The 288,358-nt window shown below is 45.7% G+C and overlaps 2 protein-coding genes across 2 annotated transcripts; one reads left to right on the top strand and one right to left on the bottom strand.

Moving 5' to 3' along the window:
* Positions 1-69,238: 69,238 nt before the first annotated feature.
* Positions 69,239-236,003, bottom strand: TRRAP (transformation/transcription domain associated protein). Its single transcript, XM_063143617.1, has 71 exons — positions 235,927-236,003; positions 229,414-229,583; positions 227,896-227,945; positions 227,172-227,282; positions 225,918-226,022; positions 224,535-224,618; positions 224,208-224,264; positions 223,608-223,733; positions 220,861-220,938; positions 220,525-220,613; positions 219,505-219,601; positions 218,733-218,871; positions 218,551-218,629; positions 216,533-216,767; positions 214,958-215,288; positions 213,477-213,574; positions 213,073-213,267; positions 211,459-211,650; positions 208,183-208,348; positions 205,582-205,838; positions 203,710-203,910; positions 198,836-198,987; positions 197,459-197,658; positions 196,904-197,121; positions 196,576-196,773; positions 195,534-195,794; positions 194,119-194,280; positions 192,985-193,081; positions 191,176-191,297; positions 188,865-189,035; positions 187,277-187,345; positions 178,060-178,179; positions 176,831-176,950; positions 175,618-175,782; positions 175,129-175,322; positions 173,957-174,155; positions 171,756-171,884; positions 170,423-170,689; positions 169,464-169,670; positions 166,629-166,787; positions 166,393-166,527; positions 165,603-165,713; positions 164,419-164,565; positions 159,583-159,796; positions 156,285-156,410; positions 154,745-154,891; positions 152,707-152,909; positions 151,124-151,245; positions 148,910-149,123; positions 143,609-143,788; positions 141,586-141,732; positions 140,520-140,639; positions 139,527-139,814; positions 138,185-138,322; positions 134,907-135,019; positions 133,448-133,583; positions 129,239-129,430; positions 123,043-123,238; positions 121,863-122,128; positions 120,776-120,876; positions 116,392-116,593; positions 111,967-112,131; positions 107,573-107,663; positions 105,386-105,585; positions 101,474-101,735; positions 85,981-86,206; positions 83,624-83,841; positions 79,601-79,785; positions 75,603-75,806; positions 74,605-74,799; positions 69,239-70,628 (listed from the first exon to the last, which is right to left on the bottom strand). Exons 2-71 carry the CDS (start codon positions 229,511-229,513, stop codon positions 70,344-70,346), a joined length of 11,529 nt encoding a protein of 3,842 aa, XP_062999687.1. The 5' UTR covers positions 229,514-229,583; positions 235,927-236,003; the 3' UTR covers positions 69,239-70,343.
* A 6,260-nt stretch (positions 236,004-242,263) lies between these two features.
* On the top strand, positions 242,264-256,605 carry TMEM130 (transmembrane protein 130). Its single transcript, XM_063143484.1, has 8 exons — positions 242,264-242,369; positions 243,304-243,603; positions 245,140-245,311; positions 246,804-246,976; positions 250,082-250,166; positions 253,111-253,313; positions 255,442-255,554; positions 256,423-256,605. Exons 1-8 carry the CDS (start codon positions 242,264-242,266, stop codon positions 256,603-256,605), a joined length of 1,335 nt encoding a protein of 444 aa, XP_062999554.1.
* The last annotated feature ends 31,753 nt before the right edge of the window (positions 256,606-288,358 follow it).

The following is a 288,358-nucleotide window of genomic DNA, read 5'->3' as shown; positions in this document are numbered from 1 at the left end:
TATGTTTTGAATCAATTATATGTATTTAATGGTGTTTTTGTATTTGTGTTGTACCCTGCCTTGATCCAGAGGGAGAGGCAGGAAAGAATTATTATTTTTTTAATGATGATGATGATATACCTTGGGTTCCTTGGTGAGAAAATGGTAGGATATAAATACAATAAATAAATAGTAAAGAGAGGATCAATGATGCAGAAGATCAAATTATGTGTCCGTCAAGTCAGTGGCACCACCTCTGGCATTAACCAAGAGATGATGTTGAAGAAGAAGCAAAAATTGCTCATGCTGCACCTCTGATGTTGGTTGTGCAGATTTTAATGTGCAAAGAGGAAACGGTGGTGCCTTCCTGACCCCTTTGATGATCCACTTGTATCCAGGAGCATTACAATTCATTTTCTTCTTCCTTAAGCTTGCCTAACTGCAAATCATTTTATTATCTTTTAAAAAAAAATCCTGGATGTCTAATGAGAGAATTCCCACAGCGTTTACAGGCAGGGCTAGAAAAACTAAATTAATTGGTATTCTGCAGAGAATGAATAGTTATTATTCTAGAAAAGTTGTCCGTAACTGGCTCAATGGACTCAAGATTTTAGATTGGGGGCGGGTGGATGGGGTTCGGTCAACAGCCTCCGTGGTGCCATCATGAGAGAAACATGAAATTATTGGTCAAATCCTTTGGTAGTACCAAAAGTGGTAAGGGGGTTAATTTAGTTCAGTGCTAAGTCTGTAAATTTCACCTGCCGGAAATGTCCAATTGAGTGTCTACTTATGTGTCACTTAAAGAAGATGATGAAAGAGAGCATCGAATCTGAAAATATTAATGTGTACTGTATGTATCCAAATATTGAAATCATGGGATGGATCCAGATTTAGGGATGTACAACTGGACTGGCTGGAACAAGCTGGAGCGTGTTCAGATAACCCCCCCCTTTTAAAGCTACCCAAATTGGCGGCCATCACTATGTGCTGTGATAGGGCATTCCATAGCTTCACTGTGTGCTTTGTGAAGAAGGGCTTCCTTTTATCTGTCCTGAATCCTGACCATCCAACAGAACTGCCGCCATTTTGGGGAGAGGGTTCAGCACCTTGGATAGATCCTTTACTGTCCTGACTGGTTCTGACTGAAACCCAGAGGGGGATTCACTGCCCCACTGAATGGCCAGATCAATGGGGCCATCTATAGTAAGTAGTAAAGAGTAGCCTCATTCATCCGCAGCTACAGCACATGCTTTCTGCTTGAATCCAGGCTAAGAGGCAGAAACAGGCAAAAATGGATGGAGGGGAAATGAGAGAGTACCATGAGGAACCTTTGCAACTGAGCTGCCATTAACACAGAAAGCAAACGATTTGGCAAGCTGTGTGTTTGTGTCTGTGCTGGGGAGTAGCAGCCGCGAGCACACTGGAGATTCCCCCCCCTTCCTCCCCCTAAGTGATCTTGAAATGAAATGAGATTGATGCCACATACATTATGCAAAAGTGGATGGATTGATTTTTGTAGGTCACGCACTTCCAAAGGCCCATTACATGGCTTCCTTTAAATAATTAAGCACGGCACAGTCTTACCTCGGCAAAGCTAATCAGCAGCATCCTGCCGGCCCGACGGAATCGCTGCCGTCCCTAATGGCACGAGATTGGGCAAAGCCATCCCTCAAAGTCCACATTCCCCAGAAGGAGGAGGATTTCTCCATGGCTCCTTCATGCGTTCTGTGCTGGCTATCACGAAAAACAATGTCCAAAGAACTCGTGCGCGTTCAGAAAAATCCTGCAATTGACGTGCTACCAATGAGATCAGTGTGACCTTCCGGATGTTGCTGGACCACAACTCCCATCATCCCTGACTAATAGCCATGCTGGGTGGGAATGATGGAAGTTGGGAGTCTAGTACCATCTAGTACCCAATTTCCCAACCCTGCTTTAGGTCTTGTTCCTACGAGAGCCGACACAATGGTCCCATTCAGAAGACACCTGAAACCATGGCTTTAACTATGGTGGTTAATCCAGAAAGGCAGGCCATGTTCAGAAGACACCTTAAACCATGGCTTTAACCAAAGTGAATAAAGCTTTTGCTGGTGGTCATTAAGGCATGTTGAAGAAATCCACAATGGAATCTAATGAGTTCTGAATTCTATGAATCTGCAAATTCCGAAGCGGACCAGCTTTTCCTGAATCACACAGATTCCACAGACTAGCAGACAGGGAATTTTCTTTTGGCCCCACCTATCACAGGAATAGCCTCTCCAAAATTGGATTTGCCTCTTGGAATGAAAGAGGTTCAACACCCCATGAATAGAGCAAACCGCAGGGGCAATAAAGCAATGGAATGGGGACAGCAATGTTCCTTTGTCCTCCAGCAGGCGGGGACATCTGCCCCACCCTGTGGCCGGGAGTAAGCATTGCAATGCCTGGGCCTGTAAGAGGATACATAGTGTTGATGGGCCAATAAAATGATGCATGGCTGGCCTTTTAGTGGCAGCACTTCATCAGAAGGAAAGCTGAGCGAGGGCAAAGATGCAAAGATCGTAGCCCTGTGTCACTCTTGTACAAGTAGTTGTAATGTTTGGATGCTTGTACTAGAGGACAAAACTCAGCTGTACTCCCCCCGCCAGTGCAGAGAAGGTACATAATCATGGAATCATAGAATAGTAGAGTTGGAAGGGGCCTATAAGGCCATCAAGACCAACCCCCTGCTCAATGCAGGAATCCACCCTAAAGCATCCCTGACAGATGGTTGTCCAGCTGCCTCTTGAATACCTCTAGTGTGGGAGAGCCCACAACCTCCCTAAATAACTGGTTCCATTGTCATACTGCTCTAACAGTCAGGAAGTTTTTCCTGATGTCCAGCCGGAATCTGGCTTCCTGTAACTAATCCTTTCCTGCATGTGCAGAAGCTGGTGGAGGATTTTAACCCTCTCGGTTTGCTTGGAAACTCTTTTCCTTTCAACCCAGAGCAAGAGTTCTACAACTTAGCCATGGCAATGCGCCTTGCCTCATTAAAGAAAGCAACTGTTCAAGTCTCCCTGAGCAAAACTAAAGACAAAACAAAGACAGATGGTTTGCCTCCGAGTGTTTGAGCAGGGGATAGGCAGCTCCCACCAGCTTCTTCTTCTTTTCATTCTTTTTTATAGATGTTTGGATGAGCGATTGCAAGGTAGCAGAAAGCTCACAAAAAGATCCCAGAAGATGGCCCCATTGATTCCTTCCCATAATCAATTCATGTCACTGCAGGCCATGAGAAGTCTGGTGTGGATTTGGAGGCCTGGCTGCTAGGCTGCATGCTCCTTACTTCAAAGGGGACATTTACTGACAGAGATGGGAGACAGAGAGATTGTCCTTGCTTACTTCTCCTAGGAATATGGGATGCTTCCTTAGACCAGGCCGGTTTCAGTTCATTTTGGACAAGAACTTCCCCCAATGCACAATGTTCTTCATATTTGGTAAACAAAGGACTGAGATTTTTAAAAATAGAATGTGGGAGAAACCAAAATGGACAGATCCATCCAGGCCCAGGGCTTTGATTGCCAAGTCAGGCCTTGCATCCCTGTGTATTAGCATAGGACTCAGTATAAGTGCTTCCTATATTCCTAATTTCAGGGGGGGGCACAGAAAAGCAAGGGAAGAACCAAATAAACCAGATGGAGATGTGGACCACCTGAAGAACCCTGGAGAGCTAGTCTAGGATCCCAGGAGGATCAGATTGTGATCCAGGTCTCCAGATGGATCAGACAATGACTTCTAGACCTGAGATTCTGCATTCCTTGACTACATGGCATTGGGGGACAGGTTTCTCAGTTCGCCCGTGTCCCAATTCGGGTGCTGGAGTTAATGATTTACAGAGCACCTGAACAGGACTTTCATGCCTGTACATAGGAAATCACCCCTGCAGTTTACCACAATGGTAATAAGATTAAAAGATCAATATATGAAAAGCATTGAACAACACATGAAAGAAATGAAATCTTTGTGTTGTGTCTGCTCTTAGAACCTTGGAACAGGATTTTGATGTCCTCATCAATGTCATTTGATGTTTCAGAAACGTCTTCCTGTTTTTTCCTGCATTGAAACTAAATTAATCACAATGAAACTTTCCTTTCTGTTAAAAGTCCCCATAGTCAAGCACCATAAGAACATAAGAACTGTGCTGCATTGGGCCCAAAATTCATATACCCTAACACTGCTTCCAAGACTGGCCAGCCAGCTGCTACTGAATGTCCTGTTCCATTGCAGATTCTGTTATCCCTATTAGGTGATAGATTGAGGGAGGAAAGACAAAGTTGGGCAGCAGCTCAATTCGTTCTGCAGTAGAGCACTTTCAGCACCCTGGACAGAACAGTGAGCTAAGGTTCAGGACCATGGAGAGCAATCCTACAGCTCAATAAGACAAGTTACCCCAGCACTGGCTTCCAGCAACTGACAGGGTTTCATTTCTAGGCCAGAAAAGTCCTTTTCAAGAGCTACAAGTTGCTGGCTTCTTTGGGATAGTGATGGTGTGAATAAGAACATAAGAAGAGCTATGATGGATCATCACAGCAGAAAAACAACGAATCATGGATTTCGAAGATACCTTGAAGGTCATCTAGGCCAACCCAGCTTAATGCAGGAATCTATACCAAGCCTGATGGATGGGGATTAAGCCACTGCTTAAATACCTCCAGGGACGGAGAGCTCACCACCTCCTCAAGCAGTCTGGTTCACTGTTGAGCAGCTCTTCCCATTAGGAACACAGGCCACCAAAGAAAGTTGGAAACCTTATTTTCCACAGGATCATGTCCGTTCTTCTTCCAAACACAGCGCCTTCTGCTCCTGATTTTTCTTGCACTAAATTCCACACCCCATTTAACTTTAGAAGTGTTTTTATTTAGAGACATTTTGGGGGAGAGGGGGGTGTTATTCCGGGCCAGAAATGACCTGTGGCAAATTGCAGAGATGGATCCGTTACTGGAACATATCTGCTTGGCTGCACCAGGTTACAGGGAGCGACGCTAATTTACCCGGCGAGAATCCGGTGCCTAAGTAGCAATTTATGACAGCAAAGCTCTTCCCCGGCTATAGAAAAGAAGGAAAATAGATTTTCTCTCTCGCATACCTGCTGCGGGAGGCATACGGCACTCGGCGGTGATTCTGGAAAGAGCGAGGCAGACTATCATTTCGGCCGGGCTCGCAGAGATCTTTCAAAAGCCAAAGTGGAAAATGTACCACCCAAACCCTCCACCCCCTTCCATTTTGGAGACGGAGCGCTCGTGGGGCTGGTGGAAGGCAAACCAATCACTTTCTCAAACAAGCCCAGCTGTGAAAAGTCATCTGCGTTCACTTCCCTGGCAGAACGTGGTTCTATTTTTAAGAAGGAGAAGAAGAAAAAGGGGGCACAGCCCAGTGCAAATTTCTCCAGCTCAGGTCTTTTTTGTGTGTTTGTTTTTTGTTTAAAGAATACTTCAGTGCTGTTTTTTTATTTATAAAAGGGGTGGGAAGGACGTTCTTTTTTCTGTTGAGGGTCACGTTCTCCTGGGGGCAAATCTGGCAACGGGTGAAGCCAGAACTGTGTTACTCTCTCTCTACCACCACCACCCTCTCTCTCTCTCTCTTCTCCCCCTCCCTCTACGCTGCCTGTTTTCTCTCCCTCCCCTTCTCTCTCTTTTTCTGCCTCTCTCTCCATGCCCCTTCTCTCGCCCCTCTCTCTCTTCACCCCTTTTTTCATTTCCTACTCCCTTTCTTTCTCTCTCTTTCTCTGCCTCTCTCTCCATGCCCCTTCTCTCCCCCTCTCTCTCTCTTCACCCCTTTTTTCTTTTCCTACTCCCTTTCTTTCTCTCTCTTTTTCTGCCTCTCTCCATGCCCCTTCTCTCCCTCTCTCTCTTCACCCCTTTTTTATTTCCTACTCCCTTTCTTTCTCTCTCTTTCTCTGCCTCTCTCTCCATGCCCCTTCTCTCCCCCCTCTCTCTCTTCACCCCTTTTTTATTTCCTACTCCCTTTCTTTCTCTCTCTTTTTCTGCCTCTCTCTCCATGCCCCTTCTCTCCCCCTCTCTCTCTCTTCACCCCTTTTTTCTTTTCCTACTCCCTTTCTTTCTCTCTCTTTTTCTGCCTCTCTCCATGCCCCTTCTCTCCCCCTCTCTCTCTTCACCCCTTTTTTATTTCCTACTCCCTTTCTTTCTCTCTCTTTCTCTGCCTCTCTCTCCATGCCCCTTCTCTCCCCCCTCTCTCTCTTCCACCCCTTTTTTCTCTTCCTACTCCCTTTCTTTCTCTCTCCCTCTCTCTTCAAACTTTTTTTTCTTTCCCTCCTCCCGCTCTATCTCTTCCCCTTCATTCTCTTTGCATTTCTCTCTCCCCCTTTCTGTCTACCACCCCTTTTCTCACACCTCTCTCTCTCTCTCCATGCCCAGCAAACTACCACAGGAGGGACAGATCACGTTTCTTACTGGTCTGAACTGATCTCTTGCACTGGGCTTTTGACATTAGGCCAAGGGCCACAAGTTGCCCACCCTGGCTTATATTAGCCATTTATCCAGCCTCTCTCTACACTGTGACTGTCTAAGAAATACTCAATGGATTCAAATAAGATTGGATCCAACCAGCAGATTCCACAGTGGAATCTGTCTTTTCTCGACTTGCAGGTTGTTGTTGTTGTCATTTTTAACTTGGGGGGGGGGGTGTTGCTTGAAGGTGCATTTGCACTAATGCACATTAGTGCAAGACAAATGAAAATCTTGTACATCCCTTAAAAAAAGGCAAGTTCTAGAGCATACTTGAGCAATAAAACAACCATCTTGCAAGGCTTTCACTAAAAAAGAAATAAAGGAAGATGCAAACACTCAGCAGCAGCGGGGGCAGAAAGTAGATCTCCAGTTGTGTTGGACTTCAACTCTAGCATTCCTGATCATTAGCTACGCTGGCAGGAGCTTCTGAGAGTTGATGTTCCAAAACATCTGGAGATCTTCCTTCTGTCCACCCTGCTCTACAGCAGAGTTAGGCAACCAGGTGCCCTCCAGATGTTTTGGACTACATAACCCATAATCTCTGGTCATTGGCCATGCTGGCTGGGGCTTCTGGGAATTGTAGTCCAAGAGCTCCATCGGATGAGTGTTTTATTGCACGCTCATTACTGGGCACTCATGGATTTTTGTGACTCCCTGTCATGACATCGTCTGCCCCCTGCACACCTCCCACACGTTCTAGCCTTCTTTGCACAACAAAAGAACACCCCAGTAAGTCTGACTTATTTTTAAAGATGGATGTCGCCGCTATCTCCTGCTGTGTGCAGAAGAAGCAGCGGGATCAAAATGGGCTGAATGGGCCATGCGCAAGTTGTTTACTTCCTCTTTCAAAAGAGGAAGTAATAAGGGACAAATGTGTGGGCGGAGAAGAGACGGTAAGCAAACACAATTTCCCATGTGATGATGCTCCTAAACAGCCCTGCTCTACAGCCTATTCCTAAATGAATGAATAAGTAAATAAATAAATAAATAAATAACGTGTCCATTAAAGAAACACTCAAACTGCAGACACATAATCTGATGTCTCCAGCTTTTTCTTTTTCTTTTTTTAAAAAAGGCAATTTGGCTCATTGGATTCAGTATGACAATCCCAATTTATCATTCTCCTAATAAGAGCCTTCAGCAATCTTGGGCTCATGTATTATCTTAGCTAGAACAGCAGCCTAGGCAAACTGGGAGAAGTTTGGGATAAAACTAGCTTTCCGGCCAATTTCGAACCAGGGGAGTTCTGGGAAGGGACCCCACAGCTCAGCGATGAAACAATAATTGATCCACACATAATATCATCAATTACGGATGCTGGAGCTATCCACAATGGAACAAAAGGTTCAGATTTTTATGAATCTGACCCACAAGTGGATTCTGTATCCCAGGAGGTCCTCCATGCAATTAAAGAACCCTGATTTTCCAGACATTCATACAAGGGGCAATCTAGAAATGGACGTCCTTTTTTTCCTAACACCTGTCCAATCATCTCACTACTCATCCCCAGTTCATAGAATCATAGAATAGTAGAGTTGGAAGGGGCCCATAAGGCCTTTGAGTCCAACCCCCTGCTCAATGCAGGAATCCACCTTCAAGCATCCCTGACAGATGGCTGTCCAGCTGCCTCCTGAAGGCCCCTAGTGTGGGAGAGCCCACAACCTCCCTAGGTAACTGGTTCCATTGTCGTACTGCTCTAACAGGAAGTTTTTCCTGATGTCCAGCCGGAATCTGGCTTCCTGACATTGGAGCCCGTTATTCCATGTCCTGCACTCTGGGATGATCGAGGAGAGATCCTGGCCCTCCTCTGTGTGACAACCTTTCAAGTATTTGAAGAGTGCTATCATGCCTCCCCTCCATCTTCTCTTCTCCAGGCTAAACATGCCCAGTTCTTTCAGTCTCTCTTCATAGGGCTTCATATGAGAAAAGTTCATTATTGCTCATGTTCACTGGAGGATGCTGTTAATCTTGCTGGGTAAAGCGCCATGCAGTTTGGTAGCAGTGACCAAACAGATTGAGAGGACTTTGATTCAAAGGAGAGAGAGAGAGAGAGAGAGAGAGAGAGTAATCTGCCAGACTCACTAAATTATGTCATGCTCTGCATGGTGAATCTACTAACCACTAAACATTTGCTCACTTCTACTCTTAAAATGTTACCGATTAACCACCAGCAAACAAATGGGGCCATTGCTTCCCTTAATGCTTACCCTTTCCTCTCTCTCTCTCTCTCTCTCCATAACCTCTGAAATACTAATATGGCAAAGTGTCACAGTGAATGGCTTGATAAATAAAATGATTTAGTGAAACGATGCCATAGATTGTGCATGGCCAGCCATGCGGGTCCGAAAGCCCTGGGCTCACAATATGGTTGGCGATTGCATCACAGCCATTTATCTATTAATTTATCTGAGCAAACATTAAAGCCACCCATGATAACTTGCAGCTTCGTTTCTGAGAACGATCCAAGCTCTGTCTTGCTTAAAAGGAAGCCAGCGGCATTATTTTTTGCATGCTCTTTTTTCCCCACAAAGCTGGATGTTTCAAGATGGTTATCTCCATCTCTCGCGCGCTCTCGCTCTCTTTGGCAACTTGTGGAACAGAGAATACAACGAGGTCTTTGTAACCATCTGTGACAAAAGTGAACTCAGTTCTCCAAGTGCTGGCATTTCCATAGCCAAAATGGCGCCACCCGTACACAAGGAGGAGGAATAGGCAGGCTTGGGTGAAACCCGAAGGTTTGCAGCAGTACAAGAAAAACGCTTTCGGCAAAAAGGTCCAAAGGGGAGAACCAATGGGCCCAATGAAGACTGAGCATGCTCAGTGCTTACGGAAAGTTGACTGATGGAATGTTGAGTATGGGAAGTTGACTGGTGACAAATGCGAGAGTCAAGTGGAGTTTCCTGCACTTGAAATGCATAGGGTGAAAGAAATGCATAGGGTGACCCTTAGAGTAACATTGACCAACCCTATGCAGTGCCAGGTTTTATGGCCCCTTGGGCAGGACACCCTCAGTAAGCCTACTTTCTCCTCATCACTACCTGCTATGCCACCCCCTCACACACAAGGCTTTGACACGCACCCACCTCCCTGAGGCTAAGCACCACCACTTAAATACCAGAGGAAGGGGTAAAAAGAAAAGTATAACCTTTCTCTTATAGCAGAGGGAAAAGGTAAGGAGTTTTGGAAAAGGCTTTTCTGTGAATATAGCAGGCTGAAGGTTTAATGTAATTGTTTGTTTATGAACTAATAGGGCAGGAGACACAGCCAAACTGACACGTAGTTTTATGGTAGCAAAATAAAGAAAATGTGTATTGTTGTTTACAGTTCTTAGTTCCTTCGAATTATATTCCAGCCCTGCCTATTCTTAATCATACCGGTAGTAACCAATCTAATAATAGCAATCCTTAGTCCCTATGATCTTATTTTCACTCGCTCCTCACACAACTCCTGACAAGAAATCACACAGCTAAACACATCTACCCTCTAAACCCAATCACCAACCGAACTCCTTAGACCGCTCAGCTCCCCCATATATAGACTCCTCCCCCTTTCCACAGCATCACCAGCCACACCCACTCAGTCCAACGTTCCGCACTCTCTAGACATACTCAACCAGACATACCTAAGGGAATAGAAACGCCACACTACCGCTTGATTGTTTGACAGGCAGAAAGCCTGAAAGGAAGGCAGGACCCTCTTCTGCTCATCCTGCTGGCCCTCTCAGTCTGTGTGGCCCTGCTAGGCTCTTCCACAGCCCCGGTTCCTGCCCAGTGAGGAACCCTCCTCAACCCTAACCCTAACCTGAGGATTAACCCCAACATACCACTGAGACTTTTTTCCAGCCACTAAAAGTCAGTTTGCAAGCCATCCTAGTGGGTTAAACTACAGCAAATCCACCCCCCATAGGAAAGAAGTCTGAAAAATCCAGGGGACTCAGGGCAATTCACAGAAATCAGTTGCCTGGTGAAGTTGTAGGCTCTCCCATACTAGAGGCCTTCAAGAGGCAGCTGGACAACCATCTGTCAGGGATGCTTTAGGGTGGATTCCTGCATTGAGCAGGGGGTTGGACTTGATGGCCTTGTAGGCCCCTTCCAACTCTGCTATTCTATGATTCTCTGAAATCTGAACCCATCTGTATCCATTGCTGATTTCTCTGACATCCCTATACAAGGTCCTGATCTGGATCAGGGACCTTTGTGACTTCTCTAAAGTAAAAAAAAAATGGAGGGGACAGATGTAGCTCTACACAGACATTTAGAGCTTCACCAGACGAGGGTGGGGTGGGAAATCACGCTTCCCCACCGTCGCTTCTCTGCCCCCACTTTTGTTGCGTGATACTTCCACTTTCAAAAGAGGAAATAAACAACCTGCTGGTGGCCCATTCAATGGGCTGTTGTGATCGCACTGCTTCTCCTGCATCCTGCAGTAGATAGCGGCAACCTCCGTTTTTAAAAATATTTTAGACTTTCTGGGTGGGTTTGTGTGTGTGTGGTGTGTGAAAAAGGCCAGAAGGGGCGGGAGGCAGACGGTGACGTGAGAAGGACCCGTGAAAATCCGTGAGTGCCCAGCAATGAGCGTGCAATAAAACACTCATCTGATGGAGCTCTTAAAAGTAATGTTTGTGTTAGTCCTTTGTGAGCCATGACTATCAAATCTGTGCAGCATAGAAGGAAAGGAAGCAGCGGGGCTGTGGGGAGAGGAAGACGTAGCGATGAGAAGGAAAAAGAAGACACACAGCATTTTTCAGTGTCTTAAATGTTAATCACCAGGAAACAAAAAAATAAATGAGCTATGGGTATTGTATAATTGCAAGAAATTTTGAGGAATGAGTTGTGTCCAGAGAAATCCAATTAAGCTTAATACTCTTGTGCTGTGGGGGCAAGGAAGAGAAATACAACACATTGTTAGAAACTCAAGTTTTTTAAGGGGGGGCTAAATTAATCAGACACCTAATGATACTTTCAACCACTTTTCTAACAGATTGCCCTAATTACGTGGAGCGGGCTGGGCAGTTCGGCCTGCAAACAGCCAGTTGAGTAATTCTTTGGTTTAAAGCATATATAGTTTTCACCACAGTCACAAATTCTATTCTTCATCTGAGTCAAGGTTCCTGATCAGAGAAGCAGTGTTACTTCAGGCTTCAGGTGGGGGACAGCATGTTTGGATATGCCTCCATTTTTTATTTTCATTTTTAAATCCCTGCATGTAGAAAAGTAGAATGACAATCTAAAGTGCTGAACCCTAGCCCCCCCCCCCCCAAAAAAAAGATTCAGAGCCTTAGAAAGCTCCTTTAGACTTCTGGCTGGTTTTGACTGAAACCTAGAATCGATTCACAACTAGGGTGGCCATATGGAAAGGAGGACAGGGCTCCTGTATCTTTAACAGGTGTATAGAAAAGGGAATTTCAGCAGGTGTCATTTATATGCATGCAGCACCTGGTGGAATTCCCTCTTCATCTCAACAGTTAAAGCCGCAGGATCCCTCTTGACCAGATACAAAAGAAGGCAGGGCTCCTGCAGCTTTAACTATTGATGAAGAGAGTATTTCACCAAGTGCTGCATGCATACGAAGGACACCTGCTGAAATTCCCTTTTCTAAACAACTGTTAAAGGTACAGGAGCCCGGTCCTCCTTTTCATATGGTCACCATATTTACAACCCCACTGAAATCAGAGCAACAAGCCTCCACTCCACTGGTAAGGAGTGAGAATTCTACCACAGAACCACGAATGCCATGGGATCAAAGAGTTTCAAAGTGGAAAGAGGATTTCAATATAAATAAATAAATCGAGTCCGAGATCCTTTGGGGAGCAACGCTAACTTCCTCTGTGCTTGTTTCTGCACTGCTGCAATGGCTACTCCACATTTGTAAACAAATTATTACCACGGCCATAAAATACATTGCACATTAAAAATGTGCCATCAAAATGACTAATAGTAACTATAATGATGTCATCTCTGCAAAAACCTATTTAATAAGGATGTTCTCTTGCGTCGCTTCATTAATATATCAAATAGAAATGTGGGTTTTTCTTTTAATTGGGTTGGTTCAATAAAAAAAAGTTCTGCGTAGAGGACTGCATGCAAAAAATAACTTTAGAGAATGATAGGGGCTACTACAAAGGCACAAAACTGGAGAGGCGAGAGATATTTGCTTTGTTCTGTAACACCCAAAATGGGGAATCGCTTTAAGGGCACAATCCTATGCATGTTTAGATCGGGTGGGGGAAGTCCTACAACATCCAGCATTCCCCATGCTGAAAATTAGAGTGACCAGATACAAAAGAGGCCGCTTTAACTGTTGCGATGAAGAGGGAATTTCACCAGGTGCTACATGCCTTCAAATGACACCTGCTGAAATTCCCTTTTCTATGCAACTGTGAAAGCTACAGGAGCCTTGTCCTCCTTTTCATAGGGTCACCCTAACCCCAAATGACTTTTGTACGCAAGGCCAAAGATCAAAACGCTTAAGGAGGTTGACTGCAGGACAGAAGTCGAGCACAACACCTCGCTCAGCCGACAGAGTTTATTATAAAATCAGCAATTTCCACTGAAAAAGACCTATTGACATTTTGGCATGGCAAATTGCTCTGACCTTCTAGGCATTATCTTAAGATTATTGCACTATTCTCTCAGGGAACGAAACCTTTGCTTTCTGGATGCAGGAAGCTGCCTTATCCTGACCCTGACCATTGTGCTTTCTTGCCCGGTACTGTTGACACTGACTTCCCAGGGTTTCTGGCAGGATTCTTTCCTTACCTATCTGGAGATACTGGGGATCAAACCTGAGACCTTGTGCATGCAAAACAGGAGCTCTTCCCACTTAACTATGACGCCTACCTCCAATCTGGAAGCCCTACCTGAAGTGTTAGAGATGGGCCACATTTATGCCCATCTCTTAACTTCATCACAACAGGGTTATACTGTAAAATCACTGTGAATTGCGTGCAAAGGACTCCGAGGTTTTCCAGTTTATAATCTGCTTTGACTGTGAAGTACTCCCAGGCATCCTGCCTTAATTGTGCTATAAAGCCAAAAGACCCGTCCTATTTTGATACCCCTTTAAAAGCTCAACCTCTCCTTTTCATCAAACCCAGGTGAGGCAGTGGCTGTTTTGAACCAGTGCCTGGGCACGGTAATGGACTGGATGAGGGCTAACAAACTGAGACTCAATCCAGACAAGACGGAGGTACTGTTTGCTGGTGGTTCATCTGTCCGGTGAGGTGATGTTTGCCCTGTCCTGGACAGGGTTGCACTCTCCCTAAAGGATCGGGTCTGTAGTCTGGGGGTGCTCTTGGATCCAGAACTGTCACTTGAGGCACAGATGAACTAAGTGGCAAAGAGCACCTTTTATCAGCTTAGGCTGATATACCAACTGTGTCCTTATCTGGACGGAGATAGACTAGCTACAGTTATCCATGCTCTGATAACCTCTCGTTTGGATTACTGCAATGTGTTATGCGTGGGGCTGCCTTTGAAAATGGTCCGGAAACTTCAACTGGTACAAAACAGGGCAGCACGGTTACTAACAGGGACTGGCCGACGAGATCACATTACGCCTGTCCTTTTCCATCTTCATTGGCTGCCAGTCCAGGTCCGGGCCCGATTCAAAGTGCTGGTATTAACATTTAAAGCCCTAAATGGCTTGGGGCCAGGTTATCTGAAGGAACGCCTCCTCCCATATGTACCCTAAGGTCATCCTCAGGGGTCCTTCTTTGCGAGCCCCTGCCAAAGGAAGTGAGGCAGGTGGCTACCAGGAGGAGGGCCTTCTCTGCTGTGGCACCCCGGCTGTGGAATGAGCTCCCTAAGGAGGTTCACTTGGAACCTACATTATATGCCTTTAGACGCCAGGTGAAGACCTTTTTATTCTCCCAGCATTTTAACAGTCTATAAATAAATTTTAACTTGGTGTTTTAAATTTGTAAATTTGCATCGCTGCTGTTTTTATCTGGTTGAGCTTTTAAATTTTATATTATGGTTTTATACTGTTGTTTTATACTTTGGATTGTTTTAATTTTTGGGAACCGCCCAGAGAGCTCCAGCTATTGGGTGGTATAGAAATGCAATAAATAAATAAATAAATAAATAAATAAATAAATAAATAAATAAATAAATGTTTTCCAAGCAGCCACTGGGGGTGCAGGAGGAGGATTTGATAGGTTTAAACTACTAATTAAACAAATGCTTATATCCGCATAAGTTTTAAAGATAAAGACATTGAAATTGGCACAGTAATAGATATTAAGGAGAGCTTTAAGCATACCAAATTTGAATCAGATTGGGTCATCCGTTGATTTTTTATGATTTTTTTACATTTCTCCCCCTTAACCCCTTTCCTGGTATGCAAAGGAACTTAGGAGTGCTGCTGCCCAGGGTGTGATTCAGCTAGCAATAATAATAACAACAACGACAGTGTTACGCTGTAGGGGATAATTCGAGGGAAACAGGTACGTGGGATGAAGCTTTCTAACATGACCACAAAGTCGTCACCTTGAGGCACATTTGCATATCGTGCCCCCCCCCCCAAGTGCCACTCAATAGAGACCAAGAAGATAACGGGCAAAAAAATCTACTAATTAAACCTACCCCTTGTTTCGCCGCACCTATACACCCCAGGCTGCACCTCCTAGGTGTCAACAAAGCAAAAGAAAGGACAAGTTCACCTCCAGAGTAGGATGCAATGTTATGCATTTCAAAGCACAGTTATTTCAAAGGATGCTGCCTAGGGCCCCGACTGCTCACAGATCCAGACATTCATGTTGGGGGTGGTGGTTTGTAAGACGCTAGTATTTAATCAAAAGCAAGCTCAAAAAGAAGCAAGCTATCATGTGGTGTGTGTGTGTTAAGGGGGGGGGTATTCATACAACATACCTTGCTATTAAAATACATGAATCCAGGAATGCAGGAGCAAGCAGGAGACGGATGGTACATTTTATTACAATTAAAAGGCAAAGAGATTGTCCATATACATTCTAGTTGTGCCATACTTACAGACAGATGAGGGGGGTTTGGGCAGGGTGGGGTAGCAAGGGGTGGGGTGGAATGTCTGACCGGTGGGAAAATATGAATTTGACCCCATAGTATCGCAGGTTCAAAGGTTCCATTCTGACTTGCTACTCACAGGGCCGGAGCTACCATAGAGGCCACTCAGGCGGCCGCCTAGAGCGCCAAGCTAAGAGGGGCGCCGGGCACAGCGCAGCACTCATGCGCATTGGCTGTGAACCGGCCCGGCCCAAGGATTCAGCTGGGCCTGGGTGGGTGAGATGGCGCCCTGTGCCCGCCCAGCCGAAGCGAAGTGAAGCCAGGGACGCTGGGGTGGGGGTGGGGTGGCTCCACGTTCGGACTTCCGGAAAGCGCCCGGAAGAGAGAGAGAGAGAGAGAGAATGTATGGATGACTGGGGTGCATGGGGTCTTTGAGTGAATGTATGTGTTCATGCGATGTGTTTGTTTGGAGTGAGTGATGCTGAGTGTGTGTGTGCGTGCGCGTGTGAGTTGGGGGGGATGATTTGGAGGTGATATTCCTATTAAATAATACATTTTAGACCCATAGACGTTCCTTTCCAATTTGTTTGCTATAATTGGCATGACGTATTTCTTGCACTTTAAAATAAATTTAGCAGTTTCAAGTTTTGTGCTTATTTTTTCCAGGAAAGATATGTTCTTAAAAATCAAAGTTGGCTTTTTTTTGGGGGGGGGGGGGGTGAAAGTAGCTCACCTTGCCTAGGGTGCAAAATAGTCTGGCACCAGCCCTGGCTACTCAAGAGACCTGGGTTCGATTCCTAGCCAATAGAAAGCAGAGTTGGTCAAGTGTAGTGTCTGGATTAGGATTGGGGAAATCCAGGTTCAAATCTCAGTTGAGCCATGAAAAGTTCCCCAGATAACCGTGGGGCAGCTACCTTTTCCCAGCCTAGCTTAAGTCATGTGGTTGCTGTTTGTTTGTATATGTATTTAAGGCCTTTTTACCCTGCTCTTCAGCCATAAAGCCTCCCAGACCAGCTTACATAAGATCAATGAAAAGGAGACAGGATATGATAGGAAAAAGGGGTGAGTAGAGAAGAGGAAAACAAGGAAAGCAATTCTTAAAGTTACATGGTAGTTCTTATCTTGGCAATTTAGCTGGTATGGAAACAGTTCAGGGAGAGGACGAGCCAAGCAGAGCTGGTGTCTCAGCAGAGCCGATGGAGCACGTCCTGATACTCATCTCTCCTTCTGCTACAGCCTGATGGAATGGCTGCAAATGGGAGAGAACATAAGAAGAGCCCTGCTGTATGAGACCAAGGGTCCATCTAGTCCAGCACTCTGTTCACACAGTGGCCAACCAGCCATCGGCCAGGGATGAACAAGCAGGACACAGTGCAACAGCTCAAGTTTCCACTGAAACATTTCTTGCACGCCCTGAATGAGAAGCCCAGGAAGGGGGTTACAAAATAGGGCAGGCAGGCACCATGCAGACCGTATGCTGCTGACCTGGGGTCTACTCCTCCAGATGAAACGATTCCATGGTCACAAACCAAATATTTGATCTGCAGAAAGGGACGTCCATTGCCAAGAGCAAACTGTTTAAGAAAGCGTGATGGGAAAGAGACCATCCTTTATTTGAGGGGGGGGCACTGCCGAAATGTCTGCATACAGCATTTTATTGAGTCCAGCCTAAGGCTGAGGAGCAGGAGAGCACGAAACTGCTGCCGTGAGCAGTTTGTTATCTGTAGTTGAAATTCAACGGCTAAGGAAGGTTTTATATGCAACCATCATTTTGTGCTGACACAGTCCTCAAGAGTGGGTCATTTAATTAGACGACTCATTGCTATGCTCCTCTCTCTCTCTCTCTTTTTTTTTTTAATCACCATAAGCATAATTAAGCTGTTAAATTGTGAAAGAGTTAGCTTTGGGTTTACAGAGCCCCTCAAAATAACATTGAGAAACAGGTAATAGACAGGGCCATGTGAAATCTACAGTCATTGATGGGACAAGGCAGCCTACATAAGGGCCCACACACCCTACCCACCTAGGCCTTGACCGGGTCCAACTAGGGATGGATGAACCTACCTGGGCCTGACCAACATGACGTTCACTAAACTCCCCCCGTTTGCCTGACCCCAGAGGACACATGGAGCAGGCCAACAGATGGCCCAGCAGGGACCTGGCAAGAGCTTGTGGGGTCCTGTCCACCCACGAGCCCCCAGAGCCGCCATCTTGCATAAAAATGGCATCTCCAAGCTGTCCAGGGGCTTGCATGGCCCAGCGAGCAGGAGCAGACGGCAGCGGTGACTCCGAAAGCACCTGCCAGGTACAGATAAATCCATCCATCGCTAATTGTAGGCTGAAGAGCAGGCCAAAACAAGCTTTAAAGGAATATACAAATGGCCATTTAATCCATGGGTCTATTAAAAGCAGCTGTTTAAGAAGCTAAACATCAACAAAAAAATCTTTAATTGCTAGGCAGATCTAATTATTAGCTTAAAATGTGCAGAAGCCTTCTTCTTGCTGAAAGATAATTTAGCCAACGAAGCCCCAGACTGGCTTGAGAAATAACTTAAGCCTGGATCAATAATAAAATATAGTTGCTTTATCCATCATTAATACTTCTGTCTAATCTCCTAACTCAGGAGTTTCTGGTTTATTACCGAGGAGATGGATCTCTTTATCTTTGCGTGCCATTCTTATCACACCGAGTCCCATCTATTTCATTCTTAATATATAGGTATAGATATTCCCCCTGCTAGCAGAAGCTTGTCATATATCTTACTATTAGAATTTCAATGCTAACTCAACACAGATTGGGGCATGATACATCTTTGAAGGTAGCCATGTCACTCTTTCCATTTCGGAATTGTCACTAGATATTGTGAATAAGGCTTGTAATCTCCTTCATTTAAAGGAATATGTGCAAAATTTGACAGAACAGCCTTCCTGGTTAGAAGGATCTGCCCAGGGCTGCTCTAGTCATCCAGGGATGGCTTTATACCAGGTGATGCCCCAGAGAACAAGCGCTATTTCAGGGTCATTCTCCATCCTTCAGCTTTTGATGTCCTTCTCTCTTTCTTTCTTTTTTATGGCATCATAGCCCAATTCACAACTTCAACGCATGCTTTGCATGCATGATTTATCCCTTACGTAGAAGATAAGATTTCTCCCAGACCCACCACAACAATGGCACAAGACATCAGCTTAGGTTTTAATGGTTAAATTCACCAAGCTTGCACGTCATTTTAACTGCTTTAATTCTTTTTACTGTTTTTAAATTCTATACTGGTTTTAGCTTGATTAATGGTTTAATTTGTTTTTAGCGGTGTCGATTTATTGTTTTATATTGTATAATTTTATCTGTATGCCGCCCTGAGACCCTAGTGATATAGGGTGGGATACAAATATTTTAAATAAATGGGCAACACTACATCTCGTGGAAGTGAACCCCACAGTTGGACTGTGAGCACCTCTATACCTTTACTCTGTAGTCCCACTATGAACATAAGAAGCACCCTGCTGGATGAGACTGAGGGTCCATCTAGTCCAGCACTCTGTTCACACAGTGGCCAACCAGCCATCAGCAGGACAACAGCACCCTCCCACCCATGTTCCCCAGCAACTGGTGGGGATCAGAGGCTTACTGCCTCTGATCCTGGAGGCAGCACAGAGCCATCAGGACTATAGCCATTGATAGCCTTCTCCTCCAGGAATTTATCCAACCCCCTTTTGAAGGCTGGATAAATTCTAACACTCATTACAGTAGTGTTAACAGTGGAGAAGGCAAAAAGAAGCAACTTTCTGCTATCACAGGAATAGCTCCAGGGCCATATTTAGGAGTCTAGTTTTAGAACTTGGAACATAGAATGATGGTCTGAATGTGCTCACCGCTTTCCATAGCTCTAGCTTTAAGGAGATGTTGCATGAAAAACAAACAGAAAAGACTGGACCTAAGAGTTATGCCAGAGCCATTCTTTGTCTGGCTACATATGGATGATGTCACATCAAAGAAATATACATCTTTTGTTTTCTGAAATTTATTTATTTATTTATTTCATTTCTATACCGCCCAATAGCCGAAGCTCTCTGGGTGATTCACAAAATAAAACCATGAAATGGGATAGAGACACTTGGAGATGGGGAAGATATAAATGAGGTTACGCCAGGCAGCAAAATAGATTAACTGCTTAATGAACATCTCCTAGAAAATGTCTTCCCAAGCAGGAAGGGGCTGTTCATTCTGTACATACCTAAGCATCCGACATTATTTCAAAATCAATGAGATAGAAAGTGCTATAACAAAGTTATAGCAGTCAAAATATATTTGATGAGTATAATTAGACGGAATTTTGTTGAGAAGGTATTGGGTGAAATCCTTCCAGTGAAAGAGAAGCAATCCTCTTATGAGCTCTAATTTCTGAAGGCAGCTATAAAGGAGGGCCAGGATCGCTTCTCGATCATCCCAGAGTGCAGGACACGGAATCATGGGCTCAAGTTACAGCAAGCCAGATTTCAGCTGGACATCAGGAAAAACTTCCTGACTGTTAGAGCAGTACAACAATGGAACCAATGACCTAGGGAGGTGGTGGGCTCTCCCACACTAGAGGCCTTCAAGAGGCAGATGGAGAGCCATCTGTCAGGTAGGCTTTGAGGTGGATTCCTGCACTGAGCAGGGGGTTGGACTCGATGGCCTTATAGGCCCCTTCCGACTCAACTCTTCTATGATTCTATATTGCAAAGGCAAATGTTTCAGAGTCCCATAATGGCAACCCATAATGAGTTGCTATGGGAATCTCTAAGGAATTTACTTCATGCCCCTCTGAAGTCTGCGCAAAGAATTCCCGTGAATTTCAAGTGAATTTCGGGAAAGGTCTTAACTGCGTTCGTAAAGATCTCTGAAGGTAACTGCCACTCTTTGCTGTGAGTATACAAATGTAGCGATCAGAGATGCTTTTGAGACTCTTTTTAAAGTTGTTTGAGAAGGTTATAAGATCAATAAGGAAAGCGTCAGCGCCTATGAGGCAATTTAATTGGATTTTTCTCTGGAAACACTTGAGGGGGCAAAAAAAAAACACCCTCTCACGCACGCTATGATTTAATACGAATGAAGGGCCGCTGATGGGGGTTTGGAAGAGGAAGGAAAAAAAGAAACAGAACATTTGTTAGAAGGGTTGGAGGTATGCTATAATTAGCCCAGCTGGATTTTAGCAAAGAAATGGGTTGCAGACACATATGGAGAAAAGGAGATGAGGACGCATTCCATGCTCCAGGCAGAAAGGCTTGGCTTACTGTGACATCAGCACGGCTTTCCCTTTTGCACCACAAAGTGTTGCTCAGAACAACCAGGGCTCCTGCTCCTTCTGCCTCCACCTCCCCGCAGGTACCTTGCTCTGAGGAGTCCTCAGAGCAAGGCACTAGGTTTAGTGGATGTACATGTCACATGATCTGCCCAGGGCCGGCGCTTCCATAGAGGCCAGTTAGGCGGCTGCCTAGAGCGCCAAGGTAAGGGGGGCGCCGAACGGTGCGCCCAGAAGTCACCCTCCCACTCCCAGAGCCGCTATGGCCGAGTGAGGGCAGCTTCCGGGCGCGCCATTCCGAAGCCTTCCGCCCGCGCCCCCAGCGTCCCTGGCTTGGCTTCAGCTGGGCGCCCGCCCAGCAGCTGACGCCAACCCGGGACACTGGAGGGTGGGGGCAGGGGCAGGCGGCTCCACATTCTGACTTCCGGAGAGCGCCGGACGTCAGAACGTGGAGCCGTCTGACCGCCCTCCCCCAGCTTGGCTTTGGCTGGGTGCTCCCAGCCAAAGCCAAGCCGGAATGCTGGGGAGGGGGGTGGCGAATGGACAGAAGAGGAGCTGCCCACCCACCCACCCCACCGCAGCGTCCTGCCAAGCCAGGAAGACTTCGGGCGAGGGACAGGGGGTGAAAGCAGCTCACCTTGCCTAGGGCGCAAAAAAGCCTGGCACCGGCCCTGGATCTGCCACCCCTCCCAATTTGCTGCCTGAGTCAAGGGCATTGCCTTGTCTCATGGCAGAGGCAGCCCCGAGCATAACCATGCACAAAGAGCGACTTGGAAACCACGAAAGAGAGTTCGGAGAGGAATTGCGTAATAGGAAAGCTTAATTCTTCTTCACTAAATTTTTATGGCACCCAATGCAAGAGAGGGCAACTTTGGGGAAGGGAATATATGGGGATTTTTTTTACCGTCGCTGGACACCCCCTGTGGGTCAGGCTCCTGCTGAGACTGCTGACATGTCATAGGACTATAAGAACATAGGAAGTTGCTTCATACTGAGTCAGACCCTTGGTCCATCCAGCCCAGTATTGTCAACACTGACTGGCAGTGCCTATCCAGGGATTCAGACAGGAATTTTGTCAGCCCAACTAGTGATGCCAGGGCTTGAACCTGGTATCTTGTGCATGCTAAGCAGATGCTTTACCATTGAGCTATAGCTCTTCTCTGATGCAGTCCCAAGACCTGAGTAATGCCACCAACTGCAGCAGCAAAACAATCGGCAGTTTGGCGTGGTCATCTGGAGACACCTGAAAAACCAGATAACATCTGAGGACCAACACCCCTGAAATTGATGATGATGATGATGATGATTTATTTTTATTTACAATATTTATATACTGCTTGTTTGGTGCAGAGCAGTAAAGCAGCAGTTTCTGCAGCTGAAACTCTCCCCACGGCCTGAGTTCGATCCCAGCGGAAGCTGGTTTCAGGCAGCCGGCTCGGGTCGACTCAGCCTTCCATCCTCCCGAGGTTGGTAAAATGAGTACCCAGTTAGCTGGGGGAAAGGGAATAATGTCCGGGGAAGGCAACGGCAAACCACCCCGCTATAAGGCCTGCCAAGAAAACATCAGCGAAAGCTGGCGTCCCTCCAAGAGTCAGTAATGACTCAGTGCTTGCACGAGAGGTTCCTTTCCTTTTTTCCCCATTGAAAATTTCGAAGCGGCGTACAAGATAAAATAATTATATTATGGTTTTATACTGTTGTTTTATATCTGAATTGTCTTAAATTTGTAAACCGCCCAGAGAGCTCCGGCTATTGGGCGGTATAGAAATGCAATAAATAAATAAATAAATAAATAAATAAATAAATAAATAAATAAAACAAAAACAAAATAAAACACTTTAAAATAGATTTTAAAAGAAGCAAAATTTACAGTAAACCATGGCTGGTCATTAAGGAAAGGCTTCCTGGAAGAATGGCGTTTTCAGGAGGCGCCGAAAGGAATACAAAGTTGGTGCCTGCCTGACCTCCAGAGGCAGGGAATTCCACAGGAGGGGCGCCACCACGCTGAAGGCTCTTCCCCTGATGGACTCCAATCGGAGGATGGATCTAGGTGGAACCACCAGGAGCAGGCCCTCAGATGACCTCAGTGACCAACTCAGGTTGGTAGGGGAGAAGGCGCTCTCTCAGGTATCCTGATCCCAAGTTGTTTAGGGCTTTGTACAGAAGTACAAGAAACCTTCAACCTGGCCCGGTAGCGAATAGGCAGCCATTCCCTCAGCAGAGGAGTTACATGCTGGAAAGGGGCAGCTCCAGACAACAGCCGAGCTGCAGCATTCTGTACTAGCTCCAGCTTCCAGAGCAGCTTCAAGGGAAGCCCCACATTGAGCGCATTGCAGTAGTCAAATCTTGAGGTGGCAACAATGATCATGATGATGCTCTGGAGGGATTTCATACAGGCTTTCAAAAGGAGGCATACAAAACTATCCCATTTCATTTTTATTTTATTCTTTTTTTGGTCAAACGAATCGCTCTGGCAAACAGCTGCAGAAAGGTTATGTTTGCCCCCCCCCCCATTTAGATCCGAGCTGAGCATTTCACATTGCCACAACATCACTTAAGTCAGAAGTGACAAAAATGACGGGTAAATTACGCTGCGTTTTCTCCCACAATCTCCGCTCAGTGTGGTGCTAATTGCATATCCCACTGCCTTGCCTTATGCTTTTGTTTTATTTCTATATTTTTTTCCTTTCCAAAGGAAGCAATTAAGGCCATGGTTAACACTGTATGTTTTCATTTCTGTTCATTTATCTAAATTAGATTATTGCCGCTAGGCACCTGAAGAGGAAAGAGAGAAGAAGAAGAAAACACAGATTCCCATATGGCAACAGTAGGCAACCTTTTTTGGACCATAGGTGCATTTAGCAATTTGAGACGGTGTCGTGGACACCGACACAAAATGGCTGCCTTGGGAGGCATGTCAAAGGACAAGTACCTGGCCCAAAAGACTGAGAAGGCTGAGGTGGGGACTGAGCTCTGCAACACGCTAGATAACTCCTTTGAACCCACAGTTTTCAGCACCAAGAGAAACCTATTTTTCAGCAATCTCAGCTGCTGGCAAGAAAATATTTGGATGCACCTGTAATCTCCTGGCGGATAGAAATTGAAGCCCACACAGGCTCCCAACTCTAAAGCATTCCCTTATTCTGTCTAACTTTCTGGTTACTTTGATCTGCCCTAGACAACCTCAGCCTCTCAGCTGTTTGCTCAGAAGTATCCTTCAAGGAGGAAATGACAGAACACCTATGAAAGGGGCCTTGTTGGTGCAGAAGAGTATTCAGCAGAGGAAAAACAAATCCCCGACGAAAACATATTCAGCATTCATTTTTCAGTTGCGGAACCTTCTCTCTCTCTCTCTCCTATGTCTTCCATGTGAGCTTCTTCCACACTGCCTAGATCTTCTAATGAAGCAGAAAGCTCAAATCTTTTTGCATTTGCGCCTCCCAACATGTCCCTGTTTGGAGACATCAGACTTTAAATTGAGCTCAAATATACTGTATGCAGTTAGTTCTCATTCTTCTGGCCATTTCCCCCTTTGTACAACCTGCTGGAATGACCACCGGTGGTGACATTGGATGGAGTCTTCATGGGGATGGTCTTCAGCAGAAGGGGTGGAATAAATATAAGGCTAAAAGTGGTCCTTATCAGGATAGATGGACACAACTCATTGTGGTAACTTAATCCCCTACTGAATTGGGCCAAATGTTTGGAGGGAGATGGGCCCAGTACAAAATGAGCTCAAGGCAATGGCCGCTGGTGGTGACATTGGATGGAGAAGGAGTCTTCATGGGGATGGTCTTCAGCAGAAGGAGTAGAACAAATATACAGATAGATGTGGTCCATATCAGGTTAGATGCACCATATCACAACTCCTCATGGTAACTTAATCCCCTTCTGAACTGGTCCCAATGTTTGGAGGAAGATGGGCCCAATACAAAAGGAGCCCAAGGCAATAGCTGGGATTCCCTAGTGGCGAATCTACATGCCAATCCCTTGGACAATGGTTCGCCCCCTTCCAAGCAACATCCGAAGCCGCTCTTGGTTGCGCATTTCAAGCCACACCAAAGTGTCTGAATGCCAACCTTAGTTCCTATCATCTTAATGTCCAAACAGAACACAAGCCACAAGATGGTGCTTGTAAGAACATAAGAAGAGCCCTGCTGGATCAGACTGAGGGTCCATCTAGTCCAACACTCTGTTGACACAGTGGCCAACCAGCTGTCGACCAGGGAACCGCAAGCAGGACATGGTACAACAGCACCCTCCCACCCATGGTCCCCAGCAACTGGTGTATATAGGCTTACCGCCTCTGATTCAGCCACCTTCCCAGCTGTGCTGAACCAGAAAGGCCTAGCTGCTTTCAGACATGTGGTGTTTACAGAGCACGCAGCCAAGACCCATGCCTCTGTAATTACCCTGTTTTCGACAGGATGGCCAGATGTTGGATGAAAATCAGTGCATTGCAGCGTGGCTATTCCCAGCTTGGCATCACTGTGGTACTCAGCAAAACACAGCAGTGTCAGGAGCCTCAGCTTGGAAGTGGCCTCCTCTGGCTTGCTTCTCATGCAAGGAGAAGGAATGGGGTTTTCCATCACCAAGGGCTCCTGCACATAATGAATGAAGATGGCATTGCAGGGCTTCAAAAACCTGGACAGATTTAAATTGAAATGAATTTAAAATATTGAATCGGTCTGAGGTGCAGTCAGTAGAAGCTGGTGGCTCCAATGTCATGGGGTGACGAATCCACTCCGGAACCAGTCAGAACTCTAAAGGAACTATCCAAGGCTTGAGGTATCTTGGATAGCTTCTTTAGCATTCTGACTAGTTCTGATTGAAACCCAGAGCGGATTCTTCACCCCACGGACATTGGAGCCCCCAGCCTCCGCTGCCCCTAGCGTCCCGTTCATTTTGGAGTTCTGCAAACCGTAGGATTTTCCAGAGCCTGCTAATGTCTCCCTTTCACGTCTGGATGGAGCTCTTTGGGGTCCATAAGGGTCCCCACTTAGAACAAGTTTGCTGTTTTGCTAAAGGCTAAATCTGGGTGTCGTATCACTGTTTCCACCTCTGTGGGGGTTAATAGCAAGATCATAACCCACCTCATACATTTTGGGGGAGGGGCTGATCAAAAGATGCAGAGATCAACTTCGCGCCTGCCAAATTTAGGCAGAATTACCTGTGCAGGTGAAACAAATGTGGAGAACACCAGCTGGCTATATAATACCTGTCCCCCACCTTTCCAAATAGGCCACTTGGAATGTAAGAGGTTTAAAACATTTATCTCCAGCAGCAACAATAGAAGCTCTAATACAGCCTTCCTCAACCTGGGGCGCTCCAGATGTGTTGGACTGCATCTCCCAGAATGCCCCAGCCAGTTGTTGGGGCATTCTGGGAGTTGTAGTCCAACACATCTGGATTGCCCCAGGTTGAGGAAGGCTGCTTTAATACTACCCCATCTCCAGTTTCTTAAAAAAGGGGGGGGATCCACTGAGGAGCAGCTCAGGTACCGTCTTCTCATAATATGAGCAATTTTGACACCAATTTTCAAGTCATGCTACTCAGTATCTCCGTCACAAAAGGAGCCTTTGCGCACACTCACATACACTGTGGAAGACCTGCTGTGCAGGTGACTTGACTTGCAGAAGGAAAGAAGGAGTCACTGGTCTTATCTCAATGGAGAGATTTTTAAAAGGAGAACCCAGGCAGAAGAAAGAAACGTTGACAGCTAGGGAGGCTGGAGCGTCTCTGCCGTCAGCGTGCGGCTTCCGCTGTGGGTGCAACGTGATGAATCCAATACCCTCATTGCCGGCATCTTAAAGATACAACTCAACAAAGAGAGATGTTCACCAGGGACAATTTGTCTCCTGCTCGTGCCGCCTACGTTGACCCAAGCCATGGGCTTGCCATGACCCCAGCTACTGCCACCATCACCACCAGCAGGAAATCTAACAGAGGTGTCCTGCTTTAGAGAAGACAGTCCTCTATTTGAGGGGGACACCTGCTAGGAGATTGGAGTACAGGGTGGGAATAGGATAGGGAGGTGTCCTACCTTATGGAGAAGAGTCCTCTATTTGAAGGAGACATCTGCCAGGACTGAAGTATGGTGGTGAGAACAGGGTGGATAGGGGGTCCTGCTTTACAGAAGACAGTCCTCTATGTGAAGGGGACACCTGGCAGAATTGGTGTATGGCAGTGTCCTGCCTTACAGAGAACAGCCTTCTATTTGAAGACCTTTCAGAGGACATCTATCTATCTGAAGGTGTGATCCACTGGAAGAGCTATCCAGTCCCTGTCTGGTCAAAGAAGGGAGATCCTAGGGTCCTTGAAGCTGTCCATCAAGTGTTAGCACCTGGTTAGCAGACTTAGTTGGTACACAGGTCACCGGGTCAGCCTTCCTCCCTATAGCGAGATGCATTCCATTTCTATTTAAACTGTAGTTACGGATTCTCAAGCTGCCTTTATGCATATGCATTAGCATATGCAAATATGATGGCGTCCTCTTTTGGGGGGGGTGATGCATGGTCTCTTTTTTGGGCAATGCCACCCTAGGCAGGAAGGAGAAACAGGAAGCAAGCTAAAGTAAAGACAAGACATGTACCAATTTTCATTAGCAATAAACTCTAAAGAATATTCGAGGGAGGTCTGCCATGTGTTTTGAGATCCAGAACAGCAGTTCTTCGCTAATAGCATTATAAAAGATCATGGAAGGGTGGGTGGGGAGAGAACATTAGGACTATAGAAAGCCCCACACACACACACAAATAATTGTTTGCAGTAAGGTGTTTCTTCCACACCCTTCCAAGAACAACATAATGAAAAGGGTTCAGATGAAGCCGCCAAGGCGCCCTTCAATGCATACGTCTTATAAATCAGCGGCGCCCTAAGGCATCATGTTTATATAGACACTTAAATTTAAAATAAGAACACTCAGTCTTCATTGCAATGAACAGAGATTCAATTACTTTGAGCTTTACAGTCTGAATAATATACGGCATCAAGCAACATTTTGTCCCCAAGGTATCTCTCACTTGCAGGTCATTTAAATCACCTAGCAAACAAAACAAATTAAGCAGACTTTTTTTAAAAAAAAAAAAAGTATAAGAAAATTAATCCTTTATCTTTGATATGACTTGCAGGGAAAAAGAGAGCAAGCTTCCATAAATACTCGGCGTCGCAGAGCTTCTGACGTTGCGCCCTTCTCTAGCGTTCCTCTTTTGTCTCGCTAGACAAAGGCAGGAAACTTCTCGTTGCTAAAGCTGTTTGACGAGTCGACGGTAATACCCTTATTGCTGCCTAAGTGGAAAGTGCTGGAGAAGCAGGACAGATGTTACACCAAATGTTTGCCAGTCCCCTGAAATGACGAGGCAGTCAGAAGACACTTTCCCCAAATCTGAGAGGGGTCACGTGGATCCTCGCTTCTTCACAGGGCTGTGGCAATGCCATCTCAGCCAGACCTTGGAGAGACCTCTTCGGAGGAAATTGCATGGAGCAGGGGTGGGGAACATCAGGCCTAGGGGGCCAAATCTGTCCCTCCCAGTGGAGATTGGCAGCTCCGATTTCATTGGGGCTATGAATCCATTCTGGGTTTCGGTCGGAACCAGCCAGAACTCTAAAAGAGCTAACGGAGGTACTGAATCCTACCTCCAAAATAGGTTCATCAGAGGCTAAGCTGGAAGCTCACAACGTCCTTGTGGCTTTATTCACCACCCTGTACAACCCAAAATGTACTGTTAGCGGGTGGTTCTTCTGTCCGGCGAGGTGATGTTTGCCCTGTCCTGGATGGGGTTGCACTCCCCCTAAAGGATCGGGTCCGTAGTTTGGGGGTGCTCTTGGATCCAGAACTGTCACTTGAGGCACAGGTGAACTCAGTGGCAAAGAGCACCTTTTATCAGCTCAGGCTGATATACCAGCTGCGCCCTTATCTGGACAGAGATAGCTTAGCTACAGTTATCCATGCTCTGATAACCTCTCGTTTGGATTACTGCAATGCGTTATACGTGGGGCTGCCTTTGAAAACGGTCCGGAAACTTCAACTGGTGCAAAACAGGGCAGCAAGGTTATTAACAGGGACTGGCCGGCGAGATCACATTACGCCAGTCCTTTTACAACTTCATTGGCTGCCAGTCCAGGTCCGGCCCCAATTCAAAGTGCTGGTATTGACATTTAAAGCCCTAAACGGTTTGGGGCCAGGTTATCTGAAGGAACGCCTCCTCCCATATGTACCTACCCGGACCTTAAGATCATCTACAGGGGCCCTTCTCCGTGGGCCCCTGCCAAAGGAAGTGAGGCAGGTGGCTACTAGAAGGAGGGCTTTCTCCGCTGTGGCACCCTGGTTGTGGAACGAGCTCCCCAGAGAGGTACGCCTGGCGCCTACACTGTACTGCTTTCGTCGCCAGCTGAAGACCTTTTTATTCACTCAGTATTTTAACACTTAATTTTAACTTAAATTTAAATTTTACTGTTTTAACTCTGTATTTTAATCTTATATCAACTGTGCTGTGTGGTTTTATCCTGGTTGCGCTTTTTATACTGTATTTCGTAATTGTGTTTTAACCTGTTGGGTGTTTTACTGTGGTTTTAATTTTTGTGAACCGCCCAGAGAGCTTCGGCTATTGGGCGGTATAAAAATGTAATAAATAAATAAATAAATAAATAAATAAAAAATGGGGCTTGTTAATGACCCCGAACAAGCCAACAACAAACCATGGGTTCCCAAGGTGGGTTGTTTGGGGGAAATAAGCCATCTTCATAGTCAACAAGCCACCCTGTGGAAAATGCCCTGGATTCAGACAACACACTAACCGTTTCAACAACAGCCCAAAGTCAACCATGGAGTGTGGGTTAAGGTATCATGCATGGAATGGCATGAAAATCTTGCTCCCCTCTAGACTTCAGACAAATAAAGTTTTCAGTTACCCAGCTGCTTCACTGGTTCATGTGCTGGTAATGTCGAGGCTCGATTTCTGCAATGCACTCTACATAGGGCTACCTTTGTGCCTAGTCCGGAAACTTCAACTAGTTCAAAATATGGCAGCCAGGTTGGTCACCGGTACACCTAGGGGTGACCACATTACACCAATCTTAAAATCTCTTCACTGGCTGCCAATTAGTTTCCAGGAGAAGTATAAAGTGTTGGTTATCACCTTTAAAGCCCTACATGGTTTGGGTCCAGGCTACCTGCGGGATCGCCTTCTCCCGTACAATCCGCCCCGCACACTCAGGTCCTCTGGGAAAAATCTACTCCAGCCAACAAAAACAAGGCTGACAACTAGTACCCAGAGGACCTTTTCTTCTGCCGCTCCCAGTTTGTGGAATGGCTTGCCGGGAGAGATTCGCCAACTTAACAGTCTTCCAGAATTTAAAAAAGCCATAAAGACTGATCTCTTCCGGCAGGCCTACCCAGTTGAATTTTAAGATGCCCTTTTTAATAATGTGCTGCTTTTAATGATGCACTGGTTTTAAGCGTTTGAATTAGTTATATGTATTTTTTGGTGTTTTTATTTGTGTTGTATCCCACCTCGATGCAGAGTTTGGAGACTTACAGGCATCACCATAGGTCTGTGCCCTTATTTCTTTCTTTCTTTTTTACAGGAAATTCTTCTTTTGAGATCAGGTGGGACTTAAACAGCCTTTGTAGGGAAGAGAACTCAGGAGCGCAAATGATAAAATGTTTAATAATATTTACAGCATTTTGTACGGATCAGAGTTAGAGGAGACCAAATTTATGAGGGATGTTTGGCTCAGAGCAACAATAAATGTCAGCACAATAAAAGGTTCCTGTTTCTTAACGTGGTGTCCAAAAAAACACACATGCACTCCACAAAAACTAAAATTCCAGCACCACAAAGCATGGCCATAAAGCATTGAGATAGAAGCAGAACCACCATAAAATAAAGTTAACTAATGGGGCGGGGGAGGCAAAAGAGGCATCTTTCTCCTGGAAGGTGGACGACATCCACGCAAAGGAAATGTACAACTTTTCTGTAAAAATAAAACGTTACCTTTTTAAATATGTTACTAGCCCTCATGGAAGGTCTGTTTCAGGACTGGAAGTGGTAATGCAGAGATCCAGGTTCACTACAAAGGTGAGCCGAACGAACGGACAAGTTTCAACCCATGAGCCAACTAATTACAAAATCAATCATCAGGGCTGAAGAATGAGCAGGAGGTAAGACCATAACAGAGCTCAGGAAGGCTTTGTGGCTCCAAAACAGCTCAGCTGCAACAGGAAACCCTCTTATCCTCCTTACTGTCTAGGAGGATCCAATGGCCAGCCTACATGGGCGGAGTCAGAGCAGGGCTTGAAGGTACTTCACTGAGAAGGCTGCCACTTGCAGTTCAGTACCTGACCACACGGGGCAACCATGCACAACTCTAGCAGTACTCAAATAATGTAATCGAATCTTAGAATAGTAGAGTTGGAAGGGGTCTCTAAGGCCATCGGATCTAACCCCTGCTCAATGCAGGAATCCACCTTAATTCATCCCTGACATGTGGATGTCCAGCTGCAGCTTGAAGGCCTCTAGTGCAGGAGAGCCCATGACCTCCCTAGTTCCATGGACTTACTGCTCTAACGGTCAAGATGAACCAGTGCGGTGTAGTGGCTAGAGTGTTGGACTGTGAATCAGGAGGTCCGAATTCTAGTCCCCACTCGGCCATAGAAACCCACTGGGTGACTTTGGGCCAGTCACAGACTTTCAGCCCAACCTACTTCACAGGGTTGTTGTTGTGAGGATAAAATGGAGAGGAGGAGCATTATGTATGCTGCCTTGGGTTCTTTGGAGGAAAAAAGGCAGGATATCAATGAAATAATTAATAAATAAATAAGATGTCCAGCCAGAATCTGACTTCCTGTAACTTGAGCCGATTATTCCGTGTCCTGCAATCTGGGAGGATCAGGAAGAGATCCTGGCCCTCCTCTGTGTGACAACCTTTCAAGACCTTCAAGAGTGCCATCATGTCTCTCCTCAATCTTCTCTTCTCCAGGTTAAACATGCCCAGTTCTTTCAGTCTCTCCTCATAGGGCTTCATTTCCAGACCCCTGATCCGCCTTGTTGCCCTCCTCTGCACCCCCTCCAGCTCGTCTGCGTCCTTCTTGAATCGCAGTGCCCATGTCCTTCTTTATGAATTCATTAAGTTGTGTGATGCCCAGAAACAACACATTATTCAAGAGATCCAGTTCGGATACCATAGCAGTTGGTTCTGTATCTTTTCTTTTTTATTTGTTACTGAAATATGACAGGGAGAAGTTCCTGGGTGGGGGAGGGTTAGCAGCTGGAGGAGGCATTTTAACTCAGACACCCCAACAACAAATACCATTTTTCCTAAGCAAACTCACCACTGCCCTGACTGTTCTTTGCTACACAGGGGGCAAGGGGAACATGCATTTTCTCCCATGAAAACATCAACAATGCCGAATGTGATGTATTTTGATTGGGGAAATTGTCCAGAGGGAATGTAGATGCTTCAAAAAAAAAAACTGAGTAAATAAGTAGAAAGAGTTAATAAAAAAAAACTGGCTAGATTTTAATCCTGCAACAATCTGATGAGATGTCTCATTGGACTTCTAGGGTGAAATTATTTCATTAATCTTCCAAGTTTTATACACCAAACGTAGTGACCAACCACTGCAGAGGTCTTCAGACCGATAATTGCTGATTTATGAACACAGCCTTTGATGAACAGGGTGTGTGTCTGTATCGGGTGCAGTGTGTGTTTGTGGGCGAGTAAGATTTATAGAACGTATCCAGGCCAGAACATTAATAAAGATCAGATTAGATAGCTCTGCTTTCTCAGTTAGATTACAATCTGCCACCGCACAGAACATTCGCAGAGATAGAGTCTATCTATTTTGTAGCCTGCTATTATAGACAACCAATGGATTATGTGTCATAAAGAACAGTCCACAATGCCATTAAATAAATGAGCTCTGGTAGAGATAGGGTGATAGAGGTGACCTCTGATCCATTGTGATGGAGGATGTTAGAGTGTGGCGGACAAGAAGTTAATGCTCTTAAAAAGAAAACATCCCATTGAAGGAGGAGAAGGAGGCAGGTGAGGTTAACAAGAAAAAAAAAATGCCAGTCATTCTTAGAGGAGACCTGAGGAAAAAAATGTTGATGTTTCTCTCCAAAAGCATCATACCCTCCAATAATTCATGAATGGAAGTAAAAATGTGCTAGTGTCAAATTCAAGGAGGCAGACGTGCGAAGGGAAAGTGTAAGGATGTATGGGAAATTAATTTCAGTGCATTGTTCACCTGAGTGGGGGGAAACCTGGCATAGATATTGGGCCTGTTCAGACAACACGCTAAGCCACGGTTAGGCCGCCAAGCCTTTTGCAGTAGTAATAATAATAATAAATTCATTTCTTACCCGCCTCTCCATTTTGATCGAGGCAGGGAACAACAGTAAGTATGAAATACATAAAAAACTTATTAAAAACGTAGTATACATTGTTAAAACTTCCTAAAAGCATCCTAAAATTCCACTGGATAGGCCTGCCGGAAGAGATCAGTCTTTATAGCTTTCTTAAATGCTAAAAGACTGTCAAGTTGATGAATCTCCTCCGGCAGGCCATTCCACAGTCTGGGAGCAGCAGAAGAGAAGGTCCTCTGGGTAATACCTGACAGCCTAGTTTTGGCTGGCTGAAGGAAATTCTTCCCAGAGGACCTGAGTGTGCGGGGTGGATTGTACGGGAGAAGGCGATACCACAGGCAGCCTGGACCCAAACCATGTAGGGCTTTAAAGGTGATAACCAACACTTTATACTTTGCCCGGAAACTAATTGAAGAGATTTTAAAACTGGTGTAATGTGGTCACCCCTAGGTGTACCAGTGACCAGCCTGGCTGCCCTATTTTGAACTATTTGAAGTTTCGGCACTAGGCACAAAGGTAGCCCTATGTAGAGCACATTGCAGAAGTCGAGCCTCAAAGTTACCAGTGCGTGGTTTTCCGAAGGGGCACAGTAAATGGTTAGTGAGTGTGTTCAAACAGTGGTTATGTAGCCATCACCACGACACGTGAAGCCATAATGTTTAGCTCAAAATGCTTAATCACTGTGGCTTTGTTTGTTGTTTGAACAGGGTCAATGCGTGAAAGGGCTTGTGAACATGGTTCAGCTACTGATCCCAAATCCAGGGGCTAACCATATGCTCAGAGGCAACCTGTTCCTTAATTCCTTGGGTCTCTCCACCCACCTGAGCTGATATTTTGCACCTGGCTCTGTTTGGTGAGCCTTGGGATTATAGTGCAAAGCAATGGAGATCCTACCAGCCAAAACTCTTCCCACCCCACTTCATGTCATGTTTCGTCCAAAGATATAAACATGTTAGAGCTGGAACAGCTTTAAAGTCCTAAAAAGTCCTAGGGAAATGGGAGAGGTCTTCTAAGGCACTGAAATGACATCCAAGTAAGCACCAGGTGCAAAGCAAGCACCAAACTAACCATCATTCCAGAGCTGGGATGCCAACACTGAAAAGTTTCTTCACGCAGTAGCAATCCACCACGTTTCGCCAAGTTGGACAGGGACCAGAAAACAGGGAGCGTTGGCCCGTATTACGTCCCGGAAAAAGAATGGATGAGATTTTTCTTTTCTTTTGATTTATACAAACTCCAGACTGAAGCATGAAGAATGTTAGAGACGAGTATGGCAATGTAATGTCAGTTCCGTGATGCTAAGAGCTAGTCATTCAAGGTCCTCCAAGTCAGGCTTCAGAAAGAGGAACAACCGTTGCTGGTAGACGGATTTTGAATGGGGGTGTTTTTTTGACATGTTAGGTAAGGTGGAGAACCTATTCATGGCTCTGTGGGAGGGAGGAAGAGAGGAGGATTGTTCCTTACATTTCTGACATGCCTTGTTTGGACAACTTGTCTAAACAAGTCCGGAGAAGAGGAGGAAGGAACACCAAAATAATCTCCAGAAAAGCAGGGATGAAATGTTCCCTTTGGTTTCTAAATAAGCTGCTATCACAATATGCCTCATTTTATTTCCGTTCCTCCCCTTTAGGCCTCTAATCTTGTGGAAATGGCTATTTAGATCATAGAAGAGAAGAGAAAAGAAGAGACAAGTCAGAAGTCTCTAAATCCATCAAGTCCACCCACCCCCTGCTCAATGCAGGAATCCACCTAAAAGCATCCCTGACAAATGGCTGTCCAGCTGCAACTTGAAGGCCTCCCTAGGTCATTGGTTCCATTGTCGTACTGCTCTAACAGTCAGGAAGTTTTTCCTGATGTCCAGCCAGAATCTGGCTTCCTGTAACTTGAGCCCTTTATTCCGTGTCCTGCATTCTGGACTGATCGAGAAGAGATCCTGGCCCTCCACATTGTGACAACCTTTCAAGGACTTGAAGAGTGCTATCAAGTCTCCCCTCAGTCTTCTCTTTATGGCTGCCATTGTGTGCAAGATCAGATCTGGCCCTTTTGGGAGGCCAGCATTTATGGACTGTGGGGGGGGGGCTGCCTGCCAGATTCCTGGACCAACCAGACACTCACAACATCCCTAGCAGAGGAGAGGGAGGGGGAGAAATCAGATATTAGAGGTCCCCTTCTGGGATCGTACCACTGTCTACAGCCTCTGACGGGGAGACTCTGAAGGATCCTATGGTCGTTGGGATGATCTCCAGGGATCATTAATGCTCTGTAACAAAAATTGCAACCATCAAAACATATATTTTTATATACATTTAAAAGGAAAGTGTGTGTGTGTGTGTGTGTGTGTGTGTGTGTGTGTGTGTGTGTGTGTGTGTGTATTTCATGTCCCCTGTATTCTCTCCACTTTGCCCAGCTAGCCAGCTGGGTTTGTATGTCTGTTTATCTACTTGGAAGCTACTCGTATAAGTCCATAATTTGGTGGATGTATGTTGATCTGCACCCATGAAATCCTATCTCCTCCTGTTTAATGAGTTCAACTCGGGATATCCTCTGTCAAACCTAAACTCCCTGAACGCTTCAGTTTGTTCTGTTTTTGTTTCAAATACTCTCCCTTGATCCTTTAATCCAGTTCACTTTTTTTTCCCCCATATTATAAAATACTTAGCGCTCATCATACATGATTTGCGTTGCCGCTACAGCCGGAACTTTTTCTGGTGGTTGCTTTTGCTTTGCAATTTATTTATTTTTCAATCCGCTTGCATAAATCCCTTCCTGGGTCTCAGGTGATGTGGGTGATTTCCCCCCTGACATCTTGTGAAATGTAGTTTGTACTTTGTGGACTATTAGGCACACAGTGAATGAATAAGTTTATTACGGTATAACAACCCAGCACTCCAATCAAATACCATACAATTTAACACATTACATTACGTCTACGGCCATTAGGCACACAGTAGGGTGAGACGAGACAGTCAATTTGCTATGAGGCATGTTGTGGTGATGGTGGTGACTGGGGGTTTTATTATTTATTTATTTATTTATTTATTTATTTATTTATTTATTTCATTTATATACCACCCCCACAGCCGAAGCTCTCTGGGTGGTTTACAAAAGTTAAAAACAGTGAACATTAAAAAAAAAGTATGCAAAATTTAAAATCATCAAAAATATAAAAAAACAACAGTATAAAACAAGAGTATCCATTTAACAAAAGTTCTGGGGTCCATTATAAAACAAACAAACTCAGCATATGTTGTTAAATGCTGTTAAATGCCTGGGAGAAGAGAGAAGTCTTGGCCTGGTGCTGAAAAGATAACAATGTTGGTGCCAGGTGAGCCTCATTGGAGAGATCATTCCATAATTGGGGGGCCAACACTGAAAAGGCCCTCTCCCTTGTTGCCATCCTCCAAGCTTCCCTCAGAGTAGGCACTTGGAGGTGGGCATTAGATGTTGAGCACAGTGTACGGGTAGGTTCATGTCAGGAGAGGCATTCCATCAGGTATTGTGGTCCCAAGCCATGTAGGGCTTTATAGGTTAAAACCAGCACCTTGAATTGGGCTCGGAAACGTATAGGCAGCCAATGCAAGCGGGCCAGAATCGGTTGTTATATGTTCGAAACTTCTGGTTCCAGTTATCAATCTGGCCGCTGCATTTTGCACAAGCTGCAGCTTCCGAACCGTCTTCAAAGGCTGCCCCACGTAGAGGGCATTGCAGTAATCTAATCTGGAGGTTACCAGAGCATGGACGACTGAAGCTAGGTTATCCCTGTCCAGATAGGGGCGTTGCTGGGCCACCAAACGGAGTTGGTGGAAGGCTTTTATTGCTATTTTACTGTGTTTGTTTTTTATCACTATTATTATTATTATTATTATTATTATTATTATTATTATTATTATTATTATTTCTATACTGCCCCATAGCTGAAGTTCTCTGGGCAGTTAACATTTTAACTGTTTTTATGCATTCTTATTGCTGTAAACTGCCTTGAGATGGCTTCTGCCCTGAAAGGCGTCCAAGAAATGTTTTAAATAAATATAAATGTTTGAAGGAACCAATTATGTATAGCCTGAAGAAGAGAAGACTGAGGTGGGGAGGCATATGAGATCACTCTCCCAATACCTTAAGGAAGCAGTGTGCAACTCTGAGAGGTCGGGGGGGGGGCATTTCCCCCCCCTAAACCCCATGGAAGATAAAAAGAAGAGAAAAATAAAATAGAAATAAAAATAAAAATGAAATGGTATCTCTAGTTGCTACAGGGCCTGTTCAGATGACACACTAAACCATGGTTAGGCCGACATCTATTTTAACTTTTCGAAACCACCAGGAGAGCTTCGGCTATGGGGTGGTATGTAAATGTAAATAATAATAGGAAAAAGAAAGGAACCTCTTGTGCAAGCACTTGAGTCATTGCTGACTCCTAGAGGGACGCCTGCTTTCGCTGACATTTTCTTAGCAGACTTTGTAGCGGGATGGTTCGCCATTGCCTTCCCCAGTCGTGGTTACCTTTCTCCCAGCTAGCTGGGTACTCATTTTACCAACCTCGGAAGGATGGAAGGCTGAGTCGACCTGAGCCAACTGCCTGAGAACCAGCTTCCGCTGGGATCGAACTCAGGCCGTGGGGAGAGTTTCGGCTGCAGTAACTGCCGCTTACCACTCTGCACCACACGATAATAATAATAACAACAACCCTTTTGCAGCTAACGGTTAGTGAGCGTGTTTAAACCGTGGTTATGTAGCCACCGTGTTTAGGAATGGTTCACATGACATGCTAAGCCATAATGTTTCGCTCAAAATGCTTCACCACCGTGGCTTAGCATGTTGTCTGAACAGAGTCCCAGAATGGAAATGGGGTCAACATTGGCTTGTTTTCTAGATACCCCAGCTAGATCCAGATTCAGCCCTTAGAACCGAGCCAGATCCAGATCCAGATCCAGATCCTACTTTAGGCTCATCCTCATCCACCCTCTTCTCTTTCGCTGGCCTCCTTTGCAAATCAGGCCTCTATCCAGAGCTCGATCCAGGGCTTCCATACATGGGGGGGAGGGCATACGTGGCCTTCAAGGGGAGCCATACATGGCCTTCAGGCTGTTTCTCCACATCGTACACCCCGTACTTTCCCCATCCATTCCTCAGTGCCAAAGGAGCCTGACGCTTCAAGGGAAGGTTTATAAAGAGAAACAAGAAAATTAACCACCGTGGAGCAACCCTGCTTTTATGATTAAAATGAAACCTCAGGTGATACCGTCAGCTGCAGCGCATGGCTATCACTACTGTGGGGAGAGAAAAATCATAAAGTGCACCGGAAAAGGCAGCAGCTGTGTGTGTAGGTGTGCAAGAAACTTCAAGTTCTGTAGCTTAATCATCTCTGGAAAGGAAAAAAACACACATACACGCACAGGTCAAAGCAAAACATTTCTGGCTAAACTGAAGGAGAGGAGAAAATCACTGCTACTGAGAATGTTCTGCCCACCACTGATGCTGTTGGGCTGCATTCAGGAGCAAACTACACCCAGATTCTAATTTGCCTATGATAGCAAATTTCACCATAAAATGGAGGCAAATGTAGACATTCTCGTTTGAAATGAAGATGGAGTCAGAGATAAATCCATCTGGTTCACATTTTATTTATTTACTGTGTTTATATCCTGCATTTTCTCTCCCTTAAGGAACCCAAGACAGTATATATAATCCTCTTCCTCTCCATTTTATCCTCCCAACAACAACCCTGTGAGGTAGGTTGGGCTGAGAGTCTGTGACTGGCCCAAAGTCACCCAGTGGGCTTCCACAGTAGAGTGGGGACTAGAACCCAGATCTCCTGACTCCCAGTCCAACATTCTAACCACTACACCACATTGCCCCCATTCAGAAGACAACTTAAACCACAGCTTTAACCACAGTGGTTAATCCAGAAAGCCGGGCTGTGTTCAGAAGACACCTTAAACCACAGCTTTAACCATAGTGAATAAAGCAAAAGGCCTTATTCAACGTGGTTAAAGCCATTGTTTAAGGTGTCTTCTGAACACAGCCCGGCTTTCTGGATTAACCACTGTCGTTAAAGTTTAAGGTGTCTTCTGAACAGGCCCACTGGCTCTCTTTTTAAAACCCACTTTGCCTGATTTTGCCATTTCAAACCAATACATGAACCAAAATTCGGTTACCCTACAAAATTTGTGCTTTTCCACATTTTTCAACGGACTTCTCCAGACCAACCATGTGTACACAAATGTGTATATTAGGGGGGAACACAAACAACAACAGGTATATTTGTGAAGACCACATTCAAAAAGGCATTATATTAGGGGAATTGCTTGCGAAGTGCACGTATCTTAGGCAAATTCATAGCCAAGGCTCTCTGAGCAGTGTGGTGTAGTGGCAAAAGTGTTGGACTGGGAATCGGGAGATCTGGGTTCTAGTCCCCACTTGGCCATGGGAACCCACTGGGTGACTTTGGGCCAGTCACAGACTCTCAGCTCAAACCACCTCACAGGGTTGTTGTTGTTGTGAGGATAAAATGGAGAGGATTATGTACGCCGCCTTGGATTCCTTGGAGGAAAAAAGGTGGGATAGAAATGCAATAATAAAATAAACAAATAAAATTAAAACCATAAAATACAAAGCCTGGAGGAAGCACTGGGAGAAAAGGCGGGGCTTGCTTGAACCCCCTCACAGTTGGCACGGGTGGCTGGGCTGGAGTCCTGAACAGCACCGCTCCTGCAAGGGGGTGAAGATGTACTGCACCATCTCGTTGCAGATCCAAAGAGAACGGTGAATGCCTACATCAATCGAATGGGGAGAAGCTCAGCTTCTTTATATCATGAAAGTAAATCCTGGAGAGAGAAAAGAAAGCCGCACATTGCGATACGAAAGAGGCGTTTTCACATTCCCTTTTGTAAAATATCAGTTCCGTACTTCCTTCCCCTAAGTGCAGGCATCTCAAAGAATCCACAAAAACATCCCATTCTTTTTCTTTTCATTTTTTTTAAGGTGCTGCAGCTGAACCCAGATCGACTGCCTCGAACCAGACTTCCCATTCGGACGGACTCGCTTTCCACGGCAATTTTTCCTCCGGGCCCGAATATTTACTCGTTGCGTCGGAAAGTCATCAAACCGTGCAACGAAATGGCTAAAGGCGGGGGAGGGCGGGGGCCGGAGGACGGCGGCTCCTCTTGCCGCTTTGCAGGGGATTAATGGGGATTAGCGAACGTCGCGTCACCGTCGTATCGCTCCAGCCCCGTTTTTCTCGGGCACAGGGCTTCGTGCTCCGCTGACTCCATTCTTTTCCCCTCGTTGTTTCTCTTATTGACAGTTTAAGTCACTTTCCCCTCCCTCCCCCCACCCGTTTGTAATTATTTTCTCCAGACCCTTGCAGATGACACAGAGAGGGATCGCCACTGGCCCTGTGTGTTTGTCACGAGTGTCGGACAGGAGCTATCAGGTCGGATGGGCTACTGGAATAGCCCTGCCTGTTCAAAAAGAGCCAACAGCCAGCCAGAATGGGCAATCACTGGGGAACCTCAGGCCGATGGGCCAAATCTGGCCAGCCTCATAGAATCATAGGATAGTAGAGTTGGAAGGGGCCTACAAGGCCATCAAGTCCAACCCCCTGCTCATTGCAGGAATCTACCTTAAAACATCCCTGACAGATGTCTGTCCAGCTGCCTCTTAAAGGCCTCTATGTGGGAGAGCCCACAACCTCCCAAGGTAACTGGTTCCATTGTCGTACTGCTCTAACAGTCAGGACATTTTTCCTGATGTCCAGCCGGAATCTGGCTTCCTGTAACTTGAGCCCATGATTCCGTGTCCTGCACTCGGGGAGGATCGAGAAGAGATCCTGGCCCTCCTCTGTGTGACAACCTTTCAAGTCCTTCAAGAGTGCTATCATGCCTCCCCACAATCTTCTCTTCTCCAGGCTAAACATGCTCAGTTCTTTCAGCCTCTCCTCATAGGGCTTTGTTTCCATGTCCCAATCCAGGCCTCCAGATAGCTGGACATCCTGGCAAGTGCCCGCCAACCTCTGTGGGGCTGCCCATCCCCTTCACCAGCTGCTGTCTTGCGTAAAAATGGCAGCTCGGCATTTCCAGAAATCTCAGGTTGCGTAAATAACCACTTTACACCTGCCACTGATGCAACATGGTAGGCTACCAGGTGCTCAGGAGCACCCGCCCAACAGGTCCAATAAGTGACTGCAGGTTAGTGAGCAGGGTCCAGGAGGCCAAGTATGGAGGAGTCCACCAGATTCCACCCCCCTCTTGGACCCCCACAATATTCCTATTAAGGCTGTGATCCACTTCTCTTCGGGTTGGAGAAGCAATAGTGAGGTGACCTGATTCACCTCCGGAAAAGGTGGAGGCGAAGAGAGTTGGGGGGGGCTGTGGATCGAGGCGAAGAGGATCATCTCAATCTGGAGCTCCAGATGCAGGCAAGTGGGGGGGAGGGGATTCATCTGGCGCTGCCACCACCGCTGCAGTCCCTGCGGTGACAGTGATGGAGCCAGGTAAGGGGGCAGGGAGGAGGGAGGCTTACCTGTGTCCATTGCGGTCTGTCACGGGCTTCAATTGAGGCCCCGGCTTCAAGTGGAAGAGGCCATGGCCTTCTCTCCCGCTTGAAGCCGGAGCCTCAATTGAAGGCCGCGACGGATGCAGGTAAAGGGGCGGGGGTGGCCTACCTGGCGCCACTGTCCATGCGGCGATGGCGGTGGTGGAGCCAGGTAAGGGGGCAGAGAGGAGGGAAGCTTACCTGCATCGGTAGCAGGATTCAATTGAGGCCCCGGTTGAAGCCAGAAGTGAAGGCCAAGGCCTCTTCCGGCTTCAAGCCAGGGTCTCAATTGAAGCCCATGATGGACTGCGATGCACGCAGGTAAGGGGGCGGGGGGTTGGCCTACCTGGTGCCAGCGCCGTCCATACGGTGGCGGCGGAACCAGGTAAGGGGGCAGGGAGGAGGGAGGCTTACCTGTGTCCGTTGCGGGATTCAATTCCATGTGGCGATGGAGCCGGATCTCACTCTGTGGAGCGGAGTGGGGGACGGGCGGATTGGGCCTGATCTGGAAGTTCCAGATTGGGCCACGAAGTGGATCGGGAGGTCCGTGCACATCCCTAATTCTTACACAGCAGCATCACTGTTTGATTAGCATCCACCTGCCACCTCTCTCAGAATTTCTGGTTCCCTCCGAGTTTAGATGCAATGAGTTTTTTCGACAATAATATATAGCCCTGAACTGTTCTTGTTGTAATACACAGTATTTGGGGGTGTGGGGGTGGATTAGTCTCCGATGGGCAGTTAAGATGCAATTGTTTTATAAAAGACCTACTGCTTGTGGAGATGGAAGCTGTTCGGCCTGGTTTGAGGAAGTGGATCAACACAGCAGCCTGAATTTTTGGACTCTTCTTGGGGCTCGTGGCTCTGGAGACCGTCACCATGAGTGACTCCACTTCAAAATTTGCCACTCAACCACCAGGTACAGGTCAATTTCCTATGTTACCATGTTGTTCACTGGCCATAGCTCAGTGTGATTCAAAGCACCTGCTTTGAATACAGAAGGTCACAGGTTTGATCCCCGGCTTCTCCAGGTAGGCTGAGGAAATTATTCCCACCTGAAACCCTGGGCAGCAGCTGCCAGTCAGTGCTGACAATCCTGGGCTAGATCCCTATGTTCCCTAGAAGTGTCCAGCTAGAGTAGAATGCTTCAGCTCAAGGGGACGGAGGAGGTGGCCTCTGGTCCCTTTGAAGCCCCATATGTGACACACCTTCAGATCAAAGGCATGTGTACCTTTGGCCGGGCCCTCATGAAAAAAACCAGCCTGTTAATTCATGCTGAAGGCTGTTAAAGGTCATGAAGACTGGGCTCTTGTTTCAAAGCTGCGGTTTCTCTGAGCAAAGAATCTCTCATTCAAAACCAATTCCCCAGTACCCAGGAGGTCTGAGGACCAGGGAGGATGAAATAAACACTTGTGGAAGCAAGTAGCTGGCTCGAATTTCCAACAGTGTCTCTCTGCATGCCTGCGTATCTCGATGTATTTGTGTCGGTGTGTGTTCGTGTCCGTGTGTGTAGGGAATACCGTGGATGATTAAGTGACATCCTTTGATTGCCAAGGAAGAGCCGCTGCAATTATTCAGATTTGACAACAAACATCGATTTCGGGAAGGACTACCTGGAGCTAACGCAGGTTGACAAAGTACCGCTCAAACCCCCGGTGAGTATTAATCAGACTTCCCAACTAGTATCATGTGCAATTTGGTAATAAGGCATGACGGGCCTCCACCCATCCCACGCTGCCTGTGTGGTTGTATTTCACGGATGTGCCTGGGGGTTATTTTCATCTTAAATAAAACTTTATAGGCTTGGCTAAAACACACACACGCATCCACCCCACGATTCTCCTTGATATGGAAATTCACTGGAAGGAATAAGAAGGCTCTTATAGTGAATCGATGGCACATGGGAACCTGGGGAAAGCCTCATCTTGAGTATTGCATCCAGTTCTGGGCACCACACTTCAAGAAGGATGCAGACGAGCTGGAGTGTGTTCAGAGGAGGGCAACCAGGATGATCAGGGGTCTGGAAACAAAGCCCTATGAAGAGAGACTGAAAGAACTGGGCATGTTTAGCCTGGAGAAGAGAAGACTGAGAAGAGACATGATGGCACTCTTGAAGGACTTGAAAGGTTCTCACACAGAAGAGGGCCAGGATCTCTTCTCGATCATCCCAGAGTGCAGGATGCGGAATAACGGGCTCAAGTTAAAGGAAGCCAGATTCTGGCTGGACCTCAGGAAAAATGTCCTGACTGTTAGAGCAGTACGACCATGGAACCCATGACCTAGGGAGATCATGGGCTTTCCCACCCTAGAGGTCTTCAAGATGCAGCTGGGTAGCCATCTGTCAGGGATGCTTTAAGGTGGATTCCTGCAATGAGCAGGGGGTTGGACTCAATGACCTTATAAGTCCCTTCCAACCCTATTCTATGATCCTATTGTCTTCTTTGGGGTGAACAGTGTTGGTTCCAGGTTTAGGAGGAGTCTTGGGCAAGATCACCTTTCCCCAAGTTTCCCCATCTCTTCCTCATCGTTGTTACTAGTGCCTAATTGCTTTGCTTGTTGTTTGGGCCTGACACACACCACCAGGAGAGGGTAAGGTGGGCAGAAACTGAGTGTCATCCTCCTGTTCTTGCACGCTCACTTGGAAAGGGTAGGTGAACAGGCCATGGCAGGGGTCACAGGACCAGCATCAGTGGTAGGCATGGTAGGGCACCACCCAAGGGCCCACTGACCAGAGTTCCCCAGAGTTGTTCCTTCCCTTCACCACGACTACCTGCCTGTTCGCCTGCCTCGCACTCTGGCCCACAGGGGTGATGAGAAGGAGGACCTCTGCCCACTTTCTCACTGGCTCTTTGCCTGTCGAGCAATGATGTGGCAGCAATGATGAGAGAAAGGGTCAAGAGCAGCAGGTGACAAAGGTGGTAGAACGTAGACCTACGGAAGGGGCCCAAGGAAGGGGCCTTGCCTCCTCAGAAACATGGAACCGGCACTGGTGGTGAGATGCTTTGGACCTAGAATATGGCACTTTATACTTGGAATATGACACTTTGTACCCAGAATAGGATATGCCACCTGCTGACCTCTGCTCAACGAAATACAAAAATCCTATAACCTAGCATCCCTAGGCAAGGACTGATCTGTCACAGTGCGCGTGACAAACAGACACTCATTCTTGTAAGCTGCTCTGAGTGCAATCACAGAACAGTGAGGCACATAGGGGCCATAGCTCAGTGATAGAGTAGATGTTTTGCAAGCAGAAGGTCCTGGGTTTGATCCTGAACATCTCCAGGTAGTGCTGGGGAAACCCCTGCCTGAAACCCTGGAGAGTTACTGCCAGTCAGTGTCAACAAGATGGAGCTAGATGGAGCAATGGTCTGACTCAGTATAAGCCAGTTTCCTATGTTCCTCAACAACAACAACAACAACAACAACAACAACATTATTGTTGTTGTTGTTCTTACATATTGCTGCACCAGAATTGAGGGAGGGAGGCAAACTATAGGACTACAGAAAGGAAGAGCAGGAAAAACAAATCCCTGTCTTTTCTTCTGCATCAACTGGAGTGACATGCCGCCATCTTGTTCAGCTACTTCCTGTCACACAGACACCTAACAGGAAGTAGCAAAATAAGACCAAGGAGCTGAGTGCAAAAGGGAGCCGGAGAGAGCAAAGGGAAAGGTTAGGAAGGGGGAGATTTGACCGTCCATCCTCCACAAAGACAGAGAAGCCGGAGGCCAAAAGGTCTACCGTGTTCTACAACAGCAGCAGTTCCTCATTGAAATTAGTCCCCCAGGGCTGGTTGCAAATATTGTATTTGGCAGACATGGGAAAACATTTGTGACTCATAGCCTTCTCATATTGATATTTTGGCAGCCAGGTTCTCCCACTTTGGGTGGGAGGGAGGGAGGGACGGAGGGAGAGAAAGAGAGAGAGAGAGAATGAATTATGATGCACCCTAGGCTTTTTGCAGCTGGGCAAGTGCCCTTAGAAGCTTGAGGCTTTCATCGGAATCACTCACGGCCCTGAAACTGTTTAGTCCTCAGCAGCTTCAAAGCCAGAAAATGCCAGGAAGATCTGGAAAAGCAAGGGAGGTGTATTCCCAGGGCCACCCACACATCTTCTGAAGATCCATGCAGGAACGTCCAACTTGGAACCTGGGTCCAAAGAGAGCTGGGGTGGAGAACCTTCCAGATGTTGTTGGTCCGCAGCTCCCAAAGTGAGGATGACGGGACTTGCCGTCAGTCCAGCAACATCTGGAGGGCCACACATTCCTTCATTCCTGATGTAGAAGCTCAGCTATGCAGGCCTCAGCCATGGTGTGCCCTGCTGGGGCAATGGAGCCCTGACAATGGAGCCAAACATTCCTTCATTCCTGATGTAGAAGCTCAGCCATGCAGGCCTCAGCCATGGTGTGCCCTGCTGGGGAATGGAGCCCTGACAATAGAGCCAAACATTCCTTCATTCCTGATGTAGAAGCTCAGCCATGCAGGCCTCAGCCATGGTGTGCCCTGCTGGGGCAATGAAGCCCTGACAGCTGCCCTATGATGCCAGGTACTGGCGTTAGACCTGCTGATCATATGCATAGAGCCCTCATTAACCATGGGAGGCTTTGCTCTCTTTCAGCATTCTAGTCCCTGTGTCCCCAATTTGGACAAGAGGGGGACAATCTTGTGTGACAGTTTCTCCCCGCCCTCAACCACCTCACTGCTTTATCTGCTAAGCATTTACGAGCTTTAAATGATGGAGTGATTCTAAAATTCCCAGACAGTACAAGGCTAATGACTGTTATTGCCATGCATTATTCAACAGGAAATATACAATTAGTTCCTTATGTTCAATTTGGTGTTCGCATTAGCATTGGGCTATCATAAAATATAATTATGTGGAACTGTAAATACGTCTTCTCTGTTTGTGTGTCTCTCTCCTGATTTCTCCTTACCCTGCTGGAGAAGAGAGAGAGAGAAAGACGCAAGGACTTATCTACCATTTTAGAATTGGAGGCAAAAGCCTAGCAAAACCATCTGGCAGGAACAATTCCCATGCCGTTGCCTACTGTGTTTTGAGAACAGCAGAATCCCCTGAGCGTGTCTACCCAGCAGACTTATCGTCCCTCTGTTTCTGATGTTCAGGCCGTGAGTGTCATTGCTCAAGTAGCCAAAATGACACCATCCACGCGCAAGAGGGAGATACTGGCAGGCTTGGGGAAACAGCAAGACATCCAGGAGCATCAATAACATCTTTCAGGAGAAACCCTCACAGTTAAAGAGGTATGAAGCGAAGCATTGGTTAACTGCACATTGAGAAACGCCTATGAATAATGACCACAATCCAGGATATCTAAATGACCAAACTCCCGGGATGAACATAGGACAAAACTGTGATCAACACACAATATACGTTTGGCTTTCTGTCTGTTTGCAACCTTGGGAGGTGATGGGGATGTAGCAGCACATGCACGCAGCGCTGGCATCAAGGGTCGGCGTGGTTGGACACTTGCTAAGGGGCCACGCTCCAGCAGCCGGCCAGTGACAAGAGCTCTGTAGAGTTGCTCCGGCTCTTCAGCATTGCCACTTTTTAAAGAACGTAAGCAGAGCCCTGCTGGATCAGACCAAGGGTCCATCTAGTCCGGCACTCTGTTCACACAGTGGCCAACCAGCTGTCGGCCAGGGACCCACAAGCAGGGCATGAGTGAAATATCACCCTCCCACCCATGATCCCCAGCAACTGGCGTATATAGACTTACTGCCTTGGATCCTGAAGATAGCATATAGCCATCAGGACCAGTAGCCCTTGCTAGCCTTCTCCTCCTCCTCCAGGAATTTATCCAACCCCCTTTTAAAGCCATCCAAAGTGGTAGCCATCATGACATAAGAACAGCCATGCTGGATCGGACTGAGGGTCCATCTAGTCCAGCACTCTGTTCACACAGTGGCCAACCAGCCATCGGCCAGGGATGAACAAGCAGGACATGGTGCCAAAGCACCCTCCCACCCATGTTCCCCAGCAACTGATGCACACAGGCTTATTGCCTCGAATACTGGAGATAGCACACAACCATCAGGGCTAGTAGCCATGGATAGCCTTCGCCTCCAGGAATTTGTCCAACCCCTTTTTCAAGCCATCCAGATTGGTGGCCATCACTACATCTTGTGGTAGTGAGTTCCATAATTTAACTATGCACTGTGCGAGGAAGTCCTTCCTTTTATTTGTCTTGGATCTCCCACCAATCAGTTTCATGGGATGACCCCATTGAACCGCCCAGAGAGCTTCGGCTATTGGGCGGTATAAAAATGTAATAAATAAAATAAATAAATAAATAAATAAATAGTATTTTGAGAGAGGGAGAAAAATGTCTCCCTGTCCACATTCTCCACACCATGCATGATTTTGTACACCTCTTTCATGTCTCCCCTTAGCCTCCTTGTTTCCAAGCTAAACAATCCTAGTTGATGCAACCTTCCCTCATAAGGGAGATGCTCCAGCCCCTTAATAATTCTAGTTGCCCTTTCCTGCACTTATTTCCAGCTCCATATTATCCTTTTTTAGGTGTGGTGACCACAACTGAACACAATATTCTAAGTGTGGTTGCACCATAGATTTGTATAAGAGCAGTACGATACTGGCCGTTTTATTCTTGTGGTAGCAAATTCCATAGTTTAACTATGCGCTGTGCGAAGATGTCCTTCCTTTGATCTGTCCTGAATCTCTTCAGGGAAGACCACTTGTATCTTGGGGTCCGACATAAGCTTCGCATGACCTACTTGCTGCACTCTTCACCTCCCATCCCCACTTCCTGGTGAAGTTTATTTATTTATTTGTCAGATTTACATCCCACCTTTTCCCCTCCAAGTTGCTGTTTAGGCTGAAGAACGAGTGTGAGGCTGCATTCTGAAAAGTAGATTGTATCATCGCTCCTCTTCTTGGCATAAATAGGACTTGTATTTATCCTGCATGTCGATGGTTCGGTTTTAATCAATGTCCTTTTAAGATCCTTAAGTTCAAGGCAACGTGTGGCTTTTTTAAGGTGAGCATGTGGACAGGCAGTGACAAGGAGGAGGAGGAGGAGGAGGAGGAGGAGGAGGAGGAGGAGGAGGAGGTTTGGAAGGCTTTTGCAGTGAGGGAGGCTGAAGAGACGTGGTCCTCAGCAAACTCCCAGTGATGCCATATCCTGATTCCAACCCAGTGGCTTTCCTCCCATCATTGCATCAACAGCTCCTTCGCTGCCACTAACACCTCCAATTGGGGATTGTACAGATTTCGGTTAAATCCACTCTGTGTGCGTTTTGCAGACGTGCCTTCCATCCCATCATCTGCTCACAGGCAGCATCGGATCTTTTCTGTCAGGATTTTCATTCCACTTGCACAAATGCACATTAGCGCTTGCGCAAATGCGCTCTCAAGAGCTGGACCATAAGGAAAGCTGAGCGAAGGAAGATAGATGCTTTTGAACTGTGGTGTTGGAGGAAAATTCTGAGAGTGCCTTGGACTGCAAGAAGATCAAACCAGTCCATACTCCAGGAAATAAAGCCAGACTGCTCACTTGAGGGAATGATACTAAAGGCAAAACTGAAGTACTTTGGCCACATAATGAGAAGACAGGATACCCTGGAGAAGAGGCTGATGCTAGGGAAAGTGGAAGGCAAAAGGAAGAGGGGCCGACCAAGGGCAAGATGGAGGGATGATATTCTGGAGGTGACAGACTTGACCTTGGGGGAGCTAGGGATGGCGACAGCTGACAGAAAGCTTTGGCGTGGGCTGGTCCATGAAGTCACGAAGAGTCAGAAGCGACTGAACAAATAAACAACAAAAAGCCCACATGACTCCGAAAAAGGCAGTCCGCTGTGGAATTTGCAGGTCGGTTTCATAGAGATCTGAACTTATTTGAAGCCTTCACGGATTTCCCCGCTAGCCAACACAAGGTGTGCCACTGCTGACGTGGGGCTTTCTCCCTTAGAGCTTAGTATTCTGCACAGGGCATGGTAATTATTTCCTCCACAGGAAGCCCTCTACAATGCTCATTACCATAATGCCTGTCTCCATGGAGACACAACTTTCTTTACAGTAATTCGCCCATGGAAAGGCACGTTGAATAGAGAGTGGGAAACTCCGATTACGTGCCCTCCCTCCTGAGTGCACTGCTCTTAATTTTTGCTTCTGTCACATGGAATAGGAAGTGTAACACACCTTTGCTTTCTAGGAGACCAGGCCACTGTTCCGTAGTGCCAGAACTGAGGGCTGAACCAGAAATTCCCCTGTTCACATCTACCCTAATAATTCAAGCACATACATGCCGGGTGAAGAGACAGATGTACCCATTTCTAGAGCAGTCAGACTGATGTGGAAATGCCTTCACTGCATTCAACCCAATCAAACCTTTCCTTTCTAAGATTGAGCTTTAAGGAAGAAAATAATCTGCTGATTGGTTGGCCTGCTGATTGGCTAGCACTGGTGTTGTCATTAAGAAGTTCTCTCCCACTAAGAAACCCTCTGGGATCTAGCTCTGGGAAAGAAAAGAGCCCTGCTGATAGGTTAGCCCGCTGATTGGCTAGCACCTCCATTGCTAGCACGATGTTTTGCACTTTGTGTAGTGGGGAGAGAAACGTTGTCACAGGCTGGGTTTATAAGAAGTATCAGGATGTGGACTCTTGTCCATCTCAAAAGTGGCTAGCAGCCCTTGTCTGATTATGCTGAAGTTCATTCTTTGCTACAGTGAATTCTGTCAATTTTGGTATGAAATGGTGGTCAGCTTCCTTTAGAGCCACTGATGGGGCTGAAAGGAGGCTGAATGGAAGAAGAGGTGGTAAAACTTCCAAATCCTCACTTAATCCCTGCTGAGACAGAGTATTACCACTTTGGTAACCTCCATGCAGTTTTTAAATGCTCCCTTGATTTTATTATTATTATTATTAGCGCAGTTTTTTCCAGATGTGGGAGACTTCGAGACAATTTCTTCAAATTCAGAAACACACCTGCAAGATTATTATTTGTAAAAAAAGAAAACTTAGGAAAAATTCTCTATTAGTAAAGATAAATTACAGCCTTCCATACACTCTTTTGAAGTCGCCAGTGAATTATAACAGGAGATATTTTGCAGTGAGAATATCCGCAGACATTTTCATAAGTCTGTATGTGCAGGCCTTTGCAATGCGCATTGCTTTATGCTTAACTGTATGCACAGGCCTTGTTGCAACATGCTAAATGTTAGTTTGTTTGAACTTGTTGTCTTTTATTTCAGTTATTAATATTACAACCCCTTGGAGAAGGCTTTAAAAATCAAATCAAAGGCTAGAACGCATTGGGCTTTCCAAAAATAAAATCTCTGCATTCTCAGATGTGTCTCTCCCTTTTTTGGGGGGGGGAGGGGGAGGTCTGAATGGCCGTTGGCCTCAATGACGCTCTGCTCTGGGCCTACCCCCAGCCACCTGCTCCTGGCCATGGATAAAGAAATTATATATATTTGCAGCACTTTCGAATGTTGAAAAGGGCAGGTAGCCCATCTGAAGCATTGTGGTTCCTTTTTCAAACCGTCGTTTGAAGTTGGTATACTGTATTGGCCTGTTCCAAAGCTGTAATCCCATAGTTTCCTAGTTTGGATGAAACAGGAAAGTATGATTAATGGAAAGCTTTCTGGTTTGTTTGCTCCTGCCACAAAGGGAGGCAGGAAAGGGCTCCAAAGCCACCCAACATGTGGAATGGTGCTCAAAGGGTCTGGCTTGATTTCGAACTCAATTGGCACAACCCGGTTGCCCTGAGACTGGAAAGCTGAAGGGAAGCACACTCTGGTTGCTGTCATCAGCCAGGAGACCAAGAACTGCCAGGATGCTGCACCTTCTGCTTTTCAAAAATAACATCCAGCCAATGGGGAGATCGACCTGGCCCATCTATTGGCCAGAAAAGGAGTTGCAGGGAGTTCACTTCCCTCTCCCTGCCAGGAAGAATTCTTGGCTCCACCTGCCTGTAGCCCTGGGACTGCTGAAGGAAGGGAAAAGAACACTCTGGCCGCATGCAAAGGCCAAAGGAACAAGAACAGTGCCCACTCTAGCCCACCATCTTGTTCTGGCCTTGAAATACTGCTCTTCCTGCTCTTCCTTTCCCCTCCACTCCCCTTCCCTTGTGTGCCTTGTCTTTTAGTTCTTAAGCTGAGGGAGGCTCAAAGGGCAGCAATAAAGGGGAGGGCCTTCTCAGTGGTGGCTCCCCAACTTTGAAATTATCCAGTTATAGCTCAGCACCTTGATCTGACCTTGAAAAACTGGTCTACTCTCCTCTTCCTTCCCCCCTCACTCTTGTTCCCTTGTGTGTCTTGTCTTTTTATTTCATAATCCTAGTGGCAAGGCCTGTCTCTCTCTTTTTTTATTGATGCAAGACACTTTGGGAGTTGATAATTGTCTGAAAAACATAATAATAATAACAACAACAACAACAACAACAACAACAACAACAACAGCAACAACAACAGGAGGGAAAGAACAATTCATACAGACAAGACAATACCTCACAATCGATGAGACAAAATAGGAAAAACACACTTACCTCATTGACATAGCAATACCTAATGACAAAAATATTGTAGAAAAGGAAGAGAAAACAAAGAAAGATATAAACCACTGGCTATCAAAGTTAAAGAACTATGGCAATAGGAAAACATCAAATCATTCTGTTAGTCACATCAGTCACTAGCATCACATCAATAATAATAATAATAATAATAATAATAATAATAATAATAATAATAATAAACTATACAGAAAACTTTCAGAATCTGGGCCTACCAAAATACATTCCCACCAATATCCAGAAAGTAGTCATACTTAAAAGAGATTCAATAGTGAAGTAATTCCTGAATCAGTAAAAGACGGCATGATTTGGCAAAGGCCGTCATGTCCGCCTAGAATAACCGCCACAAGTGAGAAAAGGGAGGAGGAGGAGGAGGAGGAGGAGGAGGAGGAGGAGAAGAAGAAGAAGAAGAAGAAGAAGAAGAAGAAGAAGAAGAAGAAGAAGAAGAAGAAGAAGAAGAAGAAGAAGAAGAAAAAGAAGAAAAAGAAGAAGAAGAAGAAGAAGAAGAAGAAGAAGAAGAAGAAGAAGAAGAAGAAGAAGAAGAGGTGGTGGTGGTGGTGCACATCTTTGTGGTGTGTGAATATTCGTTTAAATTGTCTTTTCGGTTTATTATAATACACTTCTTTTAAAAGAGCCTAAAAAAAGAAGGGAAATATTTTTCCCTCCTATGTTTTTGCCCAGTTGACAAAACATTTCCCCTCATGTTCCTCACAGAGCCTGAAATGAACTTGGCTTTTGTATTTGCCTGTTTTGTTTGCACACCATTATCGGGGATGCTGCGATGGCTTTGGAAACGGTGTTTGATTGTTAATTGGTACCACCAGGCCATCGGAAGCAGCTCAAGAACAAGCTGCATTTTATTTAGAGCAAAAAGCCACTGTTCACAAACACTGGTGAGCGGTGGGCTTTTAAGAAACAAAACAGTTTTGCAGCCTGCTGCTTAAAAAAGAGAGAAAGAAGTGCAGTTTCATTTCCCCCCCCCCCCCCGTGTTTTCAAGTGACTGTAAAATGTCAGGGAAAGACAGATTTCAGCCTTCCATTTAGTTGAAGGCATGTCCTATGGAACAGGATAAGCATTTCATGATTTTTATAATGTTTGTTGGTCTTCTGGATGTCTTACCTATTTCAAACTGGGGGGAGGGGTGTCCTATTTTATCCTCAGACGGATGTACAACCAAGGGATGTTGAAGGAATATGGTTTGGGGATGGAGCTCAGTGGATTTTTGCCTGGTCCCCTGGTTGGCTCAACTGGGCTTGCGCTGCTGAATCAGGCAAGCTTGCGATTTCCCCCTTTTGTGTGTGGTGCAAGTCCCAATTTGTGTAAATCGTGATTTGTGCAAATTTGCTGTTGTGAATCGCGCAATTAGTGCAAAACTGCGGGCGAAAATGGTCCTTTACATCCGCAATGTTATGCAAATCACGCTATGCCTGGCCACAAATTTGCACAAATCGCAGTTTCTGTAAATATTCCCAGCCCTGAATTTGCGTAAATTGTGGTTCATGGACAGGAGAGAGAGAGATGTCAGCACTTGCTGGGCACCTCTGAATCGCCCAGTGGGTCTCCCCCATGCCTACTGGGATTGAGCAACCACCAGCCACGGATCTACACTACTGCTTTAAAGCGCCTTATAACAGTTATAAATTGCTTTAACTGCTTTAAAGCGCTATAAAACTGTTATAAAGCGCTTTAAAGCAATAGTGTAGATCTGGCCCAGGAGTCTGGGGAACAGAGTGTCATGTCTAACCCTACTGCCCCTGTTTTGGGAGAAGGTGTTTCAGGTAATCAGTCAGAATCAGATTCAGAACTAGAAGACGCAGCGCCAGACACCCTGTACCAATGGGGGAGGAAGCTCTCATGGGCGATTCCCCAGTTGGGAGTCAGCCCTCTCCAGAGCTTATCTCCTCAAGGCCAAATCCTACACACTCAGGGGGAAGTGAGGTTTCTTCCGGAGGAGATCATCCTGACAGGCTAGCTGATGCTAGGGTCCGCTGGGAGCTCAAACGCATGGAGCGGAAGGAAGGCGTGAGAAAGTCAGTTCGATTACGCCAGAACGTGCCTCCACACCAGGCGCTCTGAAATTACAGGTGTTTGGGAAGTGGCTTCCTATTCTTCTTGAGCAGACAATTGTCTTGCTTAGTTTGCATAGTTTTGCCTAGGGGGACGTTTCCAAGAGGTTAGACTCTCTTCAGGTAGAAGAGACCTTTGTTGCTTAACAAAAGCTTTGTGGATTACTTAGCAGGCCTCATCATTTGCCTCCCATCGAAAGCAGGAGTTTTCTGAGAAACACAACACAGAGAACGAACAGGACACAGGGGTGTCACCCATTCCTTGACAGCAGTCTGGGCAACTACACATGTAACCTGTTCTCCCCACCCCCAATGGTGAGATCATTGTATTTCCATTTAAATTATATGAATTATTTTGAAGCACTCATCTCTACACCTGAATGAGCAGTGGTACATTTCATACAAAATCTGGGCCAAACTAAATGTTCTGCTCCTCGCACCTAGCGTAGCGATGTGGGGTCATTTTTCTCGGTCTTGAAAAAGCACATGTGGACCTAACCATGACACACTAGGTGGGTGGGGGCTATACCGTTTTTCCTCCTGAAATTACACACACACAAACACACACACCAGGGAGTAATAAGAAGAATTGGGGAACGTCTCCTTTGACACCAATGGATGCTTCTTTAATGCTTTTACCCCCTCCCAAGGGGTGGAATTTCAGGGAGGAAATTAACCCTTCCTTCCTAGAGCACCATGGTGCCAAAACACGGAGCAAGAGCCAGAGAGATTCTTTGTGTAGTTCACTACGTTGCACAACCGACAGTGTCCTCGTCAAGAAATGGAACAGAACCCTCCACGCCAGAAGGTTCCCTGTGATTATTTAAAACACAACCCTTTGCAGCATCTGTAATGGGGAGTTCCACTTCGCCGCTCCTGTGTGCAGTGACCTTATTTTCTTCCTAGTCAATACCATCAATGCAATGTTCTCTTTGTATGCAAGAATTACGAACGGGGAGGGGAAGAAAAAGAAAGGATTCCAACCTTCAGCGAATGATATTCTCGCCCTGGAGATGAGCGCCGAAATCGCAACCTCATAGTTTATGGGATGGCATTTGGAGTTCCATAGCACTTCCTGCCCTGTTAGTCAAATAAAGGACGGGCGCATGTGGGCTTCTTGCAAAGATCTTACATAGATCTCCTTATCAACAAAAATGTCCTTCTCTGATTGTTAATAGCAACTGACATCTTGTTGATAAGAAGATCTTTGCAGACATCTTCTACAACCCCCTGAAGAAGGCCTTGGAAAGGTACAGGCCGAAACACATTGGGCGTTACAATCTACAATAAAAAGTTCAGCATCCTGAGAATTCGTTTCTCCCTTCCTTTCACTTCATTGGATGCTTTTCTCTCCCTGCTTTTGCTTCAGGAATGTATGGAACCAGCTCTACACTTCGCCCCTAAAACTAACTGATTCCATCACCGATCCAACTGCCAGCCACCTTAGTTTCCGACTCATGACCTCTTAAGACAGCTTTATTTCCAAGATGAAGGCAAGAAATATAGGGCCTTACATAGTGCCTGATTCATCGTTGGGCCATCTGATCTTAATTAGGAACCAATCTGTTATGTCTCCATATTGAGAGGTTCGCTTCCTTTCCCTTGTCTTTGACATACACACCATATGGTTCATTTTCCAACCGGGAAGTCTGCTCCATAAACCAACAACGGCTCTCCCAGGTGAAAGATTGTGTTTACAATTTGGTGACATAACAAGGCTAAATTATGTGCAGGCAAACAAACAGTGCATAGTTTAGAAAGCTGGGGCAGAGGAGGAGGGGTGATGTTTGTTTACAGGCATATAGCATGAATTGGATCAAAGAAAAAGTGTTAATTGTGACTTGTCCTATGCCAATATGCCAGCTATCATTTAGCTGCATTTATCTACCTCCATAGGAAGACGAGATGGCTAGCCCAGCTCCAGGGATTATTTTAGTTTTCAAATTTGCACACATGCAAATTTGCACAACTGTAATTTTGCACAAATTTGCACATGCACAAACTCCCCCCAAAATATGCATTTTCACAGTTTTGCCTACTAAGGAAATGTGCATTTTTGGCCGGGGGGGTTACTTTTGTTTATTTGTCTACAAAGAAATGTGTGCAAAATCCCCGAAGGTTAAAAAAAAAAAAAAAAGTTCTGCAACTCCATGGAATCTGCCCAACGAGGTGAGAGCTGATCTGCTATAGAACCTGCGGGCTGCATTCAAAAAACTCTGAACTCATTAGTTCCATTGTGTATTTCTCCGATCTGCAACAACATGCTAACCCATGGTTCAACAAAGAATTCATGTTTCAACAAAAATCACTGAGTGTGGATTAGCATGGTGTGTGAACTGCCCCAGTATCATCTATACGTTTCTGAGCCCAATTCAAGGTGCTGGTTTTAACCTATAAAGCCCTACATGGCATAGGACAACAATACCTGATGGAACGCCTCTCCCAACATGAACCTACCCGTACACTGTGCTCAACATCTAAGGTCCTCCTCCGAGTGCGTACTCCAAGGGACGTTTGGAGGATGGCAACGAGGGAGAGGGCCTTTTCGGTGGTGGCCCCCTGACTGTGGAATGATCTCTCCAACGAGGCTCGCCTGGCACCAACACTGTTATCTTTTAGGCACCAGGCCAAGACTTTTCTCTTCTCCCAGGCATTTAACAATGTTAAGTTTGTTTTTTAACGGACCCCAGAACTGATGTTTTTAAATGGATACTGTTGTTTTTACACTGTTGTTTTTTTTGTTTTTGATGGTTTAAAATTTTGTATATTTTTAATGTTTACTGTTTTTAACTTTTGTAAACCGCCCAGAGAGCTTTGGCTATGGGGCGGTATATAAATGTAATAAATAAATAAATAGATAGATAGATAGATAGATAGATAGATAGAAGTGTGTGTGTGTGACAGAGTGTAAGACCATTGTCTCAAATTGCCTAACCAAATCACTGTTCCCATGCTGGAAAACAAACTTTGGCACAGATAGTCCGTAAAACCTCAACAAATCTAAGCCTGGCATCTAATCTTCAGATTCTCAGCTCAGTCACCAGAGTCCCTGCCAGTAGATTCATAATTTGTTCCCAAGTGCTCTCTTATTTTTTCCCGTATGCACCTGACAAGGTGCACATAGATTCAATGATGCCGGGGGACAGCATCCCAGTCTCCCAGCTGTGTACCATGACACACGCCCATTCCAGCCAACCCAGCAAGCTGTTGCAACTGTAAGGGCAAAGAGACGGAAACGTAATTTAGATCGAAGGAAGCAGACCTCCACGGGAGGGAGGGTCGCCTCTCTTTCCCGCTAACAAATAACCTCCCAAAGCTTCCAAAAGCCCTACCGGAACCAGGCTGCTGCAGCGTGGCGATGATTTTTTAAAGTTAAATCATCGCATAATATGATCATAATGAGATTCTCGGGAAATCATTATGTCTCTGTCAGGTGGTAATAAAATGGAGTGTTTGTCTCTGTTCTCGGTTCGCTTGGAGAATATGCAGATCTGCCAGTCCTCATTATATCTTGATGGAAACTAAACCCATTAGCATAGGTGGTGTACATTTTAATGAGGGAGACATGCTGGAAACTAATCCAGGTCAATGATAATGAAACAGTTACACCTAGATGAAACTGATAAAAATCTAATTATGCCTGTATCGGTGGGCTACTTTAGATATGTGTGGCATTGATCGCCCCCACTTCAGGTATGCAGCCGTTGTTCTACTTAAACGGTTGCATATAACTGGGAGGTAAAGATGGAAGCAGGGGTGGGGGGAGAGAGAGAGAGAGCTGCCGGGAGGGACGCACTTCAAATTTGCCATATTAAGGACAGGATCTTTTCTTGTTCAATGCTGCATTTCCATCCAGATCAAAACATAAAACGCATCATTGAGCAAAAGAAATCGACAGAGGTTGCCATACCTGTCTGCAAGCTGTAATTTCCCACAAGTATTGGGTTGCATCAGAAAGTCTACCTTAGGGTGGCCATGTGTCCTACTTGATAGAGGGCATTCCTCTGTTCTGGGGGCAGCCTCTGTTTGAAGGGATGTCCAGTCCAAGTCCGGTTTAAAGATAAGGACCCATATAAGAAGTGAGAGCAGCAAGGACCTTGATGTTGGGCATCAACACTTAGTATTTGGGCAGCAGGCTGAGCTGGCACCACAGGTCACCTAAGGTCAGGATCAGGCCCGTTTCCCTTAGTGTGAGGGACTGGGTTTCATAGCCTCAATGAGACTCAGAGGTTGAAGATGCAGAAGCAGATGTACACCAGGAAATGGGGGAGGAAATTCCCCCAAGACTTTTCAGGAGTCCAGGAAAAATCCTCCCAGGAACTTATCAGACAGGACACCCAGGCTCAGAAATCACCCTCCCCCCTGAGAACTCAATCTCTGTCAAAGGGGAGACCCCAGAGTCAAGCAGGCATTGTTGAGAGGTGGTGGGAGGTGGTCTGTAAGGTTGGCCACTCGGCAGAGGCCCCCAGCCATCCCTATCCCAACGAGATCTGAGGTTGCAGAGCTGGGAGAGTCCTTTGCAGGAGACTCTACATAGCAAATGTGCCTTACAGTAGACCAGAGCTGGGCAACGTATGGACTTCCAGATGTTTTGGCTGGCAACTCCCGTGATTCCTTATCATCGAAGGCTAGAGCTGTTGGGAGCTGTAGGCCAAAACATTTGGAGGGCCACAAGTTGCCCACCTCTGCAGTACACAATCCTGGGTCCGCTGGATCCGTGGTCAGATCCAGAATGGATCAGAACTGGACATACCTGCTGACACAATGCCCTTGCCATCCCCTTGCATTTTAAATAAAATAAAATAAAAATAACCCTCTCTCTCGCAAAGGAACGCCTCCTCTCCAACACAGCTATCAGTATATAACCTTGTTTTGCATCCAAACTCTCATTTAAAGTGTGTGTGTGTGTTTATGGATTAAACAATTTTGGTCTTGTCAATGGGAGATCTATCCAATAAACTGTTCCCATTGCAAAATATTTGCCTCCTTTAATCCGTCTCTTGCTGACACGGTAGACAGCTAGGCTGCTTTCTCCTTGACAGATATCTTTGTGACCATCCCCCCACGTGCTTTCAAATGTACGTTCCTCCAAGCCAAAGCTCGCAAGCCCAGGTTATAGCCCGCAATCTTTTATTACCTTTAAGCTAACCTTTGGTGTTATGAGAATGGTCTCTTTCAATTTCGTATCCTCCTACTAGGGAAACCTGGTCCCTGACTTAAAGACCCCTAACACCTTCTCCAGATCCTGCAGGAAAGGTCACTCCCCAGATTTGCCCAGATTTGACTGAACACCCTTCCATCGTGAACACATGGCCAATGGAGGCTGGTGGCTCCGGTGTTAGTGGGGCGGTGAATCCCCTCTGGGTTTCAGTCAGAACCAGTTAGAAGTATCCAAGGTGCTTCTAGGCCTTGGATGGTTCCTTTAAATTGCTGAGAGTTAACCCTTCTTTCCCCAGCTGCAATCTCCTTCGAAAAGCCCCATCATGGCAACTAAGCTAAGCAGAACACTTTCCATTGGTTCCAGGAAATAGATCCAGGGCCCTAGGAAATCGATTTCCAGTGGGCCCTTCGTGGGCCCAGGTCTATTCCATCACAATTCCTGATGGAATGCCTCTCCCGACATGAACCAACCTGTACACTGCCCTCAACATCTAAGGTCCTCCTCCAAGTGCCTACTCTGAGGGAAGCTCAGAGGATAACAACAAGGGAGAGGGCCTTTGCAGTGGTGGCCCCCCGACTGTGGAATGATCTCCCCGATGAGGCTCGCCTGGCACCAACACTGTTATCTTTCAGGCGCCAGGTCAAGACTTTTCTCTTCTCCCAAGCATTTAACAACGCTAAGTTTGTTTTTTAACCGACCCCAGAACTTTTATTTTTAAATGGGTACTGTTGTTTTTATACTGTTGTTTTTATGTTTTCGATGGTTTTAAATTTTGTATACTTTTTTAATGTTTACTTTTTTTAACTTTTGTAAACCGCTCAGAGAGCTTCAGCGATGGGGCGGTATATAAATGTAATAAATAAATAAATAGTGATGCCCCTGGTGGAGGATGCTTCACTGAAACGCTGTCACCTGCAGTTCAGTGGCTCGCCACATGGGGCAGCTGCGCACAGATCCTGGCGGCGTCTGACACTCGGTCGAAAACCAGGAATGGGGCGTATAGGTGTTCAACTGATGCCGAGAAGGTCGAGACCACATTGGCGTTTTGTCCTCTTGGGACCTGCGTTGGAAAGGCCATTAAGAGCAAAGAGGACGCGAATGCCCGTGTGGGGTGGGGTGGGGGAAGGAATAATAATACTAGAATTGGTGGTTCTCTGTTGTTATTTCTCAAACAGCAGGCTTCCAAATTGGCAGGTACCACCACCTCTGGCTGAGCTCTGTCTTGCTGTGATAAATGCCAAGACCTGATCTGCCTGCAGATAAACCCAGTTCTAGCTGCAAAGATGACTCAACCAAGCTCCCCTCCTTCCATCTTGCCATGTAGGAATGCATCTCTCATTAGAGAAGGCACTATCTGTACATTGGGGGTTGTGAGATTTGAGAAAAATCTGCAATGGATTCAAATGTTTTTGGATTTTCTATGAATCCAAACTGAGGATCCCACAGCAGATGGGCTGTTTCTGAGTCGCACAGTCTTCGCAGATTTGCAGACCTCAATTTTTTAAAAAAATGGGGGGGGGGGATTTACACAAATCTGCACGTGCACACTTGCGCAGGGGCACGTAAGAACAAATGCACATTTGCACATATGAAAAAAAATCTTGTACATCCCTAAAAAACTGTTTCCGTCAGTAGGTGGGCAATGGAAATTAAGTTTCCTGACAATCCATGAAACACAGACGGAAGGGATTTATCAAAACCTGCACAACGTTTCCCATGCTGCTGGTTTGCAATGGTCAGAGACGCCCAAGCAGGAAAACTCCGACCTTGGTTCTCGAACATAGTAAGCTAGCTTATGCTTGAATCAGACCATTGCTCAACTAGCTCAGCGTCACCTAAACTCTGCAAACCATTGCACAACGCACCACAACGTCATTCGCCTAGGAGTTGCTTCCAATAGCCGTCAGGATCAGGCCCAGTCTCCCTGGTGTGTACCCTGAACAGAGTCGGAGCCTGAAGAAGTAGACGAGCCAAGACAGGAAGTGGGGGAGGAAGTTCTACCAGACTCTCCAAGAGTCAAGGAGGAATCCTCCCAGGAGCTCATCGGACCTGAAGCCCAGGCTTGGAGACCATCCTCCCTGCCCCTGGGAACTCAGTCTTTGTTGGAGGGGGAGGGAACATCAGAATTGACAGATCCCAGAGTCCGCCGCAGAGTTGGAGGGGGTGGCAGGTGGTTTGCCAAGTGAGCCACTTGGCAGAAGTTGCAACTTGAAGACGCTTCCTGCGGGAGGGGTTCAGTTAAAGCCTGTCAGGCACTGCGGGAAAATGTCCATTGAGTTGATAGGCAACTGCCTTGCTTTGTTAGGCTAATTAAGCTTAGGGCATAGCTCCTAGCATTCGCACTTCCTTCAGGTGTGAAGCGATTATTTGCTGAATAAAGCTTTGCGGATTGCCCGGCAGACCTCTTCGTGGTCTCCCATCTCGGCGGGAGGGCTTGGAATCACAACTCCGGCTGCGATCGTTCCGATAGCGGTTCTGCAGTCCCGCCTTCCAAGGTTTCCCAGAAGACCACGCCCCTTCTCCTGCCCCCACCCCCTTTCTCCCCACACCCTGTCATTGGGTAGTTCTCCGGCTTTAGTGCAGCTTTACCCCCATTTTAAAAGGTCGGAACGCCTCTGCGATGGCTTTGTTCCTGGCAGCAAGACTTTTAAGCTTAAAAGGTGCTGGCATTTGGGGTCTTTTAGGCTCCACCCCTTGGAATTTGGCCACGCCCCTTTGCCTTTCCCCCCCCCCCCCCCCCCCCGTCCACCCCTGGCATTCAGCCTTCGGAACCTTCTCGGAAATGGAACCCCCTGGCCTGAAAACGGCTCTACACCTTTGCGCAAGTGGAATAATTCTTGCCATTTTTCGGCTAGTGGGACATTGGGTACAAACCCTTTGACTGCCAGCCTTCTGTTTGATTCTTGTTATTGCACAACCTTCAGATCTCTCTTTCTCTCTCTCTTCCTTCTGGAATGAAGAAAATGAAATAATTGCGAAAAAGATGAGAGATGCACCAACAACACCCACACAATTTATACCATCTCTCTTCTTCCATCTCTGTTTAATGGAATAATTGCTCCGGAGTTTCTTTTTTTTAAAAGAGTGAAAAAAAGTGGGGTGGGGGGGCGGGAGCACAGGTGGGGAAAAGCATTGCTTTGATATTAAAAGAGCTTTGCAACATCCATGACATCAGCAGACCTCAATTAAAAAAAAAAAACACCCCGCTGTAGCCAGACGTCGAGACGCGTCAAGGTGTTTTTCGGCATGTTCTTGACCCTGCTCCAAAGCGCCTGATTGAGCAACTGCGGCTGATCAAAAGATCTTGCTGAACGAGGCGGTTTGATCCATTAATGCCAAAGCCTTAATAAATACCACCGGGCAGCGCGGGGAGACAAGAATTAATGCGCCCGAGAGAAGCCGAAAGCCTGCCAAGGCCCCCTGCCCTTCCCAGATAACAGACTCGAGCTTTCCTTAATAAAAACCGACGAAGCCCGAGCCGACCGGGGTCTGGAAGGAGGGCAGGCCTTGATTGATTGATGATGGGGGGGGGGGCTCCTGACAGCGTCGGAGCGGCTGTGGATAAATATCATATCTCCCCAAGGAAAACCGCCACCAAGCATGGCTTGATTGTTCAAGCCCTTACCTTGCCGGCTCTATAAAGCTAATGTCACCTCTAAAAATAATAAATGCCAGTGCCGTGACCCCCTCTCCCCCCTCTCTGCCCCACGGGTGCCTACGGACTTGTTTCCTTGGCAAGCTGCTTAGGAGAGTAGATTGCCTGGCCCTGGGTTAAATGGACGGCTCCGGTGGGAATTCTAACAATGCAAAGAGCAAATCCAGTTGGGATGGTGGTGGTTCTTATTTAAAGTCTGAAGAATCGGAATCGTGGCACTGCAGAGGACTCCGGAGGACATCTAGTCCAGCCCCTTGCTCGAGATAGGAATTCCAGAGCGAAAGCAACCCTAAGGGATTGCTCTCCAGCCTCTGCTTGAAGGTCTCCAGAAAGGGCAATGCCAACTACCCCTCTAGGGAATTGGGTTCCATTCCCAAGCTGCTCTGACTGTTAAGACGTTCAACCACAATGTAGAAGACAGCCATAGGGCTTTCATGGTAAGAAAATTCAGAGCTGGTTTACCTTTGACCGTTAAGACGTTCAACCAAAATCTACCCTCCTGTAACTGACGGGATTATTTAGTAATGGTGCCTCCTTTTAGAAAGGCAATTAGCAGAGTGACAACAAAAAGCAATAATGCTGAGGGAAGCAGAAGGTAGATGGAAAAGAGGAAGACCATGCAAGAGATGACTGGACTCCATAAAGGAACGTATGGACATGAAGTTACAAGATCTGAATCGGGTGGTTTACAACAGATGCAACTGGAGGTCGATGCTTCATCAGTCGACCCCATGAATAACTAACTAAAAGGCAGCACCCTTCTATGGTGAAGGAAAGGCAATGCCAACCACCCCTCGAGGGAATTGGTTCCATTCTCAAACTGCTCTGACCATTAAGACATTCCTCTTCATGTTCAACCAAAATCTACCCTCCTGTAACTGACAGGATTATTTACTAATGGTGTTTCCTGTTAGAAAGGGAGTTAGCAGAGTGATAGCAAGAGGCAAGACAGAATGAGCGTTTGCCAGTCCCACATGCGCACAGGCTAGCTAACCACAGTGTGGGAGACAGCATCCTTCTTCAGTGAAGGGGAAAAAACAGTGTTACTCCAAATCTCCTTGCATATACAATGCAGGTACCACACAGAGGTTCAAAAGAATTTGTTCAGTCCATTGTGTGTTCCGTGTATAGTTAAACTATGGAATTCACTACCAGCACTCTTCAAATACTTAAAAGGTGGTCACACAGCGGAGGGCCAGGATCTCTTCTCGATCCTCCCAGAGTGCAGGACATGGAATAACAGGCTCAAGTTACAGGAAGATAGATTCCGGCTGGACATCAGGAAAAACTTCCTGACTGTTAGAGCAGTACGACAATGGAACCAGTTACCTAGGGAGGTGGTGGGGTCTTCCACACTAGAGGCCTTCAAGAGGCAGCTGGGCAAGCATCTGTCAGGGATGCTTTAGGGTGGATTCCTGCATTGAGCAGGGGGTTGGACTCGGCCTTGTAGGCCCCTTCCAACTCTGCTATTCTATGATTCTATGATTCTAAGATGTGATGATAGCCACCCATTTAGATCGCTTCAAAAGGGCAGTGGATAAATTCCTAGAGAAGTCGATCAAGTGCTACCAGTCCCGGTGGCTAAGTGCAACCTCCAGTATTAGAGGCAGTACGCCTATGTACACCAGTTGCTGGGGAACATGGGCGGGAGGGTGCTGTTGCACCATGTCCTGCTTGTGGGTCCCTGGTTGACAAGTTTTCTATATTGTATTTTGTATTTGTGTTTTTAACTTGGTTGTTTTATGATGGTTTTAATTTTTGTGAACTGCCCAGAGAACTTCGGCTATTGGGCGGTATGAAAATGTAATAAATAAATAAATAAAATAAATAAGTTTTTGGCCACTGTGTGAACAGAGTGCTGGACTAGACGGACGCCTGGTCTGATCCAGCAGGGCTCTTCTTGTGTTCTTACGTTCCATTTTATCAGCTGGGCCCCATTGGTGAGAAGCCCGTAGACGTGCTCTTCCTTTTCACCATTGCAGGCTCCTTGCTCACCTGCCTCTCGCTCTGGCCCAGACAACGGTGGCGGTGAGGAGGAGGAGGAGGAGGAGGAGATGCCACAGCCTGCTTGCCCCTTGACTCTCTGCCAGTCCAGCAAGCAAGCGGTAGAAATGAGAAGGAAGTTGGGAGGGAATATGGAGACAAAGAGTGTTGAGAAGTATGTCAGTGAGGATAAAAGAGAATTATTACAAGATTTTATGGAGGTGGTATCTAACCCCGGTGAGATTAAATAAAATAAACAAGCTGTATTCAGCAAATTGTTGGAGAGGATGTAAAGAAAAAGGAACGTATTTACATATGTGGTGGGAATGTGTATTTGTTCAAAAACTGTGGAAAATGGTGTTTAAACACATAAATGATATAGTGGGAATGAAGATCGAAGAGACACCTACAGTGGCATTGCTATCATTATATGGAGATTTAAAATGTAATAAAGAAACAAAAGAATTGATAACGAATTTGTTGATAGCAGCAAGGTTGATCATATCTAGGAACTGGAAGGTGGAAGGAGATGACCATGTTGAGGACTGGTATAAAGAGACTTGGGATATTGCTATAAATGATAAATTGACATGTAATATAAAAGTAAGAAGAGGGATAACAAAAATGAATGATTTTGAGGGAATTTGGAATCAGTTCCTAGGGTATGTATTATCTAAGGGGAGTGGAAAACCACCTCCAGAAGAATCAATGAGATTTTGGAAACAAGAATAGATCCCGGGGTGGGGTGGGTGCACTTTATGTTATGCAATGATGTAAAAGTATTAAATTAGAAATGTAATAAGGTTATTCAATTTATGTATTATGTTTTTTTCTTTTTGTTTTTGTGTTGTTGTGATTATTGTAGTATTGTATTAGTGTATTGTTAAATAAAATTAAAAAGAATTGGAAAAAAAGAAGAAATGAGAAGGAAGAGGAGAAGGAGAAGAAAGAGTAGCTGGTGGCAATGGTGAGGAGAAGATGGAGCCATTGAGGGAGAGAGCCCATGGAGGGGGTCTTGATGAAGGGCCTGCAAAAACCTAGAGTTGGCACAGAGCCCTCTGTCCAGCAGCACTACTAGAGAATTAGGCTGCTATGCCGAATTTATCTCTTTAAAAAAACCATGGATCCAGTTAAAGCAATCCCCGTTTCTGCCATCGCAAAAACAAATCTTTCATTTCTAGACAGACAGACTGAGTCATTTTCACCTACTAATCTCTCTCTCTCTCTCCCCCTCTGTGTGCGTGTGTGTGTCTCGTTTTGTATCTGACAATTCACGAAGAGCCCAATTACCGCGGGGGAGAGGAGGGGGGGTGAATAAGGCTTAGAAGATGACTGGAGTAGAAACACTCCGTTAAAGTGCTACATGATTTCACTCGGGAGGAAAGAAATTCAGCCTGAAAGGCTGCCCTTCCAGAGAGAACGAATAGAATTAACGAAATCAACACAGATGCACGGGGCGCTTTACCCAACCTGACAACGCGTTGTTGTTTTTATCTTGGATGCGTTTGCCAGTGCCGGTAAATTTCAGCCAGCAGGTCAAGGCGGACAGTTGTGAGCCAAGGAGTGACTCACGTGTCCTAGCTCTTGTCATGTCTAACCCTACTGATTGATCAGGTAATCAATCAGAATCAGATTCAGAACTAGAAGACGCAGCACCAGGCGCCAGCCAGACCGTACCAGCGGGGAAGGAAGCTTTCATGGGCGATGCCCCAACTGGGAGTCAGCCCTCTCCAGAGCTTATCTCCTCAAGGCCAAATCCTACACCCTCCAAGGGAAACGAGGGAGCTTCCAGGGGTGAGCATTCTGAAACACTAACTGATGCTAGAATCCACCGGAAGCTCAAACACACAGCGCGTAAATATGCCGTAAGAAAGTCGGAAAGATTGCTCCAGAACCTACTACCGCACCAGGCCCTTGGAAGTACAGGCATTTGAGAAGTAACTTCTCTCTCTCTCTTTCTCTTCTTGAATGGACAATTGTCTTGCTTAGTTTGCATAGCAATTGCTTAAGGCGTTGTTACAAAGAGGTAGACTCCATTCAGGTTAAAGAGACGTTTGTTGCTTAATAAAAGCTTTGTGGATTATTTAGCAGGCCTCATCATTTGCACGACAGCTCTACTGGTGAACAGAACCCTTTAAAAATAACGGTTGTATTCGCATCTCACGCTAAACCATGGTTTATCACAGGGCAGGAGAAAATCAAAGGTGCAAAAGTAGGGGAGCCTCCGACATAGACCCAAAGATGGGTGCTAGAACAAAGTTTTGATTTGTCAGAAGGCTGAGTGTCTTTGTCCTAGCATCCTCAGATATTTCTTAGCACATGGGTAGATGACATGAGGCTCTCCAGAGCCAGTGTGACATAGTGGCTAGAGTGTCAGACCGGGAGTTGGGAGATCCGGGTTCTAGTAGTCCCCACTCAGCCATGGAAACCCACTGGGTGACTCTGGGCCAGGCACAGACTTTCAGCCCAACCTACCTCACAGGGTTGTCGTTGTGAGGATAAAATAGAGAGGAGGAGGATTATGTACATCGCCTTGGGTTCCTTGGAGGAAAAAAGGCGAGATATATATGCAATAACAACAACAACGTCATTTCTTAAAGTGCAATCCTGCGCTTGCCTTCTCAGATGTAAACCCTATTGAATTCAATGGGACTTACACCCAGGTAAGTGGGTATAAACAATTGCATCTTTTAAGGCCTTAGTCTTCCCAAGGTGGCTATCAGCATAAAACAAAACAAACCTATTAATACAATTGTTAGAAATGAAGCATTTTAAATAAAACCAACCAACAAAAAAATACGAAAGTATTCTAAAAAATCATATTAAATACAAACAAGTTTCAATACAACCCGATTCAATAGGATATAGTTTCAAAACTTCCAGCAGCAGGCAAATAACAAAAGCTTTCAATGAAGAGCTAGGGGAAACAGAATTGGGGGGAGGTGGCAGAAAAAAACAAGTTTCAAAGACACCCCTGAATTATCTAACAAAGAGAATAAATGCAATTGCTACAAGTCTAAATTTCAGTAATCCCCACCCCACCCCACCCCAAACCTTTGCAAATAGAAATCAAACATGACGGAAGTTTTCATGACTTGCAAAATGTCTATGTGCAAGAATGATTTTAAGAATTGGAGGGACATTCAGTCAAGTGAGACCTCATCTGCCTCCTGAAGTGAAGCTTAGCCAGAGGTTTGCCACCTCTGTAAGAATAAAGGCTAGCAGAGAAGCATTTGTCCATGTTCTTGTGGTATAAATAATCTAAGTTTTACAGTCCCCATTCAAGCACACTCAGAGCGTTTCTACATCAAGGGGAAATTACATTGCTTACCCAGGGCTTTTGTGCTTCTTGCTTTTTGATGCGATTGTTATGGGCTGCATCACACGGGGCGACCATGTAGTTTGAACTGAACGCTTCCCCTCTGTTCACTTCAATGAGACAGCACCCTCTAGTGGCGAAAGATCCCGCTTTTTTCAGGATGCTACCGTTTTAAAAGTGGTTCTTTTCATGGCGGAATTTCCAGGGAATCCTGCGGGAGATGTCCTGGTTGTGGCTGACGTCATGTAAAAGACCTGAAAACTTCCGTCAGCCTGGCTTGCAGTAAATTGCTCATTTAGAGGAGCCCACTAAATCAGGATGCGCTCAGCTGAGACAAGCCAAAGCAACGTCTCTGGGATAAGCCTGCACCAAACCCATAGAAAACCAGGAGATAAAAGAATAGTACGAAGATGCCCGTACATTGGAGACTCTCTTCTCCATTCAATAATCAGATGACAAGTTATTAAGCAACACTGTGCAAGAAAACAGTGGGCTAGAATGAGACTCTCCGCCACATATCTTCAACCTCTCTGAACTAATTATTCAAACGTTAATTATCCAGCAGGCATATGATGTTCCGGGCCCTGCTTAAAGCAGCACACATGGCTAACAAATTAATTACTGCACCGGGCTCTCAGAATGTATGGTTCTTGTTCTTAGGTTGATTTAATAGCTGCTGTCCTAAGAGAACCGCAGAACTGAATTATTATGTGCACGCAGCATCGCGTGATTGGCAACAATCCTCAATGACACAACCCTCTCTGTTTCGGAAGCCATTATTATTATTATTATTATTATTATTATTATTATTATTATTATTTTGCTCATTTCAATTTACTGCTGCTAAGAATCCAAGACAGGAAAACGAGCACCATGAAAGCATTTTAGAAAATATTTATTTTGAAAAAAAGTTCACCCTGTACAAATTCAAAGTGTGTCACATTCTCAACACTGCAAGGTTTATAAAAATGGCTAACGCAGACCCAAATAAAAGCAATTCATTTTTCTTCTCTTCTTTTTTTTTTTTTTGAATTACAAAGGTAAAAACTAAAAACAGTTCCTCAAGAAGCTACTTGAATGACATACATTTAAATGTGTCAAAATAAAAACGAAAACCAGATTATCATATACTTTTAAATTTGCGCAGCACTGGTTCCATCCAAATATGTATCTTAATGGATGACGAATTTCCTTTTATGCATAAGTGAGTCACTAAACTAGATTTCAGAAATGGGTCCATCTTCACTGTACAATGCTCTGCAGAAAAGAAAGGGTAAAAAAAAAACACTAGCACAATTTGTTCATGTTGTCTCCAACTAGAGAGATCCCTCCCACGAAAAAGGACGATTTTCTATACATTTTGTTACAAAACCGCTGTACAAACCCACGTTGAACTCTCGTATATTTCTGATTGGATTAAAATGGTATTTTAGCAGTCTTTGTACCACTGGGAAGGTAAACAATGACGGAAACACTTTTTATATAGGGGGGAGAAAAACTTCAAACAATAAAGACCTACAATGTAGGAGTACGAATTTCTTAAAGTATAAAAAAAACAGAACGAACAAACCAGAAACAAAACCAAAACAGGTTTATAGGTACGCCTGGGGAAATTCGCACTGCATTGGATCCATCCAAATCTCTATCGCAACAGATGACAAATTCGTTGTATCTTGCTCGGGGCGTCAGGGTTCTCACTTTTGACCGAAACCAAGATTGCTCTACACACTGCCCAGGCTTCCTCCTTTCAAACTGGCCCTAGGAGCGATCTCAGGCGTTACGCACGCCAAAACGACTTTGCGGGTGGTAAAAACAGCAGAACACCTGTAAACATGATCATGCCGAAAAAGGGTCACAAAAGTCGGGTCGGGATGGGGCGGAGAGGTGACAAGGCAAGCCAACGCTTTGCAGACAGCTCTTGACATTTCTCTTTCTCTCTCTCTCTCTCCCTTGAATACGGTCCCGGAACGTCTCGCTGCCACGTTAGAGCCACGGGTGCCAAGCGGGGTCCATGCGGCACAGGTTGTCCAAGCTGTTGGCGGCGGCCACCAGCGTGTTCACTTTGCTGTCCCCTCCCTCGAACTGAGCCAGGTTATGCAGCCGCGTCATGATGGCGGTCACTGCTTTCTGAACCAGAGAAACCAGCTGCTGGCTGTCCATGTTCTCGGGCTGCCCAGCTGCCGAGAGCGGGGAAGACGTATCCTCCTGGGTTTTCTTGTGCCAGGCAATGATTTCGTCTCGCAGCACCGTCTTCAGGATGCCGTCAACCTGCAAGGAGGGTTGGTGGGAACACAATAATTGTGTGTAATGGGGACAAGCCGAGGGGATCTGTGGGTTTAACAAGATGGTTGTGGAAGTGCAACGGGCCCCTCGGGCCTTTCTGTGTAATTCTAAAACACACACACATACACACACACCAATTACAAACGCAAGATCAGGGGTCTGGAAACAAAGCCCTATGAAGAGAGACTGAAACAACTGGGCATGTTTAGCCTGGAGAAGAGAAGATTGAGGGGAGACATGATAGCACTCTTCAAAAACTTGAAAGGTTGTCACACAGAGGAGGGCCAGGATTTCTTCTCGGTCCTCCCAGACTGCAGGACACGGAATAACGGGCTCAAGTTACAGGAAGCCAGATTCCGGTTGGACATCAGGAAAAACTTCCTGACTGTTAGAGCAGTACGACAATGGAACCAGTCACCTAGGGAGGTTGTGGGCTCTCCCACACTAGAGGCCTTCAAGAGGCAGCTGGACAACCATCTGTCAGGGATGCTTTAGGGTGGATCCCTGCATTGAGCAGGGGGCTGGACTCGATGGCCTTATAGGCCCCTTCCAACTCTACTAATCTATGATTCTGTGTTTAAGGAATTGCATCCTAGAGTGAGCAGTGTTTATTCAACACTATATATTTGCTTTTCCTTAAAAAAAAAAGATATAGGCTAGTTTGGGCCAGAGTTTAATGACTTTTCTTTGCTCCACCCCCCCCCCCCACTTTAAGATGGGGAAGCATCCCCCACCTTCAGTAAATAGGCAATAAATCCGAAGGGGTTCAGTCCACTTGTACCTCCTCAGGATTCAAGCATCCCACTCGGCTATGTGCACACAACAAGGGGTTATGGGGTTCCAATCCACCAACTTCACCGGGCCCACTCCTCTTTCCTTTCGTCCGTTTCTAGGCTGGAGTTGGCAAGGAGAGACCTGCTCCCCCTACTGTCAGAGAGAACACTTAGCACAGCCTTCTCCATATGTGTTGGACTACGTCCCATTCTCCCTGGCCACCAGCAATGGTGGCCTGGGCTAATGAAGCTGAGTCCAAAACATATAGAGCGGGAGTGGGGAACGTGTGGCCCTCTAGACGTCATTGGGCTGCAACTCCCATCTTCCCCACCCAGGGGTGAGGAGTGATGGGAGTGGCAGTCCTACAACAGCTTTAGGGCCCGACATTCCCCTTTAATACTTTATCATAATACTTTATCAGTATTATTCTGACGGATTCTTTGCACTTTTTGGGGGTGGGGGTGTAACACGAATCCAGTCATTTTAATCCTCTCTGCTTCTCCTTTGAGATGGCTTTTCTTTTTTCTTTTTCGCTAGCATTTTAAAAAGTTACGAGAGGATTTAGTACTACTGCAGGTTGAGGCTTAAGATGCCTCATTAAGGAAATCACACGCCGCGCCACGCGTGCTGCTTTCATGTGCTGTGCAGCTCGCTCGGCACAACGTGGAGACTGCAAATTGCCACCCGGCTGAGCGAGAGTTCGTTTCTGGCGAAGCATCCCAATTCAAAAGGGAAGAAGCCCAGTTCCTTGAGCAAGGTGCACCCTGCTAACAGCCGAAGTCCATCAAAGCCACTCTATATCTCAAGCTTCCGAGCCTGCTAACAAGCTGCCACGGCAGATTCCTATTTGCCGCATTATTCAAAAAGGGCTAAACGGCGCTGCGTTTGTCATCCACATCATCGTTCCTAGATTCGAAAATGCGCAGCGGCGCTGGAACCGTACGGCAACTGCTGAGGCAACTTAATTTCAACCCAACGGGCCAAGCTGAGAGCAGAATTATCCTCCACTTTGTGGCAATTCCGCCCGAGAAGCAAGCCGGCGAAGGCATCCACCGGGGTTTTTATAGATCTGCTGTTTAGGCAAGTGGAAGTTAAATCATTCTCTAATTGTCTGGAAAATTCTCTCCGAAGAAGGTTGGACTGGAGATGCTTCCTTTTCAGAAGTGCTGGAGCTCAATATACCCTACTTCTTCAATTCTAAGACGCACTTTTTCCCCCATATAAACATCTCTAAAAATGGGATGCGTCTTAGAATCGCGGGTGTGTCTTAGGGTGTTTTTTTTCTGTTGGTGGTACTGAAATTAGCGTGCGTCTTACAATCGATGGCGTCTTACAATCAAAGAAATACGGTATATCATCTAGTGTGCTGATTCAGAAGTGATGGCAGGGGCACGCCATGTACCGCAGGGGCGTGCAGCTTTCTACGGCAGGCCGCCAGCACTGGGTTCGAGAGACACCATGGGAAGAATCCAGCGTTAGCCCTATGCAGCGCAGATCCATTTAAAAGAATGGGACAAATTAATTACAACTAACTTGGAGAATGTGGATAGGGAGACATTTTTTTCCCTCTCTCAAAATACTAGAACCCAATGGGGTCAGCGCTCAACATCTCTCCTCCGAGTGCCTACTCCGAGGGAAGCTCAGAGGACGGCAACAAGGGAGAGGGCCTTTTCAATGGTTGCCCCCTGACTGTGGAATGATCTCCCCGATGAGGCTCGCCTGGCGCCAACGTTGTTATCTTTTCGGCGCCAGGTCAAGACTTTCCTCTTCTCCCAGGCATTTTAACAGCATTTAACGACGTTAAGTTTGTTTTTTAACGGACCCCAGAACTGTGGTTTTTTAAATGGATACTGTTATTTTTATACCGTTGTTTTTTTATGTTTCTGATGGTTTTTAAAATTTTGTATACTTTTTTAATGTTTACTGTTTTAACTTTTGTGAACCGCCCAGAGAGCTTCGGCTGTGGGGCGGTATATAAATGTAATAAATAAATAAATAAACTGATTAGTGGGAGATCCAGGACAAATAAAAGGAAGGACTTCTTCACACAGCGCAGAGTTAAATTATGGGACTCACTACCTCAAGATGTTGTGATGGCCACCAATCTGGAAGGCTTTCAAAGGGGGTTGGATAAATTCCTGGAGGCAAAGGCTATCAATGGCTACTAGCCCTGATGGTTGTGTGCTATCTCCAGTATTCGAGGCAGTAAGCCTATGTGCACCAGTTGCTGGGGAACATGGGTGGGAGGGTGTGGTTGCACCATGTCCTGATTTGTTGGTCCCTGGCTGACAGCTGGTTGGGTACTAGTGTGAACAGAACGCTGGACTAGATGAACCCTTGGTCTGATCCAGTAGGGCACTTCTGATGTTCTTTACTTAAGTCCTATTCATTTCAATAGGTTTAGCCTAGATAGGCCTAACATTGGATACTATCTCACGTCTGTGCATTATCTCCTTAAACCAACCATATACAGTTACGCTGTCAAGCCCACAGGCCGAATTTGATTTCAGATAAGGTCTTGGAAGCCTCATTTAAGAGTTTCCTGTGTTTTTAAAATTTATTTTATGTTTCACCTGATTTATAATCTCATAGAATCATAGAATAGCAGAGTTGGAAAGGGACTACAAGGCCATCGAGTCCAACCCCCTGCTCAATGCAGGAATCCACCCTAAAGCATCCCTGACACATCTCTATTGTAGGGTTTATAAAGCTTCATGATATTCCTGTTGAGCCATCTTGGTAAGCCTCCAAGTCATTCCAGGACTCCCCATAAAATTCATTTTCTGCATTTCCTGATTTATAAACTGCCTTGTACGGCACAACTGCCCCTTTAAGGCTTTTCCTAAAACACAACTTTTCCTAAAACACAATCATACAGTCACTGTCTCAGTAAAACCATATTACATGCCCTTAAAAATTGAAAAGCAACAATTCAAACATCTGCAATGAATCAAAGCAGCAGCAATTATTAACAAGCAGACTGAAATGAAAACATTTAAATTGTTTCTTAATTCCCCCCACCCCACCCCAAAGACGGGCCTCTTGCATTTCCCAGGGGAGAGTGTTCTGTAACCGGGGCCACTGTCGAAAAGGCCCCGTCAGTTTGAAAACTACACATCAGCCCTGAGAAGTTTCAGTAGAAAAGACGACCTCAAAACACCCACTGACACATAGGCTGTGCACATACCTTGAAGTTTGGCTGCGCAAAACAGCGAGCAACTGCAATCATAGAAGCCGTGAGCGGCCCGGAAACGCCAATGGTGGTGAGGAACTCGGAAATGTTCGGCGTGAGTCGGAACGGAACGGGCCGGTTGGCGTCAAGGTCCCCAGTGGCATCGTTGATGTCAAATCGGAAGTAGGCCACGTTCAGCTTGCCGGTATCCTAATGGATTTCAAGGAAAGACGCATGGAAAAGTAACAACAGAAAATGACAAAAGAAGTAAAAAAAACCAAAATGTCCCCAAGCAATCACGTCCATGTAGCCCTTTACGACATCGGAGGACAACCTCCGGGCCCCGGGCCTACGCCAGACTGCGCTGCAGTCTCATCCGGACTGTGGAGAGTGGAGCACCCACGTTGGGTCCTGCTCTTGGGGGAGAGGAATCCCTACGCTATCGCTGATGGAGATGACAAATGGATTCACATCCTCCCTCTGCTCCTGTGAGCCCCGGCTGAATCCCTTCTCAGGGCGCCCACGCCCCGATCAGGATGCAAGCACTGTGGGAAGGAGCAGTCCGACGTAGCCAGGGCCCGTAAGAGCTGGCTCTAACAAGCACCATCTACTCCTTGCCCTCCCCCCGATTGGGATGCAAGCAGGGCGAGAAGGGACCATTCAATTTGTTGGCACCTGTCTGACCACCAGAGGCAGGGAGTTCCACAGAGAAGGGCCACCACACTAAAGGCTCTTCTCCCGGTGGACTCCAATTGGGCCATTGCCTCTTAACATTTTGCACGACTGCTAGCTTCTGTTTTCGTTTTATACTGTGCTTTTCAACGTTCATCACGTAGTTCGTCGTCTCTATTTATTGTCATGCATTTTGTGGTTTTAAATGCCGTGGACCGCCCGGAGAGCTTCAGCGATTGGGTGGTAGGAAAACGGAATAAATAAAAGACGTCCTTACACAGGGAAAGGCTGAGGGGGAGCCGACGCGAGGGGGAGTTGACGCGAGCCATCCCGAAACGTACCTGAGCAATTTGCAACATTTCGGGGTTCAGCCTGTTCAAGTGGAAGACGAATTCGGCAAAACCAATCAGGGCCAACTGGATGGTGAACATCTTCCGGAAGGTCCAGTAATCGGTGGCGTTGGGGAACGTGTGCTGGGCCCACTCCTTCAGCATGCTGCGGGGCACCATGTTGCCCTGAACCTCTTTCAGGATATCCCGGAGTACCTAAAAGGCAGGCAGGAGAGAGACTAAGACGAGGCGCCTTCAAGGGAGCGGTTGCATCTGTGACGGCAAGGCTGCAACTGCAGGCTCCCCGACGGAGTTGCACCAGTTGACCACGGATCGTTTCCTAGCTCTTGTGTGGTTCCTCCCCCCCCCCCCCACACACACACTCATTCTAAGTAGTTGAAATACCTCCCCCCTAAGGCTTACTGAGTGGCAGGAAGAGCTTTGAGGGAACGTAAGGCTGGATCTTTGGTGTTTTGGCTCCTTTGCTTCTGGCTCTTCCCCTTTTGGCCTTCCACCCCGCTCTCTGCTGGGGCGCACGCACACGCCCCAGAGAACTTCTCCAAAATGGTATCAAAATGGTATCTTGCTTGGTATCATAGAATCGTAGAATAGTAGAGTCGGAAGAGGGTTGTAAGGCCATCGAGTCCAATCCCCTGCTCCTTAAAGCATCCCTTACTGATGGCTGCCCAGCTGCCTCTTGAAAGCCTCTAAGGTGGGAGAGCCCATGACCTTCCTAGGTCATTGGTTCCGTTGTCATACCACTCTAACACTCCAGACGTTTTTCCTGATGTCCACCCAGAATCCGGCTCCCTGTGACTTCAGCCCATGATTCCGTGTCCTGCACTCTGGGAGGATCGAGAAGAGATCCCGGCCCTCCTCTGTGTGACAACCTTTCAAGTCCTTGAAGACTGCTACCATGTCTCCCCTCCGTCTTCCCTTCTTCAGGCTAAACATGCCCAGTTCTTAGGGCTTTGTTTCCAGACCCTGGATCATCCTCAATGCCCTCCTCTAAACCCCCTCCAGATTGCCTGCAACCTTCTTGAAATGTGTCGGCCAGAATTCCATGGAATTCCATCCCGTGAGCGTTCGACTCCCTGGGCGACACTTTTATCTTGCTTTGGTCTGTACCGTGCTTAGCACGCTCTACCGGCAATCAAGATCAGCTTTGACCATCTGGGTACTAAAGTTGCCACACACTCCGCCACCAAGTTGCGCCTCACATGTAAACATCTGTGAGCGACCCCCATATTTAATTACTACAGCATGGACTGGCCTAATTAATTAGGAAGAGGAATAAAGTGGGGACCTGCTCCACTGCACAAGAAATGAGCGATAATCGCACGGGCTTCAATTAAATTACTCAGAGAGACTGCATTTTCACCACCCGAAGGCAAGAGCCCCAGAAAAGAAGGAGAAAAGAATAGAGACAGATGTTCCATGTCGCTTAATTTCATTTTATGCAGTGCAAGGGCTGAAAGGATGTTTATTGCAGGCTGAACTTTCGGCACCCAACTTCCAGCACCTGGATTTTCAACAATTACAAGCGGGGAAGAGGAAAACGCTAGGCCCGGCTCTATGCATCAGAGCTTTTAAACTAGTTATACCTTAATTAGGGACTGTTAAGGGCATGGCTAGAAGAGGGGGGTTGAGGGGAATGATCTCCCGACTTTATGATCGCGAGATCGTCCCCCTCAGTTCACACATGGCGCCCCCAAGAGGAAAAGGACACCGTGCCTGCCATTTTGTTTTTTTATTGGAAAAGAGCGCATGAGCGCTCGTGCGCAAATGGTAAGTTGTTTTTTAAAAAACACCTCCCGCTCCCCCACCCCTCCCCTGAGGAGCTCCGTGTCTCATTCCTGGTTACTCACGAGGAGCCGGGACAAAAATGGGATGCCTGGCCACACGTCCCGCAGTCTCAGGATCATCCCGGGACCGCAGGAATAGTCAGGATTAAAGGGTAGGGCGATATCCCAGGGAAAGGGAGGGATCATCCCTCCATGTTCCCGGGATCCCCTGCACACACAGGGATGATCCCGGGGCGATCCCTGGGATATCGCCCCGTCTAGCTATGCCCTAAGTCTTGTTCACGCCACTGCAGGGGGATTCAAACCGAGTCTTCATCCGCCTTAGGAAACCAAGCGACAGGTCTCAGGACAGTCCTTGAATGCCAGTTGGTAAAGGGTCGTCAGAGGCCATGCTATGCAGCGTTGGCTCTGGGTTTCTGAGGCCGCTCTTGGGGAAGGCATTTTGAGGATGGGGCTTCTCCTTTCTCACCGGCATCGCCTCCCCCCGCTGCTGTTGCTCCTCCTCTTTCTCATCATGGCTCCCCTTTGCTAGCTTCACAAGCAGGGAGCCAGGGAGGAGGTAGGCCAGGGGTATCTCCTGCTCCTCCTCCTCCTGCTCCTCACCACTGCTCTTGTCTGAGCCAAAGCCAAAGGGAGGTGAAGAAGCCAAGTTACAATAGAGAGGAGGACGAAGCCCGGAGGACGGGGCGGTTTGTCAGCGATCGCTGGCCGGGGGTGTGTGCCCCCCCCCCCTTGACGCCAGCCCCGAATTCATGGGCCGAAGCACAAGGCATCGATAGCGTTCTCCTTCATGAATTGGTCTACCCCATCTTGAATTTAGGGACTGGAATTTATGGGCCGAAACTCAAGACTGGAGGTCGCACGTGGCCGTCGGGACTAGCCGCCACTGATCGCCTTCTCCTCCGCGAATTCATCCAGCCCCCTTTCGAAGCTGAAAAGAAGGGAGAAACGAATTCTCAGGATGCAGAACTTTTTATGTGTAGGTAGGAAAGCCCGATGTGTTTTGGCCTGTCTCTTTTCAAGGCCTTCTTCAGGGGCTTGTAGGAAGATATCTGCAAAAAACTTCTTATCGACAGAACGGCTTTCTCGGATTGTGGAGTCGCTAGTCACAATCTGAGAAAGACATTCTGTCGATAAGAAGATTTTGGCAGACATCTTCCTACAACCCTCTGAAGAAGGCCTTGAAAAGAGACAGGCCAAAACGCATCGGGCTTTTCAACCTATGAATAAAAAGTTCAGCATCCTGAGAATTTGTTTCTCCTTTCTTTTCACCTGATTTGGGTGCTCTTCTCCTCCCGTTTTTGATTCCAACCCCCTTTTAAAGCCATCCAATTTGGGGGTGGGGGGGCATCACAACATCTTGGGGTAGTTTGGACTCACAAAAAGGAAAGGTTCCCCCTTTGGTGTTGTTTAGAACCCCGGCTTTGGCTAATGAGGAAAAATAAAATAATAATTCTTTAAGCCCCTCCCGAAGTGGCTGTGCTGCGCACCTTTGCCTTTCTATCCTAATTACAGCCTATTAATCAAAGGAGGCGGAGAGGTAATGAGGCTCTTTGGAGAGTTTCGGTATTCGCAGTACTAATGTGACCCTGGTGCCTGCTCAGTCCCTTCGGTGGTCCGCTTCGAAAGGCCATTTTGCCGATAGAACTAGCGGGGAGGGAGGGGAGAAAAAGTGTGAGATCATAGAACCACAGAATAGCAGAGTTGGAAGGGGCCTACAAGGCCATCGAGTCCAACCCCCTGCTCAATGCAGGAATCCACCTTAAAGCATCCCTGACAGACGGCTGTCCAGCTGCCTCTTGAATGCCTCTAGTGTGGGAGAGCCCACAACCTCCGTACGTAACTGGTTCCATTGTTGTACTGCTCTAACAGGCAGGAAGTTTTTCCTGATGTCCAGCCAGAATCTGGCTTCCTGTAACTTGAGCATGTCCTGCACTCTGGGAGGATCGAGAAGAGATCCTGGCCCTCCTCTGTGTGACAACCTTTCAAGTATTTGAAGAGTGCTATCATGTCTCCCCTCAATCTTCTCTTCTCCAGGCTAAACAGGCCCTGTTCTTCCAGTCTCACTTCCTAGGGCTTTGTTTCCAGACCCCTGATCATCCTGGTTGCCCTCCTCTGAACACGATGGATGCATCCCATTCGCGGGAAGGGAAGGGGGGTTCGGAGGAGAGAGCGCCCCTAACGCATTTGTCATGGACACAGTACCTGATGGCTGGCCTGGGTCCCTCGCGCCTGGACGGTCGCCAGCCTGTCGTAGTAGCGGGAGATGGGGCTGTCATGTTCAATCCCCTTCTTGGCGCAGCGCTGCTTGTAGATCTCCACGAGGGAGAGGGACGAGGGGTTGTCCTCCACGAGGCGCATCTGCGGGGAGACGGCCACGACCCGAGGGACTGGGGAGGAGAGAGGAAGAAGAGGAGGAAAAACCTGCTGATGTCAAATAAGCGCCTTGAAGGATCAGACTCGACCAGCTCAAAGCATCCCCTCTCCTTTCACAGGAAGACTGTAATGATCACAGCTTGTCCTTCACTTCAAAGCTCTCCGAAGGCCTTCCCGGACTCCCTTTCGGGCTCTTTGCCCCCAAGATGTCCTTGCCCACCACCTTTGCTCCTACAAGGCTGTCGTTCTGGGCTGCCCGTTGGCCTCTGGCTCTCTTAGACGTCTCCACCCATTCGGTCTAATTCAGGGCAGGGACGCAACTACACAACTACCCCCCCTTTTTTATTTGCTGATGAAATTTGGCGGGGCAGCAGCAAAGGGGGCAATTATCCCCCCATTTTTTTATGAAACCAACCCACACAGTGAGAGCCACAGCAAAGGAAGAAAGAGCTGGGGTTTAAAGAAAAAAATGGTTGATTTCTGCTGTCACGCCGTTAAATGTGATGACAAATTTGGCCCCGGGAAGCTGCCCACCCCTGGGATAGCTGCTGCTTGTGCCTGGAATGCCCCCTTCCCTAAACACGTGAAAAACGCTGGCCCAACCAGCTTCGTTCCTGTTGTTTCTCAGGCCGCAGCGAGGTACCTGAGCCCTGGAGGGTCCCCCTCTTGAAGCTCTTAAAAACAGTTCGGGAGCAAGCTACTTGAAGGATTGCCTTCACCCGTATCAGCCTGCCTGCACTTTAAGATCCAAAAGAGAGGCTCTTTCTCACCTGACCACCAGTGAGAGAAATTAGGTGGGCCTCCACACAGGAGAGGGCCTTCTCAGTGGTGGCCCTGCACCTGTGGAACGAACTCCCACCGGCGGTCCGCCATGCACCGTCCTTACAGGCTTTTAAGGCCTTAAAAATGTGTTAAAAAACGAATCACAAACGAATACTGCTTTGCTGCTACTGCCCGTGCGGTTTTTCTTGTTCATTTTTACTGTTAGCTTCTATTGTTTTTAACCAACATTTTACTGCCTGTGCTTTTACTTCTTTTAATGTTTATACTGTTTCGTGTAGGGTTGTAAGCCACCTTGGGAGGGGGGTGCGCCTGCCCTGAAAGGCGGCTAAGAAATGTTTAAAATAAATAAATAAATACACCATGGCTTGAGACCACAATACCTGATGGAACGCCTCGCCCGAGATGAACCTACCCGTTCACTGCGTTCAACATCTAAGGTCCTCCCCCGAGTGCCTACTCCAAGGGAAGCTCGGAGGATGGCAACAAGGGAGAGGGCCTTTTCAGTGGTGGCCCCCCAATTATGGAATGATCTCCCCGACGAGGCTCGCCTGGCACCAACATTGTTATCTTTTCGGCGCCAGGTCAAGACTTTTCTCTTTTCCCAGGCATTTAACAACATTTAACAACGCTAAGTCTTTTTGTTCTTTAGAACTGTTCTCTAAGAACTGTTGTTTTTAAATGGATACCGTTGTTTTTATACTGTTAATGTCTTTGATGGTTTTAAATTTTGTAAACTTTTTAACGTTCACTGTTTTTAACTTTTGTAAACCGCCCAGAGAGCTTTGGCTATGGGGTGGTATATAAATGTAATAAATCAAATCAAACAAACCATGCCCACGCTGCCAGTGCCGAGAAAGCTACATCCGGAGGAGGAAGGGTATTGCAGGAACCTTCCCCCATCAAGGCAGCAATAGAAAGACGGGAAAATTAGTATGCAGATTATCAGCTCTCCCTCTGCTGCGATGATCAACTCAAGTATGTCAAGTGGCACTCTTGGCGCACTCAAGAGCCCTGCTATGAAGGAGAATTCGCGAGAAAGCACACGGCTTTTTCTTTTTTTCTTTTTTTCTACTAGGCATCAGGCCCTGCAAAGGCATTCTCCAAACAAGGCACTGTGTTACGTTGAAAAAGGAATCCACGTCCGCCCATCTCCCCTGCTGCTACGCCACGCCAGCTGCAAATCCGCTGCGCCTCCGCTCCCTTTTATGTAGGAGACAAGGATCCTTTTTGCTCAGATAAGAATCCACCGGCCGCTGACATGCCAGCTTTATCCGACTGAGCTGTGAAACGTAGCCTTTCGTTTGGAGATGAGAAAACCCATCCCGGGCTCAGAGCTATGGGAGGGCTAAGGAGAACCGCAAGGCCTGGAGAGAAAAAGGCCAGGCAGACAGCGAGGAAGAGACCATCAACAGCAAGGTTATTCCCACTTCGCTGATGCTCAGCCTGGCTGCTTTTAGCTACAGTTCTACCTGATGTGCAATCAGACCAAGACTCTAGATTCTGCCCTTACTTCAAGGGGGGGAAATACAAAACAAAACAGGAATTCTCAGTTGATGGTTTATCACTCCACAGCAGCAGAAATCAAATAATGGAACTGTTTGCTCTGGAAACAGGGAGTCGAACCGAACCCGAGCACAAAGCCGGGACAAACCTTAATTCCCACACACACCCCGGAACCGCAAAATAAACAGAACCAGTCTGCTGGACACAATTCGGAACAGAAACAGGAGTCTCTTTCCTGAAGGTACTTGAAAGATCCCAGCCTGGGGAATTAATTGGCTTTCCTCAGCTCATTTTATTTATTTATTTATTTATTTATTTCATTAATTAGGAATATGTCTTGCCCCCTTTCAGGGCAGAAGCCCTCACAAGGTGGCTTACAACAATACGATAAATACAATAAAATGGATCATCAGTAAGATAAGACACTACTCCTCGGCTCAGTTCAGACAACATGTTTCTCAACAGTGGTTTTAGAACTGCACAGTGGAGTTGTTACATCACTGTTGAGAAATACGATGTTTGGAAGGAAAACACCCCAAGGTGGAGGATGATGGGGGGGGGGGGGGTTTGGAGAAAAACTCCACCCTGAATACCCATGCTGTGCAGAGGAGAGGTTCTCTCTCTGAGGTTCGCCAGAAGGCCACGCCCCTTCCTTTGGCCTCACCCCTTTCCCCGCCCACCGACTTTTCAGCGGTTTCATTGCTTCCCCCATTCTAAAAGGCTGAAATGCTAATCCTACTAGCAGTAGGAAGCTGAAGCGAAGACGGCTCTATTTTGTTTTCGGGGCTCTGCCCTCTTTTGCCTTAGGCCCCGCCCACCACCAGAATGCAGCCCCCGAGAGCGTCCCTGAAATGAAATCCAGCCCTTGAGATGAAACTTGTTCTGCATGCCTGCTTCAGGATCTCGTCTTTGAAATCCAAGTCGTAGCTCTCTTGACACCATTTTGGGCATTTGAACTGAGTCTCTTATGGTTATTTTACTTCAGGGCACCAACAAGCCTATTACTGAGCAAGCGGCCAAACTTTTGAATCTGGCTTTTCGCATTAGACCACTCATGGACATCTGATCATTATTTTAAACCGAATGATTAGCATTTTTTTTTACAGATTTTGTATCGTTTCTTCTTTACCATAGAGCCTCGTGTGGCGCGGAGCGGTAAAGCAGCAGCTTCTGCAGCTGAAACTCTTCCCACGGCCTGAGTTCGATCCCAGCGGAAGCTGGTTTCAGGCAGCCGGCTCGGGTCGACTCAGCCTTCCATCCTCCCGAGGTCGGTAAAATGAGTACCCAGTTAGCTGGGGGAAAGGTAATAACGGCCGGGGAAGGCAACGGCAAACCACCCCGCTATAAGGCCTGCCAAGAAAATGTCAGCGAAAGCTGGCGTCCCTCCAAGAGTCAGTAATGACTCAGTGCTTGCACGACAGGTTCCTTTCCTTTCTTTTCTTCTTTACCATCATGTATTTTTATGACGTCTATGTATTTATATGTTATAATGGTGGTCTGTTGACTGTAAATAAAGATTTGCAGGGGGGAAAGGCAATAAATAAATAAATAAATAAATGCCCCCACCTGTAAAGAACAGGTGCCTCTTTGTGGTTTCTTTCCTCTTCTCTAAACAGGGGTTCAGGAGGCGAAGGAGCTGCAACACCCGCTCTTCCCGGCGCGACTCGGTCAGGCAAGCATCGTTCATGACAAGATACGGGTAAATCTTTCCATTATGGCCTCGGATGTAGAGTCTCCGGGCTGCCGTGTTATGCTTTTGTACAATCTCTACTCTGGGCATAAATCTATCGAGAGAAAGAGAGAGAGAGAGAGAGATAAAAGCACCTGAGCTTTCAAAGTCTAAAGCTTCATTTCTCTCCTCCAAGATGAAAGCTAGATTTTTTTAAAAAAATAAAAAAATGGCAGGGGGATGAAATGCCGTACTTAACGCTAACAAAAGGAAGCATATTAGTGACTGAGCTTCTGTAAGACGAACATCCCCATTATGATTTTTTTTTAATAATGATGCAACCTTTTAAGCAGCTACATTTTCTATTACGCAGCTCAGCCCAAGACGGGTATTTGGTATGAAAAGCTTCCCCGGATGCGTCCGCGGCTTTTGTCTTCTCCAAATTGAATGATACACGTCCTTCCATTTAAAGAATAAAATAAAATACAAGTCGCCTGGCGTAGATCAGGTTTTGGTTTTTACATCGCTGGCAGAGAAGCCGTGGAGGGGATGCGATACGGAGTAAACAGCGGGGCGGCTCTGGATTTTAGAGTAGAGCCCCAGGGGTTTAAAGATCACCCTACAACTGCCGCGCTCCCCCCTGAAATCTCTCTCAGTGAGACACCAAGGAGCTAAGTTTAATACATCCGAAAAGGCAGGGAAAAGAACATAAGAAGGGCCCTGCTGGATCAGACCAAGGGTCCATCTAGTCCAGCACTCTGTTCACACAGTGGCCGACCAACCGTCAGCCAGGGACCAACAAGGCAGGACATGGTGCAACCGCACCCTCCCACCCATGTTCCCCAGCAACTGGTGCACACAGGCTTATTGCCTTGAATACTGGAGATGGCAAACAACCATCAGGGCTAGTAGCCATTGATAGCCTTCTCCTCCTACAGGAATTTATCCAACCTCCTTTTAAAGCCATCCAAATGGGTGGCCATGGCCACATCTTGTGGTACTGAGTTCCATAATTTAACTATGCACTGTGTGACTCGATGGCATTATATGATTCTGTAAGAGAGGTGAAGGATCCACTTAATCATCATGGTTAAATAACTCCTGACAGACCTCTTCTTCCATAGTTTTTAAACCCACCTTAAAGTGTGACAGTGAAATGTTTTAAATAGAAAACAAGAGAGCAATCCTATGCCCCCTAGACAGAATCTGAGTGGGGGGACGGGACGGGACAGGATATGGGACATAGCACCGTTTGGTTTCTAGACTCTGAGGTTGGAACCAGAGCACTGACCTCGGAGCCCAGAAACTGTGCTCCCAGCCCCCTGCCCCTCGTATGTCTCCACTCTTGGAAATTGAGCGTGGAGATGGGGAAAAGGGGGCGCTCCTGGGGGCGGGGAGGAGACAAGAGAAACTGCTTTATGCAGCTTCCTACGCATGCTCCAGCCTTTTTCCCTCCCACCTGAAAGCGTCCAGCTAGATGGGCAAAACTGCCCGTCTAGCAAAAATGCAGGGCGCCCGGAGCATGGAGGCCCTAAAATGCTTTCAGCCCCCAAATGACTGTATGGAGAGCAAAGAAGCCCCAAGTAGACAGCAATCAACCTTATTAGAACACACGGAGCTCGGGCACCTGTAATTAAGGATGGAGACTAAGACATTTCTCCTGTCGTGGTAATAAGAATGTGAGCCTGTTCTCATAAGCAGGCGAAGGACAGAAATATAGTCTGTGAGCTTGACCTTAGGAAGGCCAAGACAGAGAGGGATAATAACTGTACTCTGTCACGTACCATGACTTTGCATTAATGTAGACGTTTGCTATGCTTACATCCTTTACCCCACCCTGCCACAGATGTATAACATCGGTAAGAAGTTGTATAAGGTGTTGACGCCCTGTCTGTATGCATGAACAACTTGTTGCATCAGACTATATTGGATTGGATAACTAGAGTGTATAGGCGTTGTGATTGGATATGCATTCCATAATCTAAAGGTAATGACTGGTGTATTTTTGTATCCCTGTAATGATTGGTGCTTTCTAGGATCCACCACAACAATTATATGAAGTGCCTATAAATTTGTGTACTGTTGCACCAAACGGGAGTCTCACTTGGTGCAGACTCCTTGCAACTGCTCGCTATAAACTTTCTTGAGAATCTTTGACCCCCTCCCCCCACTGAACAATCCTATCAAGGTGGGGACGGGGTGCTGAATTCCTCAACACTCCTCCACTGCTTCCATTTCCGCAACCCAACTTTACCGTGCAATCTTGATGTAATAATGGGTAGGCTTTGGCATCAGGAACTCCCCAGGAATCTCCACTTCGGCCGTCTGGGCGGAGAAGTTGCTCAGGAACCGACATTTCTCCTCGATGAGGAAGAACTTGGGAAGCTGTTTCGTTTTCGCCTCCAGGATCTTGATCCATTTCTTCAGCTTCGAGATCAGGTTGTGAAGTTTCATGGAGCCCGGCACGCTGAAGTCAAAGTCTTTCACAGGAAGAAAAAGGGGGGGGGGGGACATGGAAGAATCCTGCTTGTTAGGAACCGGAATGGTAGGTATCAAAGCAACTGTAACTGCAGTGCGGAAATATAAGCCAAACTCTGTTCTGTGTTAACACCCTGCAGAGCTAGATATCCAAGCACTGTACTCCCTTCCCGCAGCAGTTAAAAAAAGGGGGGGGGGATTGGATTTGAAGAACAGTAAAATGATGGAAAACAAGAAAAAATGATTATTGCATACATCTGAAATTATTATAGCTGTTACATTTTATCCTAATGTGCATATTGCCAAGAAAATCCATGTATAAAATAGATGAGCCGCTGGCAAAAGTGATTTGAGCTGATCTCTTCCAATTTACACTAAGCCAAAATGGCAGAGAATACACATTAAATATCCTTGTTTTGTCATTCCCCCCCCCCCCCCACTTTGTGTGAGTGCTATTTCTTGTCGGGCCATATCTGCGACGGATTTTATTTTTTTTAAGCCCATGAGCGTTTCATTCTGTACTAACTTAACTGTGATACAACTAACTACATAAAGTGGGCTGGACAGTTCATCTCTGTATTGGCTGGAACTGAAACCTTCAAAATGATAAACAAATATGCCCTAAATCATTTAGGTGATTTTATTCTCGGTGGGACTCAGAACAGACTGAGGTCTGAATTCTCATACGAACCTGCCCATTTCATAAGAACATAAGAGGAGTCGTGCTGGATCAGACCAAGGGTCCATCCAATCCACTAGTCTGTTATTTATTCAAAGTTTCAGACACGAGGTTAAAAACTGTTCAGTTTGCCCAGGAATTTTAGTTCTGGCTTATTGAATAGTAACGCGTGTTCACGCTGGATGGTTGTAATCTGCTGTTTTGTCTGCAGCTGAGTTTTATGCTGCCTCTGTCCTCTTTTAGATTTTTTGCTCTTTCATCCAGCTACTTTTTGTGATGAATAATCTTGTTGTTTTTAAGTACGATTGCTAGATTTTGCTTCCTTGTTACCTGCTTTGGAATGTTATACAGAAACGGGCTTCATGGATTCTGTTTGAGGATAAGGCAGGTTAGAAACGTTTCCAATAAAATAATTTATTTATTTACAATATTTATATACTGCTCCATATCTAAACTATGCACAGTGCACATAGGTAAAAATGGTAAAAAGAAAGATTAAAAAAGCAAATTAAAATCATTCGATTTAAAAACAAAGGACCGGTAAAAACAGTGAATTGAGGAAGGCTTTTCGAAATAGAGTTGTTTTCAGGAGGCGCGGAAGCAGCCTTGAGTTGGGGCCTGCCTGAACTCCAGAGGCAGGGAGTTCCAAAGGGAAGGGGCCACCACACTGAAGGCTCTTCTCCTGGTAGATTCCAAATCGGCCACATGTCCATGTGGAACCACTAGGAGCATGCTAAGAGAAGCTCAATTCTCATAATGCCAGTTCCTAAGGAGCCAAAATGGCAGCCTCCATGTGTCATAAGGAGGTATCAGCAGACTCAGGGAAGTTCTGAGCTGGCAGAGGTACAAAAAAGCTTTAAGGGGGTTAAAAAACTTCATGGGTAAAACAATCCCCTAAAACAGTGCTGTGACGACTGAGTATGCTCAGTGGCCTTCAAAGGTTGACTGATCATTTGGGGTGTATGGGGAGAAATGAAAAACTGGATGGAATGGGGTAGAGTGGCTGGAATCCTGAAAAGGTAGAATTCCACGCTGCAACATTTTGTTGCAGGTCTCGGCACACTAAATACCGCGTCTTCAAAAGAAACACCTGCCAGACAAACCTCACCCCCTTAGGCAATTTGTACAGGAGACTTGCGGGAAAGTCTATCAAAGTTCCTAGTCCATTTAAAAGCAAAACAAAGCACAAAACTTAAAAAAACCTTCTGTCTGCTAAAATCCATCTGTAGCGATCCTCTAGAAAAACCATTCTCTGTCTGCTGGCGGGCTGGCATGGCTCACTCACCACAGGTGGCCAGGGGAATGCTTATGTACAAGCTTGATACACATCCCAAATTGATGGCTCTGGGGGAAGTAAAATAATAATACCAGGCGGCCATCTTACAAGTCGTTATGCAAGGTCTGCAGGATTCTCTTCTGTCTTCCGCCGCACTATCAGTTAAAAGAGAAAGCTGTTGGGCAAGAGAGCCCGAGATCCTGCAATTAAACGAGACAGCCTCTGCCGCAAATGCACAATACCGCATGGTGGGAGGTTTTTTTTCATTATTATTATTTCTACACACATAGAAAACGCTTGAAAATAGGTGTCCTCGATTTTGCTGAAGGTTTGCATTTCCGTGCAAACTGCAGGGTGACGCTGAAGTTGGAAACTGGGATCCCCGTCAGGAGGATGTGCTAACGCTGCTGTAGGGAAGTTTTACGTGGTAATGAATAATTTCCAGCGTGAAGAGCGCCACAATGTCCTGGCAGCCATAATCCTGGATCGTGCTGAAGTTGTGGCATGCTGAGGACTAGGAGTGTGCAGGTTTCGTAAGAGCTGTGTTTTGAGGATTGTCAGGTGCCTTTCATGCCATCGTCTGCTCATTGACAGAATTGGATATTTTCCCCCCCAATTTCACAAATGTGCGCAAATTCACGCTGACGAAAATGCGCAAATCCTTCCCAAGACATGAAAATCCCCTTCCATCTGCAGATAGGGCTAATATCTTCGGCTCTAGGCCTGCTTTGCTGCGTGTTACTAGCACCGTGCCGAAGAGGGGATCCAGGTGCTGACCTTAATCTTACAGGAAGTTAAGGAAACAGGTAAAAAACGCAATTTTATATACTTAAAATATAATGTTAAAAATAACATACACAGAGCATTTCACAAGTAGAATAATACAACAAGACAATCAGAATGCTAGACAAAAAATGCTCAGTAAACTCGATCCATTTCGCCAGACGCGTTTCGACCCTTGGTCTTCCTCTGTGGCCAGTTTGCCAAGCTGATTAGTACAGTGGGCTATTTTCTCTCGGGGCTGACGTAAACGTTCCAAATATTAAACGAAATCAGATGTCGTTCCCCACAATATAAGGTATGAGTCCAAATATTCAAAGGAAGCCCATGGAAGGTGTTCCAAACCGCCACTGCTCGCAAGCAGTGACAACTGATTTCGTTTAATGTTTGGAACTTGTAAATCAGCCCCGAGACAAAATAGCCCACGGTACTAATCAGCTTAGCAAACTGGCCATTGAGGGCCACCAAGGGTCGAAACGCGTCTGGCCAAATGGATCAAGTTTACTGAGCATTTTTTGTCTAGCATTCTGATCGTCTTGTTGTATTATTCTACTTGCGAAATGCTCTGTGTATGTTATTTTTAACACTATATATTAGCATATAAAATTGCATTTTTAACCTGTTTCCTTAACTTCCTTGTTTTCATTTGTACTGAGTTTGGTTAAGGTCATCACCTCTTTGTTGCATTTAATCTTACAGGGCCAGACCAGGGCGATATAAATCTCGCTGCAATAATCTAGTGGGTTGTTGCTCTTTCTTCGCCTAAACCAGCTGTAGATCAGCTAAAAAGTAGCCTACTAGGCTTTCCCCAACTTGCTGCCTTCCAGACGTTTTAAGGCTACAACCTCCAGCATTCCTGAGCATTGTCCATGCTGGCTGGGGCTGATGGGAGTTGAAATCCAAAACATCAGAAGAGCACCAGGTTAGTGAAGGCTGAACTAGCAGAACCAAATCCTTTAAGTGGCCAGGATCTCTTCTTGATCCTCCCAGAGTGCAGGACACGAAATAATGGGCTCAAGTTAAAGGAAGCCAGATTCCGGCTGGACATCACGAAAAACTTCCTGACTGCTAGAGCAGTATGACAATGGAACGAATGACCTAGGGAGCTTGTGGGCTCTCCCACACTAGAGGCCTTCAAGAGGCAGCTGGACTACCATCTGTCAGGGATGCTTTAGGGTGGATTCCTGCATTGAGCAGGCGGTTGGACTCTATGGCCTTGTAGGCCCCTTCCAACTCTGCTATTCTAGGATTCTAGGATTCTAAGTTCAGGGCCGGCCTGAGTAGGGAGGGCGCAACAGGTGCCATGAAACATAGCACTGATACAGGGAAATTAGTGTCGATACAGGGAAATAAATGTAAGCCGAACAACATGCCCGCATCTCCTGTCTGGAGCACTCCTGATGGCTGCCCTTATTAGTATTCCAAAACAAACAAAATGAGGCCTTCGCATACTGCTTTAAATGATTAAAGTCAACTGTTCTCAAATGTGCGGACGGGGAATTACAAATGCAAATCATTTTAATCCCTTTAGGTGAAGAAGAAAAAGAGGAAAGCAGAAGTGAGGCATAGGAGACGGAACCTGAAAAGCTGCTTGGAGGTGCAATTTAAGGCCTTGCCGGCACTGGGGCAGGTTTTCAGGTGTTCTCCTTTGAACGTGGATCTCCATACTATGTGACAGCCTGGAGGGAAGAAGGGACTGTGGGTCATGGGTATTGTTTGCCCAGTCCTGGATGGGGTTGCACTCTCCCTAAAGGATCGGGTCCGTAGTTTGGGGGTGCTCTTGGATCCAGAACTGTCACTTGAGGCACAGGTGAACTCAGTGGCAAAGAGCACCTTTTATCTGCTTAGATTGATATACCAACTACGCCCTTATCTGGATAGAGATAGCCTAGCTACAGTTATCCATGCTCTGATAACCTCTCGTTTGGATTACTGCAATGCATTATACGTGGGGCTGCCTTTGAAAACGGTCCGGAAGCTTCAGCTGGTACAAAGCAGGGCAGCCCGTTTACTAACAGGGACTGGCCGGCGAGATCACGTTACGCCAATCCTTTTACAACTTCATTGGCTGCCAGTCCAGGTCCGGGCCTGATTCAAAGTGCTGGTATTGACATTCAAAGCCCTAAACAGTTTGGGGCCAGGTTATTTGAAGGAACGCCTCCTCCCATATGTACCTGCCCGGACCTTAAGATCATCTACAGGGGCCCTTCTCCGTGAGCCCCTGCCAAAGGAAGTGAGGCAGGTGGCTACTAGGAGGAGGGCTTTCTCCGCTGTGGCACCCCGGTTGTGGAATGAGCTCCCCAGAGAGGTCCGCCTGGCGCCTACACTGTACTCCTTTCGTCGCCAGCTGAAGACCTTTTTATTCTCTCAGTATTTTAGCACTTAATTTTAACTTAAATTTAAATTTTACTGTTTTAACTCTGTATTTTAATCTTATATCAATTTTGTTGTGTGGTTTTATCCTGGTTGTGCTTTTTATACTGTATTTTGTAATTGTGCTTTTAACCTGTTGGTTGTTTTATTATGGTTTTAACTTTTGTGAACCGCCCAGAGCGCTTCGGCTACTGGGCGGTATAAAAATGTAATAAATAAATAAATAAATGGGTGGAGCGCCTGCTCTTTCATGCGGAAGGTGCCAGGTTCAATCCCCGCCATCAGTCAGCATTACTGGGCTAGATAGACCAAGGGATCAGATGTGGTACAAGGTAGCTTCCCATGTCCCTAGATGTATCGGAGCACAACATCCATCATCTCCAGGCAACAATGGGCACGCTGGTGGAGGAAGATGAACATTAGAACAGAAGAGGAGCCCTGCTGGATGAGACCAAAGGTCCATCTAGCCCAGCATTCCCTTTACACAGTGGCCAACCAGCTGCCCACGAAAACCCCCACAAGTAAGGGAAACCCTTGTACAGCAACTGATGTACCCAGGCCTACTGTCTCTGATACTGGACATAGCATATAGCCATCAGGACTAGCAGTCATTGATAGCCTTCTCCTCCAGGAATTTGACCCATCCTCTTTTAAAGCCCTCCCAATTGGTGGCCATCACTACACCTTGTGGAAGCGAATTCCATAGTTCAACTCTACGTGGTGTGAATCTGTCCTGAATCTCAACTTCTTGGGATGGCCCCATTGGGCTCTGGTATTAGAGGAGAGAGAGAGAGAGAGAAAAAAAAGGTCTCCCTATCCACTTTCTCCCCCACCTTCATAATTTTGTACACCTCCATCATGTCTCCGCTTACTCACCTTTTCTCCACGCTGAACAATCCCACAAGTGTAACCTTTCCTCATCGGGGAGTTGCTCCAGCTCCCTGATCATTTTAGTTGCCCTTTTCTGCACTTTTTCTAGCTCTACTACCCTATTTCTTTGATTCTAAGACACACTTTTTCCCCCATATAAACATCTCTAAAAACGGGGTGCGTCTTAGAATCACGGGTGTGTCTTAGGGTTTTGGTTTTTTCCCTGTTGGTGGTACTGAAATTAGTGTGCGTCTTACTATCGATGGCGTCTTACAATCGAAGAAATACGGTATATCAGTTTTTGAAAGCTGTGGTGACCAGAACTTTACTCAATATTCCAAGTGTGGTTGCACCATTGTTTTATATAGGACAGTACGATGTGCCACTTTTATTTTCAATTCGTTTCCTAATTAAGCCTCACATGGAGTTTGACTTTTTCACAGCATGGCCAACATTTCCACTGGTCTTTCCACCAAAACCCCAAGATCTCTGTCTTGGTCAGTTCACTGCTAGCTCAGATCCCATCAGCTTGTACTTGAAGTTAGGAATTTTTTTGCCCCGACAACGGGAGTTGTAGCCCACTGGGTTGGGGAAGACTACTATATCAAATACTGATTTTGAATCCCCGCCTACCAGATGGCTCCACCCCTTTCACCTAGCCCCACCCCCCCTCCCCCGACTGCCAATCATGTGGTCGTTTGCCGTGTTTGTGCAGTGTTTTCCGCATCCTGAAAGGTTGAAATGCCTCCCCTAAGACTCAGCTTTTAGCATTCTTTTTAAACACCAGCCTCTCCATCTGATGTGTCAGCTCCTAAAGCTAGCACAGGTAGGCTTTTACCTTTAATGAATTATCTGAAATCCGTGTTTCGGCCTTCCCCCAATCTAGTGCCCTCTAGATGCATTGGACTACCAGTCCCATCATTCTGACAAAAATGGCTATTGACCATGCTGGGAGGTTTTGTAGTCCAGGAAGGAAAGGAACCTCTCGTGCAAGCACTGAGTCATTACTGACTCTTGGAGGGACGCCAGCTTTCGCTGATGTTTTCTTGGCAGGCCTTATAGCGGGGTGGTTTGCCGTTGCCTTCCCCGGCCATGATTACCTTTCCCCCAGCTAGCTGGGTACTCATTTTACCGACCTCGGGAGGATGGAAGGCTGAGTCGACCCAAGCCAGCTGCCTGAAACCAGCTTCTGCTGGGATCGAACTCAGGCCGTGGGGAGAGTTTCAGCTGCAGAAACTGCTACTTTACCACTCTGCGCCACACGAGGCTCATCTTTGTAGTCCAACACATCTAAAAGTTGGGGAACCCATTGTAGTCTAAGATTATTTTTCCTTGTAAAGATTTAATGTAATGGTTTGATTTGTTTTTGGATAGTAGATTATGCAATAACTGCACCTGGATAATATAATTACATTTATTTCGTTTTAGCTTTCCACTAAAAGTAAGTTGCTAGATCTCATGACTGCAGGCTCCATTGAATGCCTCTCCAGGCTCAAAAACTAGTACAGAAAAGACACAGGCTATCAAATTTCTCATGAAATGTAACCATCTAAGTAGGATGGTAGAGCACATGGTTTTGGCAATAACATTGTACCATGTACATTGATGGTGCTATATAAATAAATAATAATAATATTATTTTATATCATGTTTTTATACTGTTTGTTTTATACTTTGAATTGTTTTAATTTTTGTGAACCGTCCAGGGAGCTTCGGCTATTGGGTGGTATAAAAAAGCAATAAATAAATAAATAAATAAAGTCAATATGGGCTGGTATTTCTGGTCTCTTGGCTCCACCCCTTAGCCCCGCCCACCCCTGGGCCATGGCCCCTGACAGCTTCTCTGAAATGCAATTCGGCCTTCGGGCTGAAAGGGGTTCAACACCTGCGCTCTAAAGTGAACAGGTGACGCCATGTGAAATGCAGGATATTCCCTTGCTTGGCGGTACGCTGGAGAGACGCTGAATCAGATTCCCTGATTGCTTAGAACAAACAGCAGCGTTTGCGCATCTCGAGACCAATTAGAGAAGCATTTTCCAGACAGAGCCAATGCTCAAACGATTTGTCATGACATTAGTTGTCAGCAGGACAATTCCTATTAGTTTCAAAATACATTTACCATTAAGAAACTTTTTTATTATTGTTAAAGAGGACCCAAAGTATTTTCCAGATAATGAGGAAATTAAAAACCAGACTCGAAACGATTCCCTGACGGCCCTCTCTGCTTCTCACAGCCCCGTTCGCCTCGACTGCAGACGTCGTTCTAGAAATCCGATTATAATTCCAAGTGTACCCTCTAGTGAACAGTCAGGAACAAGTCACTCGCCGGAAGAGAGAAACGTGGAATGCAGCATTATTTGGCCGCCCCTGGCTCCCCATAGTGCAGGAAAATGTCACCAAACGGCAAGGAAAATATTCTTGCTAATGGCATGCAAATAACCGAAGTAAAAATATTCAGCAGCGTTAATTAAAAGACATACACACACACGCACCAAGCCATTCATTTCACCATAGGAATCACTCTAAGTTTGCGGGAAATACCTATTTTAGACCTTTCTCCTCCCCCCTCTCGGGTTTTGCATCTCAAGAGCAGATGGGAATGGTGAGAGAGCGCTCGATTAATTAGCTGTCTTTGTTCGTGTCATGGGGGTTCCATACAGAGCCTGTCTAAGTAAATCCAGACTCTGGAAAGGGCACAGAATTACCAGGGATATGAATGGTGTGGAAAGGCGTCCCTGCTTCTTGCAGATCGCTTAATTAGGTGGAAAGGAAAACTCTTTGACATCCACCAAGACTGTAACCCGTCTCTTATTATCCCCCTTACCAACTCCCGTTAAAGTACCACAGACAAGTTGGACGAGAACGTTACTGCCTTGAGAAGACCATGGGGAGACATGATAGCACTCTTCAAATACTTGAAAGGTTGTCACACAGAGGAGGGCCAGGATCTCTTCTTGATCCTCCCAGAGTGCAGGACACGGAATCATGGGCTCAAGTTACAGGAAGCCAGGTTCCAGCTGGACATCAGGAAAAACTTCCTGACTGTTAGAGCAGTACGACAATGGAACCAATGACCTAGGTCGGTCATGGGCTCTCCCACCCTAGAGGCATTCAAGAGGCAGCTGGACAACCCTCTGTCAGGGATGCTTTAAGGTGGATTCCTGCATTGAGCAGGGGGTTGGACTAGATGGCCTTGTAGGCCCCTTCCAACTCTACTATTCTATGATTTTGGAAAAGCAACTTTTGGACTTAATGGGGGGAATGTCCTCTGGAAGTAAGAGTAATACACAGGTGGATTAAGATTCTCTTCTTGGAAGAAAGAACTTAGAGCAATTATTAAAGGATGAAGTGGGATAGGACGTGAAAACTTCCAATGCCTGTATACCATTTATAACATTTGTATCATTGTCATAACAACCATATCAGTCATAAAATAAATGACAAATGGATCACAGCGGATGGTATGCATCAAAATATAAGAGAAATGAATATCTTCATTTATAAAACAATCATATCAATGTCAGAAAACCATATCAGTCATACTCATATCGGTCTACGGAACTCCAATATATTCCTGTTTTGGCTACATCAACTGTGTCCAAGCCATGGATTTTCCTAAAGGAGTATGAAGCTGGGTTAACACAACACACTAACCCACCGTGGGTTATCGTGTTGTCTGAACGCAGTGTGTCTTCTGCAGGGTTGCTTATTAACCATGCAGTGTGGTTTATTTCTCTTGAACAATCCATCCTGAGAGCCCAGAGTTTGTTGTTGGGTTATTCAGGGTGGTTAACAAGCCACACTGCATGGTTAACAGGCAACCCTGAGGAAAACACACTGCGTCCAGATAACACGATAACCCACCCTGCGGAAAAGGTGGGTTCAGACAACATGACAACCCACAGTTTGACGACAATCCACACTGGGTGGGTTAGCGTGTTGTGCGACCCCGGCCTGAATATGTCTTTGACATTGGCTGGAAATTTGCAAAAACATTGAACAGACAGATCTCGATTGCCACCCATCAACTCAAAGGCGTGCAAAATAACAGCTGCAAATTAACATACAGAAATTAACATCTTGTGCGGCTTTCAGAAATCTAGTAGCCAGCTTCAAAGGGTGGGAAAGGCAGAGGTTTAAAACAGGACAGGACTACAGTCAAGACCAACAGACAGCACAATCTAGATCTTCACTCTCAGCTCTGGACCAGTATGGTAATTAACTTGGCATTAATTCTGCAGTGTAGATTCTACGACTGTTGCAAATTAATCAAAAACTTATTTCCTGCAAAATGAATTAAATCCCGAAACTCCAAAAAGGCAAGGGTTTTGACCAATTTAATTGCTGCCATTTTCCTCCACCCTTCAACTTTAATTCAAAGTCTAAGTTTAACAGATTAAAGCAATCTCGTCTCGCACTCACTGAAATGGCTGTTTTAATCCTGTAACCGCTCACGCCTAATCGTAATTGAAAAAAAATTAAATGTTCCAAATCTGTAAAAGATATCGGAAAGTTTTTATTATCCTAAAAGAAGCAAATCCCTTCAGTATCCTGATTGCTTCAAACATTTTATCTTCGAAGTTGAGGAAAATCTGCTCCTTTGTTTGAATGGTACGTATAATATTCATTTAAAAAAAAGGTGGAACTTTAGTCAAACGAGCCGAACTTTGCACATCACGTTCGAAGACGTGAACGTACGCGCACACCGGCAACGAATGCATAAAACGTTAAGCATGGTTTATTTTCACACGGGTGGCAGAAATGATATTGTATGTAATCTGTTTTTATGCTTTTTATGGTTTTAAATTTTGTAGATCAGTGTTTAATGTGCCGTGTTTCAATCGTTGTAAATCGCCCAGACAGCTTCGGCTATGGGGCGGGATATAAATGTAATAAATAAACAAAATAAAATTACTAAATGGCAACCTAATTCAACTGGTGGTATTTATTTATTGCATTTATATCTCGCCTTTTTTCCTCCAAGGAATCCAAGGTGGCGTACATAATCCTCCTCCTCCATTCCATTTTATCCTCACAACAACAACCCTGTGAGGTGGGCTGGGCTGAGAATCTGTGATTGGCCCAAAGTCACCCAGTAATTTTCTTCAAGTCTCACTACGTGGCCTTCTGGGAAATGAGCGTTTAGTGACGAGCCATGCCCACCATGGCAGCCATTTTGTGAGAGTATCCAAAACTCTCTCTCAAATTTCCAAACGTGCCTACCGACCTAAACTGTCTGTGAGCCCCTGTTCTAAAATACAGTATTTGCAAAAAGCTCTCAAAAGTACCACCGCATTCGGGGAGGGGGGAGAAACCCCAAAACCCAGGAATTTCAGAAAATATAAAAAATGCAGATTTACATTAACTGCAGCTGGATCACTCAGAATTTTCAGACAACCAAGAACAAGCACAGTATGTCAACTACTATTTTCTTCTCTAGTGGCTCCCACACATTAAATCTGATCATATGGTTCAAGGCTTCCATTATCTGCTACCATGCAACTGCAGAGCTTCAAAGATTATTTCATGCCGCGCTTCACATGCTCTCTAATATGTAGGGCATATATGTGACTTTCAGAAAAATCTTGTAACCCCGCACTTTGCTATGACTTCCCATTCCAAAGTTCTACGTTACTTACCCTGCGGGATTGTGAATTCTTTTTTTCCACATGACCCCGTCATCCCATAACAACGCATTGTTTTCGAGGCTTCCCTCGGTTTCTGAACCAGTTTCCCTTGCAACATGGTACAGTTGCTAAAGGAGGGCCAGGATCTCTTCTCGGTCATCGCAAAGTGCAGGACACGGAATAACGGGCTCAAGTTACAGGAAGCCAGATTCCGGCTGCACATCAGGAAAAACGTCCTGACTGTTAGAGCGATACAACAAAGGAACCAATGAACTAGGAAGGTGGTGGACTCTCCCACCCTAGAGACATTCAAGAGGCAGCTGGACAGCCATCTGTCAGGGATGCTTTAAGGTGGATTCCTGCATTGAGCAGGGGGTAGGACTTGATGGCCTCATGGGCCTCTTCCAACTCTACTATTCTATGACTCTATGAATGCAAACTGGTTGCACGGTTCTTTGGATTCTGGCTGTAGGCGCTGCGATGGTTAAAAAAGCCTCTATAACTCTACCAGCTTCAGCTGGTACAAAACAGGGCAGCCCGTTTACTAACAGGGACTGGCCGGCGAGATCGTATTAAGCCAGTCCTTTTACAACTTCATTGGCTGCCAGTCCAGGTCCAGGCCCGATTCAAAGTGCTGGTATTGACATTTAAAGCCCTAAACGGTTTGGGGCCAGGTTATTTGAAGGAACGCCTCCTCCCATGTGTACCTGCCCGGACCTTAAGATCATCTTCAGGGGCCCTTCTCCGTGAGCCCCTGCCAAAGGAAGTGAGGCAGGTGGCAACTAGGAGGAGGGCTTTCTCCGCTGTGGCACCCCGGTTGTGGAATGAGCTCCCCAGAGAGGTCTGCCTGGCGCCTACACTGTATTCCTTTCGTCGCCAGTTGAAGACCTTTTTATTCTCTCAGTATTTTAACACTTAATTTTAACTTAAATTTAAACTTTACTGTTTTAACTCTGTATTTTAATTTTATATCAATTTTGCTGCATGGTTTTTATTCTGGTTGTGCTTTTTGTATTGTATTTTGTATTTGTGCTTTTAACCTGTTGGTTGTCTTACTATGGTTTTAATTTTCGTGAACCGCCCAGAGCGCTTCGGCTATTGGGCGGTATAGAAATGTAATAAATAAATAAATACCTGAAATAGAAAGTGCTCAAGCTGTCAGGGTTATCTTAAGGACCACCTTCTCCTGTGCACACTTGCCTGGTTCACTTAGATCAGGAATATCCAACATCTTTCAGGCTGAGGGATGTATTATTATTATTATTATTATTATTATTATTATTATTTTAGAGACGTTCTTAGGGGCACCAGGTAGCTTCATCCAAGGGTGAGAAGAAACAGCGAAGACCTTTCCACCAGCTCAGCAGGCCTTTCTCCTCCCAGAACTACCTCCTATGTAATAACCGTTCCGCCCAGTCATTATGTAACAAAATTTGTGAACTGCCCAGAGAGCTTTGGCGATTGGGCAATATAGAAAAGCATTAAATAAAATAAATACATAAATAAATAAAATGACTATGGTGGTACCTGAATTTGCATTTTTTTTCCTCCCTCCTCACTCATGTTTCTTAGATTGTAAACCATTCTTTAAAACTGAAAATGGCCTCAGTGTGCTTTGGCAGAAAGCTAGTTTAGGAGTAGGGGAAATTTAAAAACAAATCATCGATCCGGTATCCAGTACCAGAGCTGATCCTGAACGTTTGCCACTTAAAAAAAACCCCATCATCGCTTAAAAAAGATGTAAATGCGTGCTGACTCAAAAGTAAATCCCGTCAAGCTCAATGGGGCTTACTCCCAAGTAAGCATGCTTAATGCTTCACTGTTAGGCAGAGCGAGGAACGTTCAAGAAGCAGCTTTCAGAATCAGCCGCCAGGAAGGCCCTTTCATAAAACTCACCCCAAGGAAGCAGAGGGCTGAGGGCAGAAATGGTAACAGAACAGGTGCTCCTCACAAATCACATTTTTCGCGCATTGCTGATCCATAAATAATGGAATCTGAGGCTGGTTAATGGGAAATGAATACTAGAAGCATAATGTTTCCTAAATGGGCTCTCTAAAAGGCCAATTATAGGTATTGACTGAAATTATCTAACTCAAATGGGGGGGGGGGGAGGAACCCAAGTAATTTCATGAATGTCAGATACCTGAAAGCTTAAAATATGTAATTTGTGAAGATGCTACTAATTTGGGGAAAAACATTCACATGACTGTTCTATCGTCGCATTTTAAGAGCCTACATTGTGCCTTTTAACCATAAAACTGGACTACCTGGAAATTATTTTCTTATCCCTAGATGGTTTTATATAATTCTCTCCCTAAACACTTAATGCACAGTGTCTTTCTGTTGAATTAAATCCCACCCCCAACCCCAAAATGCTCTTAAATTAATCTCACAACATTTATACTAGATACAGGAAATCACCTAACAGCCAAAACTTTCATTCACTCACTAGGTTGTCGCCTGTTTTTACCTGAATACTCTTTCATACTATTCCAGAGTAGAAAGGACAATAGAAAACTGGACGGGTTCAGACATAACGGACAACCGTACCTTGCTGATATGATAATGAGTTTCAGATCGCCTGCTTCTTTCGCACCCGCAAGGATTTCAAGCTTCTATTTCCCCTTTTAAACTAAGTGCAGTTCCTGTGATGGCGGATGTTGCAAAACCGTAGTTAAACTACGGTTAGTGAGAACAAGCCAAGATCTGAAACCATGGATTAATCCTGGATTAATCCTGGCTCTGATAACCTCTCGTTTGGATTACTGCAATGCGTTATGCGTGGGGCTGCCTTTGAAAACGGTCCGGAAACTTCAACTGTTACAAAACAGGGCAGCACGGTTACTAACAGGGACTGGCCAACGAGACCACATCACGCCAGTCCTTTTCCAGCTTCATTGGCTGCCAGTCCAGGTCCGGGCCCGATTCAAAGTGCTGGTATTAACATTTAAAGCCCTAAACGGCTTGGGGCCAGGCTATCTGAAGGAACGCCTCCTCCTGTATGTACCTGCCCGGACCCTAAGGTCATCCTCAGGGGTCCTTCTCCACGAGCCCCTGCCAAAGGAAGTGAGGCAGGTGGCTACCAGGAGGCGGGCCTTCTCTGCTGTGGCACTCCGGCTGTGGAATGAGCTCCCTAAGGAGGTTCGCTTGGCACCTACATTATATGCTTTTAGACGCCAGGTGAAGATCTTTTTAGCATTTTAACAATCTATAAATACATTTTAACTTGGTGTTTTAAATTAGTAATTTTGCATTGCTGCTGTTTTTATCTGGTTGAGCTTTTGTATTGTATTTTATATTATGGTTTTATACTGTTGTTTTATACTTTGAATGGTTTTAATTTTTGTGAACCGCCCAGAGAGCTCCGGCTATTGGGCGGTATAGAAATGTAATTAATAAATAATAAAATTAATTAATAAATAAATAAATTATTCTCGCTTTAAAAAAAAAATGGCTGATGGGCGGAGGGACTGTCGATCCAATGTCGCCATGGATTTTACTCCACTCTACGGGAGCTCACAGTCACACAGCAGTGGAGTAAGAACGTGTTGTGTGGGGTGCACCCCCTAAAAACTCAACCGCTGAGGGGAGTTTTCGCACTGCGTTGACTAACGTGTTGTCCGAACTGAGCCAATGTCAAGCTATACGTAAATAAATGACTCACCTGTTGTGAACTGCCCTTTCAGTTTCTGAAAGACGGGATCTTGAGCTGTGGCCTGGGCTCTTCTGGCTAAAGACTCCGAAGCTGCACTGGAAAACATGGTGGAGACATTGGAGACGTTCTCAAGGCCAACCCCAAACGTGCTGACCAACTTCTTGACAAAATTCAGTGTGTGGGGGGTGATTTTGGCGTCTGAAACTGCTCCACTCTTCTCAAAGGCAACAGAGTAGCACTTTGCCAGGCCTTGTTGTAGCTGTCGAAGGACCTAATAACACCAAAGACAGAAGAAATTGCACCAATGGGGCCTTTTGAATGGAAATAATGAAATAAGCCTGCAACACTGTATTTTAATACACCGAGGCAGAGAACTTTGCATATACGGCACAACCAAGTGCTCAAATTCCTGGCCTTCTAACCAAACAGCTGGCCATAGATTGCCTCTATAGCTAAATTTCCCATCCTGTTCTTAGCTTGCCAAGATACAGGCTGTATCTTGGCTATATCTACAGGCCAGGATCTCTTCTCGATCCTCCCAGAGTGCAGGACACAGAATAACGGGCTCAAGTTAAAGGAAGCCAGATTCCAGCTGGACATCAGGAAAAACTTCCTGACTGTTAGAGCAGTATGACAATGGAAACAGTTACCTAGGGAGGCTGTGGGCTCTCCCACACTAGAGGCCTTCAAAGAGGCAGCTGGGCAACCATCTGTCAGGGATGCTTTAGGGTGGATTCCTGCATTGAGCAAAGGGTTGGACTCGATGGCCTTGTAGGCCCCTTCCAACTCTACTCTTCTATGATTCTATGGTCCAAAAAGCAATTTTATATATTTCTGACATTTACTTTTTGTCCTTGAGCAGTACAATTCTTTATGGATATTCTGTCATTTCCCAATATTTTTAAACTACCTGGTTTTACCTGAAAGGCAATATCTAGTTTTATAATAATGAAAAAGGATGGGTGTCTGTCTGTCCGTCCGTTCCATAACGTGAAACCTGAAACTTGGCCCACTTACTAAGGAGACCCTAGACAGTGTATTTTGGGGCTATTTTGTTTTTTAAAATTAATTAAGTTAAATGAATCCACATGGTTGAAGTCTGCAGTAAGAACGTTGGTCATTAGGGGAAGACCTCCATAAACGGTACATAGCTTTAAGTCGATACAGTTCGAAGGCGGGGGAGATTAGCGGCCAGAGAGACAGAGTTATATGGTTTCTCCCTCCCCACTAGTATGGGGCAGCCCTCCCTTAGGGTGCTATAGAGGTGCACCATGGAAGAGGTTCTGCCTAGGGGTGCCCGCAGACATGATATAACTTGGACTGGGCTGGTGCTATGTCTCCAACAGATATGTAAAGTTTGCTTGAAGCCTTCTCTGTATCAAACTAAGGGCGATTCAAACCCATGCAATGCCAGGTTTGTTCACTAGTACTTAAATAAACGGGAAGCAATACCGGAACAATGATGAGGGTGAGAGAATAGTTAGAGAACCAGATCACGATCAAAACACTCCAAAACGGCATTCCGTTAAATGGTCTAAGAGGGTTCCTGCATTGAGCAGGGGGTTGGACTCGATGGCCTTACAGGCCCCTTCCAACTCTACTATTCTATGATTCTATGAATACCTGGGGGAAGGGAAAGCAGGGCAGAAAACGGGGCGCTTAAATAAATGGGAAGCAATATTGGAACAATTACGAGGGTGAGAAAATAGTGAAAGGAAAGGAAAGGAGCCTCTCGTGCAAGCACTTGAGTCATTGCTGACTCCTAGAGGGACGCCTGCTTTCTCTGACATTTTCTTGGCAGACTTTGTAGCAGGGTGGTTCGCCATTGCCTTCCCCAGTCGCAGTTACCTTTCCCCCAGTTAACTGGGTACTCATTTTACCAACCTTGGAAGGATGGAAAGCTGAGTCGACCTGAGCCAGCGGCCTGAGAACCAGCTTCCGCTGGGATCGAACTCAGGCCGTGGGGAGAGTTTCAGCTGCAGTAACTGCCGTTTACCACTCTGTGCTACATGAGGCTCTAATAGTTAGAGAACCAGATCACAATCAAAACACTCCAAAATGGCATTCCATTAAATGGCCTAAGAGGGTTCCTGCATTGAGCAGGGGGTTGGACTCGATGGCCTTATAGGCCCCTTCCAACTATGATTCTATGAATACCTGGAAAGCAGGGCAGAAAACGGGGCACTTAATTAAATGGAAAGCAAGACTGGAATAATGGTGAAGGCAAAAGAACGCATTCGTCACTGAGTGGATGAAACTACTCTGGAATAAGATCAACTCTCTGAGCTTTTGCCCCGAGTCTCTATTAACGATGGAAGCAAAACAGGCCAAGGCCCTTTTGTTTCAAAGGGTAAGAGACTGTGATACACAAGTTTTAAGATCTGCAGAACCTGCTCCCCTCTGTTCTTAGGTAGTAACCCAAGATTCGGAACGGCAGAAGCGAAATAAATTTTCAATACTTAATATACCCAAATATCGGCATACACGAACCCTGGCAAGATTTAATGCCCTGCCATCTACTCTGTTGCAGGGGAGGTTTCAGAAAATCACTTTTCACGATCGCTTGTGCCCATGTGGAAGCAATGAAATTGAATCGGTTGTCCACGTTTTACGCTGTCGTTGTTTTTATACAAAGATTAGAGAGAAATTATTACTTCACACCAGTTTAGAAATTAATGCAGTTCTTCAGTGCTTCAGGACCACAGAGGACAGAGGCACAATCGAGGGTTTTGCAAAATTCTTTTTGAAGGCTGTGAGAATAAGGTGACTCCAGAATTCATTCAGCTACATACTTTTCAAGTGTGCATGTAATTTTGTCTTATTCTCTCGTATGTGTAAAGTCTGGTCGGTGACCGTAATAAAGTTGATGATAAGAACGCGTTAGTCAGAGAACCAGGTCACCACACCTCTTGCTTCAGGGCAGTATTAATAACCATCTAAACACTCCAGACAGGCATCCCATATGCTATTAAATGGCATAAGAGCACAGGAAAACCAGGTGGAATATGAAGGATGGTGAAGGACACATTTTAAACAATATGTAGGCGATGTGTATCATACAGTGCTCAAAAAACCAAACCAAATGAACACTAGTAGTGCATGCAGTTCATATAAGAATGTGGACAGGGAGACATTTTTCTCCCTCTCTCAAAATACTAGAACCCAATGGGGTCATCCCATGAAGCTGATTGGTGGGAGATCCAGGACAAATAAAAGGAAGGACTTCTTCACACAGCGCAGAGTTAAATTGTGGATCCCACTACCAAAAGATGTAGTGATGGCCACCAATCTGGATGGCTTCAAAAGGGGGTTGGATAAATTCCTGGAGGAGAAGGCTATCCATGGCTACTAGACCTAGTGGTTGTGTGCTACCTCCAGTATTCGAGGCAGTAAGCCTTTGTGCACCAGTTGCTGGGGAACATGGGCAGGAGGGTGCTGTTGCACCATGTCCTGCTTTGTTGGTCCCTGGTTGACAGCTGGTTGGCCACTGGGTGACCAGTATGCTGGACTAGATGGACCCTAGGTCTGATCCAGCATGGCTCTTCTTATGTTGGGGGGGAGGGGAGCTCCCATTCTTCTTCCATGGAAGCCCCATGGAAGTCTCTGGAAGATGACAGATTCTAATAAGAACATGAAGGCAGCTAAATCACGATGTCTTTCTATCCCATCTCAACACCTTCCTAAGGAAGAAGAGAGAATGGAGGTGGCTAAATTATCACATCTCTCTCTCTCTCCTGCAAAAAGGGTTCCCCACCCCCACTGTTGCAATTTCCAGTGGCTGGTTTGCCACCGGATGAACAGAGTGCTGGACTAGATGGACCCTTGGTCCGATCCAGCGGGGCACTTCTGATGTCCTTATATACAACTGTTTGGGGTTTTTGAGGACGCATTTGAACAATTCCAGAATGAAATAAAAGTTACCTCCTCGTGCCAGTTTTCTCTAAACCAGACCATTTGATCCACAATTCCCTCTAGAGAGGAGAGCAGCGTCGGATGCAGTTCCCGCTGCATATGCATGATTCGGCTGCAACGCCACATCGGGGCGGTGGCTCTGATTGGCCCGGGGTCCGAAGCGGAATGCGATTGGTTCCCGACGGAACTCGGCTGCTGCTGTCCGGAATCTTATTTGGGGAGGAGCAGAGAGATACGCAGAGAATGTCATTAAGACTACAAAGCATTCCACGGGCTTAAAAATAACTTGCAATTTCGCCGGAAATTAGAAAAGAAATTGCAATCCTGCTACATCCGCAGACACATTATTAACATAACCATTTACAAGAGGGTGGCTTTTTTTCCACCCCTTTCTTTTTTGGCGACAAACAAGCCCTTCTTGTTTTCCACTTCGATAAAGCTGACAAAGAAAATAGGTCGCAGAAGAGCCAAGCTGGGGAAAAAAAAACATAACTGGTTTTTATATGGCCCTCTACTTCCTCTCGAACTGCTCCTTGCTGTTTACCAGAAAACTGGTTGTGCCACGAACTGCTGAAGTCTTTTCCAAAACGTAGCCTGTCCATTCATAAAACCCCATCACACCACTAGGCTCCAAAGTCTACATTGACCACAAGGAAACAGTCATTTCCCTCAAGGACTGTCCACACAGAATATGGTAATATCCTCATCAGAATAAACAGCAGCATAATGCTATCCAGTGTGCAGCCGGGGGGGGGGGGGGGGGAGAGCAGGACAGGGGGGGAGCTCAAACCTAAAACAAGTAGTGTTTTTCTGATCTCCAGCACTTGTAAGTGGGTTCTTTTTGGTTCGTCTCAACTTTATGCCCTTCACCGAGACAAATTACACACAGTGAGTGCCTGTCCGTTGGCGGGAGTTTAGCCCGGCAACTCACACACTTTCTGAAGAGAGCCTTCACGGCCATACGCCCAGTAGGCCCCTGCGACCCGCGGATCGTGAGGAAAAATAGAAAGATTTAAAAGATTTTTTTTTTCAGATAGGAAAGAAGGAAAAAGGATAAAGACGAAGAACTAATTACAAGCGTAAAAGGGAAGTATAAGAGGTAATCTTTTGAAAAACGCTAAGAGGTCGGTTTTCTACGTCTAACCACGATGGCGGACGACGAAGAACTGAGGTATAGGCGGGAACCGCGTGCACATGCGCAGTAGCGTTGGAGGATGGTTCCCACCTAAAATGTTATACTAAGCTATTTGAGGTTCCGGTTCAGGTCTCAGCACGGGCGCAGAGCCCATATGTGTGATGCATAGAGACCACGAAGAAGAACAATAAGATCCCAGGGTCATATTTTCTTGTGCTACGGCTGCCGAAAAATATTAATTTTTAAAAAGTGCCTAAGGGTCAAGAGTAGCTTGCGCGCTAGCTAATTTTGACTGTTTTGGCACTCTGTAGCCATTGTGAATTTGGGGGAGGAACAGCAGGAGAAGCGTATGTCGTGTTTCCCCAAAACTCCCGCCTTCTTGGAAGACAATAGCAAGGTCTGCCACGTACTCCACAAAGCTTTATTCAGGCAATAAACATCTCTTCCCACCTGAAGAGAGTCCAAGCTCTAGGAACTCTCCTCTAGGCAAAACTAGGCAAACTAAGCGAGAGAATTGTCCTTTCAAGAAGGACGGAAACCCCTTTCCCCAGAATGCTTTAACTTCAGGGAGACTGGTTCTGAAGAAGCCTTTGGCGAGAAGCTAGCTGGGCCGATGTTCTCTCGCCTTCTTTAAGCTCCACCCATTTTAGTCTGTGGCGTACTCTAGGATCAACTAGCCTTGACGTGCCCTCCCCCTCAGAAGAATACTGATTTCCTACAGACTATGTGTTGTTAATGTTTTCAGAGATAAGGTCTGGCGAAGGTTCATTCCCAGCTGGTGAACAGCCTGTGAGAGCCACCTCTAAGCTGACTGCAGAAGCAAAGTTAGAGCAGTACGACAATGGAACCAGTTACTTAGGGAGGTGGTGGGCCCTCCCATACTAGAGGCAGCTGGACAACCATCTGTCAGGGATGCTTGAAGCTGGATTCATGCATTGAGCAGGGGGTTGGACTCGATGGCCTTATAGGCCCCTTTCAACTCTACTATTCTATGATTCTAAGCTCTTCCCAATCTGGGGATGGGCCACCGAGGACATTACTTTGCAATGTTTGCTGCGTACCACTTTTGTAGCGCTCGCGCTGTTCTATCTTCAGTGTCAAATAGAGGGTCCGGATAGGGAAGTAGACCGCCTGGGGATAAACACGTCCAACCTAGATTGGGATAAAAGACATGTAAACCAATGGCCCTATCAGAAGTATCATGATCCCACAAATCTATTGGATATATGCATAACCTTGTCTATGTAAAACCATTGTTGAATAATAATAATAATAATAATAATAAATCAAGTTAAAGTTAAAACAAAGAGCGCAATTGGACAATACCAGATTTATTTAATTTATATACTGCCCCATAGCTGAAGCTCTCTGGGCGGTTTACAAAAGTTAAAAATAGTGAACATTAAAAAGTATACAAAATTTAAAACCATCAGGACATAAAAACATAAAACATAAAAACAACAGTATAAAAACAATGGTATCCATTTAAAAACGATAGTTCTGGGGTCCGTTTAAAACAAACAAACTTAGCGTTTTTAAATGCTGTTAAATGCCTGGGAGAAGAGAAAAGTCTTGACCTGGCGCCGAAAAGATAACTATGTTGGCACCAGGTGAGCCTCATTGGGGAGATCATTCCATAATTGGGGGGCCACCACCGAGAAGGCCCTCTCCCTTGTTGCCGTCCTCTGAGCTTTCCTTGGAGTAGGCACTTGGAGGAGGACCTTAGATGTTGAGCGCAGTGTAAGGGCAGGTTCAGGTCGGGAGAGGCGTTCCATCAGATCTGAGTTTTGAAGGTGGTAGGGAGTAATAGCGTAACTTACAACAGCCAGCCAGCATACCTGTCCACCCTGATGCCATCAGACATCTATGCATGGGGTAAAACTTCTTGAAGTCAGACACCCGTAAAGACCAACACACATAGGCCCAGAGTGCAGGTAATTTCCCAGATTTTATTTGAGGTTTTGACTGCACATCTTGGACCTAGATGTGTTATCTGCAAGTACATCCCCAATATGGATGTCTGGGGCAGAAGCACAGGGTGGGCAGGGAGGAAACGTATGCTCTCTCTCCCTCTCCCCAGCCACGTAGGGCAACCTTCCCCAATCTGGTGCTCTGCAGGTGTTTTGGACTACAACTCCCAGCATGACCATTGGCCATGCTGGCTGGGGCTAAGGCATGTCAGAGAAATCTGTAACGGAATCCAATGAGTTCAGATTTCTAAGCATTTGACCCATGGATCCTGCATTGGGCCAGCTTTTCCCAAGTCACATGAATTCAGCAGACTTCCTTTTTAATACTTTCTGGAACTTTATGCAAATTTCATCATAGAAAAATATGACAAGGGATTTGCAAATTGCAGGTGTGATTTGCGCATTTCTGTAAGTGCGCATTTTGCACAGATTCAGGAAATTGGTGTCAATGAGCGGATGATGGAGTGAAAGGCACCTGACAGAGTTTACAAAATCTCAACAACCCTAGCAAGGCCTGAAGGGAATTGAAATCTAAAATACTGATAGGGCATCAGGTTGGAGGAGATGAGCGTAGGGGTTGGGTGAAGATCAAGGCATCATCTGATGCGGCATAAAATAACTCTGAAAGGTTATTCTCCCTATAGTTATAAGGGGAAGCTGATCAGGACCTATCGTGTTACTTTGCAAGCCAGGCATCTGCATAATGAGAGCACGCAGAAGTCTAAAAAGATCTTACTGATGGAGATAAAAGAAGGGAGAGACACAAAAAGACACTATCTAGTCTTTAAATAAGACCACAATTCCCAGTGAACGTAGCACTACATGTTAGCGAAGCCCATTAGAACGTAACCTTACTCCGCAAAATTGCTGTGCTAAGGGTGAAAAAATAAGCACTTAACGGAAAGGGATACCACTTTTACCAAACAGAGATTTCATGACTCCTCCAGAAAAGGGAAGAGAAAAGCATGCCGAATACACTTTAATGCACCGTTTTTGCCTTTAAATCTATACGTTTCGGTGTCCATTAAGGGAAAGGAACAATATATCTGTCTACATTCTAGGAGGCAAGGCGGATGATGAGCAAAGGCGGGAGGTTTTCCTTGCCGTCCCTTTGAATAATAATAATATATTTTTTAAAAAAACACATCACACCTGCATCTCAAGGAACTGAAACGCTGCTTAAGAGGTTTGCAATAAATTAACCTCCATTTGTAATAGGAAATCTGAGATCAGGCCGAAATGTACAGCAATGACCCTCTGAGCAATCCAATAGCAATAAGCATTTTCTTTCTGTCTGTCATACATTTCAATATTCTTTATAAATAAGCACCTAACAAATGGCAGCTTCTGGGATTGCAGTCCCAATCCCCCAAAAAAGAAAAACCACACTTTATGTCCCACTGAAATGAACTAGCCTTAAATTGGCCATGACTAAATGGTTCCATTCTTTCCTGGATTGAGCTGGAAACAATGGATTGAGCTTCTAAAACATACAACAAGCAAACCATGGTTTAGCCTCCCTTCAGACGAGACGTTAGTCAACGCAGTGTGAAAACTCCACACAACGGTTGAGTTTTTAGGGGGTACTCCACACACAACATGTTCTAACTCCACCGCTGTGTGACTGTGGGCTACTGTGTTGAGTAAAATCCATCGCAACATTTGATTGACAGTTCCTCCCCCCGCTCCCCTCCCTCAGTCCTCCCAATGGTATCCCATCACCCATTGCTGCAAAAAAAACAATCCCAGCAGCTCTCCTAGAGTGGCACTCCCTCCTTTCGCCACTCTTGCCAGGGAACTCTGTAGACAGTGAGAAAAGTCAACGCAACGCAACAGAAAACTCCACGGAGCACAACCAACGGTTGTGCAGGAACTCCTTTCTGCGCAGCGTGGATATTCTGCGTGGAGTGTTTTCCAAAAAAACTTCCACCATTGCGTGGAGTTTTCCTGCCAGACAATACATTTCTCAACGATGGTATAAAAACTCCACCACGGAGTACTAAAACCACAGTTGAAAAACGTGTTGTCTGAACTGAGCCTTAGAGTTCCTTTCTACTTTCATTTCCCGTTCTGTCAGTGCTCAGCTTTAGAAAAGTTGACTGCGGTACCTATAATCCGTTTGCCTCTGTAAGCAGAACTATCGCCGTAACTATGTTAAGTCCATAGCATTATGGGAGGTGAAAAATTATCCTTCCAACATAATAATATCAGTCTTTTAGCAGCCATAAAGGCTCGGAAAAAACATTTGCACTGACCTTGTGTTAACTCCTAAGAAACCAGTATTTCAGGAGGACGTGCACATCATTCCAAATTAAAGAGTGTTCCAATACAAAGTTTATCCTTATTATAACCATAACTAATGTCTGTCAATTCAGACCTCATGCCAAACCACAGGTGGCTTGGACCACAGTTTGCAAACCATTCCTGATTTTGATTTGCCAGCCATAACTAGTCAACTCAGATGTCAGGCCAAACCAGAATTAAGTTTCTCTGACCATGATTGAGCATGACGCCTGAATTGAGCTTTACGTTCTGTGACACAAAGCTGAACACCCTTACCCACCCTGGCCTAGCAAATGACGCCCTCAGGTCTGTCAAATACGTAATCTTCCAAATGGAACACTACTTGTACCTTTTCCAACCACACTTCTCCATATCCGGAGATGCATATTTACTGGAATAAACAGGAAGTTAACAAGGGTTCTATTAAGCCTCGTAAGTCAGGAAGGTCCATGCTGAGTGCTGCCCACAAAACTGGCAAATTCCTAATCTTACATTATTCCTGCATTTTGCATTGCTTTCTATGACTCAAGTAAAAGATTTCTGCAAAGCTTATTTTGTGTATGATAGCCTTTTTAAAAAAAAAAAAAAAAAAAAACCTTTACAGATAACAGACTGCAGTATCTTTTCACAGACATAAATCCCTTCTGGAACGATGGTGTGCATTGCTAGTTATCTTCCCCAACCCCGTTCGAACACTGCACGTGCCTAGACCTATGCAATATGCGCACAGTTTCAGTCCCTTGAGAAACCCTGAAAGCGGGTTGTTTTCCATTTATCTTAGATTGTTTAAAGGTTAAGGAAAGGAAAGGAAAGAAAAGGAACCTCTCGTGCAAGCACTGAGTCATTGCTGACTCTTGGAGGTACGCCAGCTTTCGCTGACGTTTTCTTGGCAGGCCTTATAGTGGGGTGGTTTGCCGTTGCCTTCCCCGGCCGTTATTACCTTTCCCCCAGCTAGCTGGGTACTCATTTTACCGACCTCGGGAGGATGGAAGGCTGAGTCGACCTGAGCCGGCTGCCTGAAACCAGCTTCCACGGGGATTGAACTCAGGCCGTGGGGAGAGTTTCAGCTGCAGAAACTGCTGCTTTACCGCTCTGCGCCACACGAGGCTCTCTTAAAGGTTAAACGTCATACAAATATAAGAAACAATGAACCGGATGACACAGCTCGCAACATACAGAAGGCAACATAAAGCCGTTCCAACCTGGCTAATGAGGTTCAAGAGAAGTTTGCCCTCTGATCCAACCAGACATGTTAACAGCTGTGGGATCCAAGCCAGCCACTGGATAGGCGGGACACCGATGCAGTACTTGTCAACAGCATCTGCCAGGGTATTCTTCTCGTCGTCAAAGCTCAGTAGCCAAAGAACCTAAAAGCAAAGAGCAAGAAAGGGTTTGCAGCCGTTACAGTGTTCACAAAAGTTCTTAGGAGAGTTGGCGGCTCAGTTCAGACAACACGTTAGTCAACACAGTTTGAGAACTCCACTCAACAGTGGAGTTCCTAGGGGATACTCCCCACACAACATCTTCTAACTCCACCGTTGTGTGACTGTGGGCTACCGTGGAGTTGAGTAGAACCCGTTGTGATGTTTGATTGACAATTCCTCCGCACTCTCTCCTCCCTGGTCCTCCCAATGGCATCCCATCACCCACTGCTGCAAAAAACCCAACCCAATCCTGGTGGCTCTCCTAGAGCAGCACACGCTCGTTTCGCCGCTCTTGCCAGGGAACTCTGTAGCCAGTGGGAAAAGTCAACGTAACGCAACGGGAAACTCTACAGATCCTTCCACACAACAAGCCACACAACGGTTGTGCAGTTCTCCTCTGCACAACGTGGATATTCAGCATGGAGTGTTTTCCCAAAAAACACCTCTACCGTGGGGTGGAGTTTTCCCAACAGACAACACATTTCTCAATGGTGGTGTAAAATCTCCACCGTGGAGTTCTAAACCCACCATTGAGACATGTGTTGTCTGAATTGAGCCAAGGGATCTAGCAGCTGCCTCTAAGATGCCATTCAGGTGCTATGCAAACCTTTTCTTTTTCTTTTTCAGCAGCCAGCTTTCATCAAGGTCTTAAAATAGAGGGAGAGACCTTTCCATCCAACTGAAACTCACGATGGTGAACAATATCGTCTTGGAAGTAGAACAATCTGCACCGGATTGAATATTATCGAACAAGTTTTTTTATATCTTGCTCCAGTCGATGTATATGTACAACTGGTCTAAAAAAGGTCAAAGTCACCATATCCATCATGCCAAATGCTGTTAGGGCTCTCTGTCTATACTAATATGTATATTCCTACAACTACTACTAAGGGATAGATTCCAAGCTATATTACAGATCATTAAGTAGAAAATTAATTCCCAATTTGCCGAATATTAATATTTCTGTAAACAGTTAAGCTTGCACAACAGCTGCGAGATTAAAATTGGCAAGGTTAAAATCCGCTTCCGAAGAAAACGTGGAAGATTATGTCTCTCCCAAAATGTGCACACCACATTAAAGACAAATCTAGCTCGGTGGAGGGGGGGGGGGAACACTTTTGTCTTTCCTCACTGTATATAACAACAGGTGCACGTTTGCGATTTTTTTTTTAGATTTCAAATGAATGCAATATTGAAAGATGCAGGAGCCATTCAGGAGGCCACGTATGAATTAGTTGGGCAGCTTGCCAAAAGAACCTTGATCTTTAAATAGAGGGCACAATGACAGTCATTTGTCAAGGATTAGGGGCGGGGGGGGGGGGCGGGAGAACCTTCCATTTCAGAATCTTTTGGATTAAGCAGGAGTTTATCCATGGCTCAGGTGTCGGCAGTGGTAATCTATTATTAACCTTTCATTTCGGCAGACGGAACAGGGGACGCTGCTGGATCGGCTTTATAGCGTCGAAGTGAGGATGCTCTGTAATGATTGGGATCTGCAACTAGTTTGGACAGGTCAAGAAATCCAACTGCACACAGCGCAGAGTTAAACTATGGAACTCACTGCCACAAGATTGGCAGTGATGGCCACCAATTTGGAGGGCTTTAAAAGGGGGTTAGATAAATTCCTGGAGGAGAAGGCTATCAACGGCTACTAGCCCTGATGGTTATGCGCTACCTCCAGTATCAAGAGGCAGCAAGCCTATATACATCAGTTGCTGGGGAACATGGGTGGGAGGGTGCTATTGCACTGGCGTTCTGATTGTGAGTTCCTGGCTTACCACATCTGTCAGATTTCATGGGTAGGTTCTCCTCCATGCTAAATTACACGATTAGCTAATGGCAGCTGCCAATAGCCAATCGTGGGGAAATTATGGCCATAAAACCCATAGTTTACAGCATTTGTAGCTGTAAAGCACTTCCGTCTATGTAAACATCCTCAATTTACAAGATGTAGTGACAGCCACCAATTTGGATGCCTTTAAAAGGAGGTTGAATAACTTCCTGGAAGAGAAGGCTATCAACGGCTACTAGCTCTGATGGTTATGTGCTATTCTCAGCATCTGAGGCATTAAGCCTGTGTGCACCAGTTGCTGGGGAACATGGGCGGGAGGGTGCTGTTGCACCATGTCCTGCTTGTTCATCCCTGGCCGATGGCTGGTCGGCCACTGTGTGAACAGAGTGCTGGACTAGACGGACCCTTGGTCTGATCCAGCAGGGCTCTTCTTAGGTTCTTACGTTCTTATGATGAGCCGGGAGAGAAAGCAAGGCCCCCTTTTCCAAAGGCCTCAGTAGCTCAACTGCCTCCTGGCCCCTTCCTCGCTGAACTCCAGCAGTAGCCAGAGGCTCTACATGGTGGGACTGAGAGAGAGAGAGAGAGAGAGAGAGAAAGACTCCACGCGGAACATTCAAAATGAATGCAATATTGAACAATCTGCTGATCCGACAGCCATTCGCCCTGGGGGTCTCTTGCCCATTTACCCCTTTTTAGAAATACTCTTTTAGAAATAAATAGATAAATAGAATCACAGAATAGTAGAGTCGGAAGGGGCCTATAAGACCATTGAGTCCAACCCCCTGCTCAATGCAGGAATCCTCCTTAAAGCATACTTCTAACCACTCTCCAGCACTGAACATACCTGGACACTGAGCTCAACGTTGGGGAGGGGTGGGGGCTCCATATGCCACCTCCAAGGGAGCCTCGGAAGGTGGCAACAAGGAGGAGGGCCTTCTCAATCATGGCCCCCCGACTATGGAATGAGCTCCCCCCATTGAGGCTCGCCTGGTGCCGACACTGATCTTTTCAGCACCAGGTGAAGACCACCCTCTACTCCATGGAATTTAATGGTATATGATGCGGCATCTTTGTCGGGGTTTTGTAGAACAGGTCCATTAGGAAAAGGCATTGTTTAAATTGTTCTTAGCTGTGTACATTGTTTTAATTTTTCTATGGTAAAAAATCAGACCATTTTATTACGTTGTATTTGGTATTTTTAGGAATTGTGGTAAACCGCCCAGAGAACATCAGCTGTGGGGCAGTATAGAAGAAATAATAACAACAATAATAATAACAACAACGACACAATTATTCCGTTAGTCACATCAAAAGGCCATACAAAAAACGTTCAGAAACTAGGCCTTCCAAAATACATCCACACCAACATCCAGAAAGCAGTCGTACTTAAAACAGGCTCAATAGTCAGGAGATTCCTGAATCAGTAAAAGACAACATGACTTAGCAAAGCCTGCCATGTCCACCTAGAAAATCTTCCACAAGCGAGACTTTGTCCTACATTTTTAATGAATGACTTTCCAAAGTTTCAAGAGATTTGTTGTAAATTCTCAAAGGTATTTATAGTTTTTACACCACTGCTGAGAAATGAATTGTCCGGCGGGAAAACTCCATGCAACGGTGGAGTTTTTAAAGAAAACACTTCATGCTGAAAATCCATGCCGTGCAGAGGAGAGTTCCTGCACAACCGTTGCGTTGTGTGGCGGGCTCCATGGAGTTTCCCGTTGCGTTGAGTGGACTTTTTCTATTGGCTACAGAGTTTCCTGGCAAGAGCGGCAAAAGGAGTGAGTGCCGCTCTAGGAAAGCCACCGGGATTGTTGTTGTTATTGTTGTTTGCAGCAATGGCTGATGGGATACGATCGGGAGGACCAGGGGAGGAGAGAGGGCAGAGGAACTGTCAATCCAATGTCGCAATGGATTTTACTCAACTTCACGAGAGCCCAGTCACAAAACGATGGAGTTAGAACATGTTGTGTGGGAAGCGCGCCCTAAAAAACTCAACCGTTGAGTGGTGTTCTCCCACTGAGAGGAGAAACAAGTTGTCTGAACAGAGCCAACGTCTGTAGTGCACCCGCCTTCAAGGATGACTGATTTCAGAATGAAAACACACTCACAGAGCTCCGTTCGTTTCCTTGAACTCGAGTGAACTACGCTAAAATGCAAGACGCCGGTGCCCACACAGCTAGTCTGCATGCTGAATTCCCTCAACAGCCTGCCTGGCATTTAATGTTTATTTATTCTCACCCACATTTGCTGAAGCCTCAAGCCTGTCTTTAAAATGGATGAAATGCACGCTCTCACTGTGTCCTTGTCACAACAACCCGTTTCCAGCGGTGTAATTTGTACGTCAGGCAGAAATGCAACAAGCTTTCTCGGTAAGGCGCAGGAGCGCATGTACGCGTCCCGACACTCACCTTTGCTAAATACTTCCTGGATTTGCTTTCGTTCTGGTGGCGGCAGGCGTGCAGGTAACACGTGATCGCCGACACCCCCAGGTGCAACTGCCGTTCCTTCACGAAGATGTTTTCCAAGTAATCTCCCCACATTGCCCAGGCCTTCACGAGCACGTCGTGCATCTGAACAGCGGCGGAGAAGGCTTTGTTTGCTTCTTCAGATCTGGGGATAACAGGAAGGGACAGGATGCTCACGGAACGTTCGTGAGCCTCCCCAACAACAGAGGAACAGAAGAAATCCCAACCATTCTTGGAGACTCCCGTACTAAAAAAAGCTTGGCGTGGCTTTAAAATGTAAAAGGGGGGGGGTATATGGAGAGCGGTTCTGCTCTGCCGTACGGACAGCAGCAGAAGCCACCGCCAAATCCACACACACACACACCCGGGCGCACGAGTTATTTGAGTACTGGGGTTGTAGCTAAGACAAATCCCTACTTGGGGCGATATCCACCTTTCTGTCTCTTAGGTATGTCTGGGTTTGTATGTCTAGTGCATGGGTTCTCAACAAGGGGGGAATTCCCCCCCAGGGGGAAATTTTAGTGTTCCAGGGGGGGAATTGGGACCACTATTCAGCAAAGTATGATATCCTGTAGATTATGTCTTCCTACACACGTTAGTAAAAACGTCCCAGAAAAGTGTCATGTCGTCTGCAAAAGCCAGGCCTTTGCTCTCTTTTCCCTCCCTCCCTCGCAATCCTAGAAGTTTCAAGCTTCCCATTTAAAGGGGCGACGCAAAGCATGGGAGCTGAGAATGTAAAAGGGGCCATGCTTTGCGTTGCCCCTTTAAATGGGACTAATATAGAATAAAAGATGTTCAATATTATATGCATATTATTTGGAACGCACCTTTTTGAGTCAGACTATCTTGGGAAGGGGGGAATTCTATTCTGAACAATGGTGAAAGGGGGAAATGGAGCAAAAAAAGGTTGAGAACCACTGGTCTAGCGAGTGCGGAGTATTTGACGGAGTGGGTGTGGCTAGTGATGCTGTGAGGAAGGAGGAGGGAGGAGTATAATAGGTTGGCTGAGGGGATTGTGGACTAGTCTAGTTTAGCCTAGTCTTGTCTGAGTCTGATTCTGATTATTATTCTTGTGGAGTGTCTGAGGCTTGCGCCTCTTGAGAGTGTTTAGTGTGTGAGGAGCGAGAAGAGATGGGACTTTAAGGGGCTTGGGATTGTTGTTTTAAATATAAAAATAGGCAGGTTTGAGCTAAATTGAAATGCCAAAGATCTGTTCAATTTCAATAAAACTTTACTTTGTGTTCTGTTACCACAAACCAGCTCGGATTTATTACCTGCTATTTTACACAGTGTAAAAGCATCTACCGACACACCTGCAGTTCAGTACCTCAACAATAGAACCTGTTTTTCAAAGACCGCTTCACCTTGTTCCCTCACGTATAGGGGAAAGGTGGTGTGGTTTTTACCCTTTCCTCGGGCTTTTCAAGAGGTGGCGCTTCGCTTGAGAAGGGTGTGAAGTCGCGCCACTTCTTCCTTAGCCTCGGTCAACCTTCCAACGCAGACCTTTGACCGCTCCCGCTGCAGTGAGCCTTCGCACGGCTGCCTTCCGAGAGGGATGCTAAGATCAATTTTGCCTCTTGCAACCCGGGAAGAGGGACAGGAAACACAAGGCATTTGCACATCCTGTCTCCTTCTCCTCCAACGCCCCTCTCAGTTTTACTTAAGTTTGGACCGCGTAACCTGCAACTGCAGCCTGCGGCAATAAAAGAATTGATGGCTCCGGGCAAAAAACATGGCAAATGGAAAATAACCTTATCTGTCAAATAGCTTATTAAACAGCTAATTAGCCTGGGTATAACTCAGCCACTTTATTTTTTTGCTAACAGCTTTCCATGTCCTAGGCAGGCTGGAATTGAAACTTATTGCTGAAGGAAAAGGCTGATAAATGGCTTGCCTTATTACTGCTTTCTACTGCTAACAACAGGATTTGTCTTTAGAGTCCCCCCTTTCCCTCGCCTCCTGGGTTATCTATCACTGACACCTCTGATGACTCTCTTTTATTCCTACAGCCTTGCAAGCCAAGCGGGATGAAAGAGGAATTGGCCCACCACGCAAGTGACCTTTGGGTCCCAGTTCGGCCGATCGAGGCGTTTTTGTCTGATGTTTTGGAAACATAAAAGGGAAGCATAAAATCCTACATTCTGCAGGGGACCGTTGGTTTTGACAAGAGGATAGCCAGCATTTGAAGACTCTATCCTACACAAGCCCTTGACGGCAGAGACGCAGTCTAAATTATTTAACCCACCTGCCTTTGTGAAGAACACTTCCAAAGGCACGCTTGCGGTTGTGAAAAAGATCGCCTGGTACTTCTCCTGCTAAATTAATTACCTTTCCCCCTGTTTAAAATTCTCTCTTGATTTCCTCGGGAGGGAGGACAGCGATTCCTTCGGCCTTAAGCGATTGTGAAGCTTCGCCGGGGACGTGGCGACAGCCGGATCGATTTCTAGCAACGTCGGAGGAGAAACGAATGCTTCTCCTGCACTCTCGGGCATGCAGAGGGGGCAAATGGCCTCCAGGTCAATCTGGAAAGACGCTGAGAATCTGACAGCGTCGCACGGCCAGGATCTGACCCCATGCTTGGGCGCGAACGTGCATTACTGATGCCTGCCTGCCTACGAGGGCAGGAAACCATTAACGAGCCGAAAGAAGCAGCCGAAGGAAAGCCCCATAAAACTCTTGGCACTCCTAATCGAGATCCTGCGATGATTTCTGCAGGGAATCTCATTTTGCGCGCAAGCTTTCTGGCAAGCCACGACAGCCGAAGCAGCAATCTTGTTATAGGTGCGGCTTCGGTGGAAAACAAGCTCACGCTCGATACCCTTGTGCTCTCTACATGGGCCATGCCTGGGTCGGCAATTTGTCTCCGATGAGGAGAGAGACTTGGCAGTTTGAGGCTTGTGACGCCAACTCAGAGGCTGCTATTTTCTAGTCTGGATTTGAGGACTCGGGGTGTCCGGCCTCTCCTAAGACTGTAAGAAGAGCCCTGCTGGATCGGACCAAGAATCTATCCATTCCAGCATTCCGTTCACATAGAGGCCAAGAGAGAAAATATAATACTTCCTCAAGATCAAATCCTCAATTTACTATGGGATCGAGGAGGGCAACCAGGATGATCAGGGGTCTGGAAACAAAGCCCTATGAAGAGAGACTGAAAGAACTGGGCATGTTTAGCCTGGAGAAGAGAAGATTGAGGGGAGACATGATAGCACTCTTCAAATACTTGAAAGGTTGTCACACAGAGGAGGGCCAGGATCTCTTCTCGATCCTCCCAGAGTGCAGGACATGGAATAACGGGCTCAAGTTAAAGGAAGCCAGATTCCGGCTGGACATCAGGAAAAACTTCCTGACTGTTAGAGCAGTGCGACGGTGGAATCAGTTACCTAGGGAGGTTGTGGGCTCTCCCACACTAGAGGCCTTCAAGAGGCAGCTGAACAACCATCTGTCAGGGATGCTTTAGGGCGGATTCCTGCATTGAGCAGGGGGTTGGACTCGATGGCCTTGCAGGCCCCTTCCAACTCTGCTATTCTACGATTCTATGATTGCTTTCTCCCGTACAATCCACCCTGCACACTCAGGTCCTCTGGGAAGAATTTACTTCAGCCAGCTAAAACTAGGATGACAACTGTCACCCAGAAGACCTTTTCTTCTGCCGCTCCCAGACTGTGGAATGGCTTGCCGGAAGAGATTCGCCAACTTAAGTCTTTCTGAATATAAAAAAAGCCTTAAAGACTGATCTCTTCCGGCAGGTCTACCTAGTCGAATTTTAAGAAATCTGGCTGTTATTTTAACAATGTCTTGGTTTTATATGTTTTAATCAGTTTTATGTATTTTATAATATTTTTGTACTCTATGTTGCTCCCCGCCTCGATCCGGAGGGAAAGGTGGGTGAGAAATAAATAAATTAATAAAATTATTATTATTGTTATATTATTATTATTATTATTATTATTATTAATAATAATAATAATAATATATTCCCCCATGGAAAACTAAGGAGGACGGTAATGTCAGTCTTCCTACAACAGCCTTCCTCAACCTGGGGTGCTCCAGATGTGTTGGACTACAACTCCCAGAATGCCCCAGCTGGCTGGGGCATTCTGGGAGATGCAGTCCAACACATCTGGAGCGCCCCAGGTTGAGGAAGGCTGTCCTACAGTGTTGCACAGGATGCAGACGATGGAGTATTATTACTGAAACCCACATCGAAGGTATCACTGTGTACACATTTCTAGTGTTGTTTAATTTATTTAGCGGTGGGAATCACTGTGCGTTCTTTTATGCATGTTCCCGGAACAGCATTCCGACACCCTCTCCAGCCCGTACGTACTTGTTAATCTGAGCCAAAAACATTCCCTTCAGCGCGTAGAACTCTGCAGTCATCTCCTTGGTGAAGTACTTCAGATTGGTTGATTCGATGACCTCAAGGCCCTACGGAACAGATTTTTACGTAACCGGATTTGTGAAATATACATCAAAGCCCGATAAAAAGTGACCAACCCACCCCGCAACAGAACGTCTCGGCGGATCGTCCCCTTTTATAAGCTCCTAAATGCCGAAGAGCTGCGGACGACGCCAAATATAATTTTTTCGTGCTCAGAACGAAAACCCTCCAACCAGCAAAACAATCCGGCCCACACACTCAGGTCCTCTGGGAAGAATCTACTTCAGCCAGCCAAAACTAGGTATTACCCAGGGGACCTTTTCTTCTGCTGCTCCCAGACTGTGGAATGACCTGCCGGTGGAGATTCGTCACCTTAACAGTCTTTTAGCATTTAAGAAAGCTATCAAGATGGATCTCTTCCAGCAGGCCTATCCAGTGGAATTTTAGGATGCTTTGAGGATTTTTTTTAAAGATGTTTTAACAACGTATACTGTTTTTAATCGGTATTTTATGTATTTTATACTTACTGTTATTTCCTGCCTCAATCAGGAGGGAGAAGCGGGTCAGAAATAATAATAATAATAACAACAACAATTATTATTATTATTATTATTATTATTATTATTATTATTATTATTATTGTAAACCGCCCAGAGAGATTCAGCTATGGGGAGGTATATAAATGTAATAAATAAATAAATGTAATAAATAAATTATTACAACATTAAATCCTGCCCTCCAGGAAGGATCCTGACAATTTTTAAAAATTGTTTATTGTGATTTTATCATTGCTACATTACTTGTAATCCACTTCTTTTTTTAATCCTGAAAGGCCCATGTTCCCCGGCAACTGGGACACGCAGGCATACGGCCTCCGATACTGGTGCTCGGACGGCCTCCTCCACTTCCACAATCAAGCCCTCGATCCCAACGCAAGCTGTCTTCCACTGTGCCGAAGGGACCCCTCCCCACCACCACGCGTGCCCCCCCCCAAAGTCCCACGCGGGGTGGTTCGAGGGCACCGTTGCTCTACCTGCATGCACTCGTTCTTGCCCATGACTCCGGCCAGCTGAAGGTAGCACTTGACTTGTTGCCGGATCTTCTGGAAGCAATCCACAATGGGCACCGTGGGGATGGTGTGGATCCGGCTCAAGATGTCCAGCGCCACGTTGACCAGGCCTTGTTTCCGGGCGATTTTCCCGTACTGGATGATGGCCGAGGCGGAGGCGTGGACCCCCAGCATGGCGTTGTTGGAACTGGGGTCGTGTTGGGAGCTGTTCTCGTAAGCGCTTACGATGGCTAAGGGAGCCAAACGTTTGAAATTAAAAGGAAACAGGGTGGATTCACGTATCTTTTGCTATTTGATTAATAAGACTTACAGTAGATCCTGCCTTTCTTCCAGTCTCTTTCCAGGCACAATTCTAAATGCTGGCTATTTATTTATTTAATTTATTCCAATATTTATATACCGCCCCCCCATCCAAGGATTTCGGAGCAGTGAACAAATAGGATGAAAACACATTAAAAATACATTTTTTAAAAGAATGATGGTTATTTCCGATATAGCCCTATATGAACTGGGATCAGGCTACCTGAAAAAAAGCATCTTCCCATACAAGCTGGTCTGAATTTTAAGCTATTCTGGGGAGGCCCTTGTCTTGGTCCTGTAAGAACGTAAGAAGAGCCCTGCTGGATCAGACCAGGGGTCCATCTAGTCCACTACCCTGTTCGCACAGTGGCCAACCAGCTGTGGACCGGGAAACCACTATTTAAAGTGCCCAAGATATGTGCTAAACGCTGGAGGATTGTGGTTGGAGTAAGGCAGGAGTGAGCATCTTGGTGCCGACTCTATCTTCCTTTAGGCATGCAGACGAGATCTTTTTATTTATCCAGGCCTTTTGAAACAACTCATCTTTTTAAGCCGTTATGCTGTGCTAATTTGCTCCGTAGAGCTTGCTTTATGTCTTGCTGTTTTGTTGCTTTTTATTATTGCTTGCGTTGTCCCGTTTTTAAATTTGGTCTATTTGTATGTTGCTTTGAGGTGTGTCGTCCCCCCGTTCTCTCCCTCCCCGCCATTTGAGAAAATACTCTCAATCGCCGCTTCGGCCAGTACAGAATTCTTTTCCAGCAGCACACTTTTAAAGCCAGAAATGTCAGACCCCTAGTGGGGAGCTTTTCTTGGAAAAACGGGCTGCTGGGATTGACGTTTTCACCTTGGTAATGATGTTGCCTCCACATGAAAATGCTGCTCCAGTGGGAGAGGTCGTCTGACACGATGGGCAGCCGGTTCCTCCACGTCTTCACGACGGTCTTCATGTCGTGCAGGCTGTTATTCCTCCCCAGATTGGCCGGCTGCAAGCCGGCGTTTATTTGGGCCGCTTCCTGAAGTTCAATGATTTGCTGTGCTGCCTAGGAAGAGGAGGGGGGAGGTTGTAAGAATTATAAGAGCGCCTGCATTCTCTACCCCGTGGAAGGAAAGGTCTACTTGGCTGCATGCAGCAGGGACAGTAGGTTACACCAGTTTAAAAATCTCTTCACTGGCTGCCAATTCGTTTCTGGGCGAAGTATAAAGTGTTGGTTATCACCTTTAAAGCCCTACATAGTTCGCGTCCAGTCTACTTGCGGTATCACCTTCTCCCGTACCATCCGCCCCACACACTCAGGTCCTCTGGGAAGAATTTCCTTCAGCCAGCCAAAACTAGGCTGACAGGTATTACCCAGAGGACCTTCTCTTCTGCTGCTCCCAGACTGTGGAATGGCCTGCCGGAGGAGACTCATCAACTTAACAGTCTTTTAGCATTTAAGAAAGCTACTAAGACTGATCTCTTCCGGCAGGCCTACCCAGTGGAATTCTAGGATGTTTTTAAAATGATTTTAGAATGTTTTAACAATGTATACTATGTTTTTAATCAGTATTTTATGTATTTTATATTTACTGTGGTACCCTACCACAATCAGAACGGAGAGGCGGGTAAGAAATAAATTATTATTATTATTATTATTATTATTATTATTATTATTATTATTATATTTATATCCCGCCTTTTGCCCGATGCTGGGCCTCAAGGCAACATTACAAAATTTAAAATGTATACATTAAAAACCTATAAAGATATACAAAAGTTAAAAGTATATTAAACATATTCCAATATTATAACATTTATACATTTAAAATGACAATTTTAAAAGTTCTAGGCACAGACGGAGGTCCAGATCATTCACCAAAGGCCTAACAGAACAAAAAAGTCTTTTGCCTGCCTCCTAAAGGAAGTTGTGCTGGCTGGGTTACGTTGTCCGGGGCGGGTGGGGGAGTTGCAGTCAATATGTTTTATTTATTTATTAAGACATTTGTATCCCACCCTATATCACAAGGAACTCAGGGTGGCATACAGATAAATGTTCTCACGACACCCCTTCTCTGTGAGCCCCTGCCAAAGGAAGTGAGGCAGGTGGCTACTAGGAGCAGGGCCTTCTCCGCTGTGGCACCCCGGTTGTGGAATGAGCTCCCCAGAGAGGTCCGCCTGGCGCCTACACTGTACTCCTTTCGTCGCCAGCTGAAGACCTTTTTATTCACTCAGTATTTTAACACTTAATTTTAACTTAAATTTAAATTATACTGTTTTAACTCTGTATTTTAACCTTATATCAATTTTGCTGCGTGGTTTTATCCTGCTTTTTATACTGTATTTTGTATTTGTGTTTTTAACCTGTTGGTTGTTTTATGATGGTTTTAATTTTTGTGAACCACCCAGAGAGCTTCGGCTATTGGGCAGTATAGAAATGTAATAAATAAATAAATAAATAATCATACAAACGCTATAAAACAATAAATATACACCGCTAAAAACCAATTAAACCATTAATCAAACTAAAACCAGGGCAGAATTTAAAAACAGTAAAACCCATTAAAACCATGTACAGGCTTGGTGAATTTGGCCACCAAAGGCTTTGTTAACTTGGCGCTGAAATGAAACCCGTGCCGGCGGCCGGCGGGCCTCCAAGGGGAGGGCATTCCATAGCTGGATAAAAATGAGAACGGTCTCAAAGCAAGGTTCATCAGCCGTCCCCTTGCAAAGAGAAAACAGGGAGATGAATAAGAGAAATAACCTCAGTAAGGCTACGACTAATGGTAACAATACTATTAATAGCAATATTTACAAAAAATAGCTCTGTAGTGTTCGTCTTACTGCATCACGTTGATGCTGTACGTCTCCACCCAATATTACTTTATTATTATTTATTTATTTATATAGCACCATCATTGTACATGGTGCTGTACAGATTACACAGTAAATAGCAAGACCCTGCCGCATTTTGGGATCAAGACCAAAGTTTCTTGGTCTGGTTTCGCATCGGGGCACCCAGTTATTTCTAAAGGGAAAAATTCTCTGTTCATTTACGCAGAGGCTTACTAATTTGTTTATCGAATGTTTCCTTCTAAGATAATAGAAAAACATAGTCTTCCAAATGTAGCATGCTATAGGCCATGGGTTCTCAACAAGGGGGGAACTGTAGTTGGAGCAAGGCAGGGTGGGGAACTTTAGGACAGAGGCCAAATCCGCCCTCCTGACATTCTCCAGATGGCTCCGCCCCTTTCCTTCACTCCGCCCCTTTCCCTTATCATGCCCCCTTCACCCCAACCACCTCTTGTTCGGTATTTTCCTGGTTTTGTGCTATTTTTCCCCCGTTTTACAAGACTCAAATGTTTCTCCGAAGGCTTAGCTGACAGTTTAAACCTGAAGCTAAAATAGTCTGGTATTATTTAGCAATTTTGGCCCCGCCCCCTTTTGGGTTCAGCCCCACCCACCACTGGAAAGCGCCCCCACCCAAAGAGCTTCTTTGTAATGGAATTCAGCAAGAGGTGTCGTACCCCTGGTCTAAGGGGTCCACTGGTGTCTCAAAGATGTCACTTCATGTGTAGCAAGTGACACAGAATATCCGTGAAATATTGAACATCTAGCAAGCTCTTTTACTATATGAATATATTACAGAATCACAAACGCTAGAAGTGTTTCAGTGGTTCTCAGCCCACTCTACATTATTATTCGTACCTCATCTTTCCTCCAAGGAGCTCAGGGGAAGCAAACACAGTGGTCTCCTCCCTTTCATCTTAACCACCTTTCATCTTCGAATCACAGAATCATAGAATAGCAGAGTTGGAAGGAGCCTTCAAGGCCATTAAGTCCAACCCCCTGCTCAATGCAGGAATCCACCTTAAAGCATACCTGATAGATGGTTGTCCAGCTGCCTACTTGAATGCCTCTAGTGTGGGAGAGCCCACAACCTCCCTAGGTAACTGGTTCCTGCTCTAACAGGAAGTTTTTCCTGATGTCCAGCTGGAATCTGGCTTCCTTTAACTTGAGCCCATTATTCCGTGCCCTGCACTCTGGGAGGATCGAGAAGAGATCCTGGCCCTCCTCTGTGTGACAACCTTTCAAGTATTTGAAAAGTGCTATCATGTCTCCCTTCAATCTTCTCTTCTCCAGGCTAAACATGCCCAGTTCTTTCAGTCTCTCTTCATAGGGCTTTGTTTCCAGACCCCTGATCATCCTGGTTGCCCTCCTCTGAACATGCTCCAGCTTGTCTGTGTCCTTCTTGAACTGTGGAGCCCAGAACTGGATACAATACTTTAGATGAGGCCTAACCAGGGCTGAATAGAGAGGAACCAGTACCTCCCATGATTTGGAAGCTATACTTCTATTAATGCAGCCCAAAATAGCATTTGCCTTTCTTGCAGCCATATCGCACTGTTGGCTCATATTTAGCTTGTGTTAATCTTAATTATGAGCCTCGTGTGGTGCAGAGTGGTAAAGCAGTAGTTTCTGCAGCTGAAACTCTCCCCATGGCCTGAGTTCGATCCCAGCGGAAGCTGGTTTCAGGCAGCCGGCTCGGGTCGACTCAGCCTTCCATCCTCCCGAGGTCAGTAAAATGAGTACTCAGTTAGCTGGGGGAAAGGTAATAACGGCCGGGGAAGGCAACGGCAAACCACCCCGCTATAAGGCCTGCCAAGAAAACATCAGCGAAAGCTGGTGTCCCTGCAAGGGTCAGTAATGACTCAGTGCTTGCACGAGAGGTTCCGTTCCTTTCCTTCTAATCTTAATTAACCCATGACTGGCTGCCGTTTACGTGTGAACGGGCACAGTCTTCGCCTTGCTCAAACGAGTCGCACTACCCAAGCCACTAAAAAAGCACCGCGGAGTTAAAGCAAAACTCCGACAGACCAATAAACTCAGATTCAAATCCTTTGCAGAGGATAAAACTGACGCAAACCACTCGCAAAAGCTATTTCTTGAGAGATAAACACTTCTGTTAGCTATTAATCAACTAACTAAGATAACTGTGTGTCCCCCTTTCTCTCTCTCCCCCCCCCCCCCACACAAAAAAAGTCAGTCCACACTCACACACAAATCTCTGGAAACAAAATAAATTAAGCAAAGCAATATTCTCTCTCTCTCTCTCTCCCCCGCCCATAATCGGCACCGTATCAGCTCTCACAATAGCTTCACCTTCATCTTACTCCCATTCATCATGTAAATTTAATTTTCTAGCAGGTATTTAATCACACACTATCTGATAGAGGGAAAAGTAATTACTGCTGAGTAGCTTCATTGCTGTGTTTGGTAACTTTGTCATTCACTGCCTACTTCCGCGATTTGACAATGAGAATGTCCGCAAAGGTTTCCGACCAGCTCTGGAAGGCACAGAGCAGCTGTCAGCGTCTACTCGAGCGGTCCCGACCCGAAATAAAATACTATTCGGTTGGGGCGATGTGAAACGCCAACCCCTAGTTATCGGGAGAGGTCGGCTCACACATTAAGAACATTCTACAGAGGCGTCTGCGCGAAGGAAAAGATGCAGGTTGCTAATTATTTATCTTACTCTTCTCTGCAAGCTGTCATCTCAAGATCTAGGAAGGGTGAGAGATTCATTTCTCACTGGCTGGCGAGTTCACATTACGCCAGTCCTTTTACAACTTCATTGGCTGCCAGTCCAGGTCCGGGCCCGATTCAAAGTGCTGGTATTGACATTCAAAGCCCTAAACGCTTTGGGGCCAGGTTATTTGAAGGAACGCCTCCTTCCATATGTACCTGCCCGGACATTAAGATCATCTACAGGGGCCCTTCTCCGTGAGCCCCTGCCAAAGGAAGTGAGGCAGGGGGCTAATAGGAGGAGGGCTTTCTCCGCTGTGGCACCCCGGCTGTGGAACGAGCTCCCCAGAGAGGTCCGCCTGGCGCCTACACTGTACTGCTTTCGTCGCCAGCTGAAGACCTTTTTATTCACTCAGTATTTTAACACTTAAATTTAACTTAAATTTAAATTATACTGTTCTAACTCTGTATTTTAATCTTATATCAATTTTGCTGCGTGGTTTTATCCTGGTTGTGCTTTTTATACTGTATTTTGTATTTGTGCTTTTAACCTGTTGGTTGTTTTATTATGGTTTTAATTTTTGTGAACTGCCCAGAGAGCTTTGGCTATTGGGCGGTATAAAAATGTAATAAATAAATAAATAAATAATTTTGATGACAATAGAACAAGGGTACCGATGGAGCCTTTTTTAAAAAAATAAAAATAAAAGCCTAACTTCCGAAGACGGGCTAATTCTCCCCTTCTTGTGCCCCGGGACACCCGCTCCCATTCACCCCCCACCAGCAAGGTTTTTTTAAAACAAAGAGCAAAGCTTCCGATAGTGCTAATGAGGTTGGTTTAGATGGGCTGCTCCTATTCTGACGCCATCAGAATGTAAGAAGAGTGCTGCTGAATCAGACCAAGGGTCCATCTAGTCCAGCGATTTGTTCCAAGCAGCCGCCCATGGAAACCTGCAGCACCCTCCCGACCATGTTCCCCAGCAACTGGTGTACATAGGCATACTGCCTCTGCTACTGGACATAGTACATGTCCATCAGGACTAGTCGCCATGGATAGCCTTCTCCTCCAGGAATTTATCCAACCCGCTTTGAAAGCCATCCAAATGGGTGGCCATCAGTAGGTCTTTGCAGCAGCCCTAGGAACAAAGCCCTGCAGAGATACTGCGTTTTAATTTTTAAAGTAACCCAAAGACATTTCCCAGAAGGACCAGGTAGATGGAACCATCCATATTCCATACTCTCTTCCTTTTATTTTCCAATCACAGTAATGATGGGTATGTTGTTGCTGCATTTATATCCCGCCTTTTTTTCCTCAAAGGAACCCAAGGTTCCTTTCAGTACATAATCCTCCTCCTCTCCACTTTATCCTCACAACAACAACCCTGTGAGGTAGGTTGGGCTGAGAGTCTGTGACGGGCCCAAAGTCACCCAGTGGGTTTCCATGGCCGAGTGGAGACTAGAACCCGGATCTCCCGACTCCCAGACCGACACTTTAGCCACTACGCCACACTGGCTCTCAGTGTGGGTTCCTTGGTCTCACCTGAAGGAGGGGCGTGTGGACGTGTGAAACCACCTGAGGAAGCCTTCGCCATTCCCGAATAGCCAAGCCGCTGGCCATCTCTACGAGGCGCTCAATGAAGTTAAGCTGCTGATCTTCAGGATGGCAGATAGCCAAGTATCCCCGGTACATGTTGACCTTCCATGCCATCTCTTTGGGGCAACTCAGCTCCACCTTGGGGCAAAACAACACATTTAGCTAAGAGACACAGCTTCTCCACACCCGATTTCCAAAAGAAAGAGATTCAGACATAACATGAAAACATGGTTTGAGCTAACCGTGGTTAAGAACACACAGCATGACTCTGTTCAGACAACACACTAGGCCACCCTAAAGCATCCCTGACAGATGGTTGTCCAGCTGCCTCTTGAAGGCCTCTAGTGTGGGAGAGCCCACCACCTCCCTAGGTAACTGGTTCCATTGTCGCACTGCTCTAACAGTCAGGAAGTTTTTCTTGATGTCCAGCCAGAATCTGGCTTCCTTTAACTCAGGGGTTCTTAACCTGGGGTCCATGTATGGGCTTCAGGGGGTCCGTGAAAGTCAAATAAATTTATTCATACTTTTTGTATGTCATACACTGTATGAGGCAATCAATTTTCAATTAAATAAAGTATATCCTTTGCATGCAAAGTTGTGCTTATGTGCATTTTTCTAGGGAGAGTGTCCATAGCTTTCACCACATTTTCAAAGGGGTCCGTGACTCAAAAAAGGTTAAGAACCACTGCTAACTTGATTCCGTGTCCGGCACTCTGGGAGGATCGTGAAGAGATCCTCGCCCTCCTCTGTATGACAACCTTTCAAGTATTTGAAGAGTGCTATCATGTCTCCCCTCCATCTTTTCTCCTCCAGGCTAAGCACGCCCAGTTCTTTCAGCCTCTCCTCATAGGGCTTTGTTTCCAGACCCCCGATCATCCTCGCTGCCCTCCTTTGAACCCCCCTCCAGCTTGTCTGCATCTTTGTTGAAGTGTGGTGCCCAGAACTGGACACAATACTCAAGACTTTATGGTTTAAATTTCTGTGAACCGCCCAGAGCGCTTCGGTTGTTGAGCGGCACAGAAATGCAGCAACTAGCTAAACAATCCCAGAGGTTGGAAACTTCCCTCAAACAGAAATGGCTCCAGCCCCTCGATCCTTTTAGTGGCCCTTTTCTGCACATCCACACTCTTTCTAAATAAAGCCTAATGTCAATTCTTCCCAGAATCAGACCACCAGCTTCAAGCAAGGGATGAAAGCAACACCTACTTCCTAGTACATCCACCTGCTCGCATCATGGATTTTAAATTTCGCGATGTTGCATTTATGCCTAGGCCAATAAAGACTCTAGTATTTACCCAAGTTCCTTGGGCAAAGCAAATCCCCGTTTTATTACATTATTGGCAGGACTGTGGAACACAAATGCAGTTTGTGCCAATACAAATGTGCCTGGTGCCCTATAAACCGCCACGTGGTATTCTAATACCTTAAAACCGTTCCTAGAGATGTCGGACCTGGCCACGGTGACACATGCCTTAGTTACATCCTGATTGGATTACTGTAACGCGCTCTACGTGGGGCTGCCTTTGAAGAGTGTTCGGAAACTCCAGCTGGTTCAAAGAGCTGCAGCCAGATTGTTGACCGGGGCTGGTTACAGGGAGCATACAACTCCCTTGTTAAAACAGCTCCACTGGCTTCCGGGCACAATTCAAAGTGCTGGTTATGACCTATAAAGCTCTATATGGTTCGGGTCCAGGTTATTTGAAAGAACGTATTCTCCCTTACGAGCCTGCCCGTGCTTTGAAATCTTCTGGAGAAGCCCTTCTTTCAGTCCCACCATCTTCACAGGCACACCTGGTGGGAACACAGGAGAGGGCCTTCTCGGTGGCTGCTCCACTGCTCTGGAAGTCTCTTCCCGAGGAAGCTAGGCTGGCTCCCTCCTTGATGGGCTTTCGGAAGCAGGCTAAAACTTTTTTGTTCAAGCAGGCCTTTGGAGAATAATCCAGCCCTCCATCTATGTTAATGTCTTATAATTTTGTTGTGTATTTTAAATGTTTATGGTTTTGTTTCCCTCCCCCCCCCATATATATTTTAAACTTTGTAAGGCCGCCTTGAGGCCCAGCATTGGGCAAAAGGCGGGATACAAATAAATATAATAATAATAATAATAAAACGTTCATGAGAGTTAAAGAACATGGGGGAGTATGATACAGTGCTGCTGTTCTCTTTCTCTCCTGGCCTGCTCAACAGAGGTGAACAGCCAACCCACCCAAAGCACTGCATTTTATATAAGCTGCTCAGAATCACACTGAGCAAAGCCAGCATAATGGCGCTCTAGGGAAAGACAGTCAGTAGGCACAGATGTACAAGAAGAACCGAGGCAACTACTCGCCATCATCCTTGTATTTATGAAAAACGTGTTTCCCGACTCTCTTTTTTTTTCCCCCGAAGCGCGAATGTGACGAAAATCAGAGCAGCTCAATTTGCAGCGTCGCTATTTCACCCCCCCCCCTTTGGTTCGTTAGTGAAGGCCTCGTTACTGGGGGGCGGGGGGAGAGAAATCTCTCTCGTTCAACCCAGCTTCAGCGCATCCTCAGTCGCTGGTGCCTGTCACATCGGTTCAGGCTGCGAGCCTTCAGAAGGAGAAGCTGTCAGGCGGGATCAATTCACTTGGCTGCAACTCAAGGTTTTCAACTCTCCCCTGCAATTTATACCTTATTGCACAGCTGCAGAAAACACACACACACGCACACCCCAGCACCAAAACATGCTTATTATAAAACCATGGGCATAATTATGCAAAGTGATGGGACGTCCTCAAACGGAAAACGGGATGTGTGTGAGACCAATCTTGAAAAGTGTAAAATGAATAGGAATTTGAAAGTGAATAAGTCCGTTTGATAAATTTTAAGGTAAGGCGCTCAGGAGAAATGACAGCAGCCGCCGTGTTATTTCGACTCAGACAGGTGTTGAGCTGGATCGCTGGACTTCGGTTCTTATTAATGCCGAAAATGTACATTTCTAACAACAAACTCAATTTTGGGGCTCCTTCTTTAAAGGCAAAAATCTGTCTACATGTGGAGCGGTATATAAACATTGTAAATCAATTAAAAATAAATTAAAATGTCTCCTTAATTCTCAATCTTTTTTTTTTTCAGGACACGTTGATTCCAATTACCCTTTTCACAGCTGAATGAGAGACCTAGCCTGTATCATTCCTGTGACTAATCAAGTTTTATTTATTTCTTTTAAACAAACCATACGAACAAAATTTCCCAAATTGTCCTTCAGGACTTTTAACCAAAACTAAAAGTTCAGAGCATGATTGACCTCAACCATCCTCCACCAGTTACGCAAAAGTGTCTCGGCAATGATGGGAACGCCGATGGAAAACCTTTTCGGTCCACGAAGGTGACTCACAACCAGGGCCGGCGCTTCCATAGAGGCCAGTTAGGCAGCTGCCTAGAGCGCCAAGGTAAGGGGACGCCCAACGGTGCGCCCGGAAGTCACCCTCCCACTCCCAGAGCCGCTCTGGCCGAGTGAGGGCAGCTTCCGGGCGCGCCATTCCGAAGCCTTCCGCCCGCCCCCCCAGCATCCCTGGCTTGGCTTCAGCTGGGCACCCGCCCAGCAGCTGAAGCCAACCCGGGACACTGGGGGGTGGGGGCGGGCGGCTCCACGTTCTGACTTCCGGAGAGCGCCGGACGTCAGAACGTGGAGCTGTCTGACCGCCCTCCCCCAGCTTCCTGGCTTAGCTTCGGCTGGGTGCTCCCAGCCAAAGCCAAGCCAGAATGCTGGGGACGGGGGGGGCAGCGAATGGACAGAAGAGGAGCTGCCCACCCACCCACCCCACTGCAGCGTCCTGCCAAGCCAGGAGGACTTCGGGCGAGGGACAGGTAACCTGTCTCCGCCTACCTGGGGTGGGGTGGGGATATGGTGGGGTGTGGGGGGCTGAAAGCAGCTCACCTTGCCTAGGGCGCAAAAAAGCCTGGCACCGGCCCTGCTCACAACTCGGGTCAACGGCGGGACCATGTTTTCCACGAGGCTTTCCCCTGCTGCTGATTCCTCCACGGAACCCAGATCTCAAACTCCATGCGAGTAATCTCCTCCTCAAAAGCAGAGGACTGCTTTTGCTGACGCGCGTTTGCAGGGCTGCCTTTCAACAGCTGCGCCATCAAGGATGAGCCCGGATCTTCCCGGGGAAAGGTGAAGAACACTTACCTGGACAAGGGCCTCCTTCATGGCAGTCCAGTTGGAGACGCGCCACGCGCATTCCAGGACCAGGTAGGGGTTGATATGACCCTTCGATTGGCCGTATTCGGTCAGAGCTTCCCACTGATTCAATTCCTTGGAGCACCTTGAGAACAGAAACACAAAGTCAACCCAGTCGGTTGGTCCGGAGTAACCCTTTAAGCGCTTCAGATGGGACAAGGAAGAAGGGCTTTCTCCGTTGTGGCCCCCCGACTGTGGAATGCCCTCCCCTTGGAGGCCCAACTGGCACCAACGCTGATTTTATTCCGGCCCCAAGTGAAAACATGGCTTTTTAACAAAATCTTTAATGGTTAAATTCACTAAGACGACACACTGTTTTAACTATTTTAATGGTTTTTACTGCTTTTAAATTACATATTGTTTTAACTTGGTTCATGGTTTAATTTGTTTTTGGCTGTGTATATTTATTGTTTCATACTGTATGCTTTTATCTGTACGCCGCCCTGAGATCCTAGTGATATAGGGTGGGATACAAATGTTTTAAATAAATAAATAAATAAATAAATAAATAAATAAAATACAGCAGGGTTGGGGAACCTCTTTCAACCCAAGGGCCACATGCGATTTCAGAAAAGCACCCAGGGGCTGCGGTCCAGTGGTGGGCAGGGCCAAAGGCAAAAGGGGAAGGTCCAGAAGCAAAAGGGGCGGAGACAGAAATAAAATCAGAGGTACCAGCATATTCCAACTTAAACCTCCAACTGCCAGAAGTTAAGCCTTCAGACAAGCATTTCAATGGTTTAGAGAGGGGGCAAAACTGCGCCTGTGTCGGGAATCCACCACGCAATCAGTGATTAGGGAAACGGTGTGGCCATGGGAAGGGGGCGCAGCCATCTAGGAACCCGGAGGGCCTCATTTGGCCCACGGGCCTGTGGTTACTCACCCCTGTGATACAGGAAGGCTAGCAGTTGTATCCAAGTGTATTTCAAGAAGTTACTCAAACACTTCCAAAGGGATTGAACCAAGCTTCAACAATCAGTCTTCCCCCCACACCCCACTCTACAATACTGGGACTTCTATTTTGGGAGCTAAATTTCAAAGCTTTTCTGTTTGCATGCTTTACTGCGATTCAGTATTTTGTGTGCTTCAATTCACTGCTGCAAAAACTTGCGCTAAAAAGCATGATCAGAAAGAAGTTTAATAGAAGGGGGCGAGGCAAAATCACTTCCCCGTACACTGGTTTCAACCTGGAATAAAATCTTTGCTGAGGTCCCTTCAACCCATCACAAATTACGCTACTGCAGAGCTTAAAGGGATCAGTTAACCAACAAGGGACGCCGCTCAATTTCCCCGTTCCCGGATATTTTCTTGAACTTTCGGTTAAGCCTCATATTCATCACTGAAGATACGAGCACTCTTATTTTGTTTAACGTCATCTAACCCTAACACTCAAACAATTTAATTAACCTACCGGATCCAGTGGTCTTCCCAGAGGTGATACTCCGGGAAAATGGCAGGGGAAGCATTGCTTCGTTCGTGTTCTTTCTTGGCTTTCTCCATTGCTTTTTCATAGGTTTCCTGAGCCTGGGAGAAATTGAGAGAGTTTATTTTCTCATGGGATCGAACCGGGGGAGAGGCAGACTCAAACCAAGGCTCCGCCATGGATTCCTGGGCTTAAAATCCAGAGCCGTAAGCATATACCAGGGACAGGAGAACCAGGGATGCTCAGGTTTGCCAAAATTCTCCGAACTTCACTTCAACGCTTCCTTTGGCTGGCTCCCATTCAAGTTTGCAACCTGGTTTTTTCTCCCCAGCTTGTTCAAAAAGGAGAAGTGTGCATTTTTTTTTAAGAGCACACATTAAATTGTGCGTTTTTTGAAATGCGAATTTTTTTTAACGCAAGTTCGGAAATTTGCACGCATTTTCGGAGAGCGTCAACATCCCCGTTCACCTGCGGGGTTGTGAACGGGGCATTTTTGAGTGATTTGAGAACTGAAATGAAACACTCATATTGCTAAGAGTCCCTAGAGTGTCCCTTACACTGGCGGATCATGGCTGAAATCGTGCCGCTTCAGAAGAAATTCTGAAATGCGTTGGGCGTAAAAATAAATGATATACAACTCTGGCTATGGAAGTTAAAGAACTACAGCAACAGGAAAAGATCACAGTTGTTACCCTGTTGGTCACTTCAATCACCAGCATCACATCAAAAAACTATACAGAAAACCTTCAGAAACTGGGCCAACCAAAGTAAGTTCACACCAACATCCGGAAAGCAGTCATACTTAAAACAGGCTCAATAGTCAGGAAATTCCTGAATCAGTAGAAGACGGCATGGCCTGGCAAAGCCCATCATGTCCGTCTGGAAAAACCAACATGAGTGAGAAGAGAGAGATAATAATAGTAATATTTATTTATATATTGCTTTATTATAAAGCGCCAGACGTAAAATAAAATAGTTCAGCAGTTTACAAAAATATGATAAATGCAATAACCTGCTACAAGGTAGCTTCTGTGAGCAGTACTGACTCCATTTTGAAGCGACCCAAAAACCCACCTACAGACTGAGAGCATTCACAAAAGGCCTGGGTCAAGTAACCATTTCCTGATAGACGTCTTCAAATGCATTCCCCAGAGACAAAGGTAGGGGTAAAACTAAGAAGAATATGAATGCTCAATAGCAAGAGTCATACCTGGTCATACACATGCTAATGCAGCCCTGTTGCTGAACTCCAAGCTGCATCAAGTACAGCCCTCATCCCAAATCACCCTCTTTTGTTCCCATAGCAAGTAGATCTTTAAATAAGATCATAAAAAACCCTCAAGTTGGAGGAAAGAAGCAGGCTAGCTCTCTCTCTCCCTTTTGAACCAGAAACACAAAACATACTACACATTCCATCTTGCGAGAGCAAGCTGCCTTGAGTGGGTGCTTTGCCTAGCTGTATTCTTTTCCTCTTCATCTAAGACCAAGAGTTGCAATGCTCCCCAGTTCTGCTCTACAGGAAAAGGCTGCAGCCCAAAGAAAGGTATATTGCCTTTAAAGATTCCCTCTCCTCTTTCCCCTGCTGTCTCCGTGTGTATGCTCTTAAGTCTCAAAAAGTCTATTTTTCAGTCTTGAAACTGCTTCTAAGCCTCTACTTGCTCAGCTAATTTCCCCAAAACGAGCTTGTGCCCTTGTATTTGTTTCAACCTCAATAAATGTGCCATTGTGGCGTTATCCCCTTCAGTGCTGTAAGTTTCTTGAGTAAGAATCGCCTTACTTAGCCACAGACGCTCTATTGCCAATGTCAAAAGATTCCTTATAAGCGGGTGTAAGTCTCATTAGAACATGTGCAAGTTTGTACATGGGTCTAATGAGAGCACATCACGTAACAAACCCTAATTGAAAACCTTAGCTGAATTAAAAGAATATAACAATAAAAGCATAAAATAAAAACCCATAAACAATATATAGTGGCAGCAAGGGCCGTCAGCATGCTGTACCTCGGGGACCAGCAGCCAATCCCCTCTCTTCAAAAACAAAGGTTTTCAAGCCTTTCATAGAATCGTAGAATAGCAGAGTTGGAAGGGGCCTACAAGGCCATCGAGTCCAACCCCCTGCTCAATGCAGGAATCCACCCTAAAGCATCTCCGACAGATGCTTGTCCAGCTGCCTCTTGAAGGCCTATAGTGTGGGAGAGCCCACAACCTCCCTAGGTAACTGATTCTATTGTCGTACTGCTCTAACAATCAGGAAGTTTTTCCTGATGTCCAGCTGGAATCTGGCTTCCTTTATCTTGAGCCCATTATTCCATGTCCTGCACTCTGGGAGGATCGAGAAGAGATCCTGGCCCTCCTCTGTGTGACAACCTTTTAAGTATTTGAAGAGTGCTATCATGTCTCCCCTCAATCTTCTCTTCTCCAGGCTAAACATGCCCAGTTCTTTCTGTCCCTCCTCATAGGACTTTGTTTCCAGACCCCTGATCATCCTGGTTTCCCTCCTCTGAACGCGCTCCAGCTTGTCTGCGTCCTTCTTGAATTGTGGAGCCCAGAACTGGACGCAATACTCTAGATGAGGCCTAACCAGGGCCGAATAGAGAGGAACCAGTACCTCACCTGTGCCTTTCTTAAACACCTCCAAGCTCTTGGTTTGCCACAGTGACAGGGCGAGTGAATTCCACAGCTCTGGGACAAATATTCTTTTGCCATCTGGAGTTCCTCCCTCTCCCCCGCCCACCCTGCAACCCCGTTTGTGGCGCCAGGCTATTTTTGTTCTCCTCTTTAAATCTGAACTTGTTTTCAATTCCGTGTATAAATGTGAGCCATTTTTTACTCCCAAGTTCTGGATATAGTTCACCTGGAAGGGTTGATAACTAAGGGCTCAGCTCACGCGTTACGCTTCACTGGTGGTTAAATATCACACAGTTATCTACTTAGATCGGTGATCAAACAGCGCAGATGTCTGCGTAAAAGGCTTTAGCTACAAAAGAGAGAGAGAGAGAGAGAGCTACTGACAGCGTTAGATACGCAAACATTACAGGAACGCTGCAGAAGTAATCCTGGTGGCCTCTACTGAGCACCTAAGCTTGTGAAAAAGCCCATAATTAAATTTGCTGATGCAGTGCTTCGACATGGTTCTGTCTGTAAGGCAGACTTGATCAAGGTCGCCCGGCAGTACAGAGGGAAGTTTTTATTTGCTTCTGATACGAAAAGGCCCAGCTTCGGTAGCTAGCTGTATTTATACGGTCCATTTTTAACCTCATGTGCTACCTGCTCGAAGAAGCCGTGCTGCTCATATGCAATTGCAGTCGCCGTCTCCGGAAATTTACAACGCTTTTGCCACAATCCGGCCCACATGTCCTCCTCTTGTAGCAAGGAATACAGCTCAGCAAGCGAATCAAGTATTTCCTTGGGGAGAACGAGAAAAGTAAAAAGGGGCGGGGGAGGGAGAGAGAGAGAGAGAGGGAGGGAGGGAGAGAGAGAGAGAGAGAAAGAGAGAGAAGTTACTATGGTACAAGATGAATGGTTTGTGATTCGCCTGGGTCACAAAGCAGAGTTTTCCTGCAATAAAGCCCATGATATGGAAGTTAGGGACTAGAAGTATTAAGCCTAGGGTATCTAACAAGGTGCCCGTGAGTACCAATACGCCCGCTAACACCTCCAACCAGTGCTCCAGAGTGAGAGAAAGAAAGAGAGCACATGTGTTTAGGCTGGGTTTTGGGGTGGATGGGTAGGTATTTTGCATTTGTGTGTGTTTCTCAGCTTCACCAGTTGGCCTTCTGTGAAATTAGGGGTTTGTTGTGCTTTGAAGGGGCAGATACATAACTGGGCATTTGTGGCTCAGACCCAACGTCTGTGTCGCACTTGGTTTCTTGGCCAAATTATTCCTGAGCCTCTTCTATTTGCCAACTGAGAAATGGGGGTCAGAGGAGGAAAAGTGGGCGTTAAAAGAGTGATTTTGTAAACATAGATCTACCTCCAGCTGGTATTTAGGTGCTACTTTTATTTTAGTGTCAGCAGTTTGTCTTTCTTTGAAATAGGTGTTCCGTGACCGCCCACACTCATTTTTAAAATGGACAAGCCCCCTGCCGGGACAGCCATTTTGTGAGAGCGCTCCCGGCACTCTCAAAATTCCAAATATACCCACCAACCCCAAAACGCTAGAGACGCCCACATTAGCCAGTGTTCTGCTGGGGGAGCCAATAGCCATGCTGGTTGGGGATAAAGGAATTGTAGGCTGACACATCTGGAGAGAGGAAGGTTGGGGAAGGCTGGGCTATACCGTTATTATTCATAAAAATGCAGGGCGCTCGTTTTCAACAAGGCTTAAAAGGTTTTATCGCCTAAGTGCACTCATCCTAAGGCCCTTTAAAGCAACGAGCCATATGGGAGAGCAACTCTCCAAAGACGTGCTGGAGCCTGGCCATTTTTTTAATGCCCTAGTTTCTCCACCATGGAATGGCAGCGTTGCAGTTAACAACAGTGGTCTGTATGGGCCTGAGTTGGGCAGGACCCAGGGCTGCAAAAGAAAAAAGCAAACGCATCTGTCTACAGTTATCATTTCCCCACTTGGCCTTTTGGAACTGCGGAAAACACAAACGCTGCTCCGTACCTGTTGAGGCGGAGTGATGCTTTCCTGCTCGTAGAACTCCGTGGTCTGCTTGGGCTTGATCTGGAGGCTGAGCCCTTTCTCAAAGGCCTGATGCTCCAGCATCAGCGTCGAACGGAACCAGAGGTTGTGAGTTTTGCCCAGGTACTTCAGCACGCAGGGCCTGATGGGAATGGGAGGGACGCACTGCGACATGGCTTCCACGAAACAGTTCAGTGCGCTGGGCTGGCAGTCGCGCTGCACTTGATGGCTACCGCTACACAAGAAAGGGCTTATTTCACCCGCCAGAGCCTGGGCAAGAGGAAAGAGAGAGAGAGAGAGAGAGAGTAATCACATGGGCTTTCGTGTTACAGTATAGCCCTTACACGTTTAAGGTTTGAACAAATGGAAGCTGTGATGAAATGGGGGAGATTCCACGGCATACCAGTAGAAGACAGGTTATGTGTTTGTGGAGAGCCAGTTCCAGAGGACATAACACACTATGTATTTGACTGCCCAAGTTATTTAGAGCCTTTTTTAAAGAAAGTGAAATACTGGGGTGCGAAGGAAAAACGGAGTTATTTATTATATTCAACCAACCCACATGTGATACAAAGGGTTGCTCTATTTGCAGTGAAAGCTAATAGATGTAAAGCAAAGTTTTTAGATACTATTGGTGTGTTTCTGCGTGTCCACCGTGCTCCTATCTTACTATCCTTTTAGTAATGCATGTTACATTTTTGATAGCTCTGTAATTTTTAAACATATGTATTTTTTATCATGTATAGTATAGCAAAATGTCAAGTTTGTATGTGTTGCAATGATCTGTGGATTGAGCAATAAACATATTGATGATTTGGTGTTACAGTAATTCCAACACTGCAACATTAACTCATTGCTGCTTTGAGTGGGACTAGGAAGATTTGTACATGGATAAGGCAGCAAAACATTTCAGAAGTTTTACATCACTGCTACAAATGATATGTGTGTGTGTGTGTTTAAAAAAATTACACGCACATGTTGCTGTCTATCGGAGAGGATTTTCCACAATCTGGAGAACAGCTGGATCCAAGTCTTCTCAGCTAAGGGCGTGGAAATGTGGCACAGCTGCACAAAGGCACTTAGCAGGGCTCCAGTCTGGAAAGGAAGCAAACCAGTTAGGCACGTTAAATGATGAAATGGCTCTCCGCGCCCCGCCTGCTCCCCCAGAACTGAGCCATGGAAACTAGAGACCCGGTTCAGACATCGCAACAGCCCAGGATGTTTTTAAACCCTGAGTTGTCGCGAACAAAGCGATAGCGACAGTGAATGCATTGACTGGTTCCTGCTAGGAAAGTCCGTCGCCAGCAAATCCACGTCAGTTTTCGGCTTAACGTACTTGCCTGGTGTGCCCGACTTGGGTCGCAGTTGCAGGTTTCCCCCAAACTCCGGGCACGTTTTGCCGGTTGTTTTTTTTATCTGCGACTGCAATTTGTGCAAATTATGGGCAAAATGCGTGCAAATCATGCAAATTGCAGCCACAATTTGTGCAAATCTCTATTTGCGCAAATTAACAAAAATAGGGGGAATTTGCAGTTGAGTTGGTTGTGTTTTCATATTGTATTTTATACAATGTTTTTTATTGTTATTTTATTGCATTTATGTCCCGCCTTCTTTTCCTCCTTAAGGAACCCAAGGTGGCGTACATAATCCTCCTCCTCTCCATTCTATTCTCACAACAACAACCCTGTGAGGTAGGTTGGGCTGAGAGTCTGTGACTGGCCCAAAGTCACCCAGTGGGTTTCCATGGCTGAGTGGGGACTCGAACCCAGGTCTCCTGACTCGCAGTCCAGCACCTTAGCCACTACACCACACTGGCTCCCCTATGGTCTTTATATTGTTTTTACAGTATATTGTTTTTAAGTATTGAGGCAATACTTAAATTGTTCCTCTGCCCTGAAACTTTTTTAAATGTCCTCCAAGCCGGATTGATTCAAATCCCAAGCAGGTTTCCGGAAAGCTTCAGGGGTGGTGAGTTTTTGGGAAAGGTTTCTGAACCTTCACGTTCGTCCGTGAAACAAAAGGGGAGCGTCAACATACTAACCTTCACTTCTCGTAGAGAGTCAAGGAATTTATCGTGTCGGTTCGTCAATATGTGCAATTGGTTGCCAATGTCCTTTTCAGAAAGCTCTTTGGTTTTGGGTGTACTGGTCTGGTCCCCCGGACCCAATTCAATTTCGATCTCAACATCCTTAAAAAAAAAAACGGGGGTAGAAGACAAACAAAATGTTCATGCTTAACTACAATAATAAGAGGCCTTCAAGAGGCAGCTGGACAACCATCTGTCAGGGCTGCTTTAGGGTGGATTCCTGCATTGAGCAGGGGGTTGGACTAGATGGCCTTGTGGGCCCCTTCCAATTCTGCTATTCTATGATTCTATGATTCTATGAATAAAAGAAGGTGCTCCATCTTTCAGCACCATGACCATGAAACCTATTATTATTATTATTATTATTATTATTATTATTATTATTATTATTAATTGTATCCCGCCTTTTGCCCAATACTGGGCCTCAAGGTGGCCTTACAAAATTTAAAACACATACATTTTAAAATCTATGGCAAGAAATATACCGAAGTTAAAAATATATTAAATATATCACAATATTAAAACATTAAACATTCAAAATACATGACAATTTTAAAAGTCCTTAACACAGACGGAAGCCCAGAATATTCGCCAAAGGCCTGCCGGTATAAAGAAGTTTTTGCCTGCTTCCGAAAGCCCATCAAGGAGGGAGCCAGCCTAGCTTCCTCGGGAAGAGACTTCCAGAGCAGTGGAGCAGCCACCGAGAAGGCCCTCTCCTGTGTTCCCACCAGGTGCGCCTGTGAAGATGGTGGGACTGAAAGAAGGGCTTCCCCAGAAGGTCTCAAAGCACGGGCAGGCTCATAAGGGAGAATACGGTCTTTCAGATAACCTGGACCCGAGCCATATAGGGCTTTATAGGTCATAACAAGCACTTTGAATTGTGCCCGGAAACAGACTGGAAGCCAGTGGAGCTGTTTTAACAGGGAAGATGCCTGAAACTTAGGCACCTGAAAGTTGGCATGCATACTAAGGGGTGTGTAACAGGGTTATTTTGTCTTAAAAATGCATTAATACATTTCAATTAAATCTGTCCATGTGATTGAAGCCTGCAATATCATCTTCAGTCACATCCTACCCAGCACATAGCTCTGCAGTCCATGCAATTGAGACCAGCAGAGAAGGCCAGAGTTATGGGCATATCGCCCATCTCAAAGGAATCAAGTGGACAGAGCCCTCCCTCAGGATTCCTATGGGGTGGCCCATAGCAGGAACCATTCCTAGGGGTGCCAGTGGGCACAGCTTCATAGGAACATAGGAAGCTGCCTTAGACCAAGTCAGACCCTTGGCCCATCCAGCCCAATATTGTAAACACTGACTGGCAGCAATGGCTCTCCAGATTTTCAGGAAGGATTTTTTCCTAACACTGGCTGAAGATGTGGTGGATCGAACCTGAGACCTTTTGCATTCAAAGCAGGTACTCCATCACAATGAGCTACAGCCCCTCCCCCAATGGGGTGGGCACAATCTGTCACAACACTGACAGTGCTCTGGGTGCAAAAGGACTCAATTCTACGGGAAGAACATGCCATGGTGAAATAATAATAATAATAATAATAATAATAATAATAATAATAATAATAATAATAATAATAATATATTTCTTACCCGCCTCTCCGATTGGATCGAGGCAGGGAACAACAGCAAGCATAAAATACTGTTTAAAATACTGTTTAATAACATAGTATACACCGTTAAAAACATCCTAAAAGCATGTCTTCGGATGAGGACTGCTAGCTCAGAGAGCAGAGTCCTGTTCTGGCATAAAGAGGAGTCTCAGGATTGATCCCCGACTTAAAAGATTCCAGCATCAGGGCTGGGGCAAATCCCTGCCTGAGACGCTACAAACCGGCGGGCCGGCGGAGCAGAACTGAGCAAAACAGACTCAGCGGAGGACGCGTTCACACGCTGCAAGGTGTCTCGGAATGCAAGCCAAAGGTACCATTTGCAATCTGAAGCGGGGAGGGGGCGGGGAAATTACCTCTTCCTTAGATTCGCTGTTTTCTCGTTCGCGGGGCTCTTGCTTGACGTGGGTCACCATCGCAAACGCGGCCCGGTCGTGACTGTCGGCTAGGTTGATGACGTTTGTGATGGACGGGAGCATGGCGCCTTGGCAGCTGGTCCCGATGGTAGTGTTTCTTTCGCATACGGCCAACAGGAGCTAAACGTGTTTAAACAAATCACCTTCCAGACATCCGCTTTCTAAGAATGATATCCTTAACCATTTCCGCATGCTTATCTAATTGCCGTTTGCAACGAGCCATTTGCAATGGTACGGAGAATGTGGATAGGGGGACCTTTTTCTCCTCCTCTCAAAATACTAGAACCCGATGGGGTCATCCCATGAAGCTGATGGGTGGGAGATTCAGGACAAATCAAAGGAAGGACTCCTCCACACAGCGCATAGTTATATTATGGAACTTGCTACCACAGGATGTAGCGATGGCCACCCACTCGGATGGCTTTAAAAGGGGGTTGGATACATTCCTGGAGGAGAAGGCTATCCATGGCTACTAGCCCTGATGGTTGTGTGCTATCTCCGGTAACTGAGGCAGCAAACGTGTGTGCACCAGTTGCTGGGTAACATGGGTGGGAGGGTGCTGTTGCACCATGTCCTGCTTGTTCATCCCTGGCCGATGGCTGGTTGGCCACTGTGTGAACAGAGTCCGGGACTAGATGGACCCTTGGTCTGATCCAGTATCAGGGCACTTCTTATGTTCTTAATGGCCTTGTGCAGGCGTACTGCTGAAGGTCTCTTCGCACGGCGGGGATGACTGGAAGTAGGTTGCAGCCTCCCTCTTCCCTTTCCCTCGTCTACTTTAACCAGGGTTTGGTGTTACATCTGGAGCAACGCTAACCAGACTTCCCATATCATAATCAGGGATCATGAACCCTGGCTATGAAAATAAGATAAAAAAGCTTACCAGGGAAGGGAGAAGTCCTGCTAGGCAGCTGTCAAGCGACAGGCAGCCTGCATGCTGTTTTTATTGGACGAATGTGGAAAAAAAGCATCATAAGAGTAGAAAGGGGCAGTTGTGTTGTCCGAACCCAGGCAGCATGGCTTGTTGGAAGGAGAAACAACCCTCCGATAACCCAATGCTGTTTTTTCTAGTTAAGCCTTGGTGGCTTATTAGTAGTAGTAGTAGTAGTAGTAGTAGTAGTAGTAGTATTCTCTTTCTCTCTCAGGGCAGTTTTTCTAGACGGACATGATGGGCATTGCCAAGTCATGCTATCTTTTACAGATTCAGAAATTTCCTGACAATTGAGCCTGTTTTAAGTATGACTGCTTTTTGGATGTTGGTGTGGATGTATTTTGGTAGGCCCAGTTTCTGAAGGGTTTCTCTATGGTTTTTTGATCAGATGCCAGTGACTGATGTCACTAATGAAATAATTGTGACCTTTTCCTGTTGCCATAGTTCTTTAACTTCCATGGCCAGTGGTGCATTATTATTATTATTATTATTATTATTATTATTATTATCATCATCATCATCATCATCATCATCATCTTTTCCCACTCGTGGTGGTTTTTCTAGACAGACATGAGGAGCTTTGCCAAGTCATATTATCTTTTACTGATTCAGGAATCTCCTTAGCCTGTTTTGAGTATGCCTGCTTTCTGGATGTTGGTGTGGATGTATGTCGGTAGGCCCAGTTTCTGAAGGTTTTCTGTATAGTTTTTTGATGTGATGCCAGTGACTGATGCGACTGATGGAATAATTGTGAAATAGTCTATGAAGTTCTGTTCCGTATCCTGATGCTATTGTTTCAAGTTGTGTGCTTCTGCAGTAACAACGCATAACGTTACGGCTCATTTCGTCTGACCAAGCTAAGCGTCGCCTCGGTGGTTGCCTGTGGAACAGGCAAAACACATCTGGGGGAGTTTGGGTGGTTGTGCTTTTCCTTATTCATTTATTTATTACATTTATATACCGCCCCATAGCCGAAGCTCTCTGGGTGGTTTACAAAGATTAATATATGGCCAGGATATCTAGATTGGCAGTCTCCATCTCTCTCACTGATGTAAAGTGCTGCCATAGTTCAATTTAAGCAGTAATAATCCAACGTCATTTGGGATTAAAGGTTCAAAAGCCGAATGCTTTTCTTGACCTGGCTATATCCCCTCTGGAGTTATGAGCACTGATTATTTGGAGGAGTAGGAGGTAGCTTGCTACATAAAAGTAATTTGTTCCCTATTTGACTTTCTCATTTAGCGCTTAAGTAATTGTTTCGCATTCACACAGCAAGTGTTTAGGTTATGTATTGCATCCACGTTATTTTAACTTCAATCAGTTAGCACTTTGTATTCCTGTTAGCTTTCAGCTTCTGGCTTATTAGCTTGATTTATCCTTCATTGTTCCAACATAGATGCATGTGCTGGAGTAAATCTATAAAAACTGAACGTCGTCAACATCCACAAGAGAACAAGGAAAACCCAGCATGCCTCTACATAATGCCCAAGATTCTGGGAGTTTACATTCATGAACAATATCCATGATGGGCAGCTGACTACCCACTTTCACTGGTCTCGTTGCATTTTTGTACATGCGCCAGACGCATGATGGATTGTCAACGTTTCAACGTGTACTGTAACACGTACAGAATGCCTCCAGTTCACTTCAGGCCTTTTCAGTGGTGGCCCCACAATTATGGAATGATCTCCTCAACGAGGCTCGCCTGGCGCCAACATTATTATCTTTTCGGCGCCAGGTTAAAACTTTTCTTTTCTCCCAGGCAGTTAACAACAGTTTTTTTAATGACCCCAGAATAGCTGTTTTAAATGGATGTTGCTGTTTTTATGCTTTTACATTTTTGTATATTTGTTTTTAACTTTTGTAAACCGCCCAGAGAGCTTTGGCTATGGGGTGGTATAGAAATGTAATAAATAAATAAATAAATAAAGATTAAAAACAAGTGGGACATGCAGCTAAATATCACATCGAGTCCCAAACGTCCTCATGCACTTACGTTCATCACCCCCTCTGTCATGTCTAGCTCTTCTGAATCAAGAAGATGATTCAGGTGATCAATCAGAATCAGACTCTGAAGTACAGGAGTTGGCACCAGAAACAGGCCAGCCTGTACCAGTGGGGGAGAAAGCTCTCATGGGCTCTTCACCAGCTGGGAGTGAACCATCTCCAGAGCTTATCTCCTCAAGGGTAAACACACAGTCAGTGGGAAGCCACTATTCTTCCAAGCGGGGGCACGGAGAAGTTAGCTGATACTAGAGTACACCACAGACTAAAATGGGCAGAACTAAAGGAAGGTGAGAGAAAGTCTGTCCGGCTGGCGTCCCGTCAGAAGCTGCCTCACAACTAGTCTCTCTGAAGTTAATGCATCTTGGGAAAGGACTTTCCTTGAAAATACAATTGTCTCGCTTAGTTTATATAGTTTTGCCCAGGGGAAAGTTTCTAGAGATTAGACTCTCTTCAGGTGGGAAGGGATGTTTATGGCTTGAATAAAGCTTTGTGGATTACTTAGCGGACTTTGTCGTTGTCTCCCAAGAAGGCGGGAGGTTCTGAGAAACACGACACCCTCTCTCAAGGCCTTCTTTCAACATCCGCCTTCCCTCCTCCACCCTGTCCCCCTTTGTCCCATGGGAGGGCATGATATCGTAATCTTTTTTCCTGATTTGTGGGGTGGGGAGGTGTTGCCTCTCCATTTTAAAAAATGATGTACTTCTGCAGAGCTCAACTGTCGCCTCAAGCATGCAGATACCTCTCTTGTTTGTGGGTGACCTGCCCCATCGGCATGGCACGCCCACATTCAGTACTAGAAAAGAGTCATTAGCTGTTGCACGTGAGTGTCAAGACCAAAAGACACTGGGCCTCTTTCGGAGGAAAACAATTTCTGCCTTCCTGCTGCTGCAAACGTACAGAGGTCACTCTTTGGCAATTTGTTATTAAAAAGAGCATTTCAAGTAGCAGCAATATTTAAGGTGCATGAAAACAAACAGAAATTTAATTCAACACCAAATAAACTTCCTCTGATGTGCTACCTAACCAATACTCAGCTAAACTACAAATAAATATATTCAGCATCTCTCTGGTTTTTTGTTTTTCAAAAAATAAACCGCAAAAGGCCATCAACATTTTTTAAAAAAGACTATTCTTACAGTGAAGCTGTTCCTACTCAACATTTTCCAAAAATGAATTAAGGGGGTAGGAATCTCTTACAAGACCAGGTTCACACGTAACGTTAACGCATGGTTTGTTGCCCTACCCAGGGTTTGTCTGGCAGACAAGCGAGCAAACCAGGATTAGTTTTCTCAGTTCTTGGGCTGTTTCCTGGCTCCTTCACCCGCTCACTCCCTCTATCCCAATGCCTTTGCAGCACTGTCGTATTGGCAGGTAGAGCAGCTGGGGTTTGTCTGTTTTTACCACTCTGTAGCCACCTCAGTAGCCTGCTGAAACAACCCATTAACAACCCATGGTTCTGAGTTTCCATGTAGTAACAACCCAGGGTTTCATAACCCAACAGCAAACCATAGGTTCTCTTTCTGGGTTGTGCATGGTTAACAAACCATGGGTTCACACACCACAACCCAGAATTCCACAACCCATATCATGGGTTTGCACTGTGTGCGAACCCAGCCATGAAAAGACAAGAAGGCCCAGAGCTTCAAGACAGAAGGGTATCACATGGCAACACCTCACACAATGAAGACATGGGCCATTCAAAAGCCAGTCAGAGACTGATTTGAGTGAGTGCAAGATTTGAGATCTGTTGGAGCCCTTCTCTGCATCCCACCAGCACAGCACATTCGCTATGATGGGACAAGGGACAGGGCTTTCTCTGTTGTGGCCCCCCGACTGTGGAACGCCCTCGCCTTGGAGGCCCGACTGGCGCCAACGCTGATTTTATTCCAGCGCCAAGTGAAAACATGGCTTTTTAACAAAGCTTTTAATGGTTGAATTCACCAAGATGGCACATTGTTTGAACTGTTTTAATTGTTTTACTACTTTTAAATTATATATTGTTTTAACTTGGTTAATTTGGTTAATTTATCTTGGTTAACGTAACTTGGTTTAATTTGTTTTTAGCAGTGTATATTTACTGTTTTATACTGCATGCTTTCATCAGTACGCCGCTCTGAGATCTTATTGATATAGGGTGGGATATAAAAGTTTTAAATAAAATAAATAAATAAATAACGAAACAAGACTAAGATTTCTAGAGGCTAGGCAGCCCGCTCGAAAAACAGCAGGAAAGGCATTTAAAAAACCACAGTGCTGGTTTTTTAAAAAAAGACAACAAAACTTCCGATGACATATCTCCCTACCTCAATGCACTGCTTGATCCAAAAGTGGTTCCCCATCGCTTCCCAGTTTTGAGAACAGGTGACATACAACAGGCGCTCATAGACCCGGCGCTTCATGGAGTTGTCGAACACCTCAAAAAACTTGGCCCGGATCAGTGGCTGAGCACAGCGGAGTCCCGAAAGGAAGGCCGGCTCAAGTTTCGCGGTCAGCTCGCTACCCGAAAGGTTTTCGTCCCTAGGAAAAGAGCAGCGTTTAAAGTCCGGAATCAGGAAAGCAGGAACGGGTTTTCGTAACCAAATGTGAGATCCTGGCCCTCCTGTGTGTGACAACCTTTTAAGTGTTTGAAGATCGCACTCTTCAAATACTTGAAAGGTTGCCACACAGAGGAGGGCCAGGATCTCTTTTCGATCCTCCCAGAGTGCAGGACACGGAATAATGGGCTCAAGTTACAGGAAGCCAGATTCTGGCTGGACATCAGGAAAAAACTTCCTGACTGTTAGAGCAGTATGACAATGGAATCAGTTACCTAGGGAGGTGGTGGGCTCTCCCACACTAGGGGCCTTCAAGAGGCAGCTGGACAACCACCTGTCAGGGATGCTTTAGGGTGGATTCCTGTGTTGAGCAGGGGGTTGGACTCAATGGCTTTATAGGCCCCTTCCAACTCTACTATTCTATGATTCTATGAATAAAGTAACAAGGTCACGAAGATAGATGGCCCCGGGGTGAGCTCACAAGAAACAAGTCAGCAAGAGGGTGCATTTCATTCACGTCTGTGTGCTTTACTTCTGTTCTGCTGATAGATATTCCAAGAACTGGGGGGGGGGGATTTGGGGTACCCTATAAAGCTTCCCAGGTCTCTAAACTACACTGCTAGTAGCCATATTTCCAAGCACTCTAGGAAGGACTCCCTAGGCCTTATTTATAATCATCGCAAGCGTGAATAAGGATCCAGGAATGTGGGGTGGGTATTAGGGAAAAGACTGCAGATCAGTGTTAAGAGGACACGCTTAGCAAGCAAAAGATCCCAAGTTCAAGTGGCTAGGCCACGAAACTGGGTGCTCAAGACCTTTGGGCCGTCAGACAAAATACACAGCAAAGGTGCTAAATGGCCCAGTGGAATTCTAAGTCAGTATACAGCAGATTCATGGAATTGGAAGAGGCTGTTTAGGTCATCATGTCCAACCACCTGCTCAGTGCAGGAATCCACCCTGAAGCATCCCTGACAGATGGCTGCCCGGCCTCTGCTGGAATACCTACAGCGATGGAGAGTAATGAATGACCCCCAAAATAAATTAGTGAACTACTAAGCAATGAAACTTTCTGAACTCCTGAAATCCATTATTATTTATGGCATTTTGCGTAATTTCAGGACTCATCGCTACATAGAAAACGTGATGCAATAGGTGTCATGTCTAACCCTACTGCTCCTGTTTTGGGAGGTGTTTCAGGTAATCAATCAGAATCAGAACTAGAAGACACAGCGCCAGACACCAGCCAGCCTGTACCAGTGCAGGAGGAAGCTCTCACAGACGATTCCCCAGCTGGGAGTCAGCCCTCTCCAGAGCTTATCTCCTCAAGGCCAAATCCTACACACTCAGTGGGAAGTGAGCTTTCTTCTGGAGGTGAGTGTCCCAACAAGCTAGCTGACACCAGGGTCAGCCAGAAGCTCAAAAGCACAGCGCGGAAGGAAGGCGTGAGAAAGTCAGTTCGATTACACCAGAACCTGCCTCCGCATCAGGCACTCTGAAGTTACAGGCGTTTGGGAAGAGGCTTCCTATTCTTCTAGAACGCTAAGTTTGCATAGTGGACTATTATCTTGCTTAGTTTGCATAGTTTTGCCTAGGGGGACGTTTCCAAGAGGTTAGAGTCTCTTCAGGTAGAAGAGACGTTTGTTGCTTAATAAAAGCTCTGTGGATTACTTAGCAGGCCTCGTCATTTGCCTCCCATCGAAAGCAGGAGTGTTCTGAGAAACACGACAATAGGTAGGGTGCCGCCATATATGTTCCTTTCAATGAGAAGAACCGATGGAGATTGACTTGGGATTTGAATAGGTGTGAAGATGCAAATACAGCCATAGAAACCTTAGAGAAATGGACTGTTATTTTACCCGCTGCCCCCCTCCCCCCCCCCCATCCACCTTAGCTTCAAAAGATGGATGGTAAGTTATTAAGGTCATGCATGGCACAAATTATGAACCAGTAAGCCGAACCAGCTGATTAATTGCTATAATTTACCTATAGACATAGTTAACAAGGTCTAGGAACTGGGCATTTAATTCAAGGTCCTCTGGAAAACGTTTTTCAATGTAGGTCATCATTTTTACTAGTAAAATGGACTTCTCCCGAAGCGTAGGCGTCTGTTTTTAAAAAGAAAAAGGAGAATGTGTTTAGTTTTTCCACTTTGTCTTTAAAGTGGCAAAGCAATGCCGGGCCCAAAAACACAAGCATTTCGTGGAATACCTGCAGCTCTTCGTGAGTTGATTTTCATGTTTTGACACATCTAGCTATACACATTTGCATTCAAGTGTAGTGCAGAATAAGTAACTGAAAGTGCATTAGACATATCGCCCCCACCCAAGCACGTAAGGAGAAGAATATGACAGTCAATATACATCAGAAATGTTGCAAGTAACATCTGAGAACGTTTTACCAACAAATGTTCATTTGCACAGAATAGATGTACTCTCTTTCTCATGCTAATACACTATTTGTATAATCCACCATATACTCCATCTTCGTTCCTATTTTCATACGCTGCATAAAACTCCTGTTTCCTCCATCCTATCCCCCGTTCCTTCAAGGGTTCACAGCATGTACATCTAATCCACCCTTAGCTTCACACATGATTAAAAAAGCCACACACTATGCACAGAAACCTTGGACAAACGCCTTCACACAGGGCAGAGTTAAACTATGGAACTCCCTACCACAAGATGTAGTGATGGCCGCCATTTTGGACAGCTTTAAAGGGGGGTTGGATAAATTCCTGGAGGAGAAGGCTATCAATGGCTACTAGGCCTGATGGCTACCTCCAGCATTCGAGGCAATAAGTCTGTGTGCACCAGTTGCTGGGGAACATGGGCGGGAGGGTGCTGTTGCACCATGTCCTGCTTTGTTGGTCCCTGGCCGACGGCTGGTTGGCCACTGTGTGAACAGAGTGCTGGACTAGATGGTGTAGAGAATGTGCATAGGGGGACATTTTTCTCCCTCGCCCATAATACTCAAAGCTTGGGTCATCTCATGAAGCTGATTGGTGGGAGATTCAGGACAGATAAAAGGAAGTGCTTCACACAGCACCTAGTTAAACTACGGAATTCACTGCCACAAGATGTGACGGCCATCAATTTGGATGGCTTTAAAAGAGGGTTGGATAAATTCCTGGGGGCGAAGGCTATCAAAGGCTACTAGCCCTGATGGTTGTGTGCTACCTCCAGTATCCAAGGCAGCAGTAAGCCTGTGTGCACCAGTTGCTGGGGAACATGGATGGGAGGGTGCTGTTGCACCATGTCCTGCTGTGTGGGTCCCTGGCCAATGGCTGGTTGGCCACTGTGTGAACAGAGTGCTGGACTAGGTGGACCCTTGGTCAGATCCAGTGTGGCTCTTCTTATGTTCTTATGCACAATAACCCTTGGGCTGATAGTAGTTATTGGTACAACGCCAACCAGTGAGGTTTGAACCCACATCTCGGTTCTAATCCGACCCTCTGACTATTAAGCCACGGTGGCTCTCAGATCAGGTGAGACAACATCTTATAGGACAAAGATACAGTGAGAAGTTTCTTTTGCACTCTACAATAAGCGTTACGCCCATCACAGTACCTGGTTGGTAGCCATTGAAGTGTTGTTCTTCACCCACTCTTCCACTATTTTGACCACGGCCCGGAGGATTTTGGCATCGTTGGATTTTTCAATGAGAGATGTTAGAATGGCTTGGATGAAATTCTTCCTCATTTCCATGCTCATCACCGCAAGGCGGGTTTTCACCAGGTCTAAGCTCAGCATGACCAACTCGCTTGTGCCGGCTAGGGAAAGAATCAGAGTAAAACCACATCTATTATTTGACGACGTGTCGAGCGAGTGCCCTGCAATGGACAGCGCTGACGGACACTCCCCTAGCAAATAACGAGAACTGCTCCCAGGATGGTTCCGCAAATCACAGGAACGCTTCTGCGTGACTAGTCCCAAACAAGCCCACTGCAAACCATGGTTTGCAAAGCTGGCTTGTTTAAATTCACCGTAATTAAGTTTCAACAACAGTTACGAGGTCGTACGATGTGGCAAACCGCTATTAATCCAAACAGGAAGTGACACGTCCCAAACTCTTCCTCCCGGTTCTGCGGGAGGAAAGGCAAGTCCATGAGGAAGCTGAGCTTGTTCTCACAGTCCCACCGCCATCACAGGCACGCCTGGTGGGAACGCGGGAGAGGGCCTTCTCGGTGGCTGCTCCAGTGCTCTGGAACAGAGAAGCTAGGCTGGCTCCTTCCTTGATGAGATTTCAGAGGCAGGCAAAAACTCTCTTGTTCCGCCAGGCCTTTGGCAAATAATCTGGACCTCCATCTATGCCAAGGACTTATAAAATTGCCATATATTTTAAATGTTTGCATGTTTTAATACTGGAACATATTTAATATATTTCTAACTTTCATATATTTCTAATCATAGGTTTTAAATGTGTATGTTTTAAATTTTGTAATGCCGCCTTGAGGCTCAGCATCAAGCAAAAGGTGGGATACAAATAAATATAATAATAATAATAATAATAATAATAATAATAATAATAATAATAATAATATCACTAAGCCATAAAGTGTGACTTCTGAATGCAGCCAATTTTACTATGAGGGTTGGGAGAGAATTGGTTGGGAGGCAGAGGATCCTTCGCCCTTCACTTGCTCCTTCATTCTCTTTGGTATATCCTTGCCCTCTCTGGCACTTTCCCCTCTGCCAATCTCATTAGCCAGAAAGGAGTCGGGCCGGAGGCAAGTAGCCTCGTAGGGACATTTGCAGCCAACGACTGACAGATACGGACTGACCGATGATCATCCCCTGCAAATGCTACCCGCCCTCCATTCCTGCTACCCATAGCAAACACTGGGCTGGCGACAATACGTTTGAATTAGAAGAGAAAGGGCGCCGCTGAAAAGATCACAGTGTCAGCGCCAGGTGAGCCTCAGTGGGGAGTCGGGGGCCACCACTGAGAAGGCCCTCCCCTTTGCTCCCACCTTGCGAGCCTCCCTTGGAAGTGGCACTTGGAGGGGGTCCCTCAACGTTGATCTCAGCGTCCAGTTATGTTCAGCTCAGGAGAGGCGTTAGAAGTATGTTTTAAGAGGCATTCCTGCATTGAGCAGGGTGGTTGGATGATGGCCTTATAGGCCTGTTCCAACTCATTTATTTATTTATTTATTATTGCATTTATATCCTGCCTTTTTTCCTCCAAGGAACCCAAGGTGGTGTACATAACCCTCCTCCTCTCCATTTTTATCCTCACAACAACAACCCTGTGAGGTGGGTTGGGCTGAGAGTCTGTGACTGGCCCAAAGTCACCCAGTGGGTTTCCATGGCCGAGTGGGGACTAGAACCCGGATCTCCCGACTCCCAGTCCGACACTCTAGCCACTACACCGCACTGTGATTTCTCCACTCTCATGCTTTGCAACAGAGATTCCTTTTCATCCCCATGTCTTTTTCTCACGAACAGCAACTCTGAACAAGATTTCTCAATCTTAAAGAAAGTTCTGAAACACACTATGAAATTTGGGGCCTTCCAAAATGCACGCTAATCTCCACGTTCAGGGACGACGTTAAATCGATCACGCAACTCAACGCTGGCAACCGCACAGTTACGGCCTGTTTATTACCTGTGTTCGCTTCCGCTGTCCCTGCTTGAGACTGCTGGTTTAAGTGCTCCCTAACCATCTTCTGGAGAGATCGCATGAAGACTGAGATCAGCCTGTCTATATAGCTGGGATTGTTGGTGCATGCAGATTTCAGAATCATTAAAGTACCTAAAAACACACACATACACACACGCATTACTAAAAGTGATGTCAAAAACAAACAAAAAATTGGAACTGTTTTGTCACCGTCCTATTTTGAACAAGCTAACTTTTTTTAAAAAAAAAAAAATAGTTGATTTTTATCCACCCTGGTCAAAGCACAGCCCTTTGATCTCCAATGCTTTTTCTATGAAGCTGTAACTCAATAATTCTAAAGAAATTTTCCAGATAATTTGCACTTTCGTAGCCAAGAGAATACATGACTTATTCCATTTATTTCCCACATGTCTCCTGCCTCCATTAAGGATGCTTTAAACACCTGCACTTACTGACCTGGTTTGCATGTAACAACAACCCAGAGCATGGGTCGAGAACGGTTTGTTCTTGAATCCTGGGTTGTCATGACATGCAAATCCTGCATTATGTTTTAACCACAAACAACTCCAGAAAGGAACGCATGGTTTGTTGTTGGCTGGTGAACTCTGGGTTGCTCATGGTTAGCAACCCATAGTTAAACTAGGGTTTGCATGTAACAACAGTAACTCGTACTCAGCCCATACTCTGGGTTGTCATTATGTATGAACCAGGCCATATTCTGGGTTGTTGTTCTCTGCAAACCAGGTCACTTACTCTAACTGGGGTGGGGGGTGGGGAATCTTCAGTAACACTGTGTACTAGCTCCAGAAAAGAAAGAAAAAGACACCCCACGGGAGGCTCTATAACCTTGGGATGTTCTGGACAAACGATAAGCAGTATCTTTCTTGGTTAGTGTGGTCTGCAGCACAACCTGACACCTGACAAATAGGCAATTCCCAAAGTGAAATTACATCTGTCTACACAGATCACAAGGTAGGATAGTGAAGGACATTTGCCATTTAAAGCAGCCCGGCTCTCCAAAGCATTGCAATTTCAAGCCCGCCGTGTTGACAGAAGCAATTCCGTGGCAAGCTGAAGATGGAGCCAACTTGCCAAACTTTTTAATGGTTTCAACACATCGGCAGCGCCGGCTCTGTGACAAGATCCAAAGAGAAACCCGTTTGTCCTCGGTTTGTTTAATCAAAAAGTTACTATGTGAACAAAGCGAAAACAAAAACAAAGAGGAGGAAACCCTTATTGAGCTTTTCGTAGGATTAATTGAATGAACTCAGAACTAGCTCTGAAAAGAGTGTATCATATTGGAAACAAAAGCAGAGGGGGGGGGGGGAAACACCCTGATGATCTTCTGCAAGTTAAAGTTAACATCGGCTGAGACTTGGGGCACCATCTTCCACACACCCCACCCCAACGTCTTTGCCAATTTACAAGGGGTGGGTTGCTGCATTTCCGAGGGTGGGTGGGCGCTGGAGGTACTTCCATTACAAATTGGTTAAAAGGGATTTTCTTCGATATGCCGGAAACGTACCAAAAAGCTGAGAAGGGTTGGCGTTAGTAGCTTTTTCATAATTAGTAAGTCCTTCGTAAATAACCTTCCCAACGGCAGCGTAGAGACACTCCAGTTCTTCATACTTGGAGGCAACCGTCGAGGTACCTACACCAGAATTAACGACAATAGAAAAGATAGATTTATTTGCATTTGTGGCTATGGTCTTCCGTTCAGGCAGGAGGCAGGTGAGGCAGGTGCACAAACATGAAGTGTGGAGCCCAGAAATGGACGCAATACTCTAGATGAGGCCTAACCAGGGCCGAATAGAGGGGAACCAGTGCCTCACGCAATTTGGAAGCTATACTTCTATTGACACAGCCCAAAATAGCATTTGCCTTTCTTGCAGTCGTATCGCACTGTTGGCTCATATTCAGCTTGTGATCTACAACAATTCCAAGATCCTTCTCGCTTGTTGTATTGCTGAGACAGATATCCCCCATCTTGTAACTGTGCATTTGGTTTCATTTTCCCAGGCGTAGAACTTGGCATTTAAATTGATTTATTGATTTCCTGTAGCTGCTCAAGGACCCGTCTCTATGTTTTTTACTTGAAATGTAAAGAGTTTGCAACCTATCTAAAGGCATGGGGAAGGGGGGGAACATAAGGTATTTCCCCCTGTGGCGATATTCTAAATTTAATCGCAATGACTTACAGTGCAATCCTATATAAGTCGTTTCAGAAGTGAGCCCCCATTGAGTTAAATGGAGTTTACTCCCAGGTAATTTAGTATAGGATTGCCATTTTAGGGCACAGTGCTATGCATGTTAAGACGGAGGCCCCGTTCAGAAGACACCTTAAACCATGGTTTTAACGATGGTTTAGGCTGGATTCCTGCATTGGTTGGACTCGATGGCCTTGTAGGCCCCTTCCAACTCTGCTATTCTATGATTCTATGAGTCTATGATGGTTAAGACAGAAAGGCAGGCTTTGTTCAGAAGACACCTTAAACCATGGCTTTAACCACAGTGAATAAGGCTTTTTGCTTGATTTGCCATAGTTAGAGCCATAGTTTAAGGAGTCTTCTGAACATGGCCTGGCTTTCTGGCTTAACCACCATAGTTAAAGTTAGACATCATTTAGAGTATTGTATCCAGTTCTGGGCTCCACAATTCAAGAAGGACGCAGACAAGCTGGAGCATGTTCAGAGGAGGGCAACCAGGATGATTGCTTTGTCTGGAAACAAAGCCCTATGTAGAGAGACTGAAACAACCGGGCATGTTTAGCCTGGAGAGGAGAAGATTGAGGGGAGACGTGATAGCACTCTTCAAATACTTGAAAAGTTGTCACACAGAGGAGGGCCAGGATCTCTTCTCGATTATCCCAGAGTGCAGGACACGGAATAACGGGCTCAAGTTACAGGAAGCCAGATTCTGGCTGGACATCAAAAAAAACTTCCTGACTGTTAGGTTGTGGGCTCTCCCACACTAGAGGCCTTCAAGAGGCAGCTGGACAACCATTTGTCAGGGATGCTTTAGGGTGGATTCCTGCATTGATCAGGGGGTTGGACTCGATGGCCTTGTAGGTCCCTTCCAACTCTGCTATTCTATGATTCTATGAAAGCCGTGGCTTAAGGTGTCTTCTGAACGGGGCCAGAGAAAAGTCCTACAACTCCCAGCTCCATGCCAGCAGGGGAATGCTTGGAGTTGAAGGACTTTTTGCTGCCTAAACACGCGTAGGATTGTGCTGTTAGCTTCCTTGCTTACATTCTCCCTTATTCCCCGTTACCCAAGGTCTGCCTTTACACCCAATTTCCCTTTCTTGTCTTATTAAAATGGCCATGTTCAACAACTGAAAAACTGCACCTTCAAAGCAGAAAAATGGTAATTGCAAAAGACATTAAATTTACGACATGCATTTCTTGAGCCAAAGTAATAACTGCCACAGGTTATTAAGTTTTTATGCCGCCGGATAATGATGTATTCCTCATGATTACTTATTTCAACTTTTCTTTTAATTGGGGTTGAAAGTGCAAGCTTCTTTTCCTCCCCACTTTTTTTTTTTAAGCAAAAGAAGTATCCACAAAACCCGGCACAAATGAGAGGATTGCATATTTAGGGATGTACCGCCCTCTTACCCTGGCGTCACGCCTGCTTTTGAAACGGGCGGTTGGGGTTGAGGAAGAGAGACCACAAGCCTTGATATACTTGCTCTGTATGTGGTCTGGTTCTGGCAAGTGAACTGCATGATGGGATTGGAATGATGTATGTGCCTGAATGCACTGTAATGCTGAAACGGCTTAATCGGAAGGAAACGCTTTATCGGAATTTCTAATTGTCAAGACCTTTTGATATAACTGGCCCCGTTCAGACAACACGCTAAACCATGCTGCTTAACCACATTAACCATTTTGTGGTTAAGCAGCATGGTTTAGCGTGTTGTCTGAACGATGCCAGTATAAGACAAATCAGCCAGCTTGATAAGGAGGACTGACCATCCAGGTCAATCTGGCATTGCTAGAAGAGTTATGGGCCATCTGTTGATAAAGTATAACGAAGAAGTTTTCTTTGATCTGTCTTTGTTTTGCTTTAGAATTTTGCCAACCGCTAATTGGTTTATTTCTTTGTTTATTAATTTACAATGTTTATATCCTGGTTGCGCTTTTTATACTGTATTTCGTAATTGTGCTTTTAACCTGTTGGGTGTTTTATTGTGGTTTTAATTTTTGTGAACCGCCCAGAGAGCTTTGGCTATTGGGCAGTATAAAAATGTAATAAATAAATAAATAAATAAATATATGCTGCTCCCCATTCAAAATTTCGGAGCGGTGTACAAGATAAAACAAAAACAGAATAAAACACTTTAAAATAGATTTTAAAAGATTCAAAATATGCAGTAAACCGTGGCTGGTCATTAAGGAAAGGCTTCCTGGAATAATGATGTTTTCAGGAGGCGCCGAAAGGAGTACGAAGTTGGTGCCTGCCTGACCTCCAGAGGCAGGGAATTCCACAGGAGGGGGGCCACTATGCTGAAGGCTCTTCCCCTGGTGGACTCCAATTGGAGGATGGATCTATGTGGGACCACCAGGAGCAGGCCCTCGGATGACCTCAGTGAGCGGGCAGGTTGGTAGGGGAGAAGGGGCTCTCTCGGCTTAAGGTGCTACTGTGTATAAATATACCTGCTTTTCACACTGCCAGGAGAGTAGTTCTTTGTCTGCAGGACCTTCTCCACGCAGTTGCATTAAGCTCAATAAAACAGAGTTGCCTTACAACCAAAGTGGATTTTGATCCTTGACAGGGTGTAAAGGGACACACACACATACACACACATCCCAACATACTTGGTTCTGTCGGGAAGTTACTCATCAAGCGAGAAAGCAGGGTGTGGACGGCTCGCAGAACCTTGGTGTTGCCGCAGGTCATACAAGAGGCTATCCCTCGCTGCAGAGGTTTGAAGCTACTCAGAATCGCTGGAGACTGGAGGACGGTTAGGAGAAAGCTGAGAACCTCCAACCCGGTGCAGATATTGGCGAAGTTGGCCTGGGTAGGCTGCTCCTGCAACGAAACATCAAGGAGGAAAGAAAAGAGAGAGAGTCTTCAGGTAAAATCGGCCGGGCCTCAGCTCAGTCGCAGAGCACATGCTGCGCCCGCAGAAAGGTTCGAGCCCCAGCGTCTCCAGGTGGGGTTTCAAAAACGTCTGCCTAAAACCCTGGAAAGCTGCTGCTGCTGCCAGTCAGTGCCTGTAATCCTGGGTTAGAGGGACCAAGGGTCTAACTCAGTGCTGCAAGCTTCCACGGCAAAACGCACGGCACAGAAGGAAGGCGTGAGAAAGTCGGTGAGGTTACGCCAGAACCTGCCTCCACACTAGGCTCTCTGAAGTTACGGGTGTTTGGGAAGTGGCTTCCTATTCTTCTTGAGCGGACAATTGTCTTGCTTAGTTTGCATAGTTTTGCCTAAGGGGACGTTTCCAAGAGGTTAGACTCTCTTCAGGTAGAAGAGGCGTTTGTTGCTTAATAAAAGCTTTGTGGATTACTTAGCAGGCCTCGTCATTTGCCTTCCATCAAAAGCAGGAGTGTTCCAAGAAACACAACAGTTTTCCATGGTTTAGGGCACAGTACTATGCGCTTCTGGACAGAATAAAGTCCTACAACTCCCAGCATGCCCTGCCCCGGGCAACAGTAAACCAACTCCCTTTGCCCGGTGCCAAACATGCCTCCAGCACGGAGGTCTCCTGTGGAACAAAGGAGGGCAGGGCCATCTTATTTGGCTCCCAACGCCTGCTGCGTTCGCTGCACCACTCAAGAGCCCCTTGACAAGCACTAGAATAATAGATTTGCATTCAATTATTCAGAACGGGGAAGGTAGGCCAAAGATAATTCTTCCAGTGCTGTGTAATACCGCTTCATTTGTAAGAAAGGGGGGAAATGCGCGGAGTAGCTGCTAAGTAATTCGGTTTGATCTTCCCCCGTGCGATGAGCGTTCGTTAGTAAGCGTTGAATTTTAATGGAAATGCTGTCGAATTGACTTATAGAGCAATCAGAGGATGACATGTGCATTTTTTAAAAAAAAGGAAGAAAAGAAAGGGGTCGCTGTGAGGGAACCTGACAAGCTCTAAAGCCCAACAGTTAAAAGAAAAAAGAAACTACGCGCGTAAGGACCTGCAAAGACCAGGTTAACTAGCAGCTCAGCTGGTAAAAAGGAGGAACCGTTACATTTACGTGAACAAACAGACACGTTTCTTATGACATAGTAATACATAAAACACACCGAAAGTCCTTCCTGTGTTTCGTTACCTCCTGACCTTGCTCTTTACAATCTCTCCCCCACAATTGTGTCTTTGCATGTGTACACATGTGCAATTCAGAACGTAAGAAGCGCCCTGCCGGATCTGACCAAGGGTCCAGCTAATCCAGCATTCTGTTCACACCGTAACCGAACAGCTGCTTGCAGGAAACCCACAAACAGGAATGCAGCAGCACCCTACCCCCGCCACTGGTGTACATAGGCATAGCGCTTCTGAAACTGGAGGTAGCCTATAGTATCAGGACTAGTCGCCATGGATAGCCTTGTCCCGCATGACTTTGTCCAACCCACTTTAAAAGCCAACCATGTCGGTGGCCCTCGCTATATCTTGTGGAAGTGAATTCCAGCTTTTAACTATGCGCTGGGTGAAGAAGTCCTTCTATGTCTTTGAATAATAGAATCATAGAAGAGTAGAGTTGGAAGGGGCCTACAAGGCCATCGAGCCCAACTTCCTGCTCAATGCAGGAATCCCCCTTAAAGCATCCCTGACAGATGGCTGTCCAGCTGCCTCTTGAAGGCCTCTAGGGTGGGAGAGCTCACAACCTCCCTAGGTCATTCGTTCCATTGTCATGCCGCTCTAACAGTCAGGACGTTTTTCCAGCCGGAATCTGGCTTCCTGTCACTTGAGCCCGTTATTCCGTGTCCTGCACTCTGGGAGGATCGAGAAGAGATCCTGGCCCTCCTCTGTGTGACAACCTTTCAAGTACTTGCATCTAATGAAGTGGACTACAGCCAATAGTATGGGATGATGGGTGTTGCAATCCAACTATATCTGATGGAGAAGATGCATTCCCTATCCCTGCTTTATAGAAAGAGCAGGATGGTCTTTCCCCCCACCCTAAAACTGGGAGGGACCTTAAAACCCAAGAGGGAGGAAATCCCGTTCAAGGGACCTGCCCGGACCCTAAGGTCATCCTCAGGGGTCCTTCTCCGCAAGCCCCTGCCAAAGGAAGTGAGGCAGGTGGCTACTAGGAGGGCCTTCTCTGCTGTGGCACCCCGGCTGCGGAATGAGCTCCCTAAGGAGGTTCGCTTGGCACCTACATTATATGCCTTTAGATGCCAGGTGAAGACCTTTTTATTCTCCCAGCATTTCAACAGTCTAAAAATAAATTTTAACTCGGTGTTTTAAATTCGTAATTTTGCATTGCTGCTGTTTTTATCTGGTTGAGCTTTTCTATTGTATTTTCTATTATGGTTTTATACTGTTGTTTTATACTTTGAATGGTTTTAATTTTTGTGAACCGACCAGAGAGCTCCGGCTATTGGGCGGTACAGAGATGCAACAAATAAATAAATAAATAAATAAAAAGGAAATGCTCCATAGATCTTTTATGTCCCAAATCACCAAAACATGGTACGAAGTTAACACACAACTACGACGTGCTAAATGAGAAGAGACAGCTAGGCGAGAGCCCTCCTGTTCAAGCTCCTACCCAAAACTTCACAAATGAGGGCAGGGTCAAAGAAGAGGAGGCGCAGCTTAGGCCGCGCTCCGGCAGCTGCCTCCCCCTCCCCCTCCCCCTCCCCAGATAGTCCTGTTTGCATATCAAGGCCCTGACTTGAACCTGGACCATCGCTTCAAAGGCGTAATGCTATTCACAGCACCTGGGTACAGCCCCAAAACATAGGACCAACTCTTCTGGACTCTAATTGGCACACTTGGCAACGGAAGCGGCGGTCGGAGATATTTATTGTATTCATTAATGGGCAAGTATAGTAGAAGCTCTGTGCTATGCACGCCTGATAATGAATAAAATAAATATCCCAGACTGCTGCTTATAAAGCAAAACGGGGCAATTAGCATCCATACACAGCAATGAGCAAGGCTATTGCTCATACCAGCGGCGTTCATTAGACAGCTGTTAAGGGTCAATTTGGATGCATGGGGAACGTTGAACACCACGCATTACTGGTGCAGAGACACGTTCGGAGGCGCCAGCTTCCCTGCCCTGCAGCTGTCGAAATTGTCACGCTTCCGTATGATTCGCATCCCCCAAATCTCTTCGCCAAGTTCTCAAACCATTCCCTCCCCTTTATATACATACATCTTTCTCTCTCTCACACACACACCAATAGTAGCAACCCGAGGGAGAGCAGGATTTTTAAAAAAAATCAGCCTGAGCTTTTCATAGGCTCAGTTCAATCCAAGAGCAATAAGCATTTTCTTTCTGTCCCTCATACATTTTAATGTTCTTTATAAATAAGCACCTAACAAATTGCAGCATCTGAGATTGCAGTCCCAATCCAAAAAAAAAAAGCAAAACCACACTTTATGTCCCACTGAAATAAACTGGCCTTAAGTTGGCCATGGCTAAATGGTTCCATTCTTTCATGGATTGAGCTGGAAACAATGGATTGAGCTTCTAAAACAAACAACAAGCAAACCATGGTTTAGGCTCACTTCAGACGACACGTTAGTCAACGCAGTGTGAAAACTCCACTCAACGGTGGAGTTTCTAGGGGGTACTCCCCACACAACATGTTCCAACTCCACTGCTGTGCGACTGTGGGCTACTCTGGAGTTGAGTAAAATCCATCGTGACGTTTGATTGACAGTTCCTCCCCCCAGTCCTCCGTTGCTGCCAAAAAAACCAACAATCCCGGCAGCTATCCTAGAGTGGCACTCGCTCGTTTCGCCCCTCTTGCCAGGAAACTCTGTAGCCAGGGGGGGAAAAGTCCACTCAACACAACGGAAAACTCCACGGAGCCCTCCACACAGCACACAACACAACGGTTGTGCGGGAGCTCTCCTTTGCACAGCGTGGATATTCTGCTGGGAGTGTTTTCCAAATGAAAACCAACGTGGGGTAGAGTTTTCCCACTAGATCATACATTTCTCACCGTGGCGTTCTAATACCACCGTCGAGGAACGTGCTGTCTGAACTAAGCCATAGTAATGGCGAGCCCGACCGCGGGACAACTCCCTGGGAATGCAAACCGTTGCCTAAAAAAATAATAATACCAACATCCCACCCACGTTCCAGAGCAAAGACGAGCATTCTGGCACAAGGTTCATTTCCAATTCACAGCAGTTGACTTTTTTTCTTTCTTTTTTTTTAATCGTAATCCTGACGTCAAGAGAAGGACAAGGATAATTATTTGAGACCATAAATCAATTCCATTAAGCTGAACATTTTCCAAGTCATGACACCAAATTAAATCGGCAATTAAAGAGGGCTAACATGACATTTTGAGCTCTCCGCAGCGAGCCCCACACGGCTGACTTCGACACCCGCTCGGGGTCTTCATATTTTTGAAAAGAATCCACACGTTTGGTGGAACACGGCAACACACCCACGGTCCTTTATTAGGCATTTAATTATATCGTATCTTACCGGCGCCTTTAAGGCTAAAAAAACCCACCTCCAACTTACCACAGTCATTAGAAGCTTATCAAACCACTGCAGTTTCAGCTCCGATTTTGGCCACATATCCGGCCGTAAAGCCGTCTTCAGAAGGTTGACGCAGCGCCGGGAAAGGAGCTCTCCCGGAGAGCCGGCGGTGTTTGAGTTGTCATTTACCTGGCAATTAAGCAGAATAATTGCTAAGTAGCCAACATTGATCATCATCATCATGGAGAACTCATTAAGATTTTCACGCCATCATACCTCCTGCGTGAAAACGGTAACCTCATTTCGCTGCTCCGAAAGGCTCGGTTAAAGCAATTGAAGGCGGTATTATTAAAGGCAGATTGTACAGGGTGGCCCAGCAGACAACCATCTAGCTCTGGATGCAGGAGCAGGCCGGCCCCGCAAACCAGGATCGACAAGGTGCTGGTTTTAACCTATAAAGCCTTACAGGGCTTGGGACCACAATACCTGACAGAATGCCTTTCTCGACATGAACCTACCCGAACACTACTTTCAACATCTAAGGTCCTCCTCCGGGTGCCTACTTAGAGGGAAGCTCAGAGGGTAGTGACAAGAGGGAGGGCCTTCTCTGTGGTGGCCCCCCAACTGTGGAACAATCTCCCTGATGAGGCCCACCTGGCGCCGACATTGTCATCTTTTGGGCGCGAGAGAAGAGATGATGGTGACAGTAATAATGATGATAATGATGGCTGGGTCTCCTGTGCAAACTTTGAAGCCAATGGTACCCAAACATTTTCAAGCTACTTAGCAAGAATTTTCCCCTAGTCTAGTAATTTTGCTCCCAACACCTCAAAGCTAAGTTTAGCACAGTTAGCGCCTCCCGAATACCAACGGAAAGGGTACGCTGTAAGGTGGGCCCCACCCTGGAAGAGACCCGCTCCCTGGTTGTTGCCAGACAGCAACCCACAGGTCGCAGTACAACCGGCAAGGCCTCTTCCAATGTTCTTAGCAGCTTGCACAGTTCTATATGGAGGAAGGTGATCCGCCCGCTAACTACTGGACCTTGCCCATGAAAAACCCAAAGGAGAGGAGAGAAACTGGACACAATTAGAGGATTCCTCTCCCCCACCCTTCCTGGATTAGGAGAAACAAAACACTGAGAATCTCCCTCTAGGAGAGCAGTGAAGTTGACTTTTTCGATGCTAATCAAGCTTTATCCACACATTCATTTCAGAAGCACACAGTACCTGGCAAGCAATCCTAATGAGGAAGTTGATTACAGTGTCCGTGTGTTGCTTGTCAATGGGCTTCGAAAGGAGGGCGTCAGCTCCGGGCAGTGACTGACTGCGTCCAAACACCTGAGGACACATTTGAGGTCAAAACAGAGAGTGACTAGGTTGGCACGTCACACTAACCCATGGTTTCTTTAACCCATGGTTTGTTACTCTGCCCAGGATTTGACTGGCAGACAACACACCATGGTTTGTTTTCTTAATCCCTGGTTTGTTTCCCTCCTCCTTTGCCTGCCCTCTCCCTGTATCCCAAGTGCCTTTGCAGTACTGTGGCTCTTGATTCTGTAGCCTGGCGAAACAGCCCATGAGCAACCCGTGAGTTCGCACATAATGACAACCCGTGGTTTAAATCAGGGGTGGGCAAAAGGTAGATCTTCAGATGTTTGGGATTTCAACACCCAGAAGTCCCTTGCCAGCATGGCCAACCGTCAGAAACGCTGGGAATTGGAGATCCAAAACCTTTGGACAACTACATTCTGCCTGTCTATGGTTTGAACAACCCAGAGTTCGCAACCAAGTACAAACAATGGGTTCTCTTCCTGGGTTGTTCGTGGTTAACAAACCCTGGTTTGAGAGCACAGCTGGGTTCACACAACCCAGAATTCAACAACCCATATCATGGGTTAGTGGAATGGGTGATCCCAGCCATTGAATTGCCGGGTCAGTGCATAAACACACTAACTCAGCGCAAAAAGAAATGGTATCATTTGCAAGGAAGACAGGGGGTGAGGGGGGTGATCCTTACAGCACTTATTGCTCCGGTAGCAGTCCTGAACCGCTTCACTTCTTGCCCAGAGTCGACCGAGAGCCCCCTCTTCACGGAGGACGAGGCAGAACTTGCTCCTTCACCACTGGCGCCCTGATCCATATCCGAATCCGGCTGCAGATAGGGGGTGAGTCAAAGAGTTGGAATTCAACATGGGGTTGTACTTGCAGAAAGGTTGAACATTTCGCAACAAACGCCAGAAGCCCGGGTCTCACCTGCTGGTCTTTGATCCGTTGCAACTCCCATTTGATCACGACTTCGGCAAGATCCACCGCCAGCTTCCTTTGCTCGATGGTGACGCTGGGGGTGAAGCCCAGCCGCTGCATGGCGCTCACCATGTGCTGCACTAAGTGGTGTCTCACCGGATAGTAAACCTGCGGAATTTTTTTAAAACATTGAGTTGATGCACTCACTTAATGCATTTCTATACCATAAGGAAAGCTGAGCGAAGGAAGATAGATGCTTTTGAACTGTGGTGTTGGAGGAAAATTCTGAGAGTGCCTTGGACTGCAAGAAGATCAAACCAGTCCATACTCCAGGAAATAAAGCCAGACTGCTCACTTGAGGGAATGGTATTAAAGGCAAAACTGAAGTACTTTGGCCACATAATGAGAAGACAGGACACCCTGGAGAAGAGGCTGATGCTAGGGAAAGTGGAAGGCAAAAGGAAGAGGGGCCGACCAAGGGCAAGATGGATGGAGGATATTCTGGAGGTGACAGACTTGACCTTGGGGGAGCTAGGGGTGGCGACGGCCGACAGAAAGCTCTGGCGTGGGCTGGTCCATGAAGTCACGAAGAGTCGGAAGCGACTGAACGAATAAACAACAACAAATACCATCCAACAGCCAAAGCTGCCTGGGTCGGTTCACAACAACTGAAATAATAATAATTAAAAAACCTTTCCGAGTTTAGGAAAATCATGTCCCAAGTATAGGAGAGCATTCGCCCTCGCTCGCTTTAATGTGTTGCTATCAGCATTACTAGAAGGACGATTTAGTAAAATCCCGGTTAATGAACAGATCTGTCCCTGTGGTTCTGGAGCAAAAGAATCTGTCGAACATCTCATTTTGCATTGTAACACGTATGAGGAATGCAGAAAAAAAGTTAATCTTGCTTTTATTGACAGCCTTTTCTGGATGTAACCCCACAAGGTTGGTATTAATCTGTTTAAGGGATGTGTCCTCCCATATTACTGAAAGGGTCTCTAAGTTTCTCGTGACCTCAATGCAAATTAGAAAAATAACGTTGCAATCCGCCTGGGAGACGGGACTTCACCAAGCTGTATTTTGTTTTTATGTCACTTTTTATCTATCCTTTGCATGTTTTGGTGTTGATGTTGCTGGTCGGCGACCGTAATAAATAACAATGAAAATCATGTCCGAATAAACACTTGGGGGGGTCTCATTCTTCACTGGAAGAAAAAAGAATCCTGAAGCGCTCTGGACACTGAATAGTGCTATACAGAGATGGTTGTAATATATTCGGGGCAAGCAGTGGCCTTTAAGTCCAGCAGCGAAGCGGCTTTTTCACCCTGCGCTGCCGATAAATATGTTTCGCGGTTTCCAAAGCCGGGAGGAAAAGTATTTGGCCAGCTCTTCTCGCTCAATCCAAGCTGTGCTAAGAACACCTCTACTGACACACTTATTCCCCCTGATTTCGTTGAAACCAAGCAGGGCTGGAGCATTACAATGAAGAAGAAAAGATAACCGTTCTAGTTTAAGTATTGTATTTTAAGAGCCTCTAGCCAACTGATTACGGGCGACTTTCATCTTCGGTTGTGATTCTCTCTCCGGAGCCCACTAACAGCGAAAGGCCTTGGGGGCACTGTTCTAAAATGACAAAAGCAACCAAGCGGTCTGATTCGCATAGTGGTCCAAATGACTAGAAAGGCACAGAGAGAGAGAGAGAGAGAGAGAGAGAGAGTTCACTGGCTCCAGACGGCAACAGCTCTTGTCCTATACAAAAATGACTCCCTTGGCCCTCAAGCAATCCAGCCTAAAACATCAACATAAACCAGCCTTTATGAAGTGCTCTGTACCAAAAGAAACCGTTGTAAATTTGATTTGTCTTCTGAGCCGTTTACGAAGGTCTCAGAGGGATCCTAAGTGAGCTGATTTATATGATGCAAACACAATTCATGGAGTTAGATGGGTCCAGGGCCGGTTAACCCTTTGCATGAATTAAGGTCAGCGCTTTAAGGGATTTCTGGTCTTCAGGGAACGTGTTAAACACTGCCTAGGAAGATGCAGAGGTAACATTTAACAGACGAGTCGTACATTTTAAAAACGGAAAGAAAGGAGCCTTCCAGTTGTTGTACGTAGATCTATGTCAGGGGTAATGGACTTCGAGTTGTCTTGAAATTGGGATTTGATTTAGCATATTTGGATTATGTATACTTTTGTTTTAATTTACCCTGTTAACAAGAGGGTGGGCTGTTCACTCCCAACACTGTAACAGAGGCTAATTTTGCATTAATTAATCCATGGTTTGCCAAGACACATGCCAGGTGCACTTCCATAGACTTTTTCAATATTCAACCCCTGATTAGGCCAGTCGGGGGATTGCTACGTAACGTCCGAACCCAGACAGTACACATTGTGGATTAAACAACCCACAGTTAACTTAATTAATAATGGTAGATTAACTGTGGGTTGTTTAACCCATAATTAACCTCTAGTGTCTGGGTTTGGACATCAAGTAGGAACCTTCAATCAGCCCCAATCAGGGATTGAATATTCAAAATAGCAGCAGGTCATGCCTGGTATGCACCACGGAAAATTGTGGGCTAATTAACCCATGATTAACCCACATGTAAATTAGGCCAATGACAGTGAAAGTGAGTGTGTATGTGTATACATATATATTAAAAATATACACACACTTACTTCCAAGGGATAGAAAAATTTGACAGGCATTATATTCACTTATTTCATTGATGTAATGAAATAATCCATTGATCCATTAAGTATGGGACTACACAGACAAGTATAGAAACCTCCCAACTCACACCACTGCTCTACACCTTAAACAGAGGAATGCTGCATGAATACCTTGAAGTGCTGGACTATTAAATGCAAAATGTGGACCAGCTGGGGAACCGTATGACCCTCTTCGACGATGATTTTCCTCGTCCAGTGAGTCAACATCTGGTGGCCATCCTCCATGCGAGCGGGCACTGCTGGCGTCAGAATAGCCATGGCTTGCCGAACGATGGCCCGGGCCTCCATGGCGTGAGCCTTCAGGAGGCTATGAAACACCTGGAAAGGAGAGCACGCACACGCAATTGAACTGAAAGCACGTGCAAAGAAAGCAAAGGCGGTTCTATCGCCAGCCGCGTGGATGCGACGTTCTCGAAAAGGCTACCATGCAGGTAATGGCAGGGTTTGCACATCACACTCACCCACAGTGGGCAGCCAGATACACTGGGCAGGTGGCTAGGCAAACAGCCTACTGTGCCTCCTTTCACAAGACTAGGCACACAACCTACATAGAGTAGTGTATTTCACACATACACCCTCGTCCTTCCTCCTGTAGTCCAGCTGCCAAGCCAGACAAGCAGTACACACACACACACACTCACAAACACACACACAATAACTCACACTACCAACGACTTCTCTACCTCTTCAGCATCCATTCAGGCCACGTTTCACTGATTAAAAGGGAAACGCGGTAGAACGGGATCCTGAACGCCTTATCAATCAGAGCTGGAGAGCTTCAGCCCCTCTCGGGGGCCCCAATCCAGCCCGCAGGGGTTCCCCAGGTTGCCCCTATTCCCCAACCACCAATCATTTGGTGACTTTTGTACTGTTCCTTCCCCCATTCTCAAAGATCCAAAGTCTTCGTTTACCGGCAGGAAGAGCTTTAAGCTAAAACGGGGTATTTGGGGGACCTGCCTTTTTTGCCTCTGGACTCACCCACCGCCGGGATGCGCCCCCCCCGAGAGGTTCTCGGAAACGGAGTCCGGCACCCCTGCTCCCCCACAGCCGCTCGCGCACGCATCCCATACCTGCAAGACGATCTTCTTGTGAATGGCAAATTTGGCAATGATGTGGGCCAGCAGCAAGTGGCCGCTGTATTTGCAGGCCGGGTCCACGCAGGCCTTCGAGAGCAGGCAAGGCCAAGCGAAGGTCATGAGGCGCCGGAGCTTGCTGTTCCGGTTCTTGTTGTTGTCGTGGATGTGGTGCGGGGCGTGCTCCACCAGGAGCGTGGCGAACTGCAGGAGGTAGATCCTCAGCGAGTCCAGCATGTCGGCCTGCTTTTCTGGATCGAGTACCTGCCCCCAAAGAGGGAAGGGAGAAGGAATTTCAGTATACGTTACTCAGAAAATAACAATAATAATAAATGACCCCGCCGGGCGCACAAAATGATGCATGGTGTGGAGCATGTGGATAGGGAGACATTTTTTTCCTCCCTCTCTCAAAATACTAGAACCCGGGGACATCCCATGAAGCTGATGGGTGGGAGATCCAGGAGAAATAAAAGGAAGAGCTTCTTCCCGCAGGGCAGGGTTAAATTATGGAACTCACTACCACAAGATGTAGTGATGGCCACCCATTTGGATGGCTTTAAAAGGGGGTTGGATAAACTCCTGGAGGAGAAGGCTATCCATCACAACTAGCCCTGACGGCTAAGTGCAACTTCCAGTATCCGAGGCAGTAAGCCTGTGTGCACCAGTTGCTAGGGAACATGGGTGGGAGGATGCTGTTGCACCATGTCCTGCTTTGTTGGTCCCTGGCCGATGGCTGCTTGGCCACTGTGTGAACAGACTGCTGGACTAGATGGACCCCTTGGTCTGATCCAGCAGGGCACTTCTCATGTTCTTATGGCAGTGGGGAGGGTGGATCTCCCAAAATTGGGCGGAGCCCTTCCTCTTTCGGAAGGCTTATCCTGGATCCAACCCAATGAATGCAAGAGTTGGAGAGAACGTTCCTACGGACAATTACCTGTTCCTGACAGGTGAACATGGATTCTAGCTCTGCCAATGAACTTGAGATAACTTATTGAGCCAAGTTTCGATACCACCAGATTGCACCAAGTGGTTTCGTCACCGTTTGAGATCGAACAAATTCAACCCAAGGAAGAGAGCTGTTCAGCCTCCTCCCCCTGCCCCTACGTTGAAAGAGGCTGCAGAGCCACACAGGCTAGCCACAGCCACCGGGGCACACAGAGGCCATGCCCCCATCCCCCACGCATTCAGATCCGACGCATTGATCCCAAGGCGGAAGTTTCATCTCTTCGGTTGAAGCCAACAGGGCTTTAGTCATGCTTGGCTTGGGGTGGGTCATGCCCACAGATGTTCGGAACATCTGGCTGCTGCTTTCCTCCTTAGGATGAACTACCTTTGTTATGAAGACGCTGGTGATGCTTTCAGGGTTGTCCCCTTCTGGGTTGGGAGGGCCCAACAGCTGTTCCCCTTCCCCCTTTTCAAAGCTGTACAAGAAGGCAGGATTGAGGACGTGCTGCAGAACCTGCAGGTCAGGAAGAGAGAGACGGAGGGGAGGGGGAATGAAGAACCTGCCATGGACTCTTCTGAAGTCCCACCTGCCTACCATGAATGAGTAATATCAAAGGACGCTTAGGAATCGCTCTAGAAATCAAGTCTCTTCTACGGCCAGGCTGCAGGTAAATAGCTACATCCAGGGCACCGGTGGGTAGAGGGTCTACTAGGCCATCCCTGCAAAGACGGAATGCCATACCTGGGATGGCTAACTATCCCTAAATATAGGAAGGCATTCTCCTTAGCAAGGTTCAATGTTCTCCCTTCCAAGCTATCAGAGGGCAGATTTAAGGAAATCCCAAAGAATATTAGACGCTGCCCCTGTAATGACGTTGAGGTGGAGTCCATCTTGCATGTACTACTTTACTGCAGTTACTCTCAAGAGGCCAGGAAAGACCTAATATGTCCTAATATGTATACAGTGTTTCCCCAGTATCTCTCCTGAATCTCTTATGACTATTTTAGTTCAGGGCACCAATAAGCCTGTTACTGAGCAAGTGGCCAAATTTTTGAATCTGGCTGTTCTCATTAGAACACTCATGGACGTCTGATCGTTATTTTAAACCTACCGATTAGCATTTTTTTACAGTTTTTGCATGCTTTCTTTTTACCATCATGCATTTTGTATTAACGTCTGTGTACTTATATGCTATAACAATGGTCTGTTGACTGCAAATAAAGATTGATATTTGATTTGGTATTTGCCAATGGTAGTAGGGGCCACGTGCCCTCCACTCTCGGTGCGGCCAGCTGTGTGTGGTCCACCAACGGTGCAAAGACACTGTTGGATCCCATCCCATGTGCCCACAGACCCATCCGTTGGCACCTCCGAGGCCCACTGCCTCCCCAAGTTTTAATCTTGCTTCTTACATTTCTTTTTTAAATTGTCGTTTTTTTATAACATGGGACGCGGGCATGTTGCATCTTCATTTGGGTTGAAAAAGAGTGGTTTTGTGTTTGGGCTTCTTGGGCAAGTGATTTTTCTTTAAGTCTCATTCACTTTGCCTTCTGGGAAACAAGCGTTTCGTAACCGGCCATGCCTACTGCAGCAGCAGCCATCTTATGAATAGACAAGCCATCCCACGGTGGCCATTTTGAGACAGCACCCATGATGCTCTCAAAATTCCAATGAGCCCACCAACCCAGAAAGGTTGGGAATGAGCCAATATTCAAGATGAGGCACTTTAAAAAGGGAGCTTGACTAACTGCTGACTAACTGCTCACTGGCCGGTGAGATCACATTACGCCAGTCCTTTTACAACTTCATTGGCCGCCAGTCCAGGTCCGGGCCCGATTCAAAGTGCTGGTATTGACATTCAAAGCCCTAAACGCTTTGGGGCCAGGTTATTTGAAGGAATGCCTCCTCCCATATGTACCTGCCTGGACCTTAAGATCATCCACAGGGGCCCTCCTCCATGAGCCCCTGCCAAAGGAAGTGAGGCAGGTGGCTACTAGGAGCAGGGCCTTCTCCGCTGTGGCACCCGAGTTGCGGAATGAGCTCCCCAGAGAGGTCCGCCTGGCGCCTACAATGTACTCCTTTCGTCACCAGCTGAAGACCTTTTTATTCTCTCAGTATTTTAACACTTAATTTTAACTTAAATTTAAATTTTACTGTTCTAACTCTGTATTTTAATCTTATATCAATTTCTGCTGCGTGGTTTTATCCTGGTTGTGCTTTTGATACTGTATTTTGTATTTGTGTTTTTAACCTGTTGGTTGTTTTATTATGGTTTTAATTTTTGTGAACTGCCCAGAGAGCTTCGGCTATTGGGCGGTATAAAAATGAAATAAATAAATAAATAAATAAACCTATCACTGCTCTTCTTTATTTTTTAAAGTTATTTTTATACCCTCCTCAGCCCCACCCCGAAAATGTTTCCTGGAACAGCTTATAATCAATTAGTAAAAAGGCATGGTATTTTTATAAACGTGGTCCTGCCAATTATGGAATCCCTGTTGACATTTAAAGCAAGAAACTTTTGATGCCCGAGAAAACGAAACGTAAATACCAGCCCCAGGTTCACGTAACTGATTTCGCTATACCTTGGCTTTAAGCTCATCTCCAAAGTTGGGATCGCTGAAGTCGACAAAACGGAAGAACAGAGCCCGTTTCTGGGCAATGGTGTAATTTTTAGGAATCTCTTCTTCCATGTATTCTTTCAAGAAAGTCATGTTGCAAAGAAAACGGCCGGTGAAGGCCCGGAGAAGCTGGAAGAGCAGTTCTATGTCACCGTAATTTCTCCTGAACAAAAGTTAAAAAGCAACCAAAAAAAAGCTAAGAAGCACCAAGGAAAGAAGAGAACTTGGAAATAAATACGCTACTTTCAAAGCTGAAGCACCCAATGCTCCGGCGGCCATTTTAGGAAACAGAAAACTGCCTCAGCAGAGATCAAACATGTCCTTCTAACCCAATAGTCTGTTCTCACTGGCTGAGGCTTTCTCATCACTTGCTACCCAACCATTTTTTTCATTGGGGGGGAGGGAGAGGTGTCCTCTACCACTGAGCTAGGAATCCCTTATATTTGAAGTAAAAACAAACACCCCAGTGCGAAGTAATCCATTGTGCTAAAAGGACACAGATGAACTGGAGGGGGTTCTGAGGAGGGCAACCAGGTTGATCAGGAGTCTGAAGCAAAGCCCTATGAGGAGAGACTGAGGGGAGACATGATAGCACTCTTCAAGAAAGGTTGTCACACAGAGGAGGGCCAGGATCTCTTCTCAATCCTCCCAGAGCGCAGGACATGGAATCATGGGCTCAAGTTACAGGAAGCCAGATTCCAGCTGGACATCAGGAAAAACGTCCTACTGTTAGAGCGGTACGACAACGGAACCCATGACCTAGGGAAGTCATGGGCTCTCCCACACTAAAGGCCCTCAAGAGGCAGCTGGACAGCCACCTGGCAGGGATGCTTTGAGGTGGAATCCTGCATTGAGCAGGGGGTTGGACTTGATGGCCTCAGAGGCCCCTTCCAACTCTACTGTTCTATGACTCTTTGATTAGCTTCTTCTTTCCTCCCAGCGACCAGCTGTTAAAAAAAAAGCTCTCATTTTCGAGAGGACAAGTTTTTTGTTTTTATGCTTCTCCAAGCCTCGGGGTCCCTCCCTGACCCCCAACCCCCTTGCATGCCACAACCTCCCTCTCATTTCCCCGCGGCTCCATTTCCATCGGCACTCAGCAACGGGGTTTGCTATTAGAGAGAGCAAGTTACACTCACAGGTCTACGTACTTGCAGTAATTCAGTAAGCAGTACGCCAGCAGCTTTGGCTCCTTCCAGTTCGTCGCAGCCATGTTCTCCTTCCGGTGCCGTTCCTGAAAGGCCTCACTGACCCACACTCGCCTGAGCTGGCTTACTAAGGAATGCTGGTTCGCCAGCCAGCCCTCGTCGTTCTTTACGATAATGCTGATGATCTGCCAGAAACGAAAGAGCAAGGACATTCATGGGCAGGCAGTTCTTCAACAGCCTTAAGCGGGTTATTCATTATGGCCGTTTAATGTTTCCTTCCCAGTAGTTCTAGACAAAGATGTGAAGAACCTCTCGTCTCTTCAAAACCATAAGGGAAATTAGATTTTAAAAATAAAAAGAGACAGAGGAAATGAAGGAAAAAAGAGTGGGGAGGGAACAGCAATTCATGATTCAGTAGTGGGCCAGTAGCCACAGATAGCCTCACGGAAGCCCACAGTTTTTAACATAGGAGTATCTTACCTTGATGGCCTGAAACTGGAGGTCCAGGCGCATGGTGCTGGTGCTGGGGGAGCCGGGCCGGACAGCTGTTTGAGTGCCGCCAGGTAAGAGCAATGTGATGAAGCGATTAGGGTTGGCTGCCAGGACATCTCGCAAAGGTTTTGCATCTTTATGTTTCAAAAAACTCTGATTCGGGTGGGGGGGGGGGGAGGAGACAAAGATAAGTCAAACACTGATGAGAGCGAGGAAAAGACGGTGGAAGGAGGACTGCAAGCCAGGCACACAATGCAATTCTTTTTTTATTCTTTTATTTAAATAAATCCATGGTTTTTTTATTGTTATTATTATTATTATTATTATTATTATTATTATTATTATTATTATTATATACTGAACTAAAAACAAAACAAAACATAAAACTAGACATATCAATACTTATTCTATAACCCTCCCTTGCTGTTTATTCGTTCAGTCGCTTCCGACTCTTCGTGACTTCATGGACCAGCCCACGCCAGAGCTTTCTGTCGGCCGTCGCCACCCCTAGCTCCCCCAAGGTCAAGTCTGTCACCTCCAGAATATCATCCATCCATCTTGCCCTCTTCCTTTTGCCTTCCACTTTCCCTAGCATCAGCCTCTTCTCCAGGGTATCCTGTCTTCTCATTATGTGGCCAAAGTACTTCAGTTTTGCCTTTAACACTATTCCCTCAATTGAGCAGTCTGGCTTTATTTCCTGGAGTATGGACTGGTTTGATCTTCCTGCAGTCCAAGGCACTCTCCCTACACTTGGTCTTACATCAAATCACAGCACTAAATATGCAAAATAGAAGTATCTCATTAATTGTGACAACTCCGGCAAAGTTGATTATCTGTTTTTTCTTATGAGCCCCCCAGATTTCTATAGCCTTCTGCCAAAGTCATTCTGTTTGATTCCTTTTCCATGTGGTCTATATATTTTTGCCAGTCCGTCTTGAAAGTATCTCTTTTCTTTAGCCCTCTTTATGGTCTTAACTTCTGTGTCAACTTTCCGTTTATTGCTATGTCCCAGATTTTTCTTTCTCCGCAGTGCGATTCTAAAATCTGGGCGCGGTGTCAAATCCAGCAGCTCACACCCAACACCTCGATCGTGCTTCAGGAATCGGGGGCTGCTGCATTTGCACCTCCCCTTTACACCCGGCAAGAACGCAGACCTCCCGCCAGCATCTTAAAACGCGCACGTGCGTGTAAAGTCAATTACCATGAACATCCTGCTCCACTGCGGATCGTTTAAGGTTGCTTCCATCATGAACAGCTCGACCGTCTGGGACGGATGACGCGTCAGAAACTTTATTAATGGTTCTCGGAACGGGCTGCCAGCCTACAAGAAAATAATAATAATAATAATAATAATAATAATAATAATAATAATAATTTTATTATTTATTACCTGCCTCTCCCTTTGGATTGAGGCGGGGAACAACATTAAATACAAGACATAAAACTGGTTAAAAGAGCATATAAAACCGATGCGATATTAAAATAACCATCACAACATCTTAAAATTCTTAGGTCTAAAATTCATCTGGGTAGGCCTGCCGGAAGAGATGAGTCTTTATGGCTGTCTTAAACTCAGAGAGAGTATTAAGCTAGGGTGACCCTATGAAAAGGAGGACAGGGCTCCTGTATCTTTAACAGTTGTATTGAAAAGGGGATTTCAGCAGGTGTCGTTTGTTTATATATATGGGGAACCTGGCGAAATTTCCTTTTCATCACAACAGTTAAAGCTGCAGGTGCCCTGCCCTCTTTTCAATCTGGTCACTCGAGTATAGCTCCTGCAGCTTTAACTGTTGTGATGAAGAGGGGATTTCACCAGGTTCTACATATATACAAATGACACCTGCTGAAATTCCCTTTTCTATGCAACTGTAAAAGATACAGGAGCCCTGTCCTCCTTTTCATAGGGTCATCCTAATTAAGCCGGCGAAACTCCTCCAGCAGGCCATTCCATAGTCTGGGGGCGGCAGAAGGAAAAGTCCTCTGGGTAACAGTTGTCAGTCTAGGAAAGTAAGCTTCATTTGGCGCATGGACAAGCTCAAAGCAATTTGGGATTAGGTTTTGGGGAAACGTTTTTCTATGGATTGCAAACATTCAAGCAACCCCTGAATGCAGAATTCAGCCCGTCTGAAACTTCACAGTTTCCAATGAAGGTGTGCTTGAAATGCCTGAAATTGGGCTTTGCAGCTCAACTGAACTGGAGGGTTGGGGAGGGCTGTGACTAGAGTCTTACTTGAACCTTTGGGATCCATTCGAACTAGTTCCAAACTATTTTAAAAAAATGGAACCAAGAACCAGAAGAGCATCCACAAATCAATGTTTTTAATCAACTGGATAACACAGGGGACTTGAAACGGTCCAAAACACAATTAAAGGAAATATTACAAATGGGGGGGAAACGGAAGCAATTAGGGAAATTAAGTGCCACTTTACCTCTATCAACATAGCCCGTTCCGTTTTCATCACAACTTCCAGCAAGGGCTTAACGAGCGTCTGCGGAGCGGCCGGGATCAGATGAAATAGGTTTATAATTGCCGAGCAAATCTTCATCTCCTGAAGATAAGAGTGGAAACTTTAGCAAGCATTCATTTCCTTGCGTTTTGTTTTGTTTTAATGTCTCGTGTTCGAACACGACAGCCCCTAACTGGAACTACTTTCCTCTTCCTAGGTGTTAGCACAGCTGGCAAACCAAAGCAAAGAGTTAAACCACGGCTACTTACCCCGGGGGCATGTTAAGGAATCGGTTTCGTTACAGGGAAGGGAGCAGGACCGTTCAGTTATGTTTCAGTCGTGGCGTTTCAAAGTTTGTGCTTTTTTTTAATAATAAAAAAAGGAAAAATGGAATGGCAATCGTGAAATGGGGAGCTGTGGAGGTTCAATGCCGTGCAATCCAACGGTGTGCCCTGCTGTTCAAAGGCAAAACCTGCTCTAGAAAACGGACTCGTACAAAGCCACACAGGAAAGAGTTTGGCTCAGCCTTAAAAAAAGGCCGTGATTTTCCAGCATCGGAATTCAACTGCTCATATGGACTAGGAACTTGTGAATTCAACTCTGCCCTCCTAGCTCTCGCCTTTGCTTATTCACTATTGACCGTTCAGATCGTGTCCTATGCCGGGTTACTACGAGCGCCCATATAAAGGGAAAAGAGGGGAGATATGCATGCAGACACACAGAACATTAGGTCTTACTAGGGGTGGTTGCATTTCGAGAACTGAAATCAAAGATGGCGCATGTCTCTCTGATGGCTTGGAAAAGAGGACCTTTTACAGTTCAGACTTAAGAGGAGTAAAACTAGGGTGACCATATGAAAAGGAGGACAGGGCTCTTGTATCTTTAACTGTAATGTAGAAAAGGGAATTTCAGCAGGTGTCAATTGAAGAGGGTGGAATTCTCTCTTCATCAGCACAGTTAAAGCTGCAGAAGCCCTGCCCTCTTCTGTATCTGGCCACTCTACTATAGCTAGTGTAGCTTTAACTGTTGTGATGAAGAGGGAATTTCACCCACTTCAATTGACACCTGCTGCAATTCCCTTTTCTACATTACTGTTAAAGATACAGGAGCCCTGTCCTCCTTTTCATACGGTCACCCTAGTAAAACCTCAGCTGCCGCTTTTAAAGCCGGCCCTTTGGGTGTCGGAAACGCAAATCGTTTTAAGGCTCCAAACATTGAGAGGGGAAAGAACGGCATCTCAAGCTTCCTAATTAGTAATAGTAATAGCAATAATAATAATAATAATAATAATAATAATAATAATGAAAGAACATGCTGGGAAAAGTCCTTCACAGGTCACAGCAATTGTTACTCTGCCACAGACAAAAAAAAGGAAAACATAGGGACAAAGTCACAGCACTGCACTCAAAGGCCCAATATGCACCTTGCCCCAGGTACGTAACAAATACAGGTAACAAACCATACCAAAACAAAACAAAACGAAGACAAACGCCCCGGAAAGACAAAAAAGGACAATATAGAAACGAACAACGTCCTGGGTCCTCCACTGAAAATTCTCACCTCTACCCCTTCCATGGCAGGCTGAACCAAGAAACGGAAGCAAACAAACAAACAAAAGTAGGATTCACAGCGTGAACAACCACAACCACAACAAAAACACAAATGCAAGAAAAGTAAAGGAAAATAATAATTTAAAAAATGTGTATATATGCTGTGCTTCACGTTGCAGTCAGAAACTGACTTGAGTAGGGTTTTGTTCTCACCTCGAACTGACAGAATGGAGACAAGGAACATCTCCCGCACTCGGAAATGCTCTCCTGAGAATGGGGAGGAAAAGCAACTTTTTTTGCTATTTGTACACACACCGAATACATACAACTTCCCATTTTTTTAAAAAAAAAAAACCAAAAACTTGCACACAAGAGAGAGAGAGAAAAGAAAAGGATATTAGGGATGGACAAGGCAGCGAAAGCAGCTTTCGGGTTATCTTGGCCCACGGAGACGGCAACGGCGGAAAAACCTTTTCGACACTTGATAGAACGGAACGGAACGAAGCGGCCGAACCATCTCCGGACCCCTCTCCCCGCTCGCTCGCACACACACACCCGGGGCAAAATAGGTTGGGAGCTTCTTAATAAAGCGGCGGGCGTGAAAAATGATGAGTGCGAACGTGGGCATGAGCGGCGGCAGCGCTGGGCAGAAGGCAGGCGCGCCCGTTTGTGGTCAACGTCTCGATAAAAGGGATCACAGCTAGGTCGTGAGCTGCATGCAAAGGGCTACGGGGCAGGGGTGGCTGTGTTTCGGAGGTCCAGGGGCAATTCCCCCCCCCCCCCAGAGCAGCACTCAGACTGTGGGACGCTCCATTTTTAAAAAAAAGTTTGGGGAGTTAAGGGAGAAACTGTGTCCATAACACTACAGAGCACCATAAGGGTCAAATTTTCGTTGCTTACAAGCTACGTTTGACCCTTTTGGTGCTCTGTAGTGCTATGGAGGCCAACTTGGGGAGGGGTTGTGATGCTCCACATATTCAGGGGACAGCGGGGGGCTAGAGCATTGAAGCAGGATCTTCTCAAAAATGAAGGCCAGCTCATCAGGAAGAAGAGGGTTCAAATTCCCACCCAATCCTGGAGCTCATTGGGCAATTCTGAGTAAGTCACTACCTCTCGGCCTAACCTACCTCAACGTGAAACTACACCTTGGTTGAATTGTACAGTACGTAACTACGGATTTGTTTTGGGAGGGTACCCTAGAATAAGTGGGCACGCCCCCTATTCAGATCGGGACCACCACGCACCAGGAGGGGACGTTTTAACTTCCCCCCTTCAACTGCACCAATTCCCATTCCCAAGCCCATCTTCCCCTCCAAAATGGGGGGAAGGCTTAATCCCCCCTTCCCAGAGTGTGGTGGTCCAAACCAGAGCTGCAGACACTTTCAGAGTAAAAAAGAATCTGATTATCCTCAGTTACATGGGATGTGATTAACATAACATGTAGTGTAACCCTCGCAGGGCTGTTGGTGAGGATAATAGGCGGAGGTGGGGAAGGGGAAGCGTACTGCATTACAGCCTCGGCCTCCCTGGGGAAAAGGCGGGATAGAAAGGATCCACGACATAAAATAATGCATTCTTAAACTAATTGAAAGAGACACTACGCCTGCAGCTAAACACAAGGGCTGCATGTAGGTACGGTATGAGCTGGCTGTCAGCAGGCTCCTATAGAGTAGTGTCAGCTTTAATCAATGAATTCACAAAGCACGGCTTAATTAGCATGGGGGATGCAAATGCGGATACATATTAAGTTATGAAGAATCTGGGTTGGGTTGAGTTGAGTGAGGTTGAACTGGGTTGGGTTGGGTTGAGATGAGTTGAATGGGGTTGAGTTGAGTTGAATTAGGTTAGGCTAGATTAGATTAGGTTAGGTTGAATGGGATTGAGTTGGATTGAGTTGGGTTGGGTTGAATTGGGTTAGGTTAGGTTAGGTTGAGTGGGGTTGGATTGAGTTGAATTGGGTTGGGTTGGGTTGGGTTGGGTTGGGTTGGGTTGAGTTGAGTTGAGTTGAATTAGGTTGAGTTGAATTGGGTTGAGTGGAGTGGAGCGGAAAAAGGTTGGGTGTTCCATCCCCCATCCCAAATTGGTATGAAAGGAGATTAAAGAATTTACGTAAACTCTGCCCCAATGTACAGAAAAGCTGGGGAAGGTGGTGGGAAAGGTGGTAGAGAAAACACAAGAGCGACTCCTGAAATTCCAACTTAGATTTTCTTCTGGGTGTCTGATATTTTCTACTGCATTAAAACTGGATTGGCTTCCTTGGGATGTTGAGAGTTGGGAGGGGTTCCAAGGAGGTTGTTCCTACTCAAAGTCATCCCCACTCACAGCCTCGCCGGGGAAAAGAGACGTCTCTCGCAAACGCGAGGCCACTTTGAACGGCATCCCTGACTACAGCACGGAGCCACGTTTTTGCACAAGGGAGGTGAGGAAGCGGCAGCTAAATAGATTCATAATTCACCACCATAGTCATTCTTCCTCCAGTGATTAATGAGTTCTCCTGCCAGGGAAGCTTACTATGAGAGCCCTGACAGATGTGATTCCCAATAGCTGTTATGGCAGAAGGAGAAATTCTTCATGGGGACTCTGACCACCCCCCATGCAACCCTCCCAGGCAAAAAAACCAAAACGCACTTAGAGCAAGTTACCCCAACCTGATGCCCTCTCAAATGTTTTTGACTATGACTCCAAGCATTCCTGACCTTTGGTCGCGCTGGCTGGGGCTGATGGGAACTGAAGTCTAAAACATCCAGAGGGTAACAAGCTGGGGCCGCACATGGCTATGTTTTGACGGCAATCAAAACAGTTAAGGAACCCATTCCCCCCCACAAAAATGCAGATGTTAAGCCACGATAGCTCAACAGAACCCCAGCTTAGGAGAAAGGACACCTCTGAGTACCAGTTGCAGAATACATCAGCCAGAGCGGGCTCTTCCCTTCATACCCCAGTTGTGGGCTCTCCAGAAACATGAGGCTGGCTAATGTGGAAGACAGGATGCTGGATGAGATTGTTGACCCTGGACTGGACTTTGAACCTCTTGGCTTTGTCAGGTTTTTTTCTCTTTCTCGGAAACCTGTGAGTTAACTTCTCACTGCCTAGTAACCAGGAAAGGAGAGATCTCATCTCTCTGATCTAGAATGTAATGTGCCAAGGGTTAAAAGACGGCTTCCCTGCCAAAGGGTGGCTACAGGTGGCTACATGCCAGATTTGCATTCCTTAATGGTGAACATCATGTCCTAGCAGACAAAGGGAGAACCTTTCAACCAATGGAGCATCGAATGTAACCTATGACTCATTGAGACTGTGCACCTTAACTTGAAAATTGAATGTAACTTAACTTGCTAATCCAGAACTGGCCAATAGAAAGGTTAGAAAGACACTCTCTTGTAGTCAGGGCCTATATATACTGTGAGATTCCTTTGTTCTTGGCGCCTCCATTTTGTAGAACCGGAGAGCGCCCCCATACTGCAGTATCAGAAGTAAATGGATTAAGCGTATTCTCCAGCCACATGTGTTTGATTGGCTACTAACGCCAATCTCTTCATTGGCTTCCAATTCACCTCAGAGTCCAATATAAACTTCTCCAGTTGACCTACAAAGCTTTTCACAGTCTAGCTCCTTCCTATCTTTCCTCTCTCATCTCACACTATTGCCCCACTCGTGCTCTTCGCTCCTCTGATGTCATGTATCTCACCTGCCCAAGGGTCTCTACTTCCCTTGCTCGGCTTCGTCCATTTTCATTCGCTGCCCCTTATGCCTGGAACGCTCTTCCAGAACATTTGCGAACTACAAGTTCAATCACAGCTGCTCAGCTAAAAACTTTTCTTTTTTCTAAAGTTTTTAGAACTTGATTTTGATCTTACTTTTATACTGTTAGTTTTACTCTATCCTGTGCCTGTTTGGTGCATTCTCTTCCCCTTCTTATTGTTTTATGATGATTCTATTAGAATGTAAGCCTATGCGGCAGGGTTTTGCTATTTTATTGTTTTACTCTGTACAGCACCATGTACACTGATGGTGCTATATAAATAAATAAATAAATAAATAAATAAATAAAAACGCGCCGGAGTAGTGAGCCTTTAATCCCCTGGTTGAGGGGCAACAAGACGGGCTTTGGGTCTGATCAGGATGACCTCTTGTGTTCCTAAGCATCTTTTCAGGCAAAGACCAAGCTCTTATCTTCCTAAAGATAAGAGACACACGCACACACACCGCAGAGGGAGGAAAGTGGCGAGGTAGCAAAAGCAGAGCAGCGTTTAGGAAAGCATTCCCTAATCTGGTGCCTTCTAGGTGTATTGGACTGCAACTCTTATCACGTCCAGCCAACATGGGCAATGGTGGTTAGGAGAATTCTCTGTACCTGCCAGAGACTCAAGCCGAAGGACGGGGATCTTGGAAGTGCCTGACCAACTACAAGCTTGGTGCATGTTGTAGCAAGGCTTCGAGAGGCACTGCAGCCACTCAAAGACCCGGCTCACACTTAGCGACATTTGGAAGGATTGGGGGCAAATTTGCCGAAATTCACATTTGTGCAGATTTGGAAATTAAAAAATCTGATTCCTTCGATGGGCGGATGATGGAACAAAAGCATCTGGCAATCCACGAAATGAAGACTGAACAGATTTTATAGTCCATACATCCCTAGCATAAAATCAATTAGTTACATCCTGATTAGATTACTGTAACACGCTCTACGTGGGGCTGCCTTTAAAGAGTGTTTGGAAACCTCAAATGATTCAAAGTGCTGCAGCCAGAGTGTTGACCGGGGCTGGTTACAGAGAGTATAGAACTCCCCTGTTAAAACAGCTCCACTGGCTGTTTCTGGGCACAATTCAAAGTGCTGGTTATGACCTATAAAGCCCTATACGGCTCGGGGAAAGGTTATCTGAAAGACCGTATTCTCCCTTATGAGCCTGCCCGTGCTTTGAGATCTTCTGGAGAAGCCCTTCTTTCAGTCCCACCATCTTCACAGGCATGCCTGGTGGGAACACAGGAGAGGGCCTTCTCGGTGGCTGCTCCGGTGCTCTGGAACTCTCTTCCCGGGGAAGCTAGACTGGCTCCCTCCCTGATGTGCTTTCGGAAGCAGGCAAAAACTTTTTTGTTCCGGCAGGCCCTTGGCGAATAATCTGGGCCTCCGTTTGTGCTAAGGTCTTTTAAAACTGTCATGTATTTTAAACGTTTTAATGTTGTAATACTGGAATAGAATTTAAACTTTTGTATATTTCTCTTCATAGGTTTTAAAATGCCTATGTTTAAAATTTTGTAAGGCCGCCTTGAGGCCCAGCATTGGGCAAAAGGCGGGATACAAATAAATAAATAAATAAATAATTGCACAAAGTCAACAACACTCCCTAGTGCAACGGACTGTACCAGCATTGCTTTACGCTAGTCAACATCAACAGAGTTACCATATGGGCGCCATTGTAGCCTTCTCCTTAATTATGAGTAAGCTGAAGCCCACAAAATACGAAGAAAACATTAGCTCTAAACATGAATACTGGGGTGAAAATTTTGCGCTTCTCCGTTAGGGATTATATTCCGAGGAACGCTGTATGAGACACCAATCAGTCAATAATTACTAAGAGAAGTAAAGGCATGGCTTTTTAAGCTTCGTCTTTGCCCCAGAGTTCCTTTCATAATCTAATTCCCATAGTAGCGCTCTGCTTTCATTTTCCACAACTACTTGAGCACGATATACACATACTAAAGGCAGCTTTCAGAAAAAGATGGAGAACTTTACATGCTGGATCATTTATCTACAAGAAAGATAAAGCATCCAGTAGGATAATTAGGGTGGTGGGGGTCAGGAAGAGACTGAAGAACTGGGCATGTTTAGCCTGGAGAAGAGAAGATTGAGGGGAGACATGATAGCACTCTTCAAATACTTAAAAGGTTGTCACACAGAGGAGGGCCAGGATCTCTTCTCGATCCTCCCAGAGTGCAGGACACGGAATAATGGGCTCAAGTTAAAGGAAGCCAGATTCCAGCTGGACATCAGGAAAAACGTCCTGCTTGTTAGAGCAGTACGACAATGGAATCAGTTACCTAGGGAGGTTGTGGGCAATCTCACACTAGAGGCCTTCAAGAGGCAGCTGGACAACCATCTGTCAGGTATGCTTTAGGGTGGATTCCTGCATTGAGCAGGAGTATGGACTCGATGGCTTTGTAGGCCCCTTCCAACTCTGCTATTCTATGATTCTATGATTCTATGAATCTCCAACAGATCAAGATGGTAGTGGACTACCATACCAGTGACCTAGAGAGGTCGTGCGTAGTCCCACACTACAGGCATCTGTCATCCATTAGGTACAGGGTGGATAAAAATCAATGATATTTTTTTTAAAAAAAAATCAAAACAATCGGATTTTTAAAATTTAAATCGGATTTTTTAATTTAAATCGGATGTTTTTAATAAAATGCTTTTTGAGGAAAAATCTATCTAAAGATAGTTTTCTATTTAAGATACATTATAGTCCAAAGGTTATTCATCATGAAATAAGGATTAGTTTTTAATAGTGACGCATGAGGCTGTTTAAATTTTTTGGTAAATGAATTCCATTAATCCATTCACAACGTCATGCTCTCCCAGAGGTTTCTGTAAGATTATTTTTCTCCTTCCAATAAAGTACAGCAGAAAAGTTGTCCAAACATGAATGATTAACCTATTAAACTGGAGATAGTTCACCTCGCAATAATCTCGTAATTATCTATCTATGATGTGTTTCTAATAGTATAAACAAATCAGTATTTTGTTGATATAACTGTAAAACTAATCTGAAAAGTTGCTATTCTAAAAATGAAACCTTCGTCTGGTTGTAAATATTAAGATTATACCAGCAAGAATGAGTCTTTGGTAACTCATAGCGAGGAAGAGTGCACTTCTTCTTTTGGGGGGGGGAGGGGGGGGTCACATGATTTATTTATTTATTTATTTATTGCATTTCTATACCGCCCAATAGCCGGAGCTCTCTGGGCGGTTCAGATTTGAGTCTTTCTGAGTAGTGATTTACAATCGTGATTTAAATCAAATCCACCCTGGTTAGGTAGGCTTTAAGGTTGGTGGATTGGCAGTAAAATCAATAGTGGTCTAACCAAAACAACGCAGTTTCCATACCCAACACTCCACTCACCCTGCAAAAGATCTATTCTTAAGACCTTCTACCACGCTAAAATTCAGCAGCAAGCATCCCTCACGATGGCGTGTGGGTACCACGGAGCAAGGGAACACCAAACTTGGTATATACCAATTCTTAAAGAGCTTTAAGACAACTGGTCAAAGTTTTCTTGTATTAAAAAAAAAAAAGCATCTCTCTCTCTCTCTCTCTCTCTCCCACAAGCACGCACCACTCTGAGACGCAGTCATTCAGCAAGCAAGCATTTCAGAGTCCACGCAAGTACCCTGTTTCTTCGATTCTAAGACGCACTTTTTCCCCCATATAAACATCTCTAAAAATGGGGTGCGTCTTAGAATCGCGGGTGTGTCTTAGGGTTGTTGTTGTTGTTTTCCTGTTGGGGGTACTGAAATTAGTGTGCGTCTTACAATCGAAGAAATACGGTAGTTAACGGTTGGTTACAACTCTCCCTAACGTTTCATCCAGTTTATTTTGGCTTTTCGTGCCCCGGAAAGAAAGAAAGAAAAAGAACCATCAACTTACGTTTCCGTCACTCCGCTGCCCTCCTTTGTGTGTTATGACTACAACTTCCATCCATTTGCGCAGGTGTTGCTGCGGAGAAACCCAGCGTTAGGAGTTATCTTCTCTCTCTCTCTCTCTCATCTCACACTATCGCCCCGCTCGTGCTCTTCGCTCCTCTGATGCCATGTTTCTCGCCTGCCCAAGGGTCTCTACTTCCCTTGCTTGGCTTCGCCCATTTTCTTCTGCTGCCCCTTATGCCTGGAACGCTCTTCCAGAACATCTGAGATCCACAAGTTCAATCACAGCTTTTAAAGCTCAGCTAAAAACTTTTCTTTTTCCTAAAGCTTTTACAACTTGATTTTGTTCTGACTTTATACTGTTAGTTTTACCCTACCCTGTGCCTGTTTACCCTACCCTGTGCCTATTTACCCTACCCTGTGCCTGCTTACCCTACCCTGTGCCTGTTTGCATTCCCTTCCCCTCCTTATTGCTTTACTATGATTTTAGTAGAATGTAAGCCTATGCGGCAGGGTCTCGCTATTTACTGTTTTACTCTGTACAGCACCATGTACACTGATGGTGCTATATAAATAAATAATAATAATAATAATATTTCCTGCATTCTTGCAACCCCCGTTAGCTAAGCAAGAGAACGTGGCCTGTATAATGATTGGCAGTGAGCAATATTTCAGCTTGGTTTTTCTTTTTCTTTAACAGAGGAGGCAAGGCAGCTCCTCGCGGGCTTTCATCTTCCTCCAAGGAGATCTTTTGTACAACTGTAATCCAGGAGAAGATTGCCATATTCTTTCCAATGGGGAACACATACTAAAAAGTTTCCGAGCCCAATTCAAGGTGCTGGTTTTAACCGATAAAGCCTTACACGGCTTGGGGCCACAATACCTGACGGAAAGCCTCTCCCGACATGAACCTACCCGTACACTGCGCTCAACATCTAAGGTCCTCCTCCGAGTGCCTACTCCAAGGGAAGCTCGGAGGATGGCAACAAGGGAGAGGGCCTTTTCGGTGGTGGCCCCCAATTGTGGAATGATCTCCCCGACGAGGCTCGCCTGGCGCCAACATTGTTATCTTTTCAGCGCCAGGTCAAGACTTTTCTCTTCTCCCAGGCATTTAACAACATACGCTAAGTTTTTTTAACGGACCCCAGAATAGTTGTTTTAAATGGATATTGCTGTTTTTATGCTTTTAAATTTTTTGTATATTTCTTTTTAATGCTCACGGTTTTTAACTGTTGTAAACCGCCCAGAGAGCTTCAGCTATGGGGCGATATATAAATGTAATAAATAAAATAAATGAATAAGCACTCTTAACTGAGCTCAAAAACAATGGACAGTTCCATAGGGCTCTCCTGCATGAAGACTATTAAGGAACTACCGGCTACAGGCGTGCTTTAGGGTGGATTCCTGCAATGAGCAGGAGGTTGGACTCGATGGCCTTATAGGCCCCTTCCAACTCTACTAGTCTATGATTCTATGAAAAAAAAAAACATTCGTCTCCAGCTGCACGTTCCTTCTCCCGGAACGGACATGCAAGATCAACAATGTCATATCAGAGTTCCATGCATGGTCATAGGGGCGCCCCATGTTCGTACCATCATTTGGTCACAGAACTTATCGTTAAAGGAGTTCGGGAAGAGCCTGGTCACGGACGTGAGGCGGTTCACGACGTTCAGCGTCAAACTCCGGTAATCACCCAGCATCATCAGCAGAGGCCTCATGTGCGTGTGAATCTGGTCGACTTCTATGGTGGCGCCCTCCAGGAACTGCAAACAAGCAAAGTGAGTGTCATTTCGGTCCGAGCATTTACACCGCTGGGTATATTAGGCCAGACATTTAAATGCCCCGTGAGCCTCGTGTGGCGCAGAGCAGTAAAGCAGCAGTTTCTGCAGCTGAAACTCTCCCCACGGCCTGAGTTCGATCCCAGCGGAAGCTGGTTCTCAGGCAGCCGGCTCAGGTCGACTCAGCCTTCCATCCTCCTGAGGTCGGTAAAATGAGTACCCAGTTAGCTGGGGGAAAGGTAATCACGGCCGGGGAAGGCAACGGCAAACCACCCCGCTATAAGGCCTGCCAAGAAAACGTCAGCGAAAGCTGGCGTCCCTCCAAGAGTCAGTAATGACTCAGTGCTTGCACGAGAGGTTCCTTTCCTTTCCTTAAATGCCCCATAAAGTGGAGAAAGCTGTGGCAGTATTGCTGGTTTTTTAATAAATGCCTATTGGAAATAGGCTAGCAGGAAAGCACCCTTTCCCAACCTGGCACTCTCCAGACGTAAGAACACAAAAAGCATCATGGTGGATTAGACCAAAGGTGCATCTAGTCCAGAATCCCGTTCACTCGGGGGCCAAACATCCACCCCTAGAAAAGCCACAAGTGGGACATGAGTGCAACAGCATCCTCCCACCCATGTTCCCCAGCAACTGGTATACAGAGGCGCACTGTATACCGGGGATAGCATGAAGCGTAACCCTGGTTAAGAAAAAACCAAACCACAGTGACGTATTACATTTGTGTCGGGCCACAAAGAAAAAGGTTGAACACTGGCAATGAAATTCTACAAATGGAAGGACTTTACTCTTTTCATGCATTGGGTTCTTTCGTTCTCTGTTACATTGGGATGACTTAACGTTATAAACAATAAAACTGAATTGATTGATTGATAAATGGAAGGAGACACCTTCAACAAATCCATTCTACAAGCGACTTTAGAGATCCTGCAACTTACTGGAATTACAGAATTATGGATATGGACCGTTCCTGGATGTGAGGCCACCTGGGAACCCATTATGTCAACTGTGAGTTCAGTAGGAAGACGGGACACAAATAAACCTTCATATAGAACAGGGCTGGACATCTTGTGGGCTCCAGGTATTTCGACCTTCAAGTCCATGATCCTTCACCATTGGGAGCTGTAGGCCAAAGCATGGCCCCAACCCTTGATATAGGACATACATGAAAGCAAATTTGGTGCGCCTTTCTCCAGCTTACGGCAGTTCTTATCAGAGTTCTGTGACTAGTTGCAGCAGCCTCTAGGCCACGCAGATGTAGAATGGTTGAGCTCCCAGGGTAGGCAAACATTTGGGGCCGTGGCCACATGTGGCTTTTTGAGAAACTGCCGTGGGCTCCACCACAAAATGGTGGCATGGCAAAGGCCAAACATCATGCCCAGAAGAGCGAGTACAGGGCAGAGATGGCCTCTAAGCCCCAACACTCTAAACAAACTTCTTTGAACCCACTGTTTTCAGCTATTTCACATTAATCCCAGCTGCTGGTAAGAAAACGTAATTCTTTCTTTCTTTCTTTTTCACTGGGAGTGGCAAGGCACCTTGGCAGAAAGGAAGGACGCTGGTCTACCCCTGTTTAATTCACTTTTTCCCAAACTCCTTCAAAAAGACTTCAGCTTCAATACCAATACATTGCATGTCGTTTTACCAAACGAACTCAATACCTGTTCTCCGTTTTAACGCGTCTTGTATCCAGCCCTGCTGTTCATGCTGAATATAAGACCGAGCTGAGAAGCTGCAATCAATCATTAGCAACGCACTGATGTAGCCGTGTTATAACTATGCCATGAACAGCCCACCCTCTAAAATACGGGGCCCGCGGCTGCGTGGCACCAGGAGAGAACTGGCCTTAGAAAACTGTGGTTTGCTGCCTGGGAGGTTTGAGAGGCAGGGGGGAAGTTTGTGCCCGTGATATTGCCACCTCCCCCGCACACATGTCTAAAGAAAACCACGTCGCAGCAGCCCAATTACGCCGGCAACACGCAAACACAGATACGAGCAGAGCGGTCATTAATCCCGATCGCAACGCTGACGCCTTGTTACTTCTGCTCTTAACAGAAGAGGGGGTGGGGGTGGGGGGGTTGAGAAAGTAAAAACAAAGCCGCTTTGTTCCAGGGCCACAAACCTTTCTCATGCAAGCCTCTCCTGCCTCCTGGAGTTCATTGTTGGTGGAGTTCAGCGCCTTGAAAAGCGCAGCGATGATTTTCTCTCTCGACTGCGGCAAGTAATTGCAAGCAGCTAAGGCATCTGCAAAAACCAAAGGAAATTGGGCTGCCTTATTAGCTGGAAATTCAAAAGCGAGGTACGGAACCACTTCGTGTTATTTTCTGTGTAACACCCTCTTTTGATTTCTCCCCAAATTACTGACAGCTTAACACGCTTTGCCAACACCAACGGCCTTCAGGAGGAGGAGGCAGAAAAGAAAGACCGTATTCTCCCATATGAGCGCCTGCCCGTGCTCTGAGATCTTCTGGGGAAACCTTTCTCTCAGTCCCACCAACATCCCAGGCACGCCTGATAGGTACACAGGAGAGGGCCTTCTCGGTGGCTGCTCCAAGGCTCTGGAACTCCCTTCCCAGCGAGGCTAGGCTGGCTCCCTCTGTGCTACAGTTTCGGAGGCAGGCAAAAACTTTTTTGTTTCAGCAGGCTTTTGGAACTATGCTGGACCTGTGTTAATGTATTAAACAGTCACACCCTTTTAACCTGTTAGTTTTTAACATTTTTAACATGTTTTTAATTTTACTGTAGGTTTAATTCTATTTTACCTTTTGTAATTTATATTTATATGTTTTAATTGTACATGGTTTAATCTTGTAAACGGCCTTGAGTCCCAGTACTGGGGAAAAGGCAGGATATAAATAATAACAACAACAACATTTGTTGTACAAGCACAGTTCATTCCCAAACCCCATTTAGGGAAATGTCTTAAAAAGAGGTGAGGACAGTGGCTTGAATCCAGAAATAATCACTCAGAGTAGACCCATTGAAATCACTGAAGTGATAGCAGCCCAGGGGTTCTGCACCTGTTGTTAGTGTTGTGCCAAATCCTGCCCCGTTTTCAGGAACTTTTTCCCTGTGAAAGAGGCATGGTTTTTTCTGCCTCTTTCACAGGGAGGTGGAGAATTTTCTCCTTGGGGAGGGGGGAGAGGGTTTCCACATACCTTTTAAAAGTGTAGCCGGTTGTTCAGGGGTCTTCTTTCTATTTTTAATTTTTTTAAAAAAACCAACCTTGCAGGAGCTGAGCAGTTCTTCCTGAATGCCTAATGGAGATCATGTGACCTCGTCCTCTGCAGTAGGCATTCAGGAAGAACTCCTAGGCTCCTGCAAGTGTTGGGAGGGGGGTGCTGTTATTTTATTATTTATTTATTTATTACATTTATATACTGCTCCATAGTCCAAGCTCTCTGGGCGGTTTACAAAAGGTTTTAAAAAGGTTTTTTTAAAAAAAATAGAAAGAAGACCCCTCAAAAGTGCCTACACTTAAAAAGTTATATATATATTTTGTGAACCGCCCAGGGAGCTTCGGCTGTTGGGCGGTATAAAAATGCAATAAATAATAATAATTTACAAATGACACCTGCTGAAATTCCCTTTTCTATGCAACTGTTAAAGATTCAGGAGCCATGTCCTCCTTTTCATAGGGTCACCCTAACTTAGCCATGGAAGCTCACTGGGTGACTTTGGGCCAGTCACAGACTCTCAGCCCAACCTACAGGGTTGTTGTGAGGATAAAATGGAAAGGAGGAGTAGGAGGAAGATTATGTACGCCATCTTGGGATCCTTGGAGGAAAAAAGGCGGGACACAAATGTAATAATAATAATAATAATGGCTCCAGGTGCCCAACCAATCTCAACCTCTCTGGCACCAGAACTGAGGGCATCCTTACAAAACAGCCACATGGCCGGCGGCCGATTCAAAGCCAGATGAACTTACTCAGCGCCGCAATTCGAAGCGGGACCAGCGAGGGAAGGCTCTTGTAGCAGGGCAACTTCATCAAGGCGCTGTCCTCCGCCTCGCACAAATTCAACAGCTGGAAATGGAAGCCGGAGGGAGAGTTTAGCCCACTCGTCACTTCTGAGCGGAGCCCAGCTAATTGATACCGGGAAAGAAACCTCGGAACGCCGACGTGAGCTGCGACTGTAAATGACTCCGCTAATTGTTTTAGTAAGACATTTCGAAGCGGAACACACCCCAAAAGGTCAACTGTTGCATTCTGAAAGGTTTCCCCCATCACTGCTTACTGTTTTAATTTGACGAAGCTAATACAACCTGCCTTGTAATTAAAGAACAGGCTCAGGCTGTTTAATTTAAATCTTGTGTCCTCTCCTTATTCTAACGCAACTTCAGTTCTTGAATGAATTCAACCCATATTAAAAAAGCTCCAAGATGCACAGAGTTTCTCCAAAACTCTGCCGGTTCTTTAAAACTGTATTCTGTTCCACCTTACAAAAGATCACACTGAAAAGGAGAATGAAGGGGGGGATCCTAAAATCTCTTTAAATTAAAAGGAAGTTTAACACAGGGGGGAAATTCAAGGAGTCTTTGGCAAAGGTACAATATGATTATAAACATAATCGTGTTCATGCCTCACAGCTGATGAAGGACAACTATATCAAGCAAAAATTGGCAAACGTTTGGGCCCCATGAGCACTTCCGGAAATTTAAGAAACGCTCGTGAGCACGACCACAAAATGGCTGCTATTGTGGGCATGGCTAGTCACAAAAGCCAGGTTATGTGCCCAGGAAATGTAAAAAAATATTTGGGGGCAGTATTCAACTGTGTCATTCCATTGGCACAAATGACTTTGCGCTACCAGAAACTAGATTTCTGCGCAAGAGAAGAATCCGGCTAAAGTTATATTTGTGAGAGCATGGATGTGCAAGCAGTTGTGCATTATGCTTGTACAACACGCTGTGAAACCAGTTGCCCATAACTCTTGTGAAAGCCGTTATGCACATTCTACTCGGAGCTCATGGGAGTTGTAGTCCAAAACGTTTTGGTGGCGGGAACCAAGTAGCCTAGCCCCTGTTTTAAAATGGCTGGTCATACAGAGCAAAGACAAGTACCTCCGTGTAGAACACTTTGTGTTCCACAACGTTTAGATCCATGGTGAAAAGCCTGGGTTGAAGTGTGGTACAAAACGTGTTGCCCTCCATCAAACCAATCTGGGCGTTTGCCGGCTGGTGCCTGAGCAAGTGCTTTTTGGGAGGAACCATGTCTTGGAGGACCTAGAAGAAAGCAAGCAGACTTAGAAATGTGGTCTCGGTTGCAGCATCAAAAACGCCACCACGCTTTCTCCCCGCAATCGTCGTATGGTCTGACACGAAGCCTGATCAAACCCCGATTCAGCCCCGGGACACCCCTCTTCATCAATACAGCCTTCCACAAATCCCTCTTTGGTTACCACTATGAGACAGCCTCCGCGCTACAGGTAGGCCTTGCGAAAGCCAACGCTCCGCTGCCTTGAGCGATCGTTCACGCGCCCCTACAATCGCAGGGGCGCCGTGCAGAAGAAAATCCTTCCTTTTGCAGGGAATCGTCTGCACGCAACCCACAAAGCAAGGCAGGTAAAAGGCATATCCAGAACTGGCTGGCTCAAAGAAAAGCAACAAGCCTGAAACAAATCGTCAAGCGCAGACTTGCTAGAAAGCACAAGGCAAAGAGGAGTTTCATGAAAATCTCGGGTATTCAATGTAAAATGACAAAACAAATTGATAGGTCATTTTGCAGGCACACAGCAGAATGGAGAGGACAGCAGAATTCCGAAGCGGGAGAGCGGTCTGCACCTCTTCAAGCTGCAAAACGGGGGAATGCCAAATTTGGATGCTCGCCCATGTGAAAAAGTTCCTGGGAGCAAAACGTTTCAATCATCCACTTTTCTACTTGCAGGGAGGGAGATGAAAGGGAGAAGCACAGCCATTCCAAAAGGCTACTTCATTTTTTTCCCTCTTCCCTTCCCATCCCTTCTTCCTTGCGTGCCGTGCCTTTTTAGATCATGAACCCGAAGTCAGGGCCTGTTTTGTTTTACTCATTGGATGTAAGCTCCTCTGGGAGCCTTTTGGGCTGAGGGGTGGGATAAAAACATGTGAAATAAATCGCGCAAATTGCGAACCAGTGTGGTGTAGTGGTTAGAGTGTTGGACTGGGAGTCAGGAGATCCGGGTTCTAGTCCCCACTCGGCCATGGAAACCCACTGGGTGACTTTGGGCCACTCACAGACTCTCAGCCCAGCCTACCTCACAGGGTTGTTGTTGTGAGGATAGAAATGGAGAGGACGATTATGTATGCTGCCTTGGATTCCTTGGAGGAAAAATGGTCGGGATATAAATGAAATAATAAATAAACGTCAATGCAGGGAGGCATTTAGAAGAAGCACAGTATACCATGTGCAGTTCAAAACGGTACAGTTCACTCTGCCGGACCTCATTCTGCTGCCTGTAACACCCGGGCCCCTGGAGATGGACCCGAGCCCACGGCCTCACCTCTTTGTGCGGTTCCATGATCACTGTGACGCTTTTCCCCGTGACCTGCGCGAGCACCTGCAAGGAATGCATCGCCTGCTTCCTCACGGTGGAGTTGGGCGAGGTCACTTCTCGCACCAGGTCGTGGGTCACGTGGTGGAACGACTTCTCCTGGGCCGTGAGGATGTCCTCCGTCTTCTCTTCGTCTTTGAGCGGCGTCGCGCACCTGATCAGCAGCTGCTCGAGGGTGGTCTTGGCCATGGCGACGGCTCCGTTCGAAACCTACGGAGGTGGCAGATGGGAGTCAGTGGCGGCCTTTTCCTCTCCTGCTCTCAGAACACTAGAACCCAAAAGGGTCGTCCCATGAAACTGATTGGTGGGGGATTCGAGACAGATGAAAGGAAGGACTTCTTCACACAGCACAGAGTTGCACTCTACAAATACTTGAAAGGTTGTCATACAGAGGAGGGCCAGGATCTCTTCTCGATCCTCCCAGAGTACAAGACACAGAATAACGGGCTCAAGTTACAGGAAGCCAGATTCCGTCTGGACATCAGGAAAAACTTCCTGACTGTTAGAGCAGCACGACAATGGAACCAGTTACGCAGGGAGGTGGTGGGCTCTCCCACACTAGAGGCCTTCGAGAGGCAGCTGGACAACCATCTGTCAGGGATGCTTTAGGGTGTATTCCTGCATTAAGCAGGGGGTTGGACTCGATGGCCTTGTAGGCCCCTTCCAACTCTGCTATTCTATGATTCTATGAGTTACATTATGGAATTCACTACCACAAGATGTAGCAATGGTCACCAATTTGGATCGTTTTAAAAGGGGCTTGGATAAATTCCTGGAGGAGAAGGCTATCAATGGCTACTAGCCCAGATGGTTATGTGCAGTATCTGAGGCAGTAAGCCTGTGTGCCCCAGCTGCTGGGGAACATGGGTGGGAGGGTGCTGTGGCACCATGTCCTGCTTGGTTGGCCACTGTGTAAACAGAGCGCTGGATTAGATGGACCCTCGGTCTGATCCAGCAGGGCTCTTCTTGAGTTGTTATCTGCGTGACGTACCTCTCCTGTTAGGTCCATCATGACAAACAGCAGCGCCTTGAGGAAAGTCTGCTGGTTCTGGAGAACCCAAATGAGGGGCAGCCGCTCCATGAGGAATTTGATCGACACCACTCCCCCGAGCTTGGCATACCACGCTTGTTCGTAGCAGCAGGCGCAGAGGCGCTCCACGATGTACGAGAACAGGGGGAGCTGGCAAGCCTGGAGGTTGGGGAAGAGGAGCAAAGGAAGACGCGCGGGTCAGCAGGCGAGGAAGCCAGCCCTTCGCAGGACCCCAGCGCCCGTTCTAAGAGCAAGACCACGTCCGCGCGAGCTCGAAGCGTTTCGTTACCCTTTCCTTCGACCCCAGGATGATGCTGGCCACGTCGAAGATGACGGCCAGGGCCACCTCTCCGATTTTACAGAGCTCCTTCTCTTCGTAGGCCATGCAGATGGCGATGGCGTCGATCAGCACCAATGGGTCCATGCCTTTGGATCCGTTTTCTTCGCTGTGGAACATGGCCGTACTGGGCTGGCTGCCAACCTGGTAACACTGGAGCAAGAAGGGACCTGGGGGGTGGATTGCAGTCAAGGCAAGAAGGAAGCAGAAAATAAGAAATAAGAGTGTCCCGTTAAATAGGAAAACACGGCTATTTCCCCCCACACACCAAAAAAGGCTCTACAAATAGACAATGCCTATAGTTTATCATATTTGCCTTATTCACCCACTTTCTTTACACCATGCTCAAATATTATAAACCTCTATCGCGTCCCTACGCCAAATTAGAAACTAGATACCAACAACATGTGTTGAACCGTTTTTTAAAACAACAACAACACATATTTGCAGAGAAATGAACAGCAATGCTTTGATTTTTCATCTCTTGTCCACGGCTGCATGACTCACCGCACTGCTGGGCGACGGCCACCATAGTGTAATGACGAATCAAGCTGGCCACGAAAGGAAGTGCACTTGGGCGGAGATCTTTGATCACGGCCGACATGAACGCCCCCGTCAAGGCCTGTTCAAACGTTTTACGGGCAGGTGTATCCTGGGCTTTGTACCGATGGGAAATGATGACGCTGGGAATTGACTTCTCGGTAAAGCTGCGAAGACCAAAACGCCGTTTGGAGACGCATTTAACAACTAGATAGACTTACTTCAACAGAATGTGGCTGTTCACTCAACACGTTAACCCGCACCCAGTGGTTTAGCGTGGGTTGTTGGTAAACCGTGGGTTGTTTGTTGAACCATGGGTTAGCATGTTGTGTGAACCCAGGACATTTTCCACAGGGTGGCTCGTTAACCATGCAGTGTGGGTTAACAACCCTCAACAACCCAACAACAAATTTTGGGTTCTCAACGCGGCTCAGCCCACTGCACGGATAACAAACCATCCAGCAGAAAATGTCCTGGGTTTGGACAACACGCTAACCCACAATTCCACAAACAACCCACAGGTCCACAACAACCCACACTCAACCATTGAGTGTGGGTTAGCGTGGTGTGCAAACCCAGCCAAGGTTTTGTTCCGAGCTGAGTCTGGAGCAATTCGTTTGGATCAAACCAGCACACGACTCCCATCTCAATGCAATCTGCCACAAACTAACATCTAAGTCAGGGATTTGGAACCTTTTTCGGCCTGAGGGCTGGATTCCGTTTTAGAGAAGGTCTCCGGGGCTGCATTTCATTGGTGGACAAGGCCAAGGGGGTAAGGCCCAAAATGCCAGAAATGCTAAAAACAACCCTATTGTTCTAGTAGGAGACAATAGGCAGCATCCAATGTTAGTCCTACGTAGAGCAGAACCACTGAAATGAATGGGACTTAATCACAACTAACAAGCTCCATTATGTTCAATGGGCCGACGCTACTTAGGGCTAACATGGGGGACAGGAGCAGGCGGAGGAAACATCGGGGCCTGGCTCCAGTTAGACTCCCCTCCTTCGGGAGCAGGACAATCCCATCAGCCCTGTTCCTGGTCCACTTAATTTCTCTCTCTCTCTTTCCCTCTTCCCTTCCCGGACTCTGTTTCCTTGCGTGCCATGTCTTTATTAGACTGTAAGCCTAAGGGCAGGGACTGTCTTTTTTGCTAACTAATTGCCAGCCGCTCCGAGAGCCTTTTTTTGGCTGAGGAGCAGGGTATAAATACGTTAAATAAAATAAAATAAATAAATAAATAAATAACAGTGGACGCTACCCACTGCAAATGCCCTGGGTGAACCCCCAAGAACTAGACCTGACCTATCGACCGCAATTCCATACACCGTTAAGTTCAAACTTACTTGGGATGGGCAAGAAGCTGATACAAAGCATGCTTGTTGTCATCCAGGCTCATCATGGCCACCAAGAAGCATTTGATCACCTCCCAGGCCTGCCTCCGATAGTACGGCTCGGTGTTGGCACTCTTCAAGCAGTCCAAGGCCGTCTCAATGGCCTGGAAAAAGAAACGAAACAGGAATCAGCTGCTTCAGCAGGACAGGAGAGGAAAAAACACAACACAGAAGAAAATGCACCTTCGCGCTCTTCACAAGTTAGGTAGTGCAAAACGTGTGTTAAGGTGTGTGCCGGTTGTTGCTGGTTTAGGTGAGTTATTTATTTATTTATTATTTATTTATTAATTGCATTTCTATACCGCCCAATAGCCGGAGCTCTCTGGGCGGTTCACAAAAATTAAAACCATTCAAAGTATAAAACAACAGTATAAAACCATAATATGGAATACAATAGAAAAGCTCAACCAGATCAAAACAGCAGCAATGCAAAATTACGAATTTAAAACACCGAGTTAAAATGTATTTATTGACTGTTAAAATGCTGGGAGAATAAAAAGGTCTTCACCTGGCGTCTAAAAGCATATAATGTAGGTGCCAAGCGAACCTCCTTAGGGAGCTCATTCCACAGCCGGGGTGCCACAGCAGAGAAGGCCCTGCTCCTGGTAGCCACCTGCCTCACTTCCTTTGGCAGGGGACTTTAAAAGGGGATTAGATGGTGCCACAAAGAAGAAGTCTTATCAATGCTCAGCTTGGTAGCTTCAGCGTTGTTTGAAACTTAATATGGCAAAGACAGAATTGCTTGTTTTTCTTCCTAAACCTTCTCCCTATCTTTCATTCTCTCTTACTGTCAATGATGTTACACTTACTCCTCCAGTCAAGGAAGCTCGTAGTCTTGGCTTTATATTTGACTCCTCGCTCTCCCTTGTTCCTCATATTGAGGCAGTAGCTAAATCCTGTCATTTTTTCCTATATAACATTGCCAGGATTCGATCATTTTTGTCTGTCTCTTCTGCCAAGACTCTTGTTCATGCACTGGTTATCTCTCAGTTGGACTACTGCAACCTTCTTCTCTCTGGCCTTCCTTCTTCTCACATCAGTTCGTTGGTTTCTGTTCACCACTCTGCTGCTAAGATCATCTTCTCGGTTCGCCGCTCTGACCATGTTACTCCACTTCTGAAATCTCTTCACTGGCTTCCAATTCACCTCAGAGTCCAATATAAACTTCTCCTGTTGACCTACAAAGCTTTTCACAGTCTAGCTCCTTCCCTATCTTTCCTCTCTCATCTCACACTATTGCCCCACTCGTGCTCTTCGCTCTTCAGATGCCATGTTTCTTACCCACCCAAGGGTCTCTATTTCTCTTCCTCGGCTTCGTCCATTTTCATTCGCTGCCCCTTACGCCTGGAACGCTCTTCCAGAACATTTGCGAACCACAAGTTCAATCACAGTTTTTAAAGCTCAGCTGAAAACTTTTCTTTTTTCTAAAGCTTTTAGAACTTGATTTTGACCTTACTTGTAGACTGTTAGTTTTACTCTCTCCTGTGCCTGTTTGGTGCCTTCCCCTCCCTTTCTTATTGTTTTATTATGATTTTATTAGAATGTAAGCCTATGCGGCAGGGTTTTGCTACTTTATTGTTTTACTCTGTACAGCACCATGTACACTGATGGTGCTATATAAATAAATAAATAAATGAAGAAGTCGTCTTATCAATGGCTGTAATAGTTAAATGGAAGCCTTGATGTCAAGAGGCGGAATACCACAGGGGACCCATTGATGGGGAACGAACTTAGAATGTGGGCTATTGCCTTCCCACCTGCTCGTGGGCTTCCCAGGGGCACTGGGCTGGCTACTCTGAACAAACAGGATACTGGCCTAGAGCTTTAACTGACGTGTTAAGTAGGGTGATCCTATGGAAAGGAGGACCGGGCTCCTGTATCTTTCACAGTTGTATAGAAAAGGGAATTTCAGCAGGTGTCCTTTGTATGAATACAGCACCTGGAGAAATTCTCTCTCCATCACAGCAGTTAAAGCTGCAGGAGGTCTACTGGAGTGACCAGATACAAAAGTGACCAGATACAAATTCCCTCTGCAAGAGCCCTGCCCAGTTTTGTATCTGGTCAAGAAGGCAGGGCTCCTGCAGCTTTATCTTTCGCGAGGAGCTGCATGCATACGAAGGACACCTGCTGAAATTCCCTTTTCTATACGACAGTGAAAGATGCAGGGCCCCGGTCCTCCTTTCCATAGGGTCACCTTAGTGTTAAGCAGAAAACAAAGTGAATATATCACACACTGTAAACGCTGCTTTAAGCAGCTCATAAAGAAATTCAGACTTTCGTACCCAAAAAAGAAAAGAAAAAAACTTCCGTCACGGAATAAGCACTCCATAAATACGTCTCCGGAATGGCATCTTAGACCTTGGGACTGACTTAATGACGATTTATTGGAGTCCTTTTACAACAGCCGCTCTGTCGAAGGTGGCCCAATAAAAGATATCATATTCACTCACTCACTTACTTTTTCTCTGTGTGTGTGTATGTACACACATATACAAACACACTTACACAAACGAATTTGCTCTAAAATGAAAAAAGCAGGGTCACTCCCCCCTACCCCAAAAATAGGACGTTGATCAAATGCAGCCCAACTGCGAAATTCATTCGAGAGCCATGAAATAAGAAATCTTGTTGCCTAACTGATCGCAAAAGGAAACCCAATCGCCCATGCTTAAACGCTTGATATAAAATTATGTAGATAAAAGTGACCTTTGAATGGTTTGGACTCCTCCTGCCCTGCTGCTGTTTCTCCCCCACACACCCGCCATTTGTAGGGAAATATTATTCCAGTCCCTGAATTATGTTGGTCACTCGCGTCTCGAAGACAACTTTTTATCAAGTGTTCAACGGGAAAAAAGCAATGCATTTTTCCACAGACCACCGAGGTGGAACGCCTCGCGCTCCGGCACTAACACAAAAGATGGATTCGTTCTGCTGGCGCCCCGTCCCAATTCTTGAGAGTTCAGCGGCTTTTACTCCTGGCTCCGCGGATGCATGGTGTAAACAGAGATTGCCTTCCTAAGTCAACCCCGGGAAATTCAGAAGGATTTCATTTTACACAGGCAAATCTAAAACATTTCTCATTGCGGGACTCTCCGTGCACAGCTAGCGTTCTAGTCAACAGGAAAAAACATTGTACAGAAGGTTTCGGGGCAGCTGAACTCAGAAGTGCTCTGTATTTTAATCTTATATCAATTTTGCTGCGTGGTTTTATCCTGGTTGTGCTTTTTATACTGCATTTTGTATTTGCGTTTTTAACCTGTTGGTTGTTTTATTACGGTTTTAATTTTTGTGAACCGCCCAGAGAGGTTCACAAAATTTTTGTGAACCGCTCTCTTTTTCTTTCTCATGATTTACATTTTTGTTCTGTTTTGTTAATATTCACAATAAAAAAGATATAGATAAAAATATAGATATAAAACCATGCTCCTGGTGGTTCCACATAGACCAATGGTTCCCAACTGGTGGTCCATGGACCCCAGGGGGTCCACGTAACCCATCCAGGAGGTCCATGGCACCATTCACATATTCACTATTCATTTCTGGAGTCCACTGATGACGAATTCCTACCAGAAGTAAAATATACCATGAGCACCTGCGTGATTTAGCGACTAGCTTCAGAGATTACTTCCCTGCACCTATTCCTGAAAACTCATGGAGAAGGAATCCTTTTGAATGTGGTGATGTACAACTAACAACTCTATCTGCGGAAGAGCAAGACGCACTTGTTGACGTGCCTTGTGATGGTTCATTGAAATAATTTTTCAAAGAATATAAACTGGACCAATTCTGGGTGAAGGTTTTTCCTGATTATAAGAAGTTAGGTGAAAAAGCTTTGAAACATCTAGTTCCCTTTTGTTCCACATACCTTTGGGAACAAACATTTTCGACATTTTGTTATATGAAGAACAACCCTAGAAATCGGCTCGATGTTGATCCAGATTTGAGATTAAAAGTAGGAAATATTGAACCGGATGTGGAAGGGATTGTTCGGGACAAAAAGAGGCATGATTTCTCCCATCACATTTAGGTTTAGTAGCTGCTAGACAAGTCATAATTTGTTCAATTGTAAACTAGACGTTAGTAAAATTAAATTCGTTTTTATATTCCTAACTAAATCATTGTCATTTTTGCGTGTTAGTATCATAAATTTTATGGTCTATTTTTTAGTATACCTAAAATCCTTTGCTTATTAGGGGCTACCCCTTATTTTTTTCCAAAAAATTGCTTTGCACAGGTAACTACCATAGAGATAACACATTTTTCAAAAATAGGGGGTCCTTGGCTTGGCATTTGAAAAACAAGGTGTCCCCAGTACTTAGATAATTGGGAACCACTGATGTAGACCCTTCCTCTGATTGGAGTCCACCAGGGGAAAAGCCTTCAGCGTGGTGGCCCCCCTCCTGTGGAATTCCCTGCCTCTGGAGGTCAGGCAGACGCCAACTTTGTATTACTTTCGGCGCCTCCTGAAAACATCATTATTCCAGGAAGCCTTTCCTTATTGACCAGCCACAGGTTACTGTACATTTTGCATCTCTTAAAATCTATTTTAAGGTGTTTGTTCGGTTTTCATTTTATTTTATCTTGTACACCGCTCCAAAAGTTTCAATGGGGAGCGGTATATAAATATTGTAAATAAATAAATGTTGAACAACTTCTTTATTTTTGTTGACTATTCATGGCTGAGGTGGGCTAATACAGGGCAATTCTGCGATGTTTTCATCGACCCCAAGACAACGGTTTTGTGAACAGCAGCCTGCAGAAGCACATCTGGAATACATAGTCAAAAGGGAATGAGGTCTACTACAGGCGGACAAACCAAATCTCACCTTTTCCATTGGGAGCTGGATCGATGCTTTGCAGTCAGAGAACTCGGCCGTAATGCTGGGGCCTTGAATCTCCGTCACAACGTACTGCAGCTTCTGAGATTCTTTCAGCATTTTTCGGTTGCTCCCCCCAAATTTGCCAAGCACCCGGTAAGCAACGTGGGATATGGTCTCAGCGGGATTGCGCAGCGTCCGCCACAGAGCCTGGAAAGGTACGTTTTTAAAACGTCTCTATCTGGTTTAAGAACTTTTTCGCTTCTAAGTATTCCAGACCCCAGGGTGATCAGGGGTCTGGAAACAAAGCCCTATGAAGAGAGACTGAAACAACTGGGCATGCTTAGCCTGAAGAAGAGAAGATTGAGGGGAGGCATTAGAGTTCAAATACTTGAAAGGTTGTCACACAGAGGAGGGTCAGGATCTCTTCTCGATCCTCCCAGAGTGCAGGACACGGAATAACGGGCTCAAGTTACAGGAAGCCAGATTCCGGCTGGACATCAGGAAAAACTTCCTGACTGTTAGAGCAGTACGACAATGGAACCAGTTACATAGGGAGGTGGTGGGCTCTCCCACACTAGAGGCATTCAAGAGGCAGCTGGACAGCCATCTGTCAGGGATGCTTTAGGGAGGATTCCTACATGGGGGTTGGATTCGATGACCTTATAGGCCCCTTCCAATTCTACTATTCTATGATTGTGCACTGCGCCTTTTTAAAAACGTTTCTTTCGCAAACTGCCCCAGAATCAAATTTGATGAAGTGCAGTGCAACAATGTTTTAAATACATGTCCTTTTTAAAATATATATATATCGTAATTTATGCTTGCTAACTTGCACTCTTTTGAACCTCAGATTTACACAGGGCGGAGGGAGTCAGAGAAATGGAGCAAGCCAGTCTTCATTTTAAGCCAACAGGGCTGAAACAAATCAGGATTTTCTCTCCTCTCTCCGCCCACCCAGGCCCAAAAGGCAAATATTTCCACATAAATATTGGTAAGATGACTTTACAGGAGAACTCCAGCCCATCAAAAGAGCGCTTTCCATGTTGCGTTACTATCAAGATGTCTGAAAGTAGGGTGACCATATGAAAAGGAGGACAGGGCTCCTGTATATGCAACAGGATACTGTATCCTGTTGCATAGAAAAGGGAATTTCAGCAGGTGTCATTTGTATATATGGGGAACCTAGTGAAATTTCCTCTTCATCACACCAGTTAAAGGTGCAGGAGCTATTATTATTATTATTACTATTATTATATTTATTTTTATCCCGCCTTTTGCCCAATACTGGGCCTCTAGGCGGTCTTACAAAGTTTAAAACATACATTGTAAAACCTAGGAAAAGAAATGTAAAAAAAAAAAAGAAAGGAAAAAAAGTAAAGTTTAAAATACAAAAAAAATTATACCGTATTTCTTCGATTGTAAGATGCCATCGATTGTAAGACGCACACTAATTTCAGTACCACCAACAGGAAAAAAAAACCCAAGACACACCCACAATTCTAAGACGCACCCCGTTTTTAGAGATGTTTATACGGGGAAAAAAGTGCGTCTTAGAATCAAAGAAATAGGGTAAGTCATTAACATAGATGAAGGACCAAATTACTCTCTAAAGTAAAGTAGAGATACTAGAGTGACCAGATTTAAAAGAGGGCAGGGCACCTGCAGCTTTAACTATTGTGATGAAGAGAAACTTTCACCAGGTTCCCCATATATACAAATGACACCTGCTGAAATTCCCTTTTCAATACAACTGTGAAAGATGCAGGAGCCCAGTCCTCTTTTTCATAGGGACACCCTATCTAAAAGCCAAGCCAAGCTGGCCAGGTAGCTGAGCGAACAGTGACCCCCGGTGGCCCGTCCTTATAACTGCGCCTTTACCTGCATGAGTTCTGCTCTCACGGGTTGAATGTGATCGTACAGGAAGTCCGGCTGCAGGTTATCCACGCACAGTTCCAGAGTTCGCAGGCCCTGGCTGACCAGCGTCTGAGATCCGTTCAGGGCCGACACCAAAGGATCCATCAACATCGGCAAATACGGAAGGAGGGAGCTCAGCCGTACGGGGACAGTGAGGCACAGCTCAACAAACAAATCCTTCATATGTTGCTTGTGCAAGCCGCTTTGCAGCATGTTCAGCCCTGAAATGCGACAGGAGGCATCGATAAAACCCTTAGATTGATTACCAAGCAACAATGGACTTAAAACCAAAATTTCCTCTTTTCGGCCCCAGGGCCACAAACTCAATTTCGGAAAGAGGCTTTTTTATGCAATAGGGATTGCTATTATTGATATTGTTTCCATTATACCTGCATTTGCTTTGCTGCAGCATGTATAATTGCATTTTCATTGATACAAGTCACATACACGGCGAACTACCACGAGCGCTTGCGCAAAAACTCGTTTTCATATAAAGGGACCCTGATACCTTGGGGTTAATAATTTGTTCCACTCCTCAGCAAAGCTGGAATCAGAAAGCTAAATCGTTTGGGGAAACGCAATTAGTGAAAAATTGACATAAAAATTACAATTACAAAGAGGAATAAAGCAAAAAGATAACTTTAAGAGAGATTGGCAAAAATGTATAGAATATATGAAGAAAGAAATGAATAGAACAACTCTGGCAGAGGCCTGTAGGATGCTCTGGGACTCCTGAAAAGAAGTAACGTTAGGAGATAACTCTAAAAATAATAAAGGAAGAGATAAACAGAAGTGATATAACATCCCAGAAAAAGAGATGGGACAATTTATGAGAAATGTGCCAGACAGGAGGGAGGGAATAGAGAGGGAATAGGATAAAAGATAAAAACTGTAATGAAAAGTACTTATGTATACAATTCTGGGTGGTAAAAAAAAGGTTACTGTATAATGAACATGTATTTATTTATGAACATGTGTTTATATGCAAATACTGGAAAACTAAATAAAATTAATTCAACTAAAAAACAACAACACAGATCCACCAACTAGAATTTACTCACAATTCTTTATAAAAAAAAAGGGAAAAAAGAAAAGAAAGCTAAATCGTTTGGAATCAGGCACCCTCAAATGGGCACAATGTTTTAGGAACGAAAGGAGGAATGAAAGAGTATGAACGACAGAGCTTGTATGTAAGAGGCACAAGCAGAAGCAACGATCTGGTGGTCAGTCTTTTGGCATATTTTATTTATTTATTTATTAATTAATGATTGTATTTATATCCCGCCTCTTTTCCTTTGAGGAACCCAAGGCGGCGTACATAATCCTCCTCTTCTTCTCCATGTTATCCTCACAACAACCACCCTGTGAGGTGGGTTGGGCTGAGAGTCTGTGACTGGCCCAAAGTCACCCAGTGGGTTTCCATGGCGGAGTGGGGACTAGAACCCGGATCTCCTGACTCCCAGTCTTACACTTTAGCCACTACGCCACGCTGGCTAGCCAGTGTTCAAGAGCAGGTGGTCATGGGAGAGTGAAAGTGTGTGTCCATGTTAAAGGTTAGGCCAAATCACTTCTCTACATCTCATAACTAAGAAAGGTCTTGCTGTTTTTAAAATCTGTACTGCTTTTAGCTTATTAATGGTTTGATTTGGTTTTAGCTGTGTATATTTATTGCTTTTTGTTGTTTGTATGATTTTATCTGTACGCTGTTCTGAGATCCTTGTGATATAGGGTGGGATACAAATGTCTAAATGAATAAATACACAGTAGAAGTAGCTTGGATACAATAAACCACTTTTCTCTGTGCATGAGAGGTAAGAAAATTAGCACCTGGGGGCATCCCGAAATGACCCCAAGGTCTTAAAATGTAACAAGCTTCATGGCCAAGTGGAAACTCGAACCCAGATCTCCCAAGTCCTACTCCAGCACTCCAACCACTACGCTACCTCTCTTTTTCTTTCTGAAGGATGCTTTAGCTTCAGTAACTGAGGGCATGTCTACACCAGCCTGGTGTAGAGGGAGGGAGGGGGGAGGATCTCACGCTATGGTGCCCCCAAGATCCTCACCCCAGTCTACATGCGGTGCACGACGTCCCGGGAGGATGGAGGACGTCACGCCCGCCATTTTGTTTTTTTGTATTATATTCAAGATGAGCGCTCCAGTGCAAACAGTGAGGGTTTTTTTTAAAAAAAAATATCTCCAGCTCCCCCTACCCCACCCCCAATGGGCACGGAACTCATGAGGAGCCCCGTGCCCGGCTCCTCGCAGTTACTTGCAAGGAGCCAGGACGAAAGCGGGACGGGTGCCCACTCGTCCCACGGTGTCAGGATCATCCGGGTGATCCCCGGGATAAACAGTCGTCTAGCCATGCCCTAAGTCTCCGGAGAGACATTTCAGCAGTTTAGAATGGGGAAAAGATGAGAAACTATCAAATGAACAGTAGTGGGGGGGGGGGGAAGCAGGTGGAGCCATCTGGGGAACCCAAGAAGTCCAGGTTTGGCCCCTAGGCCTAAGGTTCCCCACCCACCCCCGACACCAAAAGGGCCACTGCCCTCTGTTCGCCCTGACCTTGCAGCAAGTTGGGTAACAAGGGCAGGAATTCCTGATACAGGAGATCATGGCTCCCGCCGCCTATGGACCGGAAGAGTGCTCTCAACAGCAAGAAATAGTTGTAGGGCTCCTTCGCCGTCTGCGCGAGTTCCATGGAGCTGTTCACTATCTTGTGTAAGTGCGGCTGTAAAAAGAAGAAAAGAAAATCAACATGGGGGTTTCTTTAAAAAACCACCAGCAGCAGCAACGCTCGGTCTGTCCATTCCTTACAAAACTGCAGTTTCCTAGTAGGGGCAGTTCTCCTGCGGGTCAGCGGAGATGGGGTGGTCGAATTTTACTGGCTTGCTGTTATGATTTGGGAGCTGCCCTGAGAGATTCACCCACTGCGCAGTATGGAAACGCCATAAATCAAGGAGGGTACCCCATGTTCGTCGAACTTGTCCCATCCATTTCAATGGGTCTATGTTATTCCCTCTCATAGAACACAGGAGGGAGCATAGGGAGCGGGCCTTCACTGCGGTCAGACCATTGGCCCATCAAGCCCAATATTGTCAACACGGACTGGCAGCGGCTCTCCGTGAGGCAGTCTTTTTCCTGCGTCACCTGGAGATACCAGGGATCAAACCTCAGACCTTCGGTTTACTCCAGTCAGCCACGTCTAGGCCGACAACTGTTACCCAGAGGACCTTTTCTTCTGCTGCCCCCAGACTGTGGAATGGCTTGCCTGAGGAGATTCGTCGGCTTACTACTCTCCCTGAGTTTTACTACTGCATTTCTATCCCGCCTTTCTTTCCTGCAAGGAACGCAGGAATCCTCATCCTCCTCTCAATTTTATCCTCACAACAACAACCCTGTGAGGTGGGTTGGGCTGAGAGTCTGTGACTGGCCCAAACTCACCCAGTGGGTTTTCATGGCCGAGTGGGGACTAGAACCCGGATCTCCCGACTCCCAGTCCGACACCTTAGCCACTACACCCCACTGGCCATAAAGACTAGTCAGCCATTAAGACAGCCATAAAGACTAGTCTCTTCCAGCAGGCCTACCCAGATGGATTTTAAACTTAAGAATTTGAATACATTGTGATTGCTATTTTAATATTGTACTGGTTTTATATACTCTTTTAACCAGTATTGTATTGTATTTTGTGTTGTTCCCCGCCTCAGTTCAGAAGGAGAGACGGGTAAGAATTAGAATGATGATAATGCAAGGCAGGGGATCTACCACTGAGCTTATTTCTTTATTTATTACATTTATAGCCCGCCTTTTTTCCTCCAACGAACCCAAGGCGGCATCCATAATGCTCCTCCTCTCCATGTTATCCTCATAACAATAACCCTGTGAGGTAGGTTGGGCTGAGAGTCTGTAACTGGCCCAAAGTCACCCAGTGGGTTTCCATGGCTGAGTGGGGACTAGAACCCAGATCTCCCGATTCCCAGTCCAACACCTTAGCCACTACACCACACTGGCTCTCTTATACCCCTCTCCTCTGCCCTTTACAGATCCCCCAAGCAGCCAGCAAAAGAACTCTACTCAAAGCAATCACTGCCATTAGAACATTATCGTTCAGATCAACACATCCATACAAATATAGAGTGGGGGACAGGAAGGAATGAAAAGCCTTGTGGAAGGGATTACAGAAGGGGAGGGGGGAGACATAGACAGGCAGACAGACTCATCCCAAGCCCCAGCTCCAAAATAATTATGGGTTTTATTAACAGCTAAAGGCCCTAGACCTTGCTCCACAATAGCTGCGAATAGCTTTCATCCCTCAAATCAAATTGTCTACTCAAGGCTGCACCATCCATTCTTGAGAATCAAATAATTTAACAGGCCCAGAGTGGGTGACGGCAGTATATCACACCATTTAAATTGGATTTGCCGTTTATAAAATGAAAGTGACCTTGATTCTGGCGGCAGAATAAAAGGAGCCACAACGCACTACACAGGGGGATCGTCGCACACGTTTTGGATTTCGTTACAAGACGGGGCTGTATTTGGGTTAAATCATTAATCCGCTAGTTGTCAGGACTGCCTGGCACATGGAACAAACGCTGCACCACAAACATTTATTTATATATACATATGCAAGTTCTCCAAGAAACAGTCCAATAAGGAAAAAATATCTAGGGCCTATCAACCCTTATTGGAACCAAAGTGGATTGGTAAACATTGGCCAGAAGCCAAAGGCCTACTCAACTACATGTAAAGGCTTCGACGTTCCGAGGGGAATTTATTACATTCTCTCCCCCTTTGAAAAGCACTGTCCTATCGCATATGACAAAGTGCTTTTGATTAGTCTAACAGTAAGATCGAGGTGACCTGTAGATTGGCTTTATTTGTTCTGGCTTTAGCCAAATCTCACGCTGAACGTCATCACCATCACAATGCAAGTTGCGCCATTGAGATTGAATTATTATTATTTTCTCTTTTCAAAACCAGCAGCCATTTGGAGCACAAATCATCATCACTTGGTGCTGTATATTAGATCACAGACTTCCCCAACATAGAGCTGTCCAGATGTGTTGGACTACAACTCCCATAATCCCCACATGGAGTTACAGCCCAACCTATCTGGAGGGCACCAGGGTTGGGGAAGGATGCTGTATGTTGTTGGATCCGATGACTAAAGCAACGGTTGCGTTCAAACAGAACAGTAAGCCATGGTTTATGTTAACCATGGCTTGTTGCTTTAGCCATGAAATGGTTTGCAAACAAGCAAACAAACCACAGTTTAAGAACATAAAAAGCGCCATGCTGGAACAGACCAAAGGTCCATCTAGTCCGGCACTCTGTTCACACAGTGGCCAACCAGCCATCGGCCAGGGACCGACAAAGCAGGATATGGTGCAACAGCACCCTCCCACCCACGTTCCCCAGCAACTGGTGCACACAGGCTTACTGCCTCAAATACTGGAGATAGCACACAACCATCAGGGCTAGTAGCCATGGATAGCCTTCTCCTCCAGGAATTTATCCAAGCCCCTTTTAAAGCCATCCAAATTGGTGGCCATCACTCTACATCTTGTGGTAGTGAGTTCCATAATTTAACTATGCACTGTGTGAAGAAGTCCTTTCTTTAATTTGTCCTGGATTGCCCCAATCAGCTTCATGGGGTGACCCCTTTGGGTTCTAGTATTTTGAAGTCAAAATACTTGTGTTTTTCCTATTTCAGGTTTCTTTTGATCACATGCAAATGACCACAAAAGACATTTCCACCTCTGTACGGCCATTCCCAAACTCATCCCTGGATCTTCAAAGGGGATGTTGCCCGGCCCAGCCCATTCACATCTTTACCTTTAGCATCTGCTCGTTTTCGGCTGCAAAGAGCGAAACGGAGCCGAAAACCAACTTGAACAGCTTGAGGTACAGGTTGGACAGCTCCACGTTAGAGCCCATTTCGGGCAACCGATCGAGAAGGTACTCCACCAGGATTGTGGCAAACAGAGCTGAGGTAGTCGGGTTGGCCAAGAAAGAGTTGGCAACGATCTGTCAAAAGGTGAGCATAAAGCAATTAGGATCAACCTCTGGCCGTGCTTTTATTTTATTTACACTTAACATTTTATTTACACTTCTTGAAGTCTGGTGCCCATTTCTTCAAGAAGGATGCAGACGAGCTGGAGGGGGTTCAGAGGAGAGCAACCAGGATGATCAGGGGTCTGGAAGCAAAGCCCTATGAGGAGAGACTGAAAGAACTGGGCATGTTTAGCCTGGAGAAGAGAAGACTGAAGGGAGACAGGATAGGACTCTTCAAGAACTTGAAAGGTTGTCACACAGAGGAGGGCCAGGATCTTTTCCCGATCCTCCCAGAGTGCAGGACACGGAATAACGGGCTTAAGTTACAGGAAGCCAGATTCCAGCTGGACATCAGGAAAAACTTCCTGACTGTTAGAGCAGTACGACAATGGAACCAATTGCCTAGGGAGGTCGTGGGCTCTCCCACACTAGAGGCCTTCAAGAGGCAGCTGGACAACCATCTGTCAGGGATGCTTTAAGGTGGATTCCTGCATTGAACAGGGGGTTGGACTCGATGGCCTTGTAGGCCCCTTCCAACTCTACTATTCTATGATCCTAACCGTCTCAGCATGAAGCCGGCTTCCAATTATTTTCAAGCAAAGTTTGTCTTATTAAGGATTCCATGTCACTGGCATCCCCCTTCCCAGTCAATTCATTTTGTAAGAAGGGAAGGACGTGGATAAGAACATGTGTGTAAGCAACAGCCCCTCTGTTTCCAGTGATGAAAGAAAAGCTATTTTCAATTCAGTTTAGTGTGGCTTGTCGCTTAATCACAAAAGGAGGTATTATGACAGCTAAAAGACTGATATTATTACGTTGGAAGGATAAATGATCACCTCCCAGAAGGCAGTGGACTGAGGATTTAGCAACGCTATCAACATTTCAACGGGTGGGATAGAGATGCCACTTATGAGTGGATAAATACATGGATATTTGGTCTGCTTTTCTATGCATAACTCCCTTTATTTCATTTTTTATGAATGATGCATCTGATGAAAAAAATGACATTCCTATGCATGTAACGTTTGTTCTTTGTTTTCTCCACAGTTTATTTTCCGTTCTGTTTTGTTAAATTCACAATAAAAGGAGCACACACATACACGAAAAGGAGGTATTTTCATTTCATTGATTTCATTTCAAATTTTGACTTGCACCGTCTAAACCTGGGGGTCCAGAACTGCAGGGCCATGTGCCCCCGTGAGCCTCTTCGAAACAGAATTCGGCCCTCGAGCTAAAAGAGGTTCCACACCCCCAGTCTAAATCCTGAGCCTAACATCCAAGTTCCATCCTGATTGGCTGTTAAAGCTCAGTGATGTAATAAACAAACTTTAACAAAGCCAACGCCAAGCTCTGCAGTGGCTCACGTTACTGCCAAGTGAACAAAGCATACGCTACCTGAAGGGCGTAGTTCTTAGAGATCCTTTCGACCATGTACGGAACAGTCGTCTGGAAGATTTCTTTGAAAGTCAAAGGATTCATCATTGTGAAGACGCCGGCAAAGTGTTCCAAGACCTCCTTCTCCTCTTTCATTCGGACTGTCTGACAATTGGCAACTCGAATGTACGTCTGACCATTTCCAGCTATTTGAACCTATTGCAACGGAGACATTTCATGGAATTTACGTCCACGTGCTTTTTTCACATGCACTGTATTCCACCACCACCCCCAAAAAATATATGAATTCACTGGGGGGGGAAAAGATACTGCTTGACAAGGAAAAGATACAAATATCCGTCGTGACAATTAAACCTCACAGATTAAAATCGCAAGGAAGGTTATGCTCTAGTCGGGATACATACCTGATAAATATCCAAAGCCTGCATTGCATATTTGACCAATTTTATGTAGATCTGTGTCTCCTTCGGTTGCAGCTGCTTATTAGGAATAAATTGTGCTTCTAAGGAAAGAAGAACACCCCCCAAAAAAATATTTACTGCTAAATGTGCCCAAACCTAGGGCTGTAATATTTAATCATTTAAATTAGCATGATGCCTGATTAACCTATTTTAAAACTTTTAATCAAATAAAAAGGCAGCCCTGTTCAACAAACACAGATGTAGATTTTATTATAGATACATATATAAAATATGAATGTAACATCTTAAAAGAGGCTTTTCTCTTACGTGGTGGAAATGCCTCTAAGGGCTCTTCTACACCAAGCAGGATATTGCACTATGAAAGCGGTATATAGAAGGCAGGAGCCACACTACTGCTGTAGAGTAGTACTGAAGTGCACCGACAACTGTCGGGGCCCATGACACATCTACACCAAGCAGGATATAGCGCTATGAAAGTGGTATGAAAGCAGTATATGGTATCTGTGTCAATGGGCCCCAACAGTTGTCAGTGCACTTCAGTAACGCTATAAAGCAGTCGTGTGGCTCCTGCCTCTTATATACTGCTTTCGTAGTGGAATATCCTGCTTGGTGTAGATGAGCCCTAAGGCTGGCATTGTGGCCTTCCAGATGTTTTTGCCTACAACTTCCATTATTTCTAGGTAGCATAGCCAATAGTAAAGGATCATGGGAGTTGTAGGCCAAACCATCCCAAAGGCCACAATTTGCCCACGCTGTTCTAAGATGATGCCTACTATGACACATCTGTATGTCTATAGCGCCTTCTCCCTCACCAACCAGCCCAGCTGCTGAGGTCATTTGAGGGCATGTTTCTGGTGGTTCCATGTGGCCCTACTGGAGTCTACCAGAAGACCCTTGAATGTGGTGGGGGGCCCTTCTTAGGGAACTCCCTACCACTGGAGGTCAGGCAGGCACCAACACTACGCTGCTTCTGGCATTGTTACAAGAAGCTTTCCCGGAATGACCAGCTGTCATTCAATCTATACCTGTTCTTTTAAAATGCAATCCAATGCTGCTTTTATTCTATTTTCATTCTTTTATCCCATTTGTTCACCGTGCCAAAATCCTCGGATACGGAGCGGTATATAAATATTGTAAACAAATAAATAAACCAGCTTTCTCCATCAGGTGCCCTCCAGATGTTTTGGTCTGTAACTCAGAAGCACATCTGGAGGACACCAGGTCGGGGAAGGTGGACTAAACACAGAGTATGCTACCGGTTCGAGAAATGTTTACCTATATGCACATTTAAATTTATTGATAAATAGACTCAAACCCATATGATCAGTTAATTGACTCAGACTCATATGATCTATCGACTCAAACCCGTAAGATCAATGGATCAAAATGTCCCTAATCGAGTTGCAGCCCTAGCAAAAATTGTAAAGAAAAATGGATATAATTAGGGTATCATGGAACATTACCCCCAGGGGCTTTGCAAGAAGTGATGCCCCACGTAATCGTCTTCACGCCACAGACCAAGGTCTTCACCAAACTTCGGCAATCTGTGACTTGGAAGGTCTGCTTATCTTCCTTCTCCTTCTCCCCTTGTTTCTCAAAGACTGGGCCCGACGCCGGGCCCCCCACAGGTGTGGTGGGAGCAGGGGACGGCACAGGGACCGGAGCTGCATTCCCTCCAGCCGGTACACCGGGCAAAGCAGCTTCTCCTGCCCCAAGCTCAGACTGCGGTTTGCACTTTTTAAAGATGACGGAAAGCTGGTAGCGGGCAATGGTGTGAAATTTTAAGACAAAAACCTGAAGGAGAAGAGGGGGGAAATACGGACAAACACAACATAGAAAAGTTCAACATTTGCCAAGGTGCGGTTCGAAAGTAAACAGGTTAAACAGTTCTCCAGTACACCTAGGGGTGACCATCTTACACCAATTTTAAAATCACTCCACTGGCTACCAATTAGTTTCCGGGCAAAGTATAAAGTGGGCACAGGGGTGGAAGTCTGAACCCCTCTCTTCCTTTGGTTGAATTTGTTCGACTGCAAACTGTGATGAAACCATGTGGTGCAATCTAGTAGTATCAAAGTCTGGCTAAATAAATTATATAACACAGAGAGAGAGAGAGAGAGAGAGAGAGAGAGAGAGAGAGAGATCATAGAATCATAGACCACCGTTGCACTGATTTCAATGCAAAAGTTACATCTCCTTGGTTGAAGCTAATGGGACATAAACTGGTTTTTAAACTTCATATACTTTCACTGTTTTTAACCTTTGTAAAACACCCTGAAAGTTTAGGCTATGGGGCGATATGGAAATATTATAATAATAAAAATAATAATAATAATAATAATAATAATAATAATAATAATAATAATAATGAGGAGGAGGAGGTGGTGGAGGAGGAAGAAGAAGAAAAAGAAGAGGAGGAGGAGGAAGAAGAGGAAGAGGAGGAAGAGGAGGAAGAGGAAGAAGAGGAGGAGGAGGAGGAGGAAGAGGAGGAGGAGGAAGAAGAGGAGGAGGTGGTGGTGGAGGAGGAAGAAGAAAAAGAAGAGGAGGAGGAGGAAGAAGAGGAAGAGGAGGAGGAAGAGGAAGAGGAGGAAGAAGAAGAGGAAGAGGAGGAAGAGGAGGAAGAGGAAGAAGAAGAGGAGGAGGAGGAGGAAGAGGAGGAGGAGGAAGAAGAGGAGGAGGAGGAGGAGGAAGAAGAGGAAGAAGAGGAGGAGGAGGAGGAAGAGGAAGAAGAGGAGGAGGAGGAGGAGGAAGAAGAGGAGGAAGAAGAAGAAGAGGAAGAGGAGGAAGAAGAAGAAGAGGAGGAGGAGGAGGAGGAAGAGGAAGAAGAAGAAGAAGAAGAAGAAGAAGAGGAAGAGGAAGAGGAAGAGGAAGAGGAGGAGGAGGAGGAGGAGGAGGAGGAGGAGGGGGAGGAGAAGGAGGAGGAGGAAGAGGTTGCTGTTTCACAGTCTAGGAGCTGCAGTTCTGATGGACAGTCAGACCCACACCCTCCCTTTTATGATTCCACAGCCCAGCAGCCCCCACGTCAGCGCCCCCGCTACCTCCAGCATCCTCATGAGGATGTCTCTGCCATTCCCATTCTCCTGCTCGCTCTTGGAACGAATGCAGTCCACCAGGTTCAGCAGGAGCTTGCAGGACATGGTCTGGATGCTGCTCGGCAACGACTCGTCATCAATGTTCTTGGCAAATAGCTGGACCGCCAGGGAGAGATCGTTGAGCGGCAAATGCTGCCGGACATGATGAACCAGGTCTGCCAACGTGCTGTAGGCCAGGGGCCTAAAGGAGACACAAGGACAAAACCACTAGCAGAAGATTCCTAGTTTGTTCGGAACGGTTCGCAGTTTGGTGAGTTGGACCTATGGATGGAACACACACACCCATTCGTACATGATGTACAGTATGGGGTGATCTAGAGCTGAGCTAGCAAGGAGGAGCCTGGGACCAAGAGAATACGCAAACGTTTTAGTCACATGGTCCCTGCTTTCTCCTGGCCAGTTGTCTTGTTCTGGCAGTAACAGATTCTCGCTGCAATTCAGATTACAATAGCAGTGGTCAAATTCCAGCCTGAGGCCAGTGCACAGGAGGGCAGGCAGACGAGAGGCGCAGGCATCAACAAGAATGGTCACAAAGAACAGGCCACAGGTCAAACCACGGGTAAACAGTCAGTACATTACGTAGTCCAAGAGCAGAGTCGTTAGGCAGTCCAAAGGTCAAGAAACTGGGTATCAGGCCGAGGCCCAGTTCAAGAAACATGACACAAGGTGGGTGGACCAAAGTTGTTCCAACCCTGGCTGCTTGCTACGGTAGGCTTTGACGCCCACAGCCTGCTGGACCTCACCCAGAGCTCAGCTGGTGCAACCAAGCCTCCTTCCGCAGAGCCTTATTCCTGAGGAATAACTTTCTCCTGAGGAGTCCTTCTCTGCAGGCGAGCACTTCGAAGCACAAGAGCCCCTATTAACCTGCCGCTTGAGGCGACGATGTTCCCTGGGGTCAGGGGGCTGCTCAACTTCTCTTTTTCCTGGCCGGAAAGGCCCTGTGACCACCTCCTCCAAGGGCTCAGGCTTCTGTGAGGCTAATGACAGTCCCAAGTCTGGAGCTTTGACTTCTAGGGCATCCTGGGCTTCTGGGTCCTCTAGCTCCTCCTCTGAAGAGAACTCCTCAAGGACGGGCATGACACCAATAGCAGGCGATAACCCATTGGCCCCATTCAGAAGACACCTTAAACTATTGCTTTAACCATGGTGGTTAAGCCAGAAAGTCGGGCTGTGTTCAGAAGACACTTTAAATCAAGGCTTTAACCACGGTGAATAAAACAAAAAGCCTTGTTCACTGTGGTTAAAGTCGTGGTTTAAGGTGTCTTCTGAACACAGCCTGGCTTTCTGGCTTAACCACCATGGTTGAAGCCGTGGTTTAAGGTGTCTTCTGAACACGGCCTGGCTTTCTGGCTTAACCACCATGGTTAAAGCCGTGGTTTAAGGTGTCTTCTGAACACGGCCTGGCTTTCTGGCTTAACCACCATGGTTGAAGCCATGGTTTAAGGTGTCTTCTGAACACAGCCTGGCTTTCTGGCTTAACCACCATTGTTAAAGCCGTGGTTTAAGGTGTCTTCTGAACACGGCCCGGCTGTCTAGCTTAACCACCATAGTTGAAGCCATAGTTTAAGGTGTCTTCTGAACACAGCCCGGCTTTCTGGCTTAACCACCATGGTTAAAGCTGTGATTTAAGGTGTCTTCTGAACACGGCCTGGCTTTCTAGCTTAACCACCATGGTTGAAGCCATGGTTTAAGGTGTCTTCTGAATGGACCCATTGTGGGATGCCTTCCTCACACCAACCTGGAGAAATAGTCCAGCACCCCCCTTCTATAGGTAGGCCATAATGAGCAAAGAGCCCCTTTCACCTTCTTCAGCCAGTGTTAATACGGACAACCATGAAAATGGAGTGCAATTAGGATGAAGGCCTACATATAACCTCGTGCCCCCATTAAACATCCCAGGCACCGGCATCGTTCGACCTGATCCCGGCCAAGGGTTCAAGCCGACGGCAAGGTCCATTACGCACCTCAGAGTTTCACGAGCTGTGTATCCGGAGCCTATGAGGATGGATTCGTCGAACAATTTGTCCATGCAGGGAATAAATTCTGGAATAAAAGCGTAACGAGAGAGAATGCTGTCACGGTGAAGCGACAAAACAACGACCGCGCCGTTTTAATTCAAGCAGGAGGCAGTGCAAAAGGTACGTACGGCTCCTCAAGTCTGTGGTAAGAATATGCTTGGCTGCAATGAGAAGCTCCTTTCTCAGGTGAGCCGTTTCTGCTGGACAGTTCGAAAGTAACTGCAGCATTCCCTTCACCATTTGCTGAGAATACTTAGCCACCAATTCCTGGCAAAGAAGGAAACGTGTACACGCTCCAGTTATATTAATAGAGCATCTATCATTCAAAAATCCCAACCTGACAGAGGCATGCATAAGTGGCTGTGTTTGCATGCAACGCTAAACCATGGTTCATGTTAACCATGGTTTGTCGATTTAGCCACGAGTTGTCTTGCAGACCAGCAAATGAACCATGGGTTGTTTTCCTGATTTCTGGCTTCTTTCTCTCCCACCTGTTTTGCCAACCTTTAGATCAGTTTCATTTTCATGCTGCTCTTGCCAGGCATGTATGTTTCAGGGCAGATGAAGCCAGGGATAAGCCACGGTTCTGGGTTCAGACATCGGTTGTTTCGCCAAGCCACAGAGGTGGATGGCAGGAGCGGTAAAAAAAAACTCAGCCACTCTACAAGTGAGTAACACAATGCTGCAAAGACATCTGGGACACAGAGAGAGAGAGCTGGCGAAGGAGGAGGGAAACAGCTCGGGGACTGAGAAAACAAACCATGGCTTGTCCAATCCTCTGCCAGACAAAACCTAAGTAGGGCACCAAACCATGGGTTAAATAAACCATGGGTTAGCATTATGCGCAAACCAAGCCACTGCCTCCGGGCACTAGCCTGATCTACAATATAACCCTCTTACCTGATAAATTCTGATAATATAAGCCAAGAACGACAACGTCTTTATCTGAGCAGCAATGAAGTCAGCATAGAGCTCCTTGTTGTAAAGTTTATGCTGCCTGAAAATTGAATGAAGTGTGATTTAGTTTTGCTGTTTAAAATAAAGTGACCTCGTGAATGGAGGTATATTGCCTGCGTTGTGAAATACGAGGCTCAAACCAGAGGTGCAAATCCTTAGGCCCAGGGACTAAATCCGGCCCACACAGGGTCCCAATCCCGCCCTCCGGTTTCCCCAGAAGACCACACCCCCTTCCCCCAGCAATCCCATACTCGGGGGGGGGAAAGTCCCTATGTGTTCAAAGGGATGTTCTGCAAAGTAAGCACGTGCAGGATTGCAGCCTGAGTCAAGTCAGCAAAAAGACATACTTGAAATCAACGGAAGAACCTTAAAGCCTACAGATTTAACAGGAGTTGGCTCTTATCCAAGAAGGCTTTGGCCACCATAAATCTATTAGTTTTTAAGCTGTGCAAGGATGACACGCAAACTCATGAAGCGTCCCATATATATTTTTTTTTCAGAGGAGGGCCAGGATCTCTTCTCAATCAGGACACGGAATAATGTGCAGGACAGGAACAATGGGATCAAGCGACAGGAAGCCAGGTTCCGGCTGGACATCAGGAAAAACTTCCAGACTGTTAGAGCGGTACAACAATGGAACCAATCACCTAGGGAGGTCGTGGGCTCTCCTACACTAGAGGCATTCAAGAGGCAGTTGGACAGCCATCTGTTAGGGATTCCTTAAGATGGATTCCTGCATTGAGCAGCGGGGTGGACTTGACCTTCCAACTCTACTATTTTACGGTTCTAAGACATTTTGTGGTGTTTCTTGCAAGAGACTAATAGGGCTACCTTCTGAAATGCAATGCTGGAGAGCTAGTTATTTATTCCTTAAATTCATGATGTTCTGTATCAGCGGCGTATGTTTGGCAACATGGCTGAAGCAATGAGGATGTGTCAAAAGATTTTGTTCCATAGTCTTACCTTGCTTGTGTGGACACCTGGATAATAATAGTGTTCATGATCAAGGGCACAAATTCAGCTACCACATTATGAATGTTCAGTTTGTAGAGCTAAAACGAAAAGGGGGGAAAAGTACACGTAAGTGATGAAAAGGGGATATTTTAATTATTATTTTTCTCTTAAGTAATTTGAGAAGAAATCCAGACTAAAAACATGTTTATAACGTTTTGCCACAAAAGCTACGTCTAGCCTTAATTCTTATCCTGCGTAAGGAGGGGAAAATGGGAGTTTGTCTGGGGTCAAGGAGAGGAATTCAGACGCAAGGGAGTTATCCGTGAGAGAAGTTCCCATACTAACCTGATACATAAGGACGACAATAATGGGCAGTTCAGCTAATACCTTCAAGGAGAGCGAGCCCCGGGGAATCAGAGAATGCTGCAAAAACACAAGCAAAATAAAGATTGATCTCTTCGAACACATTCTGGCAGAATTGCACGTTTTAAACGGGGTTTTTTTTTTTTTGTATTTTGTTATTCGTTTATTTGGTACATATCTAATAACTACTGTTCTCTGGGCGGATGAAAGCCAGTTAAAAAACTAAAATACCATTTTAAAACAGTTTATTACATTTAGATCCCGCCTTTTTCCCTCCAAGGAACCCAAGACGGCATATGTCATCCTCTTCTTCATTTTTATCCTTACAACAACAACCCTGTGAGGGAGGTTGGGCTGCGAGAGTCTGTGACTGGCCCCAAAGCCACCCAGTGAGCTTCCATGGCTGGCCAGCGAGATCACATTACGCCAGTCCTTCTACAACTTCATTGGCTGCCAGTCCAGGTCCGGGCCCGATTCAAAGTGCTGGTATTGACATTTAAAGCCCTAAACGGTTTGGGGGCAGGTTATTTGAAGGAACGCCTCCTCCCATATGTACCTGCCCGGACCTTAAGATCATCCACAGGGGCCCTTCTCCATGAGCCCCTGTCAAAGAAAGTGAGGCAGGTGGCTACTAGGAGGAGGACTTTCTCCGCTGTGGCACCCCGGTTGTGGAATGAGCTCCCCAGAGAGGTCCGCCTGGCGCCTACACTTTACTCCTTTTGTCGCCAGCTGAAGACTTTTTTATTCTCTCAGTATTTTAACACTTAATTTTAACTTAAATTTAAATTTTACTGTTTTAACTCTGTATTTTAATTTTATATCAATTTTGCTGCGTGGTTTTTATCCTGGTTGTGCTTTTTATACTGTATTTTGTATTTGTGCTTTTAACCTGTTGGTTGTTTTATTATGGCTTTAATTTTTGTGAACTGCCCAGAGAGCTTCGGCTATTGGGCGGTATAAAAATGTAATAAATAAAATAAATAAAATAAATAAATAAATGGCTGAGTGGGGACTAGAACCCGGATCTCCCGACTCCCAGTCCAACACCACACTGGCTCTCAAAAGTAGCAGACCGGGTTTAAGCTTACACCCTCTGGCTCCACAGCAAGGTGTGCTAGCCCACCGTGCTATCATGGTTAAGATATTAAATCCAATACATATATTTTAAAAGATTAAAATACCATATAATGCAAAGCATAACAGGAATCCATAAAACAGCCGTCATAACCTAGAACTAGGTCTCTAAAAATGCCTGGGGGAAAAGAAAGGTCCTTGCCATTTTACAAGTGAGGTGCCACCAGGGCGGTGCCAAACTATTTTGCGCCCTAGGCAAGGTGAGCTACTTTCAACCACCCTCCCACCCACCCAAAAAAAATGCCAACTTTGATTTTTAAGAACATATGTTTCCTGGAAAAAATAAGCACAAAACTTGAAACTGCTAAATTTATTTTAAAATGCAAGAAATATGTCATGCCAATTATAGCAAACAAATTGGAAAGGATGTCCAATAAAATGCATTATTTAATAGGAACGTCACCTCCAAATAATCCCCCCCAACTCACACACACGCGCACACACACACTCAGCATCACCCACACCAAACAAACACACGCATTCACACATGCATTCACTCAAAGACCCCATGCACCCCATTCACCCATACATTCTCTCTCTCTCTCTCTCTCTCTCTTCCGGGCGCGTTCCGGAAGTCCGAACGTGGAGCCGCCCCACCCCCACCCCAGCATCCCTGGCTTCGCTTCGGCTGGGCAGGTGCGGGGCGCCATCTCACCCACCCGGGCCCAGCTGAATCCTCGGGCCGGGCCGGCTCACAGCCAACACGCGTGAGTGCTGTGCTGTGCCCGGCGCCCCTCTTAGCTTGGCGCTCTAGGCAGCCGCCTGACTGGCCCCTATGGTAGCACCGGCCCTGGGTGCCGCTCATAAAGAAGTATCCATAGTAATGTAACAATGGTGGCCTACATATGCACTGCTCATATGAGGCTTCTGATGGTCTTCCCTCGTGGCACCAATCGGGGCCAAACTAGCTTCAGGCCAACCGAGATACGGCATAAAAGACAGGGCTACTTTAACTAGCTAACAGGACAGGGAGGATCTGATTTAAATCAATTTGGTTTAAATCATGATTTAAATCACTACACAGAAAGACTTGATTTAATCAAGTGACTTCCCCCCCCCTCCCAAAGTGCACTCTATTCATTGAATTTTTTGAAACTTAACACTTAAGAGATAAGGGGTTGATTCTGTGTACATAGACGTGCAAAGGCACAAGGCGGTTGTGATCTCTGCAAACACAAATTCACAGTTTTGAGAACTGTAAAACCAAGAAGCTGTGATAATATCTTCTAGATAGAAAAACTGCCCAATAATCTTACAGAAACCTCTGGAAGAGCATGACACTGTGAATGGAGTAACGGAATTCATTTACCAAAAAATTTAAACATTGCATCAACAATATACAGCCTCATGCTACATAATTAAAAACTAATCCTTATTTCATGATGAATAACCTTTGGACTGTAATGTATCTTAAATAGAAAACTATCTTTAGATAGGTTTTTCCTCAAAAAGCATTTTATTAAAAAAAATTCCGATTTAAATAAAAAAAATCCAATTTAAATAACAAAAATCTGTCTTTTAAAAAAAATATTGATTTTTGTCCACCCTGTAAAAGGGATTATGATGATGATGATGATGATGATGATGATACATACTGTTCTTGTTTCACTGTCATCCCGCTCTGGATTTACTTTCACTACAATTGTTGTGATCATGCCGACCATTTCTGGAGTAGGAACAGTGTTGTCGGGGATAACCTGAGGGTTCTCAAAGTAGCGATTCTACGGCAAGAAGCAGAAGATGAGAATCATTAAGCCGTTATTGCAGATCTACGGAAATTTCACAAGCAGCCATATGTTAACAGTGCTTTAGAGAGCAATCTGGAATTGGGGGGGGGGGCATAGGAGACTTTGGATTCCTGGATCCAAGACCAGAGTGCAGGACACGGACGAATAGGCTCAAGTTACAGGAAGCCAGATTCCGGCTGCACATCAGGAAAAACTTCCTGACTGTTAGAGCAGTACGACAATGGAACCAGTTACCTAGGGAGGTGGTGGGCTCTCCCCCACTAGAGGCCTTCAAGAGGCAGCTGGACAACCATCTGTCAGGGACGCTTTAAGGTGGATTCCTGCACTGAGCAGGGGGTTGGACTCGATGGCCTTAAAGACCCCTTCCAACTCTACTATTCTACGATTCTATCATTCAACCAAACCAAGAACATCAACAAGAAAAGAGACAAGAACGGGAACGCTTACCACTACTTTGGGAAGTTCCTTGTATATCTGTTTAACAAAATCCAAGAAATGGTGAATCTGTGGAATGGAAGAGGGGAGAAAAATGACCTTTGTTTAAAACACATCTGGATTGCACCAGGTTGGGAAAGACTGTTCTAAGTTTTCCTACACCTCTCAGATCTTCCAGAAATTTTTCTCTACTGGCCTCATTCAATACTGATCATCCAAAAGTTAAAATCTGAAAATGAGCGTATGGGACAGCAAATGTAACTAAACAAGAAGGTATCAGAGAAACATCACCAAAAGAAAAAAAGAAACTCTTCAACAGTACCCAAGTAACCAATTTACCTCTTGCGTGATTGGTGGCCGGAACTGTTTGTGCAGCTCAATAATTATCCTCAAACAAATAAGTACATTTTCTTCATTTTCAGTCTAAATGTCAGGAGGAAAGAACAGATTTATTAAATTACGACCGGATTCCTAAACACCTTCAGCAATAATCTATGTGAATTAAGTTAAACCAAAAAGTGTCAAATGGTAATTGATAAAACTCGCACTAGGACTATGGATTTTCTGTTACAGGATTGATTCACTTCTGTAGGCAATTTAAAATATATACTTCTATTAAATGTTAACCAATAATTATAACAACATACACAAACAGACACAACAAAAAGTTGCAACACGAAGGCCGCACATTAGCTGGTTCTCGTTATACATTTATCTCCAGGATAGCAATACTGATAAATATTAGGTGTCCTATATGAGCCTAATAAATATTAAGATCACTTTAATAACATGAGGGATTTTTTCCACAGCAGGCTGTGGACAAAATTGGGGGGAACTTATTATGAGAGAAATGGAAACCCATATAACCAAAATTAATTCCCATTTTACTATTCCTCTAATTAATCTACTGTGGCATGTTAACTTTTCCACAAGTACTATGTCTGGAAACAAAGCCCTATGAAGAGAGACTGAAACAACTGGGCATGTTTAGCCTGGAGAAGAGAAGATTGAGGGAGACATGATAGCACTCTTCAAATATTTAAAAGGTTGTCACACAGAGGAGGGCCAGGATCTCTTCTCGATCCTCCCAGAGTGCAGGACACAGAATAACGGGCTCAAGTTACAGGAAGCCAGATTCCAGATGGACATCAGGAAAAACTTCCTGGCTGTTAGAGCAGTACGACAATGGAACCAGTTACCTAAGGAGGTGGTGGGCTCTCCCACACTAGAGGCCTTCAAGAGGCAGCTGGTCAACCATCTGTCAGGGATGCTTTAGGGTGGATTCCTGCATTAAGCAGGGGGTTGGACTCGATGGCTTTATAGGCCCCTTCCAACTCTACTATTCTATAATTCTATGTACTAAAACTTTGGGAACCAGCTCTCAACTAAGTAGACTTCTATCAATTTTCCAGAGATCTCATGATTTCCATTCTCACCACAGTTAGTATGAATAAAATAAGATCCTTATTAAGGATCCAGTATGGGGGATCTACATAAAAAACCTGATCTATGTGTTGATAAAGGTCCTAAGAGGAAATTCTGACAATACATCGGCAATCCCAGATAGAAGTGCATCAGAACAATAAAACATCAGTAATGTTTAATCAAAAGCCCTTTGCTTGCAGGTATCTTTCCAATAATGATGTGGTAAAGGCAAAGAATTCCACATTAGAAGTAATCCTAAAAAAAATATCGCTGCGATTATATATTAGGGTATTGTACCTCTAGAAATCTGAACATCACAGATAAGATATTTTTGGTGTGCGGGCGAAGATGTTCATTTGTTGGTATTCTATGGATTATTTCCAGAACTAATTTTCTCAGTTGCTACAGAAGACAAAAAAATGGAAGGTCAGGACTTAGAAAGAAAAGGCATTACACAGTGTCAAATGACATGATAATTTCCTAAGCAAGGTTTGAAATAAAAACAATACACCCGATAAGAACTTTCCTTTCAGTTTCCAAAACGATGGTGCACACTTCTTTACAAAGACAGAACATTTCTGTTTATTGGTCAGAAGAAATGTAATCATGAATAAATGCTAACCGCCTTCCCATATATATGCAGCTGACCTTTAAGATCATCAGAGGAGGCCTTGCTGGTGATTCCAAAATTAAGGAAATGTCACCATGTAATACCTCGACAGACGGCCTTCTTGGTAGCGGTGTCCACCCTTTCGAAAACCATGGAAGCCGTTTTATAAACGAACAAGCACCCCAATGGCAGCCATTCTGTGAGAATACCCACAATACTTTCAAAACATCAAATGTGCCCATCAACCCAAGAAGGTTGGGGTGGGGTGTTGACAAAACCTTTGAGTAGGCGGAGGACCATTTTTCTGTTGAGGTCCACATTTCCTTGGGGATAATCCACTGAAGGGCACATGCTGGCAGTGGGTGAAGTCAAAATAAGGTGTGAAGGGTACCTCCTTCAATCTATGTCACCCGCTTTTCTCTCTCTCTCTGCACTACTTCTCTCTCTCTGCCACCCCCTTTTCTCTCTCCTCCTACCCCCTTTCTCTCTCTCTGCCACCCCCTTTTCTCTCTCCTCCTACCCCCTTTCTCTCTCTCTGCCACCCCCTTTTCTCTCTCCTCCTACCCCCTTTCTCTCTCTCTGCCACCCCCTTTTCTCTCTCTCTTTTTCAACCTAAGGATTATCCCAGGAAAATGGAGGGATCGTCCCTGCCTGCTCCCGGGATCCCCTGTGTGTCATTTGGATGCACAGGAAGATCCTGGGATGATCCCAGGAAAAAAGGCAGGTGTAGAAACGGCCTTTCTCTCAAACACCCCCTTCTCTCTCTCTCTCACTCTCTGACACACCCTTCCCACCCACCCCAACAAGCCGCTAGGACAGGGACAGATCACACTTGTCACAGAAGACTGCTTCCAGAGGGCTTCTGAAATCAGCTTGAGCACCCTAGGTCTGCAGGTTGCTCACCCGTACCTTAGAGAAAAGAGTTCATTTCAAAAGTATACCTGTGCTGGTTTTTCCTGCAGAAACTGAACTTCTCCATCCTGGAGAAAAGTAAGAAAGCGAGGGATGATGTGTTCCAGGAACGTGGAGTACTGAGGAGATGAGGTCACATTCTAGTAAAAGAAAGCAACCTTTTAGATCTTTTTCAAAGATGAAAATACAACGCAGGATTTAATAGACTAGTAATACCCTGGCAGCAATAATAATAATAAAAAAGCTTCACAGTCAATCTCTTATGACAGAAAAATTAACACCAAAAGAGGCTTGGAAGGTGGTAACAAGGGAAAGGGCCTTCTCAGGGTGGCCCTTGACTATTATTATATTCATTTGTATCCCGCCTTTTTCCCAATACTGGGCATCAAGGTGAATTATGGAATGAGCTCCCCACTGAGGCCCGACTGGTGCCAGCATTGTCATCTTTTCAGCGTCAGGTTAAGACCACCCTCTAAACCCAAGCATTTAATGGTATATGATGTCTAGGTCTGCTGTTTTAGAACGAGTCTATTAGGAAGAACACTGTTTATTTAAATGGTTTTTCGTTTTAAATGGGTTTTACTGTTATATTTTGCATTTTATTAATTGTTGTGAACCGCCCAGAGACCTTTGGCTATGGAGAAGTATAGAAATGAAAGTAATAATAATAATAATAATAATAATAATAATAATAATTCTACAGGGCAACAACATTTAGATCTATTAAATAAGCAATGAACAAATTGTTGCTACCTCAAAGTTTTCACTGACTTCTTGCATCATCTTCAACTTTGTTTCATCAGCTACGAGGCACAAATTTAAAAAAAAAACACAATAAAATATTCAATGAGTATTAAAGAAATGCTATTTGATGCTCCCCACCCCCACAAGCACCACCTAAAGAAGCAATCAGGTCTTATCAGTTTGGCTCTCATGACCCAAATTTTAAGTTCCACAAATCGCAACTCTCACTCACCCATTTACACTCACTCATCCCCACGCACTCACACACATCACAGGGCTCAAGAAAATGCTGCTCATCATTTTGCTTCTTCATTAGACCACCGTTCAAGGAATTCTCAGTGTTTGCTGAATCGTGGGCGGGGAAAGACCTGATCCTGGCTCGCTGCAAACTTTGGTTTGCTAATCAGAAGCCAACCTCGGGAACACATCCCCCCCCCCCAGCACAATGCCTCCCCGCCCCACCCTTGAGGGTCTCAGCATCCAATCTGCACATATACTAATGGAGGATAATTTTAAGTGGGTTCCCTCTTCATAACCCAAAGTTTGCAAATGCACTTCAAACTCTGGATTTCCGACAATCAGGGTCTGAAAGGCTAAGTCGTACAAAACGCTACGGCAATTCTTTACAGATTTCTGGCTTATCAGGAACAACCCAGCGTGAGAACGCAGGCTGACCGTGTCCCCAGACTTGGCTCCTCCTGCAAGCAAGAATTGGCCAAAGTAACCAGAAGACCACCAAAGTGGAAAAACTTACTGCAACGTCTGAACCCAGACTCCTGGCTTGTCTCTCCTCTAACAAGCCAGAGTCTGTAATTGGCTTACTGATCCTGACAAGCCAGAATCCGGGTTTGCACATAACGTTAATCTTTTGCGCTTTGTTATAAGAACATAAGAATTGCCATGTTGGATCAGACCGGATGTCCATCTAGTCCAGCACTCTGTTCACACAGTGGCCAACCAGCTGTCGGCCAGGGACCAACAAAGCAGGACCCATGTTCCCCAGCAACCAGTGCACACAGGCTTACTGCCTCACATACTGGAGGTAGCACATAACCATCAGAGCTAGTAGCCATGGATAGCTTCCTCCTCCAGGAATTTATCCCACCCCCTTTTTAAGCCATCCAAATGGGTGGCCATCCCTACATCTTGGGGGAGTGAATTCCATAATTCATTGTTAAGTTTAGACACTCCCACTTGCAGGAGGAGCCAGACTGATCTGCGTACGCTACCATGCGCATTCATTGCCAATAAGCCAGGATTCTTGTAGCATTTGAGCTTGGCATTTTGTGCTTACCCGTCCCGTGGTTAAGATAAGCTAGCATTAATCAGGTGAAATTCTAAACCGTGATTCAGGCCAACCTGGATTCACACACAACAGGGGAAGAGGGAGGGTTCCTATGTTCCTAAGACAGCTCCAGCTTTACAAATTGTGGTTTGCACAGAGCCAATGTCAGGCCTGCACCAAGGCAGTGTGAATAACCCAGCTATCAAGGGCAAAAAAAACCCCAATGTTGAAAATAAACTTACGCGAATTAACATCCGTTAGAGCTGCCACGAACTGGAGGTATTTTTTCATTAAAGTGGTTTGGTCAACCACAGTGGGTCCTTGAGTTGAAACAAAAGCCATTTTTTCTCCCTTTTGAATGCAGGCTGAACGCTTATGAAAACAAGATTTAAGACCTCAAATATCAGTCAGCCTGTTAAAAACAGAACGGATATCGTCATCACCATCATCATCATCATCGCCCTGTGCAGAGATATACATTTTATTTGCACCTTTTATCAGCTTAGGCTGATATACCAACTGCGCCCTTATCTGGACAGAGATAGCCTAGCTACAGTTATCCATGCTCTGATAACCTCTTGTTTGGATTACTGCAATACGTTACACGTGGGGCTGCCTTTGAAAGCGGTCCGGAAGCTTCAGCTGGTACAAAACAGGGCAGCACGGTTACTAACAGGGACTGGCTGGCGAGATCATATCACGCCAGTCCTTTTACAACTTCATTGGCTGCCGGTCCAGGTCCGGGCCCGATTCAAAGTGCTGGTATTGACACTTTAAGCCCTAAACGGTTTGGGGCCAGGTTATTTGAAGAAACGCCTCCTCCCATATGTACCTGCCCTGAACTTAAGATCATCTACAGGGGCCCTTCTCCGTGAGCCCCTGCCAAAGGAAGTGAGGCAGGTGGCTACTAGGAGCAGGGCCTTCTCCGCTGTGGCACCATGTAAATAAATAAATACATGGTGGGAAACCAAGACCACCCAAAACCACGGAGTGGCTATCCCAAAAGTGGCCTCACTTGCTGCTCATGTGTGGGATTTCACAGTTGCACAGGGCCCTAGACTTGTAAGGCTGAAGATTTGTACATCTCAACAGTGTTACCTGTATTCCTAAATTTTGTGATGTACATATCATGAAGTTCAGGCCTACATGTGCAGCACCCCGCCCCGATAATTAATAACATATTTACAACTCACACTTTGCCTCCTCAAAACGTGGGACCTCTAAAGCAGGTAACAGCAGCCCACCATAAAAACACTCACACAACAAGAACAGCCACAAAATAAGATAACAAGAAAAAAGGAGTAGGAATGAGCACTCGAGGAAAAAGGAGAGCAAAAAATAACCTAAGAGTGCAATCCTATGCATGTTTAGATGGACAAAAAGTACTACAACTCCCAGCATTCCCCAGCCAGCCTTGCATAGGGTTGCACCCTAACTTGGATACACCTGGTGAGAATGGCCTCATTTCGCTATGCTTTTGCATAGGTGAACAGCAGGTAGAGATGGAGACGTAGGACTCATCTACACCAAGCAGGATATTCCACTATGGAAGTGGTATGAAAGCGGTATATAAAAGGCAGGAGCCACACGACTGCTTTATACTGATATTGAAGTGCACTGCAGGAGCCGCACTACTGCTTTATAGTGGTACCGAAGTGCACTGACAACTGGTGGGACCCATGACACAACTACACCAAGCAGGACATAATACTATGAAAGTGGTATGAAAGCGGTATGTGGTCTGTGTCAATGGGCCCCAACAGTTGTCCGTGCACTTCAATACCGCTATAAAGCAACAGTGTAGCCCCTGCATTTTATATACCACTTTCATAGTGGAATATCTGCTTGGTGTAGATGAGCCCAAAGTCACCATGGAAGGTGAAACCACTGGCCCTCCAGATGTTTTGGCCTACAATTCTCATCAGTCCTAACTAGCACGGGGATGATGGGCATTGTAGGCCAAAACAGCTGAAGGGCTACAGGTCATCTGCATTATGTGCACATTTAAAACCATAGCATAGGTCCATAGACATCTTCCGATGTCATGTTGTGAAAGAAATGCCATTGAACAAGTCCCAAAACAAACAGCAGGAGTGACGTAGAATTATCTCTCAGCAAGGTTCATCCCTAAAAAGGCAGGTAAGATGTGACCCACAACCTGTACATATAGACCATGGCAAAACTTTTTATTACCCACACAGACCCTTTGCTAGAAGCGCTGAAAACTCTGATCTTTCGAGCGTGAACATTTCCAGCTCAGCCACCGAGATATGACTGAGGCCTGGCACGTCCTTTTCGAGCCAAAAGGAGCAGGAACAACTCCTGAATATATCTGCACCCTCGGCTGAGCCTTCACAGCACTGTATCTCCCCAAAAAATTGAACAGGAAGCCGCTTGACAGGCGCACCAAGATGCTTAATCCAGTGACAGATGCCGAATTCCAAGCTTGTACAGCAAATCTACAAACCGGGGAAATACACACAACTGGCTATTTATTGAATTCTGTTGGCCGCCTTCTACAGAAGAAAAAAATCCATACTCAAGGGAACTCACGATAATGTAACTGTCATAAACAGGATTGGGTTTATGTCTTGGGCCATGCTTAGAAATCCTAGTTGATTACATGGCCGGTGCCACATCGTAGTAAAAGTGAAAATAAGAATGTCTTTGGGAGATACATCTGTCAAGTCCTCTTTTTTCCTTTTCCTTTTTTGTTTCCACCATCTGTGAGTCAAATGCTTCCAAAAGCCCAGAAGCAGGACACATAATCATCATAGCTTTCCCTATTTTGCCCCCAGTGCTAGATATTGATGGGTATACAGCTTCTAAACATGGGAGTTTCCATTTAGAGGCCATGGCTAATATCAGTCAACAGAAATACATAAAAGACATACATTTCTAAGCCACCCAAAAACTGAAGCTCTCAGGATGGTTAACAAAACAAGACCGTTGTACCTGGTCAAGAGGGCAGGGCTCCTGCAGTTTTAACTGCTGTGATGAAGAGGGAATTTCCCCAGGTGCTGCGTGCATACAAAGGACAGCTACTGAAATTTCCTTTTTCTATACAACTGTTACAGATACAGGAGCCCTGTCCTCCTTTTCATATGGTCACCCTAACAGAGACCCTTCAGGTCTAGTAGCCATTAACAGCCTTCTTCTCTAAGAATTTTTGCAACCCCCTTTTTAAAAGCCGTCCAAATTGCTGGTTATCACTACATCTTGTGGCAGTGAGTTCCATAGTTCAACTATGTGTTGTGTGAAGAAGTACTTCCTTTTATCTGTCTCGAATCTCCCACTAATCAGCTCCATGGGATGACCCCATTGGATTCTAGTATTATAAGAGCGGGAGAAAAATGTCTCTTTATCCACATTCTCCACACCAGGCATAATTTTGTCCTCTTTTTCTGTTCAGAGCTCCTTTCTCTGGGATTGCTGCATGCACAAAGTGGGGGGGGACCTCCATGCCCCCTTTCTGTCCCCCTTTTCTCTCTTCTTCCCCACCCAGTGTACCACCAGGAGAAGGATAAATCAATCCTGCCAGAGGTCTGAACTGCTGACTTGCCAAGAGCCGCATGGAATTAGGCCTAGGACAACCGGTTGCCCACTCCTGAATTACATTAATCACTGAAGAAGTTTTAGAATGCCATCCTATGCAATCCTAAACATGCATAAGATTGTGTCCTTAGTCAACAAAAAAAGTCGCACCCAATTAAGTAGGCAACAGCTTTATATAAGACAAAAACAGCAAACGCCATCTTAAAAGACGCATCCCCCTCACCTCTTTATCCTCCCATAAACGGAAATGCTTCTTTTAAGAGAATACTTGCTATAGCACAGGCACGGAATTGTCCAGAAACGAAACAAGCATGCTTCCTGCTTCAGAATTTTACCCATATAAAAATTTAATCAATGAAAACCAACTAAAACTCATACAACTGATCAATTGAGAGGGTTTTTAAGCAGTGTAATAATTCTGTATTAAATGGATCTGAACTCCAGGGTGCCACCCACATTCTGGAATTCCCTTTGCAATGTGCAAAGCAGCAACTCTGGCACGTTTTAGATGCCAGTTAAAGCCCTATCTTTTCACCTAGCCCAGCCTTCCTCAACCTGGGGTGCTCCAGATGTGTTGGACTGCATCTCCCAGAATGCCCCAGCCTGGGGCATTCTGGGAGATGCAGTCCAACACATCTGGAGCGCCCCAGGTTGAGGAAGGCTGACCTAGCCCTTCACCAATTGATCATGCTGCCCAATTCGCCATTATTTCTGTGACTGTAAACATCTGAACTGGGGATGTTCGTATTTTGATTTCAAATGTTTTGAACTGAAACGTTTTGCCATTTTGTTTGTTTGTTTTAAACTGTGGAGGCTTTGTTTTTCTAAGCTTTTATTTTGTAAACCTCTTCGAGATGCCGTTTTAGATACAGCCAAGCAGTCTATAAATTGATCGCATAAATAAATAATCATGTTATCAAATCATTGTTTTAGAGTTTGCATCTGAACAGAAACAAAACCAGAGTTAAAAAAAAAAACTAAAAAAAATATTGAACTGGAACTGAATTCAAATGTGTAATGGGTTCAGCTACCTAATTTCCGTCACTGGCCATAACAGGACAGGAGAAGCGAGTTTAAATGCACGCATGATGCGTCCAACAATCAACTGTGTGGGTGTTTAAATGGCCTGGTTTTCAAGAGCCACACACTGAACACAACAGCCTGAAAAATCTGGCTGCTGCATTTGTGGTTATCAAAGGAAAAATAAAGCCATTTAAACACGTTTATGTCAGTACTGAGTAGGACGGCCTTACGAAAAGGACAGGGCTCCTGTATCTTTAACAGTTGTATTGAAAGGGGAATTTCAGCAGGTGTCATTTGTATGCATGCAGCACCTGGTGAAGTTCCCCTCTTCGTCACAACAGTTAAAGCTGCAGGAGCCCTGCCCTCTTTTGTATCTGGTCTCTCTAGTATAACTCCTGCAGCTTTAACTGTTGTGATGAAGAGGGAATTTCACCAGGTACTGCATGCCTACGAATGACACTTGCTGAAATTTCCCTTTCAGTAAGGTATTAAAGATACAGGAGCCCAGTCCTCCTTTCCATATGGTCACCCTAGTAGTACCGATCAAAGATTTTGCCACTGAAATTCAGGTACCTTCCCAAATTCAAAATGTAAAGTCCAAATCAGCTCTTATGGGGCGGGATAAGGGCGGACGGGCTTATGCAACTCTCTCACACGCACCCTCCTTGGTGAGGTAGAAACAAAAATATAAATACAAGCTTCTACAAACTCCGGTTGGTGGCCCAGCTACGCCCCTATCTAGACAGCGATAACTTGGCTTCAGTTGTCCATGCTCTGGTAACCTCCAAGTTAGATTACTGCAATGCACTCTACGTACTGCTGCCTTTGAAGACGGTTTGGAAGTTGCAGCTCGTGCAAAATACAGCGGCCAGATTGATTTCAGGAACCAGAAGGTTCGACCATTTAACACCTGCTCTGGTCCACTTGCACTGGCTGCCTGTATGTTTCCGAGCCCAATTCAAGGTGCTGGTTTTGACCTATAAAGCCTTACATGGCTTGGGACCACAATACCTGACGGAACGCCTCTCCCGACATGAATATACCCGGTCACTACGTTCAACATCTAAGGTCCTCCTCCGGGTGCCTACTCCGAGAGAGGCTCGGAGTGTGGCAACGAGGGACAGGGCCTTTTCGGTGGTGGCCCCCAGACTATGGAATGATCTCCCTGACGAGGCTCACCTGTCACCAACGCTGCTATCTTTCTGGCGCCAGGTTAAGACTTTCCTCTTTGCCCAGGCATATGGCGGCACATCTTAATCACCCACATGTTTAGTTTTTAACGGTTTTTAATGCTTTATGTGTGTATGTTCTGTGTTATAGAATTTTAAATTTTATATACTCGTTTTTATCTTAATTTTAGAATTTCTTTAAACCGCCCAGAGAGCCCCAGCTATGGGAGCGGTATATAAGTGAAATAAATAAATAAATTGAATCCTCTCTTATTCAACCTTCAGAATCAAAACCTGCGCCAGGTTTTGATTCTTTGCCATATTGCCACCAAAACAATCCCATGCATTGATCTGCCCCTGCCTGCAAGCTAGGAACACGCAAAGCATTATCCCACACCCAGGATGGGCAGAACAAATACGAAAGGAGAGATTTATTTATTATTGCACTTATATCCTGCCTTTTTTCCTCCAAGGAACCCAAGGCAGTGTACATAACCCTCCTCCTCTCCATTTTTATCCTCACAACAACAACCCTGTGAGGTGGGTTGGGCTGAGAGTCTGTGACTGGCCCAAAGTCACCCAATGGGTTTCCACAGCCGAGGGGGGACTGGAACCCAGATCCCAGCCTGACATTTTACCCACTACACCACACACCAGCTCTCAATAAAGGTTTATTTTATAGGGAGCTCCATCAATTAAATTACCAAATATAATGATAAAGAATAAATGTGGTGAAATGAAATCAACAAGGAGAGGGACCTCAGTGAGGCCCCCTCCCACAGGTAGGTGGCTGGCCTGTCCATCTTTCCTTCCCGCCCCGCCCCTCGCGAGCCCGTCCGCCAATCCCACCCGCCCCTCCTCCGCGGGCCCCGCCCCCTGGCCGCTTCCCTCGGCCCCGCCCATCCTTTCCGCTCCGGCAAGCGACGGGGCGAGTGAAGCCTGGCGGGGATCCCCCCTCCCCTTTCCCATTACCCAACATGCCTTGCGCCCTTCTCCCCCTGCCCTCACCTGCCCAGGCCGCGACGGCCGCTTCATGCCCTCCTTTGTTGCTCCCCGGAGCCTCGCCGCAGCTGCGCCGGTGGTGGCATGAGCGCTTCTGCCAGCCGCCCCGCCTTCCTTTGCCCACCCCGCGGCGGAAGTGCTCTGCGGCGCCACTTCCGGTTCCTCCTTCTCCCGGCCCCTCTATCTCCCCAAAGAGATAAGTCAAGGGTAGAACGACGCGACGCCGGCACCTCCGGGTTGAAATCGAAGATGTCTTTCCTCCCCGCTTTCATTCTCTCCAAAACAAAGCCCCAACGGCAGAGGCGTTTCACCCCCTGGAAAGAGCTCCCTGCATGACATTTCCTTCTGATCTCACTGTGTGCAAGTCCTCCCCACCACCACAGGACATGGGAATAAACAGTGCATGTTTATATGCATGCTCTCTCTATAACCACACGCAACCTGTAGCCTTAACAGAATACATACTACAAAAAACCTGCTATTTTTAATTTATCTGTTTTGTATTTAAATTTTGTACATTTCATTGCCCTTAACTTCGTTGTTATCAGTACTTTATATAAACTAGGGTGACCCTATGAAAAGGAGGACAGGGCTCCTGCATCTTTAACAGTTGCATAGAAAAGGGGATTTCAGCAGGTGTCATTTGTATATATGGGGAACCTGGTGAAATTTCCTCTTCATCACACCAGTTAAAGCTATACTGGAGTGACCAGATTTAAAAGAGGGCAGGGCACCTGCAGCTTTAACTTGTGTGATGAAGAGGAAATTTCACCAGGTTCTCCATATATACAAATGACACCTGCTGAAATTCCCTTTTCAATACAATTGTTAAAGATACAGGAGCCCTATCCTCCTTTTCATATGGTCACCCTATCCAAAAGCAAAGCCAAACCAGCCCGGTAGCTGCAGGTGCCCTGCCCTCTTTTAAATCAGATCACTCTTGTATAGCTCCTGCAGCTTTAACTGGTGTGATGAAGAGGGGATTTCATCAGGTTCTCCATATATACAAATGATACCTGCTGAAATTCTCTTTTCTATGCAACTGAGCCCTGTCCTCCTTTTCATAGGGTCACCCTAGGCTGATGGGAGCTGAAGTCCAAAACATCTGGAGGGGTCTGTGGGTTTTGCTGCAATAGATTAACAGGGCTGCACTCTAGAAATAGTTTTCAAACTTTACCGAAAGTTTCGGCTGCGCGCCGCTCCGAAAGTTCCTATCTCTACGTCTCCCATTCCCTCTCTTACGTCATCCACCAATGAGCGCTCCGCTGCCTCTTCTCCCCAGCCAATGAATGAAATCCTTCTGCGTCTGACACTGCGCGGTCTACTCAGAATTAAGTCCCATTGAGTTCAATGGGACTTGCTCCCTTGTAAACGCGTAGCATTTGTCAGCCTTTCTTGGAAGTGAAGGATCTTTGGGATCCATGGGGAGGTGCTTTGCATCCTTACGTGTGTTTACTCAGAGGTAAGTCCCATTGTGTTCAATGGGGCTTACTCTCGAGTAAGCATCAAAGGCTGCTGGAGCGCTTAATTTGGAAGAAAACACACAGAAAAAAAGAAGATATGATCCTTGCACCCTCATTGTCTGCTGCACAGTTGATTCGCTGGATTTATTTATTAAACGGAGCAATTCATTGACTGCAGTTTATTATTATTATTATTATTATTTGTATCCTACCTTTTGCCCAATACTGGGCCTCAAGGTGGCCTTACAAAACTTAAAACATATACATTTTAAAAACCTATGCAAGAAATATACAGAAGATAAAAATATATTAAATATGTTACAATATTAAAACATTAAATTTAAAATATATAACAATTTTAAAAGTCCTTAGCATAGACGGAGGCCCAGATTATTTGCCAAAGGCCTGCCAGAACAAAGAAGTTTTTGCCTGCTTCCAAAAGCACATCAAGGAGGGAGCCATCCTAGCTTCCCCAGGAAGAGAGTTCCAGAGCACTGGAGCAGCCACCGAGAAGGCCCTCTCCCGTGTTCCCACCTGGCATGCCTGTGAAGATGGTGGGACTGAAAGAAGGGTTTCCCCAGAAGATCTCAAAGCACGGGCAGGCTCATATGGGAGAATACGGTCTTTCAGATAACCTGGACCCGAGCCATATAGGACTTACTGATCAGAGCGATTAACTGACTGCAATTATTGATTGAGCTGAGCTCATAATTAGTTCAGTAGTTTATCTGGGTGGGTGTTTTAATTGCAAAACAAGGATACACAATATATAAAGATATATTTACAAGCACAGAATATTAGCAATGTGTATCCACTCCTTTCTTTGCTGCCCTTTCCCTCAAGTAGTTCAGGTCTTTTCCCAACACCCCACTTTTATCCTCATAATTAGGGTGACCACATGAAAAGGAGGACAGGGCTCCTGTATCTTTAACAGTTGTATTGGAAAGGAAATTTCAGCAGGTGCCATTTGTATATATGGGGAACCTGGTGAAATTTCCTCTTCATCACAACAGTTAAAGCTGCAGGTGCCCTGCCCTCCTTTAAATCTGGTCACTCTAGTATAGCTCCTGCAGCTTTAACTGCTGTGATGAAGAGGGAATTTCACCAGGTTCTCCATAAATACAAATGACACCTGCTGAAATTCCCTTTTCTATGCAACTGTTAAAGATACAGGGCTCCTGCAGCTTTGACTGTTGTGATAAAGAGGGAATTTCACCAGGTTCTCCATATATACAAATGATACCTGCTGAAATTCCCTTTTCTATGCAACTGTTAAAGATACAGGAGCCCTGTCCTCCTTTTCATGTGGTCACCCTACTCATAATAACTCTATGGGTTGGGTTATGCTGAGAGAAGATAGGATCGCAGTCTTAATTCATGTTGGCACCTTTTAGCATCTCAATTTTGGAGGGGGGAGGGAATCATGGGATATGAATTCTAATATAAACATAAGACTCACAAAGTCCCCAATTCAAATTTCTTATCTACCTTGAAACTGCATAGCCTTAGTGTTAAGGTGACCATAAGAAAAGGAGGACAGGGCTCCTGTATCTTTAACAGTTGCATAGAAAATGGAATTTCAGCCGGTGTTATTTGTATGCATGCCACACCTTGTGAAATTCCCTCTTCATCACAACAGTTAAAGCTGCAGGAGCAATACTGCAGCTATACTGTGACCAGATTTAAAAGAGGGCAGGGCAACTGCAGCTTTAACTGTTGGGATGAAGAGGAAATTTCACCAGGTTCTCCATATATACAAATGACACCTGCTGAAATTCCCATTTCAATACAATTGTTAAAGATACAAGAGCCCTGTCCTCCTTTTCATATGGTCACCCTACTTAGTGTTCAATCCTAGGCATGTTTAAATGGGGTGGGGGGAGAGACCCTATATCTCCCAGTATGCTCAGCCAGCCATGGTTGCCTGGCAAATGCTAGGAGTTGTGGGGCTTTTTTCTGTCTAAATATGCCTAGGATTGCACAACCTCCATCTACTATGAGGAGAGCAATACTGAGCAACCTTACAGGGCTGTTGTGAGTACTATGATCATGTATGTGAGGTGCATTCAGCCCCCCTGACATGTTATGAGAAGATTGATTCATATTTGGTTGGCAATCATAATTGTGTAAAATTAAGGGCTGGATCCTGATTTCATCCTACTTAGCGTATCCCCATTGAAATCAATAGGACACAAGTCAGTCCCATTGATTTTAATAGGTCTACTCTACGTAAGACTAAATCTGGCTCCAACCCAAAGTCTGTAGACTTTGTGAACAACATATTGAAAAATGACAACTGAAGTATGTTCTAGCTTTTAAAAAAGAGAGAGAATGACCAGAGTGCAGGACACGGAATAACAGGCTCAAGTTACAGGAAGCCAGATTCTGGCTGGACATCAGGAAAAACGTCCTGCCTGTTAGAGCAGTACGACAATGGAACCTAGGGAGGTGGTGGGCTCTCCCACCCTAGAGGCATTCAAGAGGCAGCTGGACAAGCATCTGTCAGGGATGCTTTAGGGTGGATTCCTGCATTGAGCAGGGGGTTGGACTCGATGGCCTTGTAGGCCCCTTCCAATTCTACTATTCTATGATTCTATGAAACCATGTATTCTTTCGGGGGGGGGGTTAATTTCAGCACACATCTGGGCCATTGTACTCTACATTTAGGATATGGAAGGCCATCAAATGTACAGATTTTTGGGACATTGTGTAATTAAAATGCTGTCTTGTACATTTGTCAACATCAGCACACCTGGCCTCATATTGCTAGGTGTGCAGCAGTCGTGAGTAACCCATGTGCTTTTTTGAACAGACAAATGTTGCATCCCTCGCTTCCGTATCCCCATCTTACAATCAGTCCTTGCAGTTAAGGTGGCCTGTTTGGGATTGTGCTAAAATAAGAAAAAGAAAAATAGCCATCTGAGTAAAAATGATTCAGCAGTTACAATGCACAGGAGTGGCCAGGAAGATGAGTCTCCCTATAGAGAAAGGAGTCTTTGTCCTATTTTGCGCCTCAGCCAAACGTACACATTTCATTCATCGTTTAAGCACATGCAAATATTTGTATTTCTCAGCATCCTTTGAACTGCTAGCAGCCAAAAGGCCTAGTGGTTCTTTTGCCATTGCTGCTGATTCAGCTGAATGAATACCATTCAGCTGTGCACTGTGCTATGGTGGACCATAAAACTGATATGTAGGAACTATAACAAAATGTGGCAGCGTGGAGTGCTCCTGTTAAGACTGCCAGCCAGCCAGCCATGCCCCTTTCCAAGGAAATCCATTCCATTTCCATTCTCCCCGCCACAAGGGCGGGTTTCTATTTTTCTTTTTCAACTGACCTAAGCCATCCTTGGGATGTTTGGGAAATCCTTTTGTCCCCTAAAGTTTTCTTTTTTTTAAAAAAAAAAAGTGTAATTTTTTAGAGTTCAGCATAGCTTGGGTTTCCCTCCAAGTACGCCCGTTTCCCTCTTAAGCACGGGTGGTGCTGTTTTCAGCCACACAAAGATTGGCACTCAGCTCAGATAGCTTTATCACACCAGCGTTATACTGTGCGTTCACTGCGAATTTCATGCAAAGGACTCAGAAGTTTTCCACCTCATAATCTGCTTTGATTGTTAAGTACTCCCATGCATCCTGCCTTAATTGTGCAATAAAGCAAAAAGATTCGCCATATTTTTGTTGTTGTTGTTCATTCGTTCAGTCGCTTCTGACTCTTCGTGACTTCATGGACCAGCCCACGCCAGAGCTTTCTGTCAGCCATCGCCACCCCTAGCTCCCCCAAGGTCAAGTCTGTCACCTCCAGAATATCATCCAATCATCTTGCCCTTGGTCGGCCCCTCTTCCTTTTGCCTTCCATTTTCCCTAGCATCAGCATCTTCTCATTTTGAGCGCATCTTCCGAGCAGCTGCTGTGGGGCAGGAGCAGGATTTTAAAGAAATCCTTACATCTGCGTAAGCTTTAAAGATAAAGACACCAAAATTGGCACAGTAATAGATATTAGGGAGAGCTTTAAGCATACCAAATTTGAACTGAATTGGGTCATCCGTTGATATTCTATGATTTTTTACATTTCCCCCCTTAAACTCATTTCTTGGTATGCAAAGGATCGCTGTCGCCCGGTAGCAAAAACAACAACAACCACGAAAGCTTAGTGCTACAATCCAAGGGAAGCAGGTACGTGGGATGAAGCTTTCTGTCCCATCTGGCCACCTTGGGTGGGAGGGTGCTGTTGCACCATGTCCTGCTTTGTTTAGGGTGACCCTATGAAAAGGAGGACAGGGCTCCTGTATCTTTAACAGTTGTATTGAAAAGGAAATTTCAGCAGGTGTCATTTGTATAGATGGGGAACCAGGTGAAATTTCCTCTTCATCACAACAGTTAAAGCTGCAGGTGCCCTGCCCTCTTTCAAATCTGGTCACTCTAGTATCACTCCTGCAGCTTTAACTGTTGTGATTACGGGGGAATTTCACCAGGTTCTCCATATGACATCTGCTGAAATTTCCTTTTCTATGCAACTGTTAAACATGCAGGAGCCCTGTCCTCCTTTCCATAGGGTCACCCTAGCTTCATTTGTCCCTGGCTGACAGTTGATTGGCCAATGTGTAAACAGAGTGTTGAACTAGATGGACCCCTCGGTCTGATCCAGCACGACATTTCTTATGCTCTTACAATGGCTCTCCGTTTGCAGCGGCTGGTTTATGCCCAATCTATGCAGAAAAGTTATTGCAAAATTTGAAACTTGGTGCACCCGGGTTTACTGCCTCTGATACTGGAGGTGCAGTGCCCCAAGATTGTCCTTAGGGGGCAGCAGCCGCCACTGAGGTTGGTCCGTCTCCTCCTTAAGGTGAAAAAAAGCAGAGGCCAGCTAGCAACAGCCGAAGATGAAGTCTGGCTGGCGGAGCAAAGCGGACGGAAGGTGGTATTTCTCTTCTCTAGAAAGCTCCTTCTTCAATGGCTCTGACATCTTCCTCCCTGAGTCTCCCCAAGGTAGCTTGCTGGGCGCTGTTTCTTTTCAATGTCAGGTCAGCTGCAGGTAAGAACAGATCTGTTCCTATTTCCTGGGAGGGAAAGGGCTGGAGTGCTAGTGAAAGCCGCAGATGCAAACCCGTCCGGCTGCAGACACAGTGGGAAGACTGAGGCTTCCCCTGCAAATCCATGAGCACAGCAATTCATGTTCAGATGCATCCAAGAGGAGCTGAATCGAATCTCCCCAGCAGCACGATTCGTTCCAATCCACCCAGGCATCGTGGAAGACAGAGAGGCAAGGATTGCCTTACATCTCCCTGGATGACAGGGCTAAAACTAGATGGTAAAATGGTGAATGGCATTCCAGCGGCTGTTTTTAAGGAAGAGGTGATACTAAACCAGCTAGCTAAGTTTAGACATTAGTGAAAAAGGTAGTGTTTTCACTAAAGTCTAAAATAAGCTAGGAGTAAAAACACGGGAACAATGTATATTATATTAGAAGCGGGTGTTTACTTTTAAAAAAATTTTTAAAGAAAATGTAGTATTGTGTAGAAAAGCCCCTAAAACTTTGTTAAAAAGAATGAGGGTGTTGTCTATATAATACTACTCTTAAGGTTAGTTTAATTGTTTGTTTTATAACTCCTGAAGGAGACTTCTTCTCCAAAACACGTAGAGCACAATCCATTTTCTTTCTTGAGGACTTCGCCTTTACTTTAGTCATTAGTTTACGGTGCTTTTCCCTCCATATCTGTGCATTCAGCTTCCTAGCCGTATAGTTTAGTTAGTTAGACACCTTCCCAATGGAAAAGAGAGGAAGATCCGTGGTGAAACAGGACTTCTGTGCAGAATTTGAGGCAGGTGACATTACGATGGTTATTGCTTTGTTGTTATAAGATCTATCAGAAAAAATATCTCTAAAATTAAAAGATGTGGTTTTTTAAACTTGTTTTTACAGTCCTCTATGATCTGGAAATCACCAGCAACGGCCCCGTCACCACAGAAGCAGAGGCTGTGATTCATTCCACCTTGCATATAAAGAATGAAGGCCTTTCATCCATCCGTGGGAAGAAGTACCGCTTCCAGTGGATTTATGCCCCTCTGACTTTGGTGGAGAAATCTGAGCATGGAGTGAACTCAGCCATTAGAGTGACCAGTTGGTTTCCAGGAATCTTTCCTGTTTCTCTCCAGGTGACACTCACAGGCTGCAGGTTCTGCCAGATCCTTGCAAGCAACCAAACGGCACTACAGGTATCAGGTAAAATCTAAATATTTTGTTACCTGTGCAGATGACAGAAGGAGGTCTCATGTAGCGCTTTGAAACATGCCATACAGGGCTGGTGGGGTGGGGGTCAGTTAGAGGGGGCGGCCAAAGATGTGAACTTCGTGGGGCCCTCCATCCTGTGACACACACACACACCACTTGCCTGCCTGCCAAGTCATGGAATTACCTTTTGGCACCAGGTGTGTTTGAGAAACCACCTGCCACTTTGGCTCCGGTGATGCCCTAGAACTATGCAATGTCAGTCTCCTTAGAAGCATCTGTCCCCATTCTCCCTCCAGTCTCCCTGGGACAACTTTCATGGCGAACCATTAAGAAGGATGCAATCCTATCGGATCCACCCTTGATACTCATAAGCGTATGAACCCGAAGGCTTATGAGTACCCAGAGCAGAACAGAAGGCATGGTGGAAAGATTTTTGCCTGTCTAGCAGAGGTATCGGGGAAGGGAAGCATTTTCACCTGTCTAGCAGAGGTATCGGGGAAGGAAAGTATTTTTGCCCAACTAGCAGAGGTATCGGGGAAGGAAAGCATTTTCGCCTGTCTAGCAGAGGTATTTGGGAAGGAAAGCATTTTCACCCGTCTAGCAGAGGTATCGGGGAAGGAAAGGATTTTCACCCGTCTAGCAGAGGTATCGGGGAAGGAAAGCATTTTCACCCGTCTAGCAGAGGTATCGGGGAAGGAAAGCATTTTCGCCCGTCTAGCAGAGGTATTGGGGAAGGACCACAGCTTTTAAAGCTCAACTAAAAACTTTTCTTTTTCCTAAAGCTTTTAAAACTTGATGTTGTGCAGACTTCTACTGTTACTTTCTACTGTTAGTTTTTCCCTACCCTGTGCCTGCTTACCCTTCCCTGTACCTGTTGGCATTCTCTTCCCCTCCTTATTGTTTTACTATGATTTTATTAGATTGTAAGCCTATGCGGCAGAGTCTTGCTATTTACTGTTTTACTCTGTACAGCACCATGTACATTGATGGTGCTATATAAATAAATAATAATAATAATAATAATAATAGCAGTGGTATCAGGGAAGGAAAGCATTTTCGCCTGTCTAGCGGAGGTATCGGGGAAGGAAAGCATTTTCGCCCATCTAACAGAGGTATCTGAGAAGGGGTGAAGGAGGCTGGGAAAGCCAGAGGATTCCTCGAATAGTCGCCTTCCCACTCACCCCTCCCCATTCACGGGAGCGCCCCTTTCCCTTCAAGGTTGCAAGGCACCTGGCTGCGAAGGGGAGAGGGTGGAGGAGTTCAAAGCGGTGCCTCCACCCTCAGATCCAGAAGTCCAAACTATCCTATGTCCCTCCTGCCCAACTGGGCTATAGGATTGCTCTCTAAATTGCCTTTTTGTTAATGCACGGCTGGCTGGGGAATCGCAGAAATTGTAGGGCTTTTGTCTGCTGAAACATGCCTAGATTGCATCCTAACTGAGAGATTTCCTTTTTAGGCAGGAAGGTCTGTGAGCGTATTGGATGAAACACGGCTAATAAATATATTCTTTGCTTCTTTCTTCTACAGAGTTTATAGTAGGGACCCTGGTGTTCACCCAAACAGAGGACCACCATGTAGCTGGCAAAGTGTACCCTCAACCTGCGTCAACCACTCCGGCCCGGATATCATTCTTTCTCCATGATCCAAGTCATTATTTTAATTCAGCATCGTTCATTTACAACTGGGATTTTGGAGATGGGTATGTCCCTATGGATTTCTCCTCCTTCCCCACCCCACCCCAATACACTTTATATATTTTAGCAAACAACCCTTTTTAATGAAAATTCCAGCCCAGACCAATATGTAGTCCCACTCAGAGTAGATTTATAGAAATGAATGTGGCTTAAATTATGACTAACACCTGAATTATCTACAGCAGGGATGGGTAACACATGGCCCGTGGGCCACATGCTGCTCCCTTGCGGCCCCCAGAATCCAGCAGGGGGACAGAGTTTACAGCAGGGGAAGGCATCTGTGAAACTACCCAACGGTGCTACATTTGAGGGCTCTGTAGCTGCTACAGAGTCCTAAAAGGTTCAAATTTAGTTTGCTAACAATGCTACGGATGTCATTTTTTTCATTCAAAAAACCAGATAATTTATTTTTGGATCGCTTGGCAGACTGTGGCCAATGGGGAGTGGGGAAATCTAGAAAGGGGTGAAAATACCCCAAAGGCTTCCAGAAAATGCCCCACTCTGGTCTACAGGACTGCAACCTAAAGTAGGTTTTTTCCACAGCCGCCTTCCTATTTGTGGAGATGTGGCTATGCCATGGCAATTTGAATGCATATCTAAGGAGTGGGCAATTGCTCAGGGTCGGTCCAGAACCCCACTGGGGGACACCCCTGCCACAGCACCACTGCCGAATTTGCTACTGAAATCCAGCAACATGGCGGGTAAAAAGCGATGATTTTCCTTTAAAACCAGGGCCATTTCTACACCTGCCTTTTTTACCCCGGGATCATCCCTGGACGTCCAAATGACACACAGGGGATCCCGGGAGCAGGCAGGAACGACCCCTCCATTTTCCTGGGATAGTCTAGGGTGACCATATGAAAAGGAGGAGAGGGCTCCTGTTTCTTTAACAGTTGTATTGAAAAGGAAATTTCAGCAGGTGTAATTTGTATATATGGGGAACCTGGGGAAATTTCCTCTTCATCACAACAGTTAAAGCTGCAGGTGCCCTGCCCTCTTTTAAATCTGGTCACTCTAGTATAGCTCCTGCACCTTTAACTGTTGTGATGAAGACAGAATTTCACCAGGTTCTCCATATATACAAATGACACCTGCTGTAATCCCTATTTCTATGCAACTGTTAAAGATACAGGAGCCCTGTCCTCCTTTTCATATGGTCACCCTAGATCAGCTTTCCTCAACCTGGGGCGCTCCAGATGTGTTGGACTACAACTCCCAGAATGCCCCAGCCAGGCTGGGGCATTCTGGGAAATGCAGTCCAACGCATCTGGAGCGCCCCAGGTTGAGGAAGGCTGCCCTAGATAATCCATAGGTGTAGAAAGGGCCAAGGTCTGTTGGGAAGTAAAATTACACTCCCAGGAGGTTTCCAGGATAATGATCCTACTTTCCAACGAGGCATGCACACCTGCCAAAGGGTTAGGCCGGCCCTGCAACCTCTCTCTGCCTAAAGAAGAGAATGACTGCGAATGTGTCCCGTCCCCCCCCTGTGGTATGCAGAACTGAGCTGACAACAGAAGAGTCCTCCATCTACCACAATTACTCCAGTGCCGGGACTTGTGTGGTACACCTCGACGTGACAGCGGAATGGAGGCAAGATGAGACAAGCCGGGAGCATCCGAGGAGGACTGCCCAGAAAACGGGGCATTTCGTTGCTACGTTGGAGCTGTTGGGTAAAGTCAAATAAACCAGAAATTTCAAGGCAAGATCAAGCCCATCCCCGGAAGCCTTTTGGGCCATGAGGAACACAAATTCAGGGGGATACTATCCTCTCCCCCGCACACACACTAATCTGATTTTCCTCCCCTGAACCAGCTCATGATGGTTCTTATTGTCCACCACCACCTTTGCTCTGATCTCACCCTCCTCACTTGAACCATCTCAGCCTCTTTCCCTACACCTTCTGGTTAGGATCATAAGAAGAGCCCTGCTGGATCAGACCGGGGGTCCATCTGGTCCAGCATTCTGTTCACACAGTGGCCACAAGCAGGGTGTGGTGCTACAGCACCCTCCCACCCATGTTCCCCAACAGCTGGTGTATGTAGGCTTACTGCCTCAGGTACTGGAGGTAGCACACAACCATCAGGGCTAGTAGCCATTGAAAGACTTCTCCTTCAAGAATTTATCCAACCCCCTTTTTAAAGCCATCCAAATTGGTGGCCATCACTACATCTTGGGGTGGTAAATTCCATAGTGAGCCAGTATGGTGTAGTGGCTAAAGTGTTGGACTGGGAGTCAGGAGATCCAGGTTCTAATCCCCCACTCGGCCATGGAAACCCACTGGGTGACTTTGGGCCAATCACAGATTCTCAGCCCAACCCACCTCACAGGGTTGTTGTTGTGAGGATAAAATGGAGAGGAGCAGGATTATGTTTGCTGCCTTGGGTTCCTTGGAGGAAAAAAGGTGGGATATAAATATAAATATCATCATCATCATCATCATCATCTCTGTGCTATATGAAGAAGTCCTTCCTTTTATTTGTCCTGAATCTCCCAACAACCAGCTTCATGGGATGACCCTTTTGGGTTCTATTCTTTTGAGAGAGGGAGAAAAATGTCTCTCTATCCACATTCTCCAAACCAGGCATAATTTTGTACTCCTCTATCATGTCTCCCCTTAGCCTCCAAGGAGGCTAAGGAGAACAAAGTTTCAAAAACTTAGATGACAAACTGTTAAAATACTGGGGAAATCAAAAGGATTTCACCTGGCATCGAAAAGAGTATAACATATAGTCGTGTGAAAAAGAAAGTCTTGGAATTGTATGATTTTACATATCAGGACATAATAACGATCATCTGTTCCTTAGCAGGTCTAAAAATTAGGTAAATACAACCTCAGATGAACAACAACACAGGACATATTACACCATGTCATGATTTATTTAACAGAAATAAAGCCAAAATGGAGAAGCCACATGTGAAAAAGTAAGTACACCTTATGATTCAATAGCTTGTAGAACCACCTTTAGCAGCAATAACGTGAAGTAATCATTTTCTGTATGACTTTATCAGTCTCTCACATCATTGTAGAGGAATTTTGGTCCACTCTTCTTTACAACATTGCTTCAGTTCATTGAGGTTTGAGGGCATTTGTTTATGCACAGCTCTCTTGAGGTCCCGCCACAGCATTTCAATCGGGTTGAAGTCTGGACTTTGACTGGGCCATTGCAACACCTTGATTCTTTTCTTTTTCAGACATTCTGTTGTAGATTTGCTGGTGTGCTTGGGATCATTGTCCTGTTGCATGACCCAATTTCGGCCAAGCTTTAGCTGTCAGACAGATGGCCTCACATTTGACTCTAGAATACTTTGGTATACAGAGGAGTTCATGGTCAACTCAATGACTGCAAGGTTCCCAGATCCTGTGGCTGCAAAACAAGCCCAAATCATCACCCCTCCACCACTGTGCTTGACAGTTGGTATGAGGTGTTTGTGCTGATATGCTGTGTTTGGTTTTCGCCAAACGTGGCGCTGTGCATTACGGCCAAACATCTCCACTTTAGTCTCGTCTGTCCAAAGGACATCGTTCCAGAAGTCTTGTGGTTTGTTCAGATGCAACTTTGCAAACCTAAGCCATGCTGCCACGTTCTTTTTAGAGAGAAGAGGCTTTCTCCCAGCAACCCTTCCAAACAAACCATACTTGTTCAGTCTTTTTCTAATTGTACTGTCATGAACTTTAACATTTAACATGCTCACTTAAGCCTGTAGAGTCTGAGATGTAACTCTTGGTTTTTTTGCAATTTCTCTGAGCATTGCACGGTCTGACCTTGGGGTGATTTTGCTGGGACATCCTCTCCTGGGAAGATTGGCAACTGTCTTGAATGTTTTCTACTTTTGAATCATCTTTCTCACTGTAGAATGATGGACTTTAAATTGTTTGGAAATGGCCTTATAACCCTTCCCAGATTGATGGGCAGCAGCAATTGCTTCTCTAAGATCATTGCTGATGTCTTTCCTCCTTGGCATTGTGTTAACACACACCTGAATGCTCCAGACCAGCAAACTGAAAAAACTTTGGCTTTTATAGAGGTGGTCATACTTGCTGATAATCAATTAATCACGGGCATTTGATTAGCAGCACCTGTCTGCTACTTAGCATCTTAATTACTATAGAAGCAGTAAGGGTGTACTTACTTTTCCACACATGGCTTCTCCATTTTGGCTTTATTTCTGTTAAATAAATCATGACACGGTGTAATATGTCATGTGTTGTTGTTCATCTGAGGTTGTATTTACCTAATTTTTAGACCTAAAGAACAGATGATTGTTATTATGTCCTGATATGTAAAATCATACAATTCCCAGAGGGTGTACTTTCTTTTTCACACAACTGTAGGTGCCAGGCAAACCTCTCTAGGGAACTCATTCCACAGCTGGGGTGCCACAGCAGAGAAGGCCCTCCTCCTGGTAGCCACCTGCCTCACTTCCTTTGGCAGGGGCTCGTGGAGAAGGACCCCTGAGGATGATCTTAGAGTCCAGGCAGGTGCATATGGAGGTGAAAGGTAGACTCACTGAGGGAGGGAGCCCACTGAGGGTCTCTTGCCCAACCGCCTGCCAAAAACTGCAGCTGGCACTGGTATATCTCCAGATGCTTGGGGTTTTGATTTCCAGAAGACTCTTCCAGCATGAGCAATGGTAAGGAATGCTTGGAGTTGAAGTCTGAAATGTTCTGAGATCAACTTCCTGGTCTAGAATATTAATTAAATGTTTCCAACGCTGCAGCCAAATGTTTCCCTTTGTAGCCACAGCTTTACGGCTCTGAACCTTCTCTATTGCAGATGCTATACGAAGTATTAACATCACAGGCTCCACAGAGGCACAGGTGATGGAAAACGTCAATTTATCTCTGCATATCCAAGGCAGGTAAGCAACTCATTTAAACAAGGGAACACCCACACCACAACCTGGTTCTCTATTTTCCCAGTTTCCCACCGGATTGACTATTTTCGTTATCCCATGGCATTTTCTGGGATAGCCCCAGCCGTAGTATAATTGGGGAAGAGCCATTACTGAGTGATAAACTCAGGGCCACACCCAATTGTAGGTGGAGCCAGAGGCAAAAGTGGGTGGAGTTATCCTTTTCTTTCTCTCTCCCTCTCTCTCTGGAGGTTGCACATAGTCATCAGGACTAGCCGCAATTGATAGGTGCAGGGCCGGCGCTTCCATAGAGGCCAGTTAGGCGGCTGCCCAGAGCACCAAGTTAAGGGGGCAGGTAACATGGCCTCATCCCCGCCTGTCTCTGCCTACCTGGGGTGGGGGTGGGGGTACAGTGGGGTGGGGGGGTGAAAGCTGCTCACCTTGCCTAGGGCGCAAAAAACCCTGGATAGGTGTACCCTTCCGTGAGCATATTGAAGTGGTATCTTGCTATCATCGTCAAGGAACAGCTTTCAAGTTAAATCTTGGGATTGTTAGGACAGACGTAAACAGAACCAAGTGCAGGGAGTGGACTTTGGCCTAGGGGTATCCTGATGCGACTCTCCAACGGCGAGATCATTGCTATTTGCTGTCAGAACCAAGGTCCAAAGACCGTGTGTCCATCCCTGAACTCAGCAGAGCAAAGGTCTGCAAAACTCATCCACGCCACAAAAAGTCACATCTCCAGGCTAAACTTGGCACATTGCATCTAAAAATAATCAGCAATGATGACCCTGGAGCAGACCGGGTGGGGGGGGCGGTTGGAGTTGCTTTCCACTCTCAGGCAATGTTTACATGGCCAGCTGGGTTGTTGGCCTTCTTCTTTGTTTGGACAAGAACAGACAGAGTGTAAGATGTTAAGGTGGCCACTCACACATGGTCAAAAAGAGGACTGTGGTTTGCGTACTGTTTTTGTATGCTAACTTATACATATAGCTGCAATTTTAGAAATGATGGTTATAACTGAAAGACAAATACAGTCCAGCTCACGGAGACGGTGACCAGGGGACCACTGCTCAGCCTTGCTCAGTCTGCTGTCCAGGTGCTAACTGGTGATGAGGCACAGTTCTGAGAGTTCCTTCTCTGTAAACTGGAATTGAACAGGGTACTCTTGCAAATAGAGGGGGGCCCTCTGTAAAAGAGGACACCCAGCCATCCTATTTCAGCCATGCTTCAGCTACCCAGTGGTGCCCTGATAGTAACGGCTTCCCTCGCAAGGCTTCCTGCAGATTTCACACGCTGCGCTTGTCCTACAATTAGGAACGCCAGAGGAATTTGAAATGGAATCACAGGAGTTCAGATCATGGATTCTGCAACGGACCGTTTTTTTTCCTGGGTCACACGGATTCTGTGGACTTGCAGACTGTTCTTTTTCACCTTCTGAATTTTTGTGCATATTTAGCCGTAGAGAACTACCCTATTTCTTCGATTCTAAGACACATTTTTTCCCCATATAAACATCTCTAAAAATGGAGTGCATCTTAGAATCGTGGGTGTGTTTTAGGGTTTTTTTTTCTGTTGGTGGTACTGAAATTAGTGTGCGTCTTACAATCAAAGAAATACAGTACATCCCTTTTTTGAAAAATGGCCATATATGCACATTTTCCCTGTAGACTAAAGCATGAAAATGCACATTTGGGGGGGTGGGGAGGGATTTCACCATTTCTGCAAGTGGAAATTTGTGCGAATGTGAATTCGCATGAATGCAAATCTGCGCAAATTAATGAAATTGGAAAAAATCCAATTCTGTCAATGAGCAGACAATGGAACGAGAGGCACCTGATAATTCACAAAACGCAAACAGAATGGGTTTTACAAAATCCATGTGTCTCTACTTATAATTTTCCTGTGAGCTGTATCAATGAGGGGAAAATGGCCTGGTTTGAAAGAACCATCTTAGTGTGGGCAGCAGAACTGGCTGCAATTCACAGGTGCATTTTCCCTGATCATTGTTCATTCTGGCTGGGGGTTATGGGAGTTTTATTCCAAAACTACAACTCCCAGAGGGCACCGGGTTGGGAGAGGCTGGCATACAGCATACATACCCTAACGTATGAAAAAGTGCACACGTCTGGTTTGTGTTGTGTTCAACTGCAATGCTTCCTCTGCATGTAACACAGCACAATAGACACATGGGCATTCATTACATACACTGTGAATGCTTCCTGTTTACCCCAGAAGGAAAGAGAGTTCCGTGTCGCAGAATACCCGTATTGTGAAAATTTTATAATTCCATCACATATTACTCTCCCAAAGCACCTAAAAAGCATGGCAATTGAACATGTGGCCTTGCCAAGGTTCTTGGATTCCAACTGCCATCATTTGGGCCATGCTGGCTGGGGATTATGGGACTTAGAGTCCAACATCATTGGGATGGCCACGGGTTCCCCATGTCTGACCAAAAGCAAAGGTCTGGAGTTAAATCAGGATTTAATAGAAGATTTCTGGGTAATTTGCAGTAGTTCATCACAGATTCCCAACTCTAAATGGTTTAACAGTCATAGAACCAAAAGGCTTTTCCCCCCATCCTAAATTAGGCTATTAGATTCCAGAAAGTGGGGTGGTGAGGGCAACAGGAGTATGTTTGCATGGGAAAAGGTTGACGTGGGTGTGAGGTCCAGTTCTGGTACTGAAAACATCCTCTTGGTCCAGCCTTCCCACCCCCCAACCTGGTAACCTCTGGTTGTGTTGGACTACAACAGCCATCATGCCCACCCAGTTGTCCTGGGCTGAGCATGTGCTTAGAAACACCCTTTTTTCCACAATCCTACACCCACCTTCCTGGAACTCAAGGATCTAGTGAAAAACAACATCGTTCCTGCAAGCTGAAAGTCCGTTCACCCTTACCCTCAAGGGTACCGGACTCCTTCTTGTTTTCCACGTTGCTTTTCAGCCCACCTCTCATCTTGTGCTGGTTAATCAAGACGGAATGCATCTCGCTCCAAGGGAATCACTGCCACCTAGTGGTGACCAACGCTACATCCTACCATCTGAACCACAACTTCAGTGACCCTGGGCAGTACTGCCTCAGCGTGCGGGTCGAGAATGGGGTGAACATGCTGCAGTCGTACCAGGAGATTCAAGTAAGGCCATCAGGTGAGGGATAGGAGAAGGGGATTTGCACAACAACTTGGGACCAGGATACCTGAGAGAGCGCCTTCTCCCCTACCAACCTGCCCGGTCACTGAGGTCACCCAAGGGCCTGCTCCTGGTAGTTCCACGTAGACCCATCCTCCGATTGGAGTCCACAAGGGGAAGAGCCTTCATTGTGGTGGCTCCCCTCCTGTGGAATTCCCTGCCTCTGGAGGTCAGGCAGGCGCCAACTTTGTATTCCTTTCGGCGCCTCCTGAAAACGTCATTATTCCAGGAAGGCTTTCCTTAATGACCAGCCATGGTTCACGGTACATTTTGCTTCTTTTAAAATCTACTTGCAGTGTTTTATTCTGTTTTTATGTTATTTTATCTTGTACACCGCTCTGAAATTTTCAATGGGGACTGGTATATAAATATTGTAAATAATAATAATAATAATAATAATAATAATAATAATAATAATAATAATAATGTGGGCCACCTTTGTGTCTGCACCAATGTTCCTCACCCCATTTACTTTGGGTCCTCCCTGACTCAGGTCATTCATGTGAGGCAAGCAGTAGAGTAATGGAACCAGGGATCTTGGGCATACAATGCCAGGACTTCTTTTATTAGCAGGGACACCTGACTCTTACAATCCATTTGGACTCCACTCGAACTCGAGCCTTTGGGGTATGGCTCCTTCTCTGTGGAACTCCCTGCCCATTGAGGTCAGCCAGGCACAACGTTGTTTTGTTTTTGAAACTTGCAGAAGACATTTTTTTAAAAAACAAACCTTCTCTGACTGACCAGCCACAGTTTTCTTGGCATAATCAGATTTTAAAGGTGTTTATTATTTGAAGTGAGCCAGTGGGGTGGTTTGAGTATTGGACTGGGACTCAACAAACCCAGGTTCTAAGGCAGGGTTTTCCAAACTTTTCATGTTGGTGACACACGTTTTAGACCTGCATCATTTCGCGACACAGTAATTCAGTTTTACTAGCAAACCAGAGGTTAAACTAACCCCTTATAAGAGATACGGACACATACATAAATTGTAATAATGAAATGTATGGGGACACAACATATCGCATGAAAACCTTTCACCTATATATTTTTTTAAAATATATGATTTGCAAGATTAATAACATCCATTTCCAAGACTTTTCGCATTGAACCAATTTTGTCGAGCTGCGATCGAGCGGCGGTTGAGACGGTGTCCTATCAAAAAACTGGACCCATGGAATTTCTCGAATGTGTCACTTCAGGTGCAGCCGTGTCACCGGAAGTGACGCAGAATCAGGTGTTTCAACCCGATTATGCATACTGCGCACGCGCAGTACCTGTATGATCCCTCGACCGTGGTGTGCATACACGGATACGACGGAAGGAGAATATACTAGTGCACCATATTAATCAGCACCTTTGCTGCGTAAAAATGCATGCAGGTCGGTATTGCTTATTTCACATAGACTCAGAGGTTTCTCGTTACGTTCGCGTGACACACCTACACACTGCAGCTGACACACGAACGTGTCGTGACACGCAGTTTGGAAAGCTCTGGTCTAAGGGGTCAGACAAATTCCTGGAGGAGAAGGCTATCAATGGCTACTAGCCCTGTTGGCTCTGTGCTACCTCCAGTCGAAGAGGCAGTAAGCTTGTGTGCACCAGTTGCTGAGGAATATGGGTGAGAAGGGGCTATTGCACTTGTGTCCTGCTTGTGGGTTCCTGGTCGACAGCCGGTTGGCCACTGTGTGAACAGAACGCTGGACTAGACAGGCCCCTGGTCTGATTATCATAGCTCTCCTTACATTCTTAGGTTCAGGATATATTGTTCTTTGTTATCATGTAAAGCATTTTAGGGGTGGCTTCATCTTGAATGGGCAATGAAGACCCATGGGTTTTCCTAAAGACCTGTTCCCGGTGGAGATGGAACCTTGCTCCCTGTGGAGATGAATTCTTCTACGACAGTTGCCTACATTTTCAGACTCTCCCTGAGGACAGGAGGGCGTGGCTATGGGGACTACCATGATGAGTGCCTGCATGTCAAAATTCACCACTACCCTGCTGGAACTTATTCATCCTTAAATCCATTGCCTGAATCGCACATGCAGTGGCAATATCTGAGACTTCTCCTTGTGTTCTTCTCTAGGCATTCATCCAGCATTCTTAGCTCTGCCGTGCGTCGTTCTTTTAGCAGCCGTGCTGGGGTTAGGCGTCTACGTGACATTCCGAGGCACCGCGCAGCAAAAGGATCTTGTGGAGGTACGGCCTTAAACGCCTGCCGCGCTCATGCTGAAAAACCGAAGCTAAAGGGATCGCCTTTCCGTACTTCCTCTGGGAAGAATGGCATTCATTGAAAGAGGTGGAGGCTGTTGTCTCCTATGTCAGTGGGGCACTGCGTCCACTCCAGGTTTCAGTCAGGACTCCAAATGGATTTATCCAAGGTGTGCTCCTTTAGAGTACCTGACTGGTTCTGCTAGAAACCCAGAGCAGATTCACCATCCCACTGACTTCAGAGCCACCAGCCTCCACTGCTAGAAAGTTGTGAAGGAAGGGGTTGAAATGTGTAAACCAGAGCTGTGCATGGAACCCCCCTGATTCACTTCGGAGGCCGATTCGGAGTTTCCGAATCGACGCCGATTTGACTTGGGTCGCTTTGGGACCGGGCCGACTTGCTTCAGATCTGGAACTGAAGTGACATACAGACAACCAAAGCGGGTCAGCTGTTGTGGTTTCTTGGGTGCTCACCAAGCAGCCGTTCAGTGGGCACCCAGGAAAGCTGCATGACAGGCCAACTGGGAGTCCCTCAGACTCACCCCTCACCCCCCAAAACCAGAGCCACTGCCGTCACCTGCCTGCGGGACTTACCTGTCCCCTCTGGCAGCCACCCATCCTCAACGAGAGCTGCCATTTTAAACAAAGATGGGGGTTCTGTCATTTCATACATCTAAGTTCACAAACTACGGTGGCCATCAAGGGCCATTTCAGAAGCATTTAAATCATTAAATTAAATTAATGCTAAATGCATTAAATAACAAACACCTCATGAGAGGGGGATTATTTGCCCTCTCACCTCTTCTCTTTCTAGTTCTGGAACTGATCTCCATCTCTTCTATCTTCACCATTACAGGTTGCCGATTTTGACTTCTCCCCTGTGTCTGACAAAGCGCCTTCCAGTTCTGAGTGGACCTGCAGTCAACTGTGCTGCCAGACGTGCTTCTTTCGGCCCTCGCAAGAGCGCTGCGCCTCCGCCGTTGAGCATCGCCACCTCTTGCGCCCGTTGGGCAAGCCAGCTAAGATGTACACCGCGTGAAGGAGGCCACTTCATTTCTTTCGCATTACCGCTGTGCCCTGCCTTGCCTCTCTCATCCCACCGATTATCCTTCATGGATAAACGAGGGGATTGTTGATTTTTTTCGTTTGCTGGTTGACCCAAAGATAAATTCTTGGTTAAGCCCAGGACTGGTAGATGAACACATCTAGTCAAGGCTGGTTGCTCTCATTTCGACAGGTTGTAAATCCATTCCAGGTTTCAGTAGGGTGACCCTATGAAAAGGAGGACAGGGCTCCTGTATCTTTAACAGTTGTATTGAAAAGGAAATTTCAGCAGGTGTCATTTGTATATATGGAAAACCTGGTGAAATTTCCTATTCCTCACCACAGTTAAAGCTGCAGGTGTCCTGCCCTCTTTTAAGTCTGGTCACTCTAGTATAGCTCCTGCAGCTTTAACTGTTGTGATGAAAAGGGAATTTCACCAGGTTCTCCATATACACAAATGACACCTGCTGAAATTCCCTTTTCTATGCAACTGTTAAAGATACAGGAGCCCTGTCCTCCTTTTCATAGGGTCACCCTACTGAATCTCCCACCAGTCAGCTTCATATTCCCGCTCCACAATATCATTTTTTAGGTAGGGTGACCCTATGAAAAGGAGGACAGGGCTCCTGTATCTTTTACAGTTGCATAGAAAAGGGAATTTCAGCAGGTGTCATTTGTATATATGGAGAACCTGGTGAAATGTCCTCTTCATCACAATAGTTAAAGCTGCAGGAGCTATACTGCAGCTATACTGTGACCAGATTTAACAGAGGGCAGGGCACCTGCAACTTTAACTGCTGTGATGAAGAAGAAATTTCACCAGGTTCTCCATACATACAAATAACACTTGCTGAAATTCCCTTTTCAACACAACTGTTAAAGATACAGGAGCCCTGTCTTCCTTTTCATATGGTCACCCTAGTTTCAGTAACCAACTGCCGGAACTCTAAAGGTGCCGGATGTAATTTGGGGATAGAGTTCAGTGCTTTGGACAGCTCCTTCAGAGTTCTGGCTGGTTCTAACAGAAATGCAATAGACTGAAGGCTGTGGTTATAATGACAGAACACAATTAGGGTGCTTAGCACTCAACCACAAAAAACGCACACATTTAAAGTGGAAAATAAACAAACATTTTAATATATTTCTGCTGTGGGTGAATCATATGATTCACCCACAGTAGAAATATGTAAAAAATGTTCATTTATTTTCCACTTTAAATGTGTGTCTATTTGTGGTTGAGTGCTAAGCACCCTAATTGTGTTCTGGTTCTAACAGAAACCCCAGAATGGATTCACAGCCCCACCAAAATCAGAGACACCAGCCTCCACCAATTATATCACTGACTCCAAAAAGCTTAACGCTGAAAATGCAGTGCGATTGTATGTTTATTCAAACATACGACTAAGTCCAATAAGACTTAATCTCTAGTAAGCATGATTAGGATTGTACACTAATGGCATTTAAAAAATCAACCTGACTATAAGACCTGGTTTACATGTAACAACAACCCAGCATATGGGTTGTTGTTGAACCCCCAGTTGTTGCAGAATTGTGGCTTGTTGTTACTTGTGAACCCTGCACTATAGTGTAACATTGGATTATTAATCACAAACAACCCAGGAAGAGAATTTAGGGTTTGTTGGGTCTTGAACTTATGGTTAACAATCCATTGTTAAACCACAGTGCAGGGTTTGCACGCAACAACAGCCCACGATTCAACCTAGACTATGGTTACATGCAAACCAGGCCTGGGTTGTGCATGTTATGTAACAGGGCCCCTGCCAATGTCCAAATTGTCTCATAATTGCATAATTTTGTATTCAGGTGTTTATCTGCAGCCCTTTTGAGATTTCGTCAACTCTTACTGTTTCGTTGTTGTCGCAAATGAAAATACTAAGGGGGTGGGGGGGAGATAATATCCACTCCTATTACCCCCTCAATACCCATGTGCCTTTGAGTTGCCAATGAGTTTGCTATGTATTTGCAGACAGCATCAAGGCGTTCCTTAGAACCCCTTTCTTTTCTTCTTTTCTAAAATCCTTCCCCCAAATCCCTGTTCTAATTCTGACTCTGTTGAAAAGTGATCTCTGTTTACTATGGCGTTGATTAGACATATAAAGGCATTCAGCAGCTAAAGCCGGGGTATCCAACCTCAGGCCGGGAGCCAAATCTAGCCCATCTGCAGTTCCCAAATGGCCACGCCCCTTTTTTCCTGGTCCCACCCCCTTCCCCCCCACCCACCAACCATTTGACGGCTTCCTAGATTTGGTGCAGGTTCACTCCCCCTATCCTGCAAGGCCAAAATGCCTCCTCTAAGTCTTAAGCTCAACTACGCTGGTGGGGGTTTGGCCACGCCCCCTCGCACCATTGGCTCCACCCACCGCTGGCACGCACCCTCTGAGGCCTTCTCCAAAATGACATCTTGGCCGTAGAGAAGCTTCGACACCCTCGAGCTAAGGTTTCACTGGTTTAAAATAATGGGTTCTCAGATGCCATCTGAGGAGGGCACCCAAAGAGGCAGTGAACCAGGTGCTTTGCGTCCCAAGAAGAAGTAAACCAAAATGCGTTCAGGGTGGTTTGGCCCTGGTTGCTGTGCCTCTCCTCGTGCGTGCTGACAAATATCCGTATGGACTAGCAGCAGACAGAATGGGGATTGGCACACTCCTTTGCAAGAACACTACTAGCACTGAGGGAAAAGCGGCCATCTGGAAGTGTTCCTTAATTCTCACTTGCAGCAGGCGCCGAGGACAGCGTTGTGAGTGTGATGTGGGCTGTCAAACCCATCAGCTCTTGACATGTTATTTCTCCTGACGTGCCACATCAGTGGCGTGATTTCAAACAAGGCTTTGAAATGCATCCTGGGCAAGCATCCGTCAGAGCTCTCTCCCGATGCTCATCATAAACAAAAGCAGAATGGGTTTTGCCTCCTTTTATCACATACCATCTTAATAAACCACGTCCTGATGCCTGGAAAACAAACCCAGCGTGTGCAGGCAGCTTATTCCACATGGAAATCTCAGGGAAGGCTTGCTTCAAGAACTAGGTCTTAAGCAGGCCTCTGAAAGGTGAAGCTGTAGTTCAGGTGGAAGCAACATGGTGCCGTGGTCACCAACGAACCCCCAAACGTGTTTCCTGGTGCCTGCCTAGGTGCCCTGCGCCTTCCACTTTTGAAGAAACAGAACACATTTTCTTAACTGCAGCTGCGATTTCTGGGAAATAGATTTATGTTGGTGCTGAGAACTCAGCTGGTGCGTAGCGTGTTGGAGCTGAGATCCCACCTCTGCCCTGTAGTCTTGTTTTGTTTTGCTGTGCCCACATTTCCCCTGGCAGCCATTTTGTGGTAGTGTCTACGACATTTACTTGTCCATGGCCCAAAATGGTTGCGTACCCCTGCTGTAAATTCCTGCTTGATGTTAAATGCACTTAAAACAGCAGATGCTGCAATCCTAAATGCCTTATAACAATTACTCTTGAGGGGAATCTTCTTCAGGCGTCAAGCAACAGCCACCATGTTATTTGTAACTGAAAACGTCCCCTCTGAGCAATGTTCCCTAAAGTTCAATGAAAGTTTGCCATCTAGAGGCAGAATTATTCCTGTGATTATTTTAAATACTCCATTATCTCCATTTTTTAAAAAAGCGAGATTAGAGAGGGAAGGCACAGGAGACATCCTGGAGGTTGACGGCGTCATGTAAATGACCCGCAAACGTCTGCGAGTCGCCAATCATGAGCGTGCAATAGTAGAGAAACTCACTATCTCATCCCAGGTTTTGTTTGGGTCAGGGAAGTGCTCCTGCAAAGACTAGGCAGGCACATAAGTGGTGATGTGATCCCTAATCTAATATACATCTGTGTAGCCTGCATGTCCAGAGCACCTTAGTTCTGAGTGGTGCTATCTTGTTTCCAAATTGATCTGCACTCAGCCACTTGAATAAGTTATTAGAGGGAATGATTGCCCGGAACAGCCTTCTTCTGGACATCAATTTTTAAAGAAGAAAAGCAAGAGCACCATTTCGAATGTGGTACAAGAGGTTATTTCCTGCCTGCACATACAAAACTATTCATCTGCGGATTCATTAATCTGCAATTGTAGACTCTTGACATTCTACCTTTTGAAAGGGAAGGCAAAGAGATAATTGAGCAACGGACGGCAAACCGAGTAGCAGCAGAACCCTCACACCCCACGCACGGATCTGGAGAACTGATTTTGTTAACCTTACGGATCAACGACCTGGAAAAGTTCAGGAAAAAAAGATTAAACTTGCTGATTGAGAACTGAGCTGGAGGTGGGCGGGGGGGCAGAGAGGAGAGCCATCCAGCTGAAACGATACGTCCCAAGTATGAAGAGATAAAGGCTTTATTATGCAACTCACTGAACAAAATTATGAGGAAATGATGGGCGTACATAGTCATGGGAGATGAGGTAAAGGCAGCAGAGGGGCACAACGGCCATTAACAAAATAGCTGAAACGCAATGAGTGTAATTGATTGACATTATTTACCTTTGAGCCATGGAGGAGAGCACTAGGCTGCCTTTCCCTCACTCTTAAGTAGGGTGACCATATGAAAAGGAGGACAGGGCTCCTGTATCTTTAACAGTTGCATTGAAAAGGAAATTTCAGCAGGTGTCATTTGTATATATGGGGAACCTGGCGAAATTTCCTCTTCATCACAACAGTTAAAGCTGCAGGAGCTATACTAGAGTGACCAGATTTAAAAGAGGGCAGGGCTCCTGCAGCTTTAACTGGTGTGATGAAGAGGGGATTTCACCAGGTTTTCCATATATACAAATAACACCTGCTGAAATTCCCTTTTCTATGCAACTGTTAAAGATACAGGAGCCCTGTCTTCCTTTTCATATGGTCGCCCTATCTTAAGGCCAAGATTTCAGATCTTGAGAAATGGTCCTGGATCCTACTCACAAAACTTTGGTCTCTATAAAATGCATGAGATTCCTGTGGGGTTGCCCAGATGCAAAAGAGGGCAGGGCTCCTGCAGCTTTAACTGTTGTGATGAAGAGGGAATTTCACCAGGTGCTTCATGCATACAAATGACACCGCTGAAATTCCATTTTCTATAGAACTGTTAAAGATACAGGAGCCCTGTCCTCCTTTCCATATGGTCACCCTTTCCATAGGATAACAGCCTTGCGCTCACATGCTCTGGAAGTACACTCAGTCCAAGTAGGTGTGGCCATGGCCATGAGATCACCTTAAAATGTAAAACAAAAAGATGTTGAAACAGCACTTGATGTTTCAAGGTCAATAAAGTTGCCAAGCAGGCCTTCTGGGGCTGGAATCAGGCCCAGATGCCTTGTATATCAGCCTCACAAATCAACAAAGAGTTATTTGAATCTCTTTATACAGTTGACAGAACGACAGTGAAAGCCTACCCATTTAATTTCCGTGTTTCTCTGAGACAAACCCTCAAATATACAAAGAAAGAAACTCTTCTCAGAAGAAATGTTAATAATAGAACAAAATCATACCTTGGCAATCCTCGACCAGGGAAATTTGTGGTGTGTAGGCCTTCTTTTCAGATATACACAAAGGGAAGGGAATCAACAGCGACCTGACCTGGGATGGTTTCTTCGGCAAAAGGGCTTGGGTTCATAGCGAATAGATGATGATGAAGATGATGGTGATGATCGAAGAAACACTGCCTGTGCTAAGCATATTTTGCTTGGGAAGAAGGGCATATGCAAACATGCATAGCCATCACTTCAAACATCGGACATGCACCTGTAAAACAGCCACACACAGAGAATTTTCCGGAGGCGAATCAGGCCACCTAGCTATTGCTTCTCCAACTCAAAGAGAAGCAGAGCACAGCCCTAGTTCAGAGTGTCTTAAAATGGGCCTGTTTAGATGACATGCTAAGCCATGGTTGGGTTGCTAACCCTTTTGCAGCATGTGGTTAGTAAGAATGTTTAAACTGTGGTTATATAGTCTCCATGGTTAGGAATGGTTCACACAATATGGTAAGCTAGAATATTCAGCTCAAAACTCATAACTATCATGGTTTAGCGTGTTGTCTGAATGGGGTCAATGGGTTTATGCTGGATCAACTCTGCTGGTGGAAGAGGAATTCCTGCTCCCTTATTCCCATAGCAGACCTTCCATCCCCTTGAAAATGCTACTTAAGATTGGGTTCAGACAACACAACAAGCCGGCGTATGGGGGTTGAGTGTGAGTTGAGTGCTGAATTGTAGGTTGTTTTTGAATCATGGGTTGTTGTGTTGTGTGAACCCAGGCATGCTAACAAACTATGGTTTGTTAACCACAAACAATCCATGAAGAGAACCCATGTTGGGTTGTTGAACTGTGGGTTGTTCATGGTTAATAAACCGTGGTTTGTTAGCATAGCTGGGTTTACACAACACAACAACCCATGCTGCAATACTCAACTCATACTCCGGCTTGTCATGTTGTATGAACTCAGTGTCAGGAGACCATGCTGACTGGGGTGTGATGTGAGGAGGAAGGGGAATCCCAAAAATCAGGGGGAGGGACCTCTCAAGGAAGACAGATCCTGAATCCAACCCAATATCTGAATGAAATCAGGGACAGTGTCTCAGTGGTAGAGCTTTCCATAAGCTTTCTATGCATAAACTCCTAAGTTCAAATGCTGCTATTTTCAGTGTAAAGTAACAAGTCACAGGAAAGACCTCTTTCTATGCCTGAGACCCAGGAGGAGACGTTACTGGAGAATTTTGTTTGTTTTGTAATATTCAGCATCTGGACCTAACATAGACTTCCTAGATTACTCTGCAGATGGTAACACCATTACCTTTGTAATGTGCTTGTCCAGATTTTTTTACTACAGTTCTCAACTCAAACTTTGCACTCAAAAACATCTATTAGGAGGAATTGCATACAAAACTGTGTCTATTAGGGAAAGATAATTCCAAAATGCCCATGTCAAGAAAAGTTGCATGCAAAAATAAATGCTAATTTTCATGCTTTCAAATAAAAGAAATAAAGAATGACGTAGCAATAGGATGGATCAGACGTATGATGGAATAGATATAGCCTGGATGGATTGGGTTTAGACTGATTCGAACATCTCTACCTAAGAAAGCTAGCGTATATAACAGCATCCTATGATACTAATGCCAAAGATATAATAATAGTAATAATAATAGCAACAATAATATAATTATACATACACACACACATCTCTCTCTCTCTTTCTCTCTCTCTCTCTCTCTCTCTCTCTATATATATATATATATATAATTATACATAATAAATAAATTTAATTATACATTTATATAATTTTATATAGATAGATAGATAGATAGATAGATAGATAGATAGATAGATAGATAAAGATATTTGGTCAATGTACAATTTTGATTTTTTTTTATCTTTGGGATTATTTTATAATGAAAAACAGGTTAAAAAAATCCATAAAACAACCACCATGTTAAACATTCAAACCAAGAGAAATTGTGCAAGAGTTTTTTAAATTTATTTATTTTATTTATTATTGCATTTATATCCTGCCTTTCCCCACTTTTTTTTTCTTCCAAGGCAGTGTACATAATTCCTCACCCTCCTCTCCACTTTATCCTCACAACAACAACCCTGTGAGGTGGGTTGGGCTGAGAGCCTGTGGCTGGCCCAAAGTCACCCAGCGGGTTTCCATGGCCGAGTGGGGACTAGAACCCGGATCTCCCAACTCCCAGACCGACACTTTAGCCACTACACCACACTGGCTTTGCATTCATTGATTGATTTTCTGTACTTTTAAACCACCTCCCCATCAGCGACGTCTTCGCTTGAAGTGCCAGGCGTGCACTCAGCGCACTGAACACCAGATGTCTCCCCTGCCCAAGAATGCTTTCTGAACGAATCGGTTGCTGTGCTCCATGTAGGACGAGTCTCACAACGAAATGAAAGGGTGTTGTCTAATCATTGCCAAGCCTTTCTTGCATAGCTTTGGCTCGACGGATGTGTTAAACAGCGAGATCAGTTCCATCCGGGTGATTCCAGGAGCTTATTGGTTTGCGTTGTGTTTAGGATTTTCTTCTTTTTCGCTAGCAAGATAATAGGATTTTATTCAGTGGCAATTGTGCATTATCTAGTCTCCATGCAAAGGACACAGCTGCTGCTGAAGAAATTCTCCAGGTTTTCCCGCCCTGTCTCCATTGAAAGGGAGTCTTCTTCTCTTAATTCTAGTAGCACCCAGACAGACCCCTCCTGTCACTCCTAACCATTGCCCGTGGCAGCTGGGGTTGATGGGAGCTGTTGTCCAAAACTTCTAGAGGGCACCAGGTAGGATAACTTCTTTGGAAGTGATCTCCTGGAGAGCTTCAGAGACTTAGCAGGTCTCCTTTGATGGCGACGTCATAGGTTCCTGGAGCGTGATTCCCCCCATTTTTACTGAAAACCTTTTTATCAATACTTTCTGCTGTTTTTAGACATTTTACACCGAGGTGGGTTAACGTTTGAGGACTTGGCGTTGATTGTCGCTTGATAGCTGGTCATGAACTGTCTTGGGGAAACGTGCATTCTGAAATGTTATAATAAATAAGTAAAAATGTCTTGGTTCTCCATTGATTCACTGCACGGCTGTTCCTTTTAAACAAAAATGCTTTCAGTGGGGGGGGGCGGTCATCCTTTTTTTCTCGTTCCCTTGAGGGTCATCTGCCAGGGGCCACATAGAATCATAGAATCACAGAATAGTAGAGTTGGAAGGGGCCTCTAAGGCCATTGAGTCCAACCCCCTGCTCAATGCAGGAATCCACCCTAAAGCATTCCTGACAGGTGGCTGTCCAGCTGCCTCTTGAAGGCCTCTAGTGTTGGAGAGCCCACAACCTCCCTAGGTAACTGGTTCCATTGTTGTACTGCTCTAACAGTCAGGAAGTTTTTCCTGACGTCCAGATGGAATCTGGCTTCCTGTAACTTGAGCCCACATGAGCAGCTACAGAGGTATTTTTCTCCCCTAAAGAAATGTAAAGAATATTTTTTCAGGTCATGCTGTAGATTGCAACCCCAGGGTGGGGAGTCCGTGGGGAGGGGATGCCCACCCCAGCCCTTCCAAAGTTGTCCAGGCCCGCTGAAAAGGAAGAGCATTAATAAAACACAGGGACACATGCAGATTTCTGGAGAAGCCAAGTCGGTTTTGTCATCCTAGTAAAATGCGTGAACGGGAAAAATCAGGTGAGCTGAATGTGGGTATTTTGCCAGGACCGGAAGACCCTCAACCATTCCTGAAGAAATGCAGGAGGAGGAGGAGGAACAGCAGCTGGTGACAATGGCAGTGAGAAGGTAGAGTCAGTGAAGGAGGGGCCCTATGGAGGGTGGCTTGCCCAAGGATCCTGAAAAACCTGGAGATGGCACTGAAGGACAGATAGAGGATATTCCCCAGCACTGCAGTCTTGATCCAAATGCCACTCCAGTTCTTCTTCATCAACTTTTTTTTTTTTTTAAAGACAAGGTCCAATCATGGTTGACTCATCAGGTTTGACCAAACAGATGCTAACGTGTAGCCATTTAGTGGTCTTTTTGACAAGATGTCAGGAGCTCCTGAAATGTTTGGATCTCATGCATTGAACTACTGAACTGCAGGGGGCAGGTTCTCCATGAAGTATCCACAGACCCTGGACTGTGTCTGCCCACCAGAACTGACCACTGTATCCTCCTGGACATGAAGGGCTCAGATTCCAGCTGGACATCAGGAAAAACTTCTTGACTGTTAGAGCAGTACATTGGAACCAATTGCCAACGGACAATCGACAATGGAACCAATTGCCTAGGGAGGTCGTGGGCTCTCCCACACTAGAGGCATTCAAGAAGCAGCTGGACAGCCATCTGTCAGGAATGCTTTAAGGTAGATTGCTGCAATGAGCAGGGGGTTGGACTTGATGGCCTTATAGGCCCTTTCCAACTCTACTATTCTATGATTCTTGTTCTCCACAAGAAGGTCCACCTGAGCAATGGTGTGCTTCAATATAATTTGGTTGTCTTTTCAATCCTTGCTCTCAGTCTTTCACTCCTTAATGACTTTGTCCTTCACTCCTTACTGACTTCATCCCACGGCTCATCTCTGACTGCAGCCCACGGCCCAATTTTAACAAGAGGAATCCCATGGAATCAATTGCTTGCATTTCCTTCTGGCCATTCAAACAGCTGGAATACCACAAAGGGAATACTGCAGAAGAGAAAGTTCATCAACTGGAATGAATTTCCCTGCTGAGTAAAATCTATCACACACACATACCCGGAGGGCTAGTCAGAAAAGATCAAACATTGATGGGTAAAGCTCAAAGGATTCAGAATTTCTGTGCAAGCAAGAGACCCAAAGTTCAGGCATTCCCTCGGTGCTTATGTGATCTATCGGAACATTGTCATGAGCCTGCAAAACTGTCTGAGAATGTTCAGAGATCTTTTGCAAAAACAATAATCTAATATTTCAGCATTTCTGGTTTCCGTGGGGGACCCAGAACTGTATAGCCATGCAGTACTTAAACTATTTCGGAAACTTTGGAGGAGGTAATTTTTAGGCTACAGAAAGATGGCAGTTTTCAAGTGTAACAACAGAGGTTTCATGGATTCTCCCACCCACCTGGGAGGCAGGCAAAAGAAGGGCTGCAGCAGATGCTTTGCATGTCGGGAGTCCCAGGTAGGGATGGAAAAACTCCTGCCTGAGTTGCTGCCAGTCTGTGTTGACAATACTAGGATAGATGGGTCAGACTCATGCACTGCATCTACTTAACATACGATAATTATTTCTAAATTTGCATCCACAGATATAAATTTGCATAGGCAAATGTTATGCAAATTGGTACTGTGGTGATACCCACCTTTCTGTTGGCTGAGGGGATTGTGAGTTTAGTTGTTTGAGGCTTGGTTTTAGTCTGGGAGTTTTAGTCTGGCTTGTGCTTCGTGAGAGTATTTGGTGTGAGGAGTGAGAATTTTAAGGGACTTGGGATTGTTATTTTGAATATAAAAATATGCAGGTTTGATCTAAAAAAGCCTTGTGTGACGCAGAGCGGTAAAGCAGCAGTTTCTGCAGCAGAAACTCTCCCCACGGCCTGAGTTCGATCCCAGCAGAAGTTGGTTCTCAGGCAGCTGGCTCGGGTCGACTCAGACTTCCATCCTCCCGAGGTCGGTAAAATGAGTACCCAGTTAGCTGGGGGAAAGGTAATCACGGCTGGGGAAGGCAACGGCAAACCACCCCGCTATAAGGCCTGCCATTGATGGTGCTATATAAATAAATAAATAATAATAATAATAATAATAATAATAATAAGAAAACGTCAGCGAAAGCTGGCGCTCCTCCAAGAGTCAATAATGACTCAGTGCTTGCACGAGAGATTCCTTTCCTTTTCCTTGATCTAAATGGAAATACTAAAGATTTGTTAAATTTCAATAAACTTTACTTTGTGTTCTGTTACCACAAACCACGGGCCAGCTCGGATTTATTACCTGCTCTTTTACGCAGTGTAAAAACATCTACCAATACACCTGCAGTTCAGTACCTCAACAATAGAACCTATTTTCCAAAACCCTTTACCTTGTTCCTTCACGTATAAGGGAAAGGTTGTGTTGTTTTTACCCTTTCCTCAGGCTTTTCAAGAGGTAGCACTTCACTTGAGAAGGGTGTGCTAGGCAAGGCCTTCTGTGTGAGGTCGGTGCCATCGAAGGTACCCTCTATTTTTCCTCTTTTTTCGGGATGGATTTCCTCTTTCGGGGTGATTTGTTAGTGGCCACTCTGCCCCAGTGGTGTGGCAACAGCTCCTTGTATTGTATTTCTTTATTTACAGTCAACAGACCAAGAAGATACACCATTATATAAAACAGTACAAAGTAGGGATAAAAAAAGAAGAGGGAGTGTTACAAAACCACTAAAGATACTAGATGGTTTCTGAAAAGGGAACAGAATTGGGTTACTAGGGCCTAGGATAGTGAAAAAAAGGGGGATGTATAGATAATAAAATTGCTAATCTGTGGATTTAAGCACAATCAGACATCCATAAGAGATCTGGTGCGGATGGCCAAATTCAGGAATTTGGCCACCTGCTCAGTGATAGATTTACTGGAGCCCTGAAGTAGACTAATCAGGAGTGACTCAGGGGAGCGTCCAGGGAAACATTGCATAATAGGACATAATAGGTCTTTCCTTGCCTGTTGGTAAAAATTGCAGTGGAAGAGCACATGCAGAATGGATTCCACCTCGATGTTATTACATGGGCAGTATCTGTTTTTGGATGGAATTTTCTCATATCTGCCCTCCAGCAACTTGGAGGGGAGGACGTTAAATCTTGCTAGGGTGAATGCCTTCCTGTATTTGGGAATGGTTAACCAACCCAGGTATGGCATTCCGTCTTTGCAAGAAGGGACTGGGAGACCCAATGATTGGGGGGAACATGGTCCCCAGGCAGTTCCCCGGAAGCAACAACTCCTTCGTCAAGACCGGGCACAGTCTGATGTATTACTGACTTGTTGCTGTTCATGACAGTGAAGGCCGGTGGCTCTGATTTTGGTAGGGGTGTGAACTAGGCTGTGCATAATTTAAAAGTGGTGACTCTCTTGAAGAGGTCCAGATGGCTGTGGGTGCTCACAGCGGGTCCAAGTAAGGAGCAGGGCGCTTGCGTGGAAGGGCAAGGGGGCTGAGATGGTGCCTGCCAGCCATCTATCCAGCCATCAGAGGTCAGAATAATTTGGACATTCAAATCTTAATCCGGATCTGAATCTGGAGTGGGTCAAATCCAAGTCGAGGCAGATTGGGACAGATTCAAAAGCTCCGAATCAGCCTATGAAGTGGGTGCACAGCCCTAGTATGAAACTATGTCTGGTGTAGAGAATGTGGATAGGGAGACATTTTTCTCCCTGTCCCATAATACTAGAACCCAATTGGATCATCCCATGAAGCTGATTGGTGGGAGATTCACGACAAATAAAAGGAAGGACTTCTTCGCACAGCACAGAGTTAAATTACGGAATTCACTACCACAAGATGCAGGGATGGCCACCCATTTGGATGGCTTCAAAAGGGGGTCGGATAAATTCCTGGAGGAGAAGGCTATCCATGGCTACTAGCCCTGATGGCTATGTGCAACCTCCAGTATCTGAGGCAGTAAGCCTGTGTGCACCAGTTGCTGAGGAACATGGGTGGGAGGGTGCTGTTGCACCATGTCCTGCTTTGTTGGTCCCTGGCCGACAACTGGTTGGCCACTGTGTGAACAGAGTGCTGGACTAGATGGACCCTCAGTCTGATCCAGCAGGGCCCTTCTTATGTTCTTATGCTCTTAATCCATTCTGGATTTCATCCAGAACTCTAAAGCAGTGGTTCCCAAAGTGGGCGGCACTGCCCCCTTGGGGGCGGTGAGATTGCATAGGGGGGCGTTAAGAGGCAAAGGGGCGGCAGGGGGGCGCTCAAGGTGGTCTTTTCCGTACCAAGAGTTTTGGTTACAGAAGGAAATTTCTGATCGCCATCCTGAACTACGGAGAGTGGTTCAGAAGCTCCTGGTTGCATTTCCAACGTCATATTTGGTGGAATGTGGTTTTAGTGTGGTCTGCCTACTTCTCTCCAAGCAAAGAAATCGACTCCAGATTACTAAACGTGTTGATTTAAGACTCATGTGAAGTGACTTTAAACCAGACATTGGGAAACTGGTATCACTTCATCAAGCCCATCCATCACATTAAGAATTTACAGAATAGTGAGGTACTCCACCCTAGTTACTAAATGTGATATCTAATATTCTTGCTAAATGACTATCAGACTTTGAAAAGATGATATCACTGGATCAAGTTCATCAATTATGTTTAATTGAATAAACTAAAAAAAATGTAATTGGATTTTGAATAAATATTCAATTAATTGCTACTGTTTTGAATTTTATTGTTATTATCTTCCTTAGCGGGTCACTGAAAACCGCTATTCTGAATAATGATTTTTATAGTGTAGGGTAGGGGGCGCTGGGCATGAGTTAGTGGAACCAAGGGGGCGTTGACCTGAAAAAGTTTGGGAACCACTGCTCTAAAGGAACTATCTGAGGTGGGGTTCGTTACCTTGGGCAGCTCTTTTAGAGCTCTGGCTGGTTCTGAATGAAATCCGGAACGGATTCACAGCCCCACCACAATCCGGGCCACCACCCTCCAGAGGTTCATGCTGGACAGGCTCTGAATTGAAGCAACAGCAGGCTTTCATGTTGCCAATCTTTGTATTAGTCTGAATTTTTAAGGGACGATGGGACATAGAGGGACGTGGGGGGGGGAACAGGAGGGCTTTCGCACATCAAAAAGGCAAGATGTATCCTGCTATGTGTGGCCATTTTGATGAATGAAATAGCCTTTGTGTTGCACATCAAGCCATATGCAGAATCCTTGCTGCCTCCCTACCAAAAAAATGGGTGGGGGGAAATCAGGAGATTTGCAAGTTCAAAAAGGAACAGTGTATGTGTGTGTGTGAGAGAGAGACAGAGTTTGAGTACAAATTAGAACTACTCAAAGGACAAACCTGTAAAAATACACAAGGGGGCAGGCTTACATGCACATGCAAACTCATTAAAAAGAACTCTCATTTGGAAAAGGTCTTGGGGAGATCATTAATGTTTTAGGATTTAGATTGGGTCCAGGGGTATGAAGTGCAGCTCTACAAGGGTGATGATCAACTGTGCAGGATGTAGAACAGTAATTGCTACCATAAATTGTAACCGGAGGCTTAACAGAACTTAAAAATGCAAACTTTTATGCATTTCCCAGGCTGCTGCCACAGGAGGGCTGAATCCCATAAGGAATTTTCCAAGCCCATCCTCAAATTATCAGCATTTGGGTTTTTGTAATAAACAAAGCCAGGGCACAATTTATTTATTTATTTATTACATGTTTATACCGCCCAACAGCCGAAGCTCTCTGGGCGGTTCACAAAAATTAAAACCGTGAGGAACATAATAAAATAACCAACAATCTAAAAACCCAAATACAAAATACAATATAAAAAGCACAATCAGGATAAAAAGACACAGCAGAAATTGATATAGCATTAAAATACAGAATTAAAACAGTAAAATTTAAATTTAAGTTAAATTAGGTGATAAAATACTGAGAAACTAAAAAGGTCTTCAGCTGGTGATGGAAGGAGTACACTGTAGGCGCCAGGCGGACCTCTCTGGGGAGCTCGTTCCACAGCCGGGGTGCCATAGCAGAGAAGGCCCTCCTCCTGGTAGCCACCTGCCTCACTTCCTTTGGCAGGAGCTCACGGATAAGGATCCCTTTGGATGATCTTAATATCTGGGCAGGTACAATCCTATGCTTATTGAGATAAGAGGAAATCCTACAGCTCCCAGCATGCCCCAGCTGTGCTGGGTGGAGCATGCTGGGAGTCATAGGATTTTTCTTAGTCTAAGCATGCATAGGATTGCACCATAAACCTCTAGCCCAGGTCTTTTAATTCATGGGCAGAGAGGATGTTGAGGCAGCATGGCCCAAATGTGGGGGGAAAGGAAGGAGTGATAAATCAAATTGCTGGAAGGTATCTCAGAGATCATCTAGTCCAACCCACAGCTCAATGCAGAATATACCAGTGTCCCTGACTAGGGCTGTGCACGGACCCCCCAAACCACTTCGTGGCCCGATCCAGAACTTTTGGATTGGGCCCAAACTGCTTCGGGTCTATCCGACCGTCCCCCGCTCCGCTCCATGGAGTGAGATACGGAGGGGCGGATCAAGATTTTGCCCCCCCCTTCCCTACTTACTTGCCTCCACGGCGGGTGGCAAAGGCAAGTAAGTGGGGAAGGGGGGACAAAATGGGGGACAAATAAGCCCCCCTCCCCCCTGCCCCCTTACCTGGCTCTGCCGCCATCACCACACGGACTGCGGTGGCAGAGCCAAGTAAGCCCCCTCCCCCCACTTACCTGCCTCCATCACGGTCCGGCGCTGGCTTCAACTGAGGCCTGGGCCTCAGTTGAAGCCTGCACCGGACCGCAACAGACACAGGTAAGCCCTCCTCTCCTCTGCCCCTTTACCTGGCTCCGCTGCCGTCACCGCACGGACTGCACCGCCGCCACCAGGTGACCCCCTCCCCTTTAACTGCGTTCAGAGCTCCAGATGGAGGCGAACCGCTTCACCTCGATCCACAGGTCTCCCGACCCGATTCGGATCCGCCTTTGGCAGAGGCGGATCGGGTCGCTCCGGATTCACGATTCAAATCAGAGCGGAGCACAGCCCTATCCCTGGCATTCTATCAGCCAGCCTGTGCTTAAGTACCTCCAGCGATGGAGATCCCACCACCTCTTCAGGTGGTCTGTTCCACAGTCAAGCAGAGCTTAGCGTTAGGAAGTCTCTCCTAAAGTTTAGTCATTGGGCAAAAACCACAACACTGGGCTTTTTCTTTTTTCTTTTTGCAGTTCAGTTGGCAAAACTAACTGGGATGGTGCTGGTAAGACAGTGCATCTCCACTGAAGGTCTGTTGGCTCCATCATTTTGATGAAAACTAGGGAAAACTAGGCTTGACTGCATTTGAAAGTTAGAGATGGGTCACTGAAGTTACATGAGGAGGGGAGAATAGCTTCGTAAACCCTTTTCCCCCACCCCAAACACCATTTGATGAGATGGGATGCAAAGCTATTGCTTCTGGTTCTCCTGAGCCTCAACTCCTCTCTGAAGAGAAAAACAGAGTTGAAGGCGTACGTGTTTTTCTGTTGCTGGTCCGGTTTTAGAAACCAAGTCTGAATACCAAACTCCGTAACAACCTTGATTTTCCTCACCTGATGCCAGCTGTAAAGTAAATTATTGATGAAAGCATTCCAGAATATTTTAGTTTAGTTTTTAAAAAACCTGAAGAGATCCAAGATTTGCCGGGGTGGATGTGTAGAAAGGGGATGTGGGGAAATGATTCAGGAGGACACTTGAATGAGATCGATGGTTTGGAGCTCTTCTTTAGGCACGCAAGTACTAAGGGTATGCATTCATTTCGGAACAGATCAAAGACAGAGCCGAATGGGGCTCACCGAGTTGAATTTTTATTTGTTCCAAAATGAAAGCATTGAAAAATGAATGGGTCTCCGGATAGGCCTGGGAAAAACGCCTGCCTGAAACCCCAAAGAGAGACTGCAGCCCATCAATATAGATCAGCCTTCCTCAACCTAGGGACGTACGGACTTTGTGAACTTTCGCCAACCACGGCCTCTCCTGGACAGGGATAGCTTGGCCACGGTGGTACAGGCATTGGTAACCTCAAGACTGGATTACTGCAACGCGCTCTATGTGGGGCTGCCCTTGAAGCTGCTCCAGAAGCTGGAGCTAGTGCAGAACGCTGCAGCTCGGCTGTTGTCTGGAGCTGCCCCTTTCCAGCATGTAACTCCTCTGCTGAGGGAACTGCACTGGCTGCCTATTCGCTACCGGGCCAGGTTTAAGGTTCTTGTACTTGTGTACAAAGCCCTAAACAACTTGGGACCAGGATAGCTGAGAGAGCTCCTTCTCCCTTACCAACCTGCCTGGTCACTGAGGTCATCTGATGGTCTGCTCCTGGTGGTCCCACATAGATCCATCCTCTGATTGGAGTCCACCAAGGGAAGAGCCTTCATTGTGGTGGCTCCCCTCCTGTGGAATTCCCTGCCTCTGGAGGTCAGGCAGGCGCCAACTTTGTGTTGGATCCTGGAATGGATCTGTTTTACTTTATTCCTGTGCTTTAGAAATGCCCACTGGCAGAAGACATGAAGAAATATGAAGAAATGCTTTCTAAATGTCAAGGCCACATCTGGACAATGCAATTATTGAATTATTGGCATGGGATGATTATTCAATTAGTCAATTAGTGGCTGTGATGACTGTACAGTTTTTGCCATATATATATATATATATATATATATATATATATATATATATATATATGGCTGTGTACTGTGGATTATTTTATTACCCCATCTTTACTGCTACTGCTGTGTATCTGATATGATCATTGCGAGTATATGTGTGATGCTGTAACTAATTGATTCAATCAAACTTCTGTGCCAGTAAAAAGAAGCTTTGTTTTATCTTAACAAAGTATCTGAGTCTTATTTTGAGTCTTTGCTGCATTCCTACTGAGAGACGCTTCTAACTTGAGAAGAGTTAACTTCCAACACTTTGTACTCCTTTCAGTGCCTCCTGAAAACATCTTTATTCCAGGAAGCCTTTCCTTAATGTCCAGCCATAAGTCGCTGTATTTGCTTCTTTTAAAACCTGTGTGAAGTGTTCTATTCTGTTTTTATTTTCATCTTGTACACCACTCCAACATTTTCAATGGGGAGCGGTATATAAATATTGTAAATAAATAAATAATAAAATCCATTCTGCCTGCACTGCCCGGATCGTCGGGTGCATTTCTTTTCATAGTCCGCTCCTTGACGGAATCAGTTGTTTTCCAAAATCGGAGCCACCAGTTGCAAGCAGATGCAATCGACAAATTCATCCTTGCCTTCCTGGATGTTCATAATGTTACCTTCCAGGGATGAGCATCTGTGTTCATTGAGATAGTCTGACCCAGCATGGCTCTTCTTATGTTCTTAGACCCTTGACTTAATGGTTTTATCAGAGGGTGCTCTTTAGATGTCCATGAAGCGAACAACTGACATTTTTCTTTCCTCCTCCAACTGCCATAATTGGAACATGTGCACTTTTGAATTCTAAACTTACTAAAATCGTAGCCATACCATGATTACGGGAATGTTAGGGAAATTCCCCTAACCTGGTAGGGAAGGGACAACTTCACAACCGGTCCAGAAACAGAGACTCTTTATTTACTGTGCACACAGGAGAAAAGCCCCATGCCTCATACAGATCGACGGCAGGGACTCTCTAACCATTTATACGTCATCCAAAGTTGCTCTAATGAAGTCATACTTTTCCCTCCTCCCTCCTTTGACTGATCACAAGTTCCATACATATTCCATAAACAGAAACCCATTCTTCCATAAACAATGCCATATTTTGGCAGCCTATGACAGGTTCAAAACGTTGCATTCTGTTCCTTGATAAGCTCCACAATGAGAGATAGGAATTCCAGAGTATGCTCTGACCCTTCAAAAATCCCTGGTCAGAGGGCTTTCAATGGTAAACAGATTAAACAATGTGCGTCTGCAAGTCTGTGTCAGGACAGTCTTGGAGATCTCTTTATCTTGATGTTGGTGGGGGCTAGAGGGAAAGTGTCAGGAGTGAGTTTGAGCAATTTATTCACATTAGAACAAGGGGCTTCAGGTGGACTTTTCAGATCTCTTTATCAAGAATAAAATGGATTTTGTTTCTCCACCTGGCACTCTCTTGGTAGCAGAGAAGGAGGAGGGCCTTCTCTGCTGTGGCACCCCAGCTGTGGAATGAGCTCCCTAAGGAGGTTCACTTGGAACCTACATTATATGCTTTTCAATGCCAGGTGAAGACCTTTTTATTCTCCCAGCATTTTAACAGTCTATAAATAAATTTTAACTTGGTGTTTTAGATTTGTAATTTTGCATTGCTGCTGTTTTTATCTGGTTGAGCTTTTATATTGTATTTTCTATTATGGTTTTATACTGTTGTTTTATACTTTGGATGTTTTTAATTTTTGTGAACCGCCCAAAGAGCTCCGGCTATTGGGCGGTACAATTAATTGCCCCTTCTGGGCTCTTGACTTAGGTCCCTTCCTAAGAGTACCACTGATCCAATGCAAACTGACCTAGGGGGAGTAAGACCTAGGGATCACAGTGGAACTTACAACTGAGTAAATATACATAGGATTTTGTTGTCAGTAGATTAAACACACACAGAGATAGACACACACACACACATGCTATTATATTCTACAAATCTTAGGCTGACCATTATTGCTGATAATGGGTGGAAAAACTCGCTACGAAATGAATAAAGGCTTCATATTTTGTTTGCTAGGATGGTTTTTCCTCCCTCTAATTTTTCTTTTTCTTTCACCTTCTCAGCTATGTCACTGGCACCCAGAGCACTAAGATTTTTAATGTATTGTTTATTCCTTTGTAAACCTGCATAATGCGGAATTATGTCATGTATGACCCACTTTTTTTTGTCCCTAGTGAGGTTACGTGATGTGCTGAGACACTCAAATTGTGTGTGTGTGTGTGTGTGTGTATATATATATATATATATATATATATATATATATATATATATATTCCATTGCTCTGAGTGAATTTCTGCACCTGTTGCCATAGTAATGATTCATTGCGCCGAGCGGCTGAACATCATTTCAAGGAATTTTACAAACACCTTCTAGAAAGTAGCAACCATAAACAACTTCTCTTGGGGTTGCTAAACCAGACATAAGGGCAATGGGTTAGTTTGTTTAAACTAAAGGTGGGGAAAGTGTGGTGCTCCAGACATTGGACTGCAATTCCCATCAGTCCTAGCCAGTACTGGGATTTGAACTACTACAGCAGCTGGGGGGTTCCATGTTCCCCATCCCTAAACATCCACATCTTCTCCAGTCATGTATAAAGAGGTCCATCTTTTAAAGCAAGAGAGAGCAGGTAGGTAAGTAATACAGCCCTGCTTTAAACCAGGTGAGGGTATTTGTCTTTATATCCCAGAAGTGTGCCCCCTCGCTGGCAGCAGAGGTGTTCAACCTCTTTCAACCCGAGGGCCAGATTCCACTTCAAAGAATCTCTCGGGGGGGCATCTTTCAGCAGTGGGCGGGTCCAAAGTCAAAAGGAGGTGTGGCCAAATGCAGACAGCAAGGTCAAAATGCCAGCTTCTTTTAGTTTAAAGCTATGTTGGTAACTGAACCTACTTTGGAGGATAGGATTCAGCACCTTGGCTAGCTCCTTTAGAGTTCTGGCTGGTTCTGACCCAAACCCAGAATGGATTCACAGCCCCACCAAAATCAGAACCACCAGCCTCCACTGCAAGCAGATGCAATTGACAAATGCATCCCAGTCTTCCTGGCCTTCCTAAGTCAACCTACCAGCGCTGAGGATCTGGGTTTATTTATTTATTTATTATTGGGCCTTGCTAGACCTACCTGATAATCCGGTGGGGAGTCGGGGCGAGGCCGTGCTACAGCTAGCGCGGGCCGTCGCCCTTTTCTATACGTAACACACGATGGGAAAAGGAAAGCCCCGTCCCATCCTCCATTTTTTAAATTATTATTAAAGGGCCATGTGCGCAGCAGCGCACCAACGGAACGATAAGGTTTTTTAAAAATAAATAAATAAAGGGTTCCCCGCTCCCCCTGCCCCTGATTCCCCCCCCACAATGTCTGATGCCCCCCTGCCCACTCGCTTGCCCGTCCTCCCCCCACTCGCCATGTCTGCCCCCCACTCGCTCACCCGTCCCTGCTCGCCATGTCCACCACCCCCACTCGCTCGCCCATCCCCGATCTCCTTGCCCTGGCCCCGTTCTTCTCCCCCCCCGTCTGCCATATCTGATGCCCCCCTGCCCGCTCACCAGCCCACTCGCTATGCCCACCCGATCACCTGCCTGCCATGTCCAATGCCCCCTCCACACACACCCATCCGTGATCTCCCCACCCTGGCTCCGCTCTTGCCCCCCATCTCTCCTGCCGGGTCCGCTCTTTCCCCCGGCCCCCATCTCCCCTCCCCCGTGATTTCCCTCCCCCCTGGCCCGATGGTCACAGCACTCCTATGGAGTGCTGTGCCCAGTGTGCGGCTTCTCCCGGCTACTCACGAGTAAGTGAGCAGCTGGGAAAAGCCATGGAAGTAGCTAGACCTTCTGCATTCCTGGGCTCAGCCCAAGGCTGCGGAAAAGCCAGGCCATAAGCGGATCCAGTTATCCCGGGTCAAGAGAGGATTTAGCCCGGCCTGACCCCGGAATCCCCTGTGCATCGTCTGCACGCACAGCAGGGAGCCCGGACCTCACACCGGGCTAAGTCCTCGTCTAGCAATGGCCATTGTATTTTATTTATTACATTTTTTTTACTGCCCATCAGCCAAAGCTCTCTGGGTGGTGCACAACTAAAAACCATAAAATACAACAAGTATGAATTTAAAACGTTAAAAAGTTTAAAAGGCTATATAAAACCAGCTACAAGAAAGACCAGGGAAAACCTGTGTAAAAAAAAAAAAAAAAAAGGTATGTCTTCAGGAGGCGTTTAATATGTTTTCTGCCTCCCGAACCGCACGAGGGAGGGTCCTCGAGAGGGTGGGTGCTGCCACAGAGAAGGTTCGTTGAGATACACATCACAAGTGTGTTTGCAAACTTCAAGGCAGCAGATGAAGCACCCCTGCACGCAGAGGTTTTCACCTGTCAATCACATGCTGCCAGCTGCAGCTTGTGGGCGGGTGAAGAGAAGAGAGTTTTAAAGAGATTCATTAATTTGTGCTTAGCCTTATCGGAGGGGGTGGGACATGGGGGTTGCATCTTGCAGAATGGGAGCATCATTGTTTATGTGCTTATTAGGCATGCCCGTCTCGAAGAGAACGCATTTTCCATTTGATTCAATCTAATGCATGTTTAATATGGTGTTTTGCACCCTTGAAAATGCGACTCTGTTCAGAGAGCAGGGAGGGGAACGGGGAGGGGGGGCGGGTGGAAACCGAATCACAGAGTGTGAAAAAAGAACAGATCAGGAATGCAATAAATAATGGATTAACTGAATGCCCATTTTTCTCTTTCCTGGCTGAGAAGATTCCCCCAAATTGTGAGAATCTAGTATTGTCAGCAGAAATGGCATGTGGGTGTGGGTGTGGAGAATGGGGGCTTGATTTTCCACTAGAGGATATTAAATCCAGTTTCTCATCTATGCTCCAAGCCATGTGGGCATGAGCACATGAGGAAAATGCAAGGTGTTCTGTAGCAAAGGCGCACTTTCATGCTTTAGTTTATGGGGGGAATGCGCCTTTCCAGAAGCTTTCTTTATTTTATATATTTTCCTATGCCTAAATTTGCATAAAATTCTGGAAAGTAAAACAAAACAAAACACTGGTCCTCAAGTCCACAGAATCGGGCCCACTGCAGTAACCACCCAGGGAGCTTTGGCTATTGGGCGGTATAAAAATGCCATCAATCAATCAATCAATAATAATAATAAATAAACTGCCGGTCGGATTCATCAAAATCCAAAGTTATTTGTTTTCATTGTGGATTTCCCCAGTATCTCTATTCTTGTGTGCCATCTCCCAGAGAGGAGCAGACCATCTTACAGGTTTGAGAGAGGGAGGGGGGAGAGAGAGAGGTGAGAATGGAGGCAGACCATCTTACAATGGAACCAGTTACCTAGGGAGGTTGTGGGCTCTCCCACACTAGAGGCCTTCAAGAGGCAGCTGGACAACCATCTGTCAGGGATGCTTTAGGGTGGATTCCTGCACTGAGCGGGGGGTTGGACTCGATGGCCTTGTAGGCCCCTTCCAACTCTGCTATTCTATGATTCTATGTTCGAGAGAGAGGGAGAGGCATCTACATTCCCAGGCAATTAGAAGACAGGTCCCACCGATAGGGGGAAATACTTCAAACAGCACTAAGAGCAAAGAGACGAAATCCAGAGCTGCCCTTCACCATCTTGCTTACAAACTAGGGAGGGGAAATAGTGTTTGTTCAAAGTGGCTGAATCTGACCCTGTCGATACATGAGTGCAAAAAGAAGTTGTTTGCGTTTGCCGAAAGAAAAGGAAACAGAAAAGAAACAGCTGCTAGCGCCGGGACTGGACTGTCAACTGAATCCAGGATGTGATGAGCCGACAGTCATTCTGTTCTGTGATCGGTATTAGCAGAATATGTTCAGGTGCCCAGAGACTGCAGCTAGCAAAAGAGAAGATTGCATAAATACCAGCGAGAATACGGTGCAAGAGAGATGTTTAAAACAATATATTATCTTTCCATCTTACTTGTGTAAACCTATATCTATTGGCCTTGGAGGATTGATCATGGGAAATAAATTTGGGGTCCCTAGTTATATGTTACTCCGCATCCCATCATTACTCCTGGGCCCATATCAGATTTGCAATATGTCTGCCCCAGCTTTTCCTGCTCCCCTGACCACACTTCTTTCAGTATCAACAATGAGATCAGCATTCCAATTCTTTGGACCAAAGGAGGAAACAGGAAGTGCAGCTGCCACAAGCTTCCTGTTTCCCTTCGAGCACCGCCATGCCTGCTGTAGAATTTTGCATCTCATCATCTCCCATGCAGACACACCAGTTCTAAACCCTGAATGCAAGTCAAGCTCCCCTTTGTGGAAGGGAGGCGTGTTGATAATTCAGTGCCGCACATCAACCAGGTTCAGGACCCTAGACAGCACAGCAGCCCTGGCTCAGGGGGTCCTTCTCTTAGGTTCAGCACCATGACTAGCAAGGGTGGGGACTGATCTCTTCCGGCAGGCCTACCCAGTTGAATTTTAAGATGCCTTTTAATAATGTGCTGCTTTTAATGATGTATTAGTTTTGAATGTTTTAATTATATGTATTTTATGGCATTTGCATTTGTGTTGTACCCCACCTCGATCTGGAGGGAGAGGTGGGTAACAAATAAAATTATTATTATTATTATTATTATTATTATTATTATTATTATTATTATTATTATTATTATTGTGGGGTTGAGATCCAAAATGGATGCAACTATTGAGAATGATCAGGGACCAGTTCTGAGTCCTCCCTGAAGCTCCTGCTGCTGGAGAACGCTATCTCTGAAGGCTCTCAGCCTTGGGCCATGACAACTTGGATGTCGTGTTTCTCAGAAAACTCCTGCTTTCGATGGGAGGCAAATGACAAGGCCTGCTAAGTAATCCACACAGCTTTTATTAAGCAATAAATGTCTCTTCTACCTGAAGAGTCTAATTTCTTTGAAACGTTCCCCCTAGGCAAAACTATGCAAACTAAGCGAAACAATTGTTCCCTCAAGAAGAATCAGAAACTTCTTCTCAAATGCTTCAGAGCGCCTGGTGCGGTGGTAGGTTCCGGCATAATCAAACCGACTTTCTCATGCCTTCTTTTCACACTGTGCATTTCAGCTTCCGGCGGACCCTAGCATCAGCTAGTTTTTCGAGACACTCGCCCCCGGAAGAAAACTCACTTCCCACCGAGTGTGTAGGATTTGGCCCTGAGGAGATAAGCTCTGGAGAGGGCTGATTCTCAGCTGGGAAATCGCCCGTGAGAGCTTCCTCCCCCAGTGGTACAGGCTGGCTGGTGTCTGGTGCTGCATCTTCTAGTTCTGAATCTGATTCTGATTGATTACCTGAAACCTCTTCTCCCAAAACAGGGGCAGTAGGGTTAGACATGACATTGAATGACTGGAGTCAGTCCAGTGCTGGGAGGTTTTTCCCTGAGAAGGCTGCCATTTGCAGTTCAGTAGTTCACCACATGGGGTAGGCACAGCTCCCCAACACAGGTAGAGCAGGGATGTGGGGGAATCAATACCACATGACCTCCCTGCTTAAAAAAAAAACCACACACACATATATATTGGTGGATATATCCAGTGTGGTGGGTTAATTTTCAAGGGATGTTCCATCATGTCTCCTCACAGCACTCTACTTTGCTTCCAGGAAAGGATTGGGGAAACACTGGATCTGATCCTGCCAGTTCTCCTTACAGAAACTTCTATGCTTGATTGTTGGGATTGATTTGGAGTTGGGGATACCAGACCTCCTGGCTGTCTTGACCCCATGTGCTGCTGCTTCATCCCTGTACCATTTTAGCCTGTGGGTAACAAAGAAAGAGATCAGCACCATGGAAAGCTCCAAGTGTTGACGGGCCTGGAAGCTAGACAGGTCTGTTTCTATGTTGCTCCAACAAAAAGCAGAGCACGACTGATGTTTAAATAGAAGTGTTGCTGCATTTAGGCAGCTTGGCCCCACCTCCATACTGACTGAGGCAAGGTCTCTTAAAGAGGCCTGGCCTGTTTTTGCAATCTCAGGCTTTCAACATGGGAATAGCTGTGTCATGCTAGTTTCCTCATGACCTGAGAGCTGAGGATGGTAATGCATCCTCCTCTGGATGCAGGGAAGCTGACCCCTGAGGTTTTTATGGAGAACTGGGTGAGGTGGAAGCCTCTTGATGTCTTTCTGTAGCCAAATCATCTTTGTGAAAGATCAACTCTGGAGGCTTTTCCTCTGAGGGGTTAGAATCCTCTAAGAATGAGGGTTCAGGGTTCTGGACCATGAAAACCCCTTCATCTTAATCTCACAAAGATTCTCCATCACCCCTGAACAAGGTACAAAATTTAACATGAAGCTTGTATTCTAAACTAGCCCTTAACACTACGCAATAAGTCCTTTATACTGTGTCTGGTTTAAACAAGTCCAATCATAAAAGGATAGATAAATCACTCCCAGCTATGGTTGGCTCCCACGTAACTGTTTTGAACAGTTTAATTATGAGTAGATCATAACGAGCCTTCGAATTAAAGCACGGCCCCTCCTGCTCACTCTCGAATCAACCCTTGACATTGTGTAAGAGGAGACTGCATTTGTGTGTTTGCACACACGAGTGTGCTACTTGGCCGCCTTTCAGTTGCATTTCCAGCAACAGACAAATCCTGCACACAGACGGCTCCGCCTAATCCATTTATTCCAGGGATTAGAGATGTAATTGCCTTGAAATGCTCAGCCTTGTAATGACATTACGTCTTATTAGAAAATGTGATCAACCTCCATCTTTTCGGCAGCTTCTCGATATCATAACATACACACACACACACCGAGGGAAGCTCCAACCACATTTTTCAGCGGCCATCTCAGCACCTGAACCGGGTCTTCCACACTAAACCAATTTGCATTCTATTAACTGCCCCTTAACATCTGCAAGGGGAGGTGGGTTGCTTTTAATTTCAAGGCCTGTTGCTGCATGGATGTCGCCATCAGCCGTGCGCATGTGACACTTTCCCTCTGGTGGCTGACACCGCGTCAGCCGAAGCTACAACCATGCCATGTTAATGAGTCCCAGGGAGACCTCGCGACGTTGAGAATTGCCATTTCAGCCTTGGCAGAAATGGGGGTTTGCAAGGGGGGGGCAGATTATAATGCTGCGGGCAACTTTTGATGCTGTTCAAAACCAGGCATTCTCAGAGCATTTTTTTTAATGCTCAACTCCACTGCTCAAGTGCGCTGATCTTGCCTGTCATTTAACTAAATGTCATCATATTTTCTTATTTACTGTGGGTTTCTTTTCTTTTTTACAGCAAACGCTACCAGATGTAACAGGCCAAACTGTAGTGTAGTGTGTTTTTTTTAAAAAAAAAAAAAAAGACTTGATTGGTTTGTTTTTGATACGGAAAGGAAACAAGGTGGATTGTCAAAGGACTGTTAAAGGATTGTTAAAGGTGGATTGTCAAAAGACAATATTGCTCTGTGCGCTACTGGCTGATTTGCTGCTGATAACTTTATAAAGTGAAACAAATTGGCAGCTGGTGCCTGGTGGGGGGAAATGAACCATACGGCTCTTAAAATGCTTTTAAAATGTTCCACGTTTCTCTCATTTCATTTCCCAGAAAAACCTCCCCGACCACATCTACCAGGGTATACTTTGGCCTGGTTCAGATGTAAAGTGTAACCATGGTTTCCTGCTCAGTGAATGAGCTGCACGTTTGAGAGCCGGTGTGTGGTGTGGTGATTAGAGTGTTGGACTACGGCTCAGGAGATCTGGGTTCCAGCCCCCCCACTCGGCCATGCAGCTCACTGGGTGACTTTGGGCCAGTCACTGACTCTCAGCCTAACGTACATTGCAGGGTTGTTGTAAGTATAAGGAGGATGACCTTGTAAGCTGCCGGGTTCCCTGCAAGAGGAAAAAAGGTGGGATGTCAATATAATAATAAATGAAATTAGCCCAATTATGGCCAGATCTATTAAAAAAACCACTATTTAATGTGAATTGCCCCCTCGATTTTATTATTTATTTATTATTGCATTTATATCCCACCTTTTTTTCCTCCAAGGAACCCAAGGCAGCATACATAATCCTCCTCCTCTCCACTTTATCCTCACAACAACAACCCTGTGAGGTAGGCTGGGCGGAGAGTCTGTGGCCACAGCTAGACCTAAGGTTTATCCTGGGATCATCCAGGGTTCGCCCCTGCCTGAGCACTGGATGCCCTGTGTGTCACCTAGATGAACAGGTTTGACCCCTGGACAATCCAGGGATAAACCTTATGTCTAGCTATGGCCTGTGTCTGGCCCAAAGTCACCCAGTGGGTTTCCATGGCCGTGTGGGAACTAGAACCCAGATCTCCCAGCCTGACACTTTAGCCACTACACCATACTGGCTCTCTGATTGACACACGTGTGTTGCCACACTTTCTCTATATAAAGCAACTCTGCTGTAAGTCACACCAGACTTTCCAGCATGACACCTTCTGTATATAAAGACCACAAGGAGATAAACCAATGAGGTCACCGACCTTTGGCCCTTGGGTACATCATAGTTTCTTGTTCCCAACCCATTACCTACGCAGTCGGGTGCATTGACGTCTTTTTTGGTGAAACCCAGCTGAAGCATCGCCGTCCTGCTGCATTCCAATACAGCCATCTGCTGATAATATTTATGGTTCGTTACGAGGATGTTGCGAGGTTTAATTAGGATTTTTATAGCAAGCCGCTTGGAGGTTTTTCTGGTGAACGAGAGCGGCAGCATGCAAAGCAGTTTGTGGCAGAGATAAAGATGTAGCCTGGAGAACTTTGTTCCCTCTCTAAGGGTTATTATTTCCAGCTTGAAATAGCCATTGTGACTGAAGGTTTCTTTAAAAAAAAAAAAACTTCAGGTGTTTGCATACCAAGCCAAGGACTCAAAGCAGAAGATCTATTTATAGTCCTTTTGTGTGGGGTGGGCGTGGGGTGCTTATAACCTGCCCTAGCCTGCAGGACATGTGAGGAAAATAATAAACTTGCAGCATGACATTGGGGGGGGGAGAGAGAGACCATCCCAATTAAAATATATAAGCTCATTTAAAGGAAAATCTTGTGCATTTTTAACAAGAAGTAAGTCCTACTGTCTTCAGCAGTGCTTACTCCAGCGTGTTTAGAATTCCAGATACACATTTCTCCAGAAGTTCCTGTAATGTGTGTTCAGAGTTGCTTTCCCCACACACACCCCGGGCCCTGCAGTATTATTCCTCCAGTCCCTCGGAGCACAATAATTAAGCCCCATGAGACAGACTAAAAGAAAGGGGGATATTTTGCTGTTTACTTTGGCCGCAGTCCAACACGGAGTTAAGCATTCAAGGGTGAAGAGTTGAAGGTGGTATGATGGTTGGGTTAAACTGGGACTGCAAAATTGATGGGAAGAATATCCCAGCAAACCCCGTGCCCAACCCGGAGACCTGTGGCCATCTCCCCCAAGGGCCCAGGCACCTCCTGGTCTTCTGACATCCTAGGACACCCTTGATCTCTGGGAGGTCTAGCTTCTCATCAGAGGAGGATTCCTCCGGTTGGGTATAGCAAAGGATGCTAAAAGCCAAGTAAGGACATCGCACCACACTTCAAGAAGGATGCGGACAAGCTGGAGTGTGTTCAGAGGAGGACAACGAGGATGATCAGGGGCCTGGAAACAAAGCCCTATGAGGAGAGACTAAAAGAACTGGACATGTTTAGCCTGGATAAGAGAAGATTGAGAGGAGACATGATAGCACGCTTCAAGTTCTTGGAAGGTTGTCACACAGAGGAGGGCCAGGATCTCTTCTCAATCATCCCAGAGTGTAAGACACGGAATCATGCGCTGGATATCAGGAAAAACGTCCTGACTGTTAGAGCAGTACAACAATGGAACCAATGACCTAGGGAGGTTGTGGGCTCTCCCACACTAGAGGCCTTCAAGAGGCTGCTGCACAGCCCTCTCTCAGGGATGCTTTAAGGTGGATTCCTGCATCGAGCAGGGGGTTGGACTTGATGGCCTTATAGGCCCCCTTCCAACTCTACTATTCTGTGATTCTATGGTTCTAGTCCTGGTTTTCCAGGAGAGTTTCACCCCAGCTGTTCCTCAATATTCCATGGCTACGTAGCATGCTCAGTTTTCATTGGCTTTGGGGAGAATTGCCTCCTTAATGTTTTTTGTTCTTTTTACATTTTATTTTATTTTTTATTTTTTGCAGTTCTGCAAACCTCTGGCTTCTCACAAGCATGCCAAAACTTCCCTCTTTAAACGTCCTTGTGACCCTGCATTTGGTCCCACCTTGTTGGCACGCACCACCGAAGATTGCAATTAAAGGGATTGATGCTTCCGCCAAGCATGGCAATCTCTGTCTTACTTCTTGGAGACCCTGCCTTTCGTAACAACCCTGTTGGCCCACACCATCTAGATTTGCTCTTAGAGAGCATGGCGCTTCTCTCAATCATAATGAATACATCTCCCATCAGCTGCTGCATTGGGAGGGATGTTACTAACATGGGAGTAAACAATGCAGTTCAGCCACTGGCTCCATGGCATCGCTGGATATCAATGGAATAAACAAATCCAGAACGTCTCTTCCCAGCTCCTGCCTGCACCTCAAAAGTGCAGCAGCAAAGGAAATACATTGAAAGAATGCTGCCATTTGACTCCCCCCTTGTTCTCATACTGTACACCTGGATTAAGGTGTGCAGAGGCCAGAGGACAGTGAAAGGGAAACGGCGCTGCTTTCTCCCTGACTTGGTCCACGAAGGGATTTCTTTGTTTCTGCAAAGATGGGCAGCATTGGCTGATTGGTTTGAGATGAGCCTTATATGGCGGAGTGTATTTGAGCTTAACCAGTGCCTTCAGATGGAAAGATGCAAGATCTTTGGGAGTGCAGTCAACAGAATCCTAAACTCTCCCACCAGGGTCACTTGAACTGAGAGAAAGAGGTGTTTCCGCCTTTCTCCTAATCTGCCTTCTGGCTGTCTTGAAAAGCTTGTGCGGTTTATTTTCTCATGGATTTGCTGGTTGTATTGGCAGCATGTCATTCCCTGACATAGGGCTCTTCTGCCTCTGACAGTTGCACATCAGGGAGGAAAAATTCAACCCATACAGTTCTTCATAGGCGGGCGCAGCTCATTTCATTAGGGTGTGCATCTTAAAGGACCCGACTGGAGCAGAGGAGTGGAAATCAGAGGTGGCCGCAGGAAATTAGGGTGTGCCTAGGCACATCTGGCACACCCTGTGCACATGCCTATGCTATTATTATTATTGTAATTATTATTATTACTAACATTTATATACAACCCCATAGCCAAAGCTCTCTGGGCTGTTCACAAAAGTTTAAAACAGTGGACATTAAAAACAAATATACAAAATTTAAAACCATAAAAAGCATAAAATACAAACAAAAACAGACAATACCCGTTTAAAACAACTATTCTGGGGTCAGTTAAAAATAAACAATCTCAGCATATGCTATTAAATGCTGTTAAATGCCTGGGAGAAGAGAAAAGTCTTGACCTGGCACCGAAAAGATAACAATGTTGGCGCCAGGCGAGCCTCGTCAGGGAGATCGTTCCATAATTGAGGGGCCACCACTGAAAAGGCCCTCTCCCTTGTTGCCATTCTCCGAGCTTCCCTTGGAGTGGGCACTCGGAGGAGGACCTTAGATGTTGAACGCAATGTACGGGTAGGTTCATGTCGGGATAATTTTTTCCCAATTCTCCAGCATCAGTGGAGTTAGATGCAGGATAAAAACTGGATTTGTAGGGAGTTGCCCATCATGCACCTGCTTAAGTCATGGGGAAGACTGATGTTCCCATTCCGATGTGAAATAAGTCGACCACGTTTTGTCTGAAGGCTTTGACTCAAACTTGTAAATAAATAAATTTGGAATGAGCACCTTTGGGGAAGGGGGAATCACACACACACCCCATTAATTGTCACATTTTCCCTTCAAGGAATTGTGGGTTTGCTTTCACCACGCAGCATTA

This window comes from Elgaria multicarinata, chromosome 17 (assembly GCF_023053635.1).
Source record: "Elgaria multicarinata webbii isolate HBS135686 ecotype San Diego chromosome 17, rElgMul1.1.pri, whole genome shotgun sequence".
In the NCBI taxonomy this organism is placed as follows: domain Eukaryota; kingdom Metazoa; phylum Chordata; class Lepidosauria; order Squamata; family Anguidae; genus Elgaria; species Elgaria multicarinata.
This window is presented reverse-complemented; position numbering and strand designations above follow the sequence as displayed.

Bases quoted from the DNA above. Each gene is read 5' to 3' on its own strand.
- TRRAP (XM_063143617.1), bottom strand. From the start codon at position 229,513: ATGGCTTTTGTTTCAACTCAAGGACCCACTGTGGTTGACCAAACCACT. The intron at 197,659-198,835 runs GTAAGTTTGAAC...TGGTCTTCGCAG, and splicing joins CAGCTTCTTGCCCATCCCAA to CTTTACCGAGAAGTCAATTC. The intron at 189,036-191,175 runs GTTTGTGGCCCT...GCTTGTTTGCAG, and splicing joins GAGAGGCTTGCATGAGAAAG to TTCCTGGAGGGCGCCACCAT.
- TMEM130 (XM_063143484.1), top strand. From the start codon at position 242,264: ATGAAGTCTGGCTGGCGGAGCAAAGCGGACGGAAGGTGGTATTTCTCT. The intron at 242,370-243,303 runs GTAGCTTGCTGG...TTGTTTTTACAG, and splicing joins CCTCCCTGAGTCTCCCCAAG to TCCTCTATGATCTGGAAATC. The intron at 246,977-250,081 runs GTAAAGTCAAAT...TCTCTATTGCAG, and splicing joins TGCTACGTTGGAGCTGTTGG to ATGCTATACGAAGTATTAAC.